The 240,840-nt window shown below is 41.0% G+C and overlaps 3 protein-coding genes across 7 annotated transcripts; 1 reads left to right on the top strand and 2 right to left on the bottom strand.

Moving 5' to 3' along the window:
• Positions 1 to 1,438: 1,438 nt before the first annotated feature.
• Positions 1,439 to 125,670, top strand: unc5cb (unc-5 netrin receptor Cb). The gene is given in 18 exon segments (XM_022215238.2): positions 1,439 to 2,082; positions 68,933 to 69,163; positions 78,944 to 79,087; positions 84,444 to 84,547; positions 98,571 to 98,751; positions 101,647 to 101,814; positions 102,091 to 102,255; positions 109,296 to 109,487; positions 112,005 to 112,367; positions 115,146 to 115,233; positions 115,364 to 115,377; positions 115,380 to 115,421; positions 115,424 to 115,533; positions 119,894 to 120,127; positions 120,812 to 120,961; positions 121,049 to 121,213; positions 121,988 to 122,166; positions 123,836 to 125,670. Coding segments are annotated over 18 exon segments (2,808 nt in total). The 5' UTR covers positions 1,439 to 1,964; the 3' UTR covers positions 123,996 to 125,670.
• A 3,810-nt stretch (positions 125,671 to 129,480) lies between these two features.
• bmpr1bb (bone morphogenetic protein receptor, type IBb) lies at positions 129,481 to 193,258 on the bottom strand. Of its 4 annotated transcripts, XM_022215219.2 has the most exons (14): positions 193,091 to 193,256; positions 187,716 to 187,874; positions 187,323 to 187,447; positions 152,789 to 153,101; positions 142,746 to 142,911; positions 141,867 to 141,969; positions 140,366 to 140,468; positions 138,341 to 138,437; positions 138,110 to 138,254; positions 136,944 to 137,136; positions 136,017 to 136,314; positions 135,748 to 135,923; positions 135,530 to 135,660; positions 129,481 to 130,362 (listed from the first exon to the last, which is right to left on the bottom strand). In XM_022215219.2, exons 4-14 carry the CDS (start codon positions 152,874 to 152,876, stop codon positions 130,237 to 130,239), a joined length of 1,626 nt encoding a protein of 541 aa, XP_022070911.1. In that variant the 5' UTR covers positions 152,877 to 153,101; positions 187,323 to 187,447; positions 187,716 to 187,874; positions 193,091 to 193,256; the 3' UTR covers positions 129,481 to 130,236. The 4 variants fall into 4 exon arrangements, with proteins under 4 accessions (XP_022070911.1, XP_051794180.1, XP_051794182.1 ...); XM_051938220.1 differs by having other exon boundaries at positions 135,530 to 135,923; positions 193,091 to 193,258; XM_051938222.1 differs by lacking the exon at positions 193,091 to 193,256 and adding an exon at positions 189,880 to 190,007 and having other exon boundaries at positions 135,530 to 135,923.
• A 463-nt stretch (positions 193,259 to 193,721) lies between these two features.
• pdlim5b (PDZ and LIM domain 5b) lies at positions 193,722 to 236,019 on the bottom strand. 2 transcript variants are annotated; one of them, XM_022215198.2, is made up of 13 exons: positions 235,765 to 236,019; positions 228,983 to 229,088; positions 217,227 to 217,378; positions 207,088 to 207,121; positions 206,260 to 206,768; positions 203,191 to 203,345; positions 202,390 to 202,417; positions 199,427 to 199,590; positions 196,285 to 196,465; positions 195,957 to 196,137; positions 195,211 to 195,331; positions 195,014 to 195,129; positions 193,722 to 194,893 (listed from the first exon to the last, which is right to left on the bottom strand). In XM_022215198.2, exons 2-13 carry the CDS (start codon positions 229,079 to 229,081, stop codon positions 194,804 to 194,806), a joined length of 1,830 nt encoding a protein of 609 aa, XP_022070890.1. In that variant the 5' UTR covers positions 229,082 to 229,088; positions 235,765 to 236,019; the 3' UTR covers positions 193,722 to 194,803. The 2 variants fall into 2 exon arrangements, with proteins under 2 accessions (XP_022070890.1, XP_051794660.1); XM_051938700.1 differs by lacking the exon at positions 206,260 to 206,768 and adding an exon at positions 205,132 to 205,154 and having other exon boundaries at positions 235,765 to 236,018.
• Between the last annotated feature and the right edge of the window lie 4,821 nt (positions 236,020 to 240,840).

Here is a 240,840-nt window from a genome sequence, read left to right on the forward strand (position 1 = left end):
TCCACTTTTACTTTTATTTTATTTACTTTTATTGGAATATTTGTCATAGTACTCCTACAAAAATAATCATTTTAAAGGGTTCTTCAGAAGGCTTTTTGGCTGGTGGTGCCATCACCAGCTGAAGAAATATTTTATTGAAGGGATAATTCTTAAGCTACTGTATGATTCTTTAAAGTGTGAAAGGTTCTTTTTCATTCGAGTTACTTGGTTTGCCAGCTGATAATGGCATAAAATTAAAGCTGCAACCAATGATTTTTTTTCCATTGTTGATTATTCAGTGGATTATTTTCTCAATTAAGGAACTGGTCTATTAAACAACAGAAAACAGAAAGAAATGCTCATCACAGTTTCTAAAATCCAAAGACGGCATCTTGTAATATATTGTTCTGCTCGACCAACAGTCCAGAACCCAAAATATCAGATGCTTTATTATGGAAGGAACCCTGAAACACTGCAAATTCTTGTATTTGACTTTTTTTTACTTAAAAATTGCTTAAATTGCCAAGTCCAGTTATTAAAATAGAACTAAGGGAGCTCACTATCTTGAATATGGTTCTGAAATTTTTTTTTAGCGTTGGAGCACGATTTATGGTGCTTAAAGGAACATTTTTGAGAGTTTGTCGGGCACCTTTGGAGTCCATCTCAGCTGACTGACTGCAAAGACAGGGGACGCCCTGGACAGGTCGCCAATCTATCACAGGACTACATATAGAGACAAACCATCAAACTCACATTCACACCTACAGACAATTGAGAATAACCAGTTAACTTGAGCATGAATTAACCTGAGCAAGTTTTTGAACTGTGGAAGGAAGCCAGATAACCTGGAGAAACAGGGTAGGGAGGCAGGCACAGGGAGAACATGCAAACTCCATGCATGAACCGGGGATCTTCTAGCTGCAAGGCGATACTGCTAACCACAAAGTCTGTGCAGCTGCACCTTTGGATATTCTTTAAAAAAACATTTGAAGAAAATACTAAAGAACTTCTTGTTCAAATGTTCTTTGTGGAACCAAAAATGATTCCTCTGTGTCAGCTGGAGAACAAATGTCACTGTAAAGAACCCTTTTTGGTTCCAGTAAACAATTTATTTATTTTAAAGTGTAATTGTTAATTTATTTACATCTAATATGTCAGTTTTTCTTCCACTATCATGTAGTATATTCCGTTTTTGAAGACTACACAGTCTACTGCGCATAGACGGAAAGAACGAAGTTGTATCAATTTTTATTGATCCCCCCCCCCCCCCCCCCCCCCCCCCCCACGCTGGACAGAAAAGGCTACTTTAAAGACATCGTGAACGATAATGATAGCCATGTAGACTGAATCCAAGACTTCCATTTATCCTCCAGCTGGTAAACGCCATCCATTCCTGGCTCCTGTCCGGGCCAGGTTTTGGTGCAGCGCCGCCACTTGCCGGAGCACTTGGATTGGCTGAAGGAGCAAGGTGGCCCGCAGAGACGGCTCCTTCCTCGGATCAGTCCCGTCAGTGGAGCGCCAGGCGCGGTGGACGCACACACGGCTCTCTCTCTCTCTCTCTCTCTCTCTCACACACACACACCACGCGTGGAAAAAGGCTGGACAGAGACGGACTCAGCTGGAGGACTTTGATTTTGTGTGGGAGCATGAATTTGCCATCAAGACATCGATCCACACCTCTAGACAAGCCAAGTGAAGCTTTAAAGGGAAAAGCAAACGGAGGCAGGTTTTAAATGCAACATCCTCCCTGACGGAGGGCGATGCTCCCACCTTTCATTCAGCCAACTATCACATGTTTGTAAGAGGAAAAACAACATTGCGCTGGATACATCTTCTGCTCGGCCGCTGTTTTGCGCACTGGGGGCTGTGAAGGGTGATATTTTGGACCGCGGCGCGCCACGGCGAGGGACGATAGTGCGCGTTTTGATCTGAGCAATTTCTCAGTGACTCGGACTTGCCTCAGAGCGTAGTTTTGACTCCTCATCATGGGCTTCGGTGCACAAACTGACAGAGAGGGAGGAAGAGTGCCGAGATTCTCCCCGGAGATGCCCACCGTGTCCTGGCTTTTGCTTTTTCTGCTGCTGGATGTCGGAGCGGCTCAAGGTAAACTTTAAAGTGTATTCTTGACCCGTGAACTCAGCTTTTTCCTATCTGTAAAAGTTTTCTAAAGTCTTGTAAGCCTCGGCGGGGGTGTAGTGGAGAAGAAAAAGCTGAATTCTATTCACTGACACTTTAAAAAAAGATAGAGTTCACCCACCTTTTGGCATTGGAGCTGTGTTAGAGATAAAGGCACAAGCAAAGCCTGCAGCCTGAATCAGAGCATGGAGGCCTGTAGAGATAACTGGGTTAAATGTCCAATCAAACCTTTTCTGGAAAAAATAAAGATGAATACATAATCAAAACATTATGATTTTGTCATTCAAGGGCAAATTCTTTATTTTGGTTGTGTAAAACCTCAATTGGAAAGCCATCAGAGCCGTTTCTCTGAGGAAAGAAATGAAGAATTACTGCTCCAGATAAATGAAAATGAGCCTATATTATGGCTGCTCTTTTGCATCTCCCCAAACCTTTAAAAAACCTTTAAAATTGCCTTTGCATTTTCAGAATATTACAAAAAAAATCTGTTTGGAATCATGGTAACGTATAATATGCAGATTATTTGCTGTAAAATTAAAAGTAAATGGGATTTCAATTCCAATTGTTGCCCAGATTAGACTTCTGTTAATTAAGTAAAGAAAGCTGAACCTTCACTGATTCAGTCTCATTTATTCTTGGTGAGTCTTGATTTGGCATGCCTATAAATAGCTCAATTTTAAAATGGAATGTCCAATATTGATGAATGATGAAGACCAGTGAAGCTAGTAATTGATTAAATTGTCTTGACTTTCAGAGGATGGGTGTAATCAGTTTTTCTTCAATTCTGAGTGGTCGAGTTTTACAGACAATTTTCATTTCCAATACAACTGATCAGTTTTAATTATGTCACCGTACATAACCTCAGTCAGGAGGCACATTTTAAACTTCAGCCTTTTCCCTCAGATCTCTGTTGAGCGATGTTCTCTGCAAACCGTTGTGGCTGTCTGTTCTAGAAAACACTGAGATAATGCCACAACACCTGAAGCCATTTGCTTAATCTGCTCTCTCCTGAGTGAGGTTGTCAGTCACACAAAGGCAGCTAAGAGGAACCCATGGGTGTGAAGGTTGTGTTTGTGCATGTGTGTGTCTCTGCAATTAAGGTAGGTGGTCTGTGTTGTATTTCTGGAAAAACATGATGAGATGAGGGGAAAATGAGGCAGATTTCTGGGTTACACTCCTACCTCCAGTACCGTCACGATCCCTTACGTGTATTTTCTTTTTTTTAATGGAAGCAACGCAAGCTTCAATTGGAGGTCTAAGCACATCTTCTAGACAGGGAAGAGGGTCTGTGAGCAACCTTATCTAGCTGCTCCAGACCTTCATCTCACTCCTACATAGTTAATGAGCGAAAGAAGGAGAGAAAGAGTGAAAAAAAACAAAACAGCGCAGGTCCAGTTTCTGAAGGGCAGGGTGAGATGACATAATACCCCTTCCAAAACCCAGGAGAGCTCTGTGTCATTGACTAGATGGGGAATACGAACAAGGTTCCTCTCTGTCCATTAAGAAGTCGATACAGCAGGAGAACATTGTTTGAGCCTAATTAATGGGCCTCGCTATTTTGGGGCACTGATGAGCTCTACACATTTCCAAATCGCTGGAGAGTCACTTCTTCAGTGTAAAACTACTGGTGATTAAAGTGGCTCGCTTTACCCAGCATCTGCTTGTAACACCATCCCTCTTTTCCACCCCGATAATTTTGTTTTTGGAGTCATTCGAACATATTTTTTTCTAGAGTTGCGATCACATTTCATCTGGCTGCAGCGGTTTATTTTTTACTTTTTGACTTCTTAGAGGACTTTCTCGTTCCACGTGAGCACTGGGAAATGAGAGTGCTCATTAACTCTTGACAAAGGAGACAGGTTGAGACAGATATAAGCGAGGAGCTGCCAGAAAGGTAGCTGAGAGCTCTGTGACAGTAGCTTGATTGGAAACCCTTAGTACAGGAACAGATGCACTTCTGCTCTTTCCAGGGCAGCGGCAGAGCTGCGTCGTACTTCCGTGTCTGCTTTGAAAAGTCGATGGAGGATGTCGAGTTGTCATGGGAACATATGGAATGCTTAATTTAATAAAGGGTGTCTCTAGTTCTAGTGAGTGGATCCGGAAATATTAGGATTCTGTAGTAAATCACAGCCGGAAAAAATGGCTGAAAAGCAAGAAGATGGGTTGAAGGAAGATTGAGGCATAAGAGGTAGAAAATTGCATTCAAAGGTGTTTTCTCTCTCGATTTCTTTTCATTTTCATGGCTGACCTTAATGCTGGCATTTTGTGCAGTGCATCTCAGTGTTCGGCAGTGGATACGTACATGGGTGCCGGCCTTCCTGGGATTAGTTCACTTTTTCCACAGTGCTGCTCTCAACGTCTCTCTTCCCCTCGCACCATGTTCCTGTCTGTGCTGCCTCTCCACTCTCTGATGATGATGTGCCCTCTGAGGGTTGTTTATGGAGGGAAAAGTTAACCGATATTTAATACATACGGATTCTAAAATATCGAGACTCGGTGCCACAGTGAGACTTTGCCATTTTCCGACTGGTGTGTGCTGCTGAAAGAATGCATGTTATTTTATTTTTTTTTATCATTATGTTTCTAGCAGGCTTCCCCAGGGCCTGCTAACTTTACAACCACTGCGGTCATTATATAAACAGGCTGCACAATGAGCGCACTGTGTGTAAGGAGCAGTACCTTTAAATTACCTCCTAAGATAGCCTTTAGCCGGCGTTCATGAACCGACACACTTGAAGTCAAACAGTTTTAAGCAGCCGAAGGAAATTAGGATTGAGTTGTGATGGGTGAAGGAAGAGGGCAATGTAAAAAAAATAACGTGTACACAGTTTGACTGAGCGGGGTCAGAGTTGCACGCTGGTTGCTAGCTGGGCCACAGACGGAGCGTGGTAGTGAGTGATAATTACTGTGAAAAGTGGCCGCTGAGTTTGCATCCCTGCTCCGCTTGATGTCATATACCATTGTTATGAAGGCAAAAAATATATGCGGTTGCTATTTTTGGGGCGGCTGCGAACAGTTCTGCACTCATCTGGTGGGTGAGGATATAGCCGGTGCTGTGCTGATGGAGGCAAATACTGTGACTATCGCTATAAATGGGGCTGTAGTGAGGATTTTTCATGTGCTTGGGTCACTTGATTCTCTTTCATTTTAATCCTGCCTGTCTCAAAAATCAACAAAGGCTTTAAAGTGATGGTTAGTCCATAATTTTACTCAAATAAATCACTTGTAACTTGTATTTCCTTTCGTTTTGCTGTCGAAAAAACTAAATTATCGCATTGCTTTTGAGTCCTTTTTTATAAATGATGTATAAAGTCAGTCAGATTTACGTAGTCTACGCAGTCCCACAAAACCCACAATGTTTACTTTGTATATAAAAGCAGGATGTAAATTACTCATCAGGTTGTTAAAATTCCCAAACAACAACACAGGGAACATGACTTGTCAGTACTGCTCTAAAAGCCTCTCAGCCTTGGTTTTCCCAAGCAGTTTTATTGTTTATTTGCTTTCAAACCAGCCTGTTGGACCGATGACTCTTCCAGTGAAGTAAACCTAAACTTTCTTTCTTCCTAAGAAGGTTTATGTTGGGACATTTCCATGCCGCTTTTGTTTGTTGCTCACATACCACGTAGAGTTTTTGCATTGCAATTAAACTTGACTAGTGCGGGAGTATGATAGTGATTTCAGATTCCTGTGCACTAAAATCTTGTTCCTTTCCGGAGAAGCAGACGACAGACAAGTGGTGAGATGAAGGAGATCACAAGGGCGCCAACAAAAAGGGCACCGAGAGATTAGAGGTGAGGAGTGAAAAGGAAAAGGAGAACTGGAGGCAGAAGTGGAGAGAGAGAGGGAGAAGGGTGAAAGCGAGATATGAAGCGAGGACAGGGATGGACATGGGAGGAGAGGAGAGTGTGTCATTAATCACCCTGGGTGACACTCTCAACTACAGGGGAGCTTCACAGTGCAACATTCACTTCTATTAGCGGTCCATTAGCAGGAGCTCGGCACAAGTAGCAGCACTTGACAGGTAGGCCTGTGCCAGAAAGGCTGACCTGGGTCTCTCCACAATATATATATCGCACCACCTAGATTTTGTGTGTCAGCGGTGCGTTTGGTAAGAATTTTTGCGAGGGCGGGGTAAGTCAAAGTGCACAACAGGGGCAGAAAATACAGTGGCAAGCTTTGCTTTTTATCTGACAAACAGCAAATGAAAATAATTGTCTGAAAGGTCCCACTTTCAATTACGCTGCTGGAGGAGAAAGGGGATAATGATGGCAAAGATGATGATGATGGTGGTGTGGTGGTGCTGGTGACCTGATTTCCTACCTGTGATATCCCCCTTTGCCAGAAAGTGGCTCTTCAAAGTTGAGATGGCTGATGCATTAGAGGTACAGTCATTTCGCATTCAAAGGCTTGTTGGCCTCTTACTTGCCAAGAGCCCTGTGATTACATGATCCTGGCCAAGGGGACGGGGGTGTGGACCACTGTCCCTGCTCTTGATCTACAGTTCATTTATGATTAGAGATCAGAGCCGACAGTGAGAAAATCAGGGGTTGGGGAGGGGGGAGATAGAGAGGAGGACAGAGCCAAAGGGGTAGAGAGAAGTGATTACGAGTTAAGTGGCCCTTCTCATGCCATTATAAGCAGCAGGGCTGACAGAGCACATCATGAGAGAGTATAAGTACACACTCCACTCCTGCCCTTTAATTTGGCATTGTGGCCTCCCCCCCTGGTGTTTAACCGCTAATGTCCTCTTGCATTTTTGTGTTCCTAACAGGAAATCAGTCGAGGACATGTCATTACAAAAGCAGGTAAACAGGAGTTGGAGTGCCTAAAAGGTTGTCGGTGGAAGAAACTTGAAGCTTCATTATGCATGTGTGTATTTAGCATCAATTTATTACTCATCCAGATCAATTAGTAATAAAGTCTGCCTTGTATCTCCTTTTAATTGTCTGACCATGTCCGCATTTTACCATACTTCTGCTTTTTGTTGCCATGCGTGCTATTCTGGCCTTGCAAAGTTAATTAGGATGCAAAATAAACAGGGTAAGGGGGATTTTAGATGCTCCTGGAATACTCTTACATATTCACACAGACACTATAAAAAGCTCAATGTGCTGATGTGTTTTAAAAGGCTGACAGAATGCTATTATTTCCCTCATGCCCTTTAACAGCGTTCACTGCTGTCTCGGTACCCGGACCGAGCGTGGGGCATGCAACAACCTTGGTAACCGCTACATAGCAAGCACAGGCCTAAGGACAGAGTTTTCTTTCCACATCTACAAGTACAGGAGGGTCCGCTGGGGACCAAGTGATGCACATTTCGTCCTCTTTAGTCCGTAAGAGGATGCCTGCAGTGGATATGATGCTGCTCCTGTTGACTAGAAATGAGTTTGTTTTAGAGCAACTGAACATCTGTAGTGTCTGCAACTGTCTGTGAGTGCACTGACAGGGGAGTATAATCCTGGCCTAAGCTGGCCAATAAAACAAGAGAAGTTGTAACAGTAAGCCAAAAAATTTCAGCCGAGCATGCTTTGAGTGTAGTGTAAAGGTGTTAAATAATCCAAGTCAGCTGTTTGGATTTCATTAGGAAGAAGCAGCAGTGGGTAAAGGCTGGCCTTGTAGGAAGAATTCTTAACTTAACAGACCATCAAGAGTGCAACTGGAGGTGCTGTTGACCCTGAAGACTGCTAATAACCGAGTAAAACTGAACTAACCTCTTCTACCTACACGCTGTTCATACTGCAATTTGTGTCAAAAGTTACAATTCCACAAAAACAAACAACTCCCTTCAACTAACACATTGTATCTGATTAATAGATAATTAGATAACACAAAGAGAGGAGCTCAAAAAAATGGCCCTAAGCACGAATATCATCCTCTCATGGTGCTGTTTCAATCCTCCGCTCTGCTACCACGAGAACTCAGTCGATGTTAAAGCCAAGTTATATTCAGTTCTGTTGAGAGAGGCCAACGCGCCACTGAGGCAGTAATGAGTGAGATGATATCAGCGGTGACTCATAGCACCTGAGTCACGCGCTCAGCGTGGAGTCACCTGAAATTTTCACGCTTCTATGGAAATCCAGCGGCGCTCGTCAGGATGGAAATGCAGCTGCTGTCTTTGCCTCTGTTCTCACTCTGATTGACAAAGCTAAACCTTTAATCCTGGCTTTGCCCTGTCTTGTGCTCCGAGCCAGAGCCTCACGAGTGGAATGAGACTAAAGCAAATACAGGAAAAACCCTCCTAAAGAATAAGGAACAACATTTATCTGTAATAAGTCCTCTGAAAAGCCGGTTTGTAGTGAGTTAAACCGTCATGCGGAGACAACGCTTCATATACCTGCGGACTTTTGGCTCATTTCGCTGAGCGCATTCAGAAGAGGAGTGGTGGTTTCCAGTTGCTGCACTCTCTGGTCGGGAGGGTTGTGGTCTATGTATGTCAGCAGAACAGAGGCAGGGAGGGGGGAGGTAGAGGGGTATGGGACCTCTTGTCCCGGCTGAAACATGAGAGCTGGAGACCCACGCTCCCCATTTCCTGTCTCTACTTTATCAGCATCTTGCTCTGTTATTTCTGCTCTCTTAAAGCATCTGATGAAAGCCTTGCCACAGATAAATGTTTGTGCCTCCTTGTTTTTTATGGGACTCAAATGAGGTACTTTATCCGCCTGTCCCCCCTCCTCCTCCTCCGTCCTTCTCTTTTTTTCTTCTTTTGCCTCATTCCTGTGTCTGCTTTTGAGATGCCACAAGAGAAGTTATAGTCTCTGGTTTATATTATGGTTCCTTAAGGATGGGCTTGGGACGCCTTAAAGGACAATGCTCATTCTTGTTCTTGTGTAGGGATAACTTTTTCATAAGACATTAGGGAAGGGACTTGAATAAAGGTGGATTTTTTGAATAAACCACATCTGTGCTTACTTTGTTTAAAAAAAAAATCCACCTATAAATTAATTCAGTCAGATATGGCGAATGAGAAGTGATATTCTTTTGAAAAGAGCCTTCTTGTTGTGTCCTTAACAGTCCGCAGTCTTTCACCTCTTATCACCTTGTACAATATTTTCATTCTGACGCATATAATTCAGCGTGCTTCTGCTTTCTTGGCTTTTCAGTGCGAGTCTTGTTTTGTGTGTGCGTGTCTTTGTGCGCACAGGCTCTTGTTTGTGTGCATATGGCGCTGCCGTGTGTGTATATGCGCGCGTGTATGTTTATTCAATAATAACACAGTCCGAGAAAGTCTGTTTCAGATAAATCTGTGTGAATACCAGACCATTCATCCCCAGGAAATCAATCTTTCTCATAATTCCCCTCATTTTTCTTCCATCTGTTATCTACAGAGCTGCCAAACAGACTTTTAAACAGAGCAGACCATTACCAGAGGGCAGAATTAAATGTGTGTCAGAATGCCAGCCTGTAAAGTTGTTGTTTTTACTGAGTTAAATGAGGTGCTAAATTAAAGCTTCGCAATTGTTGTATGATTAATCCCCCCACCAGCCCTCCATGCACTCCTGGTGACAGAAAAAAAAAGAGTCAAAATGTGAAGAGATGTTTAAAAAAAATTATGCTTTAGAACTCATGCTTGACTGTTGTCTTTTTTTTCCCCCCCTATAATTACTCTGCACAAGTCTCAGCAAACACCCAAGGAATTCATCATTGGCATTGTGGAAAACATTTAGATTCCACAGTGTAGGTCTGAATGTTGTAAATACCCAACCTCGCCACCATCATCGTCACTACCACAGACTCAAACACCCTACTGTGTGACCTCTTTTCTTCATTTTGGGCTTTGTTACTGCGAGCCCAGTAATAGTTTGCAACTTGAGATAGCTGTTGGGTGTCAGCACTTTCCTGTGTTTGTACAGCATGTGTTTGTGAGCGTGTGTGTGTGCCATATCTCCACGATCAGTCCCTGGTGACTTAAGTACTGGCAGACAGTGTTTAACTGGGGCAAGCTCAATGGGTCTCATTTAAATGGGGCCCAGACAGAAGCCCCGCGGTGAAAGGTTATTTTATGACTCCTAACATGTAAAGCACACTGTCGAAGCTGCTACAATTTGTGCGCTTGCTAGAGACGGCGAAACTGTACTGTATTGTTCTTCTTCGGGAATCTGTCAGGGAACCAAAAAGGCAGTGCTGACATTTAAAATCTGCCAAATTAGGCAGACAATAAGTGGCTCTGTTGTCTTTGATTTGTATGCCTTCTTTATTTAATGAGTGCTATGGAGATGAGTTTGATAATAAGAGAAAGCAGTGGCGCATCTGAAAGTTCACGGCTGTAAATGTCAGGATAACATGATGTTCGAACACAAAAAGGATTGAAATATGTCAAGTATAGCTGCCCTCTCGCTACTCGCAACGCAGTATTTCTGGATCACGGCGCAGGCACGTGTTCATTGGTTGAAAGTGTGCTCACTTTAATAAATAATGAATGACAAACAGTACTGTAAATGCAAATGTTCAGGTTGTTTAAGGGATCGCCATTATAGGAGAGCTTCCAGCTGCGCCTTTGCCCCTTTCAAGGAGTTAACCAAACAGTAGGCAGAAGGTGAATAATGGATGTTGTTGTGATGATTGCTCTGAAATGCAGAGAGAGAGAGAGAGAGGAGAAAAAAAAGCAGGAGTTATTCCTAAACCAGGTCAAATGACTGAATTGGCCCTATTTTGTACACAGAGAGCTTTCTTGCTCGAAATTCGTACAGTCAACACAGCTCTTGTTTGCTGTTTAACCTCCACAGGCACCTAATCCATTCAGGCATGGAACCCAAAATATTGGTAACTTAACGTTTGCCACGTCATGGATGCTGCTGTCAGATCTTGCTAAGCTGCATGGACCTACAGAGTGAGCAACCCTCAATTCTAGGATTGAACAATTAATGGAAATATGCTCTCTAACTATTAGAACAGGAAGAATCAGTTTCTTTTACAAAATATTTTCACAGCAAATCATTGTTTACTTGCCATACTAGATGCATGACTCTATTAGTGTTGATTTTGGTCTGTTGGTCAGAAGACTAATATATCTCAGCTTGTACAGACATTCATGGTCCACAGAATGAATCCAAATTGGTGATTTCACGACTTTACCTCTAGTGCTATGAAAAGGTTAAGGCTTTTTAATACTTTAAGTAAGATATTTCACAAATATTAGATGGATTATCATGAAATTAAGTGCAGATCTAAAGTGCTGAGAGGATGAATTATATTACAGTTACTTTGGAAGAGGCATGTGTTTTCGTGTACCATCACCATGAGTTTGATTTTTGTGGTTTAGAGGAAAAAATTGAACGGAGTTCCCAGAAACATGGTACCAACTGTAGTGACTGCTTCACTTTTTTTTATTATCTGGCATCAGGTCAAATTTAGAACTTGTGAAGTTCTATAGTTTTTGACAGCATTTGACATATAGTGCTAATCTGCATTTAGCCAGTGCAGCCTCACAGTACCAGCATTTTTAATAGCATATATAATTGTTCAGATATCTTTTGCAAGTTATTTTCTTCTTAATATCTTTAGAGCATTTTCAACTATTATTAGATGGTGCTAATAGAGAGATGACAGAAAACAAGGGAGACAAAGATCAACAAAGATCTCCAGCTGGCCTTGAACAGAGTACATTGTGGTTTATGGTCAGCATCTTAACCACTAATCCACAGGAGTGCCCCTTGGTATCAGGAGTTTGCCAACCCACCCATCAGTTTGGTGGAAGGGAATTGCTCTTAACACAGTGGTAGGCTTTGTAGAAGTCGCTCGCCTGCAAGCCAAGCTGATGGAGAAATGAGATCCTGGCTTGGAAAAAATGAGCGAGCTTAGCGAGATGACAGGCTTGTTTCTCTAATTCCAGACATCTATAAACTATGACTCCATACAGTGCACCAGCTGCACTGGAGTCAGCACACTAACTGTAAACTGATACACCATAATGGCTTGCTGCAGATACGCTGGAGCATGTGCAGCGGAAACCGATAATTCAGTGGTGACACACCATACATAGGGGTTCCCATGGTTTTTAGGCTGACGTGAGGTAAGCTGATCTGTCAGGTAAAATCAGAGGGGGGTGACACGTGGAGGGGGAGGGCAACACCGGGTAACCTCTGCTGTGTAAAGGAAAGGAGCGTTGCATTGGTAAATCACACCGCCTGATGAGCTTCCCTCAGTAGCTGCCTGTTTAAATCTGACTGCACACATTCCTTGCTTCTTGCATTTAGAAAGCTGTGCATTACTAAATCATGGTGTTATTGTTTTTACAAGTATACAAAGACTTCATAGCCTCCTGCTGGCCACAATTTTTTCGTTATCGCTGCTTTTCAGTGCCAGATATTTTATTTAGCAGCCCAATATCTCATCGTGAGTCCCTGCCAAACAAAGCATTGATACGGCCCGGGGAAGAGGAAGGAAAAGGGGAGGTGGAGACAAAAAAATAAAATGAGCCACTCCAAAGCTGCGTGGCTTTTACCCACCGGATGAAGAGGCTGAGAGCATCCAGGATTCAGGCACATTAACCCGTTGCTATTCTGGGCTCATTTCTGTGGCTTTTTGTTCATGGAAAGGAGGCAAACACAAATCTGGTAAACAAACACAACAATGTTGAACAAACCAGTGTTTTGTGAGGATCGGGCAGCTTTGAGCGTTGCCATCTCGCTTGCATATTTCCATGCCGCTTGCAATTTCTTGGGAAATTTGGCGTGGTAATCCGAACCTTATTGTGTTTCTTCTCTGTGGAACACCAGATACCAGTGCAACCTGGTTTGGGTTTTTCACTGCCATTTTTCTTGTTGGCAGTTGCTTCCACATTGATTGAATTTAGGGGAAGGGCATGACAAACTCAGGCTGGAATATTTACACTGTAGTTTGTTTCAATGGGAGCTTGACAGGATGCGGTATTCTGTCTAAAGAATTTCAACGAGGCGTGTCAAATCCGAGGAGTGTCAGCGGTCACTCCTCTAACACGCCGTACTGTATGAAGTCGTGGAGTCAAACGGATTGGTCAAAGCGGTTCTGACACGTAGAGGTTGGACAAGTGGGAGGACAAAAGTGATCAGTGCTTTGATGGATGTGTCACAATGAGGGGATGTAGCTGTCTAACATCTATCAGCGGATAAAGGTTTTCTGTGCTCAGCCTGTCACATCCAACTTTACTCCTCGTTCCTATTCTTCTTTCCCTTTGGCTCTCTTCTCTCGCTCTGTTAGAAGAATCTGGGTGTCAGATGGGGGGGAAGAAAAATACTGTCAGAGCCTACAAAGAGAGTTTTTGTGAAAGCTTACAGGATTATTTGTTACTGCGTGGCCCCAGTTACACGCAGACAATCTATGTCCTTTGTATCGGGGTGGTCTCTCGGGAGCGAAACAGACATTTTAATTCAATCGGCTGCTTCCCCCCCCCACTCCTAAAACTCACTCATCTCACTTCAGTGATACAATTACGAGCCGATCTGCATTGGCCATCTTGTTGTGATTATATATGTTTACATGGGAGGGAGGTGTTTACTGTGGAAACTGCGGCCCCCCCTCCTCCCGCGGCTCGTTTAGCTACTGGAGAAAAGAGCTTCTGTGAGATTTAATGTATTTATCGTCTCTGGAAGAGAGTTATAATGACTCTCTAACAGGCATTGTGATGGCGTTGTTCTGAGGCCCGTTTTCTTTGAGACAAGTGGCTCCAGCTTTACTGAAAAACAGATATAATAGGTCTACATAGTCACAAGGACACATGGGCGTATGTGGCTTCTGTGAAGAGCAATGCCAACTTTCTTGGTACAATCTGTACTTACATTTTCTTGTCCTTATTTTGTTCTTTTTATAAGTGGTACTTTTGCAAAACAATAGAAATATGCACATGATAGGTGGCAGCAGTGTTGCTATTTTCCAAAATAGTCAAACTATTAATAGTAAAACTGGCTAACTTTTGATTATTTATATAATGTGCACGTCTTCCAAAGGCAAGTTCAGGAACAGAAATAAATATAAAACTAGAGAGATACAGAAAAAAATGCAACAACCAAACATGTACATAAAAGAAAAGTGCTGTAGGAATACTTTCTCTACTATTGAATATAAATAAATGGATTTTCTGTGCGCTTCTTTTCTTTAGTAAGCACAATGCAATCCATGAAGAATAAAAGGAAGCGAGTAGTTTTTAGTGATTGCATCTACAATCAGTCTCTTAAATTGCATGAGACTTTCAAAAAGAGCAAATTGAATAATTTGTTTTCCATTTCATATTTTTAAGTACCCGTCCACCACCGGCCTTGTATCATCCCATTACCGCAGCGTTCTAGTGATAACATCGCCTCACTAATCTTACTGATGGTCACATTTGCCTTTTCAGGCCCCAGCACTCTGTTTTATTGGTGTAGCATTATGTGCAGTGTTTTGACCATTGTTTACTCCACAACATGCCACTTGTTATCTTCTGCAGCAAATGGCCATGTCTTTACCAATCTTGTCTGGCTTTTGTCTACTTTCCTTTTTTCCACTGGATGAGCAGCCATTTAGTGCAGGGGTCAGGGTTGTAATTGACAGCCACCACTAAACAAATCTGCCCGGCTCGGCGGTAGACCAGCCCCACCTCCCGTCCCCTCCCGCTACTCTAATCTAACTAATGCACCCATGTGTGTGCTGGAAAGTGAATTAAGCATAGAAAACTCAATACCTGATCCATCTGACAGAGCTGCCTGCGTGCACATTAGCAGTTTCTCTGCAGCCTCTGTAATTGTATTACACAAGTTGGCCGCTCTAACGATCAGGCCCTACACACACTTACACACTCATACACACTCGCGCTGTTGTCGTTAATCGCTGCCTTCGCTGGCCCTGGAGGCGTGCAGCGGGCCAAGAACAGAGCGATCGAGAAGGAGGATGATGAGGCGAGTAGTTCAGCCCTCCCTCAAGGCTGACATGAAATGAAATCGTAGTCTATGTGTGTGTGCATGCGTGCTCTGAAGTTTGTATATCGGGCAGCATCTTGTGTGTGTGTGTTTTTTTATAGCTCTTTTGTCGGAGTCTTTGTATCTGTTGCTTTGCCTTCTAATCAGTGCCTTTTTGGGCGCTCCTGCTGTGTGGCCCTGTTTCTGTTTCTCCTTTTCCCATATCCCCACTGCTTGCTATCTGTGTACTGTCAGCAGTCCAGCCCCTCGCCAGAGAACTCAGCATGATAAGATGAGCTTACACTCTCCTCCTCTCCTCCCTCTAATCTCCCTTGACCTATGCAGACCTACGCAAGGTTAGAAAAATATATCTCTGTGAAGTATTTTTTTTTTTACATGCAGGCAGATAATGGACAAGGACTCCGCAGATGCAGATCTAATGAGCAATACATTAGATCCCGTTGATGCAGAAAACACATACCTGTGATGATTTTTCCTCCCTAAAGAGGTAACCGAACTTTATCACCAGGAGGCCAGAGAGTGGAGGAAGATAGGGAGGAGAACAAAAGGACTGAGAGGGTGATTAAAAGGGTTGTTGTGTTGATTTGCTGTGTTGTTGCCATGCAAGCAACCATTTGCTGTGGCCCTCACTAATGGAGACTTCAGTTTGAATCCAAGGAGAAGCTCTTTAATATTTTATTCCTTCTAACAGGCTGATTTATAATGATGAGCCCCAGACTCTTTTCACCGCAGCAGGACATCACAAAGAATCCCGGGAAGCAGTGGAACTATATATAGCAATACCATGAAGGGACTTGCTACAGGCAGGAGAGAACCCGGCAGATAGACGATGAAAGATGAGCTGCATTGCCCGGCTCAAGGCTGACGGTGTGTAGATGCCCGGTGTTGTCCAGGAGACCTCTGTGACCTCTGCAGCTCCCAGGGCCCAGTGATAACCTGCTTGCCAGATGACACCCCCATGATCTTACGCCTGGGAAGAGGTCTACTTTGTGTGTGTGTGTGTGTGTGTGTGTGTGTGTGTGTGTGTGTGTGTGCCCGTTGAAAAACCCCTCAGGGAGGACTTTTCATCTACTCAGAGAGGAGGTCATCAGATATGCCTGTGTGCATTCACCTCCATGTTTGTGCATGTTCACATTTCTTGGTGTGCGCGCGTGCACACCGGGGAGGAACAGGGAAGAACTGGGATGGACAGCTTTATCATGCTTATCTGAAAGGTCACTCCGTCATTGTCGGACTGCACTTTACAGAGCTTCTCTGTGGTCACCGCGAGGCAAAATGATCCCAGGGAGACGCGTGGAGGAGAGGACTGTAATGTAACACCAGTTTGAAGCTAATGAACACGCATTTCCATCAACTATGGTGAGGGAAACAAGATCAAGTTTTCTTATGAGGCTGAGTTTTTGTTGGTTTCTTTTGCCTCTAACTTTTAGCAGGCATGCTGGAATGTAATGATGGGTGGTTTTGTCACTCCCTACCCAATTAAATATACAAGTGTGCATCTATAAAACTGGTGTTTAAACAACAACAAGAAGAGAAAGCGGTTCCAACAACACTGTCAGCTGTCTTGTTAACATCTCCATTTGGTGTTTTTTTATATGCTACAAGACATATCATGAGCGGAATAAGCAGTCAGCACCATAGCCGAGTATTTCTGCTACAGAACTGCAGCGTACTGATAAATCTCAAAAACACAGGTCAAGACAGGCAGGATTTGATAAACAACAAACCAAAGAAACCAGTCCTGTCAGTTTGTGGGGTGGAACTTTCAGCACCATTATTCTTTAGAATCAGTCTCTGGTTTGAACTTGTGTGACTGAATTACTCCAATAATAAAACCTTCCATTACATTGCATAGAGTTTTTCGGCAGAGTTGTAGTTGAGCTGGTGTGTCTGAGTTGCAGCGAGTAGCAGAGGGTGGAGAAAGAGAGAACTCTGTAAACTCCAGAGGAAGCAACAGTGTTGAGTTGCATCTCAACCATTTTAAGACAGGAAGGGATTATTTTCATGGAAAAAGACTTTTAAATATTTGACTTTGATACACAGAAATTAGTTTTTAGGGATTTAATCTATGATCAAAGAGAGGCTTTTGGAATGAATGTACAGCTTTGTTCACGATGTTTACACTGTGATGAAGTATGAAAATCTAAATTGAGCGATTGCATCCACTAAATCCTGTCGCTTGAAAATTCAAACAACAGCAGAAGGTTGATTTGCACCTTGAAATAGCAGATGAGGTTTGATAGTTCTTGCATTTGCTCCACTCATCTGATGCAGTGTAAGATTCTTACAAAAAACGAAAATCAAACCCACCTGATTGTATGGAAAAATGGAGACAAGGAAAGCCGATGAAAGGGTTAACTGGGTTTGTAAGCCCAATTATCACTGGAGTGAAAAAGGTGCGGAGGAAGGGACCCGTCCTCCTGTGTACAGGATGCACGAGCCAAATCTCTGTGCCACACTAATCCTACTGGTTCTGCTGGTTATCTCTCCTCCGTCCTCCTCCCATCATCCCTCAGCAGGTATTTCTCTGCTGCCAAAGGTCCTTCTGTGACATCCATCCCCTTGCTTTTTGCATTCATCTCACCTGCCACCCCTTCCACCCTGGCGCCCCTGCAGCACTCTGTTTGTTTTCGCTGTTTGTGTCTCAGTGACATTAGCCGCAGTAATCCAATTGAAAAGCTCCTCAGACCTGGAGCCAGGTTCGGTGGGGTTGAGGCGTTTCCATGGGGATCGCATGGATTCTTAATTAAGCTCATTAAAACTAGTTATTAAAGCTCGTTAAATCTCATCCTGACATGCTAGTGCAGCTACTGGTGTCTAACTAGACTAATTCATGCAGTAACACCACCCTCTCCCGCACAACACACACATTTTCACCAGAATGCACGCTCTCAAATTGGCACACAGACACACACACACACACACACACACACACACACACACACACACACACACACACACGTGTCACAGGGCTAATTCGCTTTGTTGGATGCAATTAAAGCTCTCAATAATCCCTGCGGCTTTGCCTACTTCTCGGTTTGAATGGAACAGAAAAGTGACACGTAAAGATTTTGTGATCATTTACATATCCAAACACGACCGTTTGTGCTTATGCAGAGTTCCAGTGAGGTTGGTGTGAGCGGGAAGTCGAGAAAAACGGGTGATATGTTTTAGCCACGAGAGGTATTTCAGCCCTCACTTTATTTTCGCTCGCGCACACTCAGCCGTGCAGCCGCGAGCCCCTTGACCTCTTTCTAAATTTGCACGTCGACTCCAAATATTGTTCTTTGGCTACGAGGGAACAGTAAACCGTGATGTTTTTTGGGGTCTTCAGGGGGCCGTGCAGAGCGGCGTGTAAATGTGTGTGTCGGTGAAGGGAAGGAGAAAGAGCGAGTGAAAGAGAGACTCCTCTCACAACCTGAATCAGCTCTTTGATGCTGACTGGCCTTGACATCAACAATGTGGCCTTTCACAGCTCTCACCCACCTCTGAGGCGCTCACCAGGAACACACAAGTATACAGTCTTTCTTACTCTGCCACTCTTCCCCTTTAGTTTTCATTGTTTATTTTTTGTGCCATTCACAAGGAAATGGCACTACAGCTGTAAACGGGGGGGGCAAAAGGAAGAGGAGGAAACGGTTATATTGAACGAGTTAAAAAGAGGAGGCATCGGATTCAGTGAGAGATCTTCATTCTGCATTTTCCCAGCAGAACCAATGGAGCTCAAAGATCTTGTTAAGTCCTCTGCAGAAATTACATTCTAAGAAACACCAGAGAAATGAAAGGATATTGAGCTGAGCGTGGTGAAGAGTGGAACTGTCCAGGGCTAGAGGGACATCTATGACAGTGGATTTTGTTAAGTACCCCCTTTAAATTTGTATTTTTTCTTTGCAATCCTTTAAAGTAGATCCTCCTTTTCCTTTACTAGTCTCGTCATTCCTTTGACATGAAAGGGATTTCAGCCCAGTGTCACAATGACTGTGGTTAAAGAGTCCATTCCAGATAAATGTTGAAACACTCAGCGTCCTCTGAAGGGAGGCTCTGAAGTACAGCCTGCCGAGGGACATCCATCATTGACATCACTGCTAATTTTGGTGACATACTCAGCAAAACATGTCCAGCTGCATGTGAAAAAAGTACATGAACTCAGTGTTTCCATGTGACTTTTTTTTCTTTTCACTCCACACTTTTCATCAGCTTACAAAAGCAGACGGTTATATCAAACGGGTGTTTTCTTTTATGCACAATGTGTGAGAGGAATTGACTGTGATTGCCCCGACAAACGATGTTTTCAGATGTGTGTCAGCCTGGTGGAACGTAAATTCTCTGAACTTAATCTTTGTTTACTCTGGGCAGGCTGTGATGGACTTGTTGGAATTAATTAGCATTAGTTCTCCAGTAATACAGTCACATTTGGCTGCTGTGGGGAGAGAGACATTTATAGAGGTTGACACAAGTTGACAGAGGTGAAGATTCCTCCCCAGGGCTGTGGCCTTCTGCACGCTATAATGGGATAATATGAGTGTGCAGTAATGAATTTGACCTGGGGTTTTGCGCTTCTCAATCACACACCAGTTCGTTAAATGGAGATAGTTATCGAGAAGTAGATGCGTGCCCCAAATCCATGTGGAAAAAGATAAAAGCGCTCTTCGGTTTGCTTTTTTTTTTCTTGCTTCTACTGACTTCTCTCCGAAGCAACAACAGGCCGGTGGTTAAAACATCAGCTCCATCTCCTCTGACGCTCTCAAGTTAAACACGTCTCGCGGAGCATGCCATTTCCTGAAGATGAATACCACTCTGTGATGCGCAGAGCTAAATGCATCCAGTCATTTGCCCTGGAGCACGAGTCTGTGTTTAGGTGACGGGACCGACTGAGGATGTGGGCAGTCGCAGTGTGGCGGCTTCGGTGCCTCGCTGCCTGCATCTCTGCCACGTGGACGTTGGTCATTAGAGCGCTTGTTTGTTTTTTCTTCAACGAATGGCTTTGTGTGGTCAGACCTCAGCCAAATGACGAACCTGAAAATGACTTGAGCCAGATTACGAGCTGTGTCCATTTTTTTTTGTCTTTATTGGGCAGTTTAAAGTGAAGAGGCAGACAGGAAAATATGGGGTGGAAGTGAGGGGTATGACGTGCAACACTGAGATGTTGCTTTAATGTAAGCATTTGGCTACCAGGGTGCTCTGAGCTTTAGCTGTTACACTAGTATTTAGAAAAGAAACTCTTCTCCTGAGGTTTTTCTTTTCTTCAGTGACAATCGAATCAGCTGCACCACCTACCTTGTCTTTCGTAACAAACATTTGTTTCCAGCTGCCTTGATTTCTTTCAATTTTATAGACATTATTTTGTACAAAAACGTTTGAGTGTTTTATGTTTAAAAGTACAGGCTGTCAACACTCGTATGCCAGAGCAGAAAGGATGAATCTGATTAACTCCAGAAACACATGCACAGATGCTGTACAGTTTCAAGTTACAGCAACTGCTTTTGTTTTTCAGAATTTGTGGAAAAAATACCTGACAATTAGAATTTTACAGTGCATACGTGTGGTGCATGGGTGTTTATTGTTGGTTAAACTTTAGCAGTAATTACAGTAATGGTTACAGTAGACCTGGCCACTGATGATTTAGGAAATCTGTATTTTCTTCAGCCTGTAAGCACTAGGTTAAGCCAGTTGCTGTCAAGGAGTGTCTCAGCTTTGGCCCGCTGCTGCCTTCCTGCCTGTTCGCATCCACAGCTTCACTGGTCAGAGGCTCATATTCCAGTCTCTCTGACAAGGGTGGTTTGCTTTGATAGTCAGGCCTGTTTACCGCTCCATGTCCTGGGGGCTAACTGAGCTCAGATCACCCTCAAATGAACTGAGGAGTGAGGGAAATATTCAACACAGCTGTGCTTACTCTGAGGGCCGGGGCCAGGAGAGACATGCTGCTGTGCTTTCAGGTACCGGGCAGGTCTCGCTTCTGAAGCTGTCTTTAGAGAGCGTGTTTGCATTTATAAAAATGTTTGCTCGGGTATGAAAATAAAGATTTCCCCAATGGCAAGCGATGGGAATGTAAAGAGAGAAAGTGAGCTGGATGGAGATAAAAGATTTTTTTTTTTTTTGTAACAGGTAGCAAAGCAGCTAACCCAGCGGCTGCTTGGGAATATAGCAGCAAGCTTCTCTGCAAATCAAAGGTAGTGGTAGTTTGGAGATTCAAGTAGGCAAACTATCCTTGAGTAAATCAAGTGAGTCTCTCCCTAGAAGCCTGGATTAAGAAAAATGGTGTTGTGAATGTCATTTACTGTACTTTTTGGCCTCGGCCTTATGTCTTATGCAGGCTTGATGTACACTCCCAGTTGAATAACAATTCCTCATCCTGGACATCTTCCTCTTTCGCTCGAAGATTCATGTGCATTGGGGAAGCATTTAGCCTCTGCTCTTTCCTCAGTCTGTCAAGATTTCTCTTCGCTAGCGGTGTAGCTTTAACCAATTTACCATCTCTGTGTCTCTGCACAACAGATCCAAGGCTGGCAGCGGCTGTATTAGTGGCACAGAGAGACTGCAGTGTAATGAATAGAGGGCACGGCTAGCTATTTGGCAGGAGTGGATGGGAGGGGGTCACATATGCCGTTAAAGTGGGCAGAGTCAACAAATATGGCAGGTACCGTAATATGGAAACAGCTTCGGCTTGCCAGCAATCAACGCTCACCATGTTTTCTGAGGAGTTTAGTATTAAAGAGCCAGCTGTGGAGCAGTTGTCACTCATACATGTTTGTATTGTATGACCATGCGTAGTCTGCTCTAATTATCAGCCTATTCTTAATGCATGAGCATGGCCTTGTGGATTAATGCATATGCAAGCATGCCCGTTTGCTCAGTTTAGGATCCGTAACGTGCTTTGTACCCTTCCCTCGTTTTCTCCTTAGTCCTGTCTTACACACACATATATGCAAGCAAACCTTGGATTTGTCACATCAAATGCTAAAATATACCACATGCTATATAATTTATGCACCTATATATCTGCACAAGTGTTTTGGTTTGCACTGTGGCCCTGACTTCCCACCATGATATGTTTAAGGATTTATATTTTGTCCAATTAATGCGAAACACATTTTCCAAATGCAAATTTCATATTGTTTTTCTTGTGCTTTTCAAAAATGACCAAGTGAATGCACTGCCTGCTACAATATGGCACAAATGTTGTCAAGAGAAGTGGAAAGTCATGAGCAAGCTGTGAGCAAAACCATGTTGTGAGTGTATCCATACTGCCCACTGCTTTGCTGGCGCCCAAGCTGGCCCCCTGTTTGCATGTGCATCCTGTACCCCTCTGCTTCGCTGGCTCTCCCCACGTTTCTCCATATTTCCACTCGTTCATTCTGTCCAAATTTTGCCTGGTGTGAGTTCTGGCATGCCGGCCCTGCCCTGCCCCTCTTCTACTCTGCTCCACTTCCTCCCCCTGGCTCGGTGGCCTGGCTACCCGGCGGGGGCAGCCTGCTCACCTCCGGGGCAGCTGGCATGCCTGATGGCCTCATTCATCAGACCTGAGGGCGAGGGCTGGGGGCCCACATAAAAAGAGGGGGGAGCGGGGGGGCTCGTCGTTGACTTTATTGGGATAGTTATTAAATAAGCCATGATGACAAGGGAGGCAGAGGAATGCTTTCAACTTCCTCTGCAGGAGATGTCCTACACAAACCCTGGGACTGGATGGATGATGGAAAGAGGGAGGGACAAAAGGCAAACAGTAATTTTGTGAGCCCAAAACACAGAAGGGGGAAGAAAAGCAGGCAGAGAGATATATTTACTGAGACAGCGACTTTCAGAAAATGAAGTAGGGACATGAAGAAAAATGGAGCATTAGGGGAATGAGCAGAGTTTTTAAGGGCGAAGGGAAAGATCGCAGTTTGTTGTCTTTTAAAGACAGATGACTTGCCCTGGGCGAGGGGCTGGCAGTCCGTAATGCTGAGGCTGGTGGCTGAATGGCTGATGACTGAATGACAGAACCCCTCCTGAGATTGGCCAGTAACACACACAACACACACACACAATCCATTGAGTGTCCCAGCAGGGAAGAAGACACAGCCTCTGGGCCAGGGGCCAGGGGCCAGCGCAGGGATGCAGAGGGCAGTGAAGGTCTCCCCACAGTTTCAAATGCAGCCAGCAGTTACTATTGGCATGGGAAAATCCAGCCCTACGCCTCCACGCCCTCAGCTGCATTCAGCCCTAACGGTAGCACGTCCATGTGTGTGTTCGTGTGTGTGTGTGAGATTCTCTTGACCCTAGCTGTGCTCCACAGCTGCTGAACAAGGGAGGAAGAAAGCTGTAGCCGTGGAAAGAAATAAAGAGAGGGGATGGAGAGAGAATGGACGCCAGAGATGAGAAAGCTTGAATGTAGTCCCTGAGGGCAAAATGAATGACTCACTGACATCCTCTTGGCTCGACTCAGATGAGTGGCTGTTCTGAACAATGCTTGAAAAAAAGTTTAATTCCATTTATTGCCACATTTATCATTCATTGTTGTTTGTACTAGACTTTTATGCTAATGCTCAGAGGACCCTCTTGTATACAGCATTACCTGAGCTTTACAGTAATATCTTTGGGTATTTTTAGTGAGCACTGAATATGTGTATCTTTTTTTTCAGTAGATAAATATCACTTACCTTTGAAGTGCAGAACAGAGCCAAGGAGTTTTTTTTTTCTAAAGGCTGCATCAGCCACAAAAATCATGTTAAATTTGTGAAACAAGGTTGTCTAAAGCCTGAATTTTAAGTGTTGCTATGGAAAAAATGTTCAGTGAAGTTCAGCCATCTGTATTATTTACTTGTCTGCTTTGAGCAGACCTGACCAATCACAGAGCCCATAACTGGCAATCATCATGAAGCAGTTCACTGCAATCAAACAGCAAATTGCTGAAGTGACACTAACAATAATAATCCTTTCAGGTGCCAAGAATTAATCTTACCGTGATAATGACAGATACAATACTTGTGAAAAGCCGCCACTTATCTTACAAAAAGAGTTTAATAGCTCTGTCGCTGCTGTGTAACTTCAGCTAACTTCACTCTAAGCAAAGACCTTGACCAGGAGAGTCTCTGTGTCACATCTAAAACAGTGGTTTCTTTCATATGAACTCGACACCGTGCACAATCCAGCTACTTGACGCTTTCAGCTTTTTCTGGTTGGTTACTGGTCTTGTCGTCTGATTATGTTCTTGCTACGTTTTTGCTAAACAGTTTGGCTATCCGGGCTACTGTGTTCAAGACTGCTGGCATGTTTGTGAGGGAAAATAACAAGAGTAGCTCGGATGGAGCCAGCCAAGTTTCCCATGAAAAAAAATTACTCATGAAGTCGCTCATTACAAATAAACAAATACAGCTGCCAGCATAATGAATTGCACTTCAAAACATGTGCACATGTTCAAGAACTCATCTACCCCTCTGCCTTTAAATATGCACTCACAGGCATGTGTGCACCCCTGTCAGGTTTCATCCTCTGCCTCAGTCTTATAATTATCTTGTCAATTAACCTGGCAGTGGAAGGATAAATGACACACTTGTCTCCTTCACCATTTCACCGGGGCTCCTGTTTTCCTCTGGTTTGAAATTAATGCACACTGTGGAGTGGAGTGGAGAGGGAGCAAGACTGATGTATGTTTTGAAAATCAGGTAGGTATTTAAATTTGACTTTGCTGATAATTTCAAGGTTGCTCTTCCCCACTGAGCTGTCTGCTGTGCTTTGATTCCTTCATGATGTGCAGACTGGCACACTTTGTAGTGCAAGAAGAAAAAATACACAGTAAAGGTACGCTTTTGCTCCTTTTGCTCGATTTCAAACCTCAGATTTTGCACATCTCAGTGGGAAAATTTAAGATGTACGGTATAGAACATAAGTGAGTACATCCCTGTGCAATAGCGCTTAAATGTCAAATGATTAAAAATGCATCACCTCTCAATAATTGCATTTTTGTTGAAGTTCACAGGCAGCACTTTTGCAGTTTGGGATCTATGAGCTGTGTCTCTCTACATGTCTGCATTCTGATTCCATTGCAAGAGGAATTGAAAAAAGCAGATCATGAGACTTCACAAATATGGAAAAGGATCCAGGAAAGTCTGCAAACTAAGATGTCAACTCAAAAAGTAAAAAAAAAAGTTTGAGCAGAAATCAGGAGGTATCCAATAAGCTTTATTGCTACTAATCGGAGATGCAGTGGTTCTCCTCCTGAAATAGTAAAGTATGATGTTTGCGCAATCTGCTTCTGAAAGAGTAGACAGCTAAGTGCCTCAGACTGGGCACAGGGGTCAATCAATGGAAATCTGAGTTTCTGTGACTGCTCAGACAGTATGAAAGACGATGCATAATGTCAAATCTATGGAGATTGTCCAAGAAAAATACCCTTGCTTGATCTTCAGCACAAAAATGCATTTTAAGAAGCTTGACCAATGTTGAAATTTGGCTCAGTTGGAGTCCGGCATGTTTGGCGTAAACCTGCCCATGGCTGCCAAAGTAAATGCAAAGTTTCGATAGTGAAAAACAGATGGGAGTGTGACAACAAGGTTTTTGGGAGATGATGTTTATATGTGGCACCATGAATACCAAAATATTGTCTAAAAAGAGGACTTCTAGTCTAAAGAAGCTTAACAGAAGAAGGATATTCCAGTGGGATAACGATCCAAAGCACACTGCCGAAATTACACAAGTTTCTAAAAATGAAAAAAATAAAACTTATGACTTGGCCAAGGCCATCTGACGTCAATATTGCTTTTAAAATGTAAAGAATGGTAGAGCAACATAAGTCCTGCAGATGAAAATATGAAGAATGTGGAACATCTCTCCAAAAATCTGGTATGCTATCAAAAATAAAGGTGGACATAGCAAGCATTGAAAGAATTCTAAGATAAAAAGTGTGCTGAATTCTGGTGCAATGAGTTCCTGAGGTGCAGCCTGCATTTTTAATATAGTAGATCTAAACTGTATAATTTTACATAAAAGCCAGCACCCTACTGTTTAATGTAAAAGTGATGCAATGACGGAACGGTGATGCAACTCATTTGACATTCAAGTGATATTGCACAAGGGTGTGCTCACCTCTGACGTATGCAGCATTTTACTTTGCATTTTTTCCAGTAAAATCATGTTGTCACTTTTAATTAATAAGCTCTTATATATTATATAAACCGGCATTATGTGTTCAAAATAAAAACATTGATTAATGCAATTAGATTTCCTTTCTTAAAATCCCAAGTCCACCCTGTGTCATGTTTTACACTTTTGATGAAAGTCGGCACCAAAATGCTTCATCCAGCTCGGTGAATCAGCCAAATGAATATAGGCTTTTCACCCTCATTTACTGTACGTTATGTATGCTTTGTCCCAGATCTGTAGCTCTCCATGTCACGTCTTCATAGGCTCAACAGTGAAGACTAAGTAAATGAGTCTGTCTGTGCTTCATTGTGTTCTGTGGAACGGGGACAGCATGCAGTCACATCTGAGCAAGCAAACCACAGCGACTGTCGAACCCACTCAGGATGCTCAAACTCTCTGTGTAGTTTTACACTGCAGATTCCCCAGCCTCAGCACAAAATGACAGCGGCTTTATTGAAAATCTAAAAATAGCGTGACAAGAGATGAATATCTGAACCATCTTATTCATTTTAACAACACATATATGAAGTGAAATGAAATGGCATATAGTTTGGGGGGGATGGAGGGGGATAAAGAAAGCTCGGGTGGTTTTGAATGATGATTGCCACATTTTATCCACCGGTGCTCAACATGTCAGGAAAATGTGGATTTTGAAAATATTCTGTGCTTACCCCCAGAGGCATTCTGAATACACCCTAGTTAAAAACTTGAAAATGAAGGTTTTAAGTGTGGATGCATTTTTCATGCTCTGCAACGCTCACGGACACATTCTTTGAGATTCTGTGGTGATTCTGTGTTTACTAACTGTTTCTGAAGAGAAGCCTTTGAATAGGGAAGGACAAAAGTGCTCGTACGGTCAGTGCCGGCAGATAGTCAATAAGCGACCATGGGCTTGGCAGCTCGCTTTTTTCCCCCTAACTCACTAACTGAGTCATTATTCTGTATCAACTCATCAAATCTCTGCTGTCAAAACATGTGTGTTTACAGACAAGCCGCTGCTGACAGATGTGAGAGGCATTTAATAAGGAATCTAGCAGCCACGTTATTCCATCAAGGAAAAAGCAAGAAACACAATGAAGAGTTTAACTTAACATCTACTCGTTATAGTTTGGTTCTAGTTTTAATTTTGCATAACTTGTATTGTTGTTGAATGGGTGTGTTCGTTTACTGAAGCGGTCAGGACATCAGCCTAAGGCATAATTTCCACTCGGGGATTGAGAGAAGTTTTAAAATGAGACTAGCCAAGAATAGATTTCAGTTTATATACCATATGCATGTATGCTTTCACCTCAGTGTTCCAGACCAACCTTTTCCACTTGCAACGCTGGAGCTCCCTGGAAATTGTGTGAGCCTTAGTGCAAAATTCAGGAGCACCACTTAAACCGACATGCAGTGCAATACATGAGTGTAACTAATAAATGCTTTGCTACTAAATAAGCAAAAGTCACAAAGCAAAGCAGTGTTCAAAGACGGTGTTCAAACTACAAAAGAGCCACAGGGAGCTTCATTCCTCTCAATAAAACAACAGCTCTCCTTAAAACATTATTTGTGAAATTTTGGGGGGAGTCTTTAAAATATTGACAGTATGCTATTTTTGCCATTGTTTTCTATCTTCTTCATCATGGATTGTGTGTAAAATTAGGCTATTATTGATGTATGATTCATGCATGAGGGCGATTCATCACTAATTCGCTTTAATAAAGATACCGGCATGCATTCTGTTTTCGTGTTGCCATTGAAGTGTGGCAGAGCAATATCTTGAACTTCACTCACTTTAGCTCAAAGGGCAGAAAAGCAAAACTTTCTTGATGAAAACACAGAAGAAACAGAACAAACTTAAACCTCCATGCCATGTAAAGCTGGCAGCAATGGCTACTTTTTAAAATCTGTATTCTTATTCCTATTAATAGGAGCAATGATAAATAACAGCAAAATCAAGCGCCTTATGAACATATGTGTTGTTTCTGACCACAATAAAGGGTAAAGAAGTCCAGCAGCAATGGTGTAGTTTGTTTGCATGCCCATGTGGTCTTTATTTAGATGCTAAAAGACTTATTATTAGCAAAGCAGTCAGTGTCTTTGCTGAACATTTCTACCGGTAAGTTGATGCTGCATTGTACCAGTGCCCGTCTCAAAAACATGGAGTCGAATTTAGCTTTCATTGACAATAAACCTCAGGAGCCAATCATATCAACTCAAGGGGTGGGCAGATCTTTATCATTCTTCGGAATTGGTCTCGACTTTGAACATGTGTGGCTGAATTACTCCAACATTCCAACCATTATGTAGCACAGAGTGGTCTGAAAGTGTGTGAACAGAGCCGCAGGTGAGCTGGTGTGCTGAGGTGCAGTGAGTGGGTGAAAGCGGAGCAGGAAACTCCACAGATTTGCACTACATCTCAGTCATTTTAAGGACTGGAAGTTCAAAATATGTAACCTGACACAAAGAGATGAGTTTTCAAAGGTTTAATGAAAAAGGGCCTTAGAGAACAAACATTAGGTTAGACTCATTGCAATTTCATCAGTGCATCCTGTCCCTGCATGTAGTTCAGGTTCTTGATCTTATTGTGCTTCACAAGTGGTTTCTGTTCCCACTCAGATGCCATCCTTTTCTTTCCAAGATGTCAGTCACTTAAACTGTGTGAGCCATTCGAGTCGGAAAGAGGAGGTCAGCCTTACTCAGCATGACACCACTTGATGTGCACCAGAATTGTTGGGAATTTAGTTTCACAGGATGGTCTGAATGATGTTTCTTCTTCAAAACTAAATCTATAGTTTGTTTCCATTTTAATAAAGGTTAAAATGAGAGTGAGCTTACTGATGAATCACAGGTAGGAGATATCCCGCCCAGATTTGTCCCCATCCAGCGTTGTTATGGTGACGAGAGCCTCATGTTAGCTCTCCACTCCTGTCGCTCTCCATATCACACACACAACCGCATTCACACACGCTCATTGTAATTCTCGCTCCCTCCTGGTGTTTCCCATATGATGATGATTTAAAAGGAAAAAAAAAAAATCAGGGCATATTTGCAAATTCCACTGGTGCTCCTAGTTATAAAATTTCAATACAGCTCTTAAAACCCTCACGAAATGCAACTAAATAGTCACAGTTATGAGCTTTGCACTGTCTTGGATGAAGCTGCATGCATCTTATTCCATGCATGCACTAGCAATCTACTTTGTCATTACAGCTGATTCTGACTTCACAAAAGCATGATAATCAGTTTCATCCATCTGTTTTCTGCTAAACTGATAAATGTATATAATGCAGGAAGTAGCATTCACATCACACACTGTATGTAAAAGTGATCATAGCCTCTGGGTCTGAAAATGAAGCCAATCTGGTAATATCTTAAAGCTGCATTCTTTCTAAGAGCCAGCAGGGGGCGATTCATCTGGTTGCAAATCAGTCAGACTGCATAGAAGTTTGTAAGAAAAGGACCCTGCTTCTTCTTTGATTTATTAGCTCAGGAAGCATTTTCCCAAGTAAGGTTGTGGTCTCAATTGCTAGTACTGCATGGTGTTCATTTTTAAAAAATATTGTGCTCCCATTTAGAGTAAAATAAAAGATAAGGCAGGGTGTGTTTTAGGGCGTGGCCATCTTGTGATGGAGAAGCTGCTTCGGTATGAGAGTGCATGGTGTTCCCAGGCTTTGCATCAGGCCCCACTCTCATTTGTCTGCAGGCATCTTAGTTTTCACAAATCCAAGATGGTGACGTCCAATTTGCCAAACCAGAGGCTTCACAACGGTAGTCCACAAACCAGCGGGTGACATCACAGTGGCTGCATCCATCTTTTTATGCAGCCTATGATTCATATTAGTTTTTTTTTTAGAACTACTACCCTTCCTTTCCTGGGAAACCAAACCTCGGGGCTTAACTCTGCAGTGGTGTACACCAGTAATTCGCATTCTAACACTTTGTAATTGGTATTCTAACACTTCAGAGATGAAGTGCCGACACCCTGCTCCCATGACCCCGCATAACCACGCTTCTACCTCACACTTCGCCAAGCACGTCCACTCCTTGAAGTGTGCGCATGTGTGAATGGAGACACAAAGAAAGAGATAAAAACAGAGGGGAAAAAAAAAGCCTGAGATATGATCAGTTCATCAGCAGCTTTGTCAGTGCATCTGTCCTGTTGGTGCGCATCTGCAGCTGCTCCCTCCACTGAGCACTCAATCACTGGAATGGTTTGTGTGAAATTTTTGCGTCTGACTTTGAGCAAGAGGAATGAGTGTCTGTCAATACGTGTGTTGCAGGGCTACCCATGTGGAAGCTGATCAGCACACTGAGTGCATTAACACCAGCACTGTGTGTGTGTGTGTGTGTGTGTGTGTGTGTGGAGGATGTGTGTTGTGCATCTACACTCTACTCCTTTCGCAGCTCCTCCAGGTCATGTCACTTGTACTTGGAGTGAAGCTTTCGTGAGCTCATGCTTTTAATTTTTCAGAAGCTCATATGCCTGTTAACTTAACCTCACGCTGACCTCGCTGTTGTCAGTCTCTTTGGGCTGTCATGCCCCGCCCCGCTTTTTTTTTTTCTTCTCAACCAGCCCACAGAATGTCTCCGCGATGAATTCAGCGATAGGAATGAGACTTAATTACAGAACCAGCCTGAAAGGCTTTGGTTGTTGAATAGCACGGTAGTCCCAGCAGGGCAGATTTATGTGATAGGAGTGGTCTAGATAATGTATTATGCTGTGTTTCCTGTCCTGGTCTGTATTGGCACCTTTTAAAGCAAGGTAGTATTTTTTTTTTTCCAATTTAGCCAATATTCCTCCCATAATTAACAGTCATTATGGTGATGTTGAAATTACAGCGGCCTCATTTGAAGGTCCGCAGCACATCCCATCAATATTGTCTTTCCTCTTTCCAGTCCATTTCATAGGGTCTTTTAAATGCACAGAGAGATGGCGAGCGACAATGAAGCAAAGAGCAAAGAACAGCAGGTGCTGCTAACGTAAAGGCAGACGAAAAGGATCGTATTATTCCTCTAAACAGAGAAAACGTGGTGCCGCGGTGGCTTCTGGATTGCATCTCTGTGGAGAAGCAGCTACAGCATCGCCCTGAACTCTCCGTGTCATAGCAGATCAGAGCAGAAAGGAGTGGAAAAGGAGAGAGAACCAAGGAGGAGTGCAGGGATTGCATTTGACATTCAGCCCCCCTCTTTCCCGCCAGTCATCCATTTAACCCTGCCACCGCGGCTGGTGCAATATTAATGCCCTTAAACGCAGATGAGGTGAAAATGTGTCTGAAGGAGCGGATCCCTGCAGGGAGGGCAGCTGCAAACATGCACAGGGTTAGGAACACACACATGCACACACACACATATACTGTACAAGCACAGCCTTGGATATTTAAGTACACTGTCCATTTACATTCAGATGGTCCTTTCAGCCAGATGTAGTTTCTATACTGTACATGATCTATTCAGCAACCTGCCTCCCTAAGTGTTTGAGCAGGCTCTCTTCCTGCTGTTTGAAACTGAAACAGGCTTAGCAGAGATTTAGGGATCAAGGTGTGTTTATGTGAAATCCTAAACCAGCTCAAAAGCAGGCTATTCTGCCAAATACCCCTGAATACTTGCTCGTGTGGCTGGGCCCTTTGCACTCTGTGTGGAATGTTGATCTGAGAGGAAGAGGAGGCAGGTGAGAGGTGAGCGGTGAGGGCAGGAAATCGATTTAGTCCCATGTTCCCTGAATAATGAATAAGGCGCTGTGTCCAGAGGTTGGAGGGCTACAGTTGGACAATGCGGAAGAGATAGAAATATGTATTTTTTTTTGCATCTGAACTGCTTTGTGTTTTGCAGGATTTTATGTTAAAAGTAATACGATGTGATATCGTCTATGTTTATATCCACAATTTTTTAGAGAGATTAAATAAAGAAGAGGATAAAGGGTGTCGAGACAGCTGCTCCATGAGGCTTGCGCTCAGTGATGCTTTGAACTAAATACTGACATCAGCGTGCGAACATGCTCACACTGACAGCTCAAATGTTCTGTGTAGTAGGATTGGGTTATACAACTGAAAAGTTAGTCAAAATAAAATGTTTTACATCAGTTAGTATTGATATTTATTGCTCATTTTTTATTAAAGACTAGGAAATAAGCAGTATATTTTGGATTTAATCAATTTAGGCTATTTATCAATGAAAAACAAACAAGTACATTTACACTCGTAAATGATGATACATGAATGATCTCTCCTTAACACCCATTAAATAAAGGAAGGAAGTAAAACATGGAGGGGCATGGAGAACGGCCAGGGTGAAGCCTTCACGCTGCGTTGAGATCAAGGTTTCTAGTAGCTATTCTGTACCAGATGTCAGGTTGTGACAAGTTGTTTATGAGCAAGGGAGGGAGCACACTTAGGGTCTTTTCCCGGAATCGAATTTTGCGTTTTAGCCGTACGTTTTAAGAGTGGATTCAGTTAAACTTAATTCAGTTTAGTTCAATTCAAGTCATTTCAGTTCAGTTCAGTTCAGTTCAGTTCACTTGAATTCTGTTTTTATTGTGCAAATTTCCCCTTGTAGGACTAATAAGGGATATTCTATTCTATTCTACTGCCAATTTACAACATATGTCATCTCATAGCACTTTGCATAGTAAGGTGAAGACCGTACAAATTTTAAGCAGACAACAGAGAACCCAACAATTCAAAGTGCCCTTTAAGCTACCTATGAGCAAGCAGTCAGCAACAGTGGGAAGGAAACAAAAAATCCTCCTTTAACGGGGAGGAAATAAATACCTGTGACAGAACCAGGCTCAGGGAAGGTGGCCATCTGCCTCAACCGGTTGGGGTGAGAGTGGGCATGAGAGGAGTGGGGTAATGGTTAGGTGGGGATAGCAGATGGAGGACAGATAAATAATACAAAAGAGAGCAATGAACATTTTGTAGATCAGTGAGCACAGCAACTGCAGATCTGAGATGTGTAGCTCCACATCCAGACACACCTGCAGAAAGAACAGAGAAATTCGGGGAACACACAAAGTTAGTGTCATGTAATGGTGATGTTTAAATGTATGGAAGAGAAAGAGAGAGGAGAGGAGAGGAGAGGAGAGGTGCTCAGTGCAGCATTGGAAGTTCACCAGCAGCCTAAACCTGTAGCCGTGTGTAAGGTAAGAGACAGCTCAGGAAGTGATAGAGAAAGCAAGTAAAAACCAGGGTGAAACTGCCGCATTGCGCAAAGGTTAAAGTTCCTAGTAGCTGACCTAGATGTTCCCAAACAGAGATTCTGCTCTGGCCTCAGCAACACCCTGATATTAAGTCCATCAACTCTTGGAGCAAGCGGCTGGGAGTTTGACGCTTAAGTGCAGCTCGTCGGGGATACAGTGTAGTCAGTGGTTTTAGACTGCAAAGGCGGTCTCTGCTGGCATGGATGGAGACAACGAGACAGACTAGACACAGTCAGACACAGCCAGTCAATGCCGAAGAAGACAGAAGGGAAGGAGACTCCATTATCAGGATATACTGGTTGTTTATGAGCAAGGAAGGCAGATTGAATCCAAAGCTTTTAAGTGAAACTTTCAAGCATTCTATAGAACAGTCGTCTTATTGCTTCTTGATGTAGTTTTCTATCATCGGTGCATATCGCTCTCATTTTATTGTCCAAGTCTAGTGGTAGCAAAGTAATGTATAGAAGGAATGTCATTAGCTTTAAAAGTACTAAGTAATGAACTGAAGTATTACACAGTTTACAGCTTTGGCCTGATGGATGGGTGTAGAGGAAGAATCAAGGTCAACATTGAAGTCAATTCAGTAGTTCATCTAGGCCAAAGTGGTGGACAGATCATTTGACTATCAATTCCATTTCTTGAGCCATTCTGGCAGCAAGGCTAAAGAAAGGCCAATGTTAGCATTTGCTTAACATTGGAGGAACACCACCATGGATACACAAGTGCAGTCAGGGTTACATGACCTCCACAGCACAGTCCTTTAGGGAGTAGAATAACACAGTACTTCTGTGAGGAAGGGCCACACCTCTTAGCCCAAAGCCAAACCCCAACCTTTAGTTCATGCTCCTCTGCGCAGAGTGAATAAGAGTCCCACTTTGCTGCTGGTGCTTGACAAAGTGGCCACAAACTGCCCACTGGACGACTTTTCTGTGCTCAGTAACAGCTTGTGCCCCCCAGTAATTTTGTATTCTGTTTTATTCTGTGAAAAAGCATGTTTGGGGCATCTCAGGGGTTGATGGAAGTAGTTGTGTCAGGGAGGGGAAGTGCCAAACAAGAGAACAGCGGTCTTTGGGGAGAGTGAGCTCAAAACAACTTTGAAATACTCTGCAACCTTAACTGTTTCTGTCAAAAGAGGAAGTTATTCTATACCCCAAATACTTACCATTAAGCCCCCACTGAACCTCTGGGAGCACTCTTCTGTCACCATCGCCCTTGGCTGGCTTTTAGGGGGTGTTTTGCTTCAATGTTTTATTGACATGTGGGTTAAAAAAATAGCAGCATGTTCAATTGCGCAAGTGAAATTTAACAGATTTGAACTTGTGACACTCTGGAGTGTGAGAGGGGGGGAAATGTGGGAAGGCTTTCAGCTGGGTGGGGTCGTGCCAGTATACTGAATGAAGTCAACTCTTTGTGCTCAGTGCTGCTCAAACCATCTTTCCACCACAGTGAGCTCAAATCACAGTACAAATACTCACCTTAAAAACCCCTTTTTCAACCCCAACGCCTCAGAAAACGCTTTCTGTTTAAAGCGATGCCCTGTGACTGACCTCCTCTACCTTTTCACAGCTTCCTTACACACATGCCTCTATCACAATTACTTTCACTTCGAAACACACACGGAAACACATGCATGCACACACATAAGCTCTCGTGAGCATGTTTCTTGCACCGACAATGGTGATAGGACGGCAAAGAACAGGGCTAATATTGGCTCTTAATATTTGATGTTCTGAGCAGAGCTTAGTGTGTATTTTTCATCAGGATGTTCCTCACTGTCTCTCCTGCTCTGCCTTTCTTGCTGCGTCTCAGGTCAGAGATTGTAAAGAGACATTAGATTGCTTAAAGAAATAGATGGTGCCGTGTAATCTGCTTATATCATTGATTTATCTTTTTATCCAATTCCTTTTGTAACCTTACTCCAGGCTATATGTCTTCATAGTGAGAAGCTACACTTTCTTAAATGTTTATCGACATCGTCTCTACATATTCAATTAACAGTCAGTAGGTATTGTAGGACAGGTATCGCCATGAATTTCATCGCTTGCTGTGTTTGAATTTGCTGCTGGGGCTCCCTCTTTTCATAGAAAGTTGTCAAAAATCCAGAGCTTTTTTTTTTTTTTTCTGTTCAAAGAATCCCAGAAGACACAGTATTTGATGTCATTGTTTGTTGCAAGAAGCAGAGCACTGTGTGCTGTAGCCCAAATAATTGGTGGAGGATTCTCAGCAGGGGAAGGTAAACTGAAAGTGACACCAGGGTGGAAAGCTCGGCATGATGCCGTCTTCCTTTCAGCACTTCAGCTAAAACTACAGACCCTCTACAATTCCACGGTAACACAAGTGAGAGCTCCCTGACTGAAGGAGCGGAGGGCCTTTGGCAGACCCAAACGCTGATTCCCCGCTCTCTTCCCATTAATCTTTTATATCCCAGGCTAAATATGAGGCGAGTTGATGTGACGCTGCGTCTGTGTCGGGGGCAGACTGAGGAGAGGAGGAGGCCTGCTGAGGTTAAGTGCTCTGGTGTCTGAGACTCAGGGGACGTGAGGAGGAGAGCGAGGGAGGGAGGGCTGCATTCTGGGGGAAATTGAGGGTGAGAGAAGAGGAGACCGAGGACAACTGAAAGATCATCCCAGGAGGGGAGACCTCAAAGCTGGGGTGAGGTTTTATGAGTTTGGCCTCCGTGCCACACGTGTGCATGCTTACACAGACTCATGCACAGACACGCAGACATACAGGTGGTGAGCCCGAAACAAAAGCTCGCCTGATCCAAGCACCTCTCATGTTTCTGTCCTTAATAATCCCTGGGCTCCTTCTCAGAAAGGGGTACAGCCATAATATTCTGGCTATTGTATTCCAAGTGAAGTTGTACATTTTTAGAATTCTTACAGCAGTGGTTTTGATTTCTGGGCTACTGCAGAACTTCATGGGGTGCTGCTACGGCGCTGCAGCTTTCTCAGAGCGCTATCTGAATCTATTGTTACCGAAATTTGAAACGAGTACTGGGGATGCGGTGGAGCATACAGTAACTCTTGCTGTCTCTTACTTTGTCTCTTGCTCTGCACCTCTGCACACACACAAGCTCGTACACACAAACACACACAAACACACACAAACACACGATATGGCAAAAATCCCTGCTGTGATGCGAGATTGTATGTTAAGAGTTGCCGATTGAAGCTTATGCCTGCGTCTCCTTGTGTTTATGAGCGTGTACGCATGAAGAGGGACGCAACGCAGCAGAATGCACCCTGATCATCATATCAAAACAATAATGAGACGAAAAGTCAACATTGTTCTCTGCCACGCTCCATTAACAACAGCAGAATCCATAATCGTATTCATTTTCAAGCAGCTTTATTTAATAAAGTGGAATAGGCCTGGTACCTCCATTACCATAATGCTACTTAACATTAATCTTGGTCATTAAAGAAGACTCATACACAATCCCCAGGCATCCGAGTCATAGGAATTAGGGATGAACTGCGGGGAAAGAAGTGCTTATAACTGTAATAATGTGTTTGCCCCTGTTTTTCAAACAGGGACTCTTTGCAAAAAAAAAATTTCCACAGATTCTTAATGTATCTGGAAGTATTGATGCTGCCAACCATGACTTGGAGGTGAGGTTTTGATCTTCTGCTGTGGATGTAAACAACTCATTAGGAAGAGAGCAGGATGCCTGCTGACTGGCAGGGACAGCAGGGGTGCCGGGGATAGCTGGGAACATGTTAACTATCTCGCTATCACTATCTCTCCTCATGATTATCCTCTATTCCACTTTCATCCGCTCATCAGCCACCAGAGGCTTACTTTAGGAGATGTGGGGATATAATTGTGTCTTACTCACAATACCCACTTCTTCTTTCTCGCTCCTCTTTACCTGGTGATTGAGACTGAACCTGCTTTCAACTCCCCGTGTTTCTCCCGCTCGTACTGTTTCAGATATCCCTTTATTCCACCTTCTCACCTCTAGCTTTTTCTCCCTTGCTGGGCTGTCTCCTCTCACACATTCGTGCTCTCTTAATCAATAACCCCCCTAGCTGCTTCTCAGCATTCTGCATTTCCTCCTGCTCCCTGTGTCTCACTTTTCCTTTGAAGAGGATGTCAGACAGTCTTTCCTCATATGGAGCCATTTTCATTCGGCTTCATCACTCCAGAGGCATGACCTCTCCGCGTACCTCTGCGGTATCTCTTCATTGCCTTTGTATCTGCAATTCTCGCTGAGTCACTCCTCCTCTTTTAGGAGCTCAAAAACGAAGAAATTGGGTGGTCACTCAAGGCTCCTGCCTCATCCAGGGGGACAGCAATCAGCCATTTTTGATTACTGTAACTTCTTTAACGGGAAACGTTGCAAATTTTACATTGTGGTTTATTGCACTTGTGCTTTGTAACATCCCAGGCAGCCCCTGAGCAAATCAAGTTGACCCCAAAAACCTGAGAAACATGTTGCCTTCATTAGATATTCCCAAAGTTCTCACCAGCTAAGCGTAGTGAAAAAACACATTTTTGAGTAATGCTACACTTCAACCGAGAAGCAGACTTACAAATCCATATTTACTGCTGCTATGATCAATAATTAGTGCTCTCACCAAGCGAAAATAGTTGCCACTGGTGATGCATTGATTGGAAGTAATAGTTCATGCATGCTAATGAGTCTTCTGATCCATAAAAGAAGAGCTTTAAAGTCTGAGTTTTACAATGAAGATGTCGATACTGATATCTGGGCAGCCCGAGGAGGACATGAGGTACAACTTTTTTTCTTTTCTTGGATGATTGTAGCATAACATTTTTCTTGATCTTTGCTAATGCTAGCGTTTATACGAGTTAACAGTGACTCCTCTGCTTCTGATGTGTTTTTTTTCCATCCATCCTGATCCTCCTTTCATTCAACAGTATGCTTAGTCGAGTTGTCTTCTGTCCCTGCTACCTCCTGCCAGTGACTTGAGCAGGGATTAGTGTCTCTTTGTCCCGCTGACTGGCAGCTCGGAGTCTGTGACAGACCTGAGAGGCACCGGAGCCCCATCAGATCAACCACCCTAATTAACTTGTTTAAACAAACTGGGAGCGAGAGTCGGGAGAAAAGCTTTCAGTCCCCTTCAAAAAGCCATTAAAAGGGAATACCGAGGGGGGGAGACAAGTGACACAAATGGGGTGGTGTGCAGTTTTATCGATGGCCTGGAACCTGAGTCTTTTGTGTTTGCATGTGTGTTTATGTGCTGGAGGATTATGGCGTCCTGTGTTTACGGCCCAGGTCGGCCCAGGAATGAGGAGCCTTCTGAAGAATCCCAGACGAGAGCAACTTAACCGCTGACCCCTGTGTACTGAACCCAATTAGAGATCGCAAACACAGATTCTAGAGAGAAAAGGATACAGATAATACAGGGAGGGTCAAACAGACAGCCAATATTAACTCCATTTAGCTTTGTTGCTCACCTTCTTTCATACCCAATGAATCAGCCGTTTTGTTTCTGCTCCCAGACCTCTGCATGAGTTTGCTTCTTGAGGCTGTGCACACAGTGATATAATGTAAGTGTCTCTTACCAAGCTGTTTTTTTGATGCAGCCACAGGTTTTGCAGCAATGATTAGCTCTGTTGTATCTGACTGAAGCTTCGTTATAAAGTCCCATCCGTATTGTCACAGCCCGCGCTAATGAGCTCAACTTATCACCGCTGCAACAAACTCTTGCATAACAAACACGAACCGTCGCTGTGTTGTGTATATATATATATATATATATATATATATATATATATATATATATGCCGCGTGTTACCTTTTTCTTCCTGCTTTCTCTGCGCAGTGCATGCACGTCTGTGTGTGTCTGTGATTGCTGGAATTGTAATTAGAGGAAGGGCTATTATCCAGTAAAGATGTTTTCCCTCACAGACCAGCGGAACACTCGCCTTGGGGATTTTGCAGCACTGAGAGTTAATAATAGAAACGTTCAGGCTGAGTAAAGGCAGCATTTCCACGGGGTTTCGTTTAGTAATAAAAAGCCCCCTGTCAGTATGCAGTGGACAATCGCAGTACTGGCACACACACAGAGAACATTGCTGTCAGAAAATGGCAAAGAGTTGTTGTTGTTGTTTTTTTTTTTAAATCTTCGACTGTGACACTCATGTCTAGACCTAAAATCAACAACTCTTCCTTTAAAAAAATGTATTTACCTACCGAAATGTATCTGGCACCACATTAGATCTGGCAACTTACACTACAAATGGCCGTATGGTGTTATTACAGCATAGAAAATACACAAACAGATGCACAGAGACAGACGGGAGACTGAGCCACGTTAGAGTCGCAGGGATGCCTCAGTGTGATGTATGGTCTTCATTTCCCCCCCATGGGCCATCTCCAGCTCGGCATCAGCCATAAGACAGACAGAGGAAATGAACGCGGGGGAATTTATCTCCCATGCTGGCATTGTTTCTGCCTGGTGAGCTCTGAATTAACACATTTATTAAAGTGCTGGGTTGAGACCTCCACTTATTACGGGGCAGAACTGCTGAGCAGGGATTGTGTGTTATGTGTTTTGTTGAAGCGCAAATTGAAACGAAAGCTCTAGATTAGAGAATTAAAAGGTTGGAAAATTAAAAGGAGGCTATCATTACACACATCATCTATGTATTTATATGCCAATACCACTGACACACACACACACACACACACACAGCAATGGAACTCGTGTGTGAATTTGTGTGCTTGTTCGTATGCAATGACTCAATTTGGATGGTGTTGTATGGTCTTAAAGTACTCACCTTTTACTTGTCTTTCTAAGTGATTGGAAAACAGTTTTACACGTATGTCAGCGTCGATGCAGAATAACACAGGAAGCAGCTTGCTATCAAAATGTGCCACTTGAAAGAAGATTGTACTGAAAGACACATGTGGACAGCAGAGATTTTAGCTTGCAGGACAGCGTGGAGCATTTTCTGTTGTTTTTGAGCAATATTTTTATCCCAGCTGCATGATGGTTAAGACAAAGTGGCACATCGGTGCAAATTTGAGCAGAATTTGGCACGAAACGGGAATAATAAATTACATATTCATACAGTTTGGGCATGCTGAATTTGTGTGTTAGATAATCTCTTGGCAGGTTAATGGGTATTAAATGGCTCCATTGTACAAAAAGCACTTGCACAAAGGAAGGTTGAACACAGCTGAAATCACAGGGCAGGTCTGAATCCTCAGGCACTCCAGCCAGTCACAATCACCCTCTCACACAGGCAACTAATTAAGACCCCCTGACAGAGCTTTAAGTAGGTGGCAACAGTTCCCCTTATAAACATTCATCCTTTAACCTGATTGGAGAATCCCTCAGTAGCTCCCCACCAAACAAGTGTCAACAGTTAAGAGCGGGAGTGGGCCAGGAAATACTCCTGATTAATGATTGGATCGGCTCATAAACTCAGAAAGCAGGTTTGCCAGCAGTTGAAAACAACTACACTGATTTTTGATCAGACTCAGATGTGCAGGCCTGGTGGTATGGAACTCTTTCTTGGTCTCTCTCTCTCATTTCCTGTGGTGTTTCCTGCTCTTTTCCCAGTCACTGTACTGCCTCTGTCTTGGAGCTGGAAGGTAAAGCAGTAGCTTTGATTTGATGCCTGAGCAGCAGTCTTTTCCCTCCAGCCCTCTTTTCTCCTCCGCCATGGACTGATATCTCAGGGGCACCTCATCTCCTGTCTCCCTCGCTCCTTCATCTACCGCACCTCCACCTCTGGCCCTACGGCTGCTGCAGTCAGCCAGGCTAATGGAGCCACTTACTGCCCCTTTAAATCTTAACTGTGCTGGTTAACCCTTTATTGATGTTCCTAGACCCCTCAGCTGCCTGCAGGCTGGCCAGACTGTAAATCTACTACCTGGGCTTGATCACCTGCTCGCAGGGAGCCTTTGAGTGAAGGCAGGCTTGGTCATTAGACAAAAAGAAAAAAAAATGTAACTACAACCATTTGTCAAAAACAGAACAGCGATGTGCTTTTTCCTGCAAGCCCTTTGTTCTGCTTGCCACTTGAGATGGGACATGTTGAACACGTGGAACATTTTGTGGTTTGCCAATTTACACAATGACATGGAAGTTAAAATGAGTTCTCGACTGTGCCGATGTACCCTCATATCTGTATCTAATTTGTGTTAGCTTGAGGCTTTTCTTCTTGTTTATTGTGAGTGCTTTCGGTGACGAGCTGGCAGTGATGAGCCACATCCCAATCTAACCCTTGTGTCTCTGCATCAAATGGATCAGCCTCAGTGGCAATGGGTAATCTGATCACAAAGCTAAGGATGCATCCACATTAGCTGTAATCTTATGAGGCCCATTCAATGTGATGTAAGCGAGAGTTAAATGGGGAAAAGATGAGAAAAGAGGGAGAAAAGTGTGTAAGAGGGTTGGTTGTGAGTGAACAATGACAGGCATCTAGATCATACGTCTCGGATCATTTCACCTTCCATATTGGAGTTTATGGTTTGTAGATTCTACTGCAGTAAAGAACGTCTTTTCAGAGGCAGATGTTAGCCTTTGATTGATTCCTTCTCCACCGTAGAGCATCTCGCAGATGCTCACAGATGCTCACTCCGTGTTCCTTGACTGTTTGTAATACAGAGACACACTTAAGGCTTAAAACTATCAGCAGATCTCCCTCGAGGCACAAGGAGCTTTATGTTGTCTGGAGTGCTTGTCCAAATATCTAATAACCCATCTTTGGTCTTTAGGCGATATCCCACCCTCATCCCGCTCATATCTGTTTTCCCCTTGAGGCCTTGGATAGAGGGGTAATGTGGTTCCCTATAGGAAAATATGCTGGGTCACATGCAATATCACAGCTGTACCACCTCCACTGGTCTTCATGCAAGTATATCTACATGAAAGGCGGCCTCAACTGTGGCCCAATAAACTCCACAAGAGTGCTTCTTTTCCTTTTTTCTCCCGTTTCGCAGCCTGCCCTCCGCTCTAAAGGCCAGCCGTATCCTTTTACCTCAGGCAAAGTTGGTCTGATGGTCTGGGACATGTTAGCCAGCTGCCAAATGAAAGGGGATAAATCACACAAATGAAAACAAATAGAGCCAGGCCTGCTTAACTCTAATTAAAGCCGGTTCCCGTACTCTGTAAACTCTGCTGTGTTCTAACATACTTGACAGTGCTCCCGGAAACATGTGTTCCTCCTGAATTCCTCCATCTCTGAAACAGAGCCATGTGTGGCTGCATGGGGGGGCAGGGTATGAGTTTCAAGGGCGCTCACTCTTTCTTTTGTGGACTCGATCTCAGCCCAGAATGTAAAGCGTGTTATCGTTTTAAACTCTTATGATACACTGCAGTATGTTTGTATGCAATTGGAAAGTATGTTCTTGTACTAATTTGTGTTTTTCCCTCTCTTTTCTCTATTGCATATTCTCCTGTGTCGGGTGATTCTACTGCATAAAGGTAAGCATATTCCAAAAAAAGTATTTCTGCTACACTCTTCTTCTCCTTCTGTATGTTTGCAGAACTCACCAGTATGAATTGCACATGCACAGAAAACATTGCATAGCTGAAAACCCAGAATAATGAGCATTGGTTCGCTACTAAGTTAGTGGGCTGAAGGCATCGACCTTCGTGAACCGACCCCTGCACACGGCATGTGTCACTCCGCATTACTCACACTTTCTCATTTATATTATAATGTCTGTTTCGGGCACAGTTTCATTTGTAATAGGTCTATTCAGGGAGATGGGAATGTTAGCTGTGACTTCTTTATGTGTGTGTGTGTGTGTGCTTCATCACAAATCAAATACTACATTTGGAGGTGGAATAGATCAAAGATGTTTTTTTTGTTTTTTTTTAGATTTTCTTATTCACCCAGGGTGAATGAGACAGAAGTGAACCTGTATGGTTCTTGTGATATGAGAATGAGACAGTGGATTAGAGTTTCCTCAGAAACACCTCAGGTAGATAGATGTCTGTTCAGCGCCACATTCTTATCTGAAGCCCACTGGTTAGTTGAAAGAAAATATCAAGTTGTCGCTCTCCGTAATCCTCCTCATCGCAGAGCTCAGAGGCGCCTCTCTAGTTGACTGTAAAGCCAAGGGAGTGTCTCAGTTGTCGTACAGCGGGAGGCAAAAGTGCCCTCCAGAAACAACGATTTCTGCTCTGCCAGGATGTATCTGTACACTGCTGCACAGGGAAAACAGGAAGGCTCACTGACCCATAGACCAGTTCAATTAGCATTCGCCAACGACACCTGCTCGCACCAGGCGCTCGCAGTGCTAGTGTGTGCATGCGTATTTGTGTGTGTGTGTGTGTGTTTTGCTGGTATTACTGCACATCTCCATTAAATATTAAAACATAAGGCTGGGAGTGCACTGGCATAGGCCTCCTGTTCCCCTTTCTCATCAAAAATGAAAGGACAGCAAAGTATTTTGAAGATGGAAAAAGAAGTGGTAAGATGAGAGGGTTGTACAAAGGCAAACGGGGATGTATGCACATGTTGTGTAAGAAAAACAGTCGTAAGAGGAAATATTAGGTGGAAGTAATAATTAAGCTAAAAGCTTTAGCTCACAAATGATAAAAGTAAGGCTTTCTGCTACAGCTCGTGGTGTGTGTTTTTGAGTTTTAGCGTTGTAGATGTAGACTTTGTAGCACCTGCTTCCGCACAGAGTCGGTTTCAACCTGAAGCGCAGAGAGGAAAAGACAGATAGGGTGTTGTGAAAAGAGAGTCAAAGGTCAGAAAGTGGAGCCACCCAGCTCATAATGACTTTAACCTCTGACTCGGAGCCATGTCATGAGTCGTCTCTTAATGCTGCCTGACTGACAGCTCGGCAGCCCTTCACATTCTTAAATCTGTGTCTCTAGTAGAAAGAAGAAAAGCTCAAATTTATGCAAATTTAAATCCAGATTACAATAGTTGTAAATGACTGTAACCCATCAATGTTCTAATTCACTCGCGTCTTTGTACTCTGTGCTTTTCACACAGTCTTCTGATTTCAAATGCATTGTCACCATGATGCAAAATGCTGAAAGCTTTTTTCCAGGAAGTGCCCTACTGTAGCCTGGCATTTGTGCTTTCTTGGAGCTAGCAGTCCCAGCTTTCTCTCTAATGGAACAGAGGACTTCAAACGTGACTAATTGTTATCTATTTGTTTGTTAATGTGCCTCTTGTTTGGTACTTGGGAACAGATGTGCCTGATGAGCTTTGTGAAGTGGCAGAGATATGCAGTGGGATGAGCCTAATCAGTAGCACAATTATAAGTTGTGGAGTACATCATCTGCTTGAGCTGAGGGAGAAAATGAAACTGTTGTTTTTCATTTGCTGTACACAACACGCCTTGGGCACGTCCCCTTTCACAGTTTGAGATTCCGCAAGTTTGCAAGAAGACAAAGGCGACTGTTTGCTTCAGCAGGTGAAGCATTAAGAATAACTGATAGGAGTGTGTTGCAGAACATCTGGCCTATAACCTGAGCAGCCTGTACAAAAAAAAAAACCTGACAAGAGAGGAAGAAGAGGAGGAGTGTAGCGAGATGTGGAATTGAAATTAGGATGGATCTGTTGTTGTGGGATGAAGGGTGGTGACATACTCCCTGACCTCCTATCTGACCCTGTGTGGTGATGCTTGAAGCCTTCTGTGAAGGTAATAACCTCAGAGCTCAGCGTGATCGAAACCTTGTGCTCCAACAGGAAGGTCTTTGAACACCTACTGGGTCAGCTATTGTTGAAGATGTTCAAATCATGGAGCATAGTTGGTTGTTTTTCCTGATTTTCTTCTTGTAGATGCACACATTAAACACAAAATCACTTATTTTAAAAAGCTGGTAAATTACATAGTGTGGACTTGGTCAATCCTCTGCAGCCACAAACCAACAGGTAGGTTAGAAAAGCACGTTTTCTGTAAGAAAACCACAAAAAATACACCAAAAATAGCATCCAGACACTTTATAAGGAGAAAAAAAATTCTGATTTTCAATTTCCCGACTGTCATTCAACCTATCATGTGACAACCGGTACCATCTCTTAACTTCACCAAATCTAAGCTTAAAATAATGATCATTCATCATGATCACTTTATCTCTTTACATATCATGCCCAAAATAAACCATTTGTATGAACCAGATTCTGTAAAAGCAAAAATTAGATTTTCCTCAGTGCAGTTTTGGAGCTCTCTTTGATTTAGCTGCAATCAAAAGTAATTTGACAAAGATGTAGGGACTTGTCGGCTGAAAAGGGGGTTGTGCTTAGACAGAGCAGATAGGAGAAAAGCATGGAAACAGCTTCACAGTTTAATTATTAAATACATCTTTAGTGTGTAAAGTCTCCGTTTGTCTACACTTGAAAAAGTGCTGTATTTTGGTTTTAGCTTTTGTTAAATGAAAGAAATGTCACTTTCCTGTCTTTGCTTTTTTCTGATTTGTGGCATCATGATTGTGTTTTAATGCACAGAAGACATTTTAAGGGTTCTCTACTTGTTGCCCTGAGTGTAGTGTTTTCATTAGCATACAGGATTTTAAATTGCTGTGAAAAATTTGGCCACAATGGTAGAAATTTGGCAGAAAAAGGAACAGCCGGAAACTGTGTTTAAGTTCAAAGGGTTAGGGAATTAAATGTGTATTTTATAGCCTAATCCTTTATGAGAATATTTTTGTTTCATTTTGTTTCCTGGGTGACCTCCCATAATTGTAATGCTATTAACGGACTCTTAAGCTTATTATTGTCTTCTTAATATGGTAAAATAAATACATTCTCCCTCAAAAAAAGTGTTTACAGCATATTTCATCAGGCAAGGACCGGTTTGTGGCCTTGACCACACTAATATGGGTGTTTTTTTTTTCAGCCAATATTTCCCCCTCCTTTATAAAGATATCTTTGCACAAATACAGCATTTTACAAAACATCTCTGTACACAGGAGAACACAAAAACAACTACAAACGCTCTAACAAGCATGCCGGAGCAGTCGACATCAGTGATACATCAGACACCAGAGAAGACTGTCCTTTCATTGTTTCTGGTGGACTTTAAACAGCAGATCCTGTGGAGCAAGTACAGCAGACAGAGAGGCTTTCGGCTGCCAGTGAAGAGGCACAGTGACGCCAAGTTAAGCTGTAAACTTGTAATTGCTGGTGCCATCCAAACGTGCACACATGCTCACGTGCACATTACACGAAGCAACAGTGGTCATGTGCGAGTTAAAGTGCGACATTATCGCTTTAGAAACTCTCAATTTTACACATTCACAAAGATGCATTATAAACCAGGGTTTTAAAAATCTTCACCTTATTAGCTGTCTGTCTGAGTGGCCTAAAACACTGTTTGCATATGGATGAGAGGCCGTAACATGGATTAAATATCAGTCACTGGTGTGGGCTAAGCCTGTGTGTACGGGTTTAGATTTCATTCCAGCAGATCGCGCCGATTTTACCCCAATTTATTTATTTATTTTCAGCCTGAGTGTGTGGCTTTTGGTGCTCTACGATCACGCATGAGGTCCTGGATGACCCGCTAAAATGTGCCGAGTTGTGTTTTAGCAGCACACAGTCGCCTCTTTCACTGCTGCAGTGCACATTTTAAACTGTGTGATCTCACATAGAAGACATAGCACGTTTCATATCATCCAGATCAAGACAATCTACAATATTCATCAAAAACATCCCCCCAAAGGCATTTTTGTATTTGGATGTTTTGGGTAGAGTTGCATTATTAAGATATTATGAGACGCGTGTTAGCTCATTCCCTGGTTAATTTATCGTGCTTGTGTCTGTTTGTAAGAGGAGCAAATCACTTATTGTCGAGTCCCTGTGTGGTTAAGGAAATGCTGATTCACCTTTTACTTTAAGGTTATGCCTCTTGTTCTAAATTTAATACTATTAGGAAAAAAGAGATATACAGTTTGTGGATTTGTTCGGTGTTGTTTCGTGTCTCCTGTTAACCTCTGAGAAGGAGAGAGTCTTTACTGCTTTTAAAGAATTTACACTTTTGCATTGATTTGTACCTCCTTGAGTGTCTTCCAGTGAATTCAGCAAAGAGGCTTTTCATACTGCATGGACAATAACTTTCATTTAATCTGTCTAGTCTTTATTTCATTTTGTTAAAATTTGAATCGGGTCATACATGTCACTTTTCAGGATTTCCATCAAAATGTAATATTATTTTCACTTTTTAACTTTCTGTTTTGGTTATTCTTACCACTCGGTATCAAAGAGTGAATAGGAGAAATGTATTACCTTGGACTTTTTCCAAGGAATGAATGCACAACACTTCCATCTAGTCTGAAGTTGAGACTGTTAAAGGTGAAGTCCAGCCAGTAATATAAATCAGTTGCTTCTTTTTTGGCACCTACAGCATGATTACAGCTCAGAGCAGAAGTAGGCTTGAAATTAGGCTTTCCATGTGTAAGAACAGGGTGCATGGTTTTTCTCCTCCATCCCTGATTACGGTGATAGAAACACCAAACTGAACCTCATCAGAGAGCCAAATTCAGATTCCTCCAACGGAACACAAATCTCTGCAGGCTGTCTGCAAAGGCCACACATTTAAATTGCATTTTTACCGCACAACACATCGGAGCCTAACACGCTTCACACCACTTCCGTGTTCTGATTGCAGAGAGGACGCTTTGCTGTATGTGATGAGATTTTGATACGAGTGTGTATGCAATGCATTCTGCTGTGTTTGTGTACGCGTCTGTGGATGTACTGACACGCCTGCAGATGATACGTTTTGTGCAAGTTTTAGTTTGCATGTTGCAAAGTGTAAAAATCCCTCTTTGTGGAGTGTGATATGCTGAGTGTGCCCCCAGCAGTAGGAGATAATGGCAGCAGACAGAGGCTAATGTACAGTCCTATAAACAGTAATGGATCCAGTGGGGATACAGAAGTGATATGAAACTTGTAGGCCACTCTCGTGCCGTATTGCCGTAATATGGTGCTGTCGATGCAGTACATGGCACATGATAGGCAAGAATATTTAGAGGAACAGCAGGATTATGACATGACTATATTAAAAAGACATTAGGAAAATATGACCCAGGCGCTGGGAGAGGCTCAGTGCTGAGCTGCAGTCCCTTTGTCATTACATGGAACATCATTTTTGGATTTTAATAGTTGTGTAGGAGATAGGATGTGAAATGATGCTGCTTCTATCAGTCTCCCCCATAGAACTGTACCATTAATCCAAGTGTCCATTCTTTATTCCACCTATTATGAACACAACACAGTCTAAGAGGAAGAACACAAAGCCTCAGGTATTCTTTATATGCGCTTCACGGCAAAATCTGGGCTTTGCATACTCTCAGTGATTATAGCAAGAAAAAAGTTATGATAATGTTTAGGGTATTCAGGGACAGTGGTGCTCGCATGGCCAGAAACGCCATTAATCATTCTGTCGAGGATGGAGGGAGGCAGGGCCGGAGGGGCGAGGGGCGGGGGTTGATTTGGAAGGGGGGTCGGCGTTGGGGGGGCAGTGACAGTTTGGCAAGGTGATGTGAGCTGAACTACTAGCCCGTGGAGAAGTCCCGCCCCCCCCCTCATTTCCCCCGATATCACGCCGTCTCTCCCTCAGTAGCCACCACTCTCGTTCTCTCTGTCACCTTCTTCTGTCTTTTCACCTCCTCTATTAAGGCACTGTGTTTACCTCCCGGCGTGTTTCTCCTGGGCCCCACTGTCACTCACACCACTGAGTGTTCGACCCCACGCGTCACACAGAGATACACTGAGTTTTGAAGTGTATATGGAGTTTAGGTGCAGTATATATACACAATGTGAGAAGACCAATAATGTGAGGATTGATATAATAAATCTCTCATCAAGATGTAATATCCATCATTTTTCTGTTTATTGGTATTGTTATTTTTATTCACAAATTATCACTAAACAGGTCAATATATAATTGGACTTTTTGTATCATAGTTGACATTTTTGCTGTTTTCAGGCCTAAAATCAACATGGCCGCCTATAACCAAACACCACATTCTATTTTTACAGAAATATTCTTCTAAATATTATATATACATTTGAGTGAAAATTAAATTGAAAGTTATTTATAAAGATATTGTAGTAAACCTGTTGACATGCCATAAATCCACATTTGATTCACACAGTACTTTATCTTAAATAACTCAGAAAGTCTTGGAGTCTTCCAGTCTTTTCTTCAGGAGGAAATGACATCATGTGGAGCAGGTCATGTGATCTGGAATTAACACACTTCCTTGAGAGGCCCTTTTGTAATGGGTAACTTAGCTGAAAGTGATTTCTCGGACACAGATGCAATTTATTTTCCATATAAAATTTGATATATTGCCAAAAAATAAATATCTGTCATGATTATCTCAACTTGATAAAAAGAACACTATCAAAACTATTTTTGAATAAGCTCATTTTGTGATTGTTTATCTAATTAGAAGGTGGTTGTTATATTCGGACAGTTTAGTTGACACTCATTTGTTATTAATAAGTGATTGCTTCCATAATAAATAATTATATAATTCATAAAGACATGATCATAATAAACACAGAAAACATTAGCTATTTTCTTTGCTTTTAATAAAAGTGTATGGAAGATATATCCCATGAAATTCAAAGGTCCTTCAATTATGTAGTGACCCAAACACTTAAAATGCACTACTCTCTTTCTGCTGTCACTCAAGCAGTGTCCTGCCTACAGCTCTATCTGATTTGCTGCATGCCACAAGTGACAGCCAATCACAGAAAGCTTTTGTTTCACTGCAGCTCCAGTGAACTGGCAAAGCTGTGCTTGGAAGGTGAGTTAGCAAACACTGTTGAAGCTGTAATTAATACCGCAGTCTTCCATCAGTGTGCCTTGTTTATCTGTTACAGACACCATGTTGGTGTCGGTGCAGCTGGAACTTATTCTGCTAACATTGCTAGGCTAAGGCTATTGCTAAGAGGCTTGTTGTGCCTTTCAGCCTGTGGCTAATGCTATCTGAAGTTCTGTACCATTTTTCTAGATCAAAATCAACTTTAACTATCCGTTTTAACTGACTAGTGGTCTGCAGGGTGTCTTTCACTCTCTATCAGCTGAGATAGGCCGTTCACAGGATAGAATGGGTTCAGCAAATGGATGGATGGATGGATCCATCATCTAGATGCTGATCAGATCAACATGTCTATAGATTTTTGCATGTTTGTTCATCTTTGGGTGCATTCAGTGTGCTACACAGAAATCACTTGTAACTTAATTGCAATAAGTTCACTCTGTAGTCGGTCGTTGTGCTTTTTTTTTGTGATTACTGACTAATATGATTTGACAGTAAATGTCACTGTAGCGGCTCTTCGTCATAGCTGTCGAGTGAAAAGCTTTCATGTTTTAAATTCAGTTCAAGGATTACATGCTCTTTAATAGGATGAGGATGAGAACTATGTGCACACCCGTGATTCATAAAGCAATTTCAAAGCCTATTAGATAAACTGAAAAACACATGGTCATCAGACTAAAACAAGCCTGTAAAGCACCACTCATGTTGACACATGATGGGCTGTCATGCAGATTCTTACACTTTCTGACAACTGAAAACAATGAATGAACAAGTATTTTTGAAACCGCGTCTCTCTGTTTTTAAGCCCGGCCTGAATGTCAAGTGCGCTGCATGTAGCTCACACAAGACAGTGGGAAAAAAAATAAAAAAATCTCTCTGATGTGTGGAATCCTGATAGGAACTGGAAACCGCAGTGGTCATTCCTTTAGCGCAACCTCAGGAATAATAGTTTTTTTAGGAAAACATCCTTTGGTAGATTTTCAAACATTCTTAAAGGTTCATATCTGTATGTGCACGCTTTGATCTGTCAGCCTGATTTTCCTGAGAGGTTTCTTCCTGTATATTGTGTGTCTGCATCAGAATGAGGGTGGACATGCATTTGCAGCATGCATGTGTGTTAGCGTGTGTATTATTTCATGTCTGTAGGCTATGTGTGTAGGAGTGTGTAGCAGTGACATCAAGGGGCTCACCATAGACGGGAACCCTGGGGAGTTGCATCAGCATGCAGCCAGACACGCAGCTATCTGATATAATTGTCATGTCTAATTTAACCTCTGAGCCGAGCCTGACTCGACAATCAAAGGTCTTGCATGTCCTGCACACAGTACGCCCGTCATACTTGCAAAATTGCTTCTGAAATATTACTTTTAAAAAAAAAAAATCTTTTGTTTATCGCTTCTTCTTCCTCTCTTCGTTTCTACCTCCGTCTTTTTCTTGTTCTGGTTTGCTAGTGAGGCTTCTGTGTCAGCCGTGTTTTAAACACCTGCTTTGAAAACAGAGATCAGTCGCGTGGAAAAGCCCAACAGAAGCCTTCAAGGGCTGCGGATCACAGGCAAAGTCAAATATTTGGGTATGGAGCGTCTGGGAGGTGCACAGAAGAAATCTTTTCATCCCTCGCCCCCCCATGTGAGGATTTCTGCAGCTGTCAAAATGCATCTTAGGGTTTTGGGGAATGAGTCCTGGCAGGTGACAGGATGAGATACACACACCAAAGAAGCTGATTAGTGATTACAATTTACCTCTTTTAGGCCAAACGGATCATCACTGTTGTTGCTTTGGCAAAATCTTTGAATAATAGGCATTTACCATGATCTTCCTTCAGTCTATCCTCCTTCAAAAATGTTTAGTCTGTGTCTCCTTTCTGTTGGTGTCAGACAGACAATGTAATACAGCTTTTACACCAGTCTACAGTGGAATTATGCTAGATTAATGCTGGAATAATAATAGTGCAGTGAGAATCACTGACGGGAAACAAACTCAAAAAATAATTGGAGTAAGTTCCCTTCAGAGCAGCCAGGATGAATAGAAATTAATTATTACAATGCTTAAAGTTTTATGTTGGCATCGATTTTACATTAATGACAATAATATCAGTACATTCTGGGCCTAGACCCACTTTCAAAAAATTAGATGTGAGCCGTTATTACTCTCTTACATAATCCGAGGTTACCGGAGCACTAGTTTCTTGACAAGAAGGTGAAGAGGAGAGTTTCAAAATGTCCACCTGAGGGCATGGAAGCTGATTTAGTCTCTTTAAAATGTTGAGAGGGGAGAGTAGAAGCAATCCAATTTTCATTATGATACTGTAGCACAATTGCCTTCAGTGCAGACAATTTGAAAGCAGCACAGGTGGAAGATACAATAACTATGAAATGAATACCGCACTGTAGAGGAATAACAGGAGTGTCTTCAGTTTAAGGCACCACTTTTAACTGCACTTAAAACCCAAGTGCTGGAGTCTGAAGTTCAGGAATCTTTGTGTTACTCAGTAAAGAGAGTAAGGAACACTGTAAGATTTGTTCTGGTGAAGAAGCTAAACTTTATAAATGGTCATGAACTTGCCTGGAAACAGTAGATAAACTCAAGGAGCCAAGATGTTGCGTATCAGGATAGTTGTTTGGAAAGAAGTAGAGAATTTATCATTTGTACCATTTCCAAATGTACAGGCAGTTAAATGGATGACATCATGGTTTATGTAATCACTTTATCCCAGTGGTTGTTAGACTTCCCTGAATTTGACAAAACTGAACTTTTGCCAAAAGAGCACTTTGGGGATCTTTTAGGGAAAAAAAAAGCTGCAGAGATGCTGAGAGCAGGACACGGGGCAGTTTGAAAAAGGGAAGCTAGGTACATTTTAGCTCTCATTATCCTAGTATATGTTAAACCCTGAAAAATAATATATATAAAATGCAACAATCTGCATTGCTACCCTGTGGAGGCAATTTCTTTCAGCTGCTTGTATGTGCAGCGAGTTTCAGTATGAAACCAGGATAATTGGCTGTTTCTTTATGTCTGTTGCCTATACTGTCATCTCTCAGCTTTAGTATTTTAGATATCTGCCACTGGGGAGTGTCAAAGAGATGTATGTGGTGGAGATGAGACGAGGCAGCCTCCACTTTTTTAGACTGCGGAGCTATCGCTATCTGTGGCTATTTATCTGCATATCCCTGTGGGTGACAGGGAATGTGGCTGAGCTCGGCTCTGGCTGAGCTCTGTCCTTGGAAGTGGGTGAGCAGCGGACAGGCTGGGAGTCAGACAGATGCCCTCAGCTTACCACAGATCATTAATGCATGAGGGAGATGGAGATGGGCAGTATCCCGTTCCACTGGAGAAAAGGTCACAGCCAGTGGAGACTGCAGAGGGAAGACAACATGAGTTGAGAGTGCAGGAAGATGGGAAGGGTAGAAGATAAGTGGAAGAGAGGGAAGGTAGAAAACTGGAATGTGAGGACGAATTTTCCGAGTGTGTTGGTGCGTATTTGCACAATGTATGGATGTATCAGTGCATGTGCATACATGTGTGAGCCTTTGACATGAATACAGGAGACAGCAGCGTTTCTGACTTACCCTTTGAATCAATAGCTACGTTCACTGCAGTAAAGCAACCGTTTGAAGACAGTTTTTAATAAAAGCGCTTTCATGAGTAATGAGTAGAACTCCTCTATTTCTATTCCTATTGACATGCTATGTAACAGAACCAAATCACTGACTGCAGATCGTCCCTTCATGCCAGTATTCGACATGAATTCCTTTTTTTTCTGTTGTCTTCCCCTTGTCTTTATGCCAGTTTTGCAAACCCAGTGCTTTTGAGCGATTCTTTTAAAGTCGAGTTCATTCTGACGGTGAAGCATGCACAAAGCTGATTCCCATGGGAAAATCACCATAAACACACGGGGAGTTTGTACATGGGAGTATTGTTAAATGGAAAAAAAATGAAGTGATACAAGGGCATGCTTTCCCTGGAGAGATTTTTTGGCTGGAATACCACAATTTGCTACAGAGATAGAGATTTTTTTTGTTTGATCAAAGAGTATAAATGTCTGAAATGCCTTTTACTAATGCAACTAAAATCAGAAATCCTCTTTAAATGCATTTAAAAAAAAAAGACCAACTGAGATACAACAGAGGCTTTAAGAGATAGATTTAAAAGAATGTTCATAAGTGAGACATCAGAGGCCGGCATATTTGCTTGAAAAACACTGAATGCAGCACGTAATTCAGTGCAGGAGCTTCCTTTGATAGACCGTCTTTATCTGTAAATCTCCAAGATCAAACATTTGAATGATGTCACTTGAGTTTTTTTCCCCTCAGAGTTGACAAAAGTCTCTCCAGAGCCACAGAAGACATATTATACAAGTGTTTCCACAGGCTCGCCGTGACTATTAAATAGATTGCCACTTTAATGTTGAAATAATACAATCCCTGCAAAGGTGTTTTTATGGGTTTTTTTTTTTTTTGAGCTGGCCTCCACCTCTCCTCCTCCATCTCATGCTCCCTGAGAGAGTGACAGTGATGAACCATTTTGTGATTGCAAACAGTTCCACATAATACACACAACATCCATTATTAAATTTTTCCAATTTCCCCCCCCCCCCTTCTCATTTAATTTTGCCGAGATGAGCTTTTTAAGCCAATGGTACAAATTTGTCTTGTGAGTGTGCACATTCCATACGAGATGCTGGAATCCGCTCTGTTCGAGCGTGGCTGTGTAAATGACTGTTGTGGCTGGGAGGTTGGCGTGTTGTGGCTGCCTCTCCTCCAGCCGGCCCCCTGTGTGTCCACGGGGGGGGGGGGGGGGGGGGGGGGGGGGGGGGGGGGGGGGGCGGCTCACCTCCCCGTTGCCGGATGGTGGACGGTAACGGGTGTGGAGATGGAAGAGAGTACAAAGTGACAGAGGGAGGGCGGGGTGCATACTTGCTCCTCATTGCCCCTCCATTATATGTGGTTGACCTATTTCAGCAGCGAGCGGCAGAGGGCTGGGGAGGGGTACAGGGCAAAATCACAGGCTGACAGAAGTCCCCCGGTGAGTGGAGCTGGGTGTGTGATTGCCTAATGGAGTCGCCCCATACACTCGCACAAAACAAACACCTACCATCCTCCCTCCATCCTACTAAGCGTCTTTTCCTCTTAACACATCCATTAACAGGTGCAAGGTCCATGTGTGATTCTCTGAGTGTGTGTGTGTGTGTGTGTGTGTGTGTGAAATGTTGGACAGTTAATCCATATGGAAATATTGAGTCTATATTTTTAGTTTTATATGCTCTGTTGCGATACCAATATTGTGATCATATCACAGATTAAATTGTAAAATGACTAGAGCCAATAATGGATTTTTCAGGCTGATGCCACTTTTTTAGAAATATAAAACTGCAATACTCTAAGACAGGCCTATATGAGATAAGTTAAGATAAAATATTATTAATCCTGAAGAAAATTCTTGTGCCAGATATTGCTTAGAGAAAAACAAATAACATGAAATAAGAAATTCAGTACCTAGAAGTAAAAAGCAGTAAGATAAATATTAAATAAGTTAGCTAAAGTAAGGCTACGTATCTGCATATATTACATCTCCTGCTTGACACTGCGGCACCTTCTGCTCAGCTCTGATGCGCTCTCTGCTACATGTGCTGCACACAATGATAAGATCACTGTAATCAATGGAGTCAGAGCTGTTCTGTTGGACTGTGTAAAACCAACATTTGTGAATTTACACAGGCATCTTTTTCTGCTTCATGTTCTGTAAAAGGACACCCTTCATGTCCAAGACAATCCAAAGTGCTTTACATAAAACATTAAGAACATTACAGTGAGGTGCAGATAGTTAAACGATATCGTGCAAGCGTATGAGAAAAGAAATGCTTTTAACTTGGATTCCAAAGTGTCTACAATTGGTGGAGGTTTAATCTCCACTGGTAGGTTGTTGCACTTGTTTGCAGCATAACAGCTAAATGCTGCTTCTCCATGCTTAGTCAGGACTCTGGCTGAACTAGCTGACCTGAGTCCTCAGATCTAAGAGCCCTGCTAGGTTTGTATTCTCTGAACATTTCACAGATGTATTCTGGGCCTAAACCATTCTGGGTTTAAGCAAAAAGAGTTTTCATATTGGCCAGTATGGAGCAGCATATGCTCCAATGCCAATATATCATATGGGTGACGACGTAAGTTGGAATGGATCATGTCACGTTTTTCAGACACCAGAACCCTTTCATTTTCTGGAGGTCTACCGGAGGGAAGAGCATCAATATTCAAAGTGATATTTCCTCATTTGGTTTTGTGATGGTGGTGGAGGACAGAGATAACTTTTAAAATGCATCTCTGCTCATTTATTCAGGTTTTCCGTAGATGGAACACTTGTCCCGATGTTTATGTGTTTGCCCGCCTGTGGTCTGAGTCAAAAATGGACAACTCTAAACACAAATATGAACGCACCCAGAATATGATCGCCCATGCGCTCCTCCTGGGACTGCATTTGCCTCGTCTTTGCCTGTATTTTTGTGGCAAGACATACGGTAGCTCCCAAACAGAAAAACAAACCTCCTCACCAGAGGCGACTTTCCATCTTGTTTCTCTCTCACTTTCCAACTTTCCTCGCTGGTTTTTTGAGAAGCTCTGTGGGTAGTTTAGTATACAGTATGCAGTTTCTCTCTCCCACAGAAGAAAATAAATAAATAAATTAAAAAATTTGACCAGAACAGCAGAATGTGATCTGAAGTAGACACTCAAGATATATTTGAGATGCACTCTGCTTCCAGATGTGAACTGCAATCTATCTGAGCCGGATATAAAAAATAGTCTGGGTATGATGCTGTGATAGGAGGTTTGAACAGGGTCACAGCAGCAATATCTTGGTTTGTGTGAGTGTAGGTATGGCTTTATATGTCCGCGTTTATCACTGTTTATTTTGCCATACAGCCACTCATGGCAGCAGAAGGCAGGGGTTGCAGTGACACCAGCGAGCAATTAATTTCTGGATTGGCAATGATGCAATTGATCATCCGAGCTGGAAATAGTGTAATGTACTGTGCAAGTCTATGCGAATATGATGTCTTATCCAATGTGTATTTGCAGCTATGTTGTCATTCTTCTGCAAGTTGGTGTTACGAGAGAAAGGAACTGTGAAATGGGCTTTTTCTTATTTTTTTTTCATATTCTGTTACCAAGTCTGAGAAATGACAAATACAGCATGTGTAAAGTCCCAGCTCGAGTCCTGAGTTAGCATTTTGGCACACCCCAAAAACAGCAAAGCCTCCGCCCTACTGTAATTGTACATGTACGTAGTGTAGTCTATGTGCAGAAACCGGCGTGTTGCAATTTCCCTAGAATGCTTACAAAGCCCTTTTCATTTGAGGCATAAGCCCGGCAAGCATCCTGGCTATCCTTGAATAAGCATGCAGGAAGAGACAATAGCGGTGTGAAAATACAAGGGGAAAAATTCGACGCCACAGACCTATTGAGAGGGAGCCAAACAAATTTCGGTTCCCGCTGTGTTACTCTGCAGCTTGTTTGAGTCGGTTCGGCGTATACGAAATATATGACAAAATATAGAGTGCCGTTCTACCGGGGAGATATATTTAAACGCATCCAGCCTATGTGAAAGAACAAATACGTCGCAGTTGGAGGGATGCAAGCGCCATGAGATGTATGTTTATGATTGTGAATGTGAGATGAATATCAAGTGTTCTCAGAAATGCAGATTCGATGAAGAGCTGCATTAATTATTATTGTTTTAGTTCAGAGGAAGACATATCTGCGGCTGAACCTGCTCAGCCTACAGCATGTGTGACCTAATGTCGTGTGCAGAGCTTCAAATGCACCAAAGCTTACTATTAAAATGAAAGTGCATGGATCAGGTTTTCTCTCATGAGGGGACAATTCGAAGCAGAAATCAAGTCTGTCACATCGCAGCACGGAAAGAAATTCTATTAGTGGTGCATTTACAGTGTAAGAGCATCTGATTTGATAGTGACAGCTGTCAGATTTTGTTGAGCAGTCTGTTGAGGAGCTGTCTGACTGCTGATCAGCTGGTGAGGCTTCCTTTTGACGACGAGGCTCGATAGAAGTTACAGTAACACTCGATGGCTTCATCTGTGTTTTTGCCACAACCGTATTCTCAGCGGATATGCTGTCATGTTTTTTTTTTCTCTCTCCCTTTCTCATGCTCTCTACACTGTAAGTAAAGAATTAGCATGTTGTACAACAGCGAGCTTGTGTAACAGTATTAAGATTTTAACAGCATTAGAGCCATATCTAACAGTTGAGCTGTTGGGCTCAAAGCAGCATATTAAATTGCTGGAAAAGCGGATAGAGTTTGTGTTTTGTGCGTTTGGGTGTCTCCGGTGCGATGTGCATGTGTTCGTGTGTGTGTGTGTGTGCGCGCCTGCACATCGCAGCCCTCGGGGCCTAGATATAGAGTCGTGTCTATTAGCTGGCTATTGCAGGCCGGGGTCTTGTTTTTATTATCAGCATCCTAACGGTGGTGTGTGTGTGCCCTTTAATGTATCACCTCCTGCACTCCCTCCAGTGATCCCGGGGCAAAGATTTATGGTGCTGCATTACATCTGCCGTGTCACATTAATTCTGCCATCGCACATAGACACATGCAAACACATACCATCCTGTACACACCCATGGCTACACCATCAAAGCCTCCATTAGGGCATACAACCTAATGCGTTACAGCATACAGTAAATCCTAATCTGCTCTTTCCCCCCCTCATATCTGAGGTTTTTGGTAGATGGCTGCGGGTCCCTTTATTCGGCAGCGGAGTTCAAAAGAGGGCACAGTTGTCGGTAGAAAGAACATTTAAAGGAAAAATAAAGAGAACTTCTTAAAACACGGTATGTCGTGTTATGGTTTCTCGCCTTCCAATTTGATTGACGAGATAGTGAGAATGAGATTTGGGGAGGTAGATGTGGGTATGGAGGTGGCGTATGTGCATGTGTCTCATGGGAATAAGCAGGCAGCCAGATTCAGTGACAGACAAGGAGAATAGACTGTGCTCTGGGGACTGTGTCTCACACATTCTGACACACTTCCAGGCTGTAATGTCCTTCAGATAAAGTGCTGCCAGGGATTTTTTTTTTTGTGTGTGTGAGGAGGTTTGGACATTTGAGTGCTTCAGGATATATGAGCGTGGTGAGCATGTGTGAAGTGTGTGCACATGTGCGGGGGTGGTGCCTACTCATCCCGATAAGGTCATTTATGTATTGGGAACACATCATAAAGGAATGATTGGATGATTGCCTTTTCTTTTTGTCATGCAGACTGAATCATCATCGCTGTCACCCGTGGATTATCGTCCATGCAACTATGCATTCATACTGATGTTGTGCTTCTTCTTTAGCCTTGCTTTTTGTGCGAAAGTTGGTTATCAGAGGTTGTTTTTTCCACCACTGCTTATATCAGTGCCTGTGAAAGCACAAACCTCTGTGTCTTAACAGCACAGTGGTCAATTCAGTGTAAAAAAAAACAGCTGTCAGAACTTTGGTTCAAAGTTGTGAATTCAGGTTTTTCCATTTACTTGTACTGAAGAAAAAATGTTCACACTGTGTTGTTGTACATGGTGCATGATGACTAACAGCACAACACGGTGTAGGGGAAAAGTGATTCAAGGCAGCTGAGTTCTGAAAGGCACACCAAGCAAGTTGTATTCAAAATTCAGATTAATCCTCTGAACTCTAAGCAGTTTCTGGGCATTTTTGTTCCAGTCATATTTTAGCTCACTGTGGGCTCATTTTTACAATATGAAGCCCTGTCAAACTATGGAACCAGCACAACACTGGCTAGATGGAACAAAAAAAGAGCAAAAAGAACTAAAACAAATGTTGTATGTTTTGTGCAGCATTTGATCTGCTTTTATGTGTAAATTTGTATGGTTACCTTACTAAGCGAAGTTTTTCGAGATTATAGGTGCTATATAAAGTAAGAAAAAAACAGAAGAATTTCGATAAATTCGATAAAAACCTGGAATCCACTTGTGTGACACTTTTCCAGTTACCCACAAATGCTGCCAGTACTGGAAACAAAAAGTGACTCCACAAACTATTTATTTTACTACTTACATTTGTAATTTGCTCCATACTTACCTCCTATCTGCTCTGTGAAAACACAGTTTGGAGTTCTTTCCACTTCATTCAAAACATCCCTGAATTTTTTGTCATATGACTGTTGGCAGCTTGGCAGAATTTACTGCTCTTTATCAAATGTGGTTAATGCAAATAAATAAGTGAAGCAAAAATTCTTAATTTTAAATGAGACATGGGTAGTAAAGCAATCTCAATGAAATATCACAGTATTATGCTTAGATTTGGATAAGTCTTCCAATGGAATGGCTTGTCACACAGGTAAGTTCAAGGCCTTTGGAAAGCTAAAAATCCACAGATTTTTGTTTAGTTTTTGCAATTTTTGGCTTTGATGAACCGTGTATTTATGGCTTTTTTTTAAATTGATAACGTGCCTTTCAAATCCACTGACGGGTTTTAGTGCTCCAAATCGGTCAGGGATCAACCTTTTAAATTATAAGATCACATTCGTCAATCTTTCTGTATACATGTTTGCAATTTACCACTGTCAATACACCAAGACAAGGGTAAAAGAGATATGAAGACTCTAACGTATGTATATTAAAAATGTGAACCCAACCTTCATGTTTTGAGATTGATTTTATGAATAAATAAGTGTCTTAAGAAAAATGGGGGCTTGAACATTCTCAGTATAAAAGATTGAGCGAGGTACCGGCTTTTAAACTTGTATACTTCTGCAGCCTTGTGTGGGAGCTTTCACTTGTCAACTCTCATGTCTTTTCATGATTGTAATTTAGCACCAAAAATGGATCAGTTATGTGGCCTCACTCCAATTTGAAGATTGCTTGCAATGACGGTAAAAGGCATACAATTTTTTCGACGTCTCGTTGAATCTGTGTCTTTGTCCCTTTCACTGTTAGTTTAAATCAGACACAGGAATATAAAACATTTTTCGACACTGCTTTTACTCTAGATGCAGGTACAGTGGTAAATATTGTTTCTTTTTCCCCCTAAAAGGATCTGTGTCTTTAAGGTAGATGTGAGGTATTTGAGAGAACCTTCCTCAGACAGTGTCTTCTTTGGGACTTCTATTACAGGATGATGTCAGGTTTTAATCAGATGCCGAGATCTTCTGCCAAATGTGAAAACAAATGGAAATTGAATTACGCACAGAAAATGATTTATTTTTTTGATCACGGTTATGCATCTTATTGCGGTGCTAGTTTTTAATGAGTTGATCTTGTCTTTCTATTGTCATATTTTCTGTTTGTGTGTTTTGCATTCTGGTCTTTTGGCCTTTCGCTGGTGGCAGAAGGTGACTGCCCGCTGATACTGGCCAATTAGCCAAAGTAGAGGCATTGTATCAAGCTATTGGGCACAGTGAGGGGTCAGAGAGTACAACACGTCTCCTCTGACAAGCACAGCTCCACTCCGCGGCTCAGCGGCTAGTATGGGGTCGGGTGATGGCCCTGTCTGGCTTTGGGCACCCAGGGGTGTGACATGTGACAAGCGAATGGTCATGCCAGTTTGTGCTAAAAGGACCAGTCGTTATGACAGCAAGTGAAGTCAAGCAAGAGGCTTATGTATGCGATGGCTGCTTTAAAACTGTATTAAAATGTTTGTGCATCAGTGAATGCGTGTACTCTGCTTGTGGGTGGGCGGAGAGCCACGGGAGCATGACACATTCATATTGACACCTGTCATTGAGGACTTGAAGCATAAAGACGCCAAACCTGCATGAAGTTAATTGGGGTTTGTGTCGTACTGTGTGTGTCTGAACCCCTGTTATACCTTTTTGGTATGTGTTAAATTGTACACCCCACTTGTTCCTCACACCCCTTTCCCTCTCCTTTCTCTCCCATCGACTTTGCTCAGAGAGCAATGTATGTGCCGCCCTGCACCGCACCGTAAATTAGTCCCGAGTGGTGACATGGTGCTTGCTGGGTAATTTGGACAATGGGGCGTTTGACAGCTCACCCATCACAGCTACAACGCCCCAGGGAGCCACTTCTCCTCCTGAGCTTTTCTCTGTCTCCTTGCGCTCTCCTCCCTTGGCGCTGATGGACTGACTCGCTAAGTAGCAGCATCATTCTCCAATCAACCACCAAAATGACTTTTCATCCATGAGGAAGTGGAGGGAAGGGACAGGAGAAGATGGGAATATACTGTCCAATGAGCACGTTGGAAAACCATAACTGCTAAAGAAATAGTTTGAAAAGCAGCAGAAAAACAGATTGTGAGGTTATGATCCTCAAATGAGATTAAATAGAACATTTTTGCTCGTCATTCATTGAAAACTTTTCAGTTAATAGCCACTTGAAGGTAATAAAACAAGAAGTTTACATGCAAATACTTGCTCCAACACTGGAAAAGAGATGATTACAAACACAGAAACCAGCTAAATGCTTTGCAAATGCTAGAAATAAACACTTGCTGGTGCATTAAGGCAAATTCGACCATTGGTTGACTGAGATGAAAGCCTTGTATTAGTCTTTACACATAAATTTTAAATGTCTTTTCCCCATTTTTTTCCTCAGTTGCTGCTCAGTGTTACTGTTTCCATGATTTTGTTTTTACTGCAGGGTTTATGTTTACACTTGTAATCTCAAAGAAATCCGACACAGCATCATGCACTTGCAAATCCTAAACAGATATTTTAAAAATATCAGCCACCCATCATCATCATCATCATCATCATCATCATCGTCGTCATCATCATCATCTGAACCTCTCTACAGGGTCGTCCTTCTAATTCTCTGTCAGTAATGAACTGAAGAAGGTGTCTGCTCACTGCTTCAACACCTCATTATCATAGCAATCATTATTTTCTTTTAATTATTAGAATGCAAATTAGCCCGTGGTGAGTCTGAGTAATACAAAATCTGCTGTTTCCTGTCCACACAGTTTTCCATTTTGAGTTTGTTCATAGATTTCTGTTTTTCAGTTTTCGATTTCTATTGTCATAAGTAAAAATAAGCCTCTCAGCAGCGTGTTTCTACACCAATATTTATGCGGTGTCTTCAAATCTGCACGAATGCCAATTTGCACTTCTGTTACATAAATATTGAATTTTTGGAAAGTGAAATTTGTCAAAATGGAAATGATGAGACTTGATTATCATGATGCTCCGACCTTGGCTGTTCTGGCTCTGTGATGTGACTGGACAGACAGTGACCAAGGCCTAGCATGACCCTGGCAACCACCAGCTGCCTCCTGCCAGAGTACAGCCAGAGAGAAACAAGTGAAGGTCAGGGATAAGGATCAGAGAGAACATGAGCAACACCCCCAATGAGAAAGACATCACTGGCTGTGCAAAGTCAGGAAAAGAGAAACAGGACTGTTCCTAATCACTGCTTTTACTTGCATGCTATTTTATATGAGACTCTCTTTTCTCTGGCCACTGATGCCCTCAGGAGACAGGTGGAGATAGGTGAAAGAGGGAAGGGAGAAGGTAAGATATGTCCATTTCTCAGCAGATATGTTTTAAACACTTATCTCCAGAGCCACTCCTCAGCACTGCTTTCTTTTCAGCTGCCTGTTTGCACTTTGCCACAGCGGACTAAATCAATTTGTGCAGATTCGTTTTTCCAATTACATCACATACTCTAGTAAAGATAAAACCCCTGAATTGGACCTCTCTATAATGCCCCGATTTAATTATTCATTGTGTTTATTCGGTGGCTTCAGGGCTCTCTGCAGGTCATTGTAGCTTTTGCCTGCAATGAAATGACTGTATGCTGTGAACTGATTGAGGTTAATGTCAAAGCCACCTGACTTTTAGAGAATGTCTGGTTTCCTCCCTTGCTAGGTTGTGCAATGGTAGGATTCCCGAGAGATGAAATATGAGTGTGCTTAGCACGCCAAAGCAGAGAGGTTCAGATAGGACAGAGCAAGGGAGAGGTCACTGGCCTCTTACAGTAATCAATAAATACCTGCTGCAGTCAAGCGTTAGACGGGGCCCTGCAGACGATGTGTGTAGACACATCAGTGTATATAAAGCACTCAGCTGGAAAGAGACATTAGAGTGGAAGGAAGCCTGCACTCATTTTTCCTGTTTTTCATGGAGCTTATAAAGGATTTTACTTTTAAAACAACAGCCATACATATTGATTAAAGCCACTGGGATGTATGGGTCTTTACTTAATCCAATACTAACAAGTATTGACTAGAGAAAGTCGTTACCATAGATTTATGTTCACTCAATGTAATGGGTAGGTGTGCTTAAAGCACATATATTGATAGATCTGATTGACAGTCTATTTATCCCGCTTCAATTGACTTGACAGCTGAGTGGTTTATTATTCTGCTTGACCACTCAGATGCAAACCACCTCTTGTCCTTCCCCATAGTGGCATAGCAAAACATTGCCTAGTAAAACTCCCTGTTGTCAAACGATCTAGCCAACCATTTACCAATCTTTGTCTGTGTGTGGTGTGGGGAATGTATATATGAATGATGAGAAGGATGGCTGAGAAGAAAAAGCGAGCAGGAGAAGGCAAGAGGGAATTAGAGGGGAGCAAAGAGGATAAATAGGAAGAAAACGGGAATGAAGAGGGAGACGATTTATACTGGCGTTCATCCTTGTTCATGCTTGACTCGCCCCTGATGGAAGGGAAACATTGGTCCCACTGATACAGCGCTTTCCTTGGGACAATAAATCTGCTTGAGTGCAGATAAAGTAGGGACAGCTTATCTTGCACGGTGATGTCAGAGCCCAGCATTCAAAAGCTGTTATCACAGGCTCTCACATACAATATATGATATGGGAAATACAATCTTACAAATATTCAACATAGAACACAGTGCAGGAGTGCAGAACTCTACAGCAGATCATGTTTTGCCACGGTAGAAGTGTTATGACATGAAACGCCTGGTTTTGCTGAATTATTTTTCTGTGACAGTTATGGGACAGAGTTGGATATGGAGTAGTTTCTCTTTGCATAAATCCATAGACCCTTAAGTGGTCCAATTTCAGCACCAGTGTCAGTCAACAATACTGTTCAGATACAGATAGATAAATGTGAATGATTTATTCCTTATGGTTTCAATGTGGTACCCTATCGTCAGCGTGATATTTGCTGGTAACAAACTGAGAAGTGATATTGTATTTGTGTGTTTTGCTTCGAAATTCTTCAAAGTTCTTCAGCTGGCGTTTTGCAGACCATCTTTCATTAGGAATCGACTCCGGCCCCTATCAACACATGACATCAGCATGAAAGATTACGGGAGCTTTTATTGTCTGAAATGCATGTTTCAAAGGGGCAATAGAGGAGCAACTAAAGCCCAAGACGCAGTCATCAAAGCCTGGACACCGACTCCGATGTCTAATGTGCTGTGGATGCCTTGTCATCAGTTTCCACTGTTCTCAGCACAATAGGCCTCATTAATGTGACTAAGGTACTGATGATCGAGTAATGGTGCTGTACTGATCACAGAGTCAAGGAGTAATAATGCTTTGGGAAGCCTGGCTGTAGCTCATTTCAAGGTATTGAAATGCGAAATGCGTTGAATGCTGGATGATTCCTCATGCAGGCAGCCAGTGCTCATTTCTAATGGAAACTATTGATGTAAGCGAGCCATTATGCTGCTGTTGTGTCCAAGATTCAGGAAGATGATGGCCACCCAGACAACGGTAAAGGAAAACACTGTCAATACAACCTTGCAGAGGAAACTTGGACTTGGCTAATTGGACATGTCACTTTGGGCACTGGCTAGTGGTTTAGTCATGTATTTGTGTAACACTTATTCAGTTTTTTTCGCTCAAGATGCACCTCTTTGTGCACATTCCTTGGTGCTTGGCTCATCCCACTGACTGTGCTTTTAATATGTTGCAGTGCCAGTGTTATGAGCCTGGTTTGACTTTGATTTGCTCATGTCCAAAATGTAATCATCCTTTAATATTGCTCCACTCCCACTGCTATTGGAGTCGACTCAAACCAAGGAGGGGCTGATTGCCAAGACCTGCTCTTACCTCGCTTCACGCCCACTTGCTAAGCTAGGATTAATTTGATTAATTCTGTACCTTCAAATTGCTTTTTCTCAGGCCATTTTGTCCTCCACCTGATAAATTCATTGACAGCGCAAGATGGCGAATGTCATTCATTCGCCAACCTTTTATTTTTGAGGCCTTATTTTGCAGCTCATTTGTCTTCCAAAACTTTTATTTTTGCAGCTGGGATGTGGAACTGATATAAAATTCAACTAATATTCAATTTGAGTCTTAAAATATTCACTAATAAGGCTTACAATATGAATTAGGAAAACTCACTCCAATTACAGAGCAAAATACAATTTGAATAAAAGTGCTGCAAGGACATATTTCATTAAATTTTAAACACTCAATATGGAGGCAATTTAGAAATTTTCTGATTAAAATCAAGCTACAGCATTACAAATGCTTGGAAAAATCCATATTGCATATCAAACAGTGGAAGCATATTAATATTCCAGTTAAAAGGGATATGACACTAAAAGAAGTATTTCATAATGCATATTTGCTCTGTAGAAGCATTGCAATAGGGCTCTGCACTTGTTGAGTTTGTGATTATGCGCACCACGGCTGTGTGTATCCACAAAGATTGCATCACGCCGAACATAGCAATGCCTAAACCTCTAAACTATTTTATCATGAACTGTCTTCTCATTGCATACGGATGGTGGCAGCGGGAGCCAGAAGAAAAAAAAAAAGTAATGTTTCTCTTTGAGCTTCTTGTTGCTCTCAGTATTCTGTTCACCAGGGAGCGAGGAGGGAGGTGCAGAGATGCTGGGTGTTGGGAGGTGGTGGAGGGGGAGCGGCATGATTGGTAAGAGTCAGGGTCTTTCATTTTGTCATGTGGTTTCTTTTTTCATTTCTGGGCTGATTTTTCACTGGAGGGCTAGTTCCATTCACTTGAATTTATTATTTCTCGCACTGAGGAAGTTGATGAATTTGAATGTCTGTGAGTGAGTTTGTGTGCGCCTCCATGCACATTAATGCCTGTGTGGGTGTATGTGTGCGAGCAGATGAGACACGCGTCTTTCTCTGTGTAAGGGAGCCACGCTTTCATGGCTGTTTCAGATCTCTCTGCCTCACAGTTCGACAGAGCGACACAGCCAGGAGGGAGAGAGAGAGAGAGAGAGAGATGGAGAGATAATGGGAATGGAGGGTGAAAGAAGGCTAACACAAGCTTTAATGAGTTTCCTTGGCTCTCTTTGCCTGTTTCTGGGTCAGGGTCCCCTGGCTGAGGAAGTGGGTGGACTGAGGACTGTGGAGCAGGGAAGAACAGAGTAAGCCAAGGTCTGGCGAAATAGACTTCTACATAGGATAGTCACCACCTACATAAAGATGTAACGGAGGAGAGGCTCGACGGCATTTCAGAGTTATTACTTCTTTAGTTGTTGAAATGAGATAAAGGTCTTGCACCAGCCCTTCACTGCTCCCACTCAAGCAGAAACTGTTACTCTGAAAGGTCAGAGGTCACTTGCGGCTTTGCTCTTTCTTCTCAATTAGCTTCAGATTAGAAGCCGACAGAAAAAGAGAACAAGTTTCAGCCGCGCAACTGCAAAAGCGTTCACTGGCATCATAACAGCACACAGACTCCCTTTCAGAGAGGATGGCTTTGGTCATTTTCTGATCGGCTCCTCCTGCCCTTTCATTTCCTAGCAATCAACTTCAATCTGTGGCAGGTATGGAGGGAGAGATAACATTAGAGAGACATCGTGGGGAGATATCTGCTCAGCCGAGACATTATTTAGTGCTCCGGGAGCATGCAGGAGGCAACCTCTGTCAGACAACAAGGCTCCAGCGCGTCCACACAGGACAGAGGAGCGGGCAGAGGGAAGGACATGGAAGAATTACTGATGGGCTGATAAACTCTTTTGTTATCTGAACAGTCTGTCTTCCTGTTTCTTGTCCTCCTGTGCTATGTTTCTGACCGTCTGCCCAACTCCATTTCGATGTCTCAATCTACGTCTGTCTGTCTGACTGAGTTACTTTTGCCGTCTCTCTCTGTTCTCCCTCTCTCACCTTCTGTTTCCCACTGTATCTCTGTCTCTATTACTCTGCCTTCTTTCTTTCACACTTGTGAATAATTGATGTCTACCGGTTCGATGGTAAGAATAGAACAGTTCTGGAGGTGACAAATGGGGTGGCGAATAGGCTTCATCCTCCTTTCTTCAAAGAGTTAGAAAGTTAGCTGTGCTCGCTCATGGGCTTGTGCATGCCTATGTGTTTGTGCCACTGTGAGGGGTTGTTCGTGTTTGTGTGCGCGCGTACACAAGCAGTTGTGTGTATGTGATTTAAGACAGGGAGATGAAAGGGAGTTGTAATTACAGGGAAGCGTATCTGTCTACTGCAGAAGTATCCGAGGAATGGCACTAACTGGGCCAAAAGCCTGAGGTCATTAGATCTGCTGCATGTGTGTGTGCATGCATGCTGTTGTGTGTGAGTGTGTGACAGAGAGAAAGTGACAAAAGCAAAGAGAAAGGGAGAGTGTGCGAGAGAAAACGGGAGACACGGCTCGATCAGCTTATAACTTCAGTTCCTCAGAGTCAACCTCTGAACCCTGCCTCTCATTATTGGCTGTGCCTCGCTCATTTCTCAGCAGTAGCTGACTGTGGTTAGACCAAGCAAGGGCCGGTTTCTGTAAATCCATGCAGCCTTTTTGCCTGAGAGGAATCCCAGAATTTCCTGCGCTCTAAAATACACTTGTGTAAACATTCCAAAATATCAAATGATAGGGATTTCACTGTGTGCTGTGTGAATGGATAATCCCATGCAAAGGCTGTGGTTATAATACTGTCCCACTGTCTCTTGTTTGCCTTCCTTCTGGGGCTTTCTGCCTCCGTTCACCACTTCTTCCTCCCTTCATCTTCCCTTTTGTACCTCAGTTTCCCAGCATCATCTTGTTCCTCTTTTCACAGTTGACGATGACTTCATTGGTCTCGGTGAGCTGCCGGAGACCTTCCCTTCGGACCCCCCGGAGCCGCTGCCAGTGTTTTTGATGGAGCCAGAGGAGGCCTACATAGTCAAGAACAAGCCGGTCAACCTGTACTGCAAGGCCACGCCCGCCACCCAGATTTACTTCAAATGCAACAGCGAGTGGGTCCACCAAAAGGAGCACACCGTGGAGGAGAGGGTTGACGAAAACTCTGGTCAGTGAAAATATGTTTATTATTGATGTAATGACGAATTCTTCATATTTAACACACCTGGGAACTGATCACTGCCAATGCAAATCAACTAAAACATGTTTATGTTCAAGAAATTCAATGTATGAGATAGAATTTAATATCTTTTTCATATTCCATCATAACCACTGGTTCAAGAACGTACATTGTGCAGTATAAGAAGCTTCCTGACATCATAATTAAGGTAGAAAACTGCAACACAGTTATGCTTTACAGGAAGTATGAATGGTCAAAACATTTATACACACTTGCTCTCTGAACTGTCTGTGCAAACATCCACACAACTTGTCTCCCTGGAAATCTTACAGGCCAGTTTATTTGATCAACTCGTGGCATCACTTTATCTGCGAAAGGGTCTCGACTAACAGGGTCTCAGTGTGGACATCTTTCCTTTCATGTGGCTCCGAGTGTGTAGGTGTGTGTTTATGTACATGTTGGGCATCTAGAGGAAAGTGAAGGTAGTGAAGCTCCAGCAGGGTTGTTTTCTGCAGAATTCAGCCCCCGAAGGCACCAGAGCCATTACATACAACAGCCCAGCACTGATTGGCTGCGTTCAGCTGCTGTATTGGAAATTGAGTTCTTTCTGTCGCCCACAGGTACCAATCACATCGCATTTACCCTTTTCATTCCACTGTTTTGCCACACACATGTCTGCAGGCTCACACAGGGACACGCTGACAGCTGCTTCTTTTCTTAAATGCGAATGTTTAGGCTTGTGTTCGCATGCACATAGGTACACTTCGAGGATTGGAAAGCATGTTTTATCTGAGGAATTTAGTGCAAATGTCTCAAGTCTTGTTGCGCTGAATTATATGAAAAATATCCGGTAATAAAGACAGCCAGCACACATACAAAAGCATCTGCAGCAGTGGTAGCGCATACAAAAGCTGATACACCGATACAAAAGGAGTGTTGCAGCAAGCAGAAATATAAAAGGAGCATAGGGAGAAAAAACAACCTGAGTTCTAACCTGAAATCCTTTCATTTTGACCTAGTGTACTTCAGGAAGAATACACAGATCTGAGCGTGTGTTTCATAGTTGTGATTATGACAAAGAAGAGGGCGAAGGTAGCAGTGGCTCTTAACCTTTGTGTCAGAGGGTTTTGTGCTAAAAGCATCAACATGGAAAACAACCCACACATCACACAAGCACCCACTCTACATAGCCATATCCACGGGCTATTTACTGCACAGATATTCATTCATTTATGCTCTTGCACCTCGCACAAACACACACAATACCACTAGAGCCCAGTGCATGTGTGTAGCCCACTCCATTCCTCTCTGATTTCCCCAGATTGACAGAAAAGGAACACTGATAGAAACTGGCCAGCCTGGTCAATACCACTGATAGCGTAGCCCGAAGAAATTGGATCTCTCCCTCTCTAACCCCGACTCCCCCTCACCCCTCCTCCACACGCTTTTCTCTTTTTAGCTTGTCTCCTCGCTGTGTCTTGCTGTCATTTTAGTGAGAACTTATGTATGAAAGTAAGACAGAACAAGAGCTATTGAGATTCGGAAAGTGCTCAATAGACTGTTGAGAGAAACTGAGTGTTCATTTAAGCTTCAGGCTGCATCCAGTGCGTCTTTTTCCAGATGTTTGACTCTCTTATGATGGCCTGTCCACATCATATACACTACTATGGAGAGGTTTTTGATACATTAGCTGTTTTTATTATTATTCTGCAGGACCAACACTGAGGCAGAATGATGAAGACATATAGCCATAGTTATGAAGAATGATGTTCAGTGACGGGAAGTCCTAGTATTGCTGAGTCACTAGGATGACACGAAGAGATCTATGAGACAGGTAGAACCTAAATCCACCAAAAAACTGCTGCAGATTCTCCCAAGATCTACCAAGGGGAACTGGTGCTCATTATCAGATACGGGGTAATCACACACAATTATTGATTTAGTTAGTTTTTCTTCTGTTAGCTGCTCTTTCAATTAAGTTAATTGATAAATCCAAACTGTACATGACTTTAATTTTTAAACTATCTTCACCAGTGTATGTGACCGGCACAGCTGCTTTCAGGGAGCTCACTTCTCAGTGGTCACAAATGACATATACAATATTCATAAAGCACAGTAATTAGCTTTGATTTTTAATATTCCTGCGAATAAGAAATGTGAACAATAACAAAATAAAACACAGATGAAAAGTAGCACCATGGAGGGATGTGTTTGTTCTCCTGTTTTGTTTCACAGCAGCTGGCATCAAGAAAGTTTCTTTTATTTCCTGATCTTTGAGTTAAAGTGAGTCAAGTTTATAATAGACGCTTCGATGGTGATGGCAAGAACAGCATGCATGCTGCTATCTTTATTAAAGGGAGTCAGTTAATCTTATATTATTAATACAATTTTGCAGCAATTTTATGCTTGATCCATGATGATGATGAAGATACAGAAAAAATAGAAGTACTTGGCAAATTAGGTTAGTATATAACATTTTAGAGACTCCCACCACAAAATTTCACAAACTATGTTTTCAGGGGAGCTCATATCTTTGTAATATTCGTAAACCTCTCCTGGCTCCCCTGCAGTTCGCATCCTAATCTTCACTTTAATGCTGATAACTTCTGCATAGTTCTGTTCATGTAGAACAACAATTTAGTCCTGTTTGTGTAGGTGTTTGGCAGTTGGATAACTTGGGAAATAGTTTGCCCAGTGTTTAGATCAACAGAAAAAGATAGTTTGTTACATTAAATTAACTATTTAAAATACAAAATGCATGTTTGCACTGCACTTTTCAACCCCTTTATTAAGAGACCTTCACAGGAAAGACAAAAGAAAATGCAGTGCAGGATTTCTAAGTCACATAAATAGTTCAGTGGATATTACTTGTGTGTAATTAAAGCTGGGGTAGGCAGTATTTTTTGGCATCATTGAACAAAAATTCCATACTGACCTTTCGGCACATTGGAATTCAAGTGCTCTGAGGGGAAATTAGACCTGTCTGTGTTTTTCAAACTTTTAAAAATGTAACATGTGACAGGAGTTTTCAGCCTGTCTTTAAGTGTGTGATGAGGCAGCATAAGTAGCACCAAAGGTCATAATGCGAACAAGATGTGGTGACACAGTAGGTTTGATGGAGGACTTTCACATATGAGAAATGGGCTTGAATCCACAAATGAAGGTTTGCTTTAAGCCTGACTATTTTTTTGTGTGTGTGTTTGAAGTGTGTGGTCATCTGATTTTAGTGGCTTAGCATTTTAAGAAAAACAGAGAGAAGAGAGGGGAGAGCTGCTTGAGCAGGCCTGTATATTTTCAGAGTCTGTTTTTTTTTTCCTTTTTGAGACTCTGACCCTACTGCAGCTTTGAGGGATTTCAACTGATTCTGAGCAAATGTGTCTCTGGAAGGTCCACATTTGGATGAGTCAGTATTGTGGCTTTACCCACACCACAAAAACAAAAGAACACTGTAGGCAACTTTGGAAAAATGTGACTGAAAAGCCCAAGTCAAGTCAGCAAGTATCCCTTGGAGAACAATTAAATCAGTCATTAAGAAATGGAAAGAATAAGCCACAGCTGTAATTCCGCTCAACAAAAGCTGCCCTTAAAAGCGGATCTGTTTTCACTTTCTAAAGGACGTTTTTCTGTGTTTGAATAGAAGCTACAGTGAATTTACTTTGACTTAGTGTTGGAAGGTATTAAAACATGAAAACCTTCCAGTGACATGAATGCTATTTAAACATAGTGTGACACATGTAACAGCAGTTTCAAGATTGTCGTCAAGTCAACAACAAACCGGCTAAAAGGACGATGTGTGCTTCAGCGGAAGTTGCAGTGTATTTAGCAGTATGGTGCAATTCACTGCACAATGTTCTCCACAGCATGAAACGACTCACCTGCAGCTCTCCATTATGGGCATTCAGGAGACGTCACGCAAGTATATGTACCATCCAAAGGCTTTTTAATCCAATGGATGCAACATGCAGCGAGCCACCTGGAGTCAGTGGCACACAACAAGTATATGAAAAAAGAAAAACGCTAGAGAACATGAAATTAGGTACATCAGCAAGTAGCGTGATTGTACATTATGATTTTTTAAGGAGGAGGAAGAAAATAATAGACCCGTTGATTGCATGTGATTTTCCTTTGAGCAGAAGTCATGTTGCACAATAAAACAGCAGACAAAATATGTGTTTTTTGAACAAAAATGACAAAGGAGCTATATTTACACCGTTGGCAGAGAGGATTGTCGTTGCGTCTGTGTTAAAATCCCTCTCCGGTCATTGATTAAACCCCTAAAAACTCATCTCTATGTATCAAAGTTACATATTTAGACATTTCTCCATGAAAATAATCCCCTCCTGCATCAGGATGTAACTCTACACTGGTGCTTCCTTTTGAACGCACAGATCTGTGAAATCAGAGTAATTAAGCCATACATGTTCGATCAGAAAACTAGTTCTGAAGAAGCACAATGATACAGAAAGTACCACTTTGCAAGTAGATATGATCAGTTCAAAAAGATTGTTACATACAAACCCGCAGAAGTATGAATCTGCGTTTTTGCATTTTCAGAATTGAAATGCTCAGCCATGGTATTGACTGCTTATTTTGCTCATTATGTATCTTCTAGCATATATAAAAGGCCACAGAGAAATGTTAACAATGAAAACAAAAAGTCGACTTTTGCTGCAGAGGATCTTAAAAGAGCTGTTGTCTTGTTTTAAAGTTCAGCAGGGAAGGTGAGCAAGAATTACTCAGATGTGAATTGAGGCCTGTTTTGCATAAAATAATGGCGATACACGTGAAAGCACCGATTCAGATCAGGTGCACAAAATGTCACTTCGGTCGTATGAGTTCAACCGAGCGCGAAAAAGTGACGGCAAGTTTTACAAATGACCTCCTTTACCGTTATGATTTAGCTTTAGATAGTCACTCTGCTGTCACCTGTAGCATTTTGCCTCCCAGCGTTGAGGGCAGGTTATGGTCCCTCATGAGCAAAGAGTGCATTGATCTGAGCAAATGAGTGGCAAATTAATTATAAGTAGGTGCAGCTCGTGTAATATACACTGGAGACGGCTTGTCACTTTCTCTGAGATATGAGTTAGGAGATCAAACGGGAATGCTCTTCGTCTGGCCAGATAATCAGAGCACTTACCCTCCCTCCTCCTGCAGATCTGCTTCAATGACCAGTGCCTCCTCTTCTGCCCGACTGATCAATATCGTTGGCCAGTGCTAACGCTGAGGAGCTCACATTAATAACCGCATTAATAATTGATCATCTCAAACGAAGCACCCTACTTCAGCCAGCTATTAATGGGACATATTGTGGAATAATTTCTGCTGCTAATGGCCACATTGACAGGTGTGAAGTAGCCGCTCATCGCTGGCCCCGGCACCGTTCGCTTTGGCTTTGCCCTTCTTGATTGCAAATTGAATGGTCTGTTTGGTTTTGTTGTCATCACTGTAATGCATTCCAGCAAAGCTAAGGGCTGCTGGCTGAGCAAACATATGAAGTCACAGGGTGAGGTCAGCAGGCTCAGTTTAGAGATCTGCTCATCGGGGAGATTGATTCTTCTGATGTGTTTGAAGTGCAGCACATCAGGAAGAGTTTAATCCAAGTTTAGTAACGGGCATGAAGTCATGAATGACTCTTAAAGCAGACTGATATCTAGTCCTCGTCATCATTTAAGGTTAGACTTATTCCAGCAGCATCAGATAGACAATTTCTGTCTGCAGCACTGACGAAAAAAAAGATTCTGGTGCACGTTCTGGAGCTTCTGAGAATTACGAGAATCTGCTTATTGTTTCCAGTATTGATTTCCCCTCTGCTGCTGCGTATGTGATGTTCCCCCAACATCACATCCATCCTTGACATTCTCAGACTAACAAAACACCTTCTCAGGCAAACACATTGGCATACAGCACAGACGACTGCAGGCACACCCACTTTGCGCTCACACATGCATGTGGAAACACACATGCAGGAGCAAATGGTGACACAACAGACGTGGCTGTTCTTCTTCCTCTCGGCACACTGTGTAAATTTTACATGAGGGCTAAGCTGGTGTGTGGGATGTCACTGTGCTTGGTGTGTGTGCCAGAACAAGGAGGCTGTGTGAAAGCGCTGAACCTGAAATAAAATGGCATGTTCATTTTCTAACCATCCATTCTCTTTGCATTTTCCTCCGACTAGAATGCCAGACGCTTAGAATGGAAACCTGCTTTAACCGTAGAATAAATCCTGAACCATTTTGCAAACTGTAGTCATCCAGAGGAGAAAAAAACAAAGGTTATTAACATACACAGCAGCACAATAAGGTAAATATTCACTCTTCTGATACTGTCAGTATCATGTAGACAGAAATTGTTTTTATCAAAGATCACAACTATTTATTAGAAGAATATTCAGTCATAATCAGCAGCTATAATCATTTGTATGCTTTGTGAAGCTAAATCTTCTGTTATATTAATATAAACGACTGAGAGGACAGAACTCAAGATTAAGCTGATGCTGCATTAGTATTATTTAATGAAAATGAAGCTCAATGATTATAGCACATGCACATAACTGCAGCATCTATAAAACTGACTGGGAATTTAAACTAGCTTGATTCACTTTTTAACAAATTTCGATTACCGACTGCGGTTCACAGTGTGGTCCGAATCAACTTATCTTGTCTGTTGGCAGTGAATCGCTCTGTAAAGAATTAGATTTCAGGGAATGATTAGACCACTGATTGAAAGCACATTGGGATACAGATGAGTCAAGGATCTCAGCATTTCAAGACTAATGATGTCACATCAGCAACACACAGCGTTTCTTAGGTAAATTCAGTTAAAAGTGACTAACGTAAAGAGTAACTGGGTCAATATTTAATAACTTTTGAGTCCATGGGATGTATCTTGCATACATTTTTATTAAATGTAAAAAAAATACAGCTAATGTTTTATGTTCATCATGATCACGTCTTTACAAATTTCATAATTATTTATTATGGAAACAATCACTTATCAATAAATGACTAGATGTCACTGAAATCTCAACTAAATAACCATCCCAATTTAATAACAACCTTCTAATTAGCTAAACAATAATAAAATGAGCTTATTCAAAAATTGTTTTAAATGTGTTCTTTTTATTAAGTTGAGATAATCATGACAGATATTTATTTTTGGCCACTTTATCAAATTTTATATAGAAAATAACAAATTGTATTTGTGTCTGAGAGAAATCCCTTTCCACTAAGTTCCCCATTACAAATACACCTCTCAAGAAGTGTGTTAATTCCAGATCACATGACCTGCTCCACATGATGTCATTTCCTCCTGAAGAAAAGACTGGAAGACTCCAAGGCTTTCTGAGTTATTTAATATAAAGTAGTGTGTGAGTCAAGTGTGGATTTATGGCATGTCAACAGGTTTACTACAATATCTTTGAAAATAACTTTCAATTTCAATTTTACTCAATTGTATGTATAATATTTAGAAGATTCTTTCTGTAAAAATGCCATGTGGTGTTTGGTTATAGGCGGTCATGTTGATTTTAGGCCCGAAAACAGCAAAAATGTCAACTATGATACAAAAAGTCCTGCAATTATACGTTGACCTTGCAGCTTCTACCTTGAGAAAAAGCAGGATTTGGTTGTCAAGGGGCTATTTTTTTTTTTTTACAGTGTTTCATAGCATTGAAACACATCTGAATTTAATGAGAACAGTAATGAGACAGTTTGACTCTAATCGTACTACTGTTGATGCCTATTACAAGGCTTACATGAATGCACATCTATAATAACATTTAATTGTGTTTGCTGCGGTATCTGCTCAACCCAAACACTGGAAGCTCTATTGTTATTTTTGTGTAACCAGTTATTGTCTTTTAAACGTTTCCCATGATTTCATTAGAAGCCGGTTTAATGAGGAAATAACACACTTCCTAAATGCAGTTAAATCAAATGCTAGTTGACTGACCAGCCATCAGGACTCACAATATAAGCAGCTAAATGTGGCTCAATGGTTAAACCGGTGTATCTACCTCTCGACAGGCTCCATTAAAACCTAACACTGTTGGCCTTTTGACAACAAAGCTATTAATCATTGATTCCGCAACTGTCCCCCTGTTCGAATTAGCATGCGCTCTGTGCAGCACTTTTAATTTGTGTCTCATCAGGAGACACCAGCCTCACCATTTTTTAAAATTCAAATTAGCAGGCAATGATGTGTACTGAGGAAAGAGGATGCTTTAGTTGGAATGTGTAAAAACATACAATATCCTGTTGGTAACGTTAATGTGAGACGATCACTGTTTATTTCAACAAATTCTTCACACTAAATATGCAAGTCAGCCGCCAGTGGCCCAAAGCTTTTGACATATCTAGTGGTCTTGTGGAGAAACATGGCAGCAATTGTAATATTTGGTTATGCAGGTTTGCCTCACAGCTCAAAGGTTGTCATTTTGAATCTGCTGCTCGACCTTTCTGTGTGGAGTTTGCCGCTTCTAAATTGTGTATCTGGAATAAATGGATGGATTTGGTTCATATTATATTCGGGCTGTAGCAGTTAGCACACGAACAATACAAGAATACTTTGCATAACTCAGTAAATATTGAACTGGATTTGCTTCCTCCGGAAATTCATCAGCGAACAACAAAACTTTCGACATTCATCAATAAAAAGTGGTTTGTAAAGTTGATGGCAGAGTCTGAATTTAGTACACAAACAACATGTTGCTAATGACGCTGGCTTGTGATGGTGGCGTAATGCTGCAGGGAATGTTTCCGAGGCACACAAAAGGCCTTTCACCTCAGCAACTGGCCATGATTTGAATGTCACAGTCTACTTTCACATCATTGCCGACCAGGTACATGAGCATGACAGTTCCAGGAAAATGACATCAACTTGACTTTTTTCCAGTAGGGCCGCACAACCCCCCATATCTAAACCTAATAGAGCAGCACTTTGGAGATGAGGTGCCGTGGGATATTCACAGCATGAATGTTCTTTTTCAAATAAATCTGCAGCACTAGTGAATATGTGTTTTAAACATCGGTCCATGTATAATCCAGGCTGCGTACACCTTAAGCATTAGGGACAGTGTCACTACATATGGAATAATTCACTTGCATTAGCTACAAGTCACATTTGGGTTAGATACTCAAGAGGTAAAGTGTCTCATAATGTCTGCAATATCCGTCTTACTGTAGTAAATTTCTACTTTATTCTGCGAAGACTTTATACGACATTGTCCTCACAAATATACCATCCCATCTGAAAAAGATGATGCATTCAGAGCTGAAATAAATATGATATTGCATGAGATGTAACCCCATCTCCAGCTAATGCTTTTGCACTACATAATACGTACATATACTGCATGTATGTGCACAGATATGCACACGCTGAAGCTGTGGAGTAATCTGCTCTAGAGGGGCAGCTGTGGGTAGAGGCATTTGTTTTGGGGATGATTTGTTTGTTTGAGTCCTGGCACCCAGATGAGCAGTAATCAGAGGAGTTAGCAAACAGGATTGTGTTAGCCATGACGCCGAGAATCCTCCCCCACAGGGCCTAGAACCAAAAAGCTCAGTGCTCCGGCTCCAGAATCAGGCCAGACAGACACAAATGCACATTGTGTGAGGTTAGGATATATGCAACGTAGCTTTTTAGTTTCCTCATTCAGCTTGTTGTGCATCCTTTGATATGTATTAATGCCCTATTTTTTTTCCTACTTTACCTTTTTTTCTTTCATATATCTAATCCCTATCGTCCTCCTTTTCAATCTTTTCCTCGCAGGCCTGGTAGTGAGGGAGGCCAGCATAGAGATCACTCGGCAGCAGGTGGAGGAGTTGTTTGGGCCGGAGGACTTCTGGTGTCAGTGTGTGGCCTGGAGCTCCGCTGGGACCACCAAGAGCCGAAAAGCCCACGTTCGCATCGCCTGTGAGTATTCTCCCGTCTATTCATCCGTCTCCTCAGACCATTATTCAGTCGTTATCTCCCCTCTCATCTTTGTAGTCCTCTCCAAACAAAACCCTCTCCGCTGCCAAGAAAATGCGTCTCACAGACCGACTTGTGTATCGTTCCAGATTGTGGAGATAGCAGCAGTGAAAAAAAAGGGGTTTTTACTAACATGGGACTCAAGTGTCCCTTTGAACTTGAGTTGGTACAAAAAAGCTTGTAGAATGTGAATTGGTTTCTTTGTGTATAGTATAAACCTGGAGAAGAAGCACAGAGGGAGAGGAGAGCTGCAGCAGTGTGTACACAGTAGAGAGGCTGTGTTTATACCAGTGTTCCCTCTTTTTCTTTTTTCTCCCTCCTCCTGTATAGTCCTCATTTGTTCTCTGCTTGTGTGTTTGTCCTCCTACTGAAAAGCACAACGCAATTGTTTCCAAGTAATGAGAAACATTCTGTGCTGGCTTTAAAGTTTGGGCTCATTTTTAACTGTTCCCCAAAGAATGTGCCAATGAAAATGTTTCAAAAAAGTAGTGAAACCTAGAAGGCATGAAAGCAGACTGGTTTGTGACATCAAGGCAACGTTTTTTGCAACACAACACGTGTTATGTAACGCAACTGCTCATGTACTGTAGTGAGAATTCCACCTGAAGGGACTCCTTTTATAGAATCTGCTGCATCACTACACTTCCAACTCCTGTCATTTCATTCGGAGGCATCGTGACTGACATGTCCTGCCCAACTTTCTCTTTTGACTTGTGGCAAAAACACGAGAAAAAGTCAACAGCGACTTGCACAGCATATTGTGAGTCAAATGCGTTGTTAGCTCTGACTGGATGGGGATATCACCTGAGCTCCATGTTTGGCTGGGAACTCAATGCAACTGTCAGAATGATTTCAATTTTCGCCGTACAGTACGGCAGATGGCACAGCGCAGAGTCAATATCCGTGGTTATCACCTAAACTACTCGATTTAGAGACACTTTGCAATCATATACCTGCCTCTCTCCATTTTTAGCCCATCTAATTCTGTTCTACGTCTTTATATCTTCATTACCCAACTCTCCCTCGTACTGTTTGGCCCCATTTTCTGCACAGTTTCTCTCTGAAATTCAGCGCATCTCCTTTTATTTCAAACACACCAGTAGCTCCTCTTATTACTGGCTCTATTATACTAGTCTGGTGAATCAGAATCATGCCTCTCAGTCTCCCACCGAGCCCACTCCCGCTGCTCCACCTCCTATAATCACCCGTGATGAGCAGCCTGCCAGCACTAACCTATCCCTCAAATCACAATGGACCCCTCTTCCCCTCCCATTAGCTTCTGCTGAATGGATTAGCTCCTCTACTGGGCTTTCTCTCCAGGCAGCCTTCTTGTCAGAGCCAGACTCTATCCCGTTAGGCTAATGGAAACTGGGGTTGTTTTCCTCTCCTCTCCCATCATCTAAACATATACGGTTTAATCAGACGGTGAGTCACAGCCAGCGCTGGCGAGTTAAGAGGCTGCTGTGAAGGAGCTGCTTTCAGACTTGCAAAAAAGGTGGTCTAGCTGAGAGTGTTGCAGGAGCCCCGTTAGAGGAAGAGCGAATGCGTAAATTCCCTGTGACTGCCTTTCCTTCATGTGACCTCCACAAAAAACGTTTTAATTGGCCTCCAGTTTTTTGGGGTGCAGCGATTGCTTGCCAAAGAGAGGCAATAAAAGCATGTTCACAGAAGCAAATTAAATAAACTAATCAAATCAACAGAAATGCCTTTCAGAGGTCTAGTGGAGGGTAATCGTTATTGAGAAAGCTGGAAATTGATTTTCTTGTCTGTTTGTGGCCTCGTCATTTTACATCACAAGTAAAACCTCAGCTGCATTATGAGTGACTTTACTCGTGATTAAAACTCCGATTTAGCAAATCCTCATGTAGGCTTGCAGCAGTAGCTAATGATTTACCAAGCAAAGAAAGAAACCATTTCCGGAGTGCGAGGCTGGTGTAATTTAGCATGACAAGTAGCCAAACACATCCACTTAAAGGTAATGGTTGTCATATGTGTGTGTCTCTCTGCGGGCCGGCGAGGTTGGAAGTGTTTGTGCACCGCGGAGAGAATGGTGCGACTCCCACAGGAATGTCGATTCAGCTGGTCCCACACCCTCCAGTGCACCACAGTGCTGCTCAGGGTTACGAGAGAAGTGAGGGAAAGGAGAGACTCCAGAGGGAGAAGCATAATTTCAGCCCACATCCAATAAAAATATATAATGCAAAGTAATCACTCGCATGCCACTTACTGTTCCATCAAGAGTCAAGCCAAAGGTTTGCAAATCATGATGAGAAGAACAATACAAGCACTGGGTGTTTAATTTTAGTTTAACAGGCTTTGGAGGATCCGCTTCAAGAAGTATGAGCAATAAAGGCTTGAATATTTCACATAAACTCACAAACATTCCTTTGGCAGTTTTACTAATAGTGCAATTCAAGCTATTAAGTGAATTTTATGTCCTAGACAACAACGCGTCCCCTCGGTGGTCGTTGTGGAACTAACAAGCTCTGCTTAGACTACCGAAGAAAGAAACAATTTAAGCAAAGATTCTTATACCTCCTATGTAAAAAATAGGTTTTTACTTGATAAATACGTAGTCTTCCCTTGTGAAATGTAGATTTTGTTCAAATCCGAGCACGCTACACACCACAGTAAGCTTTATGGTTCATTTTAAACCGCCAAATGGCCTGCTGAGATGCTGCACACACAGCAGCCAGGATTTAATCCATGGAAGACTTGCGATTTCTCCACACTTCATATGGAGAAATCAAATTAATTTTATTAGATTTGACTACAGAGCATATGCAGTAAATCATTAACAGCAGCATGTTGTAGGAGGATGTTTTCCTGTGTTGCCTTCTCACTAGTGTGACTGCATTTTCTTTTATCTTTTGGAGGCAAATTGAACAAATGCCTACATCTGCATAGTAGCTCTGTTATCATGTGAACAGTAAGATGACTGGTACAACCTCTGAATGACGTCTTATTTTGGCAGCTTCCTTTCCTTTCCTTTCCTTTCCTTTCCTTTCCTTTCCTTTCCTTTCCTTTCCTTTCCTTTCCTTTCCTTTCCTTTCTAGTTCTCTGTTGTCTTTGCAAAACCAAACATTTCATGTGTCCTTGGATCAAATTCCTTCAACCTCTCTCAAAGAACACACCCCCCTCCAGTCATTCCTTCTTTTAATTTCATACCAGACTTTTACGGAAATTGCTTTCAATTCAACACTCACCCTTTCAGCTTTTATAATGCATTGAAATTTGTGGAATTATAGCATATTCCCCTGAAGACATGCATACTCGCAGGTTGAACTGGGACAAGAGCTCTCATTGAATTTGTTATTGTAAGGTTCATTTTTTCCAAATAAAAAATGAACCCTAAAATGACTATAGGTATTCTTTACCGCTTCCGGGTCTTACATGATCGTGTATTCTGTAATAAGATCTGTTTTTTTTCCTGTAGGGGATGCGGAACAGTTAAAACTCAGCAGTGAAATGCCTTTATTTCAGCGTAATGTCTCCTGATCTAATAGCTATTAAACAAAAAGAAAGACAATGATGAGAGTGAAAATCTCTCCTGATCAGCTTTTAGGGACGTTTCTCTTCTTATTGCAGGTGATCGTCCATTCATACACAACCTCCCCGGACACTGAGCAGCATTTCTTTACCATGATAGACATGGATACTGTATCCTATTACACACTATGCCCAAGAGTCTTTAGAGTCTTAAGAGATGTACGTGCAGTTTGCTTCAATTTCTGAGGTGCAAATTCTTCCATACCGTCTGTGTCACTACATATCTGCTGCTGCTTTCATTGTCTAATGTACTCACATCTGAAACTCCAATTCTGAATCAATGTGCTATTGTAGAGCTCTCCGATATAATAAATCTCTTTTTTATGTGAGTACACAATGTCAATAGCTGCCCATTACTGTATCGATAGTATTCTGTGAAGAAGAATAGCCGTATTCTTTGCATAGATTGAGCCGCTGAATGAGCGTCATTTCTGGGTTTGTGGACACTGGTGGTGGTTGTAGGTAGAAAAATAAACCAAAAAGCTGTTTGCACTTTTGTGTTTAACCCTCATTATATACCGTCTTGGTTTGACTTTCACCTTAGTCATGCTGTCCGTTGGAGGCATGACTATGCATATGTAAGTGACGTAAATCACATATTTGTCTTTTAATGATAGTAAAATAGATAATAAAATAGAACTGAATGGCCATTTGCACGGGCACATTGGAATTCTTTGTGTGTTTTCTCAAGTCAGCTAGATATGTAGAAAAAACGGTAAAGAATCAAAGCAAGTGCAGCAATAAAAAAATGCAAATATATTATAAGAATAAAATAAGTACACATTATGAAAAAAGCACTGTGTATGAAAAAAACCCTCTTAAAAATAAATACCCTGAGAAGCCTATGAGGCCTGAAAGCAATAAAAGGGAGCAAGAATCCATTCAGATTCACATATGTAGAATCATTATATGGGAGATTATGCTATTGTGTTTTATGGTGAATGTTGCTATTCACCACCACAGTCAATGTGTCAGTGAAAGGGCTGGATGACAGGGACTCCGAAAAGGTTGTGGAAATGGTATCAGTGGACTTTGGAGGATTGATGGCAGATTTGATGCTTCAGTGACTCCAAAGTTCAAAAGTAGTGCTGTGACTCCCCCATTAACTCCTCTCCTCTCCTCTCCTCTCCTCTCCTCTCCTCTCCTCTCCTCTCCTCTCCTCTCCTCTCCTCTCCTCTCCTCTCCTCTCCTCTCCTCTCCTCTCCTCTCCTCTCCTCTCCTCTCCTCTCCTCTCCTCCATCCTCCTCCTCTCCTGCTGCTCCTGCCTCAGTCTGTGCAGCCTGATATATGTCTAATGGGCTTCAGGTTCCAGTGTAGCATGACACCTTCAGTAATCCTGACCTGTCAGCGCTGCTGTATCTGCCCTGCACCGCTCCATCAGGGCTCTCACGCTGCAAAAATGTTGGTTTTTCATTGAAGGACGAGATATCCCCTTCTCCCTGTTTTCCTTCCATCTACTTCAAGCGATGCATCTCTGTTCTGAAGATGATGAAGCGATGGAAGGAAGCCATAATTCTCTTGCTTTCTTATGTTTAGGTACATGCTGTTCTGTATTGCTTTTACAGTGTTTTTACTGATGAGTTACCTAGCCTATTCTATTCATGATTTATCGACAGAATGCCAGTACTCGATTGATTGGCTCAGCATTTTAACTTAAAAATATCTCAAAATATGTCCTAATTTCATCCATCAAAAAGATAAATTCTAGGATATTACTGATGCAAAATGTGCTTTTGTCTGTTCCATATAGACTTGAGAAAGACATTTGACCAGGAGCCTCTTGGAAAAGAAGTGTCACTTGAACAAGAGGTGCTTCTGCAGTGTCGCCCACCTGAAGGCATCCCAGCTGCTGAGGTAAGATCCAGAAGATTTATCACTGAGCCGATGCACAGTTGTTGTTCGGATAATTACATTATTTGTTTGAACAGAGAAGTTTTAATATGGACATGTTACCCATACGAATGCACCCATTCTGAGCTCAGTCAAAAGCTCTCAGCTCAAATCCAGTAAAATGGCTTCTCTGACGGGAAATTTGTGTGATTTTCACGGACTTTCTGCTGCTACATTCTGCTGAAATATCACCATTATTTCATTTCTATGTGGATATATGCTAGCTTACATGTCCAACATTTTACCCTACTGTATGTATTCCTTAGTATGTATTTTATTTTTGGTGGTGGCAGCCATTAGTTTTGTTCTTCTGTTCTACATATAGAGGTGAAAACTGATTTTGCCTCATTTTTGAGCTTGCCCACTTTCAGAATTTTGTTCTAAAATGACACTGAATAAATCTGACTCAGTACACTGCACAGATAAGAGCATTTTTCACCGCTGCCTGGGCTAATAAAGTTTGTTTGGTATTTCCTAAACATCAGCCAGTCACTGCAATTTGGAGGAGAGAAAATTGTAATTACGTGCCGAGAGAAAAAAAAATGGAATAAAACTCGTTGTGTCACTTTGCAACCTTGGTTTGGCCAATATCTCCTCCCTGTTCCACTTCCTCGCTGCCTTACAGGAGAACAGTGTTGGAGCAGCATTTGAAAAGGCTCAGTTGAGATTGCAGGAACATAAATAGAGGATGAAAGTGTGGTTTAATGGGTTGGGGGTGTGCGGGTATGTGTGTGCGTGTTTTTTTTTTTTTTTGGAGTTGGGGGTGTAGTGACTGAACTCTGTAAAGGCTTGTGATTGACCTGGAAAAGCTGAGTTAAGTGAGTGGAACTGCACAGCATTTATCCCCTGCTGAAAGTGCTGACAAGTTAAATGGACGAAAGTTTAGGACTGGCACTCCACAGACTCTCCTCATACAATCCAGGCTTCAGTCTGATGGCGTTTCTGTAACAGCCATGTAGCGCTGGTGATTCTGCCGCTTGTCTGAGGTCTCTGTCAATCCTGGATTGGCTCAGTGCAACGATTAAAGACTCAGCTGGAGTCCAATCATGGCACATCTATGCTTTCTGAGATAAGGGGTTGCTGTGGGAATCCACATGCACAGCGAAAAGCAAATAGGAGATATTTTCAGCATCATCAGTTTGGATAAAGGTGTTGTTTTTAGTGCAGTTGTCCAACTCCAAATCTGTCAACAAATTAGACGACAAAACATTGAAGTTCCACCACATTAAGTCAGAATTCTGTTTACGATGTCTGGCAATTGTACTAATTCACCTCTTCCAAAAGCATTTAATTGATTAAAAAAAATGTTCCGAGCATCTGCATTCCAACTGAAAACAGTGATTGTTTTCTGTTTGCTTTTCTTTCTATGATCACGGTGACTTTTATGTGTGTGCAGAGGCACACTTCCAGCTTCTTTAATTACTCACACTTACCTCATGGCTGTGAAAAATAGACAACAGCTTCATTTCACAAGATAGTTTTCCTCTTTTTTTTTCTAAACTCAGCTGCCTCAGTGGGAAAAAGGACAAAACTGAATGCTGCTTTTTTCATCTGTGTTTGTCAGGCCTTTTCTCACACGAGCTCGCCAGAGGAAAGAAAAAAAACTCGGAAAAAGCAGATGGGCTAAGTCTGTGGTTACATATGAATTTGCAGAAATATGTAGCAGCCGCTGTGAAGGGAAGATCTGTCATATATCACCCGCTCAAGACGTAGAAAATATAGAGAGGATGAGAGAGGCTGAAGGCAGAAGGAGAGGAGCTGTTATGGTTTGTCGGGACTGGATTCAGTGGGTTGTTGTCAGGCCTCCAGTCGGCTGTCAGTTCACTCTGTGGTTCCTTTACAGGCCTTTGCCCAGCAAGCGAGAGACTGGCAAGATGGCAGGCTGTGGCTGAGCCATAAAACCCATACCCTTACAGCACTTTTGTTTAATAGTGTGGACCTTATGTGATGGATGCTGTGCTGTGGCAACGCTATTGTTCACGAGAAGGACACACACATGTGCTGACGGTGGCATTTCCACACGCACGTTCACATGTCGGAGTACCAGCAGCGGCATTAGCATGCCTATGTGCACAGGCCCACATGATAACATGCTGCCAGCAACTCAGCTGAGCACTGAAAGACTATTCATCCATTCTATAGAGTGAACATTGTGATTGTGGTTGACCAGCTGGCAGAAATAGATTGAGCGCTGATGAACTGGAAAGAGGAATCAGACTTTTTGTGCGTCCTCTTTTCAAGCTGGAATAAAAGAGGTTTATGAAGAAAATCTGGCATTTCATCCGGCATGCTTAACAAGGTCATCGCAGCTATCCAAGCTTTTACACATTACAAAGTGCAGGGAACTATCGCCATCCTCTGCTGCCACTGTTAATTCTACTAGAATAACGTCCCACTGTCCACACTTTGTGATACTCCAAGGTTGTTAAATATTTTTACTTCAGCTGTCAGTTCTGTTGAGATCAGCCACGATCCCGAAATGTTGCGGCTGTACGTCACCACCCCCCACACACACACACAGAAATAAGAAGCCCACGTTCTGCAGAATCAAAGTAAGTCAATCATAATTAGTTTTGATCTCAGCACACAAAGTGCCTGCTTGATGTGAGCCAGTATCAGTCTTGTGTTCCTTCTTTTTCTTCCCACTTTTCAGATGATTTACATTATAAGTTGTCATGATGGTTTACCATAGTAATGACATCCTGTGATTCTATTTAAGTGGTTTTGAGTCTTTGCTGGCTTTCTGCGGGGGCCGCGTTGCCCTGAAAACTAAACATTATGCTGAATAGTCTGGATTGTTTCTGTGATGATGCAGCAGTTTTTCATAGGGAGGCATATGAAATGGTTCCCATCAAACATCTCAGAGGTTTTGATACTTGAAGTTCAATCTGAGGTAACCTAGCCCTTATTTTCTGGCCGTTTCTTCACAGTTGATACATAAATTTTCTGAAGTACAGCCTGTCCCTGAGCTGTGGAATACACACAAGCATGCACAAGTGCACACACAAAGAAAACAAGCAGCAGGCGTTTATTTTGGCTCTCCCTGTGACCATTACCAATGGAACTTTGGCCTTGCAGAGCTGAAACACAGTGAATGAGGTTTCTGAAATAGCACAAGGATTCAGTCATCTTGAATGTCTTGTACGGTCTGAAAAAATTAGACACTCGACAGGCTCCCTTAAAGTAATTGTTACACGTTTCCAGAGCCATGAATATTTGATACATACTTAATCAAGAGCAGAAGGAAAATGTAGCTGTTCGGGCTATTCTAGGAACAAGAGACAAGGAGCGATTTGGCAGAAAAAGCTCCGTACGTGGTTCCACTGTTAGGAGGGCTTACTGGCTTACTGAGAGCTGCCCATATAATAATGAAGGTAAAGATGGGGATGGAGGACTTTCCATCAGCTCAATGCAGATCCTTCCTTTAGAATACCTCCGTGAAGCTCTTTCATCGACATCTAAAGGGCCTCCTCACGAGCAACAGTGGCCTCTTTTCATACTCAAGAATATGTGGCGGCAGCCTCATAAAATGGACAGCAAAAAGAATGCAGCCTTATTGTTCCTTTTCTTCTGTTGTGCCCTCTATCTCCGTCTCAGAGCACTTGTCACAGTCCCGCGACAAAGACGAGAGTTCAGAGGTGATGCAGCACCGCGAGTCGCTGAGACGGTTTCCATGGAAGCAGGATTTTAATTCGGGCATCTCCTCAATCAGCCGGGGTCCTGCCGTGTTATCGCGGGTAACGAGTCATTGATGCTCTACGGGGAAGAGGCCCTGCTGCCATGATTAAGACCATTGGCTTTACTGAGAAGAAAGCCAGGAAACACAAAGATCTTTACTTCACACTTCCTCATCCAGAGAAGTGGGAAAACTAAGCCAGATGAATTTAAACAGCTCAGGCAGCAGCCGGAGCCAAAATCGAGATTTCATGCACAGTTCTTTGAGCCCAGTGGGGACAGCAGATTTTGTTATTAAGCTCAAATTGCATTTCCTCACCAAATGTACTGATAATGACTAGAGACATAGAGTGTTATGGTGTAAAATCTGATGTAGCTCAAATCTGGCACCTTTTCCGCACGTCCCGCCATGTAAATGTCAGTGATTAATGTTGATTTTAGGCCCAGTTTCACTTAATAGGTGATTTGAAGGCCTGCAGCAACCGGCAGCTCATCAGGTCACCTTGTCAAAAAATAGCTGAGTGCTTCCTTCCAGTGAAAATGGTGCATAGTTGAGTTATGAAGGGGAATGTCAAGAGTAACAACACTTCAGTGCCCAGTGAAACAGGAAGTGCATTTTCATTAAGATTACCCGTGGGAGAGAAGGTGTCATGAGGCCAGACCAAATCCCCGTGGCAACCGACCAAAGATTGCCCTTCAGGCACTCACCTGTCAATCACTGCAGTTTTCCTGTGCAAAGCCTGTGATTTACTCTAATAGCCCACATTTGTGAGCTCTGCTGTCCTCTGTAAGTCGCTGCCCTTTCTACTGTTACCTCCACTGGGCTGGTTTTGCATGTTAAATTTCTTGCTAAAGAGGGTTTTCTGTGCATATATTCCATCGCGGCCCCTTTGAGAGAGAAAAGAAAAACATTGCTCAACACATAATAGAAACTGATACCTGAAAGCAAATCCAAAGAGCTGCTACATCCACTGCATGTGCTACAAGGCCAGCGTATGTTATGAAAACCCCCTTTTGCCATTATTTGTCTTTTGAATCGCTGGTTCGTCTGTCGTCACGGCTTTTCCCAAGCACTCGAAGTAAACACAGCGTATTTGTTTACAGTTCCAAGTAAGTATAAGTGCATAAAATGATAAAAATCACATTTCTCCAGCAAACAGGAATCATGTAGGGAAGGTGACTTATTGGGCGCCAGGTGGTGGTTTCATTCGACATGGGAAAAATAAAATAAAATGAGACGGCTCTCGTTTTTTGGGTAAACTATTTCTTTATCACCTTAAAAATGATTTTTGAGCATTTTGCATTGAGCTTGTGAATCTGTTCCAGTTTATCCTTGCTCCTGAAGGTTGAATTGTACATCCAGCAAGTTTCTGACCTCTATCACGGCACAAAAACCGTCTCCCTAGGTAAAGTTATCGTCTAAGCTTTTCTAAAGGCCAGGGGAGAGAGACCAAGGACTGTGTGCAGAAGGAGTATCAAACAGTTCTCTAACTTGTAAAGCTGGCTTTTGCTAGATTATTATTTCATATTTCAAATAAAAAAGCATGTGTGTGTGTCGTGCCTCTCAGCAGTCAACTTGTACTAATCCACCCACATGTGAATGTATCATGAAAGAATTTGGCTTCAAAACAAAACGTACAATATAATGGCAGAAATCCCATAGTTATATCACCATCCCCATCAAAATGTGATCAACCGTTGCATGGAACTGTGATGATTTATGCACCAAATTTTAAACTCTTCATTTTTTGAATACCTCCCCAACCAAGAGACGAAAGCAGAGCCTCCCAACTTTTTTTGTCATTTGCGCTGTAAGCGATGAGTGATTTAGAGAATCATATTTTAAGAGTTCAATGAAGTGTGCGAGAGAAAACAGAAAAGAGCTGTGTCTGGATATCCTTTGAACTACTTTAAGAAATGTCTATTCTCCTTCAGCAGAGTGTGGAGAGCCAAAGGCAGGGCTGAGTTGGAAGAGGTCATTACTCTCCGCTCCAGTCTCAGTGATCCGTTTTCTGTGTGGACACCTACAGTGTTATCCAATCCAACTCCTCCTCTGTTCCCCGACCTCACCCCTCTTTTCCTCTTAACCTGTCCCATCCTGGCTCCCTCTGCATAAACTCTCGCCCACAGATATAGATACAAGGACAACAGGCGCGCACACACATGCTCACATTTTTCCCATCACATCTCAAGATATCACACCTTTGTGCGTTTCGACTTGTTAATATTTATACGGCTCACATTTCCATAGTTGTCATGCAGGCAGATGCAGAGCATATGGCTTGTTGTCTGCTAGTGAATGATTGAATAATCAGTTTGTAACCTTTTGTGGCTCGTTCTCCAGGTGTGTAATTCGAGCCTGGAGCAGATATATACTGTGAAAAAAGGGAAGTGAATAAATTACATTGGGTAGATAGTTGGGCTTCATGTGGAGAAGCAGGAGAGCTCATAATGACTTCTCTGTAGAGGAGTCTCGCACGTCGCTGTGGAACATTTTTTTCTCTCTCTCTCTCTCTCTCTCTCGCTCCCCGTTTCTTTTCGCACCCCTTTCCACCCCCACACTGTGCTGTACACTCTATTTCTGACACAACAACGATGAGTAATGAATGGTTTTGCCTAGCATTGGTTCTTAACAAGTGAGTGGATTGTATACAGTGTGTTCTGTATATTGGGCTAATTAGTGTGGTGCTGGAACACACCCTGGCAGAGCACAGAAAACTTCCCACTCAGTGGTTACTCCTACATTGCTGCCACAGTCGGGTCCGCAGCCAGCTATGTTTGCTAGTGGGAGATGAGGTGAGAGTGAAATTGCGTCTTAATTCGGGAGCTGGATTCTTTAAAGGGCAAAGACCCCGATGGTGGGTCACTTGAGACGCAGTCGAGACAGTCGAACCTCACAGAGACCAAAACAAATCACTCATGCAGGTGCTACTTGTCAGTTTGTTACGTCAAAATTGTAGTTGTTTATCCCAAAGCAGATGCTCTGATACCTGTTTGCTGTTTATACGTTTATTGTTAGACATATAGATTAAGGTCACAGCCGCTGAAACTGATGCTTTAATATTAACAATGACTTATGAAAGGTAGTCGATTGCCATGATAAGCTCACAGGAAATTGCCGTTCTCCTCAGGTTTATGGAACCTATGTAATAGCATCCTTCAGCTCATTGCTTTGGTGCAACTTTACAGCTGTGATTCACGCTCACTACTCTTATCAGTATCAGCGTGAACATACACACGTAGACAAAATTGTTGGTACCCCTCAGTTAAAGAAGGAAAAACCCACAATTCTCACTGAAATCACTTGAAACTCACAAAAGTAACAATAAATAAAAATTTATTGAAAATTAAATAATCAAAAACAGCCATTACTTTTGAATTGTTGATTAACATAATTATTTAAAAAACAAACTAATGAAACAGGCCTGGACAAAAATGATGGTACCTCTATAAAAGATTGAAAACTATTTGATCAGAGTGACATGATTAACTCAGGTGTGTCATTTAATTGACATCACAGGTGTTTCCAAACTCATAATCAGTCAGTCTGCCTATTTAAAGGGAGACAAGTAGTCACCCTGCTGTTTGGTGAAAAGGTGTGTACCACACTGAACATGGACAACAGAAAGCGAAGGAGAGAATTGTCCCAGGACATCCGAAAAAAAATGATAGACAAACATCTTAAAGGTAAAGGCTATAAGACCATCTCTAAACAGCTTGAAGTTCCTGTGACAACAGTGGCTCATATTATTCAGAAGTTCAAGACCCACGGGACAGTAGCCAACCTCCCTGGATGTGGCCGCAAGAGGAAAATTGATGACAAATTGAAGAGACGGATCGTTGGAATTGTATCCAAAGAGCCCAGAGCAACCTCCAAAGAAATTAAAGGTGAACTCCAAGGCCAAGGTACATCAGTGTCAGATCGCACCATTCGTCGTTGTTTGAGCCAAAGTGGACTTCATGGGAGACGACCAAGGAGGACACCACTGCTGAAAAAAAACTCATAAAAAAGCCAGACTGGAATTTGCAAAAATGCATGTTGACAAGCCACAAAGCTTCTGGGAGAATGTCCTTTGGACAGATGAGACCAAACTGGAGCTTTTTGGTAAGGCACATCAACTCTATGTTCATAGACTCAAAAACCAAGCATACGAAGAAAAGAACACTGTCCCTACGGTGAAACATGGAGGAGGCTCAGTAATGTTTTGGGGCTGCTTTGCTGCATCTGGCACAGGGTGTCTTGAAAGTGTGCGAGGTACGATGAAATCTGAAGACTATCAAGGTATTCTGGAGAGAAATGTGCTGCCTAGTGTCAGAAAGCTTGGTCTCAGTCGCAGGTCATGGGTCTTCCAACAGGACAACGATCCAAACCACACAGCCAAAAACACCCAAGAATGGCTGAGAGAAAAGCGTTGGACTATTCTAAAGTGGCCTTCTATGAGCCCAGATCTGAATCCCATTGAACATATGTGGAAGGAGCTGAAACATGCCATTTGGAGAAGACACCCATCAAACCTGAGACAACTGGAGCTGTTTGCTCATGAGGAGTGGGCCAAAATACCTGTTGACAGCTGCAGAACGCTCATTGACAAATACAGAAATCGTTTAATTGCAGTGATTGCCTCAAAAGGTTGTGCAACAAAATATTAAGTTATGGGTACCATCATTTTTGTCCAGCCCTATTTCATGAGTTTGTTTTTTTAAATAATTATGTTAATCAACAATTCAAAAGTGATGGCTGATTTTGATTATTTAATTTTCAATAAATTTTTATTTATTGTTACTTTTGTGAGTTTCAAGTGATTTCAGTGAGAATTGTGGGTTTTTCCTTCTTTAACTGAGGGGTACCAACAATTTTGTCCACGTGTGTAGTGGAGCCTTTACATCATTGTATCTGTGGATCCTGACCTGCATGTTTCTGATCTGCAGTCACTAACCCCTGCAGTGCTTATGGTTCTTATGTGACGCTTCAACTATCTGTTTCTTACGGTGGTCGACAGGGGCAAACACGCTGCAAACCGCAAAAGCGCTGCACACACAGAAATGATCCAAAACCAAAACTCACAAACGCATGAAACACATGCAAGAAAAAAAATGCTGCAAGAGAAACAAAAAAATGCTGCAAGAGAAACATGCTGCAATCACAGAAACAATGCAGAAGCAGACTTGCAAATCACAAAACAGATGCAAATGAAAAATGCTGCAAATATATAAAAACACACACACAAACCCCCAGAACAACCGCAAGAGAAAAACGCTGCAAATTCAATCCACAACAGAAGTGCACCAGACACGAAGAAGAAGAGAAGAAGGAGAAGCAGAAGAAGAAGAAAGTGAAAGTGTCTGATACTTTTTAGTGTGAAAAGGTACGTTTTCATTTAGTTGTAGCGTCATGTTTTACTTGGCTGGCATCTTTTATACAGTATTATCGAAGAACAGCGCACTTCCGTTGTGGATTGAATTTGCAGCGTTTTCTCTTGCGGTTGTTCTGGGGGTTTGTGTGTGTTTTTATATATTTGCAGCATTTTTCGTTTGCATCTGTTTTGTGATTTTGTAAGTCTTTGCTTCTGCATCGTTTCTGTGATTGCAGCATGTTTCTCTTGCAGCATTTTTTTTTCTTGCATGTGTTTTATGCGTTTGTGAGTTTTTGGTTTTGGATCATTTCTGTGTTTGCAGCGCTTTTGCGGTTTGCAGCGTGTTTGCCCCTGTCGGCCACCGTAGTTTCTTAACCCTCACCCTGACTGGTCAAGGCAGGCGACCACCCTCCCTGACCCTGGCTCTGCCAGGGGTTTCTTCCTGTTAAAGGACAGTTTATTTCCTCTGCTATCACAAAAGAAAAGGAAATTATAGCAGTTGTGGTTTATTTATATAGTATAATACTGTAAAGACCTGACCTTACTATGTGAAGTGGTTTGACATGTCAGTTGCTGCTATATAAATGTAACTGACTCCAACTGACTTGAATTGAATTTCGCAGCTGGAGATGCGTGTCAGATGTTTTTGTGAGGAGATGGTGGAGACCAAAAACAAAGCTAGAAGGAATCCCGAATATTGTATAGTGGCTGTTACTGAGGTGGACTCTGAATGGATGGTAATGTTGCCTCATGCAGCTTGATGTGTACATAAGCAACTGTCTGCTAAACGTACGATATCAACTTAAGTTTATTGAATGTCATTCTTGTTTTTGCCACTTTTTTCGCAGTTTACATCATTTCAGATTGGAAAAAAAGTCATTTGAACTACAAAAATGTTGCTTCTTGGAAAACAGTGCATCTCCAAAAGTGATTTCTTGTGGCACTGCAGGCAACAATGAAAATCCAGCCAATAAAGTCTTTGCAAATTTTCATAAGAGTCCCACTTCTCTGTCTTTTTGTCAAACTGCCTGTTGATAACTGGCTCTTTCTCCCTCTTGTTCTTTAGTACTCAGCCCCAAACAACCTGTTTAAAAAGGGATTACATTACATTAAGGAAGAGTTGCTACTATTTCGTTAGACCTTTAAGTGTACATATTCATTTTTTGTGCCTTTTTGCTTTTTGTATTTGCAGCTTGATGTGACTTTTTCATGGTCTAGTTTATGTGACTTTCCACTTCAACAAGGACGACTTGAAAATTCATTAAATCCATTAGAAACTGATCAAGCAACGATGCACATTTGTGTTCTCGTCTGATTATTTAGAAGAATTTCTTAGTCAGATTAGGAAAAGTCTAGATCTATGAACAAGATCCCTACATAGCTGTAATGTATTCATGATATGTCACTGATTCTTCACATTGAAGGTGACTGATTTCCCTCCTCCACTTCAGTTCCTTTGATATATTTCTTGTTCTTTTCTTTTTGTAAATACCATTCAGTATGTCCTGATCTGCAAATCTTGGCTCATTTTGATCACATTCTTACTCTTTCCCTTTTCCCTCCTCATTCATTCAGAATCCTGATTTCTTCAAGACAGTCACCTCTTTGTAACATTTTTTCCTCTTTCCCCCGGTCTTTATTCTTTCTTGTCTGTCCTTGCCTCTCAGTGATGATCTATTATATGTATTTTGGCACACTGGCGGCTGCCCTCCTGCATGTGCACCTGCTCGCCATCTCTCTCATCTGTCTTCTCCTCCCTGTCTTCTGTCTACCTGTCTCTCTTTTTCTTTTTTCCTCTCGAGGTCTAAGTTTCCATCTTCCTGTCTGTCTCTCTCTCTCTCTGCCACTTGGCTGTCCCTGACCAGACAGGCTTCTCTTTATGACAGCTGACATGTGGCAATTTCCTTTCGTTAATGACAAGAAATGTGCCAATTACCTCTCCGGATGTTTCACTGCCAATCAGACACTAACGAGCTGTAAGTGTGTGTGTGTGTGTGTTTGCATGCAAGTTTTTGTATCTCTCTGTGTGTGTGTGTGTGCATGTTTTGAGTCTGCTGGCATGAGAGAAAGTTGGAAGTGCTGTACGAGATGTAGTCTTCTGCAGAATTTTAATCATCTTGAATCTTTTCACAAGTTTGGTGTTGAAACCGCTCTACCTTTTCATCTCTGTTTTTTTAATGAGTCCTAATTATACTCGCTACAGAATAAAGGATCGGTGAACTGTTGCTCACTTTTGCTCTCTTACACAAGTTCCCACTTCTGACATGAGTTTCTGCCACGTTCTATCCCCTGTCACTCCGTCTCCCTCCCTCCTCTCCGTCTGCGCTGAAAAGCTCTTTTGTTCAATTTTTAATTACTTTCTCATATAAAAGTGCTCTTGACACCCGAACGCAGCACGTTCAGAGAGGCTGCCTCTGTGATTGGTGCAAAAATTGGATAACCACCTCTTTGTATTAACTGTCAATCTCCATTCTAAGAGCAGACCTTTCGCTTCCTAATGCCCTGCGCTCAGCATATGCATTCAAGCACTGAAGGGGGAAATATTTATCATGTCAACAAACGCCATTGTTTCGCCCGTTTGCATCATTTCAACTTGTTTTACTTGAGACTTGTGTTCCTTCACTTTTCAGCAAGGGAACAAAAGACACCAAAAAAAATGGCAATCAGATCACTGTCGAATCTTTGTTCTCTAAACATAGGGGTCTGTCTCTGTGGCTGTGTTTGCCATATTTTTCAGTTTCACTCAGTGTTAAAGATTGATAGTAGCACAAACATGCACATACGAAAACCTGTGCAACCCCGTATTCAATAAATATGTTGCACTAAAAATCACCTTGACTTTATAGCCTTCATGATAGAAAGATAAAGGTAATGTAGAAGACTTGTTTGCCTTATTTTTATGTGGATATAATAGAAAGAGCTTTTTCAAATATATTGAAATTTCAGGAGTGAGATGTTTTTGTCACTAGAAGCTGCAGATGCCGACTTACTGCTGACTTCTTGTGGTGTGTTGCTGCGATTCCGAAAGTCGTGACAGATGTCTAACTGTCACCTCACCAGGTGTCAAAACAGATTAGGTGAAACAGAAGCCAACTCAGTAACACAATGCTGAAGTGGCTAGTCATATATGTGCATCTATCCTAAATTGATATATTGTGCATTATTTTGGGAATTTAGAATGTATTTTTACTCATCAGTGCATTTTTTTCGCTATGTGCATCTGCAGAAATAAGTAAAACTAACACTGAAGACTCAACATGCTAACAAAATGATGACAGTTTTTGTGTAATTTACTCACACAGACTTCCCTCTCCTTAAATGCTATTAACACATGTTAGGTATTCAGTTTCTGGTACCTTTATTCTGCGGTTTTCATTGAGTTGTGTAACATTACCACTGCTTTCATCAAGCATCTAGAGGTAAATTAAACCAAATCATGAGTGCATTGATATGAAAACATACTTGTTTTTTATGCAGTTCCTCATTGAGATGATTTCTAAACACAGTACCAGATTTAATGCATCTCCTATACAGCACAATTTATGCCGTGCTAATCTTTATTGCACTCTACTTGACTGAGAGAAAGATTCAGTTTCAGTTAGCAGACAGCTGGTGATGGAATTGTATGCTTCCTGGCTCCATGAAATTGATTCATGTTTATGAGGGAAAATACTCATAATCACCAATTCAGCCCAGAATATACATCAAACGTACAGAGGTTTACTGTGAAGCTCTGCTGCTATCAGGTTCGCAGCCAGTGTGTGTTCAGATGTAAGTTAGCTGTCTTATGAGCTGCATGATGTAAGCGTTTTATACACCGAAGTGGAAGTGTGAAGTAATTGTGAAGTGAGCTATTGAAAATATTTTCTTCTCAGCCTCTCCAGTGTGTTCCCACTGGATAAGAGAGCAGGCAGCCGTGCTGAGGTGTGACGCTGATGCCATCTTTGATTTCTGTCATCTCAAACCAACACAGATGCGAGTGGAGCTGATAATGCACATGACCCGGTGTCCGCCGCAATCGGCCCATCTTCTGTTTTGAGAAAGTTCTAACAATGCCGGTTTTATAACAATGGCCGCTGTGTTGTACGTCTCTTCACCACTACATACTGTTTCTTTGTTGTTCTCTAAGAAATCAAGCAACAACAGTGACTGTTTTGTCTTGGCAGGACTCATATCAGGTTATTGCCCCACTTTTTGAGATACTTTATCTCTCATGAGAAAGACCCCTTATAAACATCCCGCTTATCTTTTGCCTGTACTGCTGCTTTGGTGCCTTATCTCTTATCGGGCTCTGCTCCTCATGGGTGATCACAATGCACGGGAAGTTAGCTGTTTGCCAGGCCTCCTCATCACTGGACAGTTTCTTTGAAGAAAACCAGAGAAGCAGGAAATATTTCTGAATCAAAGTGGCTTCAGAGTGTGAGGCGGCACGTGTTATTCTTTTCAGAAAACGCTAAACCTTTCCACCTCTTGAAGAGGAAGGGGATCTTGGTGAATTAAAGCCAAATAACTGCTCCAAATGATCCCCCGCTCTGCGATAGTGCCAGGAGTTCAATATCGGTATCATTTAAAGAAATGAAACTCATAAGAAAAGGTCAGAGAGCCTCTCAGCTTTAGGAGTTGTAGAGAGTTTTCTCTTCTGTGCTGCCTGACAGTGCTGCTGTTATTGTAGCGCTTTGTTCTAGGGGAGAATAAAAAGAGCATGATAGCTATTGACTTTTTGTAGCAGGACCTCAGAGACGTAAACAATTGTGCTCTAATCCTGGCGTTCACTGTTATTTGGGAGGTAAGACAGAAACAAGAAAAACTATAGCTGTTTAAACACTTCGCTGTGATTTTTCTACAATTTAATGAGGTCAACCTGTCTTATAGCTCCTCTCACATCTTCCACTTTTTAACACTTCAAGCTGCCTGTTTTTTTCTCCATCTTTTCATGTCTTTTCTCTTTTTTTCCTCAGGTGGAGTGGTTAAAGAATGAGGAAGTTATTGATCCTGCAGATGACAGAAACTTCTACATCACCATCGACCACAACCTCATAATCAAACAGGCTCGTCTCTCTGACACTGCCAACTACACCTGCGTGGCAAAGAACATCGTGGCCAAGAGACGCAGCACCACCGCCACAGTTATCGTCTATGGTAACTTAATTTGTATTCCACCTTTTCTACATGAGATAATGGGTTTTCACAGGCGACTGACAAGATAATAATCTGGTTGAAAGGAAAAATTACACTTTTCTAAATTGTTAACATGTTCATGTGATGTTTTTTATGTGCCGGAAGACAAATCATAAGCGAACTTAGCAGTCATGGCAAAAAATTTCCACTTTGAAATCGCAGTGTACCAGTGACAGGCTCAAAACCATGGATTTAGACTTGTGGGGTTTCATATGTAACAAACCTAAGGGACCACTTCTGTCAGCTTGCAGGGTGGGACTTTCTTCACCTTTTTCTTCGTTAGAATGAGTTTCTGGTTCAAACATTAGTAGTTTTAGTGTTTCAGTAAAACTATAGGAAGAGAATTTCATAGATCTGCACCTTTTTAGAGGAAGCAGCAGTTTGGAGAAACATCCATGTCATTATGAGGCAGGAATGGTTATTATTACAGAAAATCCTATAAATATGGAACTTTGACACACAGAGATTAGTTTTTAGGAAGTTTATTCAACATCCAAAGAGGGACTTTAAGCAGTTTAACCAACAAACACTCAATAAATTACACCACAGCATAACAGATTAATAAAGTCAGACACTAATGCAGAGCATAAGTGTTGAATTCCTTTCTAAGAGGTCGACTCAACTCAAAATAAAACGAATTTCAAAGTCACTCTGCATAAAGCAAATCCCCCCTCTCTCCCGCGGCGTGCAACATTCGCTCATTTTGTTCCCGCCAGAAGGTGTGCGTGGAATGGAAGATTTGCGATTTTTCTGAACTGCGAGAGAGGTGCTGATGTGGCTGAGCCGTACTTAAAGAGCCTCCTGCTGTGGTTTCACACAGACTCACCCAGTGTCTCCCTAACATCAACTAACATGACTGTTATAGCGCAGCACGGCTGTGAAGTTAAACTTGAGCGCCTGCTGGAGGATACTCAAGACAGAACAAACGACACATGAAACAGAGGAGTTTTTTTTTTTTTTTTTTGGGAACCCGGGACGTTATTTTCCTGTGTGAAATGACTATTGGCTTCATTAAACCGAGCTCATTGTGTGCTTCATGGAACTCCTCTCGATACTGATGATTTACCTCTGGGATCATCACAACCTCTCTGCTTCAGGCCCGCACACAGAATTCATATCCAGTTATTTTGCACAGCCAGTGCAGCGCAAATTACTGCATAAAGAGGCAAATGCAGATGCACACACACACACACACACCACCAAAGTGACCAGATACTTGGAGCTGATACTGTCACCGGGGTTCAGTTTCAAATCTATAATTTCCTCATCACTTTCCCCCCTCTCTCTCCTGTACTTACTGGAGGTGTAGTATTGTTAGCATCATTTTTTTTGTTGTTTATCTACTATGGTTACAGTTAAGTGAACGCTGTGAATAATGTGGTCAGTTGGGGATCAATTTTAGAGGTGATGTAGAAACACAAGAGAGCAGATTTCAGGGACAAGAGTCTCTGCGAGGCTTTCATGTCGCTAACGCAGTCTATTAGAACTACGTGTCAAAAAAAACAAGTGCTTTGATGTCAGCTCGCTCTTTTTTTCCCTCCAAAACAAGATGCTCACACATCCATGTGGAGTTGTGAGAAAGGATAAAGGAGAGTCAGATGGTGTTTTCAGCCTCATGGTTTCCAGTCCGATTGACCGCAAGAACACTGGAAACAGGAGCATAAGCTGATAACAAAAAAAAGAAAAAAACGGGATAAGAAGAGAGACAGAGAAAAAGAAGAGGAGAGAAGATGGAGCCTTAATCCATAGAGGGAAGGAAGCAGACAGTAAAGAAATGTGGGGCTTTGGCGGTCTCCCCCATGAGTCCAATATTTTGGGCTTCACTCATAAGCATGTCACTTTTGAAAAGTCGGAGGCTCCAAGGGGCCCAGTTCCACCATCTCAAATGCCACAGACTTGTTCTCAGCCACAAGCTCTGGTGTCACTCTGCACTGGATTTAGTCACTGACAGAGATGGATGAGAGAGGGAAGAGAGGCATTAGGAGGAATCAGTGAATGGAAAATGCAGCAATCTGACCAGAATTTACTGTCTGCCTGCACCGCAAAGTAACGACCCGAGATTTCAGGGTCAGAATGCAAGAAACTCCACAGAATAAACACATTTTAAAAAGGCCACATAACATTCACTGAAGGCAAACCGAGCCAAATTCTAATGTTGTGTTTTTATTGTCAGTCTCTTGGCGCTGTTACATCTATGCATTTTATTGGTATTACATCCTTTAACCCTCGTGTCGTCCTGCAGGTCAAAATTGACCCGTTTTAAATTTTGAAAATATGGGGGGGGGGGGGTATTTTCACAGTGAAACATGTGATGTTTTCAACGTTTTTGAGAAATCTTTCAACATTTTTTGGTGGGAAAAAATGTTGAAAATGTTTCTTAAAAACATTCACAAAAAAAGTTTTGCTGACTTTTGGTTGATTTTTTTGTGAATGTTCTTAAAGAAAGTATTAGAAGTTTTACTGGTATATATGTCATCACTTTAGATATTTTTAGGATTTTTTGGGGAAGATTTTTACTCATTTTTTGAAAATATTTATCAGAATTTTCTTGCCAAATTTGGGGGATTTTTTAAAATAAAACTTTTAAGGGAAACTTTTAAGGAGATATTGGGATTTTCTTTCTGAAGGTTTTGCAAAATTTCAGAAATTTGGGGATTTTTTTGCTGAATTTTTGGATTTTTTTCAAACAAGGAAACAATATTTCTTGGTACCGGTAAATGAGGACCTCAGGGGGGTTAATAAAACAAGTTGAAACATGTTTTGTGTTTTTTTAACTGTTTGGTCGCTTCTTTTAAGGAAGGGTTTAGGACTCAATCAGAGCTGTATTTTAACATGCTTTATGACCATGTTTTCCAGTGAATGGCGGCTGGTCAACATGGACTGAGTGGTCGGTGTGTAACAGCCGCTGTGGCCGTGGTTACCAGAAACGAACACGCAGCTGCACCAACCCAGCGCCTCTCAATGGCGGCGCCATCTGTGAAGGACAAGGCATCCAGAAGCTGCCATGCAATCCTCTCTGCCCAGGTACGCCATAAAATTACCAAACTCCCACCTATCAGTGGGTGGAAAAGGGTTTAGGTGCACAAAAAAAACAAACAACAAATGCATAAAATATGATGCAACTCTGTGTTTGCATTTTTCGCTCTGTTTGTGCCTCCACGCTTACGTGTGTGTGTGTCTCTCTCCCACATATTCTCGCTGTCTCAATCACGTATCCACTCACCCACTCATGCGCTCATTTGTCCTCATCTTCTCATCTGCCATCTCGTCCGCTCGACCCCCGTCTGTCCTGTGTGGTAGTGGATGGCCTGTGGACAGAGTGGAGTAAGTGGTCCACCTGTGGGACCGAGTGCACCCACTGGAGGAGGAGAGAATGCGGCGCCCCGGCACCCAAAAACGGGGGAAAGGACTGTGAGGGCATGGTGCTCCAGTCCAAGAACTGCACCGATGGGCTGTGCATGCAGAGTGAGTACCCGACTAATCCTCTGCTACTCTCTCTGACCTGCCAACCAAAGAAATCTCTTCACCCTTTGACCAGCAGCTTCTCTGTGCTCTTTCATCACCACGCTGTGTTTCACATCCGCGCATAACGCTCTCACCCTGTCGCTCACTCAGTCCGTTCCACTTCGCTCATACATAAACAATAAGACAAGCTAAAACGCATCTCTGTCCTCTGTACTTGATCTGTTTCTCTTTATTTTTGCATGCATGATACACAGAAGCTGTTTGATAAGAGTGGCACAAAATCAACAACCACTACACATGTTTTCTTGTGTCAGCTCTGCAGCAAATATATGTTTAAAAAAACTTGGCCACAAAGGGAAGCACTCTAACTAATTATCCTTATCACAGGCTAAGAATTTGGAGTTATATTTGAAGTAATAATCAGTCATTATATGGTAATTACATAAGGGGGACACAACTGCTAAGCTGCTTTGATTACTACCTTAATTTAAAAACTGCTTTCTTTAGGGCCAATGAGAGAAAACACAAGGCCATAAAGTAGTGCAAGTGTAGACTTGCTCCATTTCCTGTGTTGGCCATTACATGCGCTGGGAAGGGAGCATGTGTTGTACATGATTATTTAGTATTACAATGACTTCAAAGCACACCAAATGCACCAGGATGCACCATCATTTTTCTTTTATTGGTTTCTCTGTTTCTCTCTCCAAAGCCAGTTTGTGGTGCAGCCAGATATTTTTCTGCAGGCAGTGAATTGTTTTCTGCTTCTCTTTCTTCCAGTAAGTTTAAAAACAGCCACGCAGTTCAGTTAAGCCAACAATCCCGCTCCCTCTGCCTTATAATACATTCACAGATTTGAATCATGCTGCAGTTTCTTTGATGCACGTGTGATTTTACTGCAGTGCTGTTAGTTCTTACATGGTAAAGTATTTAATAACCTAAACTTTCTTTGCTAAAAGAGCATTCCTTTTCTTCTGTATGCCTGTTATAACAGCAGAAAGAGGATGAAAGGGGCAGACTGCAGAGATTGCACAGTAACTGAGTTAAACTCTGTGTCTAGTTTAATAAAATTCTTCTGCCATAAACACCTTTGAAGGTGTTAGAGTCACTCAGTGTCACAGATGCTTCCGTCGTGTGCATAACCTATTACAGATGGTGATTGTGACACTGATGATATAACAGAGGACGGCTGCTAGATGTATTGAACTCGATACAGCTGGCAACTACTGTGTGCAGCTGATTTGAGCTTTTGCCGCACGACGGGGTTGTAAACTGCTACCTGCCATATGCTGTCGATGTGATGTAGAATAGGTTACAGTTGACATCACATCAGCGATCAATATGCATCTTTAGACGCAGCTGGTTGATGGATCTACTTGCCTCTGTCCAAAATAAATACTCAGTGTACTCTGTGTTTATGTAGTGAGCACAGGAAACTATGACTTCAGTGCTTTCATTTAATGTCTACAGTTTACCATCACAGGAATGCATTAACTAATTTTAGTCTAACAGCATATAGAAACATCATGGAAAAATCTATGAGAATGCTGAGACAGAGTTGCTCTTATTTGTGTTATTCATCTTATTTTGTTTCCCACTGCGGCATAACATATGTTCACCCCACACTTCCATGGCCTTCTGCAAGTCAGCCTACCCCAAAAGCATTAGTTCTTGGTGGATTGATGGTCAGTTTGCAGAGAATATAAAGCCATAACGATATAGATTTAGGATCATTTCAAGGATTGATTTTTTTGGAAGCTAAGAGGGTGAAGCCACTTATGTCAATGCTAATGACCATTTCCACAAGCATTTAGGAGAACGGCCCATTATCTAAAAGCTCACGTTATGGCAAATATGATTGGGAATGGAAGTTGTGTGCAATCCGAACTCACCTCGGACCGCTGATCTGCTCCCTGCAGTGCAGGGTTTGGATCTGAGCAAACACGTGTCTGTGGATTCCGTTGCAGCTTGATCTTATTGTCTGTTGTTTGAATTTATTTAAATCATTTCAATTGGAATCCATCACAGAATTCTAGCAAAGGAATTCGATATAACCAGAGCTCGAAATAGAACCTGTGATGCTGTGGAAACACAACTGACCCCAGTCAAAAAGGAAAGAGTTGTGTTATAATTTACTTTGCAGCGTGTTTATCGCATTTAGACTGTCAGGGAGTTTGGGGGGTTGGATTTAACAGCATTAAGTATCTTCAGATTGATCTAGAAAGGTTGCACTTTGCCTGTTCCGGCAGAACTTACCAACTCCACCACATGTAGTTTTCACACTTCGCTGAGGCTGATCTGACTAAATCTCTGTTTTGCACCAGCCCTGTGGTCTATCTTTTTTTTATTCTGATGTTGTTTTCCAAACCTTTTGTTGCCCTGCTCTCAGATATGACATTTTCTTGACATATTGATCTAGAGAAATGGAGCACTGACTGTAGTAACAGCGCATTCTTTATCGCCAGTAAACACCAGAGATGGCATGATCATGGCATAACCTTCACTTTAGCCTTCAACTAACATGCAGCTTTTTTTACTTAAAGTTTTGATAAAACACAAAATATTCCCAAAATAGATTCATCACTGAGAAGTAGTGGAAGCAAAAATGCACCTTTAGCTGGTCAAATGAAACCAGTTGTGGCAGATGAAAGTGTATTTCTCTGAGGCTGGAAGTTGTCATTTTCAGAAGAGTGATGGTTAAAACACAGACAATGATTTCCTGTACTGTGATCTCCTCTTCCTTCCCAGCTCTGTGATGTCAAGAAAGAATAATCTTTGTCTGTGTGGGGCTCTGAGGTTTCCTTTGTAGACCACCCACTGCAGCCTGCTTTTACTCTTTCTATACTGTACAACCAGCCAGGGCGAATAGAAACTCTCCAGGATGGGTTCAAAAGTGCCATCAGTTAGACTGACCCTAGCAGCCACCTCCCCCTACTCCGGCCCGGCTTTCCTGTTGCCTGATTACAAGTACAAACCAACGCCATCTATCAAGCCATTGATTTTCCTGTCAGTCCACTTGTCTGCCCGTGGCTCTCTCCCTTTCCAATAAGGACTTCATTGTTTGTATAGTTGTTTATGGATGTCCCTGGGAGACTGAATATTATGTGCTTACTATCCCTGCCTGCCGCTCCAGCCTGCTTTCCACTTTAACATACAGCCCTGGCCACAACAAAGCCAAACCAAAAGCAAAGTTGAGACCCACCATCTATGCTTTTCAAAGCTCCACATCACTGTCCTTCAGCCTGCTTCCATTTCCTGCTTTCCAAACACAATCATTCCTTTTATCTGGTGCACTAACCTCTCCATCCACCTTCCAGTGACAGATGCAAGGCTGTAGGTTCTATTGACTCTGCTGGAGCCCACACTTTATCAGCCCCTCCATTCCCCCTCACCTGCCAGCATCCGTCCTGCTGCTGCCGAGGCACTAAGCCCGGTTGATGGATCGCACCACTCCCTTACAGAACCTCCATGTTCCCCCCCCTTCTCCTCCCATCCATCTCTATACTCTGTACACAGATATGGAAAGGAGGGGCCAAATCAAGAAAAATCACTTCCCCGTGTCATCGCTCCTGCTCATGAGTTTGTTGCTGTCTCATTTGTTGAGTTTGTTTTTTCTGTTGGAAATTTGATTTTCATCATCCTTCTCCCCTCCTCCCTCTCTCCTCTCTCCTCACCTCTCCTGCTGTCTCCCCCATCCACAATCCTCTTCCTCTCTTCAAGGTTCCTTATATCAGAAGTCCTCTGAGGCAAAAGACAAGAGTGATTTTGGAAATTCATGTGAGTTATTGTTTTTTTTTTCCCCCCATCATTTATTTATTTATTTTTGCATTATTTTCTGTCATCACGTCTGTCTTTCTCCCTGACCCGTCTGGGTTTTTTTGTATCGTGGACTTCAGTGGCAGATTGTGCACAGCCTGAGTCCCACATAATTCATTTTGAAACATTACTTATTTGCGAACAGCTACATTTCACAAGTGGTATTTCTGCACTAAAAGCGGGACTCAGAACTGGAAAAACATGTCCATAACAGGCTGAAAACACATATTTACCACTGTTCTTTTGTGTTCACATCTGTTATATTACTGCTATTCTGTTTTTCAGTTACAGACAACCACCGCAGGGCATCTTCTCTTTTGATTCCGGTTATGTTCTTCTGAAAATGTGTTAGCCGGCTGCCTCTTTGCAGAAATGCTACTAACTCAAAGCTTTATCCTGTTGCTCCTCATGAACTTCAGCCTCTTTGCCTCACCAAAAGATCATGCAGTGTGTCTAGCAGAGAATTTAACCCACATGTTCCAGAGTTTTAGGCACGAACAGTATCGCTTGTTCCATTAATTTTACTCCTCAAAATCCAAAATACTGGAAGAAAAGCTAAGTCAAATCAATATTTTACTTCTTTTTACCCTTAAAACAGCTAAAATTCTCCTCGATACTGTACATTTGGTGCGGTTTGTCAAGGTTTTCAGTAGCTAGGTTGTCCTTGCCACGGTTTTGCTATGGATTTTATCAGCTTTAAGATTCCCGTCTTTTCATGTAATCCCAGATTCACTTAATGATAGTGAGGTGGTAGTGGTGAGAAATAAACCGCTTTTGCAGAATCCCCTGTTCTTCTTGTTGTTGAAGATAGTTCCTTATGACTGTAGCTTTATGTTTTGGGGTGTTGTCACGCTGCAGAGTGAATCTGGAACTAATCCAGCGCCTCCCTGATGGCACGGTGTGATGGATAAGAATCCTAACATCGAAAGTGCCTCAAATTTTTTGCTTTTATTTTTTTTTTGCACAGTGCTGTGTATTTCTCAATTATTCTGTCTCTGCATCTCACCCTCCCTCTGTAAATCTGTGCGTTCTCACAGAGAATGGAGTGTTCAATAATCCCCTTTCATTTCCATTTCTTGTACTTTTCCCTTTCTGACAATGGCTCATGTTCAAAGGGATGTATTAATCTAAGTGATACATTTTAATGCGTACACTTAGCAGGTTGCTGCCTTTATCATCAAAGTGTGGATGGAAGGGGGATATATGTTAAATAACTGCGGGGAAGCTTGGCAGAGGGAACACAGTGAAATTGCATTTTCAGACTTTCATGACTGGCTCCCTGCTCTGTTTTCTGTTTATATCTGTGCGACAGAAAGGATTAGAAGCCTAACATATATGAGAAGATATCTTTTTAACTCAAGGCTAAATGGAGATGGCCCAGTCATATTCATCCTTCCTTGAGATTGAAGCAAATAAAGTCTCTAGAGGGACTCCAGTATTAACACCCTTGCCCCTGTAATTACAGCCATTCAGTGAAACTTAACCTAAAGAAACCATGTACTTTTTTAATTTACTGTTTAAACCGTGGATGAAAGGAAATGAAGGTTATGGTGAATTTCAGTTCAATGGAGTTAAGCATGAAATATAATGGGGGTTTAAACTGGCGAAATGTTGAATCATGCCCTCATTTAATTAAATTTAAATCCCATTTATCCATAGAAATAAACATCAAGTTATAACTGGAGAAAAAGAGGCCTGGGGAGCAAGTACGTGATAAAATAAATAAATAAATAAATGCACAACTCATGACTTGTCGCTGAAGCGCTCTGGTCTTGCTTTTCCTTCTCCCTCTATTCCTTTATCCTCCTTTGGGCATCAGAACACAAGAGACGCAGACTGAGTGCCATCTGTATCCCTGAGACACACGAAGCTAATTTACACAAATGCATGGATTTATGGGTGATACTGCCATCTACTGGTGCAGATCCTGTGCATTTTACATATTATCTCACAAACTCTCTGATCAAAACACCGTTGTTCTCTCATTAATAACATGCTTTGGTGTGTGGCTTTTTGTCCAACCTCTTGACATGTACAGTGTTCACTCATATGTTGAACAATGCACACACACACACACACACACACACACACACACACACACACACACACACACACACACACACACACACACACACACACACACACACACAGGCTCCTGCATGCCTATGTGGCATTTCATTACCTCTAAAGAAGAGTTTCTCCTCATTTGTCAGCTCGATGACAGTGAAGGACATTCTTTATCAAACACCACAGAGAGTTCAGACTGTCAGTAGGCATCCATTAGAAAAGGTCTGATCTCTAATGAGTGCCTGTCTGTGTCTGTATTTCTAACGGCTACATATATCCATGCCAGGCCTACTAATCACAGAGGTTTCTCCAGCTGGAAACTGGACAAAAAGACTTTGGGAGGGAGACAGGGATGAAAGACAGTTTGAGAAATGCAAGCTATGCCTAGATGATATCTGCAGTGTGTAAGAACAAAGACAGAGACAGACTCTGAACTCCAACACACGGCACGGTAATTTGAAGATGAAAACATCTATATCTCCATTTTCAGGACTTTTGATCTTTCTTTTAAGCAGAGATCAGTGTGGCATTGGGTTGCTCTGGAGCAGCCTTCAGTGGTAATTGTTCTATTGGACACAGTGTTTACCATTAATAACTTTGTTTCCATTTCTCTATACTGTTTAAGATATCTTGTGTATAACTCCCTCAATATGTGGCTTTTTTTTTTTTCAAGAACTACTAATTTGTGACTTTGTATATCCACCAATCAGTATTAACATTCACATTAAAGTCTTGATGCTTTAACATTTTTTGCATATTTCTTCGTGACTAAGAGATATTCATCGCACAGTAAAGGTGAAAAATGACCCGGTGTTGTGTGCCAAACTAAATTTGCTGCATCACTGGATGCATCATTATACGCATTTACTTTTGCCAATTAAGAGTGTCCCGTGTTATTTCATAAGCTGTTTCCCACAGCAGGTCAGCATTAACTACAGTGAAAAAAAAAGAGCGGCAGGAGATCTACTGTGTGCGTTGATTTCCCAGGAGATGGTTATTAATATCCGGCTCAATCGTAAACCAGGATATTAGACTGCTGATAATGGCTTCATCACAGCTCTGCCACGTTGACAGAGAAAGCTTAATGCTATTGATGTAAACTTATGAGATCTTAAATAACAATTTTTCTATCTGTGTTTTGTGTCTCCCTTCCCCCCCAGTGGCCCCCAGTACAGATGATGTAGCTCTCTATGTGGGTATTGTCATAGCGGTGATCATGTGCCTGGTTATCTCCGTGGTTGTGGCGCTCTTCATCTACAGGAAAAACCACCGGGACTTTAGCTCTGACATCATCGACTCCTCCGCCCTCAACGGAGGCTTCCAGCCTGTCAGCATCAAGACAGCGCGCAAAGGTGGGTCACATATTTTTCAGCTGTTTTTCAATACTTGTAAGGTTGCAATACTTGAATTTCATTACAGAAAGTGCATCACTTCTTATCAAAAATGATAGCGTACTTTAAAAATCTTGAACATCTGTTTCTACAAAGCCCTTTTGTTGTCTCAGCAAAAGAGCTAACAGCAAAGTTTTAGAATGAAAAATGTATACACTGCTAGCTTTTGGCACTTGCCAGTTGTCAATGCTTATTGGTACAGACACATTTTCGGTAGATAAAAAGTACTGAGGTTAAACTCGCAGCCCAAGATACATGTGTTTGTCAGGCACTGGCAAGCACTACAACGTGGCTTTCAGGGGAACATGCTTTTTTTCACTTTTTCCTAGTCAGGAATGACAGAGCTAACATTTATTAAGTGCTTGACTTAGCTTTTTTGTTCATATTAATAAGAATATGAGTAATGGCACTAAGGTAGCAGACGAAAAGTAGCTTCCTCTGCTTACTTTCAGTACCACAAGGGGTTAAGTTAGTTCTTCTCATTAGTTTTACAGCTGTTGGGATCAAAAAAGTTTTTTCCCTTAATCTTTGAGTTAAAGTTTCTATGGTAATGATAAGAATAGCATGCATGCTGGTATTTTAGAGTGAATTAGTGATGAATCGCCCTCATGCATGAATCATACATCAATAATAGCCTAATTTTAGGCATGAGCCATGATGATGAGGATAAAGTAAAATTGGAAATGCAAAAAATAGCATATTGTCAATGTTTCAGCGACCCTCCCACTCATGATAAAAGTCACGTTTTCGGTAAAGTGAATGTCTAATTAAGAGGAGCCAAGCTCCCTCTGGCTCCCCTGTAGTTCACACACTAACTTTCATTAGCAGCCCATAATATTAACCTATTGAGATGTTTGACTCCGTTGCTCTGGCAGCGCGTGTGTTTTGTGACGGCATGAATGTAAATGTGCTCTTTTGACTGCAGATGAGCTCGTAGGAGACACTCACACAGCGTGTTTATTGGGCGAGGTGGTGAAACTATTAAAATGTTTGTCGTCGTGATGGGAGGCCAAAGTATGCCCCATCATTAAGGCATAATAAGGCCAGCCTCTGTGCCGCATATTAAACTGTAATTAGATTCGAGCCGATGACGCAGGACTTAAAGGTAGGACAGCAGGGATGAGGACAGGTGGCAGCGAGGAGGGCAAAAAGACGACAAAGAAACGGCCGGATCAGAGTGACTGTGTTGGAAATAGTTTGTCTGATGTTCTGGAAAGAAGCAGGAAGTGGAAATAACAGAGAGAGGCAATAGAGAAAGAAAATGTCTTAAATTCTGTACCGTTCAGATGCTGATTCTGATGGATGCTGCAAATAATTGCTTTGGTAGAAAATGTTTAGTTGGCTTTTGGACTGCCATCTTTGCTAAAGGTGCTGCTGATGTTGATTTGTTCACATCAAAGAATGAAGAACTATCCACAAGCTAAAAGCCTTTTGGTTGCAGAATTCAATAAAGTTAGGAAACTTCATTGTTTCTTTGCAAATTTATACCCTCGCCTAAAATAATCTATTGAAGCCAGTTCAGCTGCAGCATAACGGTTATTAATTATTATGTGATTTATCTAAGATTGATATTTCCCATTGTGTTATTACATAAAGTTTAATTGCTTTCATGTTTCCATTATAAATCTTCTTTACAAAGACTTTTCAGATTATAAGATGTCTGCACCAGATGAATAAACACAGAATCTGATGATGGTAGATAAACGGGTCAAAGCCAGTCTGCATGGAACTGATGGTATCTGCTGAATTATATTACTTTACCTCTTCTGAACCTCTGCCATCTAAACATATATGTGCACAGACTGGATTACTTAAAAGCCTAAGGAACTTTAACTTTTTCTGAACTGTGCTTGCTCAGGCTTGTGAGACCGAGATAGAACACATTAAACACCATTAGTCATAGATGGAAAAAGTACATCCTCTCACTGCCCTTAATGCATAACAGTGAAGTAAATTATAACCATGCCTGCAGTACTTTACCTATACAGTTATTATAGTTTTAAAAACCTTTATTTTCCTGATATGATACAACGATTCCTGCACTTTTACAAGCTTATTACTTGAACAACTTTTCTGACTTTCAGTACCATCCATATTATGTAGAACCTTGTGTTGTTGGAAAACAGAGAGGGGGTGGAGGCTGTGGAGAAGCCAAAGGACAGAGCGCTCCCGCTGCCCTCGCTCCACCCACTCAGCCCAGCTATTGAACATTCATCCTCGTACCTACTGGGTAAACCGAGCGTTAGTGATGCCATCTGTTACTCATGAATCACAGCTGCGCCCATAACTTCTCTGACTGAGTAATGTTTCTTGGTGTTGAAGTGGACTTCCCCTAATGAGTGAAAAACAAATGAGTAAAGCCAAGCAGCAGTCTTGCTGATTGGTGCCAATACTTCATTTCCTCGTGGTTATTTTCGTTTCCAGTCCCAGCTACTTCTCCTCTTACAACATTCCCGCATTCTTTCTTTTCTTTTTCAGCTGATCTCCTCACGGCGCCCCCTGATCTGACCTCAGCGGCCGCCATGTACCGCGGCCCGGTTTACGCCCTCCATGATGTGGCCGACAAAATCCCCATGACTAATTCCCCTCTGCTGGACCCTCTGCCGAACCTGAAGATTAAGGTGTACAACTCCTCAGGCTTAGTGACTCCACAGGATGACCTGGGAGGCGAATTTTCCTCTAAACTGTCACCTAAGCTGCCGCACTGCCTGCTGGACAACAATGACAGCACGATGGGCCGTCGCACACAGACCCAAACGTTGCTCCGAACCAGAGATCCATCCTGCACCGCTCTGGGCTCCTTCAGCTCCCAGGGGGGACACCTCATTGTGCCCAACTCAGGTACCGTAGCTGGAAATGAGAGCTTCTTTTACACATTTGTGTGTTTTGGTACTTAATCCAGTGCAGATTCATCTTACTAATCATGCAAAACTGTTGCATATTTCAAAATATGCAGAGATATGAATCATGTAACAAAGGAATAAATTAGCTCATATTCATGTGAAGCAGCGTCTACTAGTTTCAGCAAATTCTATCCATGTTCATCTTAAAACTCATTAGCTGTCTTTTATGTGTGTTTTGATTGGAGCTGCGTGTTTTTATCCACTCAGTGACACATTAGCATTTAGCATTAGTATTTTCAGTCGAGTGCATAAAAGGATATCTGTGTTTGCATATATATATAAAGGAACAACCACTTTACAGCCTGATAGGAGATGAGGTGTCTCCGCTTTTCTTTCTTTGCACATAAAGGGCCGCTCTTGTTTCACTCATAATGTCCTGGTGGCGGTGAGCTCAGCCTAAAATGTTTCCCTTAAAGATCCGATGAAAGGAGGACTTCAAACACGCATACTTCCTTGCGTCTCCGCTGGTAGCCTGGCAACCTCGCAGTGATGACAAGACTCTGTGAAGTCACAGAGTCTGGCCAGGAAATCATCTGTCTCGTAACCCTCCCTGACATAAAACCACAACTTGTCATTTTTACACAATGTTTTTTTTTTTTTCAGACAGATTGAATGATTCTAACATGTTGATAAGTGAACATTAGAAGTTCAAGCAGGCAGATTTAGTTCCCTTCAGACAAACTGGCTGCCTCCCCCTGTTTTGTGCTTAAGCTAAACTCGCTGTCTCCTGGCTGTAGATTCATATTTAGCGTTTAGATACGAGAACAATGTCATAAACGCTCTGTAAGAATGCAAATAATTGTATTGCTTTAAGATTGATCCCCTCGCTCCTCTGTTTCAATAAGAAATGCATTTCTCTTGGGAAGTAATCACAATGAAGATCCGCTTGCGTGAAGTGATTTGTGCGACATTAGATGTTTGGAGAACAAAGCATCGCACTTTTGAGATCAAGATCTGTTGTGAAGAGCTTTAACATTAAGGGAAATCAGCATTTTAGGTATCAGATCTTACACATGTGCAATAACAGCTTCAAATACTAACAATATCACAGTTATCAATGGTAAAATATGCCAAAAGTAGTCATAGTGAGCCACCAAACTATTCAGTATACATGAAAAAACTGCAAAGCATACATTATAAATTGTGCTTTACATGCAGACCGTAGTTAGCTCTGGTATAGCTTACCATCTCTACCAGGAAAACCCTTCCATACACAGATGTGCCTTTGAAATAATATGCTAAGCCACATGCAACCTATCAGCATATCGACTGCGCACAGTGTGACAAGAGTTGATGGATACCTGAGGTGTGTGCACTGGAGGTACTGAAGTGGAGGTGTACTGTTTCAGGCAGCTTACATTAGCCATGCTGTCCTCACTTCAAACACATGCGGGCTGTCTGCAACATGCCACAGATGCATTCTGACAAGCACCGACAAACTAGCAATGACATTAAAGGATACACAGACTTCTCACATTTCTTAAGTTTTGCCTTTTTCATTTTGATACCTGTAAAATGTTCTCAGCTGCCAGTTGGGCCCAGCCACCTCATCATATTACATAGGCTGAGGGAGAGGTGGGGGTGGGGCACATTTGATATGTGTGTCTGGGTAATGAAATATTTTGTGGCACTGTCAGTGTGGCTGTTTGGTATTTTGCATCTTAAAATGCATTTCCCATCTCTTTGAAGCTTTGCTGGGAGGCAGAGCAGCGCTGCGCGAGACGTCCCCGTGGCAGAGTTGTGATTGCCTTGCTAGCTAGCTAGAGAAGCTGTCTGTCACCTTTTGAAAAGTTCAGTACAAGGACATGGGAAATCAATGAGCTATCTGAGAAACCCCCTCCAGAGAGAGACAGTCTGTGTGTGTTTGTGTGTGTGTGTGTGTTTGTGTGTGTATGCATGAGGGAATTTGGGGATAGGTTTCTAAAAAACACATCGGACAGGACATCATATCAAATCAATCTGAGATGGAAAAATGTAAATCATGCTGGGTGCAGCAATATGGGAATGCTATGAAGAGTAGAGAGATCATTGATTTTAGAAATGAAATGCCACATCATTTCCTGATGCCATAGGAGAAGGCAGTAAAGTGCCATAGTTTTTATATGTGGGACTGAAGGGCACTGCTATTATTACTGTATTTCTCTGAGAAAAATAACCTTTCCACCGAGGCTTTAGCTGCTCTTCAGTTGTTCAGTGCTGCATTAAGATCCACTGGTTATATGTAAAATGCTGTAATATTTTACTTTTATATCTAAAAGTGAGATCCATCTCCATTAATAACCATGTATGCAGTGGGTTTGTGGCAGATATTCCTTCTCTATATTGCTTTGATGTCACTGTCTGTACTCTCATCTCAAATCTATTAGCGCAATCACAGCCGGCATTGATAGCAGAAATAGCTGTAAAGACTTCTCTGGTCTACGTGACTGAATTTATTTGTATGAATGCACTACCAGTCAAAAGTTTGGACACACCTTCTCTTAAAATGGTTTTTATTTAATTAGTTTCTACATTGTAGGTTAATACTGAAGACATCAAAACTATAAAAGAATACATATGGAATTATGTTGTCAACAAAAAAGTGTTACTCATCAGTATTAATCTACAATTTAGAAAATAATACAAATAAATAAAAAGCATTGAATGAGTACGAGTGTCTAAACTTTTGACTGGTAATGTGTGTATATATTTATTTGTGTCTCTTTCTGCTCCCCAGGGGTGAGTCTGCTAATTCCAGCTGGGGCCATTCCTCAGGGCAGAGTGTATGAAATGTATGTGACCGTTCAGAGGAAGGACAACATGAGGTACGCAGCGCCTCCTGCCACACCAACGCCCCACAGCTATGTTTACCCCCGTCAGCTCCACCATGTCTCACATACATTGCTGTCACATTGTCACTAAGCAGCATGTGTCCTATTCCCTGTGCACCTCCAGGCCCTCGGTGGATGATGGCAAACAGTGCTGAGCCCTGTGGTGAGTTGCGGGCCCCCGGGGCCCTGTTGACTCGGCCCGTCATCATCACCATGCACCACTGTGCCGTGTGCGACGGCCAACAGGACTGGCTGATCCAGCTCAAGAGCCAGTCGCAGCAGAACCAGTGGGAGGTGAGATGTAGAATTCACGGTGAAAACTGTGCTACAGTCGATCGTAACACGTCCAAGTTGGAAAACGGTGCCTTTGACAGTCACATGAAACATTAAAAAGTGTTTGCAGCCTAAAATAACATTCACAGATGGAATTTATCCGTCAGCTGATCCATAATGCATTTGGTTGGTTGAAAATTCTGCTCAGCATTGTTCAAAGACCAGAGGGGAAAGCTTTTGTGAAAAACAAAATGATGATATGGCTTGGGACAATAGATAGCACGGAAGAGGTGAAAGGGATCAACTTTCCCTGCTTTGTTTGTGCAGCTCGGCACTCAGAGGAAACCCCTGTTGCAACCAGGTGCTGAAATAGTAAACCTCTGATAGCAGGAAGCGGGCTGGGACTGTTTTTTCACCCTGATTGTTTATTGCACCATAATAAGGGCACATTTTTATTTGTGTGCGTGTGAATGTGCATGGAAGCGGTGTTTTTGGAAGCCCCGTGTGTGCAAGCTCCATGATTACCAGTGCTGGTGATAAGCTGGGTTGCTGAAGGCGACGGTGTGAAAGTTTTATCCTCTCTCCCTGTCTCTTCCTCTCTCTCACTCTCTTTGTCTCTCTCTCTCACACACACACACACACAGAGAGAAACTCACGCACACAGACACAGAAACTGTCCAATTACCAAGAGATCATTTGAAGAGAGGCAATGCTTCCACCCACATCACAAAAGCTGCTTGTTAGAGGTAAACTTGTTAGGAAATGCTCCAGTGGTCATCTTTACTCCCCAAAATATCTACCTATCAGCCTCGGATGATAAACCTCTTTTTTCCTCACCTGTCAAGAGAAAAATTTCAGGCTAAGTGTGCTTCCGTGTGGTTTTTAATGAACTCTCACAAGCAGCGCGCTCAGATCTTTTAAAGGGGAAGGTGCCCAGCAGAATGAAAAGCACCGAACAGGACTTTACCCTATACCGGCGTATTGCCTAAATTGATAAGATAGGAATAGAGAAAAGGGGGCGAAACTCTCAGTAAGGGTAAATCTAACTGCCTAGCACCAGTCTGTATCCAATACATGGCCCTCTGTCAGGTCTTCATTAAATATTGGCCGAATAACATAATTTTCATCTTCCATCTTTGCACAGTCTCCCCTGCTGATGTGATGACATGACTTATGAAGCACAGAGAACTGCCCAACTGGCCTCACATGCCTTTGTGACATTGATGAATTACTTGGGGCATCCAATAAAGCTCAGCGTAAACTGAGTATTTTTAAGGAAGAAATAACTATTGATTACATCTCTGACCCGTCAGAAGTGGAGATGGTAATATGCAAGGTGACGGCAGCTTCCTTTATATGAGTTTCCTTTCCCCGCTGAGGCCAGCCTCCATGGTGCAGGAGTGAAATATTGCTTTATATGACATGCTCTGTCAAAGCGTGTGTTCGTCTCCGCGGTGCAGACGGCAGCGATGAGCCCCTGTAAAGAAGTAATTCACGGATATTTATATTGAGAATAATCAGTTCTGTTGGCTTCCGGGATGCTGCACCCCTCCCCCGTCGGGACCCGCACACACTCGTTCACATGGTGTCATTGAGGAAGCATGGTGCTGTGATGATGATGAAGACAGCGGGTCATATAATGAGGAAACATGTGGGGCTTTCTGCTTCAGTAACTCTGCGACAAAAATCCTCCCACGCTCCCAAAAAAAAAAAAAAAAAAAAAAAAGAAAAACTCTGATGAATGCAGCTTGTGAATAAATTATATCCTCTGTGTTTGCATGTTTGATTGTTTTTGCTTGCACACATATGTATGAAGCAGAAGCCTACTTTTCCACTGTGTGCTCCAATTATCCCCCAATAAGGAGCCCCAGTGCCATCCCAGAGGAGCAGTTAAAGAGTCTAATGATCAGCCATAATACTGCTGTTAAACGGCCTAGCTCACAATAAAATGCTGTAATTCCTCTTCTGTCTCTCATAATAGGCTGAATTAATACCAGTGTGCTGCTCACAGGAGTGTTTGGATTAGAGAGGGAACGACAGAGGGACAGAGGGGAAGAGCGAGTGAGATCAAGCGAGATGAAGAGAGGCTAAAAGATAGGAGAGAGAGAAAGGGTCGCATAAGCCTCCTCAGATCAGACAGCCTTAATGAAGGAGAAATATGTTCCCGCATTAGTGCTATTACTGGGGTCAACCGCAAATGGTTTGGATACTCACTCTTTCATTATCCTGCATGCACAATGGCAGTGTCAGACGGTGCCGCACATTAGTAGTACACACATACCAAGTGTAATTTTTAGAGGACGCAGCTTTTGCGCAAGACCATGACCCCAATTGTACTTCTCCCATTAAGATGAAATTTAGCTGAATTTAGTGTCGCCTGGATCGGAAGGACATCAACAAAATTAGACGTTAATTTCCTGTTCACCGGTAGAATTTAGAATATGTGACTAAAGATTCTGTCTGATGTCACGATTTCAAATGCGACAATTTAATGTGTTTTTCAGGGTTAAAGTAATAGCATTTTTAGCATACTGTTTTTTTCATAAATAATCACGCTGTCATTGAAGCAAACAAGCAAAAAAAACTTCTGCTCAGATTCATGCAAATTAGGAAGCTGTTCAGGATTTCTTTTGTGTGTTTTGATAAAATGGCTTTACGTTTCGTAACACTTGGCATTATGGATGTAAATTATTCATTTTTAGCTGAATGATTTCCATTTATTAATTGATCAATTAAAATTCTATTAACTGATAAGATCACAAAGGATGATGAAAGGTATATGTGCAATTTCCCGCATCCCATTCATTGTCTATGTGAAACGCACTGCGCTGCATGCTGGTCTGGTTGCGGTGCATTTTGAGCTGCGATCTTATGTGTCTCCCCGGAATGGCCAGCAGCTCATTTGCATAAAGTCAACGACACTTTTACTTTTTGCAAATTCGATGCGGCGTGCAGAGGTCCAACGCATCTTGAAACTTTCGTCAAACATCAAAACCAGCTCAGCTACTGCACAGGTTATGTCTCGCCTCAAATGCTTTCAGAAATGCTTTTCGCTGAACTGTTTCGTAATAAAAGAGAAAGTTGCGACCGAACCGCCATGTTGGTCCGGCTTGAAATCCAGGAGCAGACAGCTCCCGAATCAATGCGTTTGTCCAATCAGGGCAGGCAGCATAGTTTGAGAAGAAGGTTGGCAGGAGTTCAACACTGGCTATTGGCCCCAAGTACACGCCAAGAAAGCAGACAATTTTCAAATGCGGTACGTTTACATGCAGGAAAAACGCATCTAGTGGATACGTAGCATAAGGATGTTCATGTCAGAAATTGTACATTAGCTGCAGTATCTGCTTGTGCCACCAGGTGGAGCATCCTGTGGTTAATTAGATGGAAAACAGCAGCTTGTTTGCTGTGTTTAATACTGTTATCCGCGCAAGAACATTGTTGAAACAAGCATTCTTTTTTGGCAAACATACAGCGTTGTCAGAGTTTAGCTAGCAAAGGGCCACCATGACAAAGACTCCTGCAGTGGTAAATGTACTCATGCCAGAACCTGGATGATGAGCTTGTCCAGCTTAGTTTGGGAGTAATACAGCAGCCAGGAATGGGAAATGTCAAAACAGGATACTTATTCAATTGGTTATTGGATTCGTAACTTACAAGTTCTTCTGCTAAATAAATGCTATTTATTATGGAAAAAGTAGTTTTAAACTACCCAGTTTTCACATCTGCTCTCTTGAAATTCCAAGCTTAGCCAAGCGAATCTTGTAGCAAACAGTAATTGTTGTTAAAAATGGCTACATCAGCATATGGAAAAACACTGTATTTCATTCATTAAGCAAATTCATGAATTATTGATTGTTAATGTGGCCACCTATTGGTTTAACAGTTGTTTATAATAGCTTCCCTATTTGATTTTACTGACAAAAAGGGCTGCATATTGTTCAAAAGACTGATAAAGTGAAATAACATCAATGAACTGAACTTGTTCTGTCTGATGTTTAATACAAAGAATAATGTTTTTGTTCTTTATATTAAATACTCCCATTTCTAGGAATAGCGAAGCATAAAAGCAGAACTTAAAAGAAAGAACATGAGTTTGATAATGGGCCTTAGAGAGAAGACAGTAGTGAACTCAGATTTTTTTCCCTTCAGTATTAGTATACTTTGGTTTCATTTGCCAGGAATGAAAAGATATCGAGAAACTTAGAATTTTTGTGTAATTTGAAGTGCTTTTAATCATGCCTGCTTTAGATTTTTTTTCTCCTCTTTTTAACTGCAAATACTGCCATAAGATGTAACAAAGCTGTGACAAATCCCTTGGTTATTTCTGGCTTTTTAGCTAATTATATCTCACACTTTTTCTCTCTTCTTGACCACTCTCTAGGATGTGGTGGTGGTGGGAGAAGAAAACTTCACCACACCGTGCTATATCCAAATGGATGACGAGGCCTGCCACATCCTGACAGAAACGCTGGGCACTTACTGCCTTGTGGGTCAATCTCTCAGTGCTTCCACCATCAAGCGCCTCAAACTCGCCATCTTTGGCCCCGTCACCTGCCCCGGCATGGAGTATCACATCAGAGTGTACTGCCTGGACGACACACAGGATGCACTCAAGGTAAACGTGCAGCAAGTTGCCGTCTCCTTTATATTTGCGAAAAAGGGTTACATAGCTGAAATTAGATGTGTTTGCAAGCATTCAAGATAGTTTTCATTTTAACTGAGTTGTTTGTGCGTAGGCATAGCCGGCAGATGAGGTGTGGGAGGCAGAATGAGAAATCTTTGTGTTGTTGTGTCACAATAAGGGGAGACGAGCGCTCGCATCTGAATAGCGTCGCCGCTTCCTGGAAAGACGTAGCTGCTGCGCCAACATAAAATAAGCCACGTTCATCCCCCGACTCCACTGTTGTCTCATCACCTCAATTCTGTTTAATACCTGCACGCACCTACATAGAGGAAAGATAAGGGAGGATTATTGTACTGAGGGGGATATTGCACACGGTTATTAAGTTTGGGAATGGGTAATGAGAAGTGATAGCGATCCTGCTGCAAGGACATTGAAGTTGCTTCCAGATTGGCAGGTCTAGATTGAAGTTCATAAAGCCTCGAGGATGAATGCGATGAATATACTATAAAAAAAGATTTTTGAATTTCCATTGGAGCATTAACTGGAAACTGCAGCTGCAAAAGGGACATATCACAGTTTATACTGTAGCAACACAAAAGCAGTCAGTGGAGAGATTGTTTTGAGGTCAACGTCCATGGTGATTTTTACTAATTAAGCGCATCTTTATTTATTCAGGAGGTCTTACAAATGGAGAAGCAGATGGGTGGGAAATTGTTGGATGAACCAAAGACTCTCAGCTTTAAAGACAGCACCCACAACCTGAGACTTTCCATCCATGATGTCCCCCACACATTGTGGAAGAGCAAACTACTAGCCAAGTACCAGGTAAACCGCTCAAGCACTCTTTTCACTCTGTAAACAGTGACACACGGTTTCTGACATCTGACTCTAACCCTCTTCACCTCTCTGCAGGAGCTTTCCTTTCAACAAGTATGGAACGGTTCGCAGAGGAACCTCCACTGTTGCTTTACTCTGGAGCGTTTCTCTGCCAGCACCGTGGACCTGGCCTGTAAGATATGTGTGCGCCAAGTGGAGGGAGAAGGTCAGATTTTTCAGCTGGACACTACACTGTCAGAGGTAGGGGATGGTTTCTGGTTCAATATAGCCTTGTAAAATGCCTTGTCTGGAGTTCATATGCGTTAAAGTTGTAGTGGAATCTTTAAAGATATCTTTAAAGCGCTCTTTCCTAATGAATTTTGCATTCAGAACAGTGTTGATTTTCATCTTCCACCTTGTTCATGAGATGCTTCAATGAATCAAATCTCTCATCCATTTCCTCGTGCCCACTTTTTGCAGTGTTCACAAAAAGCCACCAGGGTGGAAGACAGGGGAGTCTCAACCCTGCTGCCTTTATATAGTCTTGCCTATGACAGGCCAATGCAGACAAGAGAAGAGCAGAGGGGGCATAATCACCCTCCAGTCATGCTGTACTTGCTTTACAAAGGCCATCTGGCCAGGAGAATAGAGCTTGAGGGATGGAGGAGCACTGGGCTTTGTGCTCAGTAATGAGATGAATTACGGTACATGCAGTGCTGAGCCGTGTCCCTGCCTGGCCTTGGTTCATTTGTCTCTGGGTCTTGATCTTGTTTCTGTAGCCAGACCTGCAGCACTTCATTCTGTAGATGCGATACAATTGAAAATCACTCAGCTTGCATCCGTAAATGGATGGCAATGAAATTAATGATTTTTTTGTGGGACCTAGAAAAAAGAAAATTTCTGTGCTACAAATCCGGTTGAACCATATTATGTCTGCAAGATGTTAAATTGTCCGTTTGGCCTCTAGCCTGTTATCAAAAATGCCACAGCTGTAGTGTCTTCATCAATCCCCCTTTTCGTTGTCTGTTTTTGGAGGATTCCCAGAGTATCGACACGTCTCTGCTGGACCCTGCCAGCAACATCACCACACTGGTGGGGCCAAATGCCTTTCGTATCCCCGTCTCTATCCGCCAGAAGCTGTGCGGCAGCCTGGATGCACCACAGACCAGAGGAAACGACTGGAGGATGTTGGCCCACAAACTCAACCTCGACAGGTGGGTAGACGAACAGGGCAGTCCGAGAGAGGAAAGCGGCGAGACGGTGACTCACGTTTAGGTCCTCAGTGATAACAGTCTGGCCACAGGAACAGGCTGCTGTCTCCAGGCTTTTCTCTTTGTCGTTTTTTCTTTCTTTCTTTTTAACTGGTTAAATCAAGTCAATAAAAATGCACAAAAAAAGCCTCTGATGTGCAATTTAAAATGCCAAATATGTTTTTTTCATTAGACGAGCACATCAAGTTTGGAATAAAATTGCAGATAACTAATCTATTTTTAATTTGATTGCGATTGTTCTCTGGGAATCTGACTCAGTTTGATAAGCATCAGCTGAATTGAGATTAATTGAGCTGGAGAGAAGTGAGACAGACATAGAGAGAGAGAGAGAGAGAGAGAGAGAGAGAGAGAGAGAGAGAGAGAGAGAGAGAAAGACGAAGATAGAACGGCACTCCTCTTTTCAAAATGGCACCCATGTGTCTTTGATAGTGTTGTGTGTGTGATGGAGGTACAGTGTGCGTCCATTTTTAAGGTCCCAGCTCAGCGGGGCAGCCTTATCACAGGCAGCAGCTGCAGATTGATGAGACCACTGACAGAGTGTAGCGGGAAGGAAGGCGTGACCTCTCACTCACAGCTTCTCTGATGATACACACAGCACAGTAGTGTGTGCAGAGCTCATTGGTGTGTTTTTGAATAAAAAAAAATCTGGAAATTTATGGAGGTTTATTTTGAGGATCCAAAACTGGGTGACAAGAGGATTTTTAAAAAAGAATTTGTGTCAAGACAAGAGTTTTAGAATGTGACTTGTTGCATAGATGCATGGATTTTTATTTTTGACTTTTTTTTTTTTTTTTTTACAAACGACAAGACTCGTATAAGATCAGCTCATTTAGATTTTCTCCCAAGGTTTTACTACATTAAATTCAAATTGTTCAGAGTTTTTTCTTTCTTTTTTGAGGAACTCTATTTAAGTAATTATTATTTATTTAGTCATTTTTATTTCATTATTGTATTTTTATGATTTTATTATTTTTTTCAAATGTTATTTTTGTAATTTTATTATTGTTCCTAATTTTTAAATTTTTTTTTAATTTTTTTGGAATTTTATTTTAAATCATTTTTTTTACTTTTATTTTTAAAACAATAAATTATTGTTGATTCTCACATTTCACACACACAGTATTTCACTTTCCTGAGAAGATTATCATCTATAGTGTAAAAATAAATCTATCTCACACATGCACTTTATTCGTTAATTGATGAATGGGTCGGCTGCATGTGGGAATCTGCAACCTATATTTGAATATTTTGATCAGCTGCTATCAGATTAGCCTGTTATTGCATCATTATGTGTTATACATCACTTGGTGTATTGTCTCGTCTAGCATGAATGACATGCGCGAATTCCACAATGCTCTCTGGCACTGTGGGTGGTCTGTGTGGGTGCAGCTCTGAGGAACATTAGCGGGCAATTGACCTATGTATGAAAGTAGCTGAATGACAGAATGGCATCCCTTAAGTGGATTGAATAACTGCACTATGGGGCTAAACAGATGGAAAACTTTGAAGACACCTGTGCACATGGTGGAGTTGAAAAGACCATTGTAGCACACACATATTTAAGTATAAACTCATTTCAATCCATTGAAATTCCCCCACTTTTTCCCTTTAGGTATCTTAACTACTTTGCCACCAAATCCAGCCCGACAGGAGTGATCCTGGACTTGTGGGAGGCCCAGCATTTCCCCGATGGCAACCTGAGTCGCCTCGCCCAGGTGCTGGAGGAGATGGGACGCCATGACAGCCTTGTTCCCGCTGTGACTGAGCACTGACATCTGCCCAGCAGGGAGTGTGACATTCCAGACACGAAAAATAAAAAATAAAGGGATGGGGACCCCCCGAAAGCAGGAGTCAGTCAATCTCAATGACAAACATGCGTACACAAACGCTGCCTGAGTGTACATTCAAAAGAAGTAAGAAGATAGAAAATGGCGAGGTCTGCTCTGCCATGACCCAGTTAAACATTGGCAACAAAGGGTGTAAAAAACTTGGAGAGTAAACAGGAATCTCTGCCAGTCATTTCTCTGGCTGTTCCTCTTTCTCTCTCTCTGGTACGACGACTTGATATTTTTGGCTCTCGTTTCCGTGGAAACAGCTTTCCGATTATTTGTATGGACTGAGCGGATGTGAGATGATGCCCTCGTAATATACAAGAGTTAGCAACACACTATCAGAGGTCAAAGGATCAAAGGAGGAAGACTTAGATCAGAGGAAGCGCTTCTCCCTTTCCGTCTCCATAGCAACTCCATGGACAAGTGTGTGTTCTGTGATAACATAGTATTTAATAATATGCTTATTTATACATATCTCTCTTTTTTTGTATTTTTTGCTGCCTGTTATTGAGTACTTTGCAGTGTCTTCTCATTTTCTTTTTGATTGTTTGACTGTATCATAGCACCACCTGGTGGACACCTGGTGCTCTCACCCTGTCAGCCACATGTACAAGTACAGAAGGAAATCAATGATGTAATCATTTTTGCAGCTTTAGTGTCGCTGTTGTAACTACTATTAATACGTTTTAGTCATGCTATGTATAATTATTGATTTTTGCGATTATGTGCGCTTCTTTTACACGATTTTTTCAGTCTTTAAAATATTTTTTATGAGTCGAATTGGTGATTTTCCTTTATTTTCTTGGGGGTTTTTTGCATGTTTTTTTTCCTCTTTTTTTACCAGATCATTTGGCTAATTACACCAGTCTATCCCCACGAAACAGAGAGCGATCAAGATGCTGAGTGAATATCATGGCTGATGAGTTGTGTGTTGTTCAAGATGTCATTTACGCTAAAGGCACCCGGCAGAGTGGAGAGGACGAAGGGGAATCGAACAAGTATATTTTTGTAGGACCAATGCAAGTGAAAACGACTGCTTTTTACCAAATAATTGACATATGATGTTTGAGGTTCAATTTATTACAGAAAGTGATCATCTAAATATTGTGTCATTTCACATGTTCACAACTAACATTCATCTGTGCTTTTGGAGGATAGTGGAGACTTTAACTCAGACTTTGATGTTTGTACATTAATGACAGAAGCCATTGATATTATGATGACACTGACTCTGTGCATAAAAATTTGTGATAGCTGTAAATGCAACATTCCTTTGATGCAGCAGCACTTGCGACTGTTTAAGTGTTCTTGTTTTTTTTTTTCAAGTCTTTCTTTTTAATGGCAGTTGTTCCAGTTTTCGTAAAGCCGTCTATGCAAACTCTGCATCCTTTTTGAAACAATCTTTACATTCTCAGTGGGCTAGCCTTCGCATTCCCTAGTTGTTCTTCAGCTTCATGATTATTATTGTGTATAGTGAGAATGTAGCCTGTCTGTTTTCTGGCACTCATGGTGTTCCTCGCAACCGCTTGCATTTCATCTGTCAAGTTACTGTACAAAGTGTAAGAAAGAATTTTTAAGACTAATAATAAATTATATTTATATGCAACATTGAAAACTGTTTGAACTGTGAGATTGTATGCATCCCCAGTCAAGACGTATTTGTTTTTATTGGGGGAATGTTATCCAGATCCACTCATACACTCATTAATCCAGGGTTCCCATGCGTCCGGGAAAACATGGAAAATGATTGACCAATTTTCCAGTCATGGAAAATATGGAAAATGAGAAAAAAGGTCATATGTCCGGGAAACAGTTAACTTATCCTAGAAAAATAATTTTCCTCCCCCTGTCAAAGCAAACGTGTTAAAAGTTAAGCGCATGCATGTCTCTTGTCACCTTATGGTCTGGGAAACATTAAAGCATGTAATTTTTAATTTTTACACACACACACACACACACACACACACACACACACACACATATATATATATATATATATATATATAGGGACGGCTGGTATAAATGGGCTAACAGGGCTAAGCCCTCCCAAGCAAACACAAAAAAGATGAGAAAATTATTTTTTAAATAACTTACAACAGATTAGATGAAAAAAAGGTAGCAACAGCACCAATCAGTCAAAAGAAAAACAGAGAATATCTCTAAATGGGCTTATTTTTTACAGCCCCAGCAGATACAGTCCGCTTTCATTCATTTCATTCTTGTAAGTGATTGACAGGTGTTATGTCGCGCCTCCGTGATTTACTGATCATTTGGGCTAACTTCAGGCAGCCCACAGGCCAACTTCGTTTTTTTTCAACCTGTGGTCTGTTTTCATATGTCATTTCATACATGTGAGTTATGGAGAAATGAGTTTTTGACATAGCTCCAGTATTTAGCCAGGCAGGCAGCTTAGCAGCTCAGCTAGCGAAAAGTATGGGGCAACTTACCCCCCCCCCCCCCCCCCCCCGCGTCAAAGTCCGCCCTAACGTGCTTTTTTCCCCACACTGTAATTGTAATAGTATTATAAGTTGTAGTAGCAGTGCCAGTATCAACTGCAGTAGTTAGTGTAGTAACACTACTACTATTAGTAGTCACATTACTATTAATACCACCAAGAGTAGTTATAAAGCCTAACTCATATAAACCAGATTACCACCTATGTTCTTCCTCCAAACCCATTTTACGATTGGGATTACAGGCAGTTCTTTAGGACTGCTCTCAAATAATTGAAATGTTACTAAACAAGGTTATACTTATCAAATTAAATAACTTTGGTCTCCAGTATATTGGCTAATTTTGTTCTTTGTACTTAATTTATTAGTATGATTTATTTTTAAATATGTTGTGGACAGACTTATTTACTTCTCTGTCTAGTTTTATTACTCCATGTAGGTTTCCCAGAGACTATGGGTTGAGGAGGAACTGGAAGTAGCTCTGAGGAGAGAGGAATTTGCAGCAAATGATGATTGGGTGCTCTGCAGTCATCATTTTAAACCTGATGAGTTTGACAGGGCTGGGCAGGTTTGTCAGCTTACACCTGGTGTTATTCCATCAGTGTTTAACTTCCTAGCTCATCTTGGAAGATTACGTGCCAGAAGGATCATGACCAATCATCAATATGAAAAAACTCTTCCTGTTCACCTCTTAAAGCCCAAAAACACACCACAGTAGCACCCTAAACTAAAACTACCAATGGGTTCCCTGTTTTCCTTTCTGAACAATTCAAAGGTCCCCCTCTATCTCCCCACACATCCACCAACCACTGGAACACATCTCCAAAGTTCTGCTGAAGCTCAGCTTCCCCTCAGAAGAAGTGCTGCCAGATGAAGGAGACTTTTGAGAGGCAGCTGGCATCGTGATTGGACGGTACTTTGGTCTGTTCCAATCCAGCTTCAGCTCCAGAGACAGGGACGAGTCAACGGAGGCCAGGTGGATGAAGGCATGCAGCTGAGTACAATCCAGAAAACAACAGAGGAGGAGTGCAGCAGCCCAGGGCCAGAATAGAGTAGCATAGTATGTCTCTGAGAAAACATCATAGTATAGCCTTTGGGATGAAAAAATGCTATCATATACATTGGATATTGTACAAATCATAAGTCAAAGGAAAGATACACCAATTGTAGTAATTGTGGAGTGACTGATTTACTGATTATCAGTATTTTATTCTTTACTGATGTGGGCGGTTATATAAATAACAGCAGCATCAATCTCAAACGTCATTATGAGGAGTCTGGATTGAGGTTTCTCACTTGATAATGATCAAAACATGAAATTTAGGTTGGTTTAAAGGAATATTCCACCTTAAATCTTTGAATGTTGAGCTAAAAGGTTGGTTTTAGGAAGTATTCCACCTACAAGGTCCTCACACATCCACCTAAAGGAACATTCCACCAAAAATCCCTGGACATGCACCTAAAATGTTGGTTTAACCGAGTATTCCATCCAAACTCCTTAAAGACACCTGAGGGGCTGGTTAAAAGGAATATTCCACCTAAAACCTCAAATATAGACCCGAAAGAGAGTTTAGAAAAAATCCTTCAATGTAGACCAAAAAAGTTAGTGTGGAGGAAGCGTCCTCAGACCCTCGAGTCGGGGAGTCGGTGAACTTGTTGGTTCGGTTTGTAGGCCTCTGTGTGGTCCAGTAGGAGCGCACGACTCAAACTCAAACTTCCCAGCTCATCTTGGAAGAGGACGTGTATCATTGACAAGGATGCAGCAACTCAGTTTTATTGAGTTTCATTATTTTCATGAAAATTTACACTTTTACTGTTTCTTTATAGAGGACCCACTGTGACCTAATGCACACTTATTATTCACCCTACTTGTGTTTGTAAACAAATAATAAATATCTGCTTGTATCCCTGCTTTCATGCTTTCAGTTCAATGCACCTGTTTCTTGTAAATGGTAATAAACTATTCTGTTCTATTATAATAGATGGAGAGAAGAAATTAAGAGAGATTATCGACATTTCATGTTGGCTTAATCTTGTTAATTTATAATTAAAAGTAGCTGTCAACAGAGTGAGACACGCAGACCACAGGGAAGAGAGGAACCCTTACAATGAGAAGACTAACTATGACATGTTCATTTGAACCACTAACATGGGTCAAGAAGCGAACAGCAACTTTTTTGAGGAGCATTTTTATGAGAATGACATTGCGTTGTTTTAAACTGACCTTATTGCACCTGCAGGATAAAGCTTTATTTTGATATTTTAGTTATATTTATGACAATTTATGATTTGCTTGGGTATTTTGGCAGTGATTTTAATTATGTTTGAGAAATGCAGGTGTCAGATGCGTAGAAAATCTGAGTTGTGCAGTAAACTGACATGAAACAAAATAAATCGTTTTTCAGTGATTTATTGAAAATATACAAATATTTTTAAATGAATTGCGCTGGAGAAAGTAAGAGAGAAGAGAAAGTTCAGTTGGGGATTACCCAGTTGAACACTGTAACTCCAGTTTGTCATGCTAGTGAAGTGCTACGCTGTAATCTGTGGGTGTGTTTGCATTATTCTATGATTCACAGTCAGAATTATTTTTCATAGATAAATTATAGCCATAGACTGCACATCAAATGTCTGAGTTATAAATATAGAAACAATCAGGGTAAATGCAAGTTACAACTGTACTAAAGAACACTTCCAAAGAATGAGGGGGGCGGGAATGTATTAAGGTATGACGTGATAGCGTGTGTCTGTACCGGCTGAAAATGTCCTGGAAAATAATTTCAGGGAAAGAGTGGGAACCCTGTAATCACATATGTACAGATTAAATAAGGCACGTGCCATAGTGATAGAGTAGGCAGGACATATACTGTACACGGATCAAAAACATTTCAACATCCAGCAAGGCAACACTGAATAGATTTCAGATCAACTTTGTACAAATGAATGAATGAGGGAGAAGAAGACTGCTAATCTGAGGCTCAAATAGTAGTTTAATATTGAAACAAAACATACAGAGAAATACTATGAAGAAAACTCAATAAAAAAAAACAATATATCCTGCCTGTTTTTGCAGGAGCTGTTTTTAATATAGTCTGCTGTGCTCTGTAATAATAATATTAAAATAATAACATTAATATGTCCTTGATAATGAGGTCACTGAACTTGAATTAGACATTTCTTTGGATGGATGACAATCACCGTTCGTCACGGAACTGACAGTGAACTCTTGATGCTCTGCTGTGATGCCACAGCATGCAGCGACTGATTCACAAATTAAAAAACAAACACACACAAAGGCAGCTGTGACAGTACAAAAGACTGCCCACACACTACTGCTATATGGCTTCAGAAGAGCAAAGCAGGAGCTTCCTCTGTTTCAAACTGATGAGAGGGGTTTTAGTCCTCTCCTGCGAGGGTTCTTCACCTGGACAGTCTGGACCCAACGGACTCTCAGCTTTCACAGAAAGCACAACCTGAACACTAAGTCAGAGGTGGCTCAGACAAAGGAAGTTGGCAGATCTCCTCTGACAAAATAATAAATCTTTTGCTGCTCATTTTTCTGGCTCTGCGGTGACCATTATCTCTGTCACTCATCCTCCTTGTCAGTTTCCTTTGTTCTATCATTCACAGCCTCTTTTTTCCCTTTCTTCTGTTGGCCAGTGTGAGTGGCCTGTGCCAGTGGCGATGACAAGTCTGTGGGTGATGAGAGCATCTCTCTCGACTCTCTGTCACAGTTTGATATCTTGAGACTCTAACATCTTTGCCAGGGTCTTCTTCACCCTCAGGGCTGTGAGGCGACATGCCGGGTTATGAGCCCAGCACTCCGACATCAATTTCCCCATCTGTCGTAGACACTGAAGACACACACGTCCACAATACATGAGAATACGACAACATTTTAAATTTGTGACAAATGGATTTATAAATGAAACATATCCAATCATACACGATTTAAAATGGGGTTGCGATTATAAAGATATATATATATAGAAATAGCAGATCAAAAAGTAAGATTCAAAAATGGAGACCTGAGGGCTTTTAATTATGTGAGAAAGCCATGATTCATGTCTCAATCACTTTGTAAGAAGTCAGTTGTTCTGAAGAAAAATGGAAACACTATTCTTAAACACTTACACACTTTGAAACTTTTAAGAACTTTTCCACATTTTGGACGACATAGTAAACTATGACGTTTTTGTCAGATTTTGGAAGACATACTAAACTATGACATTTTTGTGATATTTTGGACGACGTACCAAACTATGACATTTTTTGCACATTTTGGGCGACATACTAAACTATGACATTTTTTGATATTTTGGATGACATACTAAACTATGACATTTTTGTAACATTTCAGATGACATACTCAACTATGACTTTTTTGTGATATTTAGGACGACATACTAAACTATGACGTTTTTGTATTATTTTAGACGACATATTAAACTATGACATTTTTGCACATTTTGGGCCACATACTAAACTATGACATTTTTGTGATATTTTGGACGACATACTAAACTATGACGTTTTTGCACATTTTTGACGACATACTAAACTGTGACATTTTTTTGCACATTTTGGACGACATACTAAACTATGACTTTTTTGTGATATTTTGGACGATATACTCAACTAAGACATTTATGTGATATTTGGATGACATACTAAACTATGACATTTTTTGCACATTTTGGATGACATATTAAACTTTGACATTTTTGTGATATTTTGGACGACATACTAAACTATGGCTTTTTTGCGATATTTTGGACGACACACTAAACTATGACGGTTTTGTGATATTTTGGACGATATACTCAACTATGACATTTTTGTGATATTTTGGATGACATACTAAACTATGACATTTTTTGCACATTTTGGATGACATATTAAACTTTGACATTTTTGTGATATTTTGGACGACATACTAAACTATGGCTTTTTTGCGATATTTTGGACGACACACTAAACTATGACGGTTTTGTGATATTTTGGACGACATACTAAACTATAACATTTTTGTGACATTTTGGATGACATACTAAACTACGACATTTTTGTGATATTTTGGACGACATACTAAACTATGACATTTTTTGCACATTTTGGATGACATTAAACTTTGACATTTTTGTGATATTTTGGACGACATACTAAACTATGGCTTTTTTGCGATATTTTGGACGACACACTAAACTATGACGGTTTTGTGATATTTTGGACGACATACTAAACTATGACTTTTTTGCACATTTTGGACGACATACTCAACTATGACGTTTTTGTGATATTTTGGATGACATATTAAACTTTGACATTTTTGTGATATTTTGGACGACATACTAAACTATGGCTTTTTTTGCGATATTTTGGACGACACACTAAACTATGACGGTTTTGTGATATTTTGGACGACATACTAAACTGTGACATTTTGGACGACACACTAAACTATGACATTTTTGTGACATTTTGGACGACATACTAAACTATGACATTTTTTGCACATTTTGGACGACACACTAAACTATGACATTTTTGTGATATTTTGGACGACATATTAAACTATGACATTTTTGTGATATTTTGGACGACATACTAAACTATGACTTTTTTGTGATTTTTGGACGACATACTCAACTATTACATTTTTTGCACATTTTGGACGACATACTAAACTATGACGTTTTTGCACATTTTTGACGACATACTAAACTATGACATTTTTTTGGACATTTTGGACAACATACTAAACTTTGACATTTTTGTGATATTTTGGATGACATACTAAACTATGGCTTTTTTGCGACATTTTGGACGACACACTAAACTATGACGGTTTTGTGATATTTTGGACGACATATTAAACTTTGACATTTTTGTGACATTTTGGATAACATACTAAACTACGACATTTTTGTGATATTTTGGACGACATACTAAACTATGACATTTTTTGCACATTTTGGATGACATTAAACTTTGACATTTTTGTGATATTTTGGACGACATACTAAACTATGGCTTTTTTGCGATATTTTGGACGACACACTAAACTATGACGGTTTTGTGATATTTTGGACGACATACTAAACTATGACATTTTTGTGACATTTTGGATGACATACTAAACTACGACATTTTTGTGATATTTTGGACGACATACTAAACTATGACATTTTTTGCACATTTTGGATGACATTAAACTTTGACATTTTTGTGATATTTTGGACGACATACTAAACTATGGCTTTTTTGCGATATTTTGGACGACACACTAAACTATGACGGTTTTGTGATATTTTGGACGACATACTAAACTATGACATTTTTGTGACATTTTGGATGACATACTAAACTATGACATTTTTGTGATATTTTGGACGACATACTAAACTATGGCTTTTTTTGCGATATTTTGGACGACACACTAAACTATGACGGTTTTGTGATATTTTGGACGACATACTAAACTGTGACATTTTTTGCACATTTTGGGCGACATACTAAACTATGACATTTTTTGCACATTTTGGGCGACATACTAAACTATGACTTTTTTGCACATTTTGGACGACATACTCAACTATGACATTTTTGTGATATTTTGGATGACATATTAAACTTTGACATTTTTGTGATATTTTGGACGACATACTAAACTATGGCTTTTTTTGCGATATTTTGGACGACACACTAAACTATGACGGTTTTGTGATATTTTGGACGACATACTAAACTGTGACATTTTGGACGACATACTAAACTATGACATTTTTGTGACATTTTGGACGACATACTAAACTATGACATTTTTTGCACATTTTGGACGACACACTAAACTATGACATTTTTGTGATATTTTGGACGACATATTAAACTATGACATTTTTGTGATATTTTGGACGACATACTAAACTATGACTTTTTTGTGATTTTTGGACGACATACTCAAGTATTACATTTTTTGCACATTTTGGACGACATACTAAACTATGACGTTTTTGCACATTTTTGACGACATACTAAACTATGACATTTTTTTGGACATTTTGGACAACATACTAAACTTTGACATTTTTGTGATATTTTGGATGACATACTAAACTATGGCTTTTTTGCGACATTTTGGACGACACACTAAACTATGACGGTTTTGTGATATTTTGGACGACATATTAAACTTTGACATTTTTGTGACATTTTGGATGACATACTAAACTATGACTTTTTTGTGATATTTTGGACGACATACTAAACTATGACATTTTTTGCACATTTTGGACGACATACTAAACTACGACATTTTTGTGATATTTTGGACGACATACTAAACTATGGCTTTTTTGCGATATTTTGGACGACACACTAAACTATGACGGTTTTGTGATATTTTGGACGACATACTAAACTATGACATTTTTGTGACATTTTGGATGACATACTAAACTATGACATTTTTTGCACATTTTGGATGACATATTAAACTTTGACATTTTTGTGATATTTTGGACGACATACTAAACTATGGCTTTTTTGCGATATTTTGGACGACACACTAAACTATGACGGTTTTGTGATATTTTGGACGACATACTAAACTATGACATTTTTTGCACATTTTGGGCGACATAGTAAACTATGACATTTTTTGCACATTTTGGGCAACATACTAAACTATGACATTTTTTGCACATTTTGGGCAACATACTAAACTATGACATTTTTTGCACATTTTGGGCGACATACTAAACTATGACTTTTTTGCACATTTTGGACGACATACTCAACTATGACATTTTTGTGATATTTTGGATGACATATTAAACTTTGACATTTTTGTGATATTTTGGACGACATACTAAACTATGGCTTTTTTTGCGATATTTTGGACGACACACTAAACTATGACGGTTTTGTGATATTTTGGACGACATACTAAACTGTGACATTTTGGACGACATACTAAACTATGACATTTTTGTGACATTTTGGACGACATACTAAACTATGACTTTTTTGTGATTTTTGGACGACATACTAAACTGTGACATTTTGGACGACATACTCAACTATGACATTTTTTTGGACATTTTGGACGACATACTAAACTTTGACGGTTTTGTGATATTTTGGACGACATATTAAACTTTGACATTTTTGTGACATTTTGGATGACATACTAAACTATGACTTTTTTATGATTTTTGGACGACATACTCAACTATTACATTTTTGTGATATTTTGGGCCACATACTAAACTATGACATTTTTGTGATATTTTGGACGACATACTAAACTATGACGGTTTTGTGATATTTTGGACGACATACTAAACTATGACATTTTTGTGATATTTTGGACGACATACTAAACTATGACGGTTTTGTGATATTTTGGACCACATACTAAACTATGACATTTTTGTGATATTTTGGACGACATACTAAACTATGACATTTTTTGCACATTTTGGATGACATATTAAACTTTGACATTTTTGTGATATTTTGGACGACATACTAAACTATGACGGTTTTGTGATATTTTAGATGACATACTGAACTACTAGAAAAGCACTCAGAGAGCGCAATAGTCCACCAAGGTTGTTCACTTTACATATCATATCTGACGGATGAAATATTTCATAAAAAATGACCTTGTGCTGACCACAGGCATGTGTTTTGCCTGTGCATGTTATATATTGATACCGAACTGGATGTAAATTACTCATATAAAGGTTGATCAGTTCATCACTTTTGGCAAGCCTTTGTTTTGCTCGTGTTAAAATAACTGATACCTCCATGCTTTTATTTTGAAGGTGTATTTTAAATGTTACAGGCTTGTATTTTGTCAGCATTCGAGCAGCACAGGAAGTTTTTCTCTAAGAAGCTTTTTCTTGACATGATGAAGATGCTGCCGAAAAGTCAGAAAGTTAAGTTAAGTTTAAAAATTAAAAATACATTTTTTCGAAGGGGGTTAAACAAAGTAATCAAAAACATATAAAATACCTCATCACTGTTCCAGCGATTAGCAAATGAAGGTCTTTGTTTCTTAATGCACACCACTTCTTTCATGTCCTCATAGGAAGGATCGGATGGAACGAGGTCATGATAGGGCAGCTGATACTCCTCCACAATTCCTGCAGGAAAAACACACAAGAATCTGTCATTCTTAATGACCCACACAGATAGTTTCAGATAAAGTAAAGACACAGTTTGTTCCTGACCTCCAGAGATGCAGCGTCGAACCATCTCCCAAACAATAAGACCAAAACTGTACATGTCAGCCATTATGAAGGACTGGACGTCACTCCTGTTCAGGGTCTCTTCCAACACTTCAGGTGGCATGTAGCGCTTTGTACCAACTCGGAGGTTAGTTGGGATGTCGACTTCATTGGTGTCACTGAGAGGGAAAGGGAAAGCAGAGAGCATGATTCAGGTAATGTCCTGGCTGCCCCTAAATGGTAATAACATGAGTTCAGACAGTATGGTGTACCTGTTAAACTTGACAGCAAGTCCCAGATCTGCAATACAACATGATCCGTTCTTTTTAACCAGAATGTTTTTGCTCTTCAGGTCTCGGTGTGCGATGGCCGGTTTGCCCTGCGTGCCATAGATGGCGGTGTGTAGGTGACAGAGGCCTGATATGGAGGAATAAGCCAGTTTCAGCAGAGCCTTGACATCCAAGGTGTTAGACTTGAGGTAGTCGTATAAAGATCCATTCTCATGGTAGTCTGTAATCAGGTAGAGCTGAGTCCACGAGCCGGTTCCTTTAATGTCAGCTGCTATGAATCCTGGGGGATTAGAAAAGCGGGGATGACAGGATTTTAGAAATGCACAAAGAAAACACCCACAGTCAAAGTTTAGTCACATTTAGGGACATTTTACTGTCTTGTGCGGAGTCCCTGGAGATTTGTCTGCAACTTTCCAAAATTGGCAAGCCAACATTCACACTCCCTGCATGCCATCATTTGGCCGGTTGAGGTGAGACAGGAGCCAGATACTGAATTTTTCTTTCTATCTTTCTTTTTGCAATTGTTACTCAGCAACTGCTGTAGCACTTTTTATGTGCACAGTGTGATAAAAAAAAAATCTGCCAATGTCTCCCTGTAGAGATTGTCAGAAAATGTACTTCTTTATCGCTATTTTTAAACAATATCACGTAAACCCTACTTGTTTGTAATGGCTGGTTTTTCACTCTGCCTTCCCCTGTGGCTGTTCAACAACTCTAAACACATTTCAGTTCCTTTCCTTTCCCTAAAATAACCCCGAGTGAGAACCTTCGTGCTGAATGCAACCACTGTTAGCGGCTAATTGTTTACGCATTACATTCATTCCCCCACAGGCACACACACACTCAACCCTTTACTCACTCTTCCGGTCCTTTTCATTTATGTTTCACGTTCCATTTATGTGACCTTACCGAGAATGTTGTCGTGTCTCATCAGGAAGGTCTGATAGATTTCAGTCTCTCTGAACCAGCTCTCTTCCTCGGTGGTGAAGAACACTTTGACAGCCACTCTCTCTCCTCTCCATTTGCCCATCCAGACTTCTCCGTATCGCCCTTTTCCAATCTGCTTGACCATCTGTATTTGCTTGGCGATGGTGCGTTGAACCTGGAAACAAAGGATTGTAAAAACAGACAGTTTTACTTCATCATTCCTCTTTAAAATCCTGCTTTTTTTCCTTTTCACATTTCTAAGAACTTGAAGTACCTCTTCAGTCATTGATCAAAACCGTTCAAAACTCTTCCTTGTCTCTTCATGTCTTTAAAATAGCTTAGATGTAAGTCTACAAGCTGTTTCATGATTGTCGGTCTGAAGCTGTGTTTTTGAGACTGTCATTGGGACAGTTTTAAGGTGGAAATGCTCAGCCATTGTGTTGACTGCATATTTCACTCATGATATGCCTTCAAGCATTTGACAAAAATACAAAATCAATATGTTAACAGAGTATAAAACCTGATTTTACTAGAGTAGATCTATTCGTTGTAGTATTTTTGTCTTAACATGGTAGATAGATGTGCAAATATAGCTGAGCAATGGTTTAATAATCTTTAATAATAGTGTTTTTGCCTAAGCGAAATTATTGGTGAATTTTCATTAAATATTTTTCATGGAACTGATTGGAATGGGTGAATGAATTTGGGGGTGGGATTAAATAAGTTTTAACTTCTTCCCACTCCCTTTCAAGCATGTTGAAGTTTTGTTTTCCTCTCATTCTCCTTATATGAGAAGCGTGATGGATTATTTCAGTTGTTTTTGTCAACCATTCGTCGAATTTTTTTTAAATTACATGCTTGAAATAAATGAAATGAATAATACTGCTTGTGTACATTCAGGTGAACTGTATCCAGATGATGTCATCATGTTTTGTAAATAAAAAAAAATAAGAAAATTGTGATTAAGAACACAAATTAGCTGGCGGAGTTCTACATGTCTGGATAGATGCAATGAGTCTACTGCACTCAAAATCAATGTGATTGTTTTCATGGTAACGGTCCATTTATTTACACATGAAACAATGCAGTATTCTATTATTGCTTTGTGAACTGTGCTCGAAGTGGAGAAGAAGATGTGTTTTTCTCACCAGTAGAGGGAGTCCCGACCCAGAGCCAGAGCCGATGCTGCGTGAATGTTCTATCAGGTCCTTCAGAGACTCACCCGGGGGAATGTAGGTCTCATCCTGCTCCAGATCGATGCTGTAGCGCGGCCGTGACTCCTGGCGTTTATATCTGCCACAGAAAGGAGATGGCAGGTTTGTGAACTGAACACTAGCAAGTGAGAGTTTGCTGATACGCTCATGAGACAATTTTCTCACCTGAAGTAGCAAAAAACAAGGATGACGCCCAGAATGATGCTGCAAACGGTCACTGAAATGAACAGAGCCATGTACGGGATGCTGCGGTCCACGTAATCTAGAAAGATGTGCAAGGAGAAATTAGAGGTTATTTCTGTTACTTTTAAACATCCACAAACAAGCACCCTAGTCTGAGCAAGTCAGTAAAATCAGAACTGATGAATAGGCGGTGACAGTCGTTTGTTCTCTGTTGTCAACTCCAGCATCTGTTTAATTTTCATTGGCAGCCCCCCCCCCTTCCTTCCCTCTAATTCTGCCCTGCACCCCTTTTCACAGCGCGTTATCGATCACATCCCGTTCCTGAATCTCACATATCGGGTGTCACACTGACATCACTACAGAAACCCCAGAGGCCTGAAGCAGCTCTGGGGCTCTAGCCTTTCTGCCATGATCCTGTCAATCAGACACACACAAACACAGAGGCCTGAACACTGGAGACACTCAGTGCTACGGTGGAGAATAACACACACACAGCAAGAAGGAATACAGCAGAAAAGGTTTCTATGAAGCCACTGCAGGTTGTATAAGGATGATTGCATTTTAGATATTTTAAATCAACTTATTTTGATGAGAAAACAAAGGGGTGAAGCATATTTGACAGAACAAGAGCACTTAAAGGGGTTTCCCTGTGGCGTGACGGAAAGTTCCCAGCATTTCATTTGCATACACTTTCATTTTAACCAGTTGATTCTTGCCCTTTTACATCATGCTGTGTGAATGTTGACATGTCCTCAGGTCAGAACATTTTGATGAGCACAGTGTAACTACAACTGATAGAAATGTTGGATAAAACCGTGAAGAAAACCTCAAAGATGTAGAACAATGTAATCATTCTTAACTGATCTGTCAAATCCAACTATCGCTGTTTGCATGAAGGTCAAAGTGAAGTTTGCGAGGCTGTGTGAAAGCGTAATGGTGAGTGTATGTGACAAAAACTGTGATCGAGGGAGAGCGAGAGAGGAAGAATGTGTGTGTGTGTGTGTGTGTGTGTGTTGTGGTGTGACAGATGGACAGATATCTCACATCCGTCCTGAGGCAAGAAACTCAAGCAGGCCCCGGGGAGAGGCTGTCCTTTTCATTAGAGGGTGAGAGAACAAGCCAAGTCTGCAGGCTCTGTTTCACCTGCCTCCCTCTCTCTGCCTCCCGGAGCAGCATGTGCCACTTCACTCCAGCACCACACTGTGGTTTGTAACAGTTTAAACTGTCACTACTCATCACCAGCCGGCGAGGCCTGAGTGAGCCTGTTCTAAAAGGCACTCACGCTTAAAAGTGGGGCAGGATTTCACTGTGTGAAAACCCGTGTGGGCGCAAGTCTACATTCACAGTACATTCACTCTGTTTCCCCCTGTGCTATTTCTCCGAGTGTCCCTGGTCCCAGAGCTGGATGCTTCAGATCTGCGGTCGATGTTCCACCAGCTGGTCCAGTCTCCACCATGTCCACTGTGGGATGCTGCTACTGACCTTCCACCAGCCCTCTGCTTCCAATTCCCTTTTTCCACGAGTCAACTCTGCATCGCCTTCAATATACTGTTATGCTAACTTACATACTGTTTGAATTTTACTGCTAGCTATATAAGGAGTATGTTTAATGTCAGAGCCGTACATCATAAGAGTAAACTATGAGTCAGTTTTCAATGTTAGCTTATACTTTGTCTGTGTCACATATCCTGTCATGCATGTATTCAAATGTGTGTTGTGTTTTCCTTGCTTTCTCACCCCTCCCTCTTCTCCCATCCCTCCCCCTTGCCCTCTTCTGTCCTTCTCAACCCGCCCGGCCAGCAGGCAGATGGGTCCCCCCTATTTAGAGCCGGGTTCTGCTCGAGGTTTCTTCCCTGTTAAAAGGGTGTTTTTCCTTGCCACTGTCGCCTTTGGGCTTGCTCTGGGGGTCAGGCATATGGGTTCTGTAAAGCGTCTTGAGACGATTTGACTGTAATTGACGCTATATAAATAAAATTGAATTGAATTGAATTGAATTGAAAGTCTCACCTGACGTCACGAGCGGAGGGAGAGTGGGATGCAAGTCTCTGTTGCAGTAGTCCTGATCTGTGCAACACTCCAGAGATCTCCTCGAACGCGCGTTCCACGTGTCCTATCGCACACATATAAATGTAAAACCCATGCACGAACACTAATGAAGATAGAAGATCAATAAAGATTTACAGCCACACTTATTCCTAACAGTATTTCACACTTTACCAAAGGTTTCTCCACTGTGTATCAAGATAGTGAGCTGGAGAAGTCGGATTTAACTAGCCCTCATAAAGAGCCACAGTGAGTCAAGGAAAGCCCATAAGGACTTAACAACATCTCATGAAGAAGAGCATACATTCAGGCAGAAATACACACACTTTAGATGAACAGTTTGGGTCTAATTGTGATTTTTCAGACATAATTTTCTGCTTCAGTTCAACATTCATTCTATAATACAGCATTCAGCCACAACATTAAAACCACCTGTCAAATATTGTGCAGGCCCATTACAAGACATCAAAATGGCTCTGAGACAAGTGTAGCAGAGGATTTGGGTCCTGGGGGTTGCAGAAATAAGACCTAAGCAGATGATCTTATTCTGATACATCTAACCAATCCTTGATCGGACTGGAGTTTGGAGGACTGTTTAATGTCTTGGGGTCTTGGTTCTGTTCCTCGAGTAATTCCTGAGCAGTTTTTGATCTATAACTGGGAGAAGATGTCACCATAGCTGAGTGCTTTTGCAATGGAGAGACTGTCAAAGTAGCATCCACATACACTACCAGCCAAAAGTTCTTCTCATTCAATGTTTTTACTTTATTTTTACTACTTTCTACATTGTAGATGCATACTGAAGACATCAAAACTATGTTACTTATATTTTAGATTCTTCAAAGTAGCCACCTTTTGCTTTGATGACAGTTTTGCAAACCCTTGGCCTTCTCTCAGTGAGCTTCATGAGGTTGGCACCTGAAATCATTTCACAGGTGTGTCTTGTCAAGGTTTATTTACGGAATTTCTTGCCTTCTTAATGGGGTTTGGACCATCAGTTGTGTTGTGCAGAAGCCATTTCGGTACACAGTTGACAGCCTTATTTGACAACTGTTAGAATCCATATTATGGCAAGAACCAATCAGCTAAGTAAAGAGAAACGACAGCCCATCCTTACTTTAACAACTGAAGGTCAGCCAGTCAAGAAAATTGTAAAAACTTTGCAGGCATCATCAAGTGCAGTCGCAAAAACCATCAAGTGCTACGACCAAACTGGCTCACATAAGGTGTAATGATCTAGACTTCACCTGCCAGTGGGTTTAATGTTGTGCTTTTAATTTAAAACGTGTGAAGCATGTTACCTCCCGAAGAAGAAACAATAGAAAGACTGCACACAAGGAGGACTGCATGAATTTCACAACACTGATTAAGATGTGCTGCATGACATGACTCTTAGACTGCAGCCTTTGCAATCTGTTAACTGCATTGTTTCAAATCGTGATGACGTCACAGTAAATAGCCTTACTCTGCACTGGAACTCAGATCCGGCCAGTCGCAAACAACCTGCAGTCAGAACTGCAAGGCCTCCCTCCTCCTCCTCCACCATGGTGAAGCAGTAACCATCAGTCCTACAGAAATACACACAAACCACCGCATACCGCATAGTCATCACTTTCATCACTTTGGATTCAAAAGTTCTCAAACTATAAACATTCAAGAACTGAACTTCTACAAAACTCGCTACAATATGTTATTGAATGATTGCTGTAACTGATTACTACAATAATCTAAATTACATGCAAAGGATTTAAAAGCAACCATTTCAAATAGATTAACGTATGTAGTCATCATAAAGCAAAACACTGACTCATTCTAGGATCACAAATGTAAGGTTTTTCTGCTTTTTTCTGTTTTCCATCATCAATAATTGAGTCTTTTTGGAATTTCAACTTTAAATTGGACAAAAAATATACATCATCTTGGACTCAGGGGCATAGTGATGAGCAGTCAATCGTATTTTGACATTTTATAGACTAAACAATGAGTAGATAGACAAAAAAAGTGATTATTTGTAGGAGTGAAGTAGATGAAAATGAAAATTTGAAAAGTATATTTTTATGTTTATATTCATATCTTCATATATGGAAAAAAATATCTATAACATTTAAAACGTGCACTCTAAGTATTAATCCTTCTACAGCTAGTGGGTTGGCGAGTGCGAGCGTTAATAAGCTTTGACTCAAGAGGCTTGAGTGGTTTCATTAAAGAATGTAGCTCAAGTAAACATTTGTGTGCCTCTGATCAGGTAATTAGAGGTCTCTGGGCTAATTACTGTGAATAATTATTGGTGGTGTTTTTAAATGGCTTCAGTACAAAACGTGTGTTTGTGTGTGCTTCACCGTACATGCAAGTGTTGTTGACGGAGTCTTCGGGGCAGTGTGGGTAGCAGTGGCACCAAAGCATGTTCTGAACTGAAACCGTGGCTGTGCTGCTGCTGCTGCTCTCCTCTCCTCTTCGCTCCGATCTGCCCTTCCATCCATTCTTCAGCAGCATCGTGTCCAACAGGTTGGCTGTGCAGTGAAGACAAAGACGCAGATTGGGTTTAGCAAAACGATAAACAGTCAGAGGAGTGAAACGTCAGTACAGATCCTTCAGGAAAATCAATGATGGAAAGAATCTAATAATGAAAATCTAATAATAACAACATTTCCACTAATTTCGAATCAGTTTTTATAATTATAGAGTAAAAAATGAGTCCCTGTCTTTCTTAGCACAGTTGCCATGGCAATGCAATCAGTAAAAAGTGTGGATACCTGCTGCTGAAAGCAACCCTGCTGCTCTGAAAACTCTACTCAAAGTACCTGCATGAAGTCTTGAACCAGAATAACACTGTTCACCAGAAAGAGGTCTTTGTGTTGCATGTGTGTGTGTGTGTGTGTGTGTCTGTGCCTAAAAGTCCCTGTGCATTTCTGTAACTATGCAAACCAGGTTTTTAAGTTAGTGTGTTAGTCTGCAGTGTGCTGCTGCAATATTCAGGACACTCTATCCACCACATTTGGTACAGATACAAAATCTTCAGAGCCTCAGCTTTATAACGACATTAACTGTATTTTTCCCCGTTTGTCACAGTTGTACAGTAAAGGAAATGTTCCAAAACGAGAGCACAATGTACTGTTGCAGCACCTATAATCAACTTAAACCCATTCAAATAGCCCATGATTAGATTGTGTATATTTTATTTCTCTGTAAATATATACATATTAATGTATGGACAAACAGTAGAGGGCTACTGTATTTATTATCTGTTGTGCACTCTCTACTTTTCCACTCTGCCTGCACAACAGCAGCAGCTTCAATCCAATACTACATTTATGCGCAGCAAATCAGATTAGTTGGTGAATATATGCAAAGATTTTGTGCTTAGGAGGGATAACACTTGCAGTGTAATAGCTGTAGTGAATTATAATTCAGCAAAACATGCACAACTAAGTGCAGTAAGTAAAGGTGTTTTCCACGAGTAAGAATTGATATCAATGTGAACATGTTTCTTTGGGCTTGTCATTCCTAAATATTTGATTTGCAGAACCTTGAGTCAATGGAGGGCTATGTTTTGAACAAAAAGGAAACTTCACTTTCAGGTATTTAGTTGTTTAAAAGATTATCAACCAGGAATAATGTCAACATTAGAAACTGGAATGTCACTTTACAAAATTCATAAAATACAAACACACATATGTATTGTAAAAATACATTTGGGATGAGAACAACCAATACCTAATCTTAATTTTTAAATGATGAATTTATTTTCTCATATACAGTACTAGTTAAACTTTCACTCTATACAACAGCAAAATTAACAGTGAAACAAACCCACACATGAGCTAAATAAATGTGAAATTAATTTAAAACAAACTGTATTTTTGATTCTGAGGTCCCATTTCTAAGTGAGAACCAGTAGAAATTCTAAGTTATACATGTGAAAAGCTGAAATAAAAGCTGATATAAATGACAAGCATAATTAGTTTACCCAGTCTTCTACAATATATGAATAACCATCTGTTTATTTGTACATTAACAACGTGCACGGTCAAACATCTTGGCAAGTAAGTGTGAATTATTTGATAACAGTAAAAAGAACTAATGTTTAATAGTCCTGTTGTTTATTAAAAATGAGTACTAGGCAGTGCTGCTGCTTTTGTATCTTTATTATAAAGTAAGTGAAGGTGCACAGAGTCCATCAGTGGAGAATAAAACCAGTTCTGACAGCAGCTCATCCCTGAAGACGTCTGTGGTCAGAGAGCTGAACAGTGTTCTGTCACATTAGACGGATGTCTTTCTCTCGCTCACTGCCAGATTTCCACTCTCTTTTTCCTTCGGCTCCCATTATTATACATTAAAACACGAATACACACAAACTGTAAGTTTTCAGGAGCAGTAAAACCAAGATACATGATTAAAAATCCTGAGTACACATTCATCAAGCTGCTGCAAAAGCGATCAAACACAAGCAACTTTGAAAGCGAAGACTTTCAAGACATCAAGGATGCACTTTTACACGTCGGGCCCCGTGTGTCAATCACACCCAAGAAAAGCTTCCCTCGACAGCTCTTATTATAATAGGTGTAAGCAGATCTAAGCAGTGCAACAGCCTGAAAGCCAAGCAGCCACTGAAAAGGGGGACATGAGTAATCCTCCAGAGGACGACGTGATGAAAAGGCTAAATCTGAGCGCAGTATAAACACACCGACTGTTCTTTAAGTGGTACTCTGTGTCCTTTCAACCTAATCTGTGTTGCTGTTTCTGTCAGAGGGGAAGTTTGTGGAGGTGTTCAGATCCTCCCTCGCTGTGGTCTTGATTGCTTCATCACATTTGCTCCCCGAGTGCTTAAAAAACAGGCAGAAAGGAATGTCTCATACAGACACATTCTGTCCAAATCGGATCTGGTTTATTTCAACTTTTTTATTAGTGGCTGAGGGAGCAGCAGAAGACAGGGGCAGGTCGTTCTAGAGAGAGAAGGAACAGGAAGGCTGATGTCAGGGAAGCAGAACTGTGCTTTGGAGTAGAAAATGGGGAAAGTGTGTACGATAAAGAGGTGTTTAACTATATTCAGAGTACGTGTTAGAAGTTTGCAGCAGAAAGCAGCATTAGGTCTTGAAATCTTTGTCTTTGGATGCAGGAATAACGACAAAGCGAAATAAATGCACAAATGTGACCAGTAATTTCAGTCCCATAACCAATAAAAAGAGCTTAGTATGCACCAGCAGATGTATTATTTATTCTCTAAGCAAGTTAGTAGGGCCAAAATTAGACACTGGTAACAGACTTTCAATAGTCTAGGAACAATAATGAATAATTAATAAATATAGATGCCATGAAGATCTTCAACCAGTAAGTCTCAAAGTTTGTCATTTATTTATGGTATATGAGCATGTTTACTATAGAGTCAATGTACGTTCAATAGACTATTTAAGAGGCTACAGGATGAAGGTAAAGACTCTCTGTTACACAAACTGCACTAAAGATAGAGATTTTGTCCCTTAATTAAAATAACAAATTGGAAAAAGAACATCCAAATATAATATTGTGAGATTGAATTAGTTTATAAAAACATGAGCCTGAAAATAAACACTTAGTGAATGACCTGATATACTAAAAAACAAAAAAAACCAAGTCAATTGTGTGTCATTTGTGCAATCATATGTATAACTACACATATCTCTCGTTCTCTTTCTTACATTCACCCCCCACCACACACACACACATAAACACACACACACACACACAAACTTGCTGTGTCAGCGACGTGGCGCACTCAAGGTCACCCCGAAATCTGAGCTGCACCCCCTACACCCGGGGTGTCAAACTCATTTTGGTCCAGGGGCCTCATACGGCCTAATTTGATCTCAAAGGGGCCGGACCAGTAAACTTAGAGCATAATTACCGAGAAGTAACAATAAGTCAAAGTTTTTCTGACGTTTTAGTGCAAAGGAGAACAAGTATATTAGAAAAATCTTTATATGTAATGAACTGTCCTTTTAAAAATTATATTACAAACAACCAGAGATTAAAGTAAATGCAATTTCAACAACACTATGACTCAGGTGCAGAATATCCTCTTAAAATTTACTGTCATATAGTTCACACCTATTTTACTGCCTCAGAGATACAAAGACGTGATGCACCCATCTGAAGTGCAGATGTCCAACACTGGCAGTCAATAAAAACTGGAAATCAGTGCAAAGATGGATGTTAGCAGTGATAAAATTACAGAGAAACTATGGGGGGTTCATGTCTCGAAAAACATCTCTGTATAAAGCCTTCCAGTTAACCCAGTAGGTTCATGAGAGCAGACTTCACAGCATGACGGGTATTTAATCTGTGAGCTGTGACCTTCACACACGCTGTTCGCTGTTCGTCATAGCTAGAGAGGAAGACATGGGAGCAAAAGGAGATAAGTTACTCCAGGTGCCCGTGATAAATCACCTCCTCAAAGGAGACATCTTCCACGGTGTCTGCAGATCGCACTCTGACTCCGAAAGGGTCGCAACCAACCTGCACGGGGGCCAGACATCCTCCTCCACCCTGCCGTCGATACCCTCATTGCTCTTCACCCCCTACAGGCTTCAAAGGCTTCTGCCACATGAGACACTCGCACATGTCCACATATTGTACGCACACGCACAGGAACGTGTCCGAGGAGCACATTCCACGCTCTCTCCTGCTACTCGGCCGCTACGCCCACAACAGGTCATCTGTTTCCAGCTCTTCGCTCTCAGCAACCTGTTCTCTGTTTGCCAGCCGTGACCAGGCAGCCTTTGGTCACTCTGAGGCTCTCACCACCCGCAGCAATAACACCACAACAAATTTATGGAGGCCTGTAGTTGACCCTGCTCTCCTCCACTTTGTACTCGGAGCCCAAACCTCTGGGGAAAAAAATCTACCGTCAGGGATTCACACCGGCTGCACAGAAAATAAATTTTACACATGGTTGTGAATACCGCAAAGAGCTGCTATATCCACAACAAAATGCTCAAGACAGGCAAATAGACACACAGACTGAGTGCCTTATTCACAGCAGATAGAGACAGGGCTTCACAGCAGTAACCAAAAGGACTGTAACTCAAAGGAGAAAATCTTGTACATGAATGTATGAATCTGGTGTGTGAAATATTAAGAAAAACTGTGATTTCTGAAGCATTATAGGGGAACATATGCACATGTTATTGATTACAAAAGGTTCAGCTCTGTATTGAAGAGCATGAAGATTTACACATTTATGTTTTCCCTTTCTCGAATATGTAGATAAAATATTTTTTGGGGCTTGTGAATATTTATACTAAAGCTCTTTATTACTTCTGTTTAATAAACTGTCCTTCAGCTTATTTTTACACTCTTCGTTACTGTGAATACCAGCAATTTTGTACCTTTTTTTTTTGTAAATATCAACAATTTGCTGGAAATTCAAGCAATTTTGGAACCTTATTTCTTCGACAAGCACAATTTTCACATTTATTGCAAATTCGTTTGTACTTTGGTTCCCATATCTTTCTTGAATGTAACGTGAGCTCCTGGATACCTTGAAATTCCCCAAGATCTATCTATTTATCTTTATCTATTTCCACATAATTGTGCTTCCAAAAATAAACACTGCGCTACTTCAACACAATAAAAATGCAACACGCACATAAAATTTAATAAAATAAAGACACATTTTTTGCCATTTCCTACAAACCAGCCTCAAAGAACACATGTACAGATGTATCTGGAGCTTTACTTTTTGCAGACAAACACAAACGGGCACACACTAATTCCCACATATTAACAGATATAAAACAGGTGGAGATGCTGGCACTGCATTTGTGTGTGGCACTCGTCTCGACACGCTCCCTCGCTCCTATCTTCTCTCAGATATTCTTTTTAAAACACTGTCTAACCCGCAATTCCCATCAATGCATCTCGCTGCTCGTCTATCTGTCCATGTGGTTTGGGCTTACTGGAAAAAGCCACAAGCCACTGACTAATGCTGGGGTTCATTTCAGACATACTGAGAGACTACAACAATAGCGCCACCACAATATGTCACTTTACCCCACAATATCACCTCCGTCAAAGAAAAAAAAAAGGGCTGATGCTTCTGTTTTTAACTCAAGGTTGTTCAAGGTTTATATATAACTCACAGACAGCTTTGATTAACTGAAGACACCAGCCTCATGTCCGCCTGGTAAAGATGATGGTATAGTCAGAAGCAGCTAACTTAGATTACCACAAACACTGGAATAATGAGGGAAGAGTAAGTCTGGCAATAAATCAAGGTCACAAAACTCATCTGCTGCCACTTCAAAAGCTAATTAATTCTCCATCTGGTATCTGACTGCATCAATCTTCCCATCTAACCTTCATCACATTTCCCAAATTGTTGAACTCTTTCGTTTTTTAGCCTTCTGAATCCCAAGCAGTTACTAGACATTTGTTTGCTCCTGTCACATTTTTCTTCACTGTGGGCTCATATTTCATTGCAACATAAAGTCCTGCACCACCATGGCTAGAAGTAGAGAGAACTCAAAAACGTCTTTGTGCAGTTGATCAGACTTATAATGGCATAAATATTTTTATAAAAAGAAATAAAGGAATTTCAATTTCTTGATTATTTATTTTATAAAAATTGAAAAAGTTGAAATCAACAAGAAAAAAACAATATAAATTCTCACTGGTTGTACCAAAACAACAAAAATGCCTCTACATACTATGGATATTTCAATACTTACATTTTTAGCTTGTTTCTATATTTGTCTGCCCTGTGATCTATTTAAACACAGCCTGCAGTTCAACCTATTTCAGCTGAAGTCCCTGCAGTTTTGTCACTTGACTGTTGGCCACAGCTGAATCTCTGAGTCACTTCTGGTGTATGCAAATGACTTCCTTTTGATGACTTTAAACAAAACACGTAAAATGAAGTGATTTTAAGATTCGCTTTGAAAATAAGTTTAAGGACTTCCACAAGTTGAAAATCTAACAATTCTATGTGTTTTAACAGTTTCTGGATCTGATCAATGGTGTCATTTGAATGACTTTTTAAAGAAAATGTGATTTTCAAACCCATCCATGGATTTGGGGGTTCATAGGGTTGAATTTTGGGGGTTAATAATGTTGGATTTCCAACTCTACACGTTTTAGTTTTCAGCTAAAACTTCTCAGCTCTGTTCATGCACTAGAAAAGTTCATTCTTCACAATTTGAATGCGTCAGAACTAGAGGACATGCAGTCCTCCCTCTGATATCACAAAAACTGTTCCTAAGCTTCCAAATCTCCCAAGGCAGATATATTAACATGGTGCACATGAACAATTATTACACAAACACACACACACAGCTTTTGCTCCAAGGCCGGACCGCTGGAGCAGCACATCTGCCCGGGGATCAAATTCTGTGTCGGGGAACCGTATCCACATCCTGACAGGAAGCAGCGCACAGAAGGCTGAAGGAGGCTGGTCCTGCCGAGGACCAACTGCTGCTGTTTTGTATTGCTGAACCTCTGTGTCACAATACACCCTGACCTTAGTCCACAACACGCAGCTCTGCACACATCCTCCGAAGGGTGTATCAGGGCTGCATAGAACTTTTGGTATGTTTTTGCAAACTCCTGATATTTTACGAGCCTTGACTCTTAAGTATCAGTTTCATTTTTGGCCAAAAAAGTGTTAACTGAACTTGTAAATGTCTTCAATGGGAACACAAAAAAGTCCTATCTTCATTTAACGAGCTGTACAGAGAATCACAATCTGCTTTCCCTTTAGCAAAGCTATACTTATGCAACTGAAATGGAGCAACAACAAAAAACTAGATGATAAAATCTAAAAGTATACTCCTACAGAGACACACTGATGATCATTGCAGAAAAAATACCACATATCCATAACACATACTTATAAAACAGCCTGTTATAAGGCATGTTGACTATACAAAGGATGGCTTTAGCATAGAACCGTGAACTACTTGCTGACTTTTTCAGCCTTTCATTCAAGCCCACAACATCCTAACTTTCCCAGTTTTCTTCATTTCAAGTACACTTTGTAAGTAATGAGCCACTGTGGTGCAATATTTTTCTTGTCTAGTAGTTGTGGAATTGAGTTTAGATGTTTTTTTTAGTTACAAACACAGAGCCAAAGCCAAAATAATTTTAACAAATGCATCTTTTATATCGGTATTATCATAAAACTGCACCAAATTCTTCATATTTCTAATGTACTGCCAGCAGAGGAAAGGGGCCAGGACTCATCTATTCTCTGTGAACCTCACCAGCTTGTAGAAACAGGTGGCAAACCGGTCGTGCAACTCAGATTTATGGGCAATCTCCCACATGTTTTACTCATTTGGGTGACCTTTAAAAGATCGGATCACAGAGGGAACAGAACAGTTAACTGGTGGCTGAAGTATTGCTGAAACAAACTGAACAGAAGGAGTGAAACTGAGGAAGCCTAACGCTGCGGAGAGAAGCTTTAGCTTGAAATCTTTCCAAGCGGCTCACATCTTCATTTCATCTACTGTTCATATAGTGTGCACTGACAGGAATGAGCAGAAACTTTGCCTCCTGCTAGTTAATGGAGTGAGTGTTGGGAGAGTGAGAATCAATGTTCCTCTTCACAGGCGATTTAGTCTGAATTGCGCTCCGTCTTCCCACATCCATTATATCTGCGTGGCGACTGAATCTCAAACTCGCTGAGGGTTTAAACTCTCAGCTCGGTCTGTGCAGAGAAGAGTCGAGGAAATTCTCTAAAGAAGTATTCATCAGCAGCTGAGGTATTTCATGACCAACTGTGAAAGTTACATTTAGCTCTGAACCCCGCAGTCAGTATGGAATTTTACAGCTGGTCTTCAGTTTTGACACAGTTTCAGAACAGAATGGCTTTGTTACCTGGACTGAACTATTTCTTTTATGTTAAGCTTTTCATTATCACGTCATTTACTTATTCTTCCTGCTGCTGAAATATTTAAAACCTTCCCATTTTAAATCATTCTACTGTCAATACATAACTTTGATCTGAGTTCATTGTTTCATTTTAACTGATTCCCAATAAAATCAACTAATTTAAGAATGCAGTACACTGTGTAGCCTCAATCTGATTGGTTAAATGTCACGCGTGCAAGTCTATCAGCATTCAAGGATACATTTTGGAAAGTTTTCCTTCAGTTAAACATACGGTAAACCTAAATAAACAAAGGCTTTTTGACAAAATTTCATATTGGAGATTGTGTTATGGGAAATTCTGACAGCAATATTGTCATTTTTATCAGTTATTGAGCTTCTTGAGGACTACATTAGTCGATTCCTAGACTGTAAATAAAGAATAACAACTTGACAAACAGTAACACTCTATAATATACTATGAATACATTCTAAACAACATATACAAAGATGAGGCCAAAACAGCATTAGGAGGATAAATAAGTTGACAAATTAAAGTAGTGACACACCACCGATCATTTAAAGAAAATTCAATCAAAGCTAATAGTCTATGATGACATTTTCTCTTTATGGCAGTGTTATATGTTAATATAATAACATTGTGCCTTTTGTGTGTTTGGGCACCCAGACTTTGGTTTTGCAGCTTCACACCAAACCTCCGCAACTACTGGCCATTGCTATTAATACTTAGTCCATTCTATTTTTAAAAATATTATTATTATCATTAATATTATTAGCAAAACTCTGAAAAATGGCCCAAAACTACTTCTTAAAGGCAACTTCACATTGCTTGTTCAGTCCTCTCAACATTCCAGTAGCCAAAGACTTTCCGTTTACCATAACAAGTAAATCAAATTACGATTATGAAAATAAGACAAACTTTCTGTCAGTCGACTAGTTTCTCAGCAGACTGATTGTTTTAGCTCTAATAAAACATCAAATTGGGAAATCTTGACATCACTAAACTGGATAATTTAAGTGTGACTGACTAGTTCTGATATTGACCGACTGTCCCTCTTTCTTTTCTCCGATCAAATCTGAAACAAATGCACAAGTGTCACCATCTCGCGGGGGGGTGGGAGCCTGTCGACCCTCGGAGCTTGTCACAACCTTACGGGGCACCGTGACACTGCTGGCATTCATCGTAAAAGACAACTGGCTGTCCATCTTCAAACAATTCAAAACACGAAAGGGGAGTCTGCGGAGGTTGAGGGGGGATTTGTGCTGGGAAGGGAGAGGACGGCGCAGATTAATGCATTCTCATGGTAACCCCCTACGGAGATCATAATAGCTGTTGCTCATCATAGAGTGAAAAAATAGATGGAGCTAGTGGGATCAAACCTGTCGGGCTATGAAGCATCAATTAAATGTGTGAAAACAAGCGTTGCCAGTTTGCCATCTGAAGGCGTAAATAGAGAAGGAAAATGAGCCTCACAGCAGAACAATAAAAGCATCAAAACAACCAGCAATGAGAGCTGTACTCACCATCAGACCCTCGGTTCAGCGCTGCCAGTCCAGTCACCAGCAGAACAGCCTGCCAGGCCCAATCCTGAGGCAGCCACACCACCACCATCCTGCCAGCGCCGGCTTCCTTCAAATCCCTGAGGTGCTGCCACAACAATCACACCAACAAGAAGGAGGAGGCGTGAGAGTGTGCCTTTATATCCTTTCCAGAAAGAGGTTCAGTCCTCTATTCTATACAAGTGCTCCTCTGTGAGGGACTGCCACTCTGCCTCTCTGCACTCTCAGGAACTTCCCACAGCACTTGCTGCCTCCAGCGCTACTCCACTCTGACAGCCTGGGAGAGACAGACATGGAGAAAGAAGAAGGGGGACAAAAGAGAAGGGGAGGAGGGTGTTACTTAGTTGCTCTCTCACTGTGCTATTTGTCCGGCCCTTTCTGTGACCGCTCCACTACAGAGGTAACAGCTGAGTGCATCCACACATGCCCTCTCTTTCTCTTTTGCACACACACATTGCACTGCAAATTCTCACATCAGTCATATATAGAAAGGAGAGCAGAGCGGAGCAGACGGGGGCAATAGGGGGGTGAACCGGGGGCATGGATGTGAACACGGGGCTGAATGAGGTGCGAAAGGCAGCAGCGAAAGCATTATGAACTATCGCCGCAGGCATGCAAACACACAGCATGCCAAGAGGGACACGGAAACTACAGGGAGAAGTATAAACTCACAGAGGACGTGTACATATACCACAGTAAAACCACCAGGTATCAAATCCTGCAAGGCAGAGAAAGTTGGGAGTATTTGATGCATGGAAGCAAGAACCCGCAGCAAAAACTTGGTTCTGTTATTAGTGCAAAGGGGTTGTTGCAGGTTCCTGGCTCAGAACCACTGCTCCAGACCTGAGTTTTATGTGGATATGAGTTACAAAAGTGGTATGTTCTAATTCTAACAGGCATAAATCATGTTGCTCTCTACAGCAAAGACCGCTACAAATGAATGATGATACTAAGTTGCTGCTTTAACTTTCCAAGAAACCCTGTCGAGTTATTTCAAATTATCTGCACACAACATGTTCACATCACATGGCATCAGGTTTTTCCATAATCATATACAACCCAACAAGCATTACAAAGGGGCAAATGAGACAAATTTGCACACTTCTGAATTCTCCAAAAGCATGAAAGTATGGTGGCAACCTTAACTCTTTGATGCACAAAATGGGTCAAAAGTGATCCAAGTCCAATGGAAAATGGGTATCTCCTGACCCACACTATACATCAAAGGGTTAACAATGGCAAAAAATGCTGCAGACTTTTGAATTGCAAGAGTAAAAGGAAAATAAAGTGGCCCGATCCTCAGTAATTACACCAGAAAAGGGAGCAAACTTCTCTACAACCCCATCTTGACACAATGCGTACGAAACTACAGCTGCAGACACAGGTGCAGAGTGAATGGCAAGGACCAGGCATTAATCTGTAACCAAGAGTCTGGCATTAAAGTTCAGACGAAGGCTGAGTTCAGTTGCTCATGTAAGCCTGTGCGTGAAAGAGGTGAAAACACAATCACTTTGCAGAGCTACAACGGGGATCAGGCCATCACACGTCAGGTGATTAGAGGTGATTAGGGCTCACACCTCCAGGCACCGCCGCAACTTCACACTAATCTGCCGAACACATGCGAAACATACAGAAGAACATGACGATAACAACGGGACACATTCCACCTAGAGAAAGATTCATGTGTGTTACAAGTTAAAAGGATTAACCGAGCTACTACACGAATCATAAACACCTCCATACGGAAGAGACTTGGAAGTACGAAAAAGTGTCTGCAGTCATTCCAAATGGCAAACAAAAGCAAGGTGGTGCTAAAGAAGGCTGAAACAACAACAACCAAATGGGCTTCTCCTCCCCACGCACCTGTCCCCACTTTTAAAGTCTAACTGGGTGGGAACAGCAGCTTCTCCCCTCTGGTGTCCCACTAGCCTTCTAGCTGTCACTGCCGATTTGCGCTGCACCGTGTATTACATGTGATAAGACAGCCTATTCTGGAGCAGGAGTGCATGGGGAGCGATGTGAATGGGTCAGTGCACCTCACACACCCTTCTGCGCTCCATCAAACGCCCAGCGTGGAGCCTCTCCGGACTCTCAGACAAGCCCCGCTCGGCCCAAAGGCCAGGGAATGGGGGGTCCAGGGAATGGGGGGTCCAGGGAATGGGGGGTCCGGGGGGAGTGAGCGGCTCCGTAGGTGGGGGTCACTCCACCACACAAAGGGGTTGAAAGTGGGGCAAGACTGGTTGCAAGGCCTATTTTCAGTCAAATTAACTCTTCCCTTCCCCGTTTTCCTTCCCCTCCCTCGCGGAGATAGAATTTAAACTGCAAAGCACATCTGTCATCGCTCACATAGTTACAGGATGATTAATACAGCTGGAGAAATGGTTCTATCAGTTCCTTAATCGTTCTGCAAAACCACAATGTTTGTTGCAACTGGAATGAGAAATAGGCAAAGCAGCCATGCAAGCACCAGAACACGTATCAAGATTCAGTTTGCTCATCATGAAGATTAGTAATAAACTTCTGAACAGATGAGCAGAATTCCTTATATGGCATTAAACTGAAGAAAATCTCTCCTATGATGAGGTTAGCTTAAATTTATACAATGGAAAATGTTTTTTTTGTTGTTTTTGTTTTTAACATTTTGGCTAATACTGGGGCCAAAAACCCAGGATTGCTTAGTCTCTACTGCTTCACTTGACCACTTCTTAATGAATAAACCTCTCTCTTACCTTTGTGAAACCTCAGTAACAAACAACTGAATGACTTTAAAATGATTACAGACATGAAGAAAATGACAGTTTGCAACGTGAAATCCCACCAAAGATTTACTAGCCAGCAGCTTGTTTCAGCAAAGTTACCAGTAACCATATTAGTGTAGAAGCTACCGGTAAAATTACACCCTACTTACCATGTAAACAGATGCGTCACAATACACACACTTTTTCCTAGTATCACAAAAACTCCAGAATTACTCACTCAATAAGATCCAATAGCATTTTTTGTAAGCATGCGTTGTAAATGTGAATTTTCATGTGGAGTTATAAAAAGTCATGCCGCTACAGAGGGACTTCAGTAAGAATCCTCTAAAGGTCAAAAATCACAGGCTCAAGGGAGGAGGAGGAGGAGACCTTTTTTTTCATTGCATGTTCCCGGTGAGAAACTTTCATTAGAATGACTTAATGCACGCATGCTTCCAGTTCTTTAACCCTCTTTGCCAGACTGGAAAGCCTTTCCCCAGTACTCCTCATCAGACCTTCTCTCATCTCTGACAATACTGTTACAGTGACAGCCAAAAATGATGGATGCTAAACTTAAAAAAAAACTCCTCGTGATCCCACCAAAATCCCAGAAAACCAAATAGCTGCCTTTAATAGGCACGACAAGGACTTAACATTACTCAGCTTTTCCTTGACGGGACATTTACTGGTAAATGACATAAACTGCTCTGCAAACATCATGCACATTAGAGAGAACATATTGCATCTCTTATGGGATTAAAATGTGTGTAAAATAGATTTTTCCTTCCTTGAATTCAGAAAAAAAAATATGCACAATGTACTTCAGGAACTCATGTAAATGTGACCTTGACGGTACTCTTTGGTACTTTGGCTGCTTTGATTTTGGAGAGTCTGGGAGGGATTTGAGGGCAGAAGTTCAGCTCTGAGATTACTTTCAGTTTGCTATGCAGATTCTGTATTCTCCACATTTTGCCCTCCAGCAGCAAGAGATCAATTAATGCAGCTTGCTTGTTTGTAATAATCTGTCTCCATTTCAAAAAGCAAACATTTTTCTTATGAAATAGAGACCTTACATTAATACAAGCGCCGGCATTGCAATGCACCATGAAAGCGAGTCGCGTTTTTGATTTCAGAAGAGGACTTTAAAGGAGCAAACGCACCTTTCATCGCACAGCGAGGGGAATGGGATGGATGACTGTGAAAAATCACTGCTAACCTGTGAAACAAAAAGGCATGGCAGGACACAGATGATGAAATTACTCTATGCAAAGATGGAATGCGTATCGTGAACGATGTTTCAGTTGGGGCAAAAAAAAAAAAAAAAAGAAAAAATGACCCTCAGCTCTGTGAAATTAGGAGGATTTTCAGCAGCTCAGTGTTAAAACTGCTGTCACAGAATCCTGGAAAGCGGTTTATTACCGTGGCAACACAGCTGTCTGGCCCCAAATGGTCCAATTGGGCTGCGAGAGTCAAGAAAGCGTGACACCATCTTCATCATCCGGCAAGACAAAGATTAGCTCTCTTTATTGAGTTATAAGAAAAGATTTCATACTATATTTTGCGCCATGAAGCAGAACTAACGCTGCAACTTTTAATGGATTTCTGTGCTTATCAGTTTGCCAGATGAAGGGATTAATTATGTGGTCTTATGAGATGTCAGAAAACTGTGCTCATTTCAGTTCCCTACAGCTCCCGAAGACCATTTTCTTGTACCCAAAATCTAAAAATACTCGATTTACAGTGATGTACAAAAAGTAGGAAACAGTAAATCCAAGTTAAGAGACAATCAGTAATAAAAGCCATTTAAATATCCCATAGACAGAATAAAAAAACAATCGATTATTCCATTATGTAGTTGCAAAACAAATAGCCTATGTGCATTTTAAAGCAGCCACTTATAAACTGCACTGTGAATCAATCTTCATTTAACAAGCCAATCAGTGTATTGCGGTTATTTCTTTTATACACAATGAAAAAAGTAGTACAAAGGGCCTGTGATGTGCCCCAGGCAACAGTGTAGCATAGATTTTAATTATGTACCGCGTCAGTTGTGCCCATCAAAGTCTAGACAGACATCAGACAATATCTATATACCAAATGTTTGATATGATATACTATATGCAGGTTTATTGTTAGATCTCCAGTAGAGTCGCAGCCCTCAAGTACAAGAAAGATCCTGATGAATATTCAAGCTTCCCACAACAGCAGAGCCAAATCACTCTGCTGAGATTGTTGCTTTGAAGTCTCGAAGAATGCTGAGTGGGAAGAAAAACGCCATTCATAAGGAGTGAAAAGGCTGTCACAGCAAGATTCTCCCTCCTTCCCCTCCCTCTGTCTGTCATGCCGTCTCAGTCTCTCACTCACTCTGTCTCACTGTGTCTTTCTCCATGATGTGACACTGAAACACGATCACGTCTGTTGCATCATATTCTCTGCCAACGTTCATGCTGCTGGTCAGCATTGCTTCTGGGAAAATGCAGGAGTGCAATCAGTTTTATATAATCGGTGCAAATCACTCAGTTCACCGGGCTTTCAGCAGCTCATCTTAAATTTCAAGCTGAAATAAGAAAGTATAATGCACTAAAGTTTGTTTTCAGGGTGTGACCTATTAAATACAAAACAGATTGTAAACTCAATTCTCCGTGTTCCAGACAAGAAGAGCAGAACATGATGTAACCACATATTTGAATTTATAGCACTGAAACATGCATAGAGATGCAACAACATGCAGGTAACAATTAAGACTGTTGCAAACATACAGTTTCTGTGAGGTAATTATCTGTGCCAGGCTGTAAATGTCAAAACTTTTGTGATACTCGTAAACGCTTCACTTCACACTGTTTCCAGCCAGTCAAGGCCCGAAACTAAAAGATGACATTCACAGCACTTATTTAGCATATACACTTAATATGTATATAGCACATGCAGGCATGCCGTAGGAATAATTTTATATCACACTAACATAATATACGATCACAATATGTAAAGCTTTGTCAAATTCAATAAAGAAAACAATGGTAGGTCTGTTTTTGGTTAATCCTTGAATTAAAATGGAAATAAAAATTAACCTACTTCAGTGGGTTGATTTTAAAATCTTATAAGTAAAAAAAAACACCAAAACTTGTTCACCATATAATTTGCTTGACAGCCTAAAATCGGAGGTTTTAAATGTGATATAGAATAATAATAATAATCTCTGTCATTTTTCCCACACCCACTGTTCACGTCATTAGGTGTCTGTGCAGACTGACAAAACCTAATGTTACCCAGTTCTGCCCAAAAGTCTGCTTTTATGATGCACATAATGATCAGTTTTTGTTGAAATTGTCACTGAGTATAGTAAAACTCCACCTTGAATATACATATTTTTGACTATGTCACCAAAAAAATGAACATAATATGCTATATAAGGCTACATGTTATGGCAGGGCTGTTACTTTAAATTGTATTAGGAGCTTACAAAGACCACTACAGCTCACCATTTAGGTCGAAGGTCCTGCTCCTACTTAACCAAGCTTCTGCCCTGAAAACACTCCTTCCGTTCAGACTGATTCCCACCACTCAGGACTAAGCACTGTTGCTGAAGCCTGTATGTGAAGATGGATGCAGCAAGTGGTGATGTTATCTACTGGTTTGCATTGGAGCTGAGTTAGAGGATAAAACTAAGGGTTAATCAGGGTTTTTTTCCGGTTCGAGCCAAATATGGGAAGCGGGATGGAGCAGAGTGTGTGAGTGACACTTGAAACCTGGCAGGAGCACATAGCTAACATATTATTGCTATGTTAGCTAGCAAGCAAAGTACGTTGCACACATTCTACTTAATGCTAAAATAGTTTTTGAGTGCAATAACATTAGAAACTATCAAGAGTGTAAACATACATAACTACCCCCCCAAAAATGGAGATCACTATCCCTTGAGGGTCTGTTAGTACAATTAACAAGCCATAGCTACAGCAAAACTGTCTGTTGGAATGCATGATCTTCCATGTGCATGCAACTCCAGTTCACCTGTCAATGATCACTCACTCATTATCAGTAATTCCAGATCAGGCATGTTGATCAGGCCAGGTAAACATCCAAACATATCTCTCTTTGAGGCATAATATCTACCAAATTATGGCATTATTTTCAGAATGACAACCACAATGATGATAAAAAAGGAAGAGATGTAACTAATGAAACCATAATGAGTCATGGGAAAAACTTTTTTAACGAGAATTTCATGTGAGAAACCTTTTTGAATGGGAATATGTTGGAGCTGGATATTTTTTGGAGCCAACACCGAGAGGCCCTCAGCGGTATTACACTTTGATGTTCTTTTGCATTGGCTTTGTGGTTGCTAGTCAACTCATCATTGATTTATTACAATCCGCAGGGTAAGTTGGCACATCGACCATATAATAATTAAAACATCTGTGGCAGAATTTTACTGCATAGGATTTCTGTGGACATGTTCCCAACAGTAACTTTAAAGGTCTATAGTTCACAACACTGTGTTGTTTTGTTGTGTAAAAACAATGCTACAGAACATTTCACTACAAGCATGCATTTTCTACATTATTCTATTCTGTTCTATTGCAATGAAGAGATTTTTTTTCTTTTTTTTTAAATTCTAAACCTGCCACTGAACAACTACAGCTGTGATTCAACATAGCAATATGTAAGCTGAAAGTTCAGGTTAGCTCAAAGAACCTGATCAGATTTCCTCATAAGATTAATTATCTTTTTTTTTTTTCCTTCTACCTACTACTGCAGCCTCTTCATGAGAACCTTATCAAATCACTTCAGGCAAAAATGTTGTAATCTCCTTATATTGAATACTAACACTGAAGCCGACTGAGAGGCTGCGACTGAAACAATGCACAAGGCTCTTTCCTCGGACCAACTGGACTCCGCACCTGAAACGCACCTGTGGCTCAGATTTCAACCACGGCTGCAGCAGTTGCACAACAGCCCCACTACCTTACAGATGCATTCCATGTAAAGAGGTGTCCGTCTGGCGCTGAAGGTGTCATTAAGGAAGCGATTTTCCATGGCAGAGGCAACAACATGGGGCAGCCAAGAACAGCAGAATGAAAGCCTTCCTCTCTCCCTCTGTTTCTCTGTCTCTTTACCACTGAAGGTCACTGTGCCAAGCCTTGCTGGATCTCTGCAGCCTTCTTGTTTTTGTCAGCAGACCTGGCTGCCTGTGAGTCAGTTAATTCTGTTCTCATTCATTTTCTGGCTACTTGATCACTTTACCTTGGCATCTTGCATAAAAGTGTGTACTCACATTACAGACCAACCAAAAGCAACATTTTGCCTCAATAACACTCTGCAGTAGTGTGTAAACCTAGAAATAATGGTTCCAGCCTGTAATAAACAAAACAAGAAAGCAACATTTCACAGCTTTTACAAATCCCACTAATGAACAGACGCCTGCATAAACTCACCAACACCTATAGTATGTTGTGTACATAAACAGCAGTATCCAACTCCCTATACAAATAAACTGCATTCTCATTTCTGTTTTGAAAGAAACGTATTTTAAAGCAGGACGATGACGCAGTAGGAAGGGCTTCCAGGTTGAAAAAGCTACAATAAGTAAGTTAGGAAGTTGGAAGGTGGAGGCATAAGTTGGCAACCAGACTCTCACACAGGAGACCAGGGTTCATGAACTGAGTGGAACTGTTTTTCTGAAACTTGTTTACTTTCCTTTTTCACTGCTGTTTGCTTAAATTTAGGAACCACGATACTAGGAAAGTATGACGCTAAAATTCACACTTTCAAGGCATTAATTACATGTTAGGAGATTGGTTAAGTTTAGGCACCAAATCTACTCATATCATAAATCAACACTATGACATTTTCATTTTCTGAGTTACTAGAGTGATAACTTCTGTCATATCCAATATAAAATAGGGTACAAGTAACCTCAAAACAATAAAATAAATGGAAAAGATGACAAAATAATTTGGAAATGTATACATCACAAACTACAACTATTTGGAAGAAAAAAAATGAGTTCATTTACATAGGAAATTATTTTTTACAATTATGGTTGGTTGCATCTTGTGTCTTTACACTGACTTTGTTTTAGGAACAGAATGCTAATATTGTTTTACATGATCTACCTAAAGTATTTAAGGACAAAAAAGTCTGGACCACAATGCAGACAAGTTGTTTTCATACAGTTCTAACAACTAGGTGAATCAGACTTTTCTTCCAAATAAGGATTATACTTAGTTTCTCAGAAAAAAGTAACAGGTGGTCTTAGCATGGTCTTTGTGCTGCAGGAATTGGAAAACTGAGGCTCTTCTTGCCAAGTCATCCAGGAGCTTTTAATGAAGGGATTGTTGCTGTGTGTCTGCCGGGCTGCGTCGGGCGGACGCTGCAAGCCAAAGGGTCTAATTAAGGGGTTCCTCTGACGGTCAGACAAAGCAGACAGCAGGGGTCAAGACGCTGGCCCACAAACTGGCTGTGACCCTCACACCTGCCTGGTTGCATTACACTGCAGCATGTCTGCGCTCAGCGGACACGCTCACACCGACACGTCACTACGGGACTGAAACCCAACCACACACACTGACACAGAAACCCTGAGAAAGGTGAAACTACTGGACTTATAGGCAGGCAATCATGTTTGGATGTGTGATGGGGTTTTATTAAAAAGAAAAGTGGTATTGGTAGTACAAGGTCAGCCACTTGGGTGACTGTGGTGTAAAATTTAGAAAGTCCTCCTTTGCACAGAATGCCTTATCTATAAAAGGTTGTACCAACTGGAATATTTTACCTACAGCTATCAGGGAAAGCTCCGCCTTTGTCAGTTTTAAGAGGCGGCATGAGGCATAGCTGATTAACAATCAAACGTGTGAATATTGAGAAATGCAGGCACTTTAAAATCAGGCACTTTAACTACGTGCACTTCAGGACAGGCTATGCCTCGAAAGGGCTTTTCTGAAAAAATATCACTTTAGTGTAGGTGTAACCCAGCCAGTATTAACGTATTTTTGTCTTGGTTTTACTATATTGTTTTTTGTACATCTGTATCCCTGTCTGTTTTTCTTTTATATGTGGGACAACAATGTAGCAAAGACCGTAAAATTTATGTTCATGTGCCAGTGCAGGGAAGAATAATCCTATATTAACCCCCCTCTTGTCCTCATTTACAGGCACCAAAAAATATAGCTTCCCTGTCTGAAGAAAATCCCAATATTTCTGGAAATTTGCAAAACCTTCATGAAGAAAATTCCAACAATTCCTTAAAGTTTCCCTTGAAAGTTTTATTTTTTAAAAAATCCCCCAAATTTGGCAAGAAAATCCTTGTAAATATTTTCATAAAACAGTAAAAATATTCCAAAAAAATCCTAAAAATATCTGAAGTGATTACATATATATCAGTAAAACTTCTAATATTTTCTTTAAGAACATCCACAAAAAAAAAAAAAAAAAATCAACCAAAATCCAGTGATTATTGCTGCGAATTTCACTGGATTTCGGTTGTTCTTAACATTTTTAACATTTCTTTTTTTCCACCAAAAAATGGTCAAAGATTTCCCAAAAATGTTGAAAATGTGGACATCAGAAGTTTCACTGTGAAAATATTTTTTTTCTTTCACATTTTCAAACATTAAAACGGGTCAATTTTGACCCACAGGACAACACAAGGGTTAAAGCCTGTAGATAAATCTGAAGCATCACAAGTGCTGACTTTCAAAGTAAATTTTGTTTCTCCCTCAGAGCATGTTCATAGAAATATTTTTTTTTAACTTCTTGGTACAACACAGAGAACCTAGATGTTAACTGTAGTAAGTGAGGCCTGGCAGGCTGCTCTGGGCCCCATATGTGAGTGTGTCAAAAGTTCATGCTCTCCTTCCAGTGTTCACCCTGCAAAAACAAAAATATTGCCTAGTGTGAGCTACAGCCCTACAACTAACAAGACTGATTGCTACAGAGTGGCTCCACCTGTCTCTCACTCCAATTAGTCGGGCTAGCTTCTGAAGTGAGAGGGACTGCAGGAAGGTCAAAGACACGGAAAAATGCCAGAAAATTGTGGAATGTATGTCCACTTGTGTGGGGTGAACGGAGGATGAGTGGGCGCAACGGTTTAAAACGTTTTCAATTGAAGAGTCGGAAGAACATTTTAGACCAAATAAATGGACAAAACAAGATGTCACAGGTGTAGTTTAGACTTTTCAAACAGACATGAAGTCAACCAGTCAAAGCATTTGCCTCCTCCAAGGTTCACGGGAGGCTGTAATGATGGGAAAACGGTGTATTTCTCATATCACATGCTCTTCAACAAGCACTGATTGTATGTATGCACTGAGCGCGTGCAGGACTGTCATACCAAAGCTGCAGGGAATGTTTAATGAAGAGAGCAGCTTGAACAACATAGAACGCATTAAATCTGTCACAAGAAGTACAAACGGCAGAGTTTGAATCCAAAGGGGACACATTAGGAAATAAATGAGGATGTGGCCGAATAATACACGGGCTGGACACTAAACAGACAACTTTTCATTCTTTTATCTTTGTGACAAGTTATCAAATATAAATCGAGTCTATCAGTAGGTGAGAATGTGTATAGTTTAAGTTTAAAAATGACATTATCTGATAAATTATCAGATTGTATGCACTGATCACTGCATTTCAGATAAAATAAGACAGTAGAATGCTTCAAATAAAGTAAAAATCAAGATACAATCCAGAGAAAACACATTAGAGATGCTCAGAGTAGAGCTTTCTTGAAAAAAAATCGAGTATAGATGTGCTTTTTTCTTATTTTTAAACCTAAAATAACTGAGTTCCTCTCATCTGAGCAAGACAACAACAACCCTGTATAAAGACTAAACAATTAGGACAATTAGCTCCTGTACTGACGGTTTATCTGGATAAATAGAAAGCCTGCATGTTACTTATGACGCCATTTGCACACTGGATCCTTTTTAACATGCTCCCTGTGCCTGTTCTGTAGCAACGCATGAAGGAATGGAAGCAGCCCAACCCTTGGAGCAGCTACTGGACTACATTTCTCTGCGGACTAGTTGACACAGACAGGTGGGGTTTAAGTGGCAAATTAACTGCCCGCAGATGCCCTGAGAAAAGACTCTGTTCATTAAGCCAGACACTCCCAAGCCATTGTGATTAATGGTGTTTGGACAAATCTTTAAGTTTTACTGCTTTATAATTCAGAGGGAATTAATAGAAGTGGGCCGCTCCACTGCCTCTGGTCAAACTACCTGCTCTGTGTTGTTGGAGTGTGATTGAAAGGGAGTGCAGGGTGAGAGCTGCAGGGAGGGAGGGAGTCTTCTGTGCATATTTTCCATGTGCACCCACACCCCTCCCTTGGCCGTAGCGCTGAAAGCTCTTTTGTGTGTTTGTGAGTGGTGTGAAGGCTACAGTGATACAGAATACACCACAGTAGCTTAACTGCCTGGTCACTAGCGAAAGTTTGACAGCAGTTTGGAAGTTTCTAGGAGGATTTCATGCAAATTGAGATGAGGCTATGAAGTAAGGGAATGTAAACGTATCCATCTAAATGTTTCAGTCTTGTTGAAAAAAGCTGAGAAACCACATGATGATCCACCTCAATTAAGGTGAAAATGCCCCAAGATAAGCCCTCATTCATGCAGCAATTAAAGCCAATGGGACAGAGAGAGGGAGATGAAAAGACACCATCACCATAATAGCCCCCTTAGCACATGACTGCCACTTATTAAATTAAGTAAGTGCCTAAATGAGTAAATGAAATGAGGTGTTAGTTTTCTGGACACACAGTAGCTGATATGTGTGAATCTCACAGCTGCAGTCACTTAGCAAAAAGCGATTTCCAGTCTGGAGCAAATCAAGCACAGTGACCTTTTAGCTGAAGTGGATTTATGCTTTTTTTCCATCTGGGATGTTTCAGTAATGCCACAATGAGGTGAAAGAAATCGGAAATTTTATGCTGCTTTTAGAACTCTAGTGTTATTTTATTTTGATATGAATCATTCAAACCATACACACACTTAAGTACTCTTTGGTAAAACAGAATGAAGGAGTAACATCATTTCTGCACTGAGAATTTAACAGAAAAAACAGTATGCACATTTTATTTGCAACATTTGTGGGGAAAGGCTAAAGTCACTACAAAGTTCTGCAATGTATGCACCAAGGAGGACACACATTGTGCAGATGTACACTTCAAACAGTGTAAATCATGACTTGCGTGGTTACACATCACCCTAAAGATGTACTTACCTGCAAGTCACACAATGAGCTCCTCTGCACTTCAGAAAAGTATTCATTTTGCATTGCTATCTTAAAGTAACCACAGCCAATACATGCCACTGTAGACATTGTGATTCATCCTAGTAAGAAAAACACAAGTGTGATGGATAAATGAGGCTCTGTTCTATTCAAGTGTCCCACTGCTTAGACAGTACAACAGTGAGCCAGCAGGCACAGAACGGTGAAACTGAAGCAGATAAATGTGATCTGCGGTTTCAAAATGTCTAATTATAAAGAAAAAAGAAATGCCAGTTTCTCTTTCTGCCTGCATGGAGTTTCCATTATCAAATCTTTGGGCCTCTCAGGTTCTGTAATGCTCTGTGGATGTGGACACAAGCAGAACCGACTGCAACTATCAGTTCAATATTGATTGATCAGCTACTTATATAGGAGATCTATAAAATACCTTGTTTTTTCTAGTCACCTGTTTATAGCTTGCAACCACAAACTACTGTATTTTTTCTTGCCAATACAAAGCCTCAAATCCATTAACTGATTATCAGTGTAAATTTTCTGTTGAAAGACTTGGCTAACCGATTAACTGACTGGTTTGAGAGACCACAATGGTCGGTGCAACTGTGTCCTCCTTTTCAAAATCTACTATATAATTGCTCTTGCACAAAAGAAACATTATCTGCAGACAGTTACGAGTCAGGAATCAATGAAACAACACTTTTTCTAAGCTGTATAATCTCAATGTACAATGCAACGGTGCACATCTTGAGGTCAGAAGGACAGACAAGGGTAAACCATGAATGAATGAAGGAGAGTTGACACCAAATTATAAGCTGATGCCTCATCCATTTGAACAAAAGTTGCTCAGAAATGTTTCCAAACTTCCACCAGGACATACCCACATGTTCTGTACACTTCCACAAATTTGATCCTGTAGAGCAGGGGTCGGCAAGTAGATGTGGCTTCGGGACAAAATGTTTGTAAACAATTGAACAGCGGGCCAACCTGCGGGGGGGTGCGCTCCGATTCCGCGAGCGGGGGGGCGATACCGCGAGCAGCGGAGCTTCTACAGCTGATCGCTGCTGCTTGGGACACACGTCTCAATTCTGATCACAGATGTATTAAAAGTGACTCCCAAGACACACACACGTTTTGCACACACTGTTGCTCAGTGAAATCTGGCTGGTACAACCGTGTCCGACCAGTAGCGCAAACGCGGAAATGCCCGGCAGCAGCCGACGACGCGAGTTTCGTGTTGCGGTGACGGACTGGTTTGGCTCCGTGCCAAATCAAATTTTCAAAATCATCTGGCAGGCCAGATATTATTCCTGACGGGCCAGTTTTGGCCCACGGGCCGCCAGTTGCCGACCACTGCTGTAGAGCATCATGCACATTACTGTCATTGTCAGCTCACCGCATGTGCAACACTGCTGGTCGAACCCTTCAGTTACAGTGCCTTAAGAGACAAACACCTCACTGACTGATAAATCTCACAAAGTCCTCTACGCTATTCCACTTCATCACTCTTGACATTTCCATCCACATTTCATCGTTCATTCAATGAGAAATACAGATGGGCTTAAATCAACACAGATGTTTCTGTTGTTCCTGTCAATATGAGTAGTCTCTTTTTCATGATTTTCTTCGGATCAGAGCTCAACAGAGTGAATCCTGTCCGGCAGAGATACGTTTACAGATGCCAACAAAGACATGTACTGTGCCCAAGATTCCACATTCAGCTGTTACTCTGCTCGTCTTAGAGATACTTCTGTATCACACCTTCCAGCTGCTTGAAAAACACATGTGGCTCATTTCTGTGTTGGTTTTTCAGTAATTTGATTCATTTTGTGTCTCAAATAGGCCATCTTGTTAGCTAGCTACCTTAGAAAAGGTGAGCTAACCAACCTCTGTCCTGTGTTTAAAGCTGAACTGGGCTAATTCAGCGTTCCACATTTTTTGCATTTTTTTGAACTTGCGATGGAGAATTCGAAAGAAAAATTTATCAAACTTATTTTTCAACCTCATGTAAATAGTCTTCTTTAAAAAAAATCTGTGTATATAATGTTCTCTGCGTTTTTGCACTGTGTGTTCAATTTATTCTGTACTGTCCTTAAACTATTTTTCTCTCATTTGGAACGACTTTAACAGTGAAATTTCCCCATTGTGGGATCAATAAAGTTTATCTTATCTTAAAATGCAGCTTGATCAGAGATTCAAGTGTGCTAGCGATTTAAGCATGTAGCAGCTATGGAGGCATGTTAGCTCATTTTTTTTAGCTTTAAACCTGCAGATTTTTCCATTTTTAAACCGGAACTGAGGCGATCAGTTGCGTTTGTTGCAGCTTTAATCCTCCGTTTTTGGTGGCCATCTTTGATTGTTCCATCACAGTGATCTTGACTTTTTGACTCTTGCTCTCATTTTGTTGGTCAACAGCATTTTAGTAAGAAAATCTTCTGCTCTTTTTGTCCAAACACACCTTCTGACTGCTTTAAAAACACATATGGTTAACTTCTGTGTTGGTTTTGCTTTGAAAAATGATCAATTCTTCAGTAATTTGATTCACTTTGTCTTTGGCTTCAATAAACCTCAATGCAAAAGACACAGAAACAGTGTGAATTGCACCGCTGTTGTTCAGATGTGTCATATATACAGAGAGAAAATGAACGATCAGTATGTACATTACAGCACAATGTAACAGTGTAATTCAGCTGCACATGAATGCACATACGAGTCAGTATTCAGGAGTTAATTCTGGAGTAATGCGAGATCAAGTGAAGGTCAAGTCGAGAGTGTAACTCGAGTGTAAAATCAAATCCTCAACCCATGCACTTAGCGCACAGCAGCAATGAAGACAAATTGTAGTGTGAACGACTGCGCAAGGCAATCAGTCAATAAAACAATCACCGAACCTCCGCTTCCTTTTATTTCTTATTCTACAGTAATTCCACTTGTTGCATCTCCTCCTTCCTCTCAAGGGGCTGCCCATGTTAATCCCTCAGCTCGAACAAAAGCAGATGAGACGTCCCTGTTTTCCTCCAGGAAGGTTCCAGTGAGTGTTAAACCATCTGCTAATGCGGCTGATGGGAAACCCAGGGGCCCAGCAGTCTTGGCAGGGAAATCCTGTCTCTGGTTGGCTGCCTGACCCAGAGCTCATTTGTCAATCAGGCGCTTTTCCCCTTAATTAGGAGAAACAGTCCAACAGCTTTGGTTGAGCCTCCATAGAAACATTTATTTCAGTGGGAAAAGTGAGTTGGTTTACAATTCTCTGCCTCTTTGTCTGCATTCCCACTAATTTATCCGTAATACACACACGGTGGAAACATGGACACCTGTTTTCTGGCTTAATGATGAATTGGTCTCAGCGGCTTTCAGAGAAATGTTAACAAAAATTACAGTAAACCTTTTGATGTTGGACTGCATTTTTAAACTGCACAAAAGCACCGTGAGACACTTCACAGTCCTGTTCTGCAGATGAAAATAAATGTGTCTATCGCAGAATATTTATTATTTTATGCACAACATTCGTTTTAGCGGTAAAAGACCACAGAGACACAAAAAACGTCCTCTAATATGAGGCCGACATGACGTGAAATATTCACATCTGCAGTATGGGAGCAACAAAAGACAAGCTTGATGTTTGTGATGGACTGTCTGTGGGGGAGGGAGTGCCACATCAGATACACAATAGTTTGTCTGAATAATCCGCATCTGTGTAAAATCATGGGGAACTTTGGATGTATTTCATGTGTGGTGGTGTGGGAAGAATCATGGGTCTCAGTCATAAGTTCCTTTAAAGTTTCAGACAAGTGAAAATGTCACACAGCGGCCTTTCATCAGTCTGTGGGAATTAGAAAATTATTGTGTTTTTACTGAAAACATAGACAAAAAAACCATGCACATCTTTGTCAAGCTTATTTGTTTGATTCTGAGTTGGATTTCTGTATGAATGTGTTACCTCACTATGCACATATCGCACACAAGAACACACTAATCCTTTCCATATTCACACACAAACACTATTAAGTAAGGCTAAAATACTTGGTGGACTAAAAGGTTGATTGGTTAAAAATGAGTAACTGCATCTTCACAGTGTTTAACAGAATGGAAGACTGGAACTGGTAATTAATCCTAACTTTTACCTTCTTAAATGGCTCTTGTATTCAGTGGAAACTGCTTATTCTCCATGTAGAAGTCCGTCTTCATATATTAAAAACAAGAAAACAAAACAAACTACTTATTAAATTTTGAAGGATGACATTTGCTGCAGCACTCCTGGAGATATCCAATATAAGTGGAATGACTCTGGGCTCACATAATTTAAAGTGGGATTTAGTTTAATGCCAGCAAATCCCAAACTATCTAGTTTTAACCACTAATTACTACATGTGTGCACATGCTATTCACCAGCTGAGCTGTGAGAAAGTCTATTGCTGTTCTCTTTCCATCAACAATAGGTCATTTAGTGGCATCCAGACATATACTTTTAGGCCTTCTAGTCTATGTAAATCTCTCTCCCTGGAGATGTGAGCGCATTAGATACGGAGCTATCAGTAGCCTTTCCCCCTGACGTTGTTGTTTGCTCTCTTCCAATGATAGCACAATGAAAACACAGGAAGCAGCTCTGGAGAGCTTTGGGCCTGCGATCGATGCCTCCGTGTCCAACTATGAGCTAGGTGATGTCTTAACATCTGCCCTCCTCACTACCCAACTCGCTCCTTCCCTCCGATAGCCTGTCAAGTCTCCCTCCACCGCTAATGCATCTGAATGCGGTGTCATCCCGGGCCGCCTCACAGCAGTCGATAAATACTGGAAATGCTACCCATCTCTGAAACATCACTCCTTCACTTACTGTAAGTGCACATCAGTGAGGGCACCATCCCCACGCTGCTGACAAGGAGGAAGACAACACCAGGCAGCCCCAGCTATGACCGAGCATCATCAGACGCAACCACAGACACAGATTTCACTGCTAAAATTGCAGAGTACAGACTCTGTGTCTGAAGTGAATTCTAGCTTGTAACATGTGAGCTGGCGTTTCACATCATTCCAGGAGGAATGAATAGGCCATGAAGAGCAGACTTATGGATGGTGTGTGATAATATGCAGTTACTTTATATTCTGTGACATATTTTTGGCTTTAAAGTGTTCTTTATGACTTCTGAGTGATTGAATAATCCATCAGAACTGTCCATGTGCAAGGAAAACTGATTTTAAATAAGAGACAATTCAGAAAACATCAACTGAGGAGTTTGAGTAAGGGGATTATGAGATCAGATCAGATCAGATCAGATGACTTAATTTAACACATGACAAGACATGTTGAGATGAGATGAGATATAAGACATGTTAAGCTACGATGAGATGAGATATAAAATAAGACATGTTGAGATGAGATGAGATGAGATGAGATGAGATGAGATGAGATGAGAGTTTTGGAATGCATGAATGAATCCTAATGATTCTGACGAAGAGATGAATACAAAGAAATTAAGTTTGTAAATATTGGTATCCATGTGTATATACTGGGCATGTGCAAAAACTTGTAAAGCAACAACACACTGAAGTACAGAAATGTGAACATTTACTTGGGGTGATTCAGTCTTACTGATTCAGTCTTACTGTTGACTGACTGCTACTACTAAACTACTTTTACCTCTGTCTTCGTTTTTATCTGTGATAAACACTGTAAGCCAAGACCCACCACTTCTTTCCCTCACAACAGGAGGCTGCAGCCAGCACACACTAGTAAAACCCCCTCTGACTTCATGGAAAAGTGTTGATTCTCTGCAAATAATTGTATTTGGTTGTTTTCTGCTCTCTTGACTCTGGCTGTTGGCTGTGAAGACTGGAAACTTGTTGGAAGGAGTATCTCATTAGACTGTTTCCATCTTCTGCTCTCTGTACGTTTCACAACATGTGCATGCACATTGTCTCAGTTATTGTGATCACGGCTTTATTATTTATGCTGCACTAGGCTTAAACTGCAGGAAACTATTATTCACATGAAGGTGTATGCAACATCAGCTGGCAGAAACTAAAATGTGGAGAGTGTGAAGTCGATTTAAAAGCCAAGTCACTCATACTGGAGCTCCACAGAGAAGGTATTATTGTTGGTGTAGATTCTGTACATAGTGCTCTCTTTAAGCTTAAGGGGGAAAAAAAAATAAAACTACACCCAATGCATTAAAATCCACTGGACGAAAAATATAGCTAACATATTCCTCCCTTCAAACTGAACCTCTGAGAACATTTCTTTTGCCCATTTAATGCCAGAAAACCAGCATGTGGCAAAAATGTGCATCTGTTCAAAGTGAACGTTTTTTTAACTGCGGCTTGAGCCGTCACATTCTGCAAGGATTATAGCACGCTGTACACACAAACAAATGAATCTGAATGAGTGCACTGATGGAAATTACAACCGTTTCCTTCTGCCTCTGCTACTACGCACTATAAAATTCTCATGAGAGGTTTCACTTTTTCCTTTCTTTCCCAACAAAACAACCTCTTATTATACCCCATTTGAAACCCTGGAATAAAGCACAGCTTCTCAGCGTGTCTAAATTTGTTCTGATTACATTTCTACTCATTTGTTTGCTCTTCTCTGATCTAACTTCCACAGACAGGCACAACAAAAGTGCATTTCCCCGATAATATTTTGAGTCGACTGCAGCCTCCACAGTCCGAGTAATTAATGGCGCCATGGGTTCTGTGAGAGTGGGACCAGCTGCGTGTTATGTCTTGTCACCAGTCCCACTCCGTTTGACACCTTCGGCCACATCCCTCTCTTCCGATGCCAAGAATACTGGTGGAGTACTGGTCTGAGGACTCTTTGTGCCCACCCTCGGAGAACAAACACGATTAAGACTCGACAACGTGCCCCTCTGCCCATCCCCAGAGTGCAGCCAGTGCCAGCGTCTGTAACTGGAGAACGGAGAGCAAAACAGCTGCTCCCAGTCTATCCTGCATCTGCCACAACTGTGATTTCATGGAACAAAGCGAGAATGCAACCACACGTTTCGACTGTCTGTTCAGTCACACTCCAGCCATTGTACCCGTCTCTGTCGATCTTTTCTTCTCCTGTCACACTGATGCACTCCAAAGAGCATGGCATGAGTATTTATCCAACACTTTAAATCAATCATCAGTCATTGCTCTGCTTGACTTTTTTAATCCCCACACACTTACCTTCGTATATATAGCTTCACCGTACTGGGAAACCTGGAATCCTTCACCCTGCCTTCATATATTTACCCTGTAAAGCAGTGATGCACCCAGTTGGTCACCAAGCACACCGACTAATTTCTTACTATTGATTGATGGGGATTTTTAGTTGCATCGACCTTTTTAACTGTGCCTACTTCTTAACTCTTATCAGGGATTGTTTTATTTTTCTCTTACAAAATGAGAAATTCAGCTATTTATTACACTATTAATGCACATTCATAAATTTTGAGATTTCTCAACACAGATTTTTTTCCAAAAGTTCAAATAGATGCAGCAAAACTGCAGACTTTTTGCCCCTATTGTTGGTCAACCTGTGTTCAGGTTTGCATGGCCGGACTTATCTGGCTCATTTGTATTTCTTTCAATTAGTCATTTCTTGGGTGTTGCTAAGCCCAGGATGCAGCAACGGTGCCCCTAAAAAAAGTAATAGGGCGATTGCATTGGAACATTTGCACGTGAGGAGCCGATCACTGACATTAAACTGATTAATTCACTGAAAGAAACAAGCAAGCAGGTTTTATTGCCAAATCTTCAACATTTTTCAGTGTGTACGTTGCAGGTCGCAGGGTGTTGTTTCATGTGGTAAAGGACATTTTCAAACACAAAAAGCAGAAGGGGAGGAGAAATCCTCACAAAAGGCGTAGAACAGTTGGCAGTCAGACGAAGTTTTAATGGATCCAATAAAGCAACAGGAAAAACTACTGAGTTACCAGGTAAACAGTAACTGTTTTTTTTTTTTTAAAAACTTCTTTTAAGCTCCGCTCCCTCAATTTTTAACAACAACTGTTAAAGATTTGTATTCTTTATGATTTATAAAGTATTGTGACAAGATTATTTAGGTAAAGTTTGTGATTTTTTTTTTTACAACTGGAGAGACACTATTTTTGTTTTCAGCAACATAAAGGTTGTGACTGTATTTGCCCACAGTTTTTGGGTTCCAGCATTCATCCTGCCATACTATTTATTACGCCAGAAAGGAACTTAGTACGTCCAGCTACATTATATGGGACATAAAGTCACCTGGATGTCCTACTACATCCACTCGCTTTTTGCAAAATGGAAGTCAACATACTTTTCTGGCCATTCTAACCAACAATCCTCTGCACAGTGGATGATTACATGAATATAAACAAGCCTGAGCCTCAGCCAGAGCACAGACAGATGTTCCTAATTGCATACTTTTTATTTCTACTTCAAATCTCACCCAAGAGACTGAGATGAATGTAGGAGCAAGAAGCTGAAGGAGGCAAAATTATTTCAAAGTAGTATCTTCCAATCATATGCATACTGCATGCAACAGTTCATATTTTGCAAGGGCAGCTGCAGTATGTCCTAAAAGTAAAAAGTAAAAGTTACATCATATTAATTGCTACATAGAACTTCAAGGTCTTTCCTTTAACATCCAATGGTTGTTATTGCACAGTCCATTTGCTCCAAAAACAAGCAGCAAAAGTTTGACTTCTACAGCCATATACTGATCATTAGCCACATTTCAGTGTCTTTACAGTTGTTTCGCTGCCAATTACAGTTGAATTCCTTTCATTCCTACACAGAAACAAAGCTTATATAGCGCTGGTCTCCAGCAAATTACAGCCAAACATTTCCACCTGTCTCCCTCTAATTCTCATTCATAGATCCTTTAGCACTCTTTGACACTTTCTCAATGAGGTGTTGAGAGCAGCTCTTGACAGCGCACCTGAACGCCGCTACCTTCCAGGGCTTCATCGCTTTACTACACAAGACAGTAGAAGGTATTTGGGAGACTATTCTGTGTTTTGTCAGACATGAGCACATCGGGATTTATTTGCGTCTCGGGAAAGAAGTGACGTTTTTCAGCACCCACTTGCAGTAAAAACAGTTTTTAAAAACAGTGCGTGTTTGAGCGGAGGGCCTGCCATGTTCTTCATCACCAGGCTACTGGCCTTTTAACCAACTACAGCACTGGTACCGGGAAGCTAATGTGCATAAATGCTGTGTTCATTTCTGCAAACCTCAAAACCATGTGTTTAACCTCAAGTCTTCTCAGCCAATCAAAATGCACATACAGCTGCTTCAGGAGTCAACTTGGTGGTTTTGTTACATGTTGCTCATGAAAATACTGCATTTCTGTAGGTAAGAAAGCTAACATTTGATAATTATTACGAAAGTGAGGCTGGTGGGAAAGCCCTAAGTTTTGCAGAAATCTGACCTGATGATGACCTGATGATGACCTGATGACGGTGAACTGAGCTGTTTTACTCACAGAATCCTATTCACTTCTTCTGTGGAATGAGACAAACATGATTCTAATTCACCAACATACATGGGGTTTAAATTTACACTTATTTATAGAGCCTGAACTTTGGCTGGCTTCTTTATCTAATGCAGCTGACTCCCTCTAGCGCAGTTTAGTTCAATCAGGACAGCAGTGTGTTAGTCAGCAGCAGTTAAAGACTAACAACACACAGGCTATACATACAACTAGTTAATAACGCAGAAGCTTCTGGAACTGGCGTTTCAATTGGAAAACAAAACGGCAATTCGGCCTTCCTCGGCCCAACATAATGTCTCCGCTATGAGCCATTAAATGTGCCACAAATTGGCCTCGGCTTCTATTTGCTTCTATAGTTAGATGTGGTGAGGCATGCAGCCAGTGTGGCTGGTTGCCCAAAGGTACGGCAGAGTGTCAGTCCACCAGACAGCCTGTCTAGGAAGGATCAATACAGGATTATGGGCAAATCCCTCCCTTCAGACCAGGTTTTTAAGTGTGCACAATCCTCAAGTGTTAAAAGTTTTCCCTCATGTAGCCAGGTGATCCAAGAACTTTCCATCTTGGCTGTCAGACATGCAAATACACGAACCTTCTGCTTCTATCCATCACATTTTAACATTAAACTGGTGAGCAGAAACAAGAACACTGAAAGAAGCCTCCGCAATTTTGTGAAGATGTCTTTGGCTTTGGGTGTCTGTGTGTGTTCAGAGCCCATGCAGCGACGGCCATCACCAGGTGTGGCCGTGCAGGGAGTGGAAAAGAAAAATAGAGGAACAGAGGAAAGCTGGCTCTCTGCTTGACATCACAGTGGACGAGGTTGATTTTGCAAGCTAATATGAAAAGCTAAAGCAGATGATTGACAGAGAGAGGTGAACTGGGAGAGCATGTTCTGTGAGGCCTGGGAAAAACCCACGAGAGCAGCCAACAATAAACTACATGGTCTAGCAAAATGTTAGTAAATGAGAATGTAAACAGTAGTTCCTGGGTAATTTTGAATTGTTATTATATTACTAAATCACCTCCATTGTTTTCAATCTCAGCAGTTACAAATGAAGAAACAGAGAGGACTGTAATGAGGTGATGATGGTTGTATGAGCGACCAACAGAAATAACATATAGAAGAAAAACAATATAAGAATCATGTGCTTCAAAGTCTGACTATCCAATCGGGGGCAACAAACAACAGCTCATGAGTTAGCAGAACTTTTTCTATCAGAAAATCATTTTTTCTAACCACTCCCAAAGGCAAACTTCCACTGTCTGAAAGCATCCTTAGAAGGAATCGATCTTGAGCAGAGTCATGCCTGACTGGCTTGGTGGTTTTTAAAGGTTCACAAAACAAACATGAGCATTGTGCTCGGTCGAAGAATTTTGGCCGGAATCTCTTTGTTCAGCAAAGATAGAGTGACTTTTAAAACTTGCTGGCGAGAAAGCTTTTAATGTGGCTCTGGTTGCTGTTTTTTTTTCTTCATAAAATAACACAGCAAATGCAAACCTTACATGCAATAATACATACAGCATGTTGTCTGTCCCAACTCATGAAAACGAAGGAAGTAGAAAAGTGAGCGGACACAGAAGACAAATGATACACATAACACTGTTGTTTAACTGACAATTAAACATACAAAACCATCCACTCGGAGCGCCAAATTATTGTATTTACTCAGCTAATTCCGAGACCTTTTCTACTTTGAAAACAGCGCAGACAAACTATCTACAAGAAGCGAACACACATCTGCTTCATCTGTCAACACAACCAAACCAAGCCAATAACAAACCGTGAGCTCAGAGCGAGGTGGCAGGGAGGTCAGTCAACTGAGAGCATCTGAGCAGAAGGAGGGGAGAGAGAGAGAAAGAAAGAGTGTCTATTCGCGGATGCATGGATCTGCTCTCCAGGTCTACACTCGGGCTCCCCAGCCCCCTGGGAACCAAAGCCACAGCGGGCAACCTGAAACCCATGATGTCATCCTCAGAAAGCACCAGGCTACCAGGACTCAGTGAGAAAGTGTACGAAACCCAAAATCAACATCACACAATCGGTGGGGTTAATTGTATTTACAGTGGAGCAGCTGTGGTGGATTAAGGGCTTCACCAATAAAGTATGCTACATGTGTAAAGACATGCGAAAAGTCTCCAGTAGAGTTGTGTAAGAACCAAAGGTGTTTGGCAAATACTGTACATTTAAGCAAAAATTACACACTGAGCATATTCGGTTATTTTGGGCTGTTTGTTTTGGACTAAATCACCAATAACTATAATAGAGTAACCATGTTAAAAGGAGAAGGTGGTATGCTTTGGCTCATGAGCAGTTCCTTGTTTTTTCCTCACGTTTTCCCCTTTGCGTCACATTTTTAGAGGTTGAATTTTGCTTTTAAAGCCACAAACCTTTGCACAAAAAAAAAAAACTAACAGTTTCTTTTGGTATGTTTTTGCACTCTACAAACCTCTACTTTCTGTTTCTGAGGTTTACTGGGAGAATCCTGCTGCAATCATCTGATTTTATGAAATGCTTTCTTCATTATTGACAAGGAAACATGCATGCCTACTTCCCTTTTGCTTTATTTGCTGCCATAAGATATCTTTAAAACGCAAATGTCTTTTCAGTAATTGACAAAGCTCCTCAGTCTACAAAGTCTTTTGCTACCTTTGGCATGTTTCTGATGGATCTGTCATATCGCCTTCCTCATATGCACTTCCACCTCCATACTGCTCCTATCGATAGACATCCTCATCTCAGTCTAAATGGCAACTCCCAATCAACTCTGAGCCAAGCCCCTTTCAGCACAAAGATTAAATCAACAACATCTGCCAAAGAAACGTTACGTTGCTGCGTGTCCAGTTACTTCAAAACCTCTGCAATTGAGGCACTGTGTTAAAGATCCTCTATTTCACCACTTTTTAGCAAGTTAACGGGAATCAAACATATTCCCAAAATGTGCATTTCAAATTTCAACTCAAAACATTGCATAAATTGTTAATTCTATCTCTATAAAAGGTTGTAGTCCTATTTCAGACTGTTTCACTGTCTGTGGCTTTAAATCCAAATGATCTGCTGCTGTTCACACCTTTTTCAGAAATAAAGCCACAAACACACATCTCTCTCCATCTAATCTGTTCAGTCAGTGGCAGTGAAAAGTCTGGGGGAGGAGCCAACTGGGGGCGGGGCTTATCCTGTTGTGACCTCATAAGAGGTTGCAAACATGGATTTATGTCATTCAGTGATGCACTTTATGATCAATGGTGAAAAGAAATAAACAAGAGGAAGGTCTAGACACACTGGGGACACATAATTATGGTAAAAAACACTGAAAAACGTGAAAAATGTTCACCTCAAAGATAATATTTTCAGCACAGTTCTGTCAATGTGACCGCATAGCATAGTAACCATTATTCAATTTGAACTGAATGCTGAGGCACAGAGCTGGAGGAACAAAAAGGTTTAAAATAGTACAACCGTATTTGTTATGTTATTTTGATATATTACTGGTTAAATAAATAAAATGGCTGTTTCAAGACGGGATATGTTTTTGTTAGCCTCAAGAGGAGCTAACATGGGGGTTGTGGAGATTTAGTATTCCTCTCCAGAGAATACTGAGTATTTTTTTGTAATTATACATCTCTCAGAACTGAGCAAAGCCAATACAAAGACTAAAGCCTTGAAGAAACTATTTTGATATTGCAGAAACATTTACATTGATGTTCTCTAAAATAAATCACATTGATATATACACACGTGGACAAAATTGTTGGTACCCCTCAGTTAAAGAAGGAAAAACCCACAATTCTCACTGAAATCACTTGAAACTCACAAAAGTAACAATAAATAAAAATTTATTGAAAATTAAATAATCAAAAACAGCCATTACTTTTGAATTGTTGATTAACATAATTATTTAAAAAAACAAACTAATGAAACAGGCCTGGACAAAAATGATGGTACCTCTATGAAAGATTGAAAACTATTTGACCAGAGTGACATGATTAACTCAGGTGTGTCATTTAATTGACATCACAGGTGTTTCCAAACTCATAATCAGTCAGTCTGCCTATTTAAAGGGAGACAAGTAGTCACCCTGCTGTTTGGTGAAAAGGTGTGTACCACACTGAACATGGACAACAGAAAGCGAAGGAGAGAATTGTCCCAGGACATCCGAAAAAAAATGATAGACAAACATCTTAAAGGTAAAGGCTATAAGACCATCTCTAAACAGCTTGAAGTTCCTGTGACAACAGTGGCTCATATTATTCAGAAGTTCAAGACCCACGGGACAGTAGCCAACCTCCCTGGACGTGGCCGCAAGAGGAAAATTGATGACAAATTGAAGAGACGGATCGTTGGAATTGTATCCAAAGAGCCCAGAGCAACCTCCAAAGAAATTAAAGGTGAACTCCAAGGCCAAGGTACATCAGTGTCAGATCGCACCATTCGTCGTTGTTTGAGCCAAAGTGGACTTCATGGGAGACGACCAAGGAGGACACCACTGCTGAAAAAAACTCATAAAAAAGCGAGACTGGAATTTGCAAAAATGCATGTTGACAAGCCACAAAGCTTCTGGGAGAATGTCCTTTGGACAGATGAGACCAAACTGGAGCTTTTTGGTAAGGCACATCAACTCTATGTTCATAGACTCAAAAACCAAGCATACGAAGAAAAGAACACTGTCCCTACGGCAGGGGTGTCAAGATCCGTTCCTGGAGGGCCACTATCCTGCATGTTTTAGATGTTTCCCTCTTCCAACACACCTGATTCAAATGATCAGGCTCGTTATCAGGCTTCTGCTGAGCTTGATGATAAGCTGATCATTTGAATCAGGTGTGTTGGAAGAGGGAAACATCTAAAACATGCAGGATAGTGGCCCTCCAGGAACTGAGTTTGACACCCCTGCCCTACGGTGAAACATGGAGGAGGCTCAGTAATGTTTTGGGGCTGCTTTGCTGCATCTGGCACAGGGTGTCTTGAAAGTGTGCAAGGTACGATGAAATCTGAAGACTATCAAGGCATTCTGGAGAGAAATGTGCTGCCTAGTGTCAGAAAGCTTGGTCTCAGTCGCAGGTCATGGGTCTTCCAACAGGACAACGATCCAAAACACACAGCCAAAAACACCCAAGAATGGCTGAGAGAAAAGCGTTGGACTATTCTAAAGTGGCCTTCTATGAGCCCAGATCTGAATCCCATTGAACATATGTGGAAGGAGCTGAAACATGCCATTTGGAGAAGACACCCATCAAACCTGAGACAACTGGAGCTGTTTGCTCATGAGGAGTGGGCCAAAATACCTGTTGACAGCTGCAGAACGCTCATTGACAAATACAGAAATCGTTTAATTGCAGTGATTGCCTCAAAAGGTTGTGCAACAAAATATTAAGTTATGGGTACCATCATTTTTGTCCAGCCCGATTTCATTAGTTTGTTTTTTTAAATAATTATGTTAATCAACAATTCAAAAGTGATGGCTGATTTTGATTATTTAATTTTCAAAAATTTTTTATTTATTGTTACTTTTGTGAGTTTCAAGTGATTTCAGTGAGAATTGTGGGTTTTTCCTTCTTTAACTGAGGGGTACCAACAATTTTGTCCACGTGTGTACATTAGTTTGCATTCAGATCGTTTTCCATTTCAGTGCTGTCCTCTATTTTTATCCTTCTCTCAGTCATCTATTATGTCCCAGAACTGCAGCAAGTAGAACTGCAACGTTTTTCAAAGTTAAAAATCTGTGTAAAATCCGGGTAAAAGCAAGTCTTACTTTTGTACTCTAAGATTTAGTGGCAAATTTCACTAAATGAAGAAACAATATGAATTGCAGTGAAGCACTGGCAGCCAGATTAGCAGAAATCCAAACAGGCAGTATTTTGTGTGGGTCTGTATAGACGGAGAGGACATAGGGTCAAACATGTCATCACATGCCGTCCGTGATGGATGGCCACTTCCTCCCTCTCCACAGGTTCTTAGCGAGGATTTCTGGAGCTGTGCAGCTGGACGGTCTGCATGGCTGATAGAAGGCTCACAGATCACTATTCACCTGAGTTTCCATCCAGCATACAGGTATGGAAAATGAATCTTCAAAACATCTAAGGCTCTAAATCACTAGCAGTTTTGGATGGATATCACCAGTCAAAGTCAATAGAATGTGTTCAAGCTGAAATTGTCAAATGCTGCTTTTTGTAATGGCTGTTTGCGTATTGTGATGATTGTTCAGATATTTGACAACTGCTAAATATCAATCACTACACTGATAACTTACTCTTCACCTAAACTGAGCTTTGAAATGTGACTGAATTCTCACTTAACCTGCCACATATTCATTAGAGCTGCAGAGATTAGTTTTTGACTACTACATTACTTGTCAACTATTTTAATGATTAATTCGTCACTTTGGGTAATATTTTTAAAGGAAAAATCCTCAGATTTATCTGATTCTTCTTAAATTTCAAACATTTCTCTATAACAGCAAACTGAATATCTTGGGTTGTGAACAAAACAAGACATTTGATGACATCATCTTGGACTTTGACAGACATTGTAGACATTTAGACCAAACAACTAATTAATAATGGAGAAAATAATCATCAGACACTGAAAAGAGTCATTACTTCCAGCTCTAATGTTCATCTTGAAGGCGAGGACTCCACAAGTAGTACATTTTGGACCTTAACTACTTCCTAAATGTCTTAGATTGAATGAGAACTGGTCAAAATACCCCCGAATGACTTTACTCGGTTCGTTAATTGTTGTTTATTGGATGCTAGTCAGCACATTTGGCTGTCTTATGACCTGTGCAGCTTCTAAAGAATGTAAACAGTCTGGGTGAACAGTTACAGTCTAATTATGGCCTCTGTTTGTTTATTACAGTCATTTGTGGTTTTTGGCCTTCAGGATGAAGTCATGCCTGCTAATTTGTTCGTCGTGTTTCACAGTAGGAAACTGTGCCCTCGCATTTGACTGACAATTTACCACTGGAGGCTGTTTTACGGTCGCCTCATGGACAAAGCGCATTCACAATCCGCTGTCGGGACGATAAATCTTGCACATTTTTGTCACACACACACACACACACACACACACACACACACACACACACAGTTCAGACTTCAACGAGCGTGTCACACTTTCCTCTTCACACAGTGCATTAACCCTCCACCTTCACTGGACTGGCCTGGGATCAAAGTCTGCCAAATTCCTTGATGATGATCCCCCTTTCTGGGTCCGATGTCAGAATCAGAGACTGGAGCAGGGAGACGGCCTGCTCAGTTAAACAACTCACATAGCATGAATTTGCCTTGCCAGATCCATTGCAAAGGCGCACATGTGCACACGCAAATTGATCAAGACAAGGCATAGAAACAGCTGCCCTGTCACCCTGTGTCTAATACAGACAGACAGCGGGTGAAGAAACGATTGGACGCAGTGGGCCATCCACTCAGCTCACAGGGGGATTGATGATGAACTCTGTTTGTACGGAGTCCACTGTGTAGAAGAAATACAGCCTGCTTGGGTTTCTGCAGCAACATATCAAGTGAAACGAGAGATAAAGAACAAGGGCTCCTTCTTCAAAGCCATACGTCTAATTTATGCTTTCAAAGACAGACTGTGGTCACATTTTCATTCGCGCCAATAAATTAAACTGAAGAAATACTTCAACAGATATAACATTGTGTTGATGAATGTTTAAAGCTGGAGCGCGGAGAGATTTAACTGAACATAAAGACGGGCTCTGTCCAGGTTATCATCATATCAGGCCACCGTTATTTACACTGCATGCACATTTAAAACATCAGACACTGACAAAAAGTGCTTTCAAATAGATAACGAAGATCAACATCGTAAATTGACCAGATTATTTTAAATATTAGCGTTAACACCCCATAATATCTTAGAATATTTCAAAATGACTTATCATCAGACTCCAGAAAGTCATTCAACATGAGATATAATGTATTTATTAGTATTTTTTTAATAGTGTATTTAGGGAACAAGACAGAAGAACAGTATGAATTTTCTTCCAAAATGTTAAATATTTTGTTTAAAAAAGTTACACTAGTCTATGTGGGTACAGTTGAGCCCTTGTTAATCATACTCAACAATACAAATATCATAGTAAGAGTTCAAAATATTATAATTTCAGTAAGAATTGTGCCTTAGTCTTGATTACAATTACAAGTTGTATTGCATTATACATCAAAACAGGCCTCAGAGTCCTTGTTTTTGCAGGAAAGTTTGGTTTTGCAATTACAAAACCTTTTCGAACTCAAATCTCTTCTCTAAATGTAAAAGAAATGGCAATACAAGCGACAGTTGTACATCTTAGCTTGACTTGTTTCTATTCCTGAAATGACAAAGGAGACTGGAAATATTCAGTATGTCAAAAGAAAAGACAGAAACCAAGAGAAAAAAATCTGAAAAATACCTTTAAATCCCAACTCGCAACCCCCTGAGACGTCTCGACCACCAGGTTGAGAAGCATTAGTCTAGAATAAATGAACAACATTCTCAACTGTTCATGCCCCATCAGATACACACATTTATTAGGCTTCACATCGACTACACACAATGAGTGTGTCATTCCAGACATGTTTACACAAAGTTAGATCTCAGAGTAAAAACCCTGGGGGCTTTGTCTTTGCCAGAGGATCCCCCCCACCCCAGCCCCTCCTTCTATCCTTATATCCCCTCATGTCCTTCTGACTGAACCCTGGGGAAGGTTCAATTTTAGGGACTAAACTCCAGCTCGGCCCCACAAGACCGTCTGTCTCCCCTGTGCTCTGTTTTGCTTGGTTTAGGCCAATTTACTGCCTGTAGTTCTACTCTTACAAGTAGTCTGTCACGCCACTGTGAGAACATTCCCACAATACTCTCACATTGATGGCATTCATGATCCGCAGCTTACAAAGACGCTAATAAAACAACACAAGGAGCAATACGAGCTTATCGACAAGTGAAGGCCATTAGCTTTGATGTGATGGATCGTCCTCAGTCAGGCTTGAACGCTTTGGACGAGTCTCAATCAAACCCGACTCAAGGAGCTGTCTGGGAAAACAGCAGCCACCGACCCGTCCACACACACAGAGAAAAGCCAAAAAGTTCAGCCCGAAGCTGTCAGCGTGACTGAGGCCCTCCTGTCTGTGATTGATGACCGGAGCTCTGCATATTTCTGAAGCCGACACGTGCTGGCTGCGTTGGCTGGGAGTCGTCTCTGTTCTATTTAGTTTACATTATTCTTATTATTTCTCTGACCAGCCCAGCTGTTGAGTGCATGTATGGGAGGGGTTTTTCCATGCCCTCAGTTGTCCAGGTATGTGTAATGAAATCTTGAGTTCTGTTTTGAAAACCCTGGGAGTTCCAGTCATTTTCACATTTGAGGGTTTTTTTCTTCTCAGCTCCCCTCTTCTAACCTTCCCTCTCGCCCACTTGCATTCCCATGGAACTGTCCACCCAAGGTTACCGACTGCTTAATTTGCAGCACTTTTCGAAAAGTAAAATAAACACGGGCTTTTAAAAGGTGGGGGAACACCCAGCATCTTGGCCACTACACGCAGAAAGAAGCAGAAAACAGCTCTTGATTGTAGAAAAATTGTGTGTCTGCATGTGTGTGTTCGCAAAAAAAAAAAGCCACGAGATGTTGGCAAGAGAGACGCTTATCGTCCAATTTACCTCCAATAAAAAGCTTGTGCTCAAAACATGTGCAGTCCTTAATTAAACTTGATCTTAAGGACAAGAAGACTACTGTTGAGTCGTTCGTAGTCACAGAGTTCACAGGTGGAGGAAAGAAGAAACACCTGTTCGCTAACATAAATGCAGGCACACACACACACACATACGCACCTCGTAAAGTTTTAGGGAGTGAGCATGAACTCCGAAACAGGGACGTACTTGTGATAAATGGTTGAAATCACCAAACTGCTGCACTTGATTCAAGATGCAGATTTAACATTTACACTGGAGCATAATGTTTCTTGAGCCTGAATGCACAGTTATGTAACATATAACAGACTAAGAGCTACTTATTGAGCTTTTTCCTTGGATTGAAATGCCTGCCGGTAAATATTCACCGCCCTCTCTGTGCTGTTTCAACACATGATGGTGCAAGTGATGTGTGATGACAAGCAGAGGAAGGAGCTGCAGCAGCTCAACCCAGGATGAATGTTCCACTGCTTGTTTCTCATGTTACTGCTAGATTCATCTGCTGTTAAATGATGAACAGATGAAGATATCCACAGAAATCAAAACTATTCTGTATATGATGTAAAGGGTCAATCTATAATTGAGGGACTTTTATGGGATATATCTTGTACACATTTTTATTAGAAGTAAAAAAAATAATGTTTTTATGTTCATTATGATCTAGTCTTTGCAAATTCCATAATTATTTATCATGGAAACAATCACTTATTAATAAAAAAAATGACTGAATATCACTAAAATGTCAACTAAATAACCATCTCAGTTTAATAACAACCACCTTCTAATTAGCTAAACAATGATAAAATTAGCTTATTCAAAAATTGTTTTAATTGTGTTCTTTTTATTAAGTGAAATGGTTTTTTTTTGGCAATATATCAAATTTTATGTGGAAAATAACAAATTGTATCGGTGTCCGGTTATAGCCAAACATCGCAACAGAAACTGAGAATACACTCAACTGAACAATGTTGATTTTAGGCCTGAAAACAGCAAAAATGTCAACTATGATATAAAAAGTCCCACAATTATATGTTGACCCTACAATCATCTAGTAAAATACCCAGTATCGTGTGGTCTGCTATTTTAAGGTCTATTAGCAAGGGCTAGCAATCAATGTAGTGTCAAAATTTGAAAGCAAACACATGCAGCATTCATTGATACAACAGGATTTTCATTCTATGACCTGACTGGTGTGCACGCATTTAAAGTGGCATTCAGACATCACAGATACAGCAAATTTACCAGATTATACATTCTCAGTGCTCTATGAACAGCAGTTATCTGCGTTTGGCTGCAGGAATTAAAACTAAACCTTCCTCAAATGTACATGCAGTAAAAAGGACAAATGTCAGATTCTGAGAGTGAATTACATAAACCAAGACCGCATTTCATCCCCTCAAACCATCTTTTGATCCTTGACTTGTAACCTGTGTATTCTGGCATGCCAACATGCACTTGTATGTAGCCATTCATGTGTGACTTTCAGCTCCACATGTGTCGCCACGTAGAGGAAATTAGCAGCTGTAACTGCTCCGGAACACCTGCAATAACAATCCAGTGTAGCAGGTTAGCTGGAAGCTACGCTCTCTGCTTTTCTTTTTATTGTAATCTGATCCAGCCTCTCCTCTACGTCAAATTCTCAGAGCCACAAGAAGAGGTTCGGAAAGAGAAGAAGGGAGCGGACAGAACCGTAACTAAAGATGAAGGACAAATGAGTGACTGGTGTGTCCGATTCGTTTTATCCTCGGAATCTAATTTGAAAAGCAGAAAAATGCTCCAAATGTCTTTGATGTCAGCGGTTTGAACTGAAATATCACAAACCAAATTTCAGCATTTTCAGTGGGATTGGATGGAAATCGATATAATATAGGAATGCAAAGTCGCAGATTAAACAAAATAAAACTCGAGCGCTGACAAAGTCTTCAAGAGTGAGCAGTCAATTGAATTGTTTCCCCACATGGTCAATTGAGGCCAGAGCCAACACAACCCTAACTAATGTATTTAAGGATTCCTGTTACTTTTCTTTCAGTGATCTCATCAGCAGTCTGTGTGACTAACAAAGCAAAACAAGTAACGTAATTGCAATTATAAACTTCTACCAAGGTGGGTCACATCAGGCTGAAAGTCAAGTAAGAAGCATTCATAGCTGTAAAAAGTTTGAATGTCTTTATTTAGGTATTTTTAAAGTAACATGAGATACCAAATGGAGGACAAAACTACTCCAAAAAATCATTCAGTCTGTCACTGGGGGAAGTCTGCAAAAATCACAACAACTCGCGGCAAACTGTTGCAGCTGTCACAAGTTTAAACAACCCACCGGGGAAATAATGGACATATAGTGCAAATAGGGGTTGACAAGTCGCCTCAAACTGACATGCAACATACAGTAACATGACTCACCTTTTGTTTGCAATAGTAGTTTGGTTAATCCAGTGTTATAGTCCTTTTCATGAAGTGTTGACATGAGTTTATCACCTGTCACCTGTTTTGGTTGAAGCCTTAATCCTGCCAGCCGATGCCAAAACCTGTCAGGGATTTTACTGTGTGTGAGAGTGTGTGCGGCTTCTTCCAAATAAAGTAATGTGCTATAGACAGCCAAACATCGCAACAGAAACTGAGAATACACTCAACTGAACAATTTCTGTCCAAAACACTGCACGGGCAAAACGGTATCTTTGCAAGTTGTCATTATGAGATTGAAGGTAATATTTTGTGTTCCAATTTGCCTCACCGCTGAGCCTTTAATTTAGGGATTAGCATCGATAAGAGATGTCATTCTGAGGGCACACTCACCTGATACGATCTATGCAAACTCAGCTTCTCCTGTAACGTCACTGCATCCTTTTCATCTTCCACTATCCCGTCGGTTTAAAATGCAAAGCTCTGACGACAGCACATTTCCTTCCAAGCCTCACAGGTACGACTCCAAATGCCCTCTGCCCTCTCCCGAATCTATGGAGAACAAAAAAAAGACACATGTGAAACCCATTATGCAATCTGTCATCAAGGAGCTGAGAAACAGGAAAAACACGAACGAGACAAAAATTGATTTCATCTGTTCCTCCATCTCCTCTCACAGTCCGAGTGGCACTCGCTGTCACTTGCCATTTAGCAGACGAGGATAAGGTTCAGTTGCAGAATCAGATACGGTGTGGAATGAGGTCTACAGTAGAGCAGACATGCTAAAGAATTCAGAACAAAGCTTTGCAGATTAGTCTGTTGAAAGATCCGACTGTCAGAGGAGATCATGGTGATGTGTTTTGAATGAGGGGAAACAGAGAGGCCGTTCTTCATATAAAGAACTGCAAGCTTCCCAGAAGTCTCCGAAACAAAGCAAGTGCCACAAAACTTATTCCAGTAACCATGAGATGATATTTTAAGAGAAAATTAACACACCGAGTCACAGCTGGGTGCGGTGTTGAACTAAAACAGAGGGAAGCTGTGGAATCTTGGACTTTCCCTTTTCGCTGAAACAGGTGAGTTGTGCTGTGACTGTGGGTGGTCCTGCTGACCTGTCTTTTCTTAATAAACCACTTAGTTGGAGCATAATTATGGGCTGACATCCTGCCTACAACCTGTACGTCAGACGGGTGTGAGAGCCTCTGTGTGTGTGTGCTTCTGTGTCATTTGAATATCATACTCAAAACCCGCACAGAAGATAAACTAATGACCTCCAAATGCAGAAATAATGCATGCAAAGCCACAATTAATCATTTTCTGCATATTTTCTTTAAGTCACACTCAAAGATGCACATGCATAATGCACATAAACACAGCGACTCACACAGCTGTCTTTTATTTGCCATGATCCAGCCACAGATGGTGATACAGTGTGAACTGTAACGCACGGATTCTTGACATTCTTTACGGGTGTGAGTTACTCTCCGACGCAAACCAGTGCTCGGCTTTCACGCTCTTTACTTCCCCAGCCAGCAGGTCACTGTCACCGAAGGCAGTTTGAGCGAGTTTCTCTCTCACATACAGGCCGCTATTGTCCCCTCTACGTACAGCAAGTCTATTTTTCCCGGCTCTGCGCGGCTCCGACTGTACAACACGCCGAGCTCAGCCTCCACGGTGAAGCTGTGTCAGCATATTTTGCTGTTTATGATGGGTCTTGTAGTGGCAAGTTCATTGCTTAATGTTAAAGGAATGCCAATTAAACGATGTAGCCCGCCAGCTCGCCGTGGAAATCAAGGAGCGAAAATATACAATGTATCCATGGATTCATCAGAGACAAACAAAGCTTCTTTATGCTGCAATGTATGTGCTTATATTTCATCATAAAGGCTTAAAATAATGTTTCTATGCAAAAAAAAAAGCCTGAGTCTGTTTTAAAATAAGTTGCAACATGAAATACATTTTATAGCAGTAAAATCATGATTTATTTTTCAAACATGATTCACACTGGAAGCCAAGTGCCGTTGTGGTGAAGTACTCAGGTGAAAGCTCCTGAGAGTTTCTAAAATTTACTGCACTCTATCACAAGTTGATCTTGTTCATTTCCGACCAGTCCAGTCAGTAGAAGGAGCCTGTGTTTGGCCTGAAACTTTAGCGGAGAAAACAGGATTCTATTGTAGCCGGTGTGGTTTATTTTAAACGGCCTATCAACATGCTCAGCAGAAAGTCAATTAGCCTCCCACTTTAGGGGCAAATTGCTGCATTACTGTTTCAAAAAACACACACAGACATGACGTGTGCTGCCAAATACTACCTCTGCTGCTGGAACATTCAGTCCATCTTGATCAATACGGCTTTTAGCTTTGGATTACAGTTTCTTCATTATCGCCACGGAGCATCGAGTGAAACCACTCAACATTACATCCGTGAGTTAACATTTATCAATACAGTTTTACAAAGGAGAATGTGCAGATAAACACATATGTCATTCAATTTATTGGAAACGAAGCTAAAAAAAAAAGATGAGTGGGTCAGAATGATGCCTGAGAGTTTGACTCACCATCCAAACACAGAGGAACAGAAAGCATCCTGTCACTGAACCCAGCCAGAGACCCTGCACTTGTCTCTCTGTGGCAAAAAAAGTAGAGTTATTAGTAGGAGCTCAGATGTCTGCCATCTATGAAGAAAAGAACTGATACTAAATTTCAAACTCAGGCCATTTCCCCCGCTTTGAATTAAACCCAATCATGCAAAGTACCCCCTATCCTCTTCGCTTTTCTTCGATCTTCAATCATTCTCCACTCATCCTGGACGTCTTTCTCCTCTTTCTTTATTCCCCTCTCTTTCTCTAATAACAGGATGCTGGCTTTCACTCTGACCTTCCTGGCAAAGCAGCTTTCAGTAATTCTTGTTTTTGGATGCATTTGAGAGAGGTGCATTAGCACTGACTGTCAAAAAGTCGTGCAAGATCTGTTGCACTATGCTTAAACTTTCAGGTTGATGGAATCTTAAAGAGTCACAGTATAAAACTGGATCATAATTGCAATTTAGCGCAAAGTTTTCATTCAAAATCCAAATTTTTACAGTTGCAGAATGATGATCCGGTGTTAGCCCTCCAGAGTGTTATAAGGCTGTCTAAGAGAAGCAAGCACAGACAGGCACCCAGGGAGCAACTGTGTTAACAATGTTAGTGTTTCTAAGAAAATAAAACTGAATGACTGAGAGATTTAGCACAGAGCGTTGGTGCGGTGTGGAATAGCAGATGAGAAATGTGAGCGACAGATGGAAAAGCCATACCTGTGGAAAGCGTTGATATGAGATGCTCCGCTATCAGTGTGTGCTCATGGAAGAAAAGAAAGCACCAAGAAATAGAACGTCCAGACACCTGGAAAAGGCATTCAGCAAAGTCTGTCTGAATCTCTGACAGTTTGTGTCTTGATACTCTGCAGTTCCACCATTTGCTGTCTGACAGACACTGTGCTCATATTACAGGAGTGTGAGGTGATGAACGCAAATCTTTAGTGTTATTTTTCGTCTCTTTTGCAGCCTCTTTTGCAAACCTAAAAGAACCTCCGACTTCTCTCGGTCCCCTCATTACCTGTCTAGTCCTCAAATACTGCTCCTATTGAGCTTGTTAATATGCAGCAAATATCTCTGCCCCCATTGGCTGGACTGGCTTCCTGTAATTATAAGGGAGGAAACTGGGGTGAGGGGTCGCAGCTTGCTAAGTTTAGCCCTGTGGACAAACCCAGAATCAGGCCAGTATCTACCGAGATCATGAGTGTTTGTTTGTGCGTTTATGAGTGTCAGAGTGTGTGTGTCCGTGCTGAGGTGTTGGTGTGTTCACAAGACTGCAGGTACGTTTGAAAGGGTAGCAGCTGCAAAAAAAGTGCCCTCCTATAGTCCTTATTTAAGTCCTGAGACCTAAATGTACTTGCCAGCATGGCTATTATAGCATGGTCATGTTTTCACCAATCCTACATGCACAAGTTTCGTATCAAATTCACGTTTCTGGATTACTACTAGTAATCATAGCTCTCTGTAAGGACTCCATCTCTCTGGTACTTTCAACAGACACTTCTGCCACCATAACTAACCAAACAAGAACACACACACACTCGTTGTGTTCGCCATCAGTGCCAGAGAGTCCAACACACTGAAACACTTGAAGCAGGAGTCTGCGGTAGACCACAAAGAGCTGCCTTGCCAGGAACCCTCACTGGACAAGCCATCCCCATCATGTACGCCTAAGGACAGGCGTGACTCAAGCCAGGGCAAGAGTTGGGCGGTGGTGGTGGTGGTTTGATCACTCTCTCTGTGTTTAATATCACCCCAAAACACACACTCAGCCGCACTTCAATGAGCCTCTCTGTCCTGCAGAGCGTTAGAGGGCTGCTGGTGCATTCCATCTGCACCACAGATCAGTGTTAAAGATGCAGATGTGCAAAGCTTCCTGTGGGATCTCAGACGCTCATGTGATCAGGTCATGTCAACTCTGGGGCACAGGGACGATTTCTGTCATACAGCCATTGTCACGTATTGTCATGTAGCTCACATGACAGTACTTGCTCTGATTGGCAAAGTAGTTTTAACTCATCACCAGGCTGGATGACAGATATTTAACATTTTACAGATAATCACTATAATTTTAACTGTTTATCGTTAAATTTAATTTCAAAATGTGCTATTTTGGCTCAGAGGGAGCCACATCTCTCTGTTTGTAGTCACTCTGTGGTTTCACCTGCGGCACTATCTGAAAGGTCAGGCATCACGAGTAATAGTCTATCAGCACTGAGGGATACGAGCTGAAAAGTTCCCTTTCAATTAAACAGATGAAAAATTTTGCATTGGAGTCAGTTTCATTCTAAATTTTGATGCCAAGACTGTCACTTTTGCAAATGCACATCACTTACAAACCCACCTCAGTTTCTAAAAACACATTTTCCCCTGCACTGTACGTGCTGTATGCAGATTAATCTGCAGTGATGAGCATTATCTGAATCCTTACTGACAAGTGAGCACTGTAATCCTGAAATCAAATCAATCGGAAGCTGAATATAGTGTCAATTTATGAGCTTTCAATCATGATCTTTATCAGCACATGGGGTTGGCACAGTTTGTCAGTCAGTCAACTTTTAGATTAACAATGATGGATGAAGAAGGAGCCCATTGAGAAAAAAAAGAACTTGTGTAGTAATGAACATGCTGTATGATAAATAACAATAAAACGAATGCTTACCATATTCTTTAAAGCATTTTACAAAGTGTACATGCGTTAGATCCAAGATTGCATCTTTGAAAATGTGTTTCAAAGCACAAAAAAGACACTCAGAACTCTACAACATGACCAGATTTTACCTGGACAGACTGTTCCAACAATGAAGTCACAGTGAAATCATTAAAGCTCAACTACACCCATCTGAATCGCAACTTTGAGGCGATTCTCTCCTCAGATCAGACACTATGATGCGTGTAAACCACAATCGCGGCACCAATTACTGATAAGCATCATCACCTTCACCACAGACTCCAGCAGTAACAGTCTGGAGTCCCGCTGATCGCCGCCAGCAGCTGCCAGCATCAAACCCAGGGCGAAGCGGCAACACAAGCGCTTCAGATGAATGTTAATGAACAGCAGCACGGAGAACAAATTACGGACCCCTCCGGCTTCACTGACTGAAGGCTGGAGCCAGCATGTGAATGTTCGTTGCGGCTCAAACTTGCGCTCCGACGCTGACAATTTGTTTGTTTTCGTCCCCAGGCATCCTTACCGTCTCCTTTTACGCGTCAGCAGCAGCTCAGCGAGATCCCAGTTTGTCTCGATTTGGACTCTTCTGCGGTCTCTTGTATTTGTTAGTGTCCTTCTGTCTTGTGGCAGAGTTTTCCAAGTGGAGGTTTCCACGGGTTATTTGAGGCTGGTTGCAGATCTCATGTGGTTTTTGCGCACAGCTCCCACCTCCGACGCCTTGGAGAAGTGCATCAATAAAGTCATGGAATCAAGTTTTCTCAAACCCACGATAACTCAGGACACCATATGTGCTGCCAGTCACCCCTCAGCTGTATGATTGTCTATAAGGGAGCAGTTATTAGGAAAGAAAGGATCCACTAAGTGTTGTTTCTTCCATCCCTATGGAGATGTGTGTTTTTCCATCTTATTGCTTGTTAAGTGTATGAGGCAGCTCATGCTGGTGCCTGTCTGCCTGCCTCTTAAACTCCTCTGAATAATTACTGTCACGACTGCAGATTTCTAATGCAAGACGTGATACATCACCTCTTCCCTGCAGTGCTTTCCACGCATCGACAAACACATAAAAAGTACACACACATGCAAAAGCTGATAAATGTTTCAGTACAGTCTCAGCCAAACGCTGGAGGAAGATCAGCTGCAATCAAGAGCTGTGATTATGGTTTTCAGTGATGAACTGTTCTTTATTTGAAATGGATACATGGAAACCGTACAAAACAGAGAAGAACTTGCAGCAGAACTCAACTTCTGGAATTGTTTTGTGGTATTTGAGCAAAAAGAGTCCACCAAAAATCACAAAACCATAATCAGCCAGAGCAAAATGCAACATGACGAAGTCCTGATGGCAAAAACACTGTCAAAGTGGAGGGTTTGGGACCTCAAAAATGTTTCAACACAAAATAAAAACAATGCATTTTATTGCGAGGAGCTCCTGGAATATAGTTTCATGTGGATTTTCACTGGAAGAATGACCATTTTGTTCCTGAATTACTGATGTTACAAATGAACATAAACAGAAAAATGTCACTGCTTGATCTGTCTTGTCATTACAGAGCCCTTTAAAATAACACCCCTGGATGCATTAATGTCAAAACAGTGTTAGATTTGCACACTTTTAGAGGCGTTACTAACTGGTGTGTTCATCTATCGGGAATAATTAAATACTACAGAGCTCCACAACAATAAAAAATATGGTACAAACAATCAAATGTACCATTCCATTGCCAGAAGACATTGACTGATGATCCCTACTTACAAATAAATATTTTTCCTCCTTCAATAATTCTGATTTCTAAACCTCGCAGTCACTTTAGTAATACATGGCACACTTTTCAATGTCTATATTCTTTTCTATTACGTGACCCTCAAGGGGCTCAGTAGGTCACTGCAGTAAAGTCTCTTTTTTGTGTTGAACAAAAATGTTCAACACTTCTCTAGCATAATTAAAAACCCAGCACAAACATGTGCTTTGAAAACCCATTTGCACAGATGTTGAAGTGGACAAAGGGGCCAACAGTGCACTGGAATGTTCTGCATATTTTACATAAGAAGTGATATGAAATAACAAATATACTAAAGCAAAAACAAGCTTACAGTTGAATCTTTGATATTCTAACAGAATACACAAACAGGTAAACTTGTCCTTTTTTAATTCTGAAAATATTTAACATCTAATTGATATAGAAATTGCTGCAAACAGACACCGTTGCCTGATCTTGTTTGTACTCAGAGAAGCAGATCAGATGTTAACAGTGTGGGCGTGTTTCTTGCACAAAGGCTTGTCTTTTTTGGAGAAGAACGCCTGACCTTCCAGGTTAGTAGAGCAGACCTGTGGAGAGAGAGAGAAACATGTCCAAAGCAGGTACTGTTGCTCGCACAATATTGGCACGTTTTACCATTTTATAGAGGAAAAGCTTGAGGCTGAGTGAGAACTGCTTCCTGGACCTACCGCACACACAAAACAGGTGTCATGCCAGGTGAATCCCAGAGCCTCCAGGAACTGATCCCCTGCCTCGATGGGGAAGTCGCAGCCGTGGCAGTTGGTCCCAAACAGGTTGTAGTAGTCTGAGTGAGCAGAGCATTAACAAAACGTGAGTCTGTTTTCTTCAGAAGATCCTATATACTGTTGGTGGCTTCCTAATGTACCTTTTTCACAGTATGGCTGCCCATCCTCCATGTGGAACATGTTGCCTCTGATTGGCTGCTGGCAGGCTACGCAGACGAAACAGGACACGTGCCAGGTCTGTTTCAGGGCATTCATGACTTCCTATGGAGAAAATATTAACAGGAATACATGAGGAACAGGTTTTATATAAACATTACATAGTTCTGCTAAGAGAACATACTTTGAAAACAGTTAATTGTTTTGGAAAATTTGACAAAAACTACAATTTGAGACTACAGATTTCCTTCACATGGTAAAATGTTTATGTCCCTCTCTATATGTCTGATAAACTACATTTACCCAGAAGGCAGCACTACTTGTTGGTACATCCCAAACAAACAATACAATCCTAATTTGTTCTACTGTTACTGGTGCAGCTACAAACAAATGATTGTACAAAGCATTTAAGCTACATACTAATTAAAAAAGAAAACAATGGTAGCTAAAGTTAGCAGCTTTTGAGAGATAAATAAACCGTATATATATGAAACTATACTATATAATTACAGTAAAAATGGCGTCTGCAATCCAGTTGCTACTCAAAATGGCATATAAAATAAGCCAGATAATGTATATATGCTGCAGATTTTTACCAGTTGTATGCATGTCTAATCACAACCAATACGCTGGATTAACCAACCAGCCTCTGCTTTATGTCATTAGGTGATCAAGAACAGTGAATTATGACAAACGTAGAGAAGATTATCCGAATAGTTTTGTAGCCCACCCCGAGAATCTTCTGCTGGCAGCGGCCGCAGGTGGGAGCAAAGAACTGCTCGTAGCAACGCTCGCAGTACACCTGGCCCTTCTCTTCCACAAATCCACGGTCTGCCAGAGAGGAGTGGCAGTGAGCACAGTTGAATTCCTCAGGGTGCCATGACATGCCCATGGCCACGAGGAATGGGCCCCTGGTGAGAACAAGCAAGGGATGGAGGATTCAAGCAAAACTCTTCGAAGAGAAACAAAGCTCCACCAAAGGAGCTTTTTTTTTTTTTAAGACAACACTATGCACAGTGTAAGTTGTGTATAAACATGCTTTGTTTTTTTGGAAATACCTGATGACATTGTTGCACTTGTTGCACATCGGGGTGCGAGTACCAGCTGGGATGTGCTCAGCTCGCTGCACCAGAGAGTTGAGGTCCTCTGGATGTGGCTGAGGAGTGGGGCGGTCTGGGCCTTTGGAAGGAGGACTGGCAACTTTACCAAAGGAGGGACCTACTCCACCCTTGAGGAGACCTAAACCAGTAAAAACATGGGTTTAGCCAAACAAGAGTGAACCTGATAACATACGAGACCAATTTGACACTCCAGATTGGAAAATGAGTAAACCGTATTTTTCTTTTGTTAGCACCAATCCACTACTTTATTACCTCTTGAAGGCTGCTAGAAAAGAAAACATTCGATGTTGTCAGACAATGAATGATTTGATGACCTCGGGGTTGGACAGAGCCACCCCCACCTTTGCTGAGGCATTGGATCAATTTTTTCCCACAGAAGGAAACAACAAATTCCAAGACACCTGGAAAAATAATCCCCCTCCTTTCATCTGAAAACATTTGGAGAGGATGTGCAGTTTTTCCTCCTCTTTCTCAGCGCAAAAACACATGCAGGATGGAGGACGTCTGCCCTGGAGGGAGCGCCCGAGGGTATGGGGATTGGGGACAGACGTACTATTGAAAGAAAGCGCCGTTGTCAAAGGCTTAGGGAGGTCAAGGGACAAGTGCTCCCTAAATTTCCTTGTAACGGAGAGCAGAAGTACTGAGAAAACAGAACAGAACACCAGCAGGGATGGGAGAGGAGTCTGGGAGTTGGAGGAAAGACACTGGAGGAGTCACGCTGACAAATGATATAAGACACTAGAGGACATTCTGACAAATTATATAAGTATTTGGTTAAAGCCCCCCGTGGAATCTTTAAAATGATTACTCCACCATACACTCGAAAACACGTTTTTGTTCTTGTTCCTGATGTTTGAGCTTCACTGTGCAGCTTAATGTAGGAGCTGATTTTGACAGAAGGAAGTTGGTTTCACATTCATCTGCTACAGAATAAAATATGTAAATATCTAAATGCACAATTTTCCTTCACTCACAGCTAGTCTTGGAGCCATGTGTGTTCCCATATGGAGCTAATAACCCTCCCATGAATGGACTTTCCAGTGAGAGATTCCATTTTCACCTTGTTAGCGACATTTTTGTGGAAAACCATGATGGACATAAATTAATATTCAAGCACAGGATTATTATGTCTTGAAACGAGTCTGAAGGAGTTCTTTGAAAATTACACACAGGGCTTTTGGCATCAGAGGAAAGTATTTTCTGATGTTGCCAGAGCTGTACGGCTTTTACACATACAACTCCAGAGTAACAGTAGCTCTTTATTCATGCTGTTATTGAGTCTCTGATTTTGTCTTTTTACTTTGAACAGTTTTGGAAAACATCCCTCTGGCAGTTTTGAAGCTCAGTATTGTGGCTCTGGTGTACGCATCTTTCAAGTGCCTGATGTTGCCTAACTCCTAAAAACAAAGAGGAGGAGCATGAGTGGAGCTGGGACAGACCATGAAACACCTCTGGGCTATAGGCTGTTCTGTGACAGTACCCTCCAGTTACTTAAAATGGCAACATCATTTTTTTTATGTGCAGCTTTAACCTTAATTTACTGCAAATTTAAGAAAACAAAAAAACCTCACTCTGTACAGTTGCAGTGAAAGGGATATAAGCTGCAGAGACCAAAAATCTTCTTGTACCTGGCTGTAAATGTGCTTATTTATGATGCACAACTGTGCATTTTAACATGGGGGGTCTATGAGGACTGAGGGGGTCTGTAACCAGCCTCAAGTGGCCATTAGGGAACTACAGTTTTTGGCACTTTGACATTGGCATCACTTTTCAGCCAAAGAGGTTGTCAATTGATTCACACAAAAAAAATTTTTAATTAATAAATAAAATAGTGCAAAAATCTTCCTATTTTGCTGCTGTACCCCTCGTGTTGTTCTGCAGGTCAAAACTGATCAGTTTTAAAGTTTGAAAATGTAGAAAAAAAACATATTTTCACAGTGAAACTTATGATGTCCACATTTTCAACATTTTTGGGAAATCTTTTCATTTTTTGGTGGAAAAAAAGAAATGTGAAAAATGTTTCTTAAGGACATTCACAAAAAGCGAAATTCGCTGGATTTTGGCTTCTTGTATTTTTGAGAAATTACAAGAAGCTTTACTGATACACATGCAATCATTTTAGATTTTTTTGGGAAGATTTTTACTTATTTTTTGAAAATATTTACAAGAATTTTCTTGCCACATTTGGGGTATTTAAAAAAAAACTTTAAAGGGAGAATTTTAAGGAATTATTGGAATTTTTTCCTAACGTTTTTGCAAATTTTCAGAAATTTGGGGAAATTTTTTGCTGAATTTTTGGATTTTTTTCAGACAAGGAAACAATATTTTTCGGTGCTCGTAAATGAGGACAACATGAGGGTTAAATGGTGCTGGCAGGTAAATAACCAAAATTACTACTTATAGTTCCTAACTATAAGCATAGTGTAGCACAGTCCTCATACAGAACTCAGTCCCTTCCACATGGCCACTACAAGATACGTGCTTGTTTGCTCAAACTCAAGTATGTGCTAATCTGATAAAAAACAGCCAACAGAGAACCGACTGTGTCCTCTCCTGCTCTCCCCGTGGCACCTTTCAGCAGCCGTTTCTTAATGGGCGTCCAGGGAAATCTGGGAGGTCACATAGTGCATCTGTTCATGTCTGAGAGCATGCCCGTGTCTTACAGTACGGCTAATAATGACCCCTGACTGATGCCTTTCAGCATCTATTTACCTTGACCGGCTCAGGGTCTCGTGGCAGCATTGCTGTATTTAAACAGTCGCTTTCACTCAAAATAAAATACATAATTCTCAATTTTACAATCTATTTGACTGAGGGGATCTTGGGAAAAGCCAATAATCTGAGCTCATTACCCGAATACCTCTGGTTTTTATAGAGCTCATAATCTTAAATGGCTTAGTGTCAAGTATTAAACCCGCTATAAATGTTATGGCTGAACAGTGGGGGTTTGGAAGCATGGGGCTGCCCTCTGTAGGCTACAAGCAACAACTACATGTGATAAAATAAATGTTCCTTGCAAAGCAGATGTAGTTAAGTGGCAGGACAGGTGAAGACTTCTATGGAGTCAGTGTTACTCTACCTGATGGAAATCCAGGCTGGGAGGCGGCTTTGTTCGGGGCTGAAGGGCTCTGAAATGTGGATGCAGGGGCGACGCTGCCGTTCCTGGGTGATGCTGCAGATTTGGAAAACGTTTTCGCTGCAGCCGATGTGTACACAGTGGGAGCGGTTTTGTCAAATGCCTCACTAGGAAACAGACAAATCACTTCATATAAATCAAAACTCATGACAACACACACACACAAGCACTTGCACATTCCTACTAAACTGTACATGTTGGATTCTCCTGCACCGTTTCTGACCGACTAATAAAACATCAGCAGCCTAAATAAACACTCTTCATGACTCAGTGGCAGCAAATCCATTAATAACAGAAATCTAGCAGCAGTATTGCGTCACTAATGTGACTACACCTCAAGTTCAAACAAGTGCTTAGTGTGACCTGGTCAACTGTTGCTTCTTCCACTGCAGTTACTAAAATTTACAATCAGCAGGTCAGAATTTTAGAGGCACACGCAAAGAACCGACACGATTATGAAGTGCTTTCAAATGAGGAAACGCACCGCAGCCTAGTGACCATATGGCTTTGTAATTACTGACATGAGGGAGCAATTACAGAGGGTGATGCCATGTTAACTCCCCCTGCAATAATTTCCTTCATCTTCAACATTTAGCAGCAGCACAAAACCAACGCTGTAACTTAAGCAGGCCTATTAAGAGGAAGCAGCTTTTATTCTCCTTTAAAAAGAAAAAACGAGACACTTTGAGCATGCAGTGGTGGTATGTTTTCCCATGGCAGTGCAAAATGTAAAGATTGTTTTCCTGTAAAAATAGCTTTTCTTTCTGGGTGGGAGCTTCTCTCCTTTTAGAAGTATCTGTTATGCTACTAGAGCCAAGCTTCTAACCTTTGGAGAGATGATGAACGCTATAGATGGGAGGAGATCCCAATCAACCAGGTGATGACATGATCACTCAGCAGTCATCAAGTAGGTGCGTTCGCTGCCCAGGGCAAAGCAAAGGCTTTGCATCAACAGGTTAGCAATTTGTCACCCTGAAGCATTTTGATTTTCCAGCTACAGCTCAGTGTACTACGACAGAACAGTGTATATTGTGCCATCAACTACAGATTTATGGTTTTCTGGTTTATCTTGGTTTTGATCTTGCCTTCTCTCTCTCTCTCTCTCTCTCTGTGTTTGAATAACTATTAACTTACGGATGCAATACTAGCAACACAAAGAGAGGGAATACACCAAATACTGTATATGGCTGAACTGTTTGAACAGTGCATGGAGAACTACTGCTTATAGCTGATTCATATTGGATTGACTCACGCCTCAAATCAGAACACTAAAGACATCTTATCCGTGACTCTTAATGCACAACTAATTCTTTTACATTATGTCTCTCAAAAGTCTTGAAATTTCTAAATGTTAAGTTGACTTTTTTTCCACCAAGAAGAAAGGAAGAAGAAAAAGACGAGGAATAAAGAAAAAAGCAGTTTATTGAAGTAAAATCAACAAAAGCAGACAAAAGCAAAGGCTTTGATTAGTGTAGAAAATAAAGGAAAATGATACAGACATGCTCAGAAAAACAGATTACAGAGGAAAGTGGAGGCTCAGACATGAATGATATGCTACAGCAATCCATACATATACACTACACGATAATGATATGCTGCATTTTAAATCACTTTCATGCATGCTTTTAATTTACATATTTAAATATAGTAAATACTGAAGATAAAATTTACCTAAAAATTGTTTTTGCAACAGGGTTTGTTTTCTAGTCATTGTGCAAGTGGACGTTTAACTTAACACGTATCTTTCCAGATGAAGGCTACATATTGTGCTGGTATGAGACATAAGGCAATGGAAGTTTAATGATGGTCAAAATTAAATAAAACATTAAGCAAAACAAACCAAACTTTTTTCCATTACACATTTAACACTCGTGCTGAAACATCATGATGCCAATCTCTCAGTTTGTTGTACTTGTGTCCTATAACTTCTGGGTCCAACTTGTTCACTCTGATTTGCCCCACAACCAAGGAAAGCAAGGGGAAAAGGAAAGAAAGGAAAAGTGGAATGATTAAGACATGAAACTAAAAAGATAACACAAGAAGAGGCAGCTTGAAAAAACAGAAAAGAAGAGAAAATGTACAAAGACTTTGGCTTTACAATCTTTGTTTCATAAACCAAAGCAGATGTGTGGCATTTTCCCTTCCTCTTCTTCTGTTTTTGTCATTTCTGACATTTTTGTCTTTATTATGTAGTCAAAATATGGACAGACAAGACATTTAGGGAATGAAAACAGATGAATAACATGCAGTAAAGGTCTAGCCGGTCAGGTGGCTAACTGGGTGTCTTATGCACCCTAACCATTCAGTCATCACGTCACCCCATATTTGCTCACTCTTTAGGAAAAGCACACCAGATAAAATCTCGCTAACAGAAGGAGAGCAAGAATCCCCTCCTGGCACAGCTGCTGTTACCCACAATACCACTTAATTGCCCACGGCTTCCAGTGAGTGACACGCTGATTGGTTGGGGATCTGGTATGGAGGGCAGACTGTATTTACGGCAGATTAAATCGACTTCAGACTGAGAACAGAAGCAGCAATCAGAGACGATGCTGAGTCTAGGGCTGTCTCCGCTCAGCCATCTTCCTCTGGGAGCTCTGAATGTGGTCTGTCCACATTAAGCCTTAAATTAAGCCTGATACTGTCGGAGCACAAGATCAGGAAATCAGGGCTCGACTATTAAATCGCAGGCTCCTGGATGTGCTTAGGCGAGTATTTTGGAGGCCAGTTCTGAATTTGAAACCTTCACCATGAAGAAATTATTCTAACAGTACCAATGCTCCAACACTGCCGCATTGCTTCCTGCAAAAGTACTTAAAAATGGACATCCAGACAGTGAGAAAGACCAGGACAGACAGAGCATTCACATGCACATAGCAAATTTGAAGAAACCACCAACCACTTACTTCTTTCCACTGTTCTCTGGAATTTGCTCTACAAAAGTGAAGAAAAAAACACCAGTGAAAATATAATAAAATGTAGAACAAATGGTCAGTGGTACTTGTAATCCAGTCTAGGTTCTCCTTGTCATAGTAAGAACTGAATGAACAAGTGTAATCCCTGCAAACTAAACCCTTATTAGACCTCTTGGACTATTTTCTGATTCTTGACAGCTGCAGAAACACCAGGCAGATTGAATATGCATTACATTTTCAAAACACATGACATAGTTCACACCAGTTTGGCAAAAAGAGGGAAGGAGACAAATAAATCTGTCATCTTACGCCATTCAAATGAGTTACTGTAAATGTCATTTTGCATCATCTGAACAGATCCGCACATATACGCAGACACACAACCCTTAGAGATGGAGGGAGGCCCAGAACCGCAGCCTTCTCATGTAACATCAAATGCCACTTACAGTCAAAACAGTCATATAAAATAATAAGTCAATCATAAATGATGAAAGCTTTCCTCTCAGAGGCTACAAAATAATCCCCACAGCCCGCAGAGGCAAAGGAGATTTGATAGAAAGGAAGATTATTAAAGAGAGAAAAAAATACAAGTCTGTTCTATAGAAAATATATTGTGAAACATCGCTCTGAAGTCACAATTTTAGGATGAATCTGTCATGTATGCCAGTCTATAGTGATAGTCTTATTCATAAACAACATCCAGCTAATTTAAAAAACATAGCTAATAAGTCTGTACGATGTGTTACGTTTTTATCAAACATACAATCTGAGCATACTAAGCTTGATACACACCATTCTCAGTGCCGGTCAGCTGGGCCAGAATCCGGAAGGAGCGGGATTGGCCGGTTCCTGCTCGTGGATGCCAGTCCTCTGTGTCTTCAATCAGACGCTTCTTGCTGGCATCGTTCAGTGGAGATGCATTATTCTCTGGCTCCATACCAACTTTCCTGTACAGCCAGATCAAACAACCAACGATATTAGAGACGTGGAAAGATGTGCCGATGAGAATATCACTGCTCAGCACAACTGAGTTCAAGGTGGACTTTGCAATTCTAATTTTCTACACTTTTTGTGAAACTCAGACAATTTTTCCTCATCTTGCCAGCATCTGTTCTGTGTGCGCTATAAAACAAATACAGAGTTTGTACACAGTCCTGGCTCTGTCAATTGGAAACACGCAAAATAGTTTGGAACACTCCTCATAGCACTGTTCCAACAAGTCATGTGTCTGTTCAAGCTTGTGCACAGGACAGAGCACAAACATATGAAATAATTTATGGAAAAGAGGAAAAGGGAGCAAGACAGAGCTAATTCTGGCACATGCTAACTATCTAAATCCAACAGCTAGATTAATATCAACATTTTCTGTCCAGAATCGCAGACTCCACCTTAACTCCACACCTTTACCTCAGGATAAGAATATTCCAGTTTAGACACACACACACACACGCATCAAAAACAACTCTTATCAATAGTTATCAGCACACAGTACACATAACATACATTTCTACAGTGCAAGGAGTGCTCTACATTCAGTCAGAAACAATCAAAGGTGCAGCACCTAGATACGTGATTCACAATATGACCTAATAGCTACCAGGTTTCACAGTTACCTCCTAGGTCTAGTTGGAGGTGGAGTTCTGCAGGTGAGCAGAGAGAATGTAGAGAGGAAAAATGCACAAAGACAGGAATGATCCCAAACTGAAAGTCACAGTAAGTGCTAACTGTAACAGTGCATCGGTTCTATGAGGATTTTTTTAACTGCTCTCATCTATACTTACTTAAGAACTGTCTGTGGCTCACTGATAGAGGAAAACCACAAGTAAATGTCAGGCAGTTCATAAAAATACATGAAATGTCTTTGAAAAATGTCAACTTATCTCAAGGGGGCTGATTAATGCCAGTAAGCAAGTGACGGTGAATTAGACGTACTACACTAAAATGGTGAAATTAAATGCATGAACTGCATATTAGCGTCAGTGAGAGATGAGCGTGACACAGACCACATCTCACCACAAGATGGGAGTAGTGTGCTTTCAAACAAAAGCCTCATCTTTCCCTCCAAAAAGTAATTTGATGGCACTCCAGAATGCAATAATATTTACATTGAGTGTTTACATGCAAAGTTCAGTGTATGAGTGCTGTCTCAAACAAACAGTGTGTCAGTTTAATTCAAAAAACCCAAGTATGCGCAATTCGTTTCACCGCGTATGATGACTGTTTATGTGAGTGCGTGTCAAGAGAGTGGAGTTGAAGTGTGATCAAAGAAAGCACAAGTCGGGCTATTCTTAGCCAAAGCAGACTATACTGGCAGTGATTAGACTGGCCTTGAATAAACAAACTGACACCAGTAGCAGATGGAGCTGAACAGATGCAGAGGTGGGTGACTGAAGAAGCCCGGTGTGCTGACAGGCCCGGCTGCACTGGGTGTAAACACGGTATTAGCTAACGCAGAGCCCGATGCCACCGAGAATATGAATGAGCACTATGAGCTGACCCTCGCCGGGGGTCCTGTGGTGTATCGTACATTGATTATTTACAGCGTTTCATGGTTTGTTTGGGCCTAGAAATAAACAAGTACTGTAAGTTGATGAGCAGGAATGTGAGGGTTAGCTCAAAGAGGTGTAAGCATGCCTTCGGTAATCATAAACCAGAGCGATGGGAAGGCTATAATCACATTCCACATGGTTAGAAAGCAACTGCAGCGGCTGCATTATCATTCACTGCACTAACTTGGTGTCTGTTTCTCCTTCCTCCTGTGGGTAAAGAAAGGGCAAATGGAAAAGAATTGAAGCCAAGAAAGAGCACAAATACATCAGTTGAAGAGAACAAGTATAGTCTAAAATACCCTTCTGAGAGAATGTACAGAAAGAAAAACAGAAACTAAAGCATGCAGGTGAGACACAAAAACACACACATGCAGCAAACAGAGTCTAGAAACGGATAGCCCAAAGTTTCAGCACAGGAAATAATGAAGAGATGGCAGACAAATGTAGTGCCCAAAACAAAACTGTTAAATTTATCACTAAACTCATTCTAAATATAAATAATATAGTCTAAAATATTCCAGAACAGACCATTGTCACTTCTATAGACCTAGCAACTTTCTAAAATTCACAGAGCTATAGGCAGGTTTCCCAGATGTGTTTAAGTGCTAAGGAATTCAATAAGCCACTCTGGTGTCTTCAGTGCTATAAAAACAGATCTCTGTGACCTATTTTTTCAGGTGACACAAAAAGAAGAATGAGTGGCAAAGTACTTAAACCTAGCTCAGTCTACTGTAACCCAATCAGTGAGCCAAAAACCTGCTGAGGAAGCCCAGCCCGGCCAAACTGCGCTCTGTCCCTGGTCTGTAGAAGCGCAGAGCTGCCAGGATTTTGGTCAATTAGAAACAAATGTTACACCAGCAGTGCCTTCTGGGCAGACTGTGTGTGCAACCACTGTCAATTATAGACGGAGGTAGTGGCATCAGTTGTCATGATTCGGATTCCTTTCCAGCTGCCCTGTCGAAATATTTAAACAAGATGTACAACATGCCTCAGATTTTCCTCGTATGCAGCTGTGTGAAAACATGGGCTGTTTTAGGTGTAGCTTTTCATATTGTGAGGTGGAATGGGGCAGAGTGGGATATTGTGTTTTTCTAAATGCATTCGTTCAGGTACACTGCAAAGCAAAAATGTCCACTAATCTGTGGCCGCTGTGAAGCACGACTTATTCCAGGCCTGGTGAAAAAAAGCGCACAGGACATGTTTATTTGTTAATCACTCAATGGTCTTTTGCACTTACATCAGCCTGCTATATACCAGACCCCAATATTACTCCAGAAATCATTTTACAACCGGGTTTGATGAAGGTACCTACCCGTTGATGTGCTCTGACAGGCCCTGGCTCTCCAACAGACCTCGCCTCTGCCCCATAGCCACCTCACAAGCATTGGCATTGGAGTACAGGTTGATGGGTGTGTTATAGACGGAGGGCTGTGGGACATTAGGATGGGAGGAGGGGGCTGTCACTCTGGCTGGAGAGGAGGAGTTAGAGGAGGAGGAAGAGGCAGACGGGGAGGTGAAGGCGGAGCGACCGAGGCCGGGTTTGGGAGCCGATTCTGAGGCAGGTAGGCTCGACTTCAGCAGAAATGGAGGCTGCGGTGGTTGAGAGGGGGCAGCTGGTGTAAAAGCAGATGACTCGGAAGGAATAGAGGCGACTTTGGGAGCAGCCGGGGAGGAAGAAGCCGTAACCCCACCGCTGTCGCCCCCAAAAGGCCGAGCTGTCTTGTTGTATGCAGGACTGGGCTGACTGAGTGGCTTTGAGTATGCGGTGCTCGGGGCGGGGTGAGTGATTGGCACAGGCTTAATGATTTCCTGAGGTTCATCCTGGACAAGGGTGAAGACAAACAACATGCACAAACGGCAAAAAACTCATGCATGTAAACCAGCATTCCCAAACAGCACAGCACAACAATCACATCAAAACGAACGGTGGTTCCACACTGCTGTATGGATGAAAGCTACGACTGTGAGATTTAAGTTTAAAAGGTGGTCACTTACACATGCCGAGCCAATTTGTGTTCTCACATTATCTCAGAAGGGCACAACTAGCATGCTCACTTTGAAATCAACTTGTATTATATATGGAGAAGTGGACAACTTAAATTAATAAACAGTTATAAGTGAATATTTTTCCTCTTCATACCTTGGGAACTCCATCTTTAGGGGCAGCTGGAGGTCTGTAAAGACAAACAAACAAAAGATTATAAAATCACTGCTCAGGCAACATCTTCACAGCATTTGTTCAATATTTTGCAATTAATTTCTGAGGAACTGCTTTGGGGATCAAATTTATGGTCCAAGGGAGGGATACATTAGCTTCCAGACCACTATGATGTTACATTTTTCTTGGCCGAAAGTCTTTTCCCATGTCTGTCTGGTTTCAAAGGCCCTGCTCAGCCCTTGTAGCTGTATTAAAGAGGATTACTAAAAAAGACATGTTGGCTGTGTAAATTCATAAATGAATGCTCTCTCTCCAGAATAGAAATCTATTTATACAGTATTGTGTCATGAGATCGAGTCAAACTGATTTTTTTTTCCCAAAGTTGACTTCACATTTAATATTTTTTTCCGGAGATATAGCATTGTTTATTGGACACGTTTAAACACACCAAAAAGAAGAATATTCCAAATTAAACTCCCACTGTGTGATACCATCATTTTGATATAAAAAAATGCATTTAAATGCTACCACTGATGGGATGACTAATCTCAAGCAATGTTCAAGCTCAGGAAATACAGTACTACTGTGCACTGAAATAAATAGAAACAAGCTCAAAATTGTAATATTTAGAAAATGGTTATCAGTAATTATATGCAATTTGTAGTGAAGGTGCTAAAACACGCACGATCAGCGGGATATGCGAACACACTGCACTTTAAAGCATGTGTCCACATGCAGGCTTGTGTTGACGCGTGGCATACATCTGATTTACACTTATTACTGAAGCAGCTGCTACAGTTTGAAAACCTATGGGAAACGAGGGCGGTCTGCTTGTCTGTTCACTGGAGATCCTCTGGAAACAGATGAATATCCAAAACTCCATCATACCCTGTTTGGTATTATCTGATTATTCTCAAACGCTGTTTACCAGAAAATTTAAACATGACAAACCTTTTCCTAGCAAGCATTAAGGCTTGTCTGAACTGCCACACACCTCCCTAATGCCAAACAAGGTCCCTGTCAGGTAAATTATACGTCTTAAAATGGTGTGCTAGTCAAGCATTATGCATGCTTTCATGTACAATGCGTTCTATAATTGGTCGGAACATGCAGACAATGTGTCCCTTGTTCCTCATAAAAACAAAACAACATAGGACAAAAAAAACAAACAAAAAAAAACAGACAGTGAGTCAGTAAGGCTGGTTCCGGACCAGGAGCTATGGTATGTCCTCCAGCTCCCTTCCTTTCTCTGCCCTCTGCCATATTAGGAAAACAGTCAACAAATTCACGCATTTCCTTTCCGACTGAGCTGAGCTCCAATAACTTGAGCGTTGAACCAGGTTATTAAGGAGCCCCACCCTCCAACCAGATGCTGATGTCATCTGTGCCCATACTTCCATTTACAGTTTTCCACCTAACAGTTAATATACAGCATGCGTATTTTCCAAAGTACTATTCCAATACTTGCTTATGGAGAAACACCGCACACTGCCAAGGACAACAGGGAAAGGTCTAAAGATCGAACTGCACAGCCCATTACAAACAGAACTCGGTCTATAATGAGGCAGTATGTATCTGCTATCAGTGTCCCAGAGGGGGACAGAGCTGGGCGGATTGATTCTCTGTCTGTCTTTTCCGAAAGCAAACTGAACAAACACTCGCCAGGGTGGTCCCTCGAACATCTGCTCAGCACAGCCGCCAAGCTGGAATTGTTCTCTTTTGATAAACAGACAAGCTGAGTGACAGAATTTTATTTTTGGTGTTTAAGTGCGCATGCTGAGGAATCCCACTTTAACTGGATATTGTCACGCTGTCAGGCGGACTTTCGCTCTGATCTAAAGGTGTTATGACAACTATATGTGCAGTTCTGCTTTTCATTCTGACACCAGCTTCTGTTTAGGATCATCTTTTATTGTGTTTAATGGATAATGTAATGCAGTATTATTTATGCTACATGTATCAACTGCTTTGACATGCTAAACTCTGGGCTTCCATGGCTGCACAGGACACAGGACATTGAATAAAACTCTGGCAAATAACGCAAACACTGCAATTCAAACTAAATCGTAATCAGGAAAGTGCCACATTTGTCTTTATAGATCAACAAAATTAACCTTGCCAGCAAGGTGATTTCTCGTGATATTTGTGAGTTCACAAATCTCTCAAGAAACAATCTTGCTCCGCTCCCGCATTCACTGTTCGTACAGAGCCAAGTTGGCACGGGCCAATCACGAAGCAGTATTTGTGAGTGGGGCGGGATATCTGGGTGTGAAGACGACACCAAGCGCCAGTAGATCAAAACAAACATGGCAACGGAGGACAACGATCGTGTAGATGCTGCTATTAAGTCAGTTTTAGCTGAATCTCCTATCGCTTCTTTGAAGGAAGAACAACGAGAGGCGCTTTGCGCATTTCTGGGTGGTAAAGATGTTTGTGCTTTTTTACCTAGGGGTTTTGGTAAGAGTTTAATCTACCAATTGGCTCCGCTCGTTGTGAAGATCCCGCGATTGGCTAAAAACAAACCTGTCAGAGGCGGGACATACTGTTGCATTGTCCAATCCGTGCGTCTTTCCTCCAAATGGATTTACATGGAGCGGTCCCAGATTGATATTGTGGAGTACTATCAAGTACTACACAATTATTAATCTGGCTATTGCCAGGTTACAACAAAATCAGGGTTTTATTAAACTTTTTTTGAGTGGTTGTACAGTACATCTATGTTCATTTGTTTTTTCTCATCGGTAATGTAAGGAAAGTGATATGTACATTTTACATTTTGCCATGTTATCCTGTGTATTATAATAAACTAAACATGAACTGCAAAATCAGGGGCATGTCTGATATTGCCTCTATTTATAACTGCAACTGTTTACCTTGTAGGTTTAAGGTCCACAGGCTGTGCTACTGTATGTGTTCATAATACAGCAAAAATCCTGCCCCTAATGACGACACAGCAATAACTTTATTCCACACGTCTCTGTTGCTTTAACTATATCACAGATGCAGATACCTACCAGGTTTATTTATGGACCAAATGCATACATTACAAAGTTAATAAAAGCTCATTTATGTTTGCAAGATGATAATAAACATTAAATTGGGGCAGATTGACAGCACAAGACTGCCAGGGAGAAAAGAGTGTGGTTTTCATCAACACAGACTTCTCTGTGTACCCGCTCTGTCTCCAGAATAAGAGAGCGAGGAGGTTACCAGGAGGAATAAGCCTGAGGGCAAAGCAGAGTGACGCATTTCCACTCTGCCTGTGTCTCTTTGAGGGCCAAGAGAAACAGTCTGGAATATGGCATTTGACTGACTGATGGAGAGGCTAACAGACACAGTTTTCTCAACGCAGACTCTTGCCGTACCAGTTTACACATATTCCACACACATCCATTTTTTTTTTACCATAGAGGAAAAACTGCTCACATATGAGTAGGCTTTAATTTTTTTTCCCTATCCCAGTTTCACTCAACCCTCTGAAACCCAAAACCTGCCGGTAGGTTTCCAAGACATGTTATCTTTTAAATTTTGCCAAAATGACGCCACTGATCAGAGCCAGACACTGTAAAAATAGCAAGATTTTCAGTGTTCCAACGGTCATCTGTGATTCGCCATTCAGTCAGGTGAATTAACCCAAACTAATCTTAAAATTGTGTTACTTTATCGGAATTACTTAACTCTACATGTCTACATGTCAAAATAAACTGTTGATTCTGTACAAAACAAAAGAAATCTGTGTTCTTTAGCTCAGCAGTGAAGCCATGAGAGACACAGTTATGACCAACAGTCACATGACAGGAATTTTCCTAGGACTTTTCAGCTGAGCTGGGATGAACTGCAGGCTGTGTCTACACAAAGCAAATCTGAGTTAAAGTATAAAAATAATAAAAATGTAATTTGTGAACTATCTATTTATCTATAACTATTTTTCTGCTATGTGTAAAACCTGATGGCACTTGAGAAAGAAATTTCAACTTTTCTTTTTTGTTATCTATAGCATTCCAGTTATACTTCATAAAAGACATATTTGGGTCTGAATTTTTCAGCCATGGCTGTGCTGTTTCCATAGAAGTATGGGACTTGAAGTGGAATAATGAGCCAAGAGCAAGCAAAAAAAGTGACTAAAGTAAAAAAAATCTCCAGAAACTGCATGCAGTTTAGAGAGTTTAGCAACACTACAGAGTTTTTAAAAGTACCATAGACATGGATTAATGTCTCTGGCAGTCACAGTGAGAGGTTTGTGTAATCTCATATCAAAGCAGAGCAGGTTGTCCATCACAGAGTTGCCGGTTTAATCCCCAACAATCAACAATCCATGTACCGAAGTGTCTATGGGCAAGACACTGAACCCCAAATTGCTCCCAGTGGCCCCTTGTATGGCAGCTCCACCATCACTGCAGTGTAAGTGTGTTGATGGATGAATGAGAAACAGTTGTAAGTGCTTTGAAGAACTTTGCTAATGTTCAAAGCTGCTATGTAAGTGCAGACCATTTACCATATTATATGATACATAGGAGAATAGAGCCGAGTACTCGTCTCTTGTTCTATTAATATCACGTAGATTATTCCAAAACCTTGCTGAACGTGATTTGCCCTCTTATATTTAACTTGTGCGGTAAATGTTGGAACTCTGTGGGAGACATAGCAAACATGGTCTGTTATCTCAGATTTAGCACTGCATGAACATTTAAGCAAAAACATGGAGAAAGAGGGAAAAACCAGGAGAAAGACATAGGAAAGCAAAATAAAAACTCAACAGAGGGATGTGGAACTAGCGGGTGGGGGGAAAAGAATCCTTTTTCTCCCATATTTTTGTTTTTTCATGCAGCCAGCCTATCCGTTCAGTGGCAAAACTCACAGCTTGTGTCTGGCACAACACCTCTTCTGTGTCTCCATGTTCCCTCTCTTTACACTGCCCCGTCATATTTTACCAAGAAGGAACATTGCCAAGGAGAGCCAGTAGAGCTCACAAGGACATTTCAATGTGAAAAAAAAAGTCAGAACAGGAGGTCTCAAAGGAGGTGCAGAGATTTAAAGCAGTGACAGCATCAACAATGACAGATACATGTTATTTCCAGAGGCAAAGCTTATCAGCATGTAACTAGACAGCCTGTTGCTGCTGTCAGTTGCCTGGATACTTCACTAAAAGGTTACTGGATGAGTCTGCATGTCTGGTGTGTGTGTACACGTGTCAAGAGAAACCCGGTGCACTTGAGCATATCAGAAGTCACATGCATTATATTGATAGAAGGCATACCATTCATTTCCATGTGCCTCTCTGGGAATGGTACAGCTCCTCGCTGTGAGGGTAATAACTCACTGGTCATGTGCGTCTGTCTTTACCAGAATATTATAGAATAAAAACTCAACTGTAGTTTCAAAAATAGACATTCAGATTTAAACATTTAGCTCCATCAAGAACAAGTTGATGAACAGATCAAGTAGGGGAATGAAGGAGATTTACTTGAGGTCAAATCACTGCAACCACAAAAGAATAAACTACCCTCTAGTTAATGTATCTCATAAATGCAAGCCGGAGCAATATAATAAGCCCCATTCTTTCTTATTTTTCTTCCGACCACCACACCACATCTGGATGAGGCAGCCAGGAGTCAGTGGGGGCTCTGGGATGCAATGGATTGTCCTCTACTTCACCCTGTTATAAACGTAGCATCAGACTTGTTGGGTGTATATTGGATTGATGTTAAAATGGCTGAAGATTGGCTCCAGAACAGCACAGCAGCAGATACATGTTTAGCTAAGAAATGTGTTGAGGATACAGTACAATACTGTCTCCATGTGAGCCAGTTGCACAAGGTTACAGTTTAATCAAATGAAATCTGAAGTTAGAAAACAGGATTTTATCTAAACAAAATAAGGATGGTGTTGAAATGCGTTAAAGGTTTAAGTGTAATACGTTGATGTATGTAATTTTGCACTGGAGATTTCTTTGGTAAAAATTCAAAAAACAATCAAAAACTGTGATCTGCTCCGTCACGCATCAATGCTTTAGATCGATTACTACAGCAGTCAGCACCTTCCAAAAGCTTCACACCGTTCCAGACACACACACAAACACACAAAGTGGAAAATGCACAAAATCTGAAACGCACATGTGCTGTGTGAGCTGACATGAATTCATGTGTAAAGAATGAAAATATGGTTGGATCATAGGGCTAGCTGCGTTAATCTGTATTATCTTTGAGGTTTTGGAGCCAGGTGCACCCAGCCACAGCTCCCAGGGAGTGGTGTTTCATTGCACTGCACTGCATATTTAGATGACAATAAATAAACATCAATTATCATGCTTTCCTTAGGCTATTTCCCACAGCTGCCTGGTGAGTGTGAGCCGCTCAGCAACAGGATTTCCATAATATCAGAATAAAAAGCATTTGGAAATTTAACTAAAAACTGCTGGGCATATCAACGCCGTGTCAAAATGAATGAATGGAACACTTCAACCTGAAACCTTTAGACAGCGAGTTGGTTATGTTTATGAAAACCACTGCATTAGCTAAAGTTAGCACGTGTTGTCTTGTGTATAAATATACACACTGGTGAAACTTGAGCTCTCACCAAATGAAGTGCTGGATCCATAACGGAAACTGCTAGACAAAGCATAATTACTTTTAATCTCCTTGGATGCGCTCCCTCTTACAGACACCAAAGTATCCTCCTAAATACTTTTAATCCCTCTAATGATATTCTGCCAGTCAGCAAACAGACACCACTTTGACAGATCACAGTCTAGGAAAAGAAAACCTGCTTTCTCCCAACAGCTCTTTGCTCACTGAGGCTCATCTAGTCATCTGTTATGATTTACTCTATGGTGGAACGACAGGATAAGGAGGGCACTTCCAAAGTCCATTTCCTCTCTGATCAAAACATGTTTTCCTTCACTTAGCAACACGAAAACAACTCCGGCATGACTTCCTTATTCGCTGAACAATATAGAGAAAGACTATATATGTCGAAATCAATTTTAAACTGATGCTACTTTGTTGGTAAAATTTAAAAAGAAAAAAACTTATGTGTGACAGTGTGTGGTTTTATAACCATTTTCCAATTCTGCCCACTTCTTATAGCAGAAATTGAAAGTAATCAGTAATGTATGTTTTTTTTTCTCCAGAATTTAGTGTTTACAATGGATGTTAATGCTTCAGTCTACGTAAACGCTTAATAATCTTATTGGAGAATTTATGAATACAGCAGAGCATGTTGGTGTAAGTAAAGCTTAAATTTACATGAACAGTTCAAGCACAGTCTAAATAAAGGCTGAAAATGCAGTGTTTCTCCTCAGTCAGATGGTGATATTTTTACGATCCCGCAACAAGTCGGTCTGGATGTTCAAGTGTCTTTTTAAAGAACCGTCTGAAGAATGTGAACCACAACAAAGTGACATAATGGGACAATCTGCACTCACATTAGTCATCTCTTAGCAGTCCTGTAATGTTATTATGACTCCAGCAGTCTTATCAGTGATCATCAAAACCATAAATCAAATCTGAGGACATGGATGGAGAAAGGGGTGCTTGACAGAGGGATTTCTTTCAACTTTGTACTTGCAGTGCTACATTCTTTACACTGGGTTTAGGGTATTTTATTTCTGAAAACAACAGCATTGGCATCATATTATTTAGAAATCTTAGCACTTATGCGGTGTCTTAACAGGCTTTTACAACCATTTTTCATGGCCATATTCCTTTCACCACCATTTCATAACTCTTGTAATATGATATTTCTTGCAATAAAACAAAAATAAATAGCATTTCCCGATGAATTGTATTTTTAAAATCAGATTTTTTCCCCATTGCAATAAGAAATAAAATCAGAAACCCAGTGCACTTCAGGACTGCACAGTGTCCCTCACACTCTGCGTCACCCTAAATAAGATTTACACACAAACATTCCACAAACTGGCTTCTAAAAATGCAGCCAGAACCAAAACAAACTACAGTCATGTATTATTTGTGACAAGAGGACCTTTGTTGTTTAGTGGGGGGGGTTTAGTTGTAGTTTTCATGTACTGCGAGACCAGGATGTTTGATGTTTCATTGTGCATCCATTACACACACTAGATTACATACAGCTGTGGGACAGGACTATTTTCAGACGGTTTTCCCACGATTAGAGCACAGAGGCTCCTTTCTCCTTTGATGTGGTGATGGAATGACAGGACGAGCAAACCAGGCTTTGAGTTTTTCTGTCAACATGTTTTACAGCTTGGAAAGTGTGCGTGCTTTGCCTCTATTTTCTTGTGCCTGACACTAAAACTACTCTTCGCTGCTCTCAAATACGGCTACCTTTAACAATTTGCTTCTCTGTCTACTCTTGGTAATTCATTTTGATTATGGGGATGGAATACAGGCACAGACTCTGCAGGCACACCGAGGAAGGGTCACATCTTTTCCTGTTTATTTTTATTTTATTACTTTACTGTCATTTGATTTTATCATTACTGCTTGCTTTTTGGTATGGTGTGAAATAGAGTATATTGTCTAGTATAATGGTGTATTTTGCTTGTTAAAAAACACAATAAATACAATATTTAAAAAAAAAAAACGTCCATACAAGTGAAACTTTAGCCTTCTTGTGAATGGACTAATTTTATGGGTGGACAAATATAATGACAAATACAGTTGCATCCCAGTCTCTTTTTATTTAAAGCATACATCACAGAACAGAACGCTTGAAGAGCTTTCACTGAAAGCGTTCCTAATACTGTACTTGAGGTTAACCTCAGGAACCTCAGAATATTATACTTTTGCCTAATGGGAGGAGCAGAAAGGCAGCTGATGAACTCAGCACAATCAGATAACATGCCGAATGTTTTCTACAGATTCAATGCTAGGCAATATACCAGCCAGGGAGAGCATTTGTAAACCATTAGTTAAGCACTTCTTTACAATAAAGCAGAATTAAGATACTTCTTTATGATGTGTATAGCATTAATATCTTATGCATTGATTTTAAAATGACACTTTTAGACATATTATTGCTGGTGATGTAACAGGAGTATTTTCAATCTCTAACCTGTAGTTCAACTGGGAGTGAACTTAAAAGACTAATGATTTGAAATAAACCTGTGTAATAAAATCGTAAGTATGATGCTACACTGTAATGGTAAATTCATGTGTTTGTGTGCATGTATACAGTTCAGTTGAGACCACAATAAGTAAGTGTCAGCCTGCTAAACAGATGTGTTGCACTGCCCTCACACAGTGAACACAGAAAAACACACAGGGCAGGGTTTCTGAAAGGCTGGTTGCGACGTTGCACTTTTTACAGGATGTAGCAGCTGGTTACAGATTGGCTGTAGCATCCCTAGTTTCCCTGGCACATGCACAGTTGGCATGCTTGCACAGCAGACAGTCTCAGACTTGAGTGGATGATGAGGTTTAAGTCACACGCATCGTCATGCAGATCCATGAAGACACGTCGACGTGGAAAGCATGAGTTGGCGCAAAAATGTACCATTGCTTCGTCTAAATATTAACTTGCCCACACATGCATCACTATAAAACTGATATCATGCCACTACGGTAAGCTCAGCATAATTATGAGAGCGACAAGACATACATTTGATGCTACCGTGCAAGAAATAACAAGCTCAAGTCTTTTTTTTTTTTAACATTTTCAAACTCCCTAAAGGACCTCAGGGGCATCTGCTGTGGCAGAAATAGCGGGCTGTTTTAAATTTGCACAACAGGAATTCATCTGTTTGAAATTATAAAAAAGGCTAATTGAATAAAGAACAAATAGAACAAATGTGGCAATCAAGCTCCCCTGCTGCTGGTTAAACATGTTTTGGTTACCAGGTCGCGCCTCCTACTAAAGGTACCTTTGGATATGCATCACCTGCTTGTGTGCAAACCCATAAAACAGGCTTCAATACATTTAAGTAGGAAAAAAAAAATCAGCCAAGTATGCAAGTTGCTGTTGGTAAGACCCTCATATATTTATAGCAGTCTTAAATGAACTGAGAAAATAAGAGATGACATAAACAACATGAAAATTTCCTCAAACAGCAACTAGGGAACTGTGTCTTGTAGCATGCACTGAAATCCATAGACGATGGTGTGTATGTGTATGTGGTGTATGTTCATGTTTAAAAGTCTTACCTCTGCAGAGTGAGACTGAGATGGTCCGTGCAGGCCTTTATCTTGTTCTGGGCCTCTAGGTGATTCATGCTCTCTGTGGAAACGCCATCAATAGACAAAATGATGTCTCCAACACTAATCTTGGCTTTGGCTGCCTTTCCTCCATCAGTCAGCTGCAACGACAGAGAAGTAAATAAGAAATGTATGCTCGACATGCACATATTTGCAGCAAACAAAGAATATCAACAAATCTGCCTGTTAGAGGAGGAAGATCCTTTTGTAAACTCCAATTTTGTTAATAAAGACACATTTAATTCCGCTTTCTTTTTGTTTTGTTTTCAATGTTTGCACTTAAAACTTTAGGGCTTACATCATTCCATAGTTAAATATGCATATCATGTTGATTTACACACGTGGACAAAATTGTTGGTACCCCTCAGTTAAAGAAGGAAAAACCCACAATTCTCACTGAAATCACTTGAAACTCACAAAAGTAACAATAAATAAAAAAATTTTGAAAATTAAATAATCAAAATCAGCCATCACTTTTGAATTGTTGATTAACATAATTATTTAAAAAAACAAACTAATGAAATAGGGCTGGACAAAAATGATGGTACCCATAACTTAATATTTTGTTGCACAACCTTTTGAGGCAATCACTGCAATTAAACGATTTCTGTATTTGTCAATGAGCGTTCTGCAGCTGTCAACAGGTATTTTGGCCCACTCCTCATGAGCAAACAGCTCCAGTTGTCTCAGGTTTGATGGGTGTCTTCTCCAAATGGCATGTTTCAGCTCCTTCCACATATGTTCAATGGGATTCAGATCTGGGCTCATAGAAGGCCACTTTAGAATAGTCCAACGCTTTTCTCTCAGCCATTCTTGGGTGTTTTTGGCTGTGTGTTTTGGATCGTTGTCCTGTTGGAAGACCCATGAGCTGCGACTGAGACCAAGCTTTCTGACACTAGGCAGCACATTTCTCTCCAGAATGCCTTGATAGTCTTCAGATTTCATCGTACCTTGCACACTTTCAAGACACCCTGTGCCAGATGCAGCAAAGCAGCCCCAAAACATTACTGAGCCTCCTCCATGTTTCACCGTAGGGACAGTGTTCTTTTCTTCGTATGCTTGGTTTTTGAGTCTATGAACATAGAGTTGATGTGCCTTACCAAAAAGCTCCAGTTTGGTCTCATCTGTCCAAAGGACATTCTCCCAGAAGCTTTGTGGCTTGTCAACATGCATTTTTGCAAATTCCAGTCTGGCTTTTTTATGAGTTTTTTTCAGCAGTGGTGTCCTCCTTGGTCGTCTCCCATGAAGTCCACTTTGGCTCAAACAACGACGAATGGTGCGATCTGACACTGATGTACCTTGGCCTTGGAGTTCACCTTTAATTTCTTTGGAGGTTGCTCTGGGCTCTTTGGATACAATTCCAACGATCCGTCTCTTCAATTTGTCGTCAATTTTCCTCTTGCGGCCACGTCCAGGGAGGTTGGCTACTGTCCCGTGGGTCTTGAACTTCTGAATAATATGAGCCACTGTTGTCACAGGAACTTCAAGCTGTTTAGAGATGGTCTTATAGCCTTTACCTTTAAGATGTTTGTCTATCATTTTTTTTTTCGGCTGTCCTGGGACAATTCTCTCCTTCGCTTTCTGTTGTCCATGTTCAGTGTGGTACACACCTTTTCACCAAACAGCAGGGTGACTACTTGTCTCCCTTTAAATAGGCAGACTGACTGATTATGAGTTTGGAAACACCTGTGATGTCAATTAAATGACACACCTGAGTTAATCATGTCACTCTGGTCAAATAGTTTTCAATCTTTTATAGAGGTACCATCATTTTTGTCCAGGCCTGTTTCATTAGTTTGTTTTTTTAAATAATTATGTTAATCAACAATTCAAAAGTAATGGCTGTTTTTGATTATGTAATTTTCAATAAATTTTTATTTATTGTTACTTTTGTGAGTTTCAAGTGATTTCAGTGAGAATTGTGGGTTTTTCCTTCTTTAACTGAGGGGTACCAACAATTTTGTCCACGTGTGTATATCTTACAATCACCAAGCATTGTTACTTCCTTTCCCTTTCCTGTCTTATGTAACCATCATCAGATAAGATAGGCATCTCATTCGCATCACAACATGAACATCACAACGCCCATGGGACAGGACTGTAAAAACCCACAAAACAATCTGCTCATAAAAAAACCATAACATTCCCACAATGATGACTCACACAGCCAAATGACAACTGCCCACAATTCCAAACCACATGGTTTGAAAGTTTGAATTTCAATCATGAAAAAAATTATGCTAATCTTCGGCTGGTCTGTTCAGGACATTTAGAGACTCGCTGAAGCCACTAAAGGCTCTTCTTTGCCTTGTGTTCACTCTGTTATTGTGGTGCTGAAAGGTGCAGATTGCGTGCTCTGAAGGAAGCTTTCCGTTACATAATTAATGCATTCAGCTCCACCTCTTGTCTAAGTTAGGAACGTATTTTTCCAATAGCACAAATTTTAGTTTTTCTTCACATTCTAAGCCTGTGCATTGAGGAGGTGCTGTGTAATACATGCATTTTTGTATTTCAAACTCCATGTATGCATTGTGTAAATTAAGCTGTAAGTGCTTTGTAAACATGGGAATTCTGGAAAGCCACAGCATTTTCAAGCAGAGAACCACGCAATACCTGGTAGCTGTGATTCAAAGTGTGACTTAGCTTAAAGCTCTACAGCTGTCAGTCTGACAGATGGCAGCATAAGGTAGGGCTGGGGTTTATAAGGTCTTCTTTCCGTTTGCACCACGCAGAGACTTGCATCTTACATACAGGGTGTAACACAATAAAACCATGACGAAGGCATGACTCTCTCCCAGGTACGGTGACTGGCTGCTAATTACACAAGCCTGTGCACAACTCATCAATCACTCAGCACACTCTTAACACTTTTAAAACCTGCACAGAAGCCATCATCATCAGGACTGTGTGTACTCGTCTCCTGCTGGCTTTGCTATGATCATAACTTCATGTGTCTCTCAACAGAGGGAAAGAATAGAACTCAGAAGTGGCAGCACAAAGGAATAAAGAGGGCATAAAGCTCGATGAGAGGAAAGTGATTTAACCTCTCAGCTCGAATGTGTGTTGAATATCAAACTGGGATTTAGATGTCAAAGCAGCATATGCCAGCTTTGCACAAAAAAAATCCACATTTCTACGAACCAATAAAATGCACACGCAAGCAAAAGCATGCATTCTTTTCTCAGCATTAAGTTATCGCCAGTCACACATACTTGAGTGAAAGGAGTCATATGCACCAGCCATGATTCAGACAGATAAACACAAAACAAGATATGCCCTTTCCCCACCGCTAAAGAAGGCGTTCAGGTTAGGCGACTCTAAAAACAGCCGACTGAACATAAAGAATGGGTCATTGTGTTAACCCTCATGATAACAAATTAGGGCAAAAGAGTGGGAAGGAAAGAGACAAAGAATGAGGAAGTGACAGCATTGAATAGCACATTTCTTTGGACTTGTGCTTTCCTTGCGTCATTTACGACTAGATCAGTAGCGGGAAGTGCCTCGCTGAGACTGATGGGTGCATACCAACGTCCAGGAAACCTATAATGTAGTCACATGCCAAGCACTACTCACAAAAGACAGGATACTCACAACACAAGCATGAGCAAAGCTTCAACTGACTCACTCGCTCAATCAGTGTCCGACTCATTGACACACCTGCCAGCGTTTACTGAGTCTGCACTGACTCATTTACTTTCAATAAATTAACCCATTTCTCTTCGATGCAATCAGGAGAGTGCAAGCAGTCTTTAGAAATCATCTGCCGGCTCAGTCTTGCTCTACTGCACAGCTCCAGAGGTCAAAAGGAGAGGAAAGCTGCTGAAGGGTTGTTGAGTACACGCATTCCTGTCTCTCCATCTCACAGCGTCTCGCTCTCTATGTGTCTGAGAGGAGAGAAAAAGAGATCTCTCCTTGTAGGGATATGATTAAAGAGAGCGCCACATAGTTCTATATATGGCAATTCCCCAAACATTTAGTACTTCAATACATTAAGAGAGGAGAGTGTTCTGAAAACATTCTCAAAAGTAGATGTTTTTATTTGTGGTTAACAATGTTTAATGCTTCAGTCTGTAGTGAACAGAGAACACTTCAGAAATCCTAACTTCTTTCGCTCAAACACCGTCTTTCTCATGTGGATACAAAACAAATAGATGTTACAGTAAGAATCCCTGGCATGCACAGACTATAAATATAAATCAAGAACGCTCCGAGACACTCGTGATGGAGAGCAGATAAGTAATGAACAGGAACTTTGGCTCTGCGCTACTCCAGTTCTCTCAAGAGAGCACATTTTAGCAACGTGTTTCACCAAATCCTATTAGCCACGTCAAATTGAGTAATGCAATCAAAACTTGCTGCTATTTTACATATTGCTGGGTCAGAGAGAAAAGTTCATCCAAGAGTGTTTCGCACAGGATAATTTAAGGAGGAAAAAGGCCACCAGAAGGCTTTGGGTTCATTTACCAGATGAGAAAGATGCTTTCCAAATGAATGAGGTGTCTTTCCAACTGTGCACATGAATGGGATTCCAGCCACTTAATGGTGTGGCTGCTGTGCTACAGTGGTCCTCTCCACACTGGTGAGGACCACTGCTTGTTCCACACTACACATGTAATAATCCTGTGCTCTCACAAACTTAGCTTGAAGGCAGTAAATTGCACAACACTTGGCATATTCATCTGAAGGATTATGATAAGCCCTTATACATAATAAATATTAGGATTTTGAAGCTACAGTTAACCCTAAACCGAAGTGTAGACTTAATTTATTTCTAGTTCATATGCCTTTGTGGAAAAAGTCCATCTTTGTCTATATGGAAGAGAGGCATGTTGTACCAAACTGTAAAAACACAAGAAGCGGAACTGAAGCCTAGAAAAACAGTCCATTGCTTCCATATGTCTTTAATCAATCTGTTATACAGTCATAATCAAATACAGACATAAAAGGGGGAAAATGGTTTATTCTAAATACTTTTCAGATTAAAATGTTTATTCAGCAATCAGTTTATCTTTAATTGGTCAATACGTGAATAAATAAAGATGAATAAATAGATTTATTATTAGTGAAAACAAGACTGAGAGATTCTGTGTAAAGAGAAAGCAGCTGTGTTAAATGGCTAAATTTATGACACAAACTGTCCTTCCACTGGAGCAAAAAAACTGCTGCCAAAACTACTAATACACTGGAATTTACTAGACACATCAATGCCGTATTTTTAGAACACTGATTTATAGTTACAGTGTTGCACCAAATACGAAAAATTTCAGTCAAAGAGAAGAAGACGGTGCTTCTATCAACTCTGCATCCACTCAACTGGACGTATTTAAGGTAATTTAAGATATTTAAGATCACACTTGGGCATCATGAGGATGGTAATCATCTTCATCCTGGTCGGTGTGCAGCTTCCTGCCTTTTGTGAAATTACTGAGTAAGGAAGAGGGCTGTGGTCATTTCACATCTGAGAAGTTATGTTACAGGAAGCGTCTTGCGGTGAGAGTTGGAAGGCCTGTGAGATGCATGACATGTCTGTGTAGGATAGAGTAAGATTAAGGACCTTATATGGAAAAGACTTAGGCCTAACATTATGCCATCACAAACACATAAGGCTAAAGCAGACAGGCCCACTCCTACTATGTAATTATAAAGGTGCCTAAGATTTACATGCTTATAAACTTCACAGCTACTGGCAACAGCACAAGTTTACGACACAACTTTTTTGATTAAATCTGTCAGAAAACCTGATGTACGACTTGCAATTTTAAACCATATGGTTCCTGCATGCATCAGGAACCATCAGTAAAGCTTGTTAAAAGAGAAATTGTAAACTTTACAGGATCTCTTATATCTGTCAAGAGAACTCTAGACAGTACATCAACGGCAGCCCTCTGGGTTAGCTCAAGCAGAAGCCATAAAGTACTGTTACTTGTCAGGAGACTAGAAGGTGGAACACCTTGCACAAACTGTTCAAACAGTGAGGAGGAACAGCGACGAGTAGTACAAAGCAATGGAAAAGCAGCATTCAGCAGTTGGGAGGGGACCAAATAGTAAGCACTCTAATTCTCTAAAGCCAAACATCCCAATTAAGGGCACTTGAACAGAGGTAGACAAACGGTTGTCATGGTTTGACCCCAGTCTCTTACTACATCAATCTGGCCCGCTGGAAAACACGAGATGCCAGGCAGACCTATAAGGAGCTCTCAGTCAAATCGCCATGACAACGCAAACAAAAACACACAAAGCAGCACTGAATACTGAATGCTCTTTAGTCAGGTTTAGAAACAAACCCGGCTGACTGACGCTGCTGAGCCAGATGATATGAAAAGGCTGTTGGACACGGTGAGGCCTGAGCCAAGTGCCAGGGCTGGTTTCCACCTCACCTCCATCCACGGTTCATGCAACCCTCCTGCATAGTTTTCTGGGCCTTTTTGTATTTCTATTCAGCTAATGATAAGATAAGTGGTACGTTTCACCTACTGCCTGGATAGTAGCCTCATCTGTTCTGCGTAATAATGACATGACGGACACAAAAAGGCTTTCCTACTCGCAGAACATAATGTTTCATTGCTTTCCAAAAGCTGAATCATAAACGCAAAGATCGGAACTTCTAAAAGCCCTGAAAAACGAACAGACAACGGTAAACTGACTGCATTTATACAGCACTTTAATCCAGACAGTTGTGCAAAAGACTTTATAATGCTTTAAACATGGAAAGTTTCTTATCACTGTTGGCGGTCCAAGCTGCAACCATGAGGATGATCACGTACAGTGGTTTATCGCATCAGTGGATTTCTCTTTTTCCAAAAAAAAAAGTATGATTGATTCATTATTCTTTGTAGCTCTGCCATATACATGAAAAAGACAGGAAGCAGATGCTCGCAATGCAAGTGGAGACAGACACCAGGGAGATCACACTGGGATCAAACACATACTACAGATAAATTTCGACCAAACCCATCTGTAACCTCAACACATCTCCAGTACCCTGCGTATTTTACAGACTGTTTAAAAAAAAAAGTACCTTGTGAAGTGCATTTTATCGTACATATTCATGAAGATGAGAAATACTGGTAAAACTTCTCAGGTTTGTCATTATTCCATGTAAAGGTGCTCAGGAGAATTTATACAGGAGACAGATTTATAAAAAGCACAAACTATGTTGCAGTTGTGCAGCACAGACCAAAAGGTATCTGTTTCAATGGTTCCCGAAAATACCAGGGGAGTTTTTTTACAGCTTGCTTTTATTTTTTCTGGACCTGAGCTGAAGCAGAAGTTATGGTTTAATGTCAGACAGATTATTCTTTATTCAAGCAGCTTAACAAAATACAAACTTCTCAGTGTATTAATTGTAAATCAATGACAAATTTTCAAAAGGCAGATTACCTCCAATTGCAAGGATTCCTGCAATTACAGTTCAACAGCTGCTTTCATGTAATGTTGTGATATTTAATATTCAACACTGAACTTTCCCTCCTATTAAAACTACACATTGCAGCACAATGACCAAAGAACTGCTTTAAAAAAGTTGCACGACAAGTTTATTGGAAATATTACAATATGTTTGTGAGGTTTTCAATGATATCTGTAGCGTTTCCTTACATAATATACAACATCCCAATATATTTGTGTTTAGGATGTGAAATTACATTTTAGGTAGCTGAATGTCACTGGAGGTTATCCCCACTGTTTGCTAGAATTTTTGATGTGTGAAAAGTATGCAGAAAAGTAATTAAACTGCAGTTTTGGTTAGCCATTCATGTGCGGGATTTAAAGAGGCTCAGAAAACGTCTGTGAAGAGGGATGTCTGGTGAGTAAAGGGTACATTTAAAGTTAGATCAAAGAGCACAGTAAAGCACGTTGTGGTGCAAATTAAAGTCACAATACTTGCAAGAACAACGGTTGTCACAGTGACAATTCCTGTCCTTTCAGAGTCAAAACAGCTTCACTACGCTGAAAAAAATCCAATATAAGTGTTGCTTTAAATGTTTAAAAAACAAGACATCTAGCAGTAGACAGCTTAGTGCAAACACTGAGCTAAAATTAGCTTCACAAAGTATCACCAGCCACTACAACAACAATCTAAAAGGATGCGAAAGACTAGAGGAGGAAGTGAGGGATCAGTGGGAAAAGAAAGGAAAAATTCACTGTGCTGACTCCCAGCTGAACTACAATGAGTAAACACTGACACACAAACATGCATAGCAGAATTACAGTTACTTGTTTATGCAGTTTTTTTATCGACTTTTATGCTATCCCAGTCAAATAATGATAATTCAAGTGTGTTTTTTAGAGGTGGAAGCTGTCAAGAAATGCCTAAAAGGAACTGGAATAACCACAGACTACAAGGACGGAAATAGTGCAGGGGAACAGAAAGAGAAGCACCCTCACAAATAATGCACATAATTGAGTGCTTCCTCTATAAATCATCACATAGTATTGGGTGGTCCCACTTGTAGCAAACAATAGAATTGCTTTAAGGTTACATACAACATGTACGATAGAATAAATGACATCATTCAGTCTTCTGTGATGAAATGCACATCTTCTTAACATAATAACTCTTTAGTTTACAATGTGGTGCAATCCCATTTGATGTTCATAAAATAAATTACTCACAGATGAAGTTGGACACTGTTTAGAAGTGGCATTTATTTCGGTCCTAATTTGTTTGTGAAGTTATGATGACTTTTGTGTATTTGAGGTACGCTATTCATGCTGTGACATCCAATCTAATATCCCATAGAATTATAGTATGTACTCCACCTCATGCTTTAATTTAGTGTTACTACAACAACCAAAGCCAAAAAAATCCAAAAAAAGGCATCAGGATATTACGCTGTGGTTGTCTTGTGACTAACCTTATATTCTGTGTATAATTTTGGGATCAGTTACATATGGTAAACATGTGCAAAGTCATTATACCACAGCAATCCCATCCATCGAAGAAAAAATAAATAGAAGCTTTAGTGTGATATAATCAGATGTGTATTCTTTCCTGCAAAGCAAGTCTTTTTAACATTGCAGGTCTCTAATGAACCTTAAAATAAGCCTGCGGTCAACACAATTTTCTCTTCACTCATCTAATGAAGGAACTGAAATAATGGTTAAACTGCTGGCAGATGTTTCCACAGATGTACCACATAACTAAGTCTTTACTTTGTAACTCTGATTACAGATACAGCAATCATTACAGATTACTTGCATTGAGTACTGACAGATCTGACTATAACCTGGCAAATTTAACCAAATGCAGGTATCAAAACTGAATATAGAAACATTTCAGCTTTGCCACGACACAGTCAGGAAACCTCCAGCATGTATTATGTTGACTGTGACATTTGTGACCTTAGGATTCTTGTAGACAAAAAGGTTAGGCTTATTCCTGGCATCTGGACAATAACAAGAAACCCGAGCCATTCACCGGTCATGTGCTGGGACAAAAATAATGACACTCACCAATAATGTGATGGAATGAGGAGCTGTGAGTCGTGCTGCTGGTTTAGCGGTACTACGGCATGCTTCACACCACAAATGACTCAACACAGGACTGCTGGTGGACACAAGGACTATTCAACACTTTCACGGCCCATGGAGCAGCTACCCGCCACCAAATCCCATAAAAACTAGCTTGTCGAGACGACCACATTACATGCACTCGCGAGTTTCCTCGACTTGCCCTTTCAAGGCTTTTGGGATAATTTTTCCAACTCACCTGTCTCGTTTTACGTTCTGCTCTCGTAAAATATGACATAGCACATCCTCACAAATATCAGTCCACTTTTCATTTTTATAACTGAAAAAGCTTGTGTTTTTATCATGATTTTAAGAACATATTTCTGTCTAATAGTAAAATTGCAATGTGAAATTAATGTCAGAATTTTTTTATTTGTAGATCATAGGAATATAAAGTTAAACTGCTTTGTGATGTTATTAACAGATGTTGATTTAAGTACAATAATATATGTAAGGTAGTGGGGTTAATATGACAACTATAACCTATGCAAGTTGTCATTAACTTTCTTTTATGCAATGTTGAATGAAAGAATATGAATATATATGATATATTATTTTAAACAATAAAAGCGATATGGTATATTGTGATGTATGTAGTTCATACAATGATGCATGCAGCTGTGTAGATGTACAGTATATAGTTCACACAATACAGATTTATGGATATAATAGAAGGAAGTGCTTTATACATACATAAATAAATGACTGGAGGAGGCAAAACAAGTTCAGGCTTTTAGCGATTATGTTTCAGACACAACGTTTTTTTTAAAGCTATTAAACTGGAGTTGGATTGTTATTTTGTTGGTTTTACAGTTTTTATGGGCTCAAACAAATAAAAGTAAATGAAATATGAAGGTGCTCTAGTATCTGATCAAGTTACACATGTGGGCGTGCTTCACTCGTGTTGGTTTTAAGACATGACAAGAGCTCCACTGAAGACATAATGTCCTGCATACCAATATTATCATAATGGCAAGACACAAAAATAGTCTGGGAAGCTATGCCGTCCTTTTAATACTCTTAGAGGAACTATATCCCAACACACACGGTCGTGTTTCTACAAAAGAAAAGTCATTTCTCTCACCACATGACACTCAAAATTCTGTAAGCGATCCAGCCAGCAACAAATAAACAGAGTGGCAGAGCGGCTGACCTTGGACATGACATCAAGATTACAGTTTCATAACAGGAAGTGGAGTGGGAAATAAATGACACTGCTCATTCTGCAGAAGCCGGAGATGTACTCATAGCACTAGCGGCTGCACTGGGGGAGGACAAGCTGCCAACTTTTAATCCTACTTGACAAGGAGAAATGCTCGGATAATAGAGACACTTCAGAGAGACATAGAGACATCCTTGGGCTGACAGAGACTGCTACTTTACAGATTGTGAGCTGCACTCAGGACTTTCTTTAGTTTTTGCAGCAACCACAGTGTTTTGCACAGAATGCTGTTACACTACGTACATAAAGACTGTGGCTGTTTATAGGCTAAAGCCTCGGCCTGTCTCATAAACAGGCCCGTTTTTTAATCAACAAGCCATCCAGCAGTGAGCTCAGGGTTCGGAAGAACCTGGTAAGTCCAGTCTGAATTTATGTGGTCCAAAGTCCCAAATAGTTATTACACAACCACTGTGGCTTTCTACAGTTTCAGTCAGTTGGACCATTTAAGGACAGGTTCTGATGCTTCCACTGCAGACAAAGCACACATAGTCTCCTGTGTCTCAGATCAGGACAAATACCAGGGGAAAGGCCAGGACACTTAGCACTATCCCTCATCAGAATGACCAAACTGACATGAGCCGTTAACAGCTATTGGCTTCATCCTCCAAATATATCCTGCGTGGCCATTAGAAAGATTCGAGGGGGTTCTTCAAATTGACAGATTGTGTGTTGTGGTCCAAATAATGTTACGTAACAATATTTTGACAACAGGCACAGCCTTGACAGAAGGAAGGTAAAGGCCACGGGACACTGAGCGACAGAGCCATGAACTGTTAAAGAAGTTGTCTAAATCCAGCAGCGAGTGTCACACAGACGAATCGTACTTTCATCACCAACAAGGCAAATGGCATAATGAGCATGAACAGCATTCCTCTGAGGTGACTGTCATGAAGCGAAGGACACATAAAAGGTGTGTGTGTGTGTGTGTGTGTGTGTGTGTGTGTGTGTGTGTGTGTGTGTGTTTTCCACCCACCCGTGAGATGGTGAGGGGCAGACAGAAGTCCTTTCCTCCTTGCAGTCTGAAGCCCCAGGGGCCAGGGCCAGGCAGGGTGACGCTGTAGTTGCTGCTCATGATGCACCTTAAAACAGAAGAACAGATATTTTACACTCTATTTTGCATTAAATCAAATAGGGATACAATTCCACAAGAGAAAAACTCCACATTGCCAAAACAAAATATATAAAATACAACACTGAATGCAAATTAAATTGACAACAGGAAAAATGTATATTAAAGACAGTGTAAAGAATAATGACTCTGCCTGTTTGTCATCTATTAACTTGTAGCCAGACCTTTCAGTTCAGCTGTCAGACTCAGGGCTTTATAACCTTTATCATAATGAAAGTGAAGTTCAACAGTCTATTAACAGTCCTCTTGTGTAGCTGCTAGTTCTCTGCCATTAGCTTTGGAGCAAGTCTCAGGTCCTGAGCAATGCTCTCCACAGTAAGAGTAAAAGGGAGCCAGTGATGTATTGTTTAGAGTACAACATCTTAAGTGCTGGTGGATAAATACGCTGGACTGAAGTAATATATTTCATGCTTTTTAGAAAGCATAAAATGGTACTAATATACCAGCAAGTCACAAATGGAGCTAAAAATAACCCGCAGTAGTTAAAGAAAGAAGTCGGAAATGTTTCTATTATGTAATCACTCATAATCTTCTGTTTACTTTGAAAAGCTCAGATCAGCGATCTGAAACTGCACTTTGGACCCATCATGTCGGTGTTCTCTCACCGAAACCGCTGCTTAAGACAACTACATTCTTGTGGGAAAAAACAAGAGAATGTGGAGCTACTATATTTTTGCTTATTGCAATATAAACAGCAGCATAATTTTACAAACTGCAAAACACGCTGATTGTGATCATAATGTCTTTACACATAGAGGTTCAAAAAGCAAAACAGAGGGGAGTGAAGCATTTTGAAAAGTGAGCATTGCAAGGCAAAGGCATCATCACTCCTCGTTTTTCAAAAGACTGGGCAAATTTTAGTTATTTATCTTCCCAGTAAGACATGGTCAACTAAACCGCTCATTCCTGAGGTTTAGAGCTGGTAATTGAGAGACGAGAGATGAAAATGTCGTGTGTTTCACATCTTGCTGAAACCCATATTAATCCCTAGTCTGTACGAGTGAGTATTGGACTTTCCTTAAACAACTGTGGTGGTGGGCCTGTTGGGGGACAAAGCAAAGACAAGACACACCCTGGATGGCCAGAGACTTGTTAGAGCTCAGCCTCAGTTCACTGCCAACTCACTTTCTTTGTCAACTTGTTTTGCATTGCCATCACTTTCATCTCAGCAGCTAAATATAAAACCACAATCACATAGGTGCTTACAAATACAGTTTCCTGTGCACAGAAATGAAAAGGATAGTGAGAAGACACCAAAGCTTATTTGGCGCAGTGAAATATTTCATGCACTATTGGGTTTCACATGCATTCCTTTTTCCCTAAAACACTGAAGCTGCAAGCTATTTACTGGAAGCAATTCTGAGGTTAAATCAGTGACATCTTTGGATCTAGTACATTATTAGATTGATAACTGGGAAGACTTGTGCGCAATATTTGAAGAATTCTAGTGTGTCTGAAAGAAAGAGAATCTGATTTTCAACTGTGTGGCCTACTTAAAAAAACTTAAAAAAGGACTCAGATCCTGTGGAAATATATCACCTTTGCTCTACCCCAACAGGAAGGCTGACTGTTGACATGAAAACATGACATCAAAGGCGAACCCTGAAACATTATATGTCACACAGAGTGCATTTTAATTACACAGAGAAGGGGAAATCTAGCAGCAAATCTGCATGCGACTTTGAACAGATGGATTCACTGCTAGTGGTTGTCCGCATTTACTTTAGAGAGCGTCTGAGAACCAAAGAAAGCAAAGATTTTCTAGTTCTCATGTAATAAACTAAAGATCCGGCACTGCTGCTGAATAAATTGGAGAAGAAAGGGATTTCTGGAGCAATCCTTTCTGCTCTAATAACCCTTCTTTTACTACTGGATTTGGTGAAGAGGATTTCACTTTGTTAAGGACACGTCCCTGTGACTGAAAAATGTGCCTTCTGAAGTAAGCAATTCAATAGTTCAACACCTGCCTTACAACTAAAAAGAAATATTCACACATTTGTGAGCTGGCCAGTGCATTCCATACTTTTCTGCTGAGTATTTCATGAATAATAATAATCCCTTGTCATCCCAGAGGCATGTCTTTTTGAGGTTATAAGTCATGCCGCCATCACAAATTCCCTCAGGGACACAACACCACCTGTTGGAGCCGGTCACCTGGCTAGCTGTAGTTTTGGTCTACACACAGTCGTACCGTCACACCTGCAGGGGAAGAAGCTCTTTCAAGAAAGAAGCCACAAAAAAGGGGAATGAAAAGGAATGAGGGGAAGCATTACAGCTACGTGTGAAAGTGTATTGAGAGAAGAGAAACAGTGACTCCATAAAGTGTTTAGCACAGATAAACTATCAGTGACCTTCCATGGAGTTCATAAAGTTCCCATAAATTGTTAGATAAACTGGATTTTGACGCATAGAAGAAGACATTTAGAACAAGTCTAAAGGAGAACAGGGTGGGTTAATACCTCTCTAAATGGCAAAAAAAAAAAATGTTTGAAATTTAGTGAACATATCTATCACTAACTGTAGTGATGTGGGAGCTCAAAAAGAGCAAACATTATTGGTTTAAGCAAAAAACAGTAAAAGGACTCCATCAGGTCAGCAACAAACAAAATTTTTTATCCTCCATAGTTGTATATTGTCAAAAAGTTTAAATAAACAGCACTTGAGAGAGGCGACAGACAGCACTAACAGACCTAGAAAGACCAGCAGCAGATTGGACAGCATAACTGGAAGTGAAACCAGGAAGTGAGAAAGAGCGCTACGGAGAGTATCAGAGTTCAACGACAATTCACAGATACAACTGAGTTCACACACTAGTCAAATTAAGGGTGCAGAGGGAAAGCAATATGATGGAAACCATTCATAAAATGAAATTTGGTTAAGAACATACATGGAAAGTCGGCAGCTTTTGGAGGTGTATTATTTTCAAATGAATCCAAAATCAACGTACATGGATCAGATAGCAGAGAGTCTGTGTGGACCAAACCAGTGGAAGAAATGTACAGTCAGCGGCTGTTTTTGTTCACTAGTGTGACTTGTTTTTAATCGATGGAATTAAGAACTCTAAAGGCTATCGTAGTGTTTTGGATCCACACTCATAGAAATCCACCCGAAAATTCATCAACTGAAAGAAGTGGATCTTTAAGCAAAGCACTGTTTAAACAATGATTCACCCAGAAGAAAATAAGTGCCTTCTTCCAGAGCTCTGATCCAAATCCCTTGAAGAACCTATGGGACACCACGGAGGAAAAGCGTCAGCTCTTATGTGGATGAAGTGAAGCTTTGCTGGCTAAAAAATGGAGGAAACCTTCATCATCACTGTTACAGAAGCTGGTCAATGCACAGATGTCGTCAAGCAGCTCTGGAAGTGAAAGGATTGCAAACTAAATAGTGAAACATTTAGGAAAGCCATTGTTGGATGCCCAAAGACCTCTCTTGATTAATTTTGAACTCTGCGTGTAAAATTCCAATGCATTTTGCTTGAAAAGTGTCTAACACAGTGATTTTCATACATTTTTAAGTGTGAGATCCAATGTAACGCTACTCTAGAGCACACAATCAAACTAACATAGCCAAACTCACACACGCAGAATATGCAAGTCTATATTAAGACAAAACTATTTAAAACAGCTGTCTCCCTCCTCAGGGTGACCTTGGCTTGAGGTGAGCCAAGAAGTTTGATTTTAGGAAAAATAAAAGGCCTAACCCAATATATTACCCACACAACCATCAAGAAATTAATACGTTTCTATATGAAATTGTTAAATTGCAGCATTATTTAAGATATGTCTTTGCATTAAGTCTTACTAAACAGCAACTACAAAGTATTTGAATTGTTATTGCAACACAGTGCAACTAAACACACTGATAATGTTCTAAAAACTAGGACATCAACGCTGCTGCTTTCCTAATCTCAAAACAAACAACTAAACCGCATCTTTCATGCTTTGGCAAGTGTTGTTTTCATTTGCATTCACACCTTTGAGCTGCCAACGGTGACAAACTACCCATGTTGTAACAGGACACAGCAAACACAAATAGTTTGCTTTATGCAAAGATCTTCGAGTAAAGAGAGCAGAGTACATGTTTCCCATTGTTGAAAGAAACCCGTGGGGGATTCACAGCACTGAATTGCTCAGTTGTACAACATATTCTCTCGGTATTGGGTTTCACCGTCATCTGGGACGTGTCATTAAAGACACAGAACAAATTGCTGAAATTTGGATCGCAATGACTCAAGACATGCTAGACACACACATCAATAGCATTCCCTAATATGGAGAGAACAAACATTAGGCTCATCTCATGTCCCTGCTTGTTTTGCAATCCCCAATGATATCATGCATAGACATGAGGAGACACACCTCGTAGTGTTCTCAAACAGAGGAAAACAGTTGAGCTGTGCAGACAAATTTATCAGCAGCATTCACACAAACCCTTCACTCAGCTAGTCACAGCCTAATCCTAGTTATTTTCCACTTGGGCCTTATCTTGCAAGTTTCTATCATTATGGCACTTTATTCTTCTAAATATTTCAGCACTTCCACACCAAAAACTACAGGTTCAGACACTTTAATGCTTGTGTGGTAGACGTCATTTTAATTTGTTTGATCTAATTAGTAGGCAGACTGTCTAAATTGTCTGATATTGAACTTAAATGTCTGGTTTTAGAATGAAAAACTAAATTAAAACTCCAAATCATAGTGAGACTAATAGAATTATTAGCAGTAAGACACACAGGCTATGATCAGTGATATGATCTTTTGCTTGATCTTGTCATGTCTGGTTATATAAAAGAAGCTTGCTCAGTAGGTACATTTCGAAAAGCACGCTAACTTCCCTGGGTGTGGTGGAAAATCAAAATAATTTCATGGAATCACACTAAGGCTACACAATATACTCTTTCAGCATCCACATTTCGATGTGTGTATGCGCAATGCTGACATCACTGGGAAGTTAACTAAAACACATTGTGCTGCAACTTTTTTTGCTGCTACACGCGAAAGAAAAGGGCTCATTTTCCATGACTAACCTTCAAGAGAAGTCTGATAACACATCATGTACTACCTTTAAGGGTTCTTGGAAATACGGAGTTTATTTTTTGAGCTTTATTCATAAGACATAAAGTTGGTTGACATGCAGATTCTACAGGCACACAGCAAAATCAGTGGGGACAATCAGGAGAGAAACACTGAAAAGAAAGAAACTGAAAATTAGTTGTATGGGAAGATATCACTTGCCAGAAAGGAGGATGTTGACCAAAAAACAAGAGTAACATGAGGCAACACAATTAATTTGTTTGACCGTTTAAGTCACCTCTGCTTATGACCAGTAAAAAAAATCGGATGTGAAAGTCATCTAAAGGAAAAAATATATATATTTTAGATGCCTTCCAATGCTACACTGCATGATGAAGGTTCCAAATATTCTTTTCATCTTTTTAAAAATATTTTGGGTACAAATCCACTCCAATTCCAATCATTCTACAATGATTAACTCTTCCCAAACAGTTATTCAAAGCTTGTTTATCATATTTCTATATATTGCAGAAAACCAAATACTCAATATAATTTTTTTCCCCAGTATCACAAAGCACTAAATCAAACACAGGTCACCTCCATTTGATGGAAATGTCGTCACCACTCTGACCTTGTTGCCTTTTCCACTGCACGTGTCCAACTACAGCTGTCACGTTTCCTTAATTTAACATCTCGGTCGTGAAAAGAAGGAAAAAACAGCTCTCAGTTGAGGTGAAAATAGGGTGTAAAATGTGCCTTTCAGAGGCTTAAAGCTCATTGTCGTTCTCATTTCACAGCATTTCAGCAGACACTGTTGGCTGGTGACATCATCACAGGATGTGTTGACTCACAGTTCACTTTTACAACATATTGTACGTCACTAGACAACTGTCAGTGAAAACAAAGTGAATGAGGACATTTGTCAATACTTGAATAAGTATTATTTAATGTGACGTTAGATTTCTTGTCGGATTACATCACGTGAAAGCCTGCATCCTTCAATATTATTTATTATGAATAAAGTGATTCTATTCTATTCTCTTCCCATCTTAACTGCTGTCACTGGGACAACTCGTTCCACAAGCTTGATTTTATGGGATGCTCACTTTTTACCCCCAGGCTGGTAGCACGTGTTTAATCTAAAGCAACGTCTGTATTTTTGTCACAAGCAGCTTTTCAAATGCCTATTTTTAATTTAGCGTCAGAGTGTGTAAGTCTAGATTATTTAATATAATGTGAATAACAGAGAGAACCTAACACTGTCACTTTTCTGCTTTTAATCATAATAGCACAGGTCTTCCTCTCAAAAGTGTTGGAGAGGCTGAATTTGCCTCAGTGGGTGTGACAGAAAACACATGTCTGATAGTATTAATTAAATTTACAGACAGACTTGTAACTTCAAAAAAAGAAAACACTTAAATCAAAGTGGAGCTTTGCTAAAAGCAGCATGAGAACATAAACTCTCGGGAAACTTATAGTCAAGACTAGCAACACATTTCGCTAAGTTTTTAATGGCAACTTTGTTCCAAAGAACACTGGAATAAAAGCAGCAACTTTCCCTGAGTTTCTGTTTTAAATATTTGCTCAGATACGAGGAACAGCAGGACTCACCTCGCCTTGTGAAGCCGGGTTCGGTGTTTGAGAGAGAGACAAGCGTGACTTTACTCCGTCGGTTCTCTGCTTCGAAGAAGTGGACTGCGCGGAACTGAAACTTCCGCATATAAGCCAGCCCATGTGTGTGCCGGTAGGAGGGTTTTATAGCCAGGGTGTGAGCTGTTCTCAGGGGGGTAACACAGCAGCAGGCAGGGGCTTGTCTAACCGAGGAATGGAGCAGGTGATATGGTGGAGAGAACACCGAGCGTCGCCTAGCTAAACTGCAGCTGCACCGGTTTTGGGGAGAAGTTAAGCTAAAAATGCAGTTAGTAAAGTCCTCCTGAGGGAAGTGCCAAAAACACAATTTAACTTATTTAATATTTAACCGGCAGTTGGCAACCCCATCCAGCTGATTACAGAGATTTAGTAGCATATATTTAGTTTAAAATACTATTTCTCACCGCTAGCTTAGCTAAGCTAGTTAACGGTTTTTTAAAAAGCTGCCCAAACCCTGCAGGGTGTTTGTTTAAGAGCATTATCACTGTACTGACAACAAACTATTTAAAGGAGACATCCAGCTGGAACACCAGTAGCTGTTTATGTCCCATGACAATGTTGTGGAACAATAAATATGCTGGAACAACAAACAAGGTTTTTAAATTTCTTCACTTTTGTGAGTTTGACACCAGCTGGAGGGTTTCTCATTCAGGCTTGAATAGTCTAACAGAGCCAGACCATTCTGCAGTACAGAATAGTCTGACTGCACCTAATTATCATTCTGCTATAAAGCAAATAAAGAAAATTAAAGACGCTCTTGCTTGTGTGTATTTCCTTTGACCAGTTTCATTTGTATTGGGCAGTGCAAAATCCCAGGATGCAGCAACAGTGTCCCCTTCAAAATACTGACAAGGGAATCGTTTTGGTGCAAGCAAAGAGGGAAGCTCTGTCATTGCAATGATTAAAATCACCAAAAACAACAACAAAACAGCAGCTTTGCCTGAATGCATGTTCAAAATCCTAGGTAAAACCTGAAACATACAGTTTGGTGAGTTACTGGTCTGGATTTCTTTGTTGTTTCCCACAGCGACGATTTTTCAAACAATGACATGAAGAAAGTGCAAATAAACAAGAAAACCACATGAAATGCTCATCCAACAGCAGGATTATACTTACAATCTACATCTGGAGAGCCAGGACGAAGCTGAATAAACTTATGATTATTTCCATTGTTGATTCATCTGTCAGTCATTTTCTCAGTTCATTTATTAGTTGTTTGTTTGGTGAAAAATGTCAGCTATTGTTTCTCAAAGACCACAGTGATGTCTTCAAATCTCAACCAAAAGATGTTCATTTTACTGCCATAGATGAGGAAAGAAAACAAAAAAATATTCACACTTAAGAAGTTGCAATCAGAGAATTAGTACTTTTTCTAAGTAAAAAAATACTCAAGCTGTTAAATCAATTATCAAAATTGTATGCGATTTATTTTATAGTTGACAACTAGTTGATTAATTGATTACAGCTGTAGCTACAGTTATTAAACAGGAAAATTAGATTTATTTAGACACAGTGACTTTAGAGTAGCACATAAATTTCAGTGATGGATATCTTTTTGTGAACTGCAGAATCAGTTTTGTTAGTCTAAACACAAGGTCTTCCTAATTCTTTTATTGTTTGTTTTTGAACCTTTAATCAATAAATAAAATGCTGACAACTTTTAGTCTTAGAATTAAGTTTTTTATGCTACATTTCCCTGTTAATGGTCTGCGTCACTGGTGTAACTCTTGAATAGGATCTTTTCACAAATGAACTCCTCTGAATTACATACTTGTGATACCTGTTAACCGAAACTTCCCCTCGTGATTTGTCAGGATCTTTGTATTTGACTTAGAATAGATGATAATGAATATTACATCTGTGATATCTGCCTTGAAATGGATTTAGGCCTTCATTCAAATCAAGAAGTAGTAAAGGTTTTCTGTCTTTTTTCAGTTAAAGGAAAGTTCTGACATTGAAGAAAAGTAAAAAACAATCAGTGGTTATTGGAATGTGTGAGGGAGATACTTTCACATGACGTTACAAATGAAATATTTGAGCGTTGACAGGGCATCAGGCTCTCCTTGTTGCATCAGCGGTTCCTGACGTCATGCTTTCCACTAAATGCCTCCAGTGTACAGGTCAGACGAGTGGCACGCCATCCTGCTGTCGTGCATTTTTAACTATCAGGAGACATTCAAATAACTGAACAAGTATAGGCAGTGAAGTAAGACTGTGCAATTTTTTTTATTTTGACATTGTCAAAGAGCGGTTTGCCTATAGAGGTGTTGAATTACATCACACATTCCAGTTTTCTTTTAGCCTATGAAGCTGCATTTGTTTTCCTCTACCCTGAAAGTACTGTTGTAGTGCTGCACTTCATCAGTATTATTTTGTTAGAATTTTTATGTTTAATTTTCATGTTATAGTTGCTGTGTTATGGCAGTGATGCAGGTTCCAGTGGGTTTCAGATTTTAGTAGCATAATGTTTTTATGCCCTCTAGTGGTCAGAAAGGAAAGTGGATCAGAGTTTTTCCAGACACTGATTTTAAAGATCCGTTTGGTCTGGAGACAGTGTCCCTGAGGAAAAGACAGGAGGCAGAGCTGGAGGTAGCAGAACTGAAGATGCTGAGGTTCTCTTTGGGAGTGACCAGGATGGATAGGACCAGGAATGAGGACATCAGAGGGACAGCACATGTTAGAGGCTTTGGAGATAAAGTCAGAGAGGCCAGACTGAGATGGTTCAGACATGTCCAGAGGAGAGAGAGTGAATATATTGGTAGAAGGATGCTGAGTTTCCCACTGACAGGCAGGAGGCCTAGAGGAAGACCAAAGAGGAGGTTTATGGATGTGGTTAAAGAGGACATGAAGGTAGTTGGTGTGAGAGAAGAGGATGCAGCAGACAGGGTTAGATGGAGGCAATTGATTCGCTGTGGTGACCCCTGAAGGGAAAAGCCGAAAGGAAAAGAAGAAGAAGAAGATTCATCCATTCTCTATACACCACTTGATCCTCATCAGGGTCACGAGGGGGTGGGGGTGGGGGGGGTGGGTGGGGGTGGGATTTAGAATAATCAATTAATTGCCATTAACTGTTTGCAGCCAGTGCCGCTAAATGCTATTAGATGTTTGCATGTGACTACACTAGAGGTCAGCTGGGAACTCTTTGAGCTACATGTGTGCCATATCAATATAGGGTTGCAAAGTGACTGGAAGCTCTGCAGCAAAACCCCCCCTGTGCACTGTGCAATGCTATTGAACCACTGAAGTGTTTAAGTCCTTTATGTAAGGTTGCTCCACATACCCCTACATCATCTTTGTATAACTGGGCAAGTGTGCTACTCAGGAACTCCCCAAATAAATGTTCAAAGGGGCTTTTTTTTTGTGTGTGTTTCAATTTACAGGAAGAACTAAATGTTACTAGAGGTATGTTGTAGTACTGCAGCCACCTGATAACTGAGTCACACACTGATTAAATTCATATTATTAATGGACTTATGGTCCATTTGTGATGCCTTTTGGATGTCCTTTCTTTGCCCCCACTCTCTATTCCCTCTAGCTGTTCTATTATATCTACAAATGCTCACAGTCAAAGAGAAACTAAAAGGTATTTTGCTGGCTATTAAAAATGAATTAGAGGAAATTATATCCATCTGTTTTTTGACAGCACCTCTAAGTGGATTTACAAGTAATTATACTAACATACTTGCACTGCAGGCTTTCACATATGATAAATAATGTGTAGTAATACCGGAAGCGTGTTGACAATGTCGGTGCTGTAATGCATATGTGAAACATTATGCACACCATTAAATTGTTAATATTTATGCATAACATCTTATCTGAAAATTTATTCCGTGTTGATGGTTGATCAAAGCACCACGGGCAAATTAACAACAGTGTGTTACTGTTTACATCTTAATAGCTATGGCACGTCAAAAGACACAGTCCTTTAAGTGGAAAAGTAAAACTCATTAAATAGTCTTGTTTTAATATGAAAAATAAATAAACATTAGTGTAAATATTAGTATGGATGTTTATTAATGAATTTGCTATAGACTGATTTCTGAGAATTGTTTGCAAAAAGATGGTGTAGACTGTAGAGAAGCATAAGAAACCTTTATTTCCCACAGCAAATATACATACTCATTCATATTTAGGAGAGGAAAATATGAAAAATGTCAGTGATTGCTGTTGTGGCAGTTAGGATGTCCCTGAGAGCAAAATCATAATTCCTAATTCTTATACTAGCATGTATTACAGCAGTGGCGATCGAGACCGTGTTGAGTGTTGAGTGTCTTCAGGAGTCGGTGAAATACATCATGTTGACACACTTTAACAAAATGGTTTCTATCAAAAATGTAAAACCTTGTTCCCAAAATCGCTGCAGTAAATGAAAGTCTTGGGTTGTACAAAAGTATTTTTGACCTGATTTATAGACTGAAGGTGCTAAAACAGATAATTACCAAAGTGCCATAAGTTGCTGCACCGCGTAACAACAGAAAATTATAAAATATATGACAAATATTGTTATCTAGTGTCAGAAATATATTATCTTCAGTTACACAATCACTCAGACTCATGATAAACGTAAGAAACATGTTAATAGTGCATCATGGACAGGGCATTTACATAAACAGCAGTGACCATATTTTTGCATTGTTCATTTAAATGAACAAGGCTGATAGTTCGCCTTAGTCATGAAGTAAACAAATAAATACAGTTAGCTTTCTACACAAAAAAATAACAAACACACCAAAAAACAGTTGATCTTTGGACTCTTTACCTCAAGCCGATAATAAATCTGCTTATTCATGATTTTCAAGAACATAATATTTTGAACGTGGCTCTTCTAAATGCCATCTGACGTTTCAGTTCCATTTCTACATCTTTTCTTAGTTTCAATCTGACTGTGTTGATACTATTGCAGGACTCTCAACAAAATAAGGTGACCACATGCTATATGTTCCATGTATTGCAGCTAACTAGCGGAGTTTGTGTCACAATTATCAGTGGATCGTGCACATAACTGCACAAACACACATTCTGATCAACTTCAAC

This window comes from Acanthochromis polyacanthus, chromosome 18 (genome assembly GCF_021347895.1).
Source record: "Acanthochromis polyacanthus isolate Apoly-LR-REF ecotype Palm Island chromosome 18, KAUST_Apoly_ChrSc, whole genome shotgun sequence".
Lineage (NCBI taxonomy): Eukaryota > Metazoa > Chordata > Actinopteri > Pomacentridae > Acanthochromis > Acanthochromis polyacanthus.

What these genes read in the sequence shown, in the direction of transcription:
- bmpr1bb (XM_051938221.1), bottom strand. Translation starts at nt 152,876, where the DNA reads ATGGTGGTGGTGTGGCTGCCTCAGGATTGGGCCTGGCAGGCTGTTCTG. An exon ending in CTTGTTTTTTGCTACTTCAG is followed by an intron (nt 138,255 to 138,340) that starts GTGAGAAAATTG and finishes TTTCTGTGGCAG; the next exon opens with ATATAAACGCCAGGAGTCAC. An exon ending in ATCGCTGGAACAGTGATGAG is followed by an intron (nt 130,363 to 135,529) that starts GTATTTTATATG and finishes GTGTGTCTTCAG; the next exon opens with TGTCTACGACAGATGGGGAA.
- pdlim5b (XM_022215198.2), bottom strand. Translation starts at nt 229,081, where the DNA reads ATGAGCAGCAACTACAGCGTCACCCTGCCTGGCCCTGGCCCCTGGGGC. An exon ending in CCAGAGAACAGTGGAAAGAA is followed by an intron (nt 199,591 to 202,389) that starts GTAAGTGGTTGG and finishes TCTGTTTCCTAG; the next exon opens with TGAGGCATTTGACAAAACCG. An exon ending in GCCAGCAGAAGATTCTCGGG is followed by an intron (nt 195,332 to 195,956) that starts GTGGGCTACAAA and finishes TTTTCTCCATAG; the next exon opens with GAAGTCATGAATGCCCTGAA.